At 44.1% G+C, this 278111-nt stretch overlaps 1 protein-coding gene and 1 long non-coding RNA gene across 5 annotated transcripts; both read left to right on the top strand.

The window, feature by feature from the left end:
• Positions 1-12011: 12011 nt before the first annotated feature.
• LOC121008662 lies at positions 12012-25851 on the top strand. The gene is made up of 2 exons (XR_005780617.1): positions 12012-12126; positions 25278-25851. It is a non-coding gene; the product is annotated as an uncharacterized LOC121008662 (long non-coding RNA).
• A 17935-nt stretch (positions 25852-43786) lies between these two features.
• On the top strand, positions 43787-272744 carry FMNL2 (formin like 2). 4 transcript variants are annotated; one of them, XM_040441348.1, is made up of 27 exons: positions 43787-43903; positions 161024-161107; positions 174202-174282; positions 178115-178191; positions 181143-181226; positions 183760-183912; positions 198903-199011; positions 199520-199596; positions 205133-205226; positions 213129-213203; positions 221069-221179; positions 221606-221755; positions 231035-231136; positions 231829-232186; positions 233036-233215; positions 238679-238803; positions 240651-240853; positions 243649-243883; positions 246812-246880; positions 246975-247055; positions 247465-247594; positions 250385-250548; positions 250815-250916; positions 253874-253972; positions 255109-255232; positions 265638-265684; positions 270460-272744. In XM_040441348.1, exons 1-27 carry the CDS (start codon positions 43787-43789, stop codon positions 270496-270498), a joined length of 3270 nt encoding a protein of 1089 aa, XP_040297282.1. In that variant the 3' UTR covers positions 270499-272744. The 4 variants fall into 4 exon arrangements, with proteins under 4 accessions (XP_040297282.1, XP_040297280.1, XP_040297279.1 ...); XM_040441346.1 differs by having other exon boundaries at positions 265638-265731; XM_040441345.1 differs by lacking the exon at positions 265638-265684.
• Positions 272745-278111: the final 5367 nt, after the last annotated feature.

Raw genomic sequence — 278111 nt, 5'->3', positions numbered from 1 at the left:
TACTGTCTGGCCATTGTAGAACCTCAGGAAACATGACAGGTGCTCAGAAAGTCAGAGCTGCTTCAAAAAGCGGAAATTCACATTTTTGTACCATAGTTTGTAAACGCTATAACTTTTACCCAAACCATTTTTTTTTTACCCAAACATTTTTTTTTTATCAAAGACATGTAGAACAATAAATTTAGAGCAAAATTTATATATGGATGTCGTTTTTTTTGCAAAATTTTACAAATGAAAGTGAAAAATGTCATTTTTTTGCAAAAAAAATCGTTAAATTTCGATTAATAACAAAAAAAGTAAAAATGTCAGCAGCAATGAAATACCACCAAATGAAAGCTCTATTAGTGAGAAGAAAAGGAGGTAAAATTCATTTGGGTGGTAAGTTGCATGACCGAGCAATAAACGGTGAAAGTAGTGTAGGTCAGAAGTGTAAAAAGTGGCCTGGTCTTTCAGGGTGTTTAAGCCAGGGGGGCTGAGGTGGTTAAATCAACTTCTGCCTTTGGTTCAAAAAACTGCAGTGGCATCCCCCCCCCCCCCCCAAAAAAAAAAAAAAAAAGTTAAAAAAAAACAGCCTTATGTTGCTGGATATTGAAATGTGGATGAAATATATTTATTTTTTACATCATTTCTTTGTCTTGGCAGAAAATCTTCTTCATTATTCATCGAAAGAGAAAAATCAATCACTCATCCGCTTGGTAAATTCTTGCAGCGTTTATGTTTTTTTTTTTTAGTTCTTTCCTCCAGGATATAAGTGACCATTTTTCTTCATTTTTTTTTTTTTTGGTCTGGAGCCGGAGTACAGATTCCTCCTGTTTTGGAACATTGCCTTAAACCTGATAGATTAGTGTTCTTAAAATGCTCCCACTCAGAATGGGAGCACAACATCTCTGCTGTAATTCATATCAGTCTGACAGATCAGCTGGAAGTGGAAAGTGAAGAACTTTGATTTCTCTTTTTTTTTTTTTTTTTTTCTACGGCCTTGTTGGAAGTCTGTCCTGCAGGCTTAAAGGGACTTTCCAGTTGGACCACACTCACTTCAGATATGATGTTAAGGTTAAAAAGCTGACGATGGACTTGGCAATGGATGCTGCAGTGACTTTTAGACTACTACTGCCCTCTGGTGGCTAAAAGGAGTATTCAGTAGTCTGAGATGCCAACCCCCTCACACACACACATTAGAGGAAATTTACTAATCAAAATGTACAATAATTTTGTTGCAATTTGCACCCCAATAACTGGTTCACATACTTTGCACCACATTATTATTTTAGACACATTTTATAATTCATTCGACAAGAGGACGCGTGTGGCGAAAATAACCTCGCCACTGGGTTTTGGAAGGGCCTGTTTGCCAGCCTCTTGCCTCAGGATTATGGCCCATATACTAACTTTGAAGGAGAAGGTAGACCGGCCGCACAGCCAAAATCTGTGGAACTGTTTTGGGTAGGAAAGCCATGCTTGCGGTCGGTCAAATGTGACTTCCATGGAATTCGGGAACCGCTGCTCGGATCTGGGTGATTTTTGGATATGTTGTTTGCCCAGATCAGAGCTATCCATGGATGTGTTTATGGGGATATGTGGGGTTTTGAGGTGTTTTCTGTGTTTTTCAGAAAAATGTGTGTTTTCTGTATCACAGGCAGAGCCCATTGTATTTTGTTAATTGTGTCACAGGCAATGCCCATTGTATTTGTTGATTGCGTCACAGACAATGCCCATTATGTTTTGTTGATTGCGTCACAGACAATGCCCATTGTGTTTTGTTAATTGTGTCATAGGCAATGCCCATTGTATTGATTGTATCACAGACAATGCCCATTGTATTTTGTTAATTGCATCACTGACAAGGCCCATTGTGTTTTGTTAATTGTGTCACAGACAATGCCCATTGTATTTTGTTGATTCCGTCACAGACAATGCCCATTGTATTTTGTTAATTGTATCACAGGCAGAGGGGGGTTTGTGTACATTAGCTGGGAGTGTCTAACTGTACAATACTATGTTGATTGGCTGTTGTGACTTTGTGTCCTGTGCTCGACAAGGTCCACGTGGGTGGTAACCTTTCAGGAAAACTGTATATAAGAAATGTCTTTGTGCTTATTAAACAGGCCTGCTTTACCCCTTCATGAAGTCTTGGCTCATGTTTGGGGGATGGGATAACTACACTCTTGGGGATTGCTATATCACAATACTCCCCTGAGTATAAGCTCTTGTAAGAGCTTGTTCCTGGTTCCTGCTCTCTGGATTTAGGAGAGGTTCACCCACTGGAAGCTAAAGCCCGGTCTTGGGTCCAGCGTGGGTGGAGGACAGCGAGACTCCAACCAAGCTGCGGCTGTTCGTGGGGTCTGTTGTGGTTACGGTGTCAAGTGAAGTGCTTGGAGCCCTCGGGAAGTACTAGGAGCATCCATCAACGGAGGTACCCAGTCGGGGTGCCAGGAGATCCGTTACAACGTGGCCTAACGGGCAGGAAGCACGGCTTAAATGCGCCAATGAGCCAACAAATAGGTGATATAAACTAGACTAGGCATCGAAAGATGCGCCAGATTTATCCTCCATAAATCTTGTGTAGTTTGAGACTATGTAGTCTAGTAGTGTCTTTACATTGGGGCAAATTTACTAATCCTATAGATGGCGTAAACTAGACTAGGCTCAAATAACCTCTCTAAGCCTAGAACCGCAAAATTGCCCCACCATTTGGCAAAATTTACACCAAAATCCAGGTGCACTCACATTATTGACTATAGAGAGATGAGCGCTTCCACAATGGAAACGCTCCTTTCCCACGGCCCTGCCACTGCCCCAACTTGTCTCTAGGCCACGCCGCCTGAGGCAATCGCCTCACCTGACCTCATTGGCGGTGCGTCCCTGCATGTGGCCCCGCAACTGTTCATCAGATGGTCCCTTCATAGCTCTCTGCACTGAATGTCTCCCTTGGCGCTGAACAGGAAGGGACCACCTCCTGGGCACCATGGGAATTATAACTTGATTTCTCAGTCATGCAATCTACAAGACCATATCTCTAGGTATCTCTTTACTGCTCATCCCGTCACCTACATTGTGCTGTCAGCAGTATTAAGGGCTCAATCCTAACTTGTAACTAGAGGCAGAGGAATAATCGCTCTGGCATGCTGCGTTCTGATCAGTCTCCTGGTGACAACCTTTGACTCCATTACTGACCATGCCACTGCTCTATCAGCACTTTTACCGCTAATCTGTCATTATTCTGTGGATCGGGACCCGGGAATCCTTCTGCATCAAAGTCCTCGCCCCCTGGTGTGGGATTGGGGTGAATACAAGAGGATTTAGCCTCCACACCACTGTCTAACTTGTATCCAATGGATTGCAGCTAGTGCAGTGAATCCTCACTCCAGGACACGACCGTCACAATCCGATTTTTGCATTCTGATGTTTATATTACTGCCATGACATGTCAGTTTCATAAGAAGTGTTTATGAGGTCAGAAAATAAGAGATAAGAGCTGCACATGAGCCATCAGATGACGGGATTCAAAGAAAACAGCCTGCAAACTATCTCAGAAACGTCTGAACATTTTTAATAAAGACCAATTGAAAAAAAATGATTTTTAGCTCAAAATAAGTAAAATGAAATTATAAAAAATTGTGTACATAGACTTAAAATTTTTAGCATTTTCATTCTTGTTTAAAGGGGTTGTCTCACTTCATGAAATGGCATTTATCATGTAGAGAAAATTAATGCAAGGCACTTCCTCATGTATTGTGATTCTCCATATTGCCTCCTTTGCTGGCTTGATTCATTTTTCCATCGCATTATACACTGCTCGTTTCCATAGTTACGACCACCCTGCAATCCAGCAGCGGTGGTTGTGCTTTCACACTATAGGGAAAAAGGACCATCCTTTGTGAGCTCCCACGGTCCCGGCCACGAGAGAAGGTGGCACTTTTTCCATCAGTGTGCAAGCTGATGGATTGCGGAGTGGTCGTAACCATGGAAGCGAGCAGTGTATAATGTGTTGGAAAAATGAATCCAGCCAGCAAAGGAAGCAATGTGGGCAATCACAGCACATGAGAAAGTGCCTTGTATTAGCTTTCTCTACATGATAAATGCCATTTGCTGAAGTGAGACGACCCCTTTAAGGACCAGACAGAAAACCTGCAGATACCATTCCAGCACTTGGAAAACTTGGCTTCCGGATGTCTATTGCACTTTGATGAATCGGTTGCTCTGTGACACTTTCAGTTTGGAAATTGAGCCGTTTTGAACCATGAAAAGAAAGGCAGAAAGAGACAGAGGAAAGTACATTATATTTGGAGTCAAAAAAGAGTTTCATGTCCTTGTTTATTTGAATTCTTAAACTTCCAGCAGACGACTGGTTATAATAAGATTAGGAGCGCGGCCCAGACTTCGGCAGCCGCAGAATAACACCAGCTGCTGCGCCATCCGTAATTGGATGACTTTTCCTAAAGTACAAACTAGTTCTGATTAATTCATCAAAACTTGCAGGGAAGGGGGGGGGGGGGATTTGAGAAAGGTCACAAACTAATTAACAGTCATTAACCATTGAATGACATATACAGTCTAATAATTTCAGCGACGCTTGAGCTGAAATCCACTTTATTAGGCCTCCTGCACACAAACGTGTGCGCCCCAGGGCTGCAATGCACGAACAATGACCGCGGGGCAGCCGCAGCGGATCGCGGACCACCTTCACTTTAATGGGTCCGCAATCCGCCCGTTCCGCACAAAGATAGGACATGTTCTATCTTTTTGCGGAATGGAAGTATGGGACGAAACTCCGTAGTGCTTCCGTGGGTTTCCGTTCCGTGCTTCCGTTCCGCATCTCCGGATGAAGTGAATGGGTCCACATCCGTGATGCGGAATGCCTATGGAATGGCGCCCGTGTATTGTGGATCCGCAAATGCGGTCCGGAATACGGCAACGGGCAGCTTATGTATTTTGCGGTCCACAAAATACAGATGACGCCTGCGTTCCATCCGTTTTTTGGGGGGGGGGGGGACCCATTGACTTCAATGAGTTCAAGTATAGGACATGTTTTCCTCTTTTTGCGGGATGGACATAGATCATCGGTGTGCTTTCTGCATCCATATGTCAGTATGAGCTTGCTTGAGAAAGATCCCAGAGAGAAGGATCGAAACGTTGCTGTCTGGTAAATAAAGAACTATTTTTTCATTTTACGCCTTGGAAGTGCTGCGGAATTTCTTTTTATTATATGCTTTGGAGGGGGACCGCCTTCATAGCCGCTTGCACTCCGCTGACACCTTTGTCGCAGTGCGGCTCCTGTTGCCTTTTTTCTTGGGATAACCGTGGAGAGATGGTGAATGTTCCTTACCTCGTCTATCTCAGAAGGCAGCGTGCATCCAGTGAAAACCTCATCATGCAGACAAAGGACAACAGGGCAAGGATAGCGCCCCCTTCTGCACAGCAGCTCTCCTCGTCTCCTGGCTGTGCAGAAAAATACATCCGGTCCCGTTCCTGCGCGGTGGGTGGTCGTAACGCTTCTGTGATGGGGAGGGCAACTTCAACGGAGGTCGGATCCCCACCGATCAGAAAGTGATGACACATGCTAGCAATATGACATTACCACCTATGATGGGAATAATATTAATTTGTTTCTAATTTCATGGTTACAACTACAAAAAAAGGCTTTTTTTTCGGAATTAGGAATGTAAACCTTTTCCCTAAAAACCCGTTATCCATGGCATTTCCGAATATTGCTGAGCTGTGGACAAGCCTCATAAAAGTCATGATAAAATGTAAGTGTCCGCCATTAATAAGTGTTCCTGATATCGATGGAGCTGTTAACATTTATAGAGCTCAGGAGGTTAAGTGTGATTACGTGGATGTTAGGAGTTAATTGAGCTTCAAGACCAAGCATTATAACGTGATGATCATCCTTATCCACGCGGTGTTCAATAAGTCAGTTTTAGTGGGGGTCTCCTAAGGTCATCCCCTGGTACCGTGAATGAAGCTGTTGGAGAGTTGTCTCTGCATTTCCGAGCTATATAAGGGCTCATGAACACGAATGTATTTTTCTTCCATGTCCGTTCCGTTTTCTTTTTTTGTTCCTAAAAACGGGACAACAAAAAAATGCAGAAATGACTCTGTGTGCGTTCCGTTTCCGTATGGCCGTTCTGCAAAGAAATAGAACATGTCCTATTGTTGTCCACGTTACAGACAAGAATAGGACTGTTCTATTAGTGGTCGGAAGTTCTGTTCCACAAAATGCGGAATGCACACGGCCGGTATCCGTGTTTTGCGGATCCGCAATTTGCAGACCGCAAAACATCCAACTGTCGTATTCATGAGTAAAAATGCATAAAACCTTGAGATTTTTAAAAACTACCAAAAATATATATAAAAAAATAATATAAGCAAACAAAAAAATGCACATTGGATTGATATTACAGCCCGTACAGTGCACTTATAGGTAATCAGCTGGGTTTCTACAGTCTATGAAAAAAATAATAATATTAATCAGTTGCCCACATGTCTTTATTCAACCATATTAACTATGTAAATTTATTGGGGTGTCCATTCTTATCATGTATTGGGCCCCTCTTTTCTACAGACCCCATTAAAGGGGTTGTCTCATCACAGACAATGGGGGCATATGTAGTGTACGGGAACTGTAATGCCCGTCACTACAGAAGGGTCACTTGTGTGCTGTCGTTTCCCCTTATTTATGGGGAGGTTGGTACAAGTCATCTTCATAATGTAATGCTATGTATTTCCCTGTTACTGTGAAATGTGCATGTACAGGCCTGCTAGGGGTGTCATTCCAGCTCTGAGTCACTAGAGGGAGCTAGAGAGCCCTAGGTTATATAAGGCCCAGTCAGGGAGAGGAATAGGAGACTTTAGACTGAGTTAGAGATCAGACTATGTCTGAGTCAAGTCCAGGCCTTAAGCCTGCAAACCAGGAGAGGGTATTGCAGTCCCTGTAACCGGGTTCCAGATCCAAGGAGAAGGTTCCCCTCCTGAGTTCATACATGCAGAAGCAGGAACACCACAGCTGATCAGCCTGAGGAGACTGGGGAGTTCAGAAGTTTCTAGAGTCAGTGCTGGGAGAGACAGAGGCAAGTCCAGAAAAGCAAGAGGTACTAAAGATAACAGAGGAGGTACTTGATCATTATAAAACCAAGGATATACGCCAGAGCTAGGGCATCGGGCCTTGGAGAAGAGTTTCTATGTTCCAGGATCAGTCAGGAATAGAGTGCAAGCCGCCTGTACTGCAAGTCCTGTGTTTAACACTCTGAAGTCACCTTGCTATATATATTGCCTGCATCAAATGTATTGAAACCAACTGTCTTCAAAGGAACTGCGCTTCCATCTATGTCCATGCATGATGACTACTAAAGTTTGAATTCTGTTTTAACATCACGTGGTTCCTCAGTTATTCCTGCTATTAGCAAACGGCGTGCCACCGTTTAATTGGCACTGGCGTCACGAACATTACTTATCATCACCTGCCTATGCAGAGAGTCAGCTGTCTCAGGTTAGTGTTACAATTGCACTACAATACCCAGGAACATTTCTACACCTAACTTGAGTACGCTGCACATATCGCTAAGATATGCCCCCATTGTCTTATAGGTGCGGGCCCCACTGCTGGGACCCGCACCTGTATTGAGAACAGAGCCCCGAAAGTGTTGGAGGGCGCACCGCGCATGCCTGGCTACCGCTTCCATTCACTTCTATGGGCCCCATAGAAAATAAATGGAGGTCGGCTGCGCCCTCCAACACTTTCGGGGCTCCATTTTCGATATAGGTGTTGGTGCCAGCAGTGGGATCCGCACCTACAAGACAATGGGGGCATATCCTAGCAATATGCCCCCATTGTGATGAGACAACCCCTTTAATGATCTACCGTATAGCGTCTATGATCTACTGTAGCTTGGCTTGGTTTAGGTGAGCGCCAGGGAACATTTAAGGGGCCACATTTGACTCTGATCTTTCCTTTGTTCCCCATATTCAATCACTTACACGCTCTTGTCGTCTGCACCTCGAGAATATCGCCAGAATCCGCCCTTTTCTTACGGTGGAAACGCCTTGATTCATTCTCGTCTTGACTACTGCAATGCATTACTAATCAGTCTCCCTCTCACTAAACTCTCCCCCCTTCAGTCTGTCCTAAATGCTGCAGCCAGGCTCATCTATCCATCCAACCGCTACACTGAGGCTACTGCAATAGAGCCGGACCGTGGTACGGTTACAGGGACGCCAAATTATGCAGTGGGTCAGGATATTGGTCTTATAGTCTATAGTTTGTTCGTGACGCCAACTGCAGCGTGCACAGGGTACTAACACAGGGCCCTTTAAGGTGTTGTAACTAACGTACCAGATTAGGAATGCCAGAGTGGTGTAATGTCTCTGTGTATGGTAACAGTAATGGTGTCTCCTACCTGGGTACGGCTGGACTCCTGGGTCCTGGCTCACTTGCAATAAAATGAGTGTAGTGATAGGAGGAGTAATAGAGGGGTTTGCAGCAGAAAATTGAGATCCAGACCCTTGGTAAAGTTCAAACTTGTCTTTACTGGTTGTAGCTTTCATCCAAGCAATGTACAGCATTAGTCTTTGGTCCCAGCAGGTATTGGCAATGGTTGGCAGGGATTTATCTTCTGCACTATCTTCTGCTGTGTGGGGACTGACTAGATGAGGAGGAATATGGCTTCTCCTGGGTCTCTGGTTTGTACTCACAGTTGGCTTCACAGGGTATGGTTCTTCCTGGAACTGGAGTGATCTGCAGCTTTCTACTTGGTTTCGTACAGCTGAGCTGCAAAGCTCAGACTGGAAATCTGATCAAATCTCAGGACGAGACTTGGTCCTTGCTGTCTTCCCCTAGCCGGGGTGGCTGGCACACTAACTGAACTTCCTTCCCTTCCCATGAGGCAGGACATGGGCCAGCCCACTTCTGCTAATAGAAGGGGGAGCTGAACTGGAATAAACTATTCCAGTTCAGAAACACTAAACTGTCTAAGTCCTTGCTGAATGCAGTGCTGCCACCTGCTGGTGAACATGAAAATTACAGCAATATATATTTAACAAGGCTTTGAATGCACATTTGTGAGGAAATTACATGAAATTACAGAAGATGACAATGTTAATGCCCTTAACAGGTTGTAGCGGGGTAAGAGAGTTTAGTAACACAACTCTGTGGTGTTACACTACTAGCATGTGCCAGTTACTTCACTGGTTGCCCATCCACCACAGAATACAGTTCACACTTCTCCCCCTCACCCACAAAGCTCTCCACAGTGCTGCACCTCCATACATCTCCTCCCTCATCTCCATCTACCACCCTACTCGTGCTCTCCACAGTGCTGCACCTCCATACATCTCCTCCCTCATCTCCATCTACCACCCTACTCGTGCTCTCCACAGTGCTGCACCTCCATACATCTCCTCCCTCATCTCCATCTACCACCCTGCTCGTGCTCTCCACAGTGCTGCACCTCCATACATCTCCTCCCTCATCTCCATCTACCACCCTACTCGTGCTCTCCACAGTGCTGCACCTCCATACATCTCCTCCCTCATCTCCATCTACCACCCTGCTCGTGCTCTCCACAGTGCTGCACCTCCATACATCTCCTCCCTCATCTCCATCTACCACCCTACTCGTGCTCTCCACAGTGCTGCACCTCCATACATCTCCTCCCTCATCTCCATCTACCACCCTACTCATGTTCTCCACAGTGCTGCACCTCCATACATTTCCTCCCTCTTCTCCATCTACCACCCTGCTCGTGCTCTCCACAGTGCTGCACCTCCATACATCTCCTCCCTCATCTCCATCTACCACCCTACTCGTGCTCTCCACAGTGCTGCACCTCCATACATCTCCTCCCTCATCTCCATCTACCACCCTGCTCGTGCTCTCCACAGTGCTGCACCTCCATACATCTCCTCCCTCATCTCCATCTACCACCCTACTCGTGCTCTCCACAGTGCTGCACCTCCATACATCTCCTCCCTCATCTCCATCTACCACCCTACTCATGTTCTCCACAGTGCTGCACCTCCATACATTTCCTCCCTCTTCTCCATCTACCACCCTACTCGTGCTCTCCACAGTGCTGCACCTCCATACATCTCCTCCCTCATCTCCATCTACCACCCTGCTCGTGCTCTCCACAGTGCTGCACCTCCATACATCTCCTCCCTCATCTCCATCTACCACCCTACTCGTGCTCTCCACAGTGCTGCACCTCCATACATCTCCTCCCTCATCTCCATCTACCACCCTACTCATGTTCTCCACAGTGCTGCACCTCCATACATTTCCTCCCTCTTCTCCATCTACCACCCTACTCGTGCTCTCCACAGTGCTGCACCTCCATACATCTCCTCCCTCATCTCCATCTACCACCCTGCTCGTGCTCTCCACAGTGCTGCACCTCCATACATCTCCTCCCTCATCTCCATCTACCACCCTACTCGTGCTCTCCACAGTGCTGCACCTCCATACATCTCCTCCCTCATCTCCATCTACCACCCTACTCATGTTCTCCACAGTGCTGCACCTCCATACATCTCCTCCCTCATCTCCATCTACCACCCTACTCATGCTCTCCACAGTGCTGCACCTCCATACATCTCCTCCCTCATCTCCATCTACCACCCTACTCATGCTCTCCACAGTGCTGCACCTCCATACATCTCCTCCCTCATCTCCATCTACCACCCTACTCATGTTCTCCACAGTGCTGCACCTCCATACATCTCCCCCCTCATCTCCATCTACCACCCTACTCGTGCTCTCCACAGTGCTGCACCTCCATACATCTCCTCCCTCATCTCCATCTATCACCCTACTCGTGCTCTCCGTTCTGTTAGCGACCTAAGATTAATAACCTCCATATTTCGTACCTCTCACTCCCGTCTTCAAGACTTTTCTCGAGCTGCACCTACTCTCTGGAATACTCTGCCCCGGAATTTTAGGTCGATCCACAACTTCTCCATGTTCAAACGTGCCTTAAAAACACATCTTTTCAGGCAGGCTTATCAAGCTACCTAAAATGACTATTCCCAGACTAAACCCCCCCCCCCCCCCCCCCCCACCAACTCCTCTGGCCTAAACTCGATCCTCTAGTAGTCCCAAACCCAAAGCAGATCGGCCGGCACCATTCCTGTCAGTTCAATAATGGCTCAAATCCTACTTATCACAATCAACTACCTTATGTGTCACCCCCAATTCCTCATAGATTGTAAGCTCTTGCGAGCAGAGCCCTGACTCCTAGTGTTTCAGTTGCATTTTAGCCAGTTAGTTTTGTTTTGTACATGAACCCTATGAATTTGTAAAGCGATGCGGAATATGGTGGCGCTATATAAATAATATTATATTTTTTTTTTTAATTATTATTATTTTTATTATTATTAAGGATGAGTTGATATATTTGTCCAGTATAATGTGTACCCATTTTGCGTAAACTATGTTGTACTGGCAAGAAGCATCAGCTCTGAAATGGTGCTGTCTGCAGATCGCTCTCTGGCTTTAAGACATATTGGAAAAACTTTTATTCTTAGGATAGGTCATAAGTACCTATCAGCTGTTTTCAGGAGCTTCAGAAACTGGACGTACACAGCTCCATCACTGTGCAGTGGCCATTTCTGGTTACTGCAGCGCTGCTCTAATGCAAGTGAATGGGAACAGTGCTGCAGTAACTGGTCGTGGCCACTAGACAGGAGTCCGACCGACAACTGCTGACCTGATTAATGAGCTGACACTCCATTTTATAGCCTAACTTGACTGTAGGATTCGGCTACCATCTGTAACCATGGAGTTTGCATAGCAGCTGTATACATAGAAGTTATGCACCTGATCTAAAGATGGGCCAGATCTATCACAGTCGAGGGGGGTTACTTGCAAATTGTTTAAGGCTTGTCATTTTATTCTCTGTATTCCCAGTAAGGTTATGGAAGGAATTGATGGAGTTAATCAACTCTTGCTACAGGAAGCTTGGGTGTGGATCCTAGATAGTGAGGAAGCAACTCCATGTGCTCCATTCCCTTCACAACTGTAGTAAAGCTACAGAGACTCCCCGATCTCTGGATGATCTACAGAAAGGAAGCAAGAGAGAAAGAGACAAGAAGGTTCAGAAATCTGCATGGCTGAGTATTGAAATCAGTAAGGTATTCTGCTACCTAAGTTATTTAGACTTTACTGCAGCGAGGGGAATACTGTTAAGACACCCTTCACACTTGGACATGACTTGGCCACTTGTATCTTAACACCTGTACGCCTCCGTTGCGAATTACAATCACAATTGCAAAGGTGATATTGACAGCCATATATTTTGCAGGAAGAGACTTGAGAAAGATGGAGAGGAAAGAATATGACAATTTACAGCCTTGCTTAAGTCCATACAAAACCATCTGGGGAGATTCACACTGTGGGAACTGTGTTTTTGCTGTACTACAACTCCCATTTTGCACTACATTAAAAGAGAGACGTTTATTCTGTTAAATCTGACCTGGTTACTGACTCCTGCACCATACGCTGGCTATTGCACTCCATACACCGTGCCTTGCACCCATCCAAACACCTAACATCACAGGCCATCCTGACTACCATTAGGCAGAAGCCCCAACATCAGAGTGTGCCCTGGGGAAGAAAGCGTGCACCCTCCTTTTACTGCATGATCCTAGGGAGCAACTGTGTAAGCAAAACTACTACCACGCCTATCCTACGCTCCCGCTCTTCCCGGTCTTCTGGATGATAAATTTGGTGTCTCATTTTTGCCTATTGGCTGGCTTACTTTGTGCCAAAAGTTTAATGCAAATTTTGGCGCATGTTGCTGCCAGCGCGCTGTTCACCTCCTGGATTCTGGCTGGGGGCGGGCTTCATCTTGATTGAAGTCTTCTCCCGGCCGGGCCGCGCGCTGGACTGAACGCGCACGCCGCCGCGCATGCAGCATGGTGACTTATTCCTGACCAGTATAGTACAGAGCCGGCGTGCGCGTTCGCGGCTCTGTACTATTCTGGCTAGGAAGAAGTCACCATCGCGCATGCGCGGCGGCGTGCGCGTTCAGGACAGCGAGCAGCCCAGCCGAGAGAAAAGAAGGAGTCTTCTGCGCAAGCGCGGCCACCGGGATTCCGGAGAAGAGCGGTGGCCGTAACCAGGGGAGACCGAATGACAACAACGGCGCCTATAGCTTAGTGAACCTCTTCCATTGTGACACTGCACTGGGTCCTGAAGAAGCTCCTGTCCTGTACATAGAAGGTGATTCACAGCTTCCAGCAGCAGCGTTTCCTAGGTACGGATTTGCCTCATCTGTATTCATTATATGTGCAAATTTTTTTTTTTAAGGTTTTAGCTTTAAACCAATTACTGTTTTTTCCATAGAGCTATGGTCTCAAGTTACAATATTTCCAACTTCCAGCGGTCGCGCTCGGACGGATTAGTATTGTAACTGGTGGGATCGGTGTATTTTTCTTTTTGCAGCATGGACTACATTGCTGCTGATCTGAAATCCATTGTTTGTGCCTTCGATACAAAGCCTTTGGCCGACCTCCGCAGGCGGACCCCCGTCTTCTACATTGTTTACTCCAGTCTCTCCCTGGATTATCAGCGCACATTAGTCCTAGTCGGCAAATTTGCAGACGTTTATTTGAAATAACCTGGACTTTTTCTTTTCTTCAGTACATTGACCCCGTTTTCCTGCGAGCGATGAATGGTCTGTAACGTGCCTGGCCTGTATGCGGGAAAATACCGGAGAACATTTCACAGCATGACACAAAGCAATCACGGCGGAGTGTGAAATAGGCCCGGCTCACTTGGGAAATGCATGGTGTAGAGCGGGCCATGTTTTTACTATTAAATATGACCGTTCTGAAATACAATAGATGTGAAATGTAACTCCTTTCCTCTGACCTCAAACCCTTCGCTGTGCATACTACATGGTGGGAGGCCGCAGCGGCGTCCATATTACAGCCGGTTACATATTACAACTAGATATGTATCTGTAAATACTACCATTTACACAGTAGTAATAATAGTCCTCCATCCGGCATCTGATAAACAAGAAATTCTGATAATCCACCGGACCGCGAGCCAATTATGAGACTCCTCCGAATTAAAGGAGTTGTCGTCAATGGACAACCTACTCTTCAGAGTCAGCCATTTTTCTGTGGTCAGCTGGCCACTGTAGGTCTGACCTCTGAAACTTCAAGCCGTTGGGAGAAACATACTACGATAGGGGGAAGGGTCAACCATGTAGTACGTTGTACTATGGCAAATCCTATAGATGCTGTTTTCAAGCCCTCTTAAAGGAGAGGTGATGTGTTACGAAGCAGATATGGATCTATCACTTGAATCAATTTGTCTTGGGGCTAGGGTGTTACCTAAGGGCAATCCGTCCACCCCCAGTCTTCTCCCTTTAACTATACAGGGATCTGGCCTCCACTGCAGGGGAGCCACTAGGCCACTACCTCTTGGCTTAGTCTCTGTTCAATTGACTGCTGACCCACAGGGGTCAAAGGTGAGTGGTGAGGGGTCAGACAAAACCATAGTCAAGGGCAGGTCAAGGTCAAGGCAGGCAGAGTTTTTGCGATCTGATAAACAGTCCAAGGTAGGGGCAGAGAGATCAGGGTCAGAATGGAGATCAGGCAGCGAAGGGTCAGAAAGGAGATGTGGCAGAGGTCAGGTCAGGCAGAGAAGGGTTGAATCCGTGAAGCAGGCAGAAGTCAGTACACGGCCAGAAGACCATACTCAGCACACATTTGCATTATACTAGTGAACTAGAACCTGTTGCAAAAAGTGCACATTTCTCAGAACAAATACCAGTGTGTTGCTACTGGGATCGCCAGCAACCAGCTGTAATCTGCAGGAGGATCTGGCAACAAGTGGTCATTTCCCCTTCAGCGCCACCACAGGTTAATAATGGTTAATAACATCATACAATATTTTATACTACCATATAGTGGTCATATATTTGCGCCAAATATACTGCCCACATATTACGGCTATTAAATGCTGAAATAAAACTGCCATTCAGTGCCCCTATAAAAATACCTAAATAATACTACATATAGAGACCACATAGTACTACCATATAGTGTCAAAACAAAACTTCCATATGCTGCCATTTCCCAAATAATGCCATTATACATCCCCAAAAGAAAAACTGTCTGTTAACGTTCTAATCTGGTAAAAGTGTTACAGAGGGTTTCCAGGCTCCACATATTCATGACCCATCCCACCCCAAGATAGGTGATCAATATCCACCGCCACTGAGCGCTGTTCCCTGCAACCTCCAGCACTGAGACAAGCACAGAGCCGTCTAGTGGCCGTGCCCGGTTACTGCAGCTCGGCTCCACTCACTGGAATGTAACCCGACACAGCCTTTACACAGCCTTTTGAAAGATACTTCCTGCTCGAGTCCATTTAAAGTGTTAGTTCCATCACTGGAGGCTGCGGGGGACGGCTGATCAGTGGGATACCAGGTGTCAGCCCGCCACCCACCTGAGATTGATTGTGGAGTCTGGAAAACCCATTAAAAGGTGAAAACACTGGTGGTCTAGTGCAAGGAAGGGGTCAACCGTAATTTTATATTAGGCCTTGTTCACACTTCAGTTATTTGATCAGTTATTTCCATCAGTTATTGTGAGCCAAACCCAGGTGCGGGTCAAAAACACAGAACTTTTCATTATACCTTAGGCTACTTTCACACTGGCGTTTCTGGGTCCGCCTGTGAGATCCGTTTCAGGGCTCTCACAAGCGGCCCAAAACGGATCAGTTTTGCCCCAATGCATTCTGAATGGATAAGGATCCGCTCTGAATGCATCAGTTTGCCTCCGTTCAGCCTCCATTCTGCTCTGGAGGCGGACACCATAGCGCTGCTTGCAGCGTTTTGATGTCCGTCTGACGAAACTGAGCCAAACGGATCCGTCCTAAGTAATACAATGTAAGTCAATGGGGACGGATCCGTTTTTACTGACACAATATGGTGCAATTGAAAACGGATCCGCCTCCCATTGACTTTCAATGTAAGTCAAAACGGATCCGTTTGCATCATCATGAACAAAAAAAAATATATATATATATTGGCTTGACAAAGGCTCCATTGAGAGAGCTGAAACGTTGCTGTCCACATATGGGTCAATAAACACCCTTTTTTTCACGGAAATCTGTGTGCTGCCTTGGATTCTTTCTTTTTTATACCTAATTTGGACCAGGTCCGTGGCCCTCTTCAAGGTATTGCACCTGCTGACATATTGTGTGCTGCTCATCTATTTTTTATTTCTTATATATTTTTTATATATATATTTTTTGTTCATGGTAATGCAAACGGATCCGTTCTGAACGGATACAAGCGTTTGCATTATAGGTGCGGATCCGTCTGTGCAGATACCAGACGGATCCGCACCTAAACGCAGGTGTGAAAGTAGCCTTATCTCTGTGTAGCCTCCACTCCTGGTTTTGGCTCACAAAAACGTGTGAACAAGGCCTTACTCCTGTTTCCCCCCCCCCCCCCCCCCCGTAGGAAAGTGGCAACCCTTGGCGATTTATTGGTTTGCCACCCTCAAAGGCCCCTTTCACACGGGCGAGTTTTCCCCATGGGTGCAATGCGTGAGGTGAACGCATTGCTCCCGCACTGAATCCTGACCCATTCATTTCTATGGGGCTGTGCACACGAGCGGTGATTTTCACGCATCACTTGTGCGTTGCCTGAAAATCGCAGCATGCTCCTCTTTGTGCTTTTTTTTTTTCATGTAACGCAGGCCCCATAGAAATGAATGGGGTTGCGTGAAAATCGCAAGCATCCGCAAGCAAGTGCTTATGCGGTGCGATTTTCACGCACGGTTGCTTGGAGACGATCGGGATGGAGACCCGATCATTATTATTTTACCTTATAACATGGTTATAAGGGAAAATAATAGCATTCTGAATACAGAATGCATAGTAAAATAGCGCTGGAGGGGTTAAAAAAAATAAAAAATAATTAAACTCACCTGTCTTCTTTTTTGCTGTGTGCAGGAAAAGGACCTTTGATGTCGTCACTCCGGTCATCACATGGTCCGTCACATGATCTTTTACCATGGTGATGGACCATGTGATGACCAGAGTGACGTCACCAAAGGTCCTTTTCCTGCACACAGCAAAAAAGAAGTCAGAAGAGATGCCGACTGCGCGAGCAAGTGGATTAAGGTGAGTTAAATTATTTAATTTATTTTTTTAACCCCTTCAGCGCTATTTTACTATGCATTCTGTATTCAGAATGCTATTATTTTCCCTTATTACCATGTTATAAGGGGAAATAATACAATCTACAGAACACGATCCCAAGCCCGAACTTCTGTGAAGAAGTTCGGGTTTGGGTACCAAACATGCGTGATTTTTCTCATGCGAGTGCAAAACGCATTACAATGTTTTGCACTCGCGCGGAAAAATCGCGCATGTTCCTGCAACGCACCCGTACCTTTTCCCGCAACGCCCGTGTGAAAGAGGCCTAAGGCTACTTTTACACCTGCGTTTAGGTGCGGATCCGTCTGGTATCTGCACAGACGGATCCGCACCTATAATGCAAACGCTTGTATCAGTTCAGAACGGATCAGTTTGCATTACCATGAAAAAAAATATATATATATTTTTTTTTTTTGTTCATGATAATGCAAACGGATCCGTCTTGACTTACATTGAAAGTCAATCGGAGACGGATCCTTTTTTAATTGCACCATATTGTGTCAGTAAAAACTGATCCGTCCCCATTGACTAAGGCCTCATGCACAGGACCGTATTTTGTTTCCGTGTCCGATCCGTTTTTTTTGCGGATAGGATGCGGACCCCTTCATTTCAATGGGTCCGCAAAAAACGTGGACAGCACACCGTGTGCCCCCCGCATCAGTATGTCCGTTCCGTTGCTCCGCAAAAAAAATAGTGCATGTCCTATTTTTTTCTAGTTTGTGGACAAGGAAAGGCATTATTACAATGGATTCGCAAAAAAAAAACGATCTGCAAAAAAACGGATGCCATACGGAACCTCATCCGTTTTTTTTGCGGATCCGCAATTTGCGGACCGCAAAACACATACGGTCGTGTGCATGTAGCCTTAGGGTATTTTCACACTAGCGTTTTTCATTTCCGGCATAGAGTTCCGTCACAGGGGCTCAATACCCGAAAAAAACTGATCAGGCATATCCCCATGCATTCTGAATGGAGAGTAATCCGTTCAGTTTGCATCAGGACGTCTTCCGTTCAGTCATTTTGACTGATCAGGCAAAAGAGAAAACCGTAGCATGCTACGATTTTATCTCCGGCGAAAAAAACTCAAGACATGCCTGAATGCCGGATCCGGCATTTTTCACCACAGGAATGTATTATTCAAAATACTGGAATGCCGGATCCGTCCTTCCGGCCTGCACATGCGCATGCGCAGACCGGTAAAATTTTTTAAAAAGATACAAGACGGATCCGTCTGTCCACATGACAAGCGGAGAGACGGATCCGTCCTTGCAATGCATTTGTGAGACGGATCCGCATCCGGATCCGTCTCACAAATGCTTTCAGTCAGCGGCAGATCGGCGGATCCGGCGGGCAGTTCCGATGACGGAACTGCTTGCCGGATCACACTGCCGCGAGTGTGAAAGTAGCCTTACATTGTATAACTCAGGACGGATCCGTTTGGCTCAGTTTCGTCAAGCGGACAACAAATTGCTGCAAGCAGCGCTATGGTGTCTGCCTCCAGAGCGGAATGGAGGCTGAACGGAGGCAAACTGATGCATTCTGAGCGGATCCTTATCCATTCACAATGCATTGGGGATGAACGGATCCGTTTGGGGCCGCTTGTGAGAGCCTTGAAACGGATGTCACAGGCGGACCCAGAAACCCAGACTTGCCCGGCTCCCATGAAACTGGACGCGCAGCGAGCCGACTGACTCGGATTATATACAGTAGTTACATTTCCATTGCCGCCTGTTATATAACTCAAGGCCGTCTCCTATTTTGTATAATGGACTTTAATACATTGAACCGATTTGAGTGACATCACATTTCTTCCAGTGGATCCGTGCAGTGCTGAAGATGAATAATGTACTGATGGTGAATGTGACTCCATTAGAGGGGATGATGATCCAGCACGGAAAGCATAAAGCGGGGCCGGTCCGCACTTACGTGTTTTATGTGCTTCCGCAGCCTGAAATATATCAATGTTATTTTTATCTCTTTTCTTAACAATCATTTAAACCCTATTTATTTAACGCTCCATAAAATGAATGTAGCAGAAGATTAAATCCAGCACGTTTATGGCTGAAAGTATTCTCTTAGAGGAGACGTCCCCTCCCCTGATATGTCTGTTTTAGTAACTACTTGCATTCCCCATGTGATAACAACTCTGGAGCCTCTATTCTTATGACTATATGCTATGCCGTTCCTTTATTATTCCTTCTAGAAATTATGAATTGCTAGCAGTCTGCAGTGATGATTGAGCTGGGTGTAACCAGTCTGCCAGAATCCAATCAGTGCTGCCAGTGTCAGACTGTGCAGGGACACTCCTCCAACTGGTAACACCCAGCTGGACCTTCATGGAAAACTGCTAGAAATGTATTCATAATGTCAGTGCCTGTGGTACCAATGGCTTTGCTCTGCTGACCTGTGGTGGTTTTATGGATAGGTCATCAATTCTGAGTCACAAGACTCATGACAACTTTGGCTGGTTCCACTATTAGAGCCAGTTCACACCTGAGCGTTTTACAGCGCGTTCCCACGCGCTGTAAAACGCTCAACAAGGAGAAACCAATGCTTCCCTATCGGCATGGTTCTCACCTGGGCGTTTTACAGCGCGTACGATCGCGCTGTAAAACGCCCGACGCCCCAAGAAGTTCAGGAGCTTCTTTGGGGCATAGTGTCACGCGTTCCCGTACATAGACTTCCGGGAACGCGCTACAATGGGCGTTCGCTTGTCTCCGCAGCGCGATTGTAAACGCCCCCCGTACAATCGCGCATACAGAACGTAACGTTCAGTACGCTCTGGTGTGAACCCAGCGTGAAACTGACCCTAACCAATCCTGTCCGAACATCGGAACATCAAAGTATCACGCTCCACACCCTAACGCCTTCTGCCCACGAACGCGTGCGCCCCATGGCCATGCTGCGGCTGCGGGCAGCAATGCACGAACACCGACCGTGGGGCACCCGCAGCGGATCGCAGACCCATTGACTTTAATGGGTCCGCGATCCACCTGTTCCGCAAAAAGATAGGACATCTTTTTGCGTAACGTAAGTACGGGACGAAACCCCAAGGAAGCACTCTGTAGTGCTTCCGTAGGGTTCCATTCCGTGCTTCCGTTCCAGGCCCTTTCCGCATCTCCGGATTTGCGGACCCATTGAAGTGAATGCAGAATGCACACGGAACGGTGCCCGTGTATTGCGGATCCGCAAATTCGGGCCGCAATACGGCAACGGGCAGCACACGTTCGTGTGAATGAGCCCTAATGCAGACAATGCCAGCAGAAGCCTACGTGTGAAAGCAGCCCTAGGGCTCATGCACACGGCCGTAGCCGTTTTTGCGTTCCACAAATTGCGGATCTGCAAAACGCCGGCTGTGTGCATTCTGAATTTTGCGGAATGGAACTTCCTGCCCTCTGTAGAACTTTGCTATCCTTGTGCCAAAACGGAGAAGAATTGGACATGTTATATTTTTTTTGTGGGGCTGCAGAATGGACCTATGGATGCGGACAGCACACCGTTTGCTGTTCGCATCTTTTTCAAGGGAATGGGTCCACGGATGCAGACCAAAACGACGCTTGTGTGCATGAGCCCTTACAATGTTTACATGAGGTATTCCGTGTTTTCCACATAAAGCGGGCTGTATTTTTAGGCTACTTTCACACTTGCGTTTGTAATTCCGTAACTGAGAACCAGCAGAGGATCTCGATACCGGAATTGATTTTGCACATCAGGATGCATCCATTCCGTTGGAATGTGGTTGTGTGAAATCAAAACGGATCTGTCACTAAATACATTGAAAGTCAACGGGTGACGGATCCGTTTTTTTAGGTTCCTAAAAAACCGATCCGTCACCATTGAATTACATTGTTTTCAGTGCCGGATCTGTTTTTATGACCGGACACAAAACCGCAGCTGCCGGAACGGGAGACATCCTGCTGCATCCTGAACGGATCCCTTCCCATTCAGAATGCAGGAGGACTAAACGGCTCAGCAGAGGATCTCAATACCGGAAAAACACAAGGCAAGTGGGAAAGTAACCTTAGGCTATTTTCACACTTGCGGCAGTGTGATCCGGCAAGCAGTTCCGTCGTTAGAACTGCCCGCCGGATCCGCCGATCTGGATGTGACTGAAAGCATTTGTGAGACGGATCCGGGTGCGGATCCGTCTCACAAATGCATTGCAAGAACGGATCCGTTTTAATTTTCTTTTTCTTTTCACATTTCAGTCCTGTTGAGTAACAATGCCTCATTTCACCAGCAGGGGGCCCAACTAAAGCAGCGCATAGAAGATTTGCTTGGCATATTTGACTTCATTGTAACAAAATGTAACAATAACGGGTCTTTCCCATGATTGCTTATACACAGACAGGCAGGGGGTATAGCCCCGGTACAAAGGTGGATGAAATGCATCTGGAGCGCCATAGCTTCTTCATACAGCTAATCAGCCGGGAGTTGAACCCCCAACTGATCAGATATTGATGACCTATCCTGAGGATAGGCGTTCAGTTTTTAAAATCCTAGACAACCCCTTTAAACGTAGCAATTTTGTCTAGAGACGATACTCCAATTTTTCTGTATCAGAATTCTGGCACAGAGGGAATGATATGTTCAATTCTTTACAATTTTTTAGATCTCTGCTTGCTGTCAGTGAGTGTCAGCTTATACAGCTTTATTCAATACTTCTCATAGTCAAGAGTCTGATTGAAGGAAAGCCTAGCTTTAAAGAGGACCTGTCACCGCTCCTAACAGCTTCATGATTTTCCCATGTAATAACAATTCTGGAGCATCTATTCTTATGGCTCTATGTTGTGCCATTCCTCTGTTATTTCTACTAGAAGTTATGAATGAATTGCTAGCAGTCTGCAGTAAGGGTACAGAGGGGTGGTAACCAGTTGGGTGTGTACCTGCAAAGACTCACTCTATCCAATCAGTGATGCCAGTTTCCAACAGGTTACCTCCCCTCTGTACCCTTACTGCAGACTGCTAGCAATTCATTCATAACTTCTAGTAGAAATAACAGAGGAATGGGACAACATACAGACATAAGAATAGAGGCTCCAGAAATGTTAGTACGTGGGGAATGCATGAAGCTATTAAAACAGACATGTCAGGAGGGGTGACAGGTCCTCTTTAAATATAGGCTGTGTTCATAGCGGAAGCTGTACAGTTGCTCCCAGCAGCACCCGCAAACATTGCTGTATGTGTAACACCCCAGAGTTGTGTTATGAAACTCTTTTACCCCGCTACAACCTGTTAAGTGCATTTACATTGTCATCTAATGTAATTTCACATCATATCCTCACAAATGTGCATTGTAAGCCTTGTCAAATGTACTGTATATTGTTGTCATTCTTCATGTTTACCAGCAGGTGTCAGCAATGTGTTAGCAAGGAGTTAGAGACAGATTAGTGTTTCTAGACTGGAAAAGTACATTCCAGTTTAGCTCCCCCCTCTGTGAGCAGAAGTGGGCTGTGCCTACATCCTGCCTCATGGCAAGAGAAGGAAGTTAAGTTAGTGTGCCAGCCACCCCTGCTAGGGGAAGGCTGTGCGTGTAGGAGCTCCCAGATATAGGGATCCAAAGCCAGGATCTTGTCTCGGCTGAGACATTGATCATCATCCCCAGCCTGAGCCCTTCAGCCTCAGCTGGTAGAAGCAAGCAGACAACTCCAGTTCCAGGAAGAAGCATACAATAGAAGAAGCATACAAAAAGAAGCATACCCTGAGACAATAGCTGTGAGTTAAAGTCCAGAGACCCAGGAGAAGCCATATTCCTCCTCAGCTAGTCAGTCCCCAGACAGCAGAAGATAGAAAGCGCAGAAGCCAAATTCCTGCCACATTACAGAGCTACTAAGCAGACGTCCTTTTCCTGCAAAGCTCCAGGTACATGATAGAGCAGAAGATATATTCCTGCCACACATTGCCAATACCTGCTGGGACCAAAGACTAGTGCTGTATCTTGCTTGGATGAAAGCTACAACCAGTAAAGACAAGTTTCAACTTTACCCAAGGTCTGGATCTCAATTACTGCTGCAAATTCCTCTATTACTCCTACTAGCACCACACTCAATTTATTGCAAGTGAGCCAGGATCCAGGAGTCCAACCGTACCCAGGTAGGAGACACCGTTGACACTATACCCACTACCATACAGAGACATTACACCACTCTGGCATTCCTAACCGTGAGTTACAACACCTTAAAGGGTTCTGTGTTAGTACCCTGCGCACGCTGCAATTGGCGTCACAAACAAAACTATAGACTATTATACTCATATCCTGACTCACTGCATAATTTGGCGTCCGTGTGTCACTACCATGGTCATGGTCGTGACTCCTGTACCCGCATGCAGTTGCCTGCGGTTTGGTCTGTTGTCAACCACATGGTGAGGACTGCTGGTATGTTACCTCACATGTGGTTGCCGCTGGCAACATGTTTGTATTCACAGTATAGCAGCCTGAGCTGTTGCTAGGCAGCTTGCTGTGAAGGGCATGCGGTAGCACCTGGCAACCTCTCTCTGTATGTGTTCACTTTCCCTGTTTGTTGTGCACGAGGTTGTTGTATGTCTGTACTGTGAGACTTTCCTGCACTTGCGGTTGTTCGTGGCAACGTGTGGATTTGTGTACATGTGGTGGCAGTGTCTCAGCCTTCTGGCTGTTCCCTAGGACATGGTTGCCACGCATGTCGTTGCCGGCGGTAACAGCTGCAGTGTGATACTTGTGTGTGTATTCCCCTTTAAGTGGTTTCACTTCCCTGGTTGGAGCTGGAAGGGTTAATTCCCTCTCCAGTCTGTGTCTGTGTGGGTGCGGCCACTTTGGGCTATAAAGCCTCTGTGGAGACCTGTAGCTGAGGGGTACTCCAGCCTTGTAGTAAGCTGGAGGCATCCTCCTGGTCTTTAATACCATCTGCCAGTGAGGGCCACCCTTGTGGTCATAAACCTATGTATTGATGTTATTTTATGTTTATGTGGTGTCTGTTATTATTGCAGCTATGGATCTGGGTTCCTGTGTGTTTATGTCTGTGTGCTGTGTTCTTTTATGTTTGGGTGTGGACATCAGCTTGTTAGCACGGGATCCAGTCAGTGTTTCTGTGGCAGGTAGGTGTGGAAGTGCTTTTCACTCTCCTGCCATATCCATAGGCTGTTTATGTTTCTCGTTTCAGGCAGCTTGGCCAGTTTAGACTCCTGTCCGTCCGTATCCAGGAGGAACAGGTTGTCTTATCCAGCTCCTAGCTCAGGGATCCGTCCAGGGCTAGTAGGGAAGCGAGGTTCCTGAGTATGAGCCCTCCTACCATCAAGGTCGGCTCATACAGCTAGGAGTCAGGGTCAGAATAGGGATGCGATAGGAGGTGACCTGCTCCCTAAATCTGTTGTCCTGCTCAAGCAGCTTCCACTTAAAGAGGACCTTTCACCGATTCTTACCCTATGAACTAAGTATACAGACATGTGGAGCGGCGCCCGGGGATCTCACTGCACTTACTATTCTCCCTGGGCGCCGCTCCGTTCTCCTGCTATGTCCTCCGGTATCTCCGTTCCCTAAGTTATGGTAGGCGGAGTCTGCCCTAGCGCTGGCCAATCGCATTGCAGAGCTCACAGCCTGGGAGAAAATAACCTCCCAGGCTGTGAGCTCTGCGCTGCGATTGGCCAGCGCTAGGGCAGACTCCGCCTACCATAACTTAGGGACTGGTATCTCCGCCTACTATAACTTAGTGAGCGGAGATACCGGAGGGCATAGCGGCAGAACGGAGCGGCGCCCGGGGATAATAGTAAGTGCAGTGAGATCCCCGGGCGCCGCTCCACATGTCTGTATAGTTAGTTCATAGGGTAAGAATCGGTGAAAGGTCCTCTTTAACTTACCATCACACGGATTAGAGTTACCCCCACTGTAATCCGTAACACCGTGTAACCGTACCACGGTCCGGCTCATTGCACATGCTGCGCCATTCTTGCCAATAAAATCTGACAAAACTGGCGACAGAGGCTCCAGAACATATTACCTTACTGGGTTACAGTTAATACAGTATGTCACCTTGTCCATCATTACACTGACTATTATCCGTTGCTGTCACTTATAGACGTACTTATGTAATCCTTCTCTTCTCTTTGCCTTGTTTCTCCACAGAATATATTCCTGCCCTTGACATTGCTGAATTGGGTGTCTCCGAAGACGTAAGCGATGTTTTTGGAATCCTGCAATAACAAGAAACCTCTTAAGGGCAAGTCATTGTTTCCGTGGCTGGGGCTGAAGGTGGCTCCTCTCCATGTTCTTGGAATTATGAGCAGATTCTTTGGAAAGGTCACTAAGTCAGTGGAGACACACGAGGTTCATCCATGTTTACACACTGATATATTTCTATAACCCGAGGACACAGGAAGGAGCCGGCTGTCCTGTTAGTCTTATTACTGTCTGCCTGCACGTGTCTATGTGCAGTACCCCAGACCTAGGTACTACCATTGTAAACTGTTTATTATGTATCGTTTTGTGTTTTATGCTGTTATGTAGTTTTCATGTATTTGCCTTTTACTACCAGTAAAGAATGATTGACGATGGGTGGCCAGGAGCAGGGCTAACCATCCTGTTCTTCCCTTCTTGGCAGGAGTGGACTGGTCCTGCTTCCTGCCAGGAGGGGGAGTTACTGGGTAACCTCGGAGAGGAGAGAAAACAGCCTGCAGAGCTCCTGCTCTTGTTACAGATCCTCCAGAGAGATCAAAGAAATAAAGACTCAATAGATCCTTCAGAAGACAGAGTAAACAGCTACAGTATATCCAGCATCTAAGATACTGCTGTAAGGTGAGGGACTACGGCTAAGACACCCATCACCCAGACTAGGCCAGTGCAGAACTAGTGCTAAACTGCCGCCTACCAACCTGCCTCCATTATCCTTACTGGTACCAGAAGTTTGACCTTGAAATCTGCTGCTATTGGATGTATCTGAAGTTTTTTCACTAAGAGACTTTTGCACATTTAATTCTGGCCTCGTTCTTCGACACTACATTTCTACTGCACCGATCCCCAGGGATCAACGGCCTGACTTCATCAGGTCACCCTATTTTTTGTCCAAATCTGTCAGGAGGACATCTGTATGGGGCGTGTGCCTTCCCTGTATATTCGCACACGTTTCCTCCCGCCATTGCAGATACTTCTTCCCACACCCAGGAGAGAATCAGTTGTGTCTTGACATATTAGATGGAGAAATTAAATTGTGAGCTGAACCCCACCAGGGACAGGGACTCATGAAGTCTCTAGAGTCTATATAATGTAGATAATCTGAGACTCCACCTAGTGATAACCGGTGGTACTGCAGGCAATGCAGTTTTTACATTAAAAAAATAAAAATTTGCATGGATTTTGATGGCAATTCGAGTTTTCAGCTCTGGTTACGGTCAAAGCAACAGCAGAACTTATTAGGTGGAGGAGCTGTGTCTACCTATGTGACATCTCTGCCCTACTGATCTGCAGGCAGGGACATCTCACTTTCATGGACCTCTGTTCGGCCTTCTTACAAATAGAAGAACGGGATACGGCGGCTGACACAGTGCGAACCGGTTGCTTTATGCAGCAGGGTGATTGACAGCGCACCGCTGAATCATTAACCCTTTGGTGGAAAGGCGTCGTTGATTGATGTCAGTGAAAATAAGGTGTCCCAGCTGGCAGATTAGCCCCCCCAGCGCTTGTCTTGAACAAATAAAATGGAGATTTTGCATTTTAACCCCATTGCAGCTGTGGCTAGTCTTGTCCTTTATGATGCAGCGTTTCCCCCCCCCCACCCCCAAAGCCCTTTTTTTCATAGATATAGCCGTATGTAAGCTTGTTTTTGTGTGACGAGTCATATTATTTAATAGAATCATTTTCAGGCCTCATGCACACGATCGCAAAAAAACGGATCCGCAAAAAATACGGATGATGTCTGTGTGCATTCCATATTTTGCGGAACGGAACAGCTGGCCCCTAATAGAACAGTCCTATCCTTGTCCGTAATGCGGACAATAATAGGAATAGGACATGTTCTATTTTTTTGCGGAGCGGAAATAAGGAAGTACGGAAACGGAATGCACACGGAGTAACTTCAGGGTTTTTTTGCGGACCCATTGAAATGAATGGTTCCGCATACGGTCCGCAAAAAAACGTAACGGGCACGGAAAGAAAATGCGTTTGTGTGCATGAGCCCTAAGGTATAGTACGTATAAATTCTCAAATTTTTTTTGGGAAGGGGGGAAAGGAAGGAAAAAATAGCGGTCATGCCACTGTTTTGTATACATTTGTAAATAACCCAGCTTTTTTTATGGAAATTTTTTTTTTTTTAAATGAACACTTTTAAAAAATAAAAGTCAACATTTTTTTTAGACCCGCTGACTCTAGGACAGAAAGCAGGGGCATACTGTAGCCATAAGGAGTGCAGAGGTTGCACCTTGGTCCTTTTGAGTGAGGGGGTCCAAATGCACTTCTGCCACATACGGTATGAAGCACTGAGTAAAATGAATGGCACATGACAGATCAGAGCCCTGTTACAGATTTGAGTAAGTGTAGCAACTACCCGAATCACCTAAGCTTTTTGTGCCAATTTTAAAAGGAATGTGTCATCAGAAAGTGACCTAGTGTTTAAATCACATTTCTATGTTTAACAAGTTTTTAAAGAGTTTCGATTATGTTATTTTTAATTTTACATCTCAATTTCTATATTTAAACCAAAAAATAATAATTCCTGCCATTTTCACACTGGCCACTAAGCCTAATAATAGGCTCCACTTTTTGGTCTGTACAGAGAACTTTACTGTAGTTATCTGCTTATCTGTCATTCTACTCCTGCCTGTAATGATATCACCTCTGTGTATAGATAACACAGGATCCACCATTCACAATAGGTGATTGTCAAAGCTTATCTTTTCTTCACTTGTGCAATGACCTCTGCACAGGTCACAGAGCGTGCCTATAAAACTCTCCCATCGAAGTCAATGAGGTCCCCCCCCCCCCCGACCATTGAATTTTCAAAAAATCTGCAATCAGAAAATAAAAACAGGTTAGATAAAAAAGGATATTTGCTGCTACCTGTTTTTTAGCTGCTAGATAACGTTTTTGGTGACACATTTACTTTAATGTGAAGATTGTGGTTTTATCTTTGACTCTGGATGTTACTCATGTTCATGTTTCACCAACTTACTGCCAACTTGTGGGTTCCGTAGTCCATCTGGGAGAGAGCAATCCCTTAAAGGGGTTTTCCGGAAGTAAGAGATTGATGACCTATCCTCAGGATAGGTCATCAATATCTAATTGGTGGGTGTCTGACACCCGGCACCCCTGCCGATCAGCTGTTCGAAGAGGCCACTGCACTGCAGTTAGCGCGGTAGCGTACCAAGCACCGTTCATTGTATAGTGGCTGTGCTTGGTATTGCAGCTCAGCCCCATTCCCTTTATGTGACTGATGAACATGACGTCACTGGCCTAGGAAGAGTCCGTAGCACTCACCTGAATGCCATGGACTCTTCAAACAGATGATCTACATTGGTGCTGGGAGTCATACCCCAGCTGTCATACTGTTATCCTAGTTCTACACCTACTATTATACTTGCAGATAGCATCTTCTCCTCACAGTAGGAGTGAATTGACAATGGCTTCCCTATTCATATAACAGTTTTATCTCTCTTTACAGACTGCTAGAGAAGAACAATATTTTTTGTATTTCACTTTAAGTGCTATAATGCAGTGTTTCCCAACCAGTGTGCCTCCAGCTGTTGCAAAACTACAACTCCCAGCATGCCCGCACAGCCAAAGGCTGTCCGGGCATGCTGGGAGTTGTAGTTTTGCAACAGCAGGAGGCACACTGGTTGGGAAACACTGCTATAATGCTGCCAAAATGAAAGAGAGCCAAAAATTATATATTTTTTTTTACTATGAATATTGGGTTAAAAAAAGAAACCCTCCTTACTATGAAGCAGTCAAACATATACTTTCTGCTCCACTTACAACTTTGGAGTCTCACGCACCATGATGTCACTAGTCCTATCTTTTGGCTGTAACTGTGAAAAGTATATTAAAGGGGTTGTCCGTCTTGGCGGTGATGTGTGCACTATCGGCACATGACCACATAACTAGTGATGGCCTTGCGGTTCGCTGCGAACTTTGCGCGTTCGCGATCCGCCGAACATATGGCGATGTCCGCGCGCTCCATATTCTTTTGCATTGCGCCGAACTTTGACCCATGACACATCCATCAGGTGGGACAGGACAGCCAATTGAGATGTTTCAGCACATGGACACACCTGCAACCCTATAACAGAACCCGATCTGGCAGCTATTTTACATTATGTATTTTGCAGCGTAGGGAGAAGTTGCATTTTGGAGCAGGGACAGGTTGTTAGGAACTGAGGGACATCAAACGCTAGCTAATAGGGCCACAAAAGTCCTTTTAAGGACTGGTAACGTTGTGCTATTGATAGGTGTGATATACTGAGGGGTGTGATATACTTATAATATACTTTCTAACATAGAAAGTATATTATAGTGCATTTGTATGCTTCCAGAAAATACTGATTGAGGCCTGCCATATATCAGCTTCCACAAAATAGTGATAGAGGTTTTCCATATACCTGCGTCCACAAAATTACTGCTAGAGGGTGATATACCAGCTTCAACTAACAACTGATTGAGGCCTGCCATATATCTGCTTCAAACAAATACAGCTCTTCTATAGGGACTTTGTCCCAGGGTCATTTTGAAAATGACGTGCAGAGGAAGAGGCCGCCATTTCGCAGGGGCGGTAGGGGACGGGCAGGTGCACCAGGCCGGAGCCTAAGTGGGAAGTTGGAGAAGGTGCGTGCGATTACATAAAAGGACGCACCAGAGTTGGTGGAGTGGATCACTCAGCCTTCCGCTTCTGCACCCTCCTTATCCTCTGTATCTGCACCCCCCTCACTCTCTGCTGTGTGCACCCCCAAAGACAAAACCACCACCACCACCATAGCCCCTCCACTCGAGTCAGAGGAATTAGTTTCCCATCCATTCCCAGACCTTACCGATGTGCAGCCATTCTTGGCATGGGATCAGGAAGAGGAGGTAGCAATGGCCGCCACCCAGCGGTCTGACGACAGTACCCAGATCAGCCCAAGGATGGAGGTCCCCACTGTTGCTGCCTACTCCGAGATCTCAAATGTCAGTGGTGGTGAAGGTGACGATGATGACGATGACGATGATGACGTGTCGATGGACGTCACGTGGGTGCCCACAAGAGAGGAAGAGGAGGGGAGTTCAGAGGGAGAGACGGAGCAGCAGATAGGGAGGAGAAGGAGGAGAAGCAGGCAGAACTCGTAGTGCACAGGAGGCAAAAAGCAGACTGCAAATGTATCTGGAGCGAGCCATTCACCATGCACGGTCACATCTTGCGCTCCCAGGACACCGGCACATGGCTCCGCAGTGGGGGCTTTTTTTAACGTGTCAGCTGCTGACTATAGTGTTGCCATCTGCAGCCTGTGCTGTCAACACATAAGTCGCGGTAAGCCCAACACTCACCTAAGGCACCTGGCTTCCCATCACCGAGCCCAGTGGGAGCAACAACGTCAGAACCCACAAAGCCACACTTCACGTCCTGCCTCTTCTCCTTCTCCTCTTTCCTCCCATTTGTCCTCCACTCCACCTTCCACCATGCCGTCGTCGCGTTCATCTGGCACAAGGCAGGCTTCTGTGGCCCAAAGCGTAAAAAGTTGATGACGCCTGATAACCCTCTTGCCCAACGGATGACCACTGGCTTGTCGGAACTGCTAGCCCGCCAACTACTGCCATATAAATTGTGGCCATTGGCACACCACAATGGAAGGTCCCCTGAAGGAAATATTTCTCCCAGAAGGGCATCCCTGAACTATATGGCCACGTTCAGCAGCAAGTTTATATATCTCTGGCACACAGTGTCGGTGCCAAGATACATCTGACCACAGACACGTGATCTAGCAAACATGGGCAGGGAAGGTACATAACTTTTACTGCCCACTGGGTGAACCTTCTGACGGCCATCAAGCATGTAACCCGTGGCACCCATGTGGATTTGGTATTACCGCCACGGTTTGCATGCAGGCCGGCCTCTTCTTGTCCTCCTCCTACTCCATCCTCCGTCTCCTCCTCGGCTGAATCCTCCTTTTTCACTGCTACCGCCGCTTCCACTACACCCCGAAAGCTCCCCAGAACCTATTCGACGTGCCAGGTGAGATGTTGCCATGCTGTGCTGTGGCTGTTGTGCCTGGAAGCCAAGAGCCACACCGGTCCTGCACTGCTTTCAGCTCTGCGGTCACAGGCCGATCAGTGGCTAACCCCGCTCAATTTGACAGTTGGTATAGTGGTGTACAACAACGGTGCCAATCTGCTGAGCGCGCTGAAACAGGGCAAAATGACACACGTGCCGTGCATTGCACACGTCCTGAACTTAGTCGTGCAGCAATTCGTTGACAAATACCCTGGGGTCCAGGTCGTCTTGCCTTGCTGACGTTCAGCGGTGACACCACTTGCCCATCAGATGTCTAATTTGTGACTGCCGGACACGATGGAACTCCACCTTGTATATGCTTGATAGGCTGATCCAGCAGAAAAGTGCCGTTAACGAATACCTGTACGAACTCTGTGGCAGGACAGGTTCTGGGTAGCTTGGTTTCTTTTCACCACGCCAGTGGCTGCTCATGCGCGACGCATGCAGACTTCGGCGGCCATTTGATGAGATCACAAAACTGGTCAGTCGCAGCCGGTGCACCATCAATGACATCGTACCTTACGCCTTCTTTCTGGAGCGTGCATTGTGTCGTGTCATTGATCAAGCTGTCGAGGAGCAGAAGCTGGAAGATGAGGAAGTCGCAATGCTGAATGAATTCCCAGGTGGGGCTACTCCATCTGAGACAAGTCAGCAGGAGTCTGAAGAGGAGTCAGAGGAGGATGGTGGCTGGGGGGAGGAGGAGGAGCAAGAAGAGCATGCTTTAAACTTTTCTGGGATCTCTGGTGTTGTCCGTGGCTGGGGGGAGGAGACCGAGGACGACATTCTCCTGGGCGATGAGCAGGAGCCAGGGTGCTCCACCGCTTCCAATTTAGTGCAAACGGAGGCCTTCATGCTCCAGTGTTTGAAGAGGGACCCCCGTATAAAAAGCATAAAGGACAAGGACCTGTACTGGGTGGCAACGTACTTAGACCCCTGGTACAAACACAAAATAGCGGACATGTTACCAGCATCACAGAGGGCTGTTTTTAGAATTCAGCATTTCCAGGCCTTGCTGCGAGAGATGCTGCATTCTGCTGTTGCGGGTACTGGCAGAGGAATTTCCACCCAATCCTACCGCACCTGCATAGGGTTGTTTTAAGATGTGTTGGTCTCTTCGGATATGAGATCATTCTTGCAGCCAACCCATCAACAGCCGCCCTCCGGATCTAGCCTCAGGGAACGCCTAGACCGACAGGTGTCTGACTACTTCGGGTTAACGGCCGATGTGGACGCTCTGAGAAGCGAGGAACCCCTTGACTACTGGGTGTGCAGGCTTGACCTGTGGCCAAAGCTGGCACAATTTGCCATGGAACTCTTGGCTTGCCCCTCGACAAGTGTCCTGTCCGAAAGGACGTTCAGCGCAGCAGGGGGAATCGTGACTGATAAGCACACTCGCCTAGCTCACGACAGTGTGGACTACCTCACATTTTTAAAAATGAATGAGGCATGGATCTCGAAGGAATTCAACACCTGTGATGACCACGTGTAATTGAATTTCCTCATGCCAGCCCACACATATCCGCCATTACCTAGAACAAAGAATGGTCCTTGCCTTATGTATATACAGCGGCATAAAAGGCCTTTTATGTCAGGTGAATGCCTACTTTTTGGGGCCTAGCCACATAATCACACCCCTGTCTCACTCCTCTGCCGCTCATTATGGTGGCGTATGAACCACATTCACCATAATGTAATGGGGCGCCGAAGGCGCACTCGGTCTCCCATCAGCCGCAGACCTGCTGCTTAGCTTCGGGAGCGAGGATCTGTGTTTGGTCTCGTTCCCAGGCAGCTTTGCTAGCTGGGAGGCTCATGTCTGTCGGTCATGTGACGCTGGCCATGTCACATGACCCTCACTCCCCACTATAAATACAGGCAGCCTGCTGGCTACAGGTTGCCTGTGATTTTCGTCTCTAGGGCTGTGTGTACTATTATTATTGCTTCCTACTTGACCTCTGGTATTGACCTTGTTTGTTTCCTGACCTCGCTTTGCCCACTCCCTTGGTACCTATGCTATCTCTCGGATTTGACCTCGGCTCGTTCTCGGTTTTCGTCTCCTGCCTCATCCCTTGTATTGACGTGACCTTCCGGACCGACCTCGGCTAGTTGACCCACCATTGCCTTTCTCATCACTGGGTACTGATGTCTTATCTACCTCCCTGTCTATCCGTTTGCCTTAGTCTTGTGTACTGCCTTCTGCCTTGGCTGTCCGCTTCCCTGCTGTCTCTATCTCTCTGCTTGCACTTACTCAGGTCAGGGACCGTCGCCCAGTTGCGCCCCGTCACCTAGGGCGGGTGGTGCAAGTAGGCAGGGACAGGGTTGAGGGTGGCAGTTTAGGGGGTGCACTTCCTCTTTACCTTCCTTACCCGTGACATTCTGTCACAGGGTCATGTGCCCCACACCCCGTACTGTGCCCCCTTATACCCTGCATTGTGCCCTCTTACCACACCCTGTGCAGTTCCCCTAGTCATTCCCTGTACTGTGCCCTCTTATATGCTTTTATCCGGTGACGGTATGGCAGTGTTATCCGGTCACTGACAGAGGTGTTATCCTGTCAAAGTATGGTGGTGGTATCCAATAACTGTATCCCTTTTCCTTCCCACACCATCTTTTTTTAGACCTGGCATGAGCGGTAAAAATATGCAGATTGCGGTGCTAAGGACCTTTGCGCCACAATCTGTGTCAGAAATACGCCTAACATAGACGTATTTATATAAAATAAATGATCACCTAATTGTATTATTATTCAGGGGTAGGGATAATATATTTATATTATATAGACTCTAGTGTATTATACTGTGCCCTGTATTTCCCAGTAGAAAATGATCCTTGGGAAACACAGTCCTCACCCCTGACCACCAGGACCAGGTAGCGCTCTGTCAGTACATGGCGTCCTCCCCTCTCCGCCGCGCTGCTCCGCTGTGTACTGGTGCTTATTATGACACTAGGGCTGAGTTCACATCCTTTTTTTGCCATCCATTTAATGCATACCAAAAATATATGCGTTAACAGATGCCTCAGACTGATGCCGTACAGTGGCGTCCGTTCACCATACAGTTCCATGGTAGAAAAAAAGATTACGTTAATGTATGCATTTTTTTTATGGACTCTGCAGGATACAAAAACGTGGAGAGCTGCTCATTTGTATACATTAAACCGACAGGAAATAACATTTTTCTAGGCTCCAGCAGGGCACATTTTTGAGAGTTTCCCTTTAAGACGCATAAAAATGGCCCCTGATTAAAATACATTTTTTTTGTGGGTATTTTTGCCATTGCCCCCCTCTGATATGTCACTGTCCATGTTGTGGGACTATTTGTGTACTTGTGTTTTGCTGGCTGCAAATATGACCTGAAGGTTTTTCAGGTTCGCCTGTCATTACAGTGAATGGGGCCCACTACGAACGCGTGGTTCGCGAACATTTGATTGCGAACGCCCGTGCGCGTTCGCGAATCGTCCCAGCCGATGTTCGTCCATCACTACACATAACCTTAGCAGTCATGTACCATTCATACACACATCATCACCAAAGCCACTGATGTCCTACAGATGTCCTTTTGAAATCACACCACAGGGTATAGACTATATGGTATCCCCCCCAGCATGTGAGTAATGTCTAAGGCTCTGTTCACACCATCATTGTGGCTTCCATTCCAATGCTTTGTTGGATTGGTTGATTGGTAATGGGGTCCTTCTGGTTCCACTGAGGTGTCAGACGTTTTGAGGGGGAAATAAAATGCATGCAGTACTTTTTTTCCCGTCAAAAACAACTAAATTTATGTCAAAAGCTCTGACAGAAGTAGACATTACATTCTGGGTCAAGGTTTAACGGGCTTCTGTCACCCCCCCAAAAGTCATTTTTCATTTTTGGGCTAATTAAAATCCTTATAGTGCGATTATTCAATATATAGTGCTCTTACCTTTTTCTGTTGTTTAGTTTCTTTAAAAACCGCACTTTTATAATATGTTAATTACATCGCTACCAGCAAGTAGGGCGTCTACTTGCTGGTAGCGGCTGCATCCTCCTTTCAAAAAAATGCCCCCTCCTCCTGTTGATTGACAGGGCCAGCGAGCGCTCTCCTCCTCCGGCTGGCCCTGCCTGCGCCTTACATGTCTTCATTCGGCGCAGGCGCTCTGAGAGAAGGACGCTCGCTTCCTCAGCACTCCCTCAGTGCGTCTGCACCGATGACATCACCTCTAAACCCGAAAGAGAGGACGTCATCGGCGCAGGCGCACTGAGGAAGTGCTGAGGAAGCGAGCGTCCTTCTCTCAGAGCGCCTGCGCCGAATGAAGACACGTAAGGCGCAGGCGCGGGATTTGAATTGCAGACAGGGCCAGCCAGAGGAGGAGAGCGCTCGCTGGCCCTGTCAATCAACAGGAGGAGGGGGCATTTTTTTGAAAGGAGGATGCGGCGGCTACCAGCAAGTAACCGCCCTACTTGCTGGTAGTGAGGTAATTAACATATTATAAAAGTGCGGTTTTTAAAGAAACTAAACAACAGAAAAAGGTAAGAGCACTATAACCACCACATTTTTTGACTTTTGGGGGGTGACAGAAGTCTGTTAATCTTGAGGGCTAGTCTGGAGACTGCAGCTGCCAAGCTGTATGACCAATAGATACTGTAACCACCAAGTTGTGTGTCCATTACAGACTGTAAGCACCAAGCTGTGTTTGTTCCCATTAGAAACTGTAAATGCCAAGCTGTGTGCCCATTAGAGACTGTAACCACCAAGCTGAGTGCCCAATAGCGACTGTAACTACCAAGCTGAGTGCCCAATAGAGACTGTAACTACCAAGCTGAGTGCCCAATAGAGACTGTAACTACCAAGCTGAGTGCCCAATAGAGACTGTAACTACCAAGCTGAGTGCCCATTAGAGACTGTAACCACCAAGCTGTGTGCCCATTAGAAATGGTAAACGCCATGCTGTTTGCCCAATAGAGACTGGAGCCACCAAGCTGTGTGCCTTTTAGAGACTATAACCACCACATTTTATTTCCTTATAGAGACTGGAGCCGCCAAGCTGTTTGCCTGATTGGGACTTTAACCACCAGGCTCAGTGTCATTGTTTGTATTACACTTGGTGCCCATTCTGTTCCCTTTGAGTTGTGCTGTGTCTGTCTCTATTACTGCGCCATCCTTGAGTGCTTACCGACTCAGGGCCAAGGGCCACACTCTAAAAACTGACCCTCTTACAAACCTGCAGACAGGTTCTCTTTCAGAAAATTTCTCCAAAGACCGAAAAGAGTTTTTTTCCCGTAGCATCGCTCATCTCCAAATTCACACCAGAAGGTGATATTTGCTGAAATCATCTGTCCCCGCCTGTTACATCAGCCTCCCACATTAACACTGGTGTTTATTTATGGCTGCTGCGAAAATCTTCCAATTCTTTCACAATTTACTTACCGGTAGGACCGGCGCGGAGCATGTTCCCCTCTTCTCTTTGAGCAGGATACGGTTTTGGAGGCAGCAGGTTCACAGCAATGATATACAGTTCATGTGAAGTCATTATCACCTCTCGCTGCAGATCTTCCTCAGCCTTAATTACAATGACTATGTACGGTTATGTGAAGACTGGCATTAACCACCTGGCTGTGATCCATTCACTCACATGGATCTAACCGCTAGAGATGAGCGAAATATTGGAAAATTCAATTCGGCTGCTTCTCCGAATTTTACAAAAAAAATCCGCTTTGTGACCAATTACTTCATCACGAAGCGCATTTCTTTGTAAGTAGCTGGTGCAATGACAGGGAGCGGCGATTGCTTCGCTCACCTTCATTGTGCCCCTCAGATGCCGCGTTCATACATGATCGCGGCATCTGACATTAATATTACAGTGTAAAAAAAAATTTACATTACAAAAATCATACTTGCCTCATCCACTTCGATAGTGAAGAGCCGTCCGCCGCCATCTTGATTGAAGATCCGTCGTGAAATCTAGCGGGGTCCGTGATGACGTCACCGCGTTGGCTGGCGTGGTGACGTCATACGTCACCGCGCACAGGATTTTGCGCGGGATATTCGATTTAGATGGCGGCTGTGTTTTTTAACGCTATTTCAGGGAAAATCGATTCGCTACCATGAAGCACAAGGAAATTCGGCTCTGCGGCGAATCTAATTCTCCATAAGAATTCGGATCAATGTCCACTTCGTTCAACGCCATACATACAGAAATCCTAGCTCTGTAGACGCTTGCCTTTACGTGTCAGATACTGACATTGAGCTATATGTTTATTTCATCTTTATTCTCACCCAAAGAAAACAGTTAAGATTCTGCCGGTTTCTTAACATCTGTTGGTGGTTTAGGCCCTCGTGCATTCATTTGCATGTGATTTATCTGCAATACCTATGGGTACAACCTATGGGTAGGATAGGCAATGTTTTTGGGAAACAAGCAGACCCTTTTGCCTGATCTCAAGCAAACCTATAAAGTTACTACATTATGGTGAAATCATGCAGATTTGGCATCACACTTCTGCACCGTACGTACCTGGACCTGGTGCCTGATTGGGCCTTTCTGCCATATAGGAAATTTAAGGGCATCTGTCAGCAGGATCGACCCTATTAAAGCAGCCATAAGGCCTGGTAGGTGTAACCCTGCTGATTAAGAATATACCTTTACTCCCATGATCCGTTGCTGCTTTTAGGAAAAATAACTGTTGTTTTTAAAATATTAGGGGTTAAGTGCACTGAGGGCGGGCCCTAGCCTGCTGATGCACCTTAGCTCCTCCGATCTGCTTTCTTGGACCTTCCCCCTTCCATCTGGTTGCCTGACCCTATCGACCAAGTAAAGTGGGAGAGTTCAGGTAAGCAGAGCGGAGGAGCTAAGGTGCATCAGCTGGCTAGGGCCCACCTTCAGGGCACTTAAGGCTTAATTTGTAAATTTAAAACACTTTTATCCCCGAAATGCAGCAGCAGATTGGGGGGAAGGAAAGTTTGTTTCTAATTATCGGGATCACCTTTATCAACCATTATGGCTGGTTTAATAGGGTTGATCCTGCTGAAAGATGTCCTTTAAAGGGGTTGTCCAGTTTTGTGATATTGATGACCTGTCCTCAGGATGGTTAATCAATATCAGGTTGGCAGGGGTCCGACTCCCGGCAGCCCCACCGATCAGCTGTTTGAAGAGGCCTTGGCACTCCGGTGAGTGCTACAGCATCTTTCTTGGTCAGTGACGTCATGTTCATCAGTCACATGGTCTAGGCGCAGCTAGGTTTAAAGGGGTTCTGCAGTTTGTTTAAACTGATGATCTATCCTCTGGATAGATCATCATCTGATCGGCGGGGGTCCGACACCCGGGACTCCCGCCGATCAGCTGTTTGAGAAGGCAGCGGCGCTCCAGCAGCGATGCGGCCTTCTCACTGTTTACCGCCGGCCCAGTGACATCACGACTAGTATCAACTTGCCTGGGCGGGGCTAAGCTCTGTTCACTTAAATGGAACTTAGCCCCGCCCAGGCAAGTTGATACTAGTCGTGATGTCACTGTGCCGGCGGTAAACAGCGCCGCTGTCTTCTCAAACAGCTGATCGGCAGGAGTCCCGGGTGTAGGACCCCTGCCGATCAGATGATGATCTATCCAGAGGATAGATCATCAGTTTAAACAAAGTGCAGAACCCCTTTAAGTGAATAGGCTTGAGCTGCAATACCAAGCACAGCCGATATCCTATGTGCGCCGTGCTTGGTCTACTTATTTTAGTATAAGCCACTGAATTTTTCAATAAAATGTATCTGTATAGTGCCACCTGTTGTTTGTTCTTTTCCTTATTTCTTGTGGTCGCACATGCTCAGTTTAAATCTTCAACTGCTACCAGCCATATCTTCTGTTAGAAGCTGTGACAGTTACAGGGAAAGAGCTGCAGCAGAAAGGACACACCCCTGAGAAGAGACACGCCTCCCTCAGCTGCAGCAGAAAGGACACACCCCTGAGAAGAGACACGCCTCCCTCAGCTGCAGCAGAAAGGACACACCCCTGAGAAGAGACACGCCTCCCTCAGCTGCAGCAGAAAGGACACACCCCTGAGAAGAGACACGCCCCCCTCAGCTGCAGAAAGGACACTCCCCTAAGCTGCCAGTCTGAAATAAATCTAGCAAAACAAGCAGAGCAATGAATGGGGAGATCTCTGGATCCATGTGAGGTACAGGGCTGGTTCCAGCTTTGTTAGAAAGAGATTGGCATGTCACTGTCTGACTTTGGTTTCTTGTTTTCCGCCACATTTTTCAGATGGCCCATGGGTTTAATAATTTCTGCCTTTTTAAGTGACCGCACACCAGGGGGTTAACCCGACGTATTTTGCAACCAGCTGAGACATTTATCATGGTCACACATCAAAAATGCACCCAAAAAGTGATCTTCTCATTTAACTTCTGAAAGTGTCATGGGAAGAAAAATGCCAGATTTTGGGTAAATTGTGGCATGCGCCAAAACATGAGACGATTTAAAGCCGCAAAACTTCTGTAACAGCCTTCAGGAACGTCCTCCTTATGGCACAGAAAGCCCTATTTGATTATTTTCTCCTATATTTACAGGTCTGCATCACCGTAAAATTCGGATCGGGTGATGACACGATGTCATTGGCGTATCCGCAGCTACACTAAAAGCTGTAATGTATTTGTATAATAGAGGAGGAGATTTACAAAGGTGACTAGACTGTGAAAACATGAGCATCCGGGTAGAAGACGCAGACATTCACTAAGCAAACAGGGGGAATGCCGGCGGCTACAGCCATGGAGGACGCTCACTCCAGCTGAAAGCCCATATTTATTCAGTGGTCAGACTTCACCAGCACAGTCTTCTACTCCAGATTAGACATTAACCACAGACTTATATAGAGAAGATGGGGGACCAAAGATTACAATAGGAACAACACCTCACACCCCTAGACACTTGGGGCAGATAGACATGAGAAGAAGATCCCAACGTAGGAACTTCTCATTCCCACCACCCTTTATAGTCTACTTGGTCGGGGCTTCCCTTAACAGCAACATGGTTTGCTTCTCTGATATGTATGCCCCGTTGATGGATCCCATTCTTTTCTATGGCGCCTTCGCAAGGCCGGACTGGCCCACCAGAGTACCAGAGGATCTGCGACAATAATGGAGCCCTGATAAAACAGGGTCTTTAAGGTCCTATATACCCAGAGAGTGGGCCCTCAGAATTATTTCCTCTGGTTGGCTCAAGGGACTTCAGTCCGACGCTGCACCTCGGACACAGCCGCCACACTGACTGAACTGATACAAGCTGATGTCATTTTGCATTACTTTTTAATTTCCCCTCCCCCACCCAGTGGGACCTGAGAGGGGAGCTATACTTACCTGCTCCCTGACACTCGTTTCTGGCTCCCTGGGTCCCGGGTTGTCTTCATTGCACTGCATGCAAAATTCTTGCACAGATGGATACACGTGCACCGCTGCAGCCAACAACTGGCCTCAGTAGTAATGTGTCCCTGAGCACCGCTGAGGCCAGTCATGGCATGGCTTTGGCTACGTTCGTACTGGAAGTTTATATACAGGGACTGGAAGTGCAATAAAGACAGCCCGGACCCACAGAGCCAGAAACAAGCATCGGGGGACAGGTAAGTATAGCTCCCTTATTAGGTACCACTGAGTAGGGGGAATTTAAAAAAATGTAAACAATCCCTTTAAGGTCCTTTTCTTGGCATAATTTTTTGTTTAATAGGCTACGGTCTGCATTACGCAGTTTCTATCGGGGGTTCTGGTCGTTGAGACAGCTGGTATAACGTATTCTGCATTATTTTTATGGCGGTAAAAAATGAGACTTTGATGGAAACCTGATGAACACTATTTTCATTCTAGATGTTCTGGCTCCATTATTAAGGGGGATGTCCCAAGTTGCCGTTTCCACAGTGAGACGGGACTGAGTGCCGGCCCTAGGTGGCAAGGTTCACCGAAACACCCAAGTGGGCAGGTGCTCGGCTGTTTCTGTAAGGATACTTTCACACTAGCGTTATTCTTTTCCGGCATAGAGTTCCGTCCTAGGGGCTCAATACCCGAAAAGAACTGATCAGTTTTATCCCCATGCATTCTGAATGGAGAGCAATCCGTTCAGGATGCATCAGGATGTCTTCAGTTCAGTCTTTTTGACTGATCAGGACGGAGATAATACCACAGCATGCTACAGTTTTATCTCCGGCCCAAAAAAAACTGAACACTTTCCTGAATGCCGGATTCAGCATTTTTTTTCCATAGGAATGTATTAGTGCCGGATCCGGCATTTAAAATACCGGAATTCTGTATCCATCCTTCTGGTCTGCACATGCGCAGACCGAAAAAAATATGCCGGATCCGTTTTTCCAGATGACACCTGAAAGACGGATCCAGTATTCCAATGCATTTTTTGACTGATAAGGATCCATTCCTGATCAGTCTTACAAATACCATCAGTTGGCATACGTTTTGCCGGATCCGGCAGGCAGTTCCGGCGACGGATCCGATGGATACCGGATGACAAGTGTAAAAGTAGCCTAAGTCCCATTGTAGTGAATGGGAGCTATGTACGGATTTTCTACTTGAAATCCATGGTGGATCCACAGGTATAATAATGAAAGGGTCAAACCCGGGTATAAGGCCTCTTCTTCACACTGTGCGCAAAATGCGGGCCGCAATACACAAGCAAAGTCTGTGGGGCAGCCGCATCGGATCGCGGACCCGTTCACTTGAATGGGTCCGCGATCCGGCCGTTCCACAAAAAGATAGGGCATGTTCTATCTTTTTGCGGAACGGAAGTACGGGACGAAACCCCCACGGAAGCACTCTGTAGTGCTTCCGTAGGGTTCCGTTCCGCACCATTCCGCATCTCCGGATTTGCGGACTCATTTAAGTGAATGGGTCCGCATCCGTGATGCGGAATGCCTACGGAACGGCCCCCGTGTATTGCGGATCCGCATTCGCGGATCCGCAATACGGCAACGGGGCGCACACGCCAGTGTGAAAGAGGCCTAAATCTACAATAGAAATCGAGTCATAACCCAGTTCTACCCCATGTGCACTGACCCTTAATGTTATTGTTATTTTATCAGTTCTATCTATTGCTCACATAGATTAGATCCATTTTCATTACAAACCTAATGTTATTATTGTTACTCTTTTATATAATAATTTATGACACATTATTATTATTACTGTTATTATTACTAGTATTATTTACTATTACTAATCAAGTATCGTTTTCTATTCAGAACAAACAACTATAAAGCCTTTATGTACACGACTGTATTTTCATTTCATTTCTATGGGGTTGAAAAGATGTGGACGGCGCACCATGTCCTGTCCGCACCCGTATGTCAGTTCTGTGGCCCCGCAAAAAAAGATAAGAACATGTCCTATTCTTGTCCGTTTTGTAGACAACGATAGGACATTTCTAAAGGAGTTTAAAAAAAAATGGCGGCATGCACTCAGCTGGTAGTTGTGTTTTGTTGATCTTCGATATGCGGACCGCAAAACACATACGGACTTGTGCATGGGGCGTAAACATTTTTGGAGCAATTCATTCCTGGAGGAGAACTACAATATTATTTACGAATTCTTGCAAAGCCCCATATCCTAGTTAGGAATGATTGTTGCTATTATTATTATTATTATTATTATTAATAATTTAGCTCTAATTATTATTATTATTTGTAGTAGATAAAACATATTTACCACCTGGGGTGGATTCATGGTATTATTTATTTTATTAGCAATGATTGCTACTATAGTTATATTGCTATTATTAATAATAGTAGTATGATAACATAATGACAATAATAATAGTAACATTGTAACAACAATAATTGTGCTGATCCAGCTAATACTAGGGGCCCCAATTCAAGCACTGCTCCATGTCTGTGGGTGCCAATGAATAATAATAACCTAATGTGGGGAGATTTGCAGGAGGTGTCAGCCTGTCCTTGCATCCTCTGCTGCTGCTGCTGCCTTCACCTCTCCATAGTCAGAGCTTGCAGGATCACTAGAGGGAGCCTCTGCCTCTTCCCTTGGACAATAAAGGGAGTTTCCATGTTGCATTCAGGCTGCTGCTGCTGCTGCCCTGAGCCTCTTGTGCTCCTCACACTAGCAGCAAGCAGCACCAGGCGGGGAGTGGTGTGCAAATTGTGCAACATGCAGATGCCATCCGTGCCTCCAAACCCTAGTCTAGGTATCAAGCTGGACTTTTTCTGGAGGTCACCCAGGACCAGGAAGGTGCAGGTGCCACCTATGTGCTAGAAGGAGCCTTGGATCTATTATTGCATTGGATCTGTTCCCATCTGTGCTGCTGCTGCTGCTGGTCTTGGGATTGCTGGACACTTTGGGGAGGTGGAAAGAAGGACAAGCAGCTGTGTGTTGGTGACTTGTTAATTCCTGTGGCCAGGAGTGAGGTGTGGAGGTGGCCTTCACCCAGGCTGCTCATCATGGGGAATGCAGGCAGCATGGATTCTAACCAGACTGATTTCAAGGCACATAATATGCCCCTTAAGCTGCCAATGCCTGAACCAGGAGAACTGGAGGAGAGGTTTGCCATCGTATTGGTGAGTGCATTGTACCCGGCTTGGTCCTTCCATGTCTTCCCTGTGTTGAGGCTCGCTATGGTGTCCTCTGCAGAAAGTCTACACATTGCACCTTTTTCTTAGGTTGAAATATGATTGCTGCTTTCTCTACGCCTTGGAGAAAAGACCCATTGTCTTGATTGTTTGCAAGGGGATGGTTCAGCTAAGCACGTTTCTCCTAGATCCTTCCAAGCCTATTACAATTGAAGGGGGGGACTCCTTCTTTGTAGTAAAAGACATGGGATGATGTCCCATGTGGAGATATTACACTGTAAAGACGCTGCTCAATGGTGGAGAAGAGGGAGGCAGGGAGGGCGAGACTAATCTGCATTTCATTATTGTCTTACAGGGTGTCAGGTCTTGAAATGGAAAGTCAGTGACTTCCAAGTACCATGTCCTACAGAAAGCCTAGGGAGATATGGAGTACAAATGTTTTGGACGTAATAGGATGAACGAAGGTTGGAGTTAGGACACCTATAGTCGCACGACTAAGTCGGGTTACGTGGGATTGAATTGAGTCGCACAATGTGCACGTCAATGGTCAAAAGTTGCAATTGACCACAACCATAGTGTGATCTGAGATCTCCAGCTCAACCATCACACATTGACTTTTTGGGCAAATTTGTCCTCCAGCCTTATAGTGGTGTGGATACATTGGGTTGTGGAGCCCTTTCATGTGCTAGGAGGAATTTTTTTCTTCTTTTTTTTCAAAGAAAATATAAACTTTCATCTTGTTTCGCGGCTACAAGTGCACTTAATATTTACTCAGTTCCAGTAGACGATAGTGAAGTGATTGTAATTCTAGACACGAGAGCTAACATTTCATTGCGTGATTGACAGGAGGGACATTTCAGACTATAGGGGAATAATAGGGCCTTAGAGCAGGTTGATGCAAAATGGTGTCAAACTACAACTCCTGCCTAGAGTAAACTGGGGTTACATTCAGCACTTCCCGCTTTGCTGTGTGTAACGTTATTATGTTTAGATTACACTCAGTGTGTTAACATTATGAAGTGGCGCTTCACTAGGGTTACACCACAAGCCACATCATAGGTGCCAGTCGTCTGGAATTATGCTAAAATCAATTTATGTTCATATACAGTGCCATATACTACTTGTTTGGGTAATACTACTAATACCGTGCAATGATACTAGTAATACTAGTAGTATACTACAGCAAAATTCCTTTAATCTGACAGTCAGATATACAGATAGTCTGACACCTAGCAAGACTTGACGCAGAGACGACCCCTTAGGAGAACCCTAAATACTAAGCGTGTCCCTCATAGGCAAGGGTGCACCTAGCCTTTCTGCTGCCTGAGGCGAAAACTGAAACAGCACCCCCCTCTACCCAATGCCAATTTCTTAACCTAACCCCTTCCCTTCAGCCCATGGCCCTTTAGCTGCCCTCCCGGTTCTGCCTGAGGCGATCGCCTCACCTGGCCTCATTGGTGGTGCACCCCTGCTCATAGGGTCTCAGCTTTCATACACTGTGCAGCTACCTGTTTTGTCCCTTTAAATATCAAACTATTTTTTCATACTATAATAACATTACGTATTTTGATCATCAGATATATAATTTGAGATAATAGATGATCCATAGGCAGCTACTATAAAGTCAATCATAGAGTGTCCAGCAGTCCATGTGCATTTATATAATGTCTGGTTAGTTTGAATAAATAATGTAACTGACAACCATTATTTGAAATCACTGTGACATTGTCAATAAAGTTTATTAAATAAAAAAAAGTAATATCTCTTTATCTAAGGAGGTGATGGAAATTAAGGCGTTCTCTCCAACAGTGTCAATAAAGTTAATTGAAGAAAGGAGTATTTTTTTTATTAAGGAGGTGTTGGATTGTAAAAGCCTTCTTATGGACATTGTCAATAAAGTTCATAGCAGAAAGGCAGAAATGCCTTTTATTTAAGGAGGTGATAGCCATTAGGAGTCTGTGACGAGAGGTGTCTCCAACCATGACAATAAAGTTAATTGAAGAAAGGTACCTCTTTTATATAAACGACGGTGACAATATTCTGACATCGCTGAGATTGCCATGCACTATATGTTATCTGTGGCATTGTCAATAAAGTTTATTGAAAAAAGATGGATCTTTTATTTAAGGAGGGGGTAGATTTTAAGGGGTTCTTTCCGAGAGTATCAATAAGATTTATTGTAGAAAGGAGTATCTTTTATTAAGGTGGTGGATTGTAAAAGGCTTCTTACGGACATTGTCAATAAAGTTTTTAGCAGAAATGAATGCCTTTTATTTAAGGAGGTGATAGACTTTAAGGGGTTTGTGACAAGAGGTGCCTCCAACAATGTCAATAAAGTTAGTTGAAGAAAGGTATCACTTTTATATAAACAACGGTGACAATTTTCTGACATCGCTGAGATTGTCATTGGCTACATGTTCTCTGTGACATTATCAATAAAGTTTATTAGAGAAAGGAGTACCTTTTATTTAAGAAGGTGATAGACTTTAAGGGATTCTTACTGACGTTTTCAATAAAGTTCCTTGCTGAAAGAAATCTTTTATTTAAGGAGTCTTTTTTCTGACAGTGTCAATAAAGTTTATCAAACACATATTCAAATTTTCGATGTGTTTTCGCCCCCGAGCTCTGTTTTTGCCACAGACGTATTTGTAGACATGGTCCCAGAGATTGAGGCTCAGGGACTGAATTGGGACACATAATAATAATGACAAACCTTCAATAAACTTTATTGATATTGTCACAAAGGAGAACCCCTTTTATTTGATAGTTTTAGGTGGGTATATCCTGAATATGGTTGCCACTACAGCTTCAAGATTACCCATCTTTTCCAGACTCCTGGAGGACAAACCTCAGACATATTGATATCACTGTATATGTTTGCCTTTGAAGTCTGCAGGAAAGCTGGATGACAAGTCTTGTAGGTGATGTAATGGCGGCCATATTGGTTGTCACCCAACTTTCCACAAAGACGATAGTAACCGAACACGTGACGTAAGAGGACATCCCAGAACTTATATTTATGGGTCTTTTTTATTTATTTATTTTTTAGAAGGAAATTTTTTATGTTTTCTTTGTCAGCTTTGTAATATAAGACTTTCTTGATGCTGAAAGGGAAAGTTCTGATCAGGGTAAGCGACTGGATTTTCTCTAGCGTCCTCACTACGCGCCCTCCTACATGATGTGATTCTTCCCGTAGCTACGATTTTGTGTGCATTTCACATGTAAATCAGTCCTGAGTTATTCAGCAACGTTAACACATTGGAAATGGATGACTGACGAATTTTTCAATGTCAAGTAAACTCTCACACGGCTGGTGACTTATTAACCCGCCATAAATGAACACGTCGCAGCTCAGTACATTCTGACAACCATTAGTATTGGGTGGGTGGGTTGTAATTTTCCACTTTCAGAGAAGAGGCTTGGACTTGTAGTCCTACAAGCTGCAGCGCATTGTCAGAGGTCACTTATGTGGTAATTTATCAAACTGGTGTAAAGTAGAACTGTCTTAGTCGCCCATAGCAGCCAATCAGATTCCACCTTTCATTTTCCAAAGGAGCTGTCCAAAATGAAAGGTGGAATCTGATTGGTTGCCATGGGCGACTAAGCCAGTTCTACTTTACACCAGTTTGATAAATGACCCCATTAGTCTTTGTTTTACCGGTCTGGAACTTTTTAAATGTAGTGGTGATTGTTACCTATTCTTGTATGTATTGCAAATCTGTTGTGCTGGATTATGGAAATGTACATAGACCATGAAGACTGAAATATGGATCCGTATTCAGCCTGCTGTCTTATAGGTGGCTTCAGTGAAACACGAGTAAGACAGAGTTTCCCTGATTCCCTAATCTCTAGTGGCAACAGTTATGATGGTTTTGCTGCCCTCTTAAGGTGACCATTTCTTAAAGGGTGTGTCCACCAAGACAAAAAAAATGAAAATTGCTTCAGGATTTCAAATAAAAATAACTATAAAAATGAAGCAGAATCGCAAGTAGATTCTTCATAGATCTATATGTTTCCATGGTAACAGACTACAAACACATTTTGTGTAGTCTGATCCTGCAGTCATTCTCTTTTCAATCTGTCTCCTACAAAATGCCCCAGTAATAAAAAATAAAAATAACAATAAAAGATGAAGCAGAATCGGAAGTAGATTCTACATAGATCTATACGTCTCCATGGTGACAGACTACAAACACATTTTGTGTAGTCTAATCCTGCAGTCATTCTCTTTTCCATCTGTCTCCTACTTTTTCCTACTCTACCAAACGTACATTAGCAAAAAGTACTGAATAGAGGAGTCAAGCTAACGGTAAAGACGCAATCTAACATTTATGCTATAATGAACAAGAAACATTTAAGGCAGGGTTTCTCAACTCCGGTCCTCGGGACCCACCTACCGGTCAGGATTTGAGAATATCCCACAGAATGAATACCTGGGGTAAGTCCTGATGCATGGACACTGATTATATCACCTGCTCAATACTGAGGTAATCCTGAAAACATGACTGGTAGGTGGGTCCCGAGGACCGGAGTTGAGGAACCCTGATTTAAAGGTTAAGTACACCTTTGGGGGCATTTTTTTAAATTATTGCATTATACTTATTTTGAGCTAAAAATCATTTTTTTTCAGTTGGTCTTTATTAACAATATGGAATCCTTTTTTTCTGTACATAGCTGACATGTTCTACTAGCTGCCTGTGGATTTTCTCTCTTTTCCATCAGTTGTGGAGCTGACGGGCTCCTTATCTCTGCTCTCTGACATTATAAACACTCATTATAGGTCAGTTCTTATCTTATGTGTCTGAAATAAGTGTTTATGACCTCTTAGAAGTCTAGAGATAAGGGTTATTAGATGACCGGCACAAAGTGAAAGTTTGTGACAGAAGGGCTCAATATATTTAATAAAGGCCAATTGAAAATATGATTTTTAGCCCAAAATGGGTAAAATGCAATCATAAACAAAAATTGCCTCCAAAGGTCTACATATCCTTTAAAATGAACAGCCTACGGTGGTTTTCCGATGGACAGTTGTCCTGATCAGAGCAGCGATGATGATGGAAGGTTTGTTGTGAATGCTTTGTTCCTTTCACTTTTTGTTCAGACTCCATTTACACTCGTGATAGTAATGGAGGCCATGACAGCTGTGGTTCCGTTCCATTTTACTAATACATTTTACCAAATGAAAGCTTAGCTCTGATTGGTTGCACTTTATCGCTTGCAGGAATGTTTATAAATAATTAATGGTATTAATTAAGGACCCCCATTATACTCAGCCTCTAATATTTGGAACAGGTACGTTGATGCCTAGCCCTTATATGTATACCTTCCTACATATCAGCCACAGTATTGCCCCCTCTAAAAAAAAAAGTCTTGGTCTTTGGCTGGCTGGGGCGGCTTTCTTGCAAATCACAGCTGGTTGAGCAACTGGTGTCACTTGGGGACAGTAAGACTGAGCCTGTATGTGACATTTAAGGTTAAAGGGGTTATCCCATGATTAATGTAAAAAATAAAAATCAGACATCATATAGTACATGACAATCTCTTTCTTTTTAAATCAGATAATTTTTATTTGACATTTTTTGAAAATCACAAAAATACAAAGAAAGAAAATAGCCTGCACATTATACATGCATCAGTTGATAACAATAGTATCATAGTATTACATGATCGGCCAAAGAATTACTTCCATGAGTATGCAATATGTCAACAGGCATATCATAAGATGCATCTAAGATCAAGTAATCTAGTTACACAGTATACCATGTACAAACCACCTATCCATCCATTGTAATTAATGAACATAGGACCAACCCTCCCTGCCCAACTATAACCCAATCCCCCCCCCCTTACCCGAGCGATGGAACGGATCCGAACGCCAACATTAGTTATTTTATTAATGTATCTTAAGCTCAGCCATTGGTGTACTTCTCCTGTCTGTTTAACATTCTTCTTCACACCCATCCTGTGTAGTACTAAACACTTTCATACATCGTACGTGTATAACTAATTAAAGAGGACCTTTCATCAGAATCAAGTATGTAAACTGAATATACAGACGTGTAGAGCGGCGCCCAGGGATCCCCCTGCACTTACTATTATCCCCGGGTGCCGCTCCGTTCTCCGGTTATAGCCTCCGGTATCGTCATAGTTAGGCTCCACCCAGTGGAACCTGCCGGCGTCTCTTTCTCCTATGCTGTAGCGCTGGCCAATCGCAGCGCTCAGCTCATAGCCTGGCTAAGAGCTGAGCGCTGCGATTGGCCAGCGCTACAGCATAGGAGAAAGAGACGCCGGCAGGTTCCACTGGGTGGAGCCTAACTACTTACATACCGGAGGCTATAACCGGAGAACGGAGCGGCACCCGGGGATAATAGTAAGTGCAGGGGGATCCCTGGGCGCCGCTCTACACGTCTGTATAATCAGTTTACATACTTGATTCTGATGAAAGGTCCTCTTTAAGCTGAAGAACAAAATAACTGTGCCTCTACCTTCCCATAGTTCAACTAAGAAGAGAGGCTAATCCGGACACTGTATCCTAAATTTCTCCCAATTATCCCATATTTTGTTAAACTTTGTTACACATTGTCTTTTAACATATACACCTTTTTCTAAGCGTATTATATCTGACATCCTACTAAGGAATTCTCCCCTAGACGGTGGTTGAGGTCTAAGCCAGAATCTGGCTATCAGTTTCCTAGCCTGAAATAACAGACGCTGCACTCCCAAACGGTGATGGCGATTTTTGATGTCTAATATTCCTACTACACATGTTCTCGGACCAGGCGGAACCGTGATATTAAATGCGTCTTTTTATTAATGCCAGAACCGAGGACCAGAAATTCCGGAGCTCTGCACAATCCCAGAACATGTGTAACAAGGAAGCAGGGCTCATGCCACATCTAGGACAATCCGCATCCTCCCGAACACCTATCCGACATAAAAACTCTGGCGTCCTATACACCCGCTGCAATAAAAACAACTGGGACATACGCTGCCCCTCACACACTGACAGTTGCGGGGTGAGTGCTAGGATCGTCTTCCACTGCTCTTCTGAAATCGGCCCAACCTCGCTTTCCCATTTAGATTTAACTGCTAAAACCTCTTGTTTTATTGACTTCACATATAAGTTCCTGTAGGTAGATGATATCAGCCCGCTCGAGGAACTGTTAGTAAGAAGTTGCTGAAACAATGGGACCATAGTACATTTCAATGATATAGAGCTAGCCTGTTTCTGAAAAGCATGCCGTAATTGCAGAAATTGATAGAAGGCCGTATGTGGGAGACCAAATTCAGTTCTCAACTGCTCAAAGGACTTAAAAACATCAGCACTCTGTAGTTGACGTAGATACCTCACTCCTTTGCGCTCCCAGGGTGAAAAGCCATCTAATTGGAATAGTTCAGGAAGATGCGGATTCCTCCAGATAGGGGAAAACTGTGTAAATCCTTTTACTGATAACAGCGCCCGACATTTCTGCCAAACTTTGTGTATCATGGAAAGTGTGGGATGCCCTGACAGCTTACCAACAAGTCCGCTATTTTCCAACAAGACCATTGGAGAATCGTGACCGATAATGTCCGCCACCAATCTGGCTGAGGCAACGTCTCCAGGAGTCCTCCCCCATCCCCTCAACTGTAGTAAAGCCATGCATTCGGTGCTGCTAGCCCTCCCTCCTCTTCTCCTCTCTGCAGAGTGTCTAGTTTAATCCGTGCTTTTTTATGGCGCCAAATCAGATCCCTAAATAACCTATCAATTTTTATGAATATCCTGCGAGGAATCCATACCGGGGAGTTATGCAATAGATTCATGAGCTTGGGCATGAGAATCGTTTTAAGAAGATTGCGACAACCTCTTTCTAACAAAGCTAGAACCAGCCCTGTACCTCAGATGGGTCCAGAGATCTCCACATTCATTGCTCTAGTTACTCTGCTAGATTCTTGTCAGGCTGGTAGCTCAGGAGGGGGTATCCTTTCTCTATGGGGGGGTGTCATTTCTCAGGGGGGACGTCATTTCTCAGGGGGTGTGTGCTTTACACTGCAGCTATCTCCCTATCACAGCTCATGATGTCCTTTCATCCGCATCTCTTTCCCTGTAACACACAGTAGATAGGGCTGGTGGCAGTTAAAGGCTAAAACTGAGCATGTGCGACCACCTCAGTAGGTGGACGTGTACATTACTGATTAAACACCAGGGAAGTAAAGAGAATCTCACAACTGGAGCGGTTCTGTAATAGAACGTAAATTACAAAAGTAACTCGTTTTTCATGCTGAATTATATTAAAAGAACATTTAGTAGTGGAAAAAAGAAATGACGGGATCTTTATTGGTTCGGATTTCGTGCTGAATCCACAAAGTTCCAATAAAAAACATGGAAAAAAAGCGGATTCCGCGTCATTTATTTTTTTTAGTCCAGAAAAAATTCAGTGTGACTCGCCATATAACATATGCCAGGCAGGACATGTGGATTTTTTCCGATTTCTTGGCATTTTTTTAGATCAGCTCTAAGATTTGATTGAAATTTAACTAATTGGAAAAAAATCAGTACCTATGTTGTTGGCTGCACCAGCAAAATCGGGACACTTTAAGGCCTCATGTTTTGGTCCGCATCCGAGCCGCATTTTTCACTGCTTGGATGCGGACCCATTCACTTCAGTGGGGCTGCAAAAGATGCAGATAGCACTCCGTGTGCTGCCCGCATCCGTTCCTCCATTCTGTGGCCCTGCATAAAAAAAAAAAAAAACATGTCCTATTCTTGTTCGTTTTGCGGCCGCCCATTTTGTTCCGGAAATTGCAGAACGCACACGGGCGACATCCATCAAAACACGGCACTGTCGTGTGCATGTAGCCTAACTGATTGGGGCCATGGTTGGCAGCTCCCCTGTTTGTCTGCACCAGTTTTTTGTTTGTGTCAGGTAGTCCCTGTGCCCTAAGCTCCGCGCTCTGCTGACAAGTCACTTGTAATCTAATTTGGGGGATTGTTTTTAGACCTGCTCGCAGCTATTCTTCCATGTGCTAATCCCCTCTTTTCACAGTGGAATGTGAGACGGGGGAGATTTCATGTCAGCTGCATACAGTATCTCGCTGCATTTTTGTGTGTCCTCCTGGTTATAGTGTCCTGGCTTATACAGTATGTGAACAGGACGGGTGTGTTAGGATGTGTTCATACATCGCAGTAGAAGACGAATTACTACTGTACAGGGGAAAAAAAAGGAATGTTTTTGTAGAATGATGCCAGGATGCATTTTTCCCATTGAAGTGCTATAAAATGGAATAAAAAAAAACTAGGTGTGAAAAGATTTGACTTGGTCGGATCTCATAATGTGACCTGTACCACTATTTACAGCAGCATGTATTCTGTACAGGGACAGAGCAGAGAGGTTGTTGCAATGGGCATCTGTCTGCTCCTTCTATTCGCAAAATACAGGACATTTATCCTGCTGATGGTATTGGAAAAGAAGAGCTGCAAAGAGTGTCCTTGCCCTAGTGCGGTGTTCCCCAACTCCAGTCCCTTAGGGATCCACCTACCGTGCAGGTTTTCAGGATTTCCTTAATATTGAGCAGGTGATATAATTAGTGTCCATGCATCGGGACTTACCCCAGGTATTCATTCTGTGGGATATTCCCAAATCATAACCGACAGGTGGGCCCTGAGAACTGGAGTTGGGGAACACTGCCCTAGAGGACTTGGTAGGTCCATGCGTTACACGGACAGTCTATTGATTTCAATCCAGAACCGTGTAATACTTTATTTCACCAGTGGTGGTGCTGCAGCAGAATTGAACAACTGCTGCTGGGTCACTGACAGCCGATCACTGGAGATCCCAGCGTCCTGTGATCGGCTCAACCTTGGAGGATCTTTCCAACAAAAAGGGGGTTGCCCCTCCGACTGTAGTATGCAGACAGCAGTATAAGGCCAGGTTCACATCAGCATTCTTATTTCCATTGCTCTAATGATCTGTCACGTGATGGACACGAATGGTGCCCTGTGGATCCTGTTGATTATAATGGTCAAACTGGACAAAAGAGCGCTGCATGCTGTGCTATTTTGTCCCTTATGTATGTCCACTATCAGAGATGATGATGCAGATGTGAATGTGGCCTTAATAATATTATTCAAGCAGCGGTGTAGTAGTGTCATATAGCTGGTCTTCTTAGGGTTCACATATAAACAGCAAAAACCACATAAATAAGGGACTATGAACCCCAAATCCTCTCATCAGGTACACCCATGAGCATATTCCTCTAAACTGATTGGCTGAGAGGGATCATGTGTTTGGCACCAATCATCTGATCACTCTTTACATGCATTTTTGGGGGCTGTCGAGGGGAGGGGGGCACAGCAGAACCCCAAGTTTACTACTATTAGGCCTTCTGGTAAATTCATTGTATTGGGAGCAGGTTCCCTTCAAGCCCGCGTTGCCTTCTACATTTATGTGAACCAGCTGTGTCAGACTGAGCGTGGAGCTTGCTCTTGGCCTCTGTGTACTGGGAAAAAGCCTAATAGAAAAGTCACAAGCTTCATCTTAAACGCTCAAATGAAAGGGATTATTGTGCGTCTTTTTGCGGAGCACCCACTTTTCTGGAAATAGTGAGTGTGCTGTGCATTCCTTTCATCAGTGGTCACTGTAGGGTCGTAGCCGGGCAGACATGGCACATTTTACCTGTGCTGTGCACCATCATGAATAGTATGAGGCGGTGGCTGATAAATGCATTACCAGGATAAGAGCACGAACGGACGCACAACGTTCCGCATTGCAATTGTCCATAGAATCTCTTAGCTGACGTTGTCTATGATGTCGGCAGTATTCGGCTTTCCTACAACCAGTGCTGCAAGGATGCGCTGCCGTTTTCCATGACAGAGGTCTACAGACACATAGGATGGGCTGCATATATCTCTAGCTCACCCCCATTAAAGGGCACCTCCAGTCAAAATTCATATTAAGGTCACTGGTGCAATAAATAATCCCATGATGCCTCAGGATGGAGCAGAGAGCTGGTTCCCCATGTCTCGTAGACCCCAATGAGTGCCTTAATAGTATCCATGTGTTTACCTATTGTCATTTTGGAGACTATATATAAGAATTGGGGGAGATTTCACACTTGCGTTGCTAATTCCGGTATTGAGATCCGGAATTAAACGGATCCGTTTTGATTTTGCACATCAGGATGCATCCGTTCCGTTAGGATGCGGTTGTGTGAAATCAAAACGGGAAAAAAATGGATCCGTCACTAAATACATTGAAAGTCAATGGGTAATGGATCCGTTTTTTAGGCTCCTAAAAAAAAAACGGATCTGTCACCATTCACTTACATTGTTTTCAGTGACGGATCTGTTGTGTCCGGTCACAAAACGGAATGCTGCAGGAACGGAAGACGTCCTGATGCATCCTGAACGGATCTCTTTCCACTCAGAATGCATGAGGACTCAACGGAAATGTTTTTTTCAGGTATTGAGATCCTCTGCGGGGTCTCGGTACTGGAAAAAAACAACACAAATGTGAAAGTAGCCAAAGCTAAATGCACCAGACTAAAAAGCCTGACATGCAGTAATTTTAGTCCGGCGGCCTTTCTCCGTTCACCGCCGTGCTGCGCCGGAGCTCCGCCCCCGTCCCCATTATAGTCAATGGGGACGGAGCGGCGGTCCGGCGGCACGGCGAAAAAGCCGCAGGACGGATCCGACATGGTGAACAGCATGTCGGATCCGTCCTGCCGCAAGTGTGAAAGTACCCTTGGATGGCAAAGAGTTGTTGTTTCAAGGAAAAGAGCCCTGCTTAAGGCGCACTGATGTGTGCCAGGGGCGTAGCTATAGGTGAAGCCGGGGAAGAGGCCGCTTTGGGCCCCAAACTCAGAAGGGGCCCACCCAGGATGAGGACTTAAAGATTTTATTGTCAGGGCCCACTCAACAGTGATATACAGTGACAATATATATAGTGAAACCGTAGGAAATGGACAAAGCAGCTACTGGGCCCGGTTTGAGAGTGCGATTTTGACTAGCCACAAGAGTGGGGGTTGCGAAGAAGTTTCTGGTGAAGGGAGGACTTTCAAAAATGTGCTGTGGGGCCCAGTAATTTCTAGTTACGCCACTGATGTGTGCCAAATTTGGGGCAAACTTTTGGTAGGTGGTGTAAAGTTAGACAAAGTTTAGACCCTTTATTTTAAAGAGGTCCGGTCAGCTCTCCTGAAATGTCTACTTTAGTAATACAGAGAAAGGGACAGTTCTAGGGTATAGATTTCTGTGCCATTCCTCTAGTATTCCTTCTGGAAATGTATGAAAAAATTGACAACTAGTTGTTACCATTTGCCTTTTCGAAGAGGTGTGGATGACACCGTCCAATCAGTGCTGACAGTGTATGGACACACCCTATAAACAAGGAGAATCGTAACATCCATCTGTCAATGTATTCTACATTTCCAGGAAGAATGACAGAGGAATGGGGTCCACCGATCACAAAAATCGCAAAATGAATGAAGAGGTGGTCATGCACCAGTCAACAGTACAGACGTTTCATGGGACTGATGGAGAAAGCCAAGTGAAATACTCGGCTTCTCTTTAGCAGCCCCTAGAGATGGATGGAGCGGCAACTTTATTCATACAGGGGAACACCGGACCCCATTCTACCGATCGGTAGGGATGCCAGTGGTTGGTCACCCACTATTAGACCCTTATCTCCTTTTCCTGTTTAGGTCTTGGGGCAACTCCTATTTCCGGTGCCAGAGCTGCTCCCGATTAGCTGATCGTCAGGGGTGTCAGAGCCCCACCAATCTGATACTGATGGCCAGAACCCCTTTATTCAGAATCCTATTATTATTGTTATACTGGGGCCTCTGTCCTAGTTTACTTTGTATTTGTGGTTATGGTTACTTTGTTTACGTGTCTTCAATGTTACATTGTATACACATGTTCTAAAGAATCTGTAAAAAACTATTAAAAATGAATAATTTGGCAGCCATGCAGCTTACTTTCTGCCAAATACATTTGGGCTGCACATACACTTGGCAGGGATGAGTGGCCCTGTACTTCCTTTGTCTCAGAGCATGATGTGAGTTAGGACCATGGCTGCACACAACAGACTCTACACAGCACCCATGGGACAGCTGCTGCCCCACCATGACTGTCCAAACACCTCGCTCTGCTCACATCCCAGGCTCACACCTCTGCTCTCATTACAGCTTTTCAGATCTGGGGTTACGTGTACTATGTAGAGAAAGAGACAGAGAGAGTGAAAGAAACAGAGGGACATAGGAAGAAGAGTCATGGAGAGATTGAGGTTCAGACAGAGAATGAGAGAGACAGATAGAGAAAAAGATAGGCACAGGAAGGAGAGTCATGGAGAGAATGAGAGGGGCAGAGAGAGAGAGAGAAAGTCACAGAGAGAAATATAGAGAGGCACAGGAAGGAGAGTCACGGAGAGAATGAGAGGGGCAGAGAGAGAGAGAGAGAGAGAGAGAGAGAAAGTCACAGAGAGAAATATAGAGAGGCACAGGAAGGAGAGTCATGGAGAGAATGAGAGGGATAGAGAGAGAAAGATAGAGAGGCACAGGAAGGAGAGTCATGGAGAGAATGAGAGGGGCAGAGAGAGAGAGAGAAAGTCACAGAGAGAAATATAGAGAGGCACAGGAAGGAGAGTCACGGTGAGAATGAGAGGGGCAGAGAGAGAGAGAGAGAGAAAGTCACAGAGAGAAATATAGAGAGGCACAGGAAGGAGAGTCATGGAGAGAATGAGAGGGATAGAGAGAGAAAGATAGAGAGGCACAGGAAGGATAGTCATGGAGAGAATGAGAGGGGCAGAGAGAGAGAGAGAGAAAGTCACAGAGAGAAATATAGAGAGGCACAGGAAGGAGAGTCATGGAGAGAATGAGAGGGGCAGAGAGAGAGAGAGAGAAAGTCACAGAGAGAAATATAGAGAGGCACAGGAAGGAGAGTCATGGAGAGAATGAGAGGGATAGAGAGAGAAAGATAGAGAGGCACAGGAAGGATAGTCATGGAGAGAATGAGAGGGGCAGAGAGAGAGAAAGTCACAGAGAGAAATATAGAGAGGTACAGGAAGGAGCGTCAAGGAGAGAATGAGAGGGGCAGAGAGAGAGAGAGAGAGTCACAGAGAGAAAGATAGAGAGGTACAGGAAGGAGAGTCATGGAGATAATGAGAGGGGCAGAGAGAGAGAGAGAGAAAGTCACAGAGAGAAATATAGAGAGGCACAGGAAGGAGAGTCATGGAGAGAATGAGAGGGCCAGAGAGAGAGAGAAAGAGAGTCACAGAGAGAAATATAGAGAGGTACAGGAAGGAGCATCAAGGAGAGAATGGGAGGGGCAGAGAGAGTTACAGAGAAAGATAGAGAGGCATAGAGGGAGAGTCGTGGAGAGAATGAGAGGGACAGAGAGAGAAAGATAGAGAGGCACAGGAAGGAGAGTCATGGGGAGAATGAGAGGGGCAGAGAGAGAGAGAGTCACAGAGAGAAAGATAGAGAGGTACAGGAAGGAGAGTCATGGAGAGAATGAGAGGGGCAGAGAGAGTTACAGAGAAAGATAACGAGGCACAGATAGAGGGAGAGTCATGGAGAGAATGAGAGGGACAGAGAGAGAAAGATAGAGAGGCACAGGAAGGAGAGTCATGGAGAGAATGAGAGGGACAGAGAGAGAAAGATAGAGAGGCACAGGAAGGAGAGTCATGGAGAGAATGAGAGGGGCAGAGAGAGAAAGATAGAGAGGCACAGGAAGGAGAGTCATGGAGAGAATGAGAGGGACAGAGAGAGAAAGATAGAGAGGCACAGGAAGGAGAGTCATGGAGAGAATGAGAGGGGCAGAGAGAGAGAGTCACAGAGAGAAAGATAGAGAGGTACAGGAAGGAGCGTCAAGGAGAGAATGAGAGGGGCAGAGAGAGTTACAGAGAAAGATAGAGAGGCATAGAGGGAGAGTCGTGGAGAGAATGAGAGGGAGAGAGAAAGATAGAGAGGCACAGGAAGGAGAGTCATGGAGAGAATGAGAGGGGCAGAGAGAGTTACAGAGAAAGATAACGAGGCATAGATAGAGGGAGAGTCGTGGAGAGAATGAGAGGGACAGAGAGAGAAAGATAGAGAGGCACAGGAAGGAGAGTCATGGAGAGAATGAGAGGGGCAGAGAGAGTTACAGAGAAAGATAACGAGGCATAGATAGAGGGAGAGTCATGGAGAGAATGAGAGGGACAGAGAGAGAGAAAGATAGAGAGGCACAGGAAGGAGAGTCATGGAGAGAATGAGAGGGCAGAGAGAGAGAGAGTCACAGAGAGAAAGATAGAGAGGCACAGGAAGGAGAGTCATGGAGAGAATGAGAGGGACAGAGAGAGAAAGATAGAGAGGCACAGGAAGGAGAGTCATGGAGAGAATGAGAGGGGCAGAGAGAGAGTCACAGAGAGAAAGATAGAGAGGTACAGGAAGGAGCGTCAAGGAGAGAATGAGAGGGGCAGAGAGAGTTACAGAGAAAGATAGAGAGGCATAGAGGGAGAGTCGTGGAGAGAATGAGAGGGACAGAGAGAGAAAGATAGAGAGGCACAGGAAGGAGAGTCATGGAGAGAATGAGAGGGGCAGAGAGAGTTACAGAGAAAGATAACGAGGCATAGATAGAGGGAGAGTCGTGGAGAGAATGAGAGGGACAGAGAGAGAAAGATAGAGAGGCACAGGAAAGAGACTCATGGAGAGAATGAGAGGGCAGAGAGAGAGAGAGTCACAGAGAGAAAGATAGAGAGGGACAGGAAGGAGAGTCATGGAGAGAATGAGAGGGGCAGAGAGAGAGTCATAGAGAGAAAGAGAGACACAGGAAAGAGAGTCATGGAGAGATTGAGAGGGGCAGAGAGAGAAAGATAGAGAGGAAAATGAAGAAGAGTTGTGGAGAGAATGAGAGGGGCAGAGAGAGAGAGAGTCACAGAGAGATAGAGAGAGAGGCACAGGAAGGAGAGTTGTGGAGAGAATGAGAGGGGCAGAGAGAGAGAGAGTCACAGAGAGATAGAGAGAGAGGCACAGGAAGGAGCATCAAGGAGAGAATGAGAAAGGCAGAGAGAGTTACAGAGAAAGATAGAGGCATAGAGGGAGAGTCGTGGAGAATTAGAAAGAGACAGAGGCACCGGGATTGAGGTTAACAGAGAGAGAAAGTAAAAGGGACAGCAAGGAAGAGAATTGGAGAGAGTGAGATAGAGAGGTTTAGGTAGGGAGAGCCAGAGAAAGAGAAGGCATTGAGGGAGAGTCAGATGGTAAGTGAAGGGTAGGGAGGTAGTGTGTGATGAGGATATAGACACTGAGACAGATAAGGGGCAGAATGACAGAGGGGAAGATAGAGGGACATGGGGTAGAAAGAGAAATTTAGAGAGAGTGAGAGAAATAGAGAGGCACAGAATTCACATTTACACATGAATGCCCTCATTTATTAATACCAACCAACCAGAGCTCAGCTTCCATTTCTCATTCTGGTCTGGAGAAATTAAAGCTGCATTGTTATTGGTTGCTATGGTAATAAACACATTTTCCTCTCAGCTACCACATGAGTGAAAGAAAACATTTTTCTAATTGGGCTTTATCAAAAATGTCTTCTGTTTCACATAGCAGCCTGCATGTTTTCTCGTGCTTTGCAGACTGCTCTGTCACGTTCAGAGATGAATCCATCAGCCGAGCGGTCTGACCGTCCAGTCTGTAGCCCCTCTAGCCGCTCTCCTGAACACTCTTATACGCTCATAGGGTTGTCGGGTATAGTAATCCCTTACTGTTATTGTCTTCATACAAGAGTGGTCCTTTTTTGGGACCTCCATCAATTAGATGAAGAAGAGAGAATCTGCAAAGAGCATCTCTCTTCTGGGAGGACGATGTGCACTGCTTTATTTCGCCCGTGGTGGCGCTGCCAGGTCCATCCATAGTAAGAAGCTGGTCGTTGGGGGTCATCCTGAGATCATTTTTGGAGACCCTTCTAACAAAGAGGTATTTGTACGAAGTAGATAACCCTTTTACGTAGACACTGTGGTTCATGAAATGTATAGGATCGCCACGGCTGAATGTATTAAAAATAACCATTCATTTGCCATATCCTGTTTCCTCTCAAGTATTTTTGTAGTAAGGATTATAGGCTTTGGGCGCATTTTCATCTAGAACAACACCCGTCTCTGACCTCTTGTTTTTCATATGCTATATGGCAGTAATTATTAGAAGTAAAACCATATGCGCCCCCTTGATGTCTTCTGTTTGTGCAGTGGATTCTTTGTAAGGTGATTAGGTGATGAATTACCCAAATCTTAGGAAATATACAGGGAACGTCAGCGTAAGACACACACATCCATTCAGAGCTCTTAGGGTGGCAGCCAATTCCCTGCAGAAATGGCCTCCTACATAGAGGTAGCAGCTGCCAAACTGGAGAAGAAATCTGTAGATGAACCTTGCTGCTTGTGGTCACGCTGAGTCTTATGTGAGATGAGAAATGTGCTGAGACATAGAGGAAACCATTCTAAATAAGGATGGCGAACTGCAGCTCTCGAGCTTTGGAGAAACCTGGACCAAACTTTTTGAGACAACCTAACCCCTTCCCAAGGCTATAGGTAAAAGATAAAGGGGGGCGTTTATTATGATGCGTCGCACGACTTCTTGTCCCTGAAAAGTCACTCAACATTTTTTGGTAATGATAGTCAACGGTGTCGCAACATGCAACATTCTGCGGCTGTGCAACATAGATTAAGATGATTTTCCACACCAAAAACTGGAGTGGAAAACGATGAATGAGACGGGCCTGCCCTCCTCCATGCCACGCTCACTTTTTTTCACCACTTTGCAAAAGTGGTGGGACCGGGTAAAAGTCCCAAATTTTGCTGCAAAACACCTTTGTGACAAAATCTGCAACATAAACACGTCAAAAAGTGTCATAAAAAAGATAATAAATGAACCCCCAAAATGTATACAACTTTAAAGGGGGTTTCCGGGAGTTTAATATTGATGGCCTATCCTCTGGAGAGGTCATCAATATCTGATCAGTGGTGGTCCGACTCCCGGTACTGCCACCGATCAGCTGTTTGAAGAGTTGTGGCCTCCTCACAACATACCAAGCACAGCACTGTACATTGTATAGTGGCGGTGCTTGGTATTGCAGTGCAAGCCCATTCACTTGAATGGGACTGAGCTGCACCTAGACCATGTCGCTGAGCTCTAGGAAGAGGCCTCATTGCACATCGGAGCACCACAGCCTCTTCAAACAACTGATCAGCAAGGGTGCCGGTTGTTGCCCCCCGATTGAGGAAAGGCCATCATTATTCTACTGCCAGAAATCCACTTTAAACAAATTCCATACAGTAAAATTCAAAAGACAATTTTCGGTCCGCGTCCGATCCGCATTTTTCTTGTGGACCCATTCATTTGTAATGAGCCACAAAAATGCAGACAGGACACAGATGTCACCCGCATATTACAGAAGTGTCTTATTCTTGTCTGTTTTGCGGACAAGACTAGGCATTTTTTCTGTGGGAATTTGTGGACCGCAAAAAGGCTACGGTCACATGTATGCCCCCTAATATTACAATCAGTAGCCAAAACCAGCATAAGGTTCCCAAATAATGGATGCTGCCATGCAGCGCCCAAATGATACCACCGCTGTCAGTGCAAATGTACTAGAGCAAGCATGTCAAACTCAAAGGCTAACATGGGCCAAAAAAACAAAATTTAAGTTTATGTGGGCCGCATCAAAAAAAAAAAAAAGAAATCGTACATTTTCATAGAACAACATTGTTGTTTCATGACTGCTGACCCCCAACATCCCGTTGCCCAATAACACAAGTGAGACCTATATATATATATACAAATATTAAACTTCACTATAAGACGCACCTAGGTTTTTGAGGAGGAAAATAAGAAAAAAATATTTTTAACCAAAAGTTGTGCTTTTGGTGGGCTTTGAATTAATGGTGGTCTGTGCATGACACTATTATGGGGGATCTGTGGATGACGCACTGTCATGTGGGGGATCTGTGGATGGCACTGTTATGGGGGACCTGTGGATGGCACTGTTATGGGGGATCTGTGGATGGCACTGTTATGGGGGATCTGTGGATGACGCACTGTCATGTGGGGGATCTGTGGATGGCACTGTTATGGGGGACCTGTGGATGGCACTGTTATGGGGGGATCTGTGGATGGCACTGTTATGGGGGATCTGTGGATGGCACTGTTATGGGGGATCTGTGGATGGCGCTGTTATGGGGGATCTGTGGATGGCGCTGTTATGGGGGATCTGTGGATGGCACTGTTATGGGGATCTGTGGATGGCACTGTTATGGGGGATCTGTGGATGGCACTGTTATGGGGGATCTGTGGATGGCACCAGTAACGTCACTCACTGACGTCGCGCGTCTTCTCCGCCTGCTTCATTCATAAAGTGGGCGGAGCAGGCGCTCGACGTCAGTGAGTGACGTTACTGGTGCCGTCCGCTCTGCCTGCTATGGAAGCTTAAGTAAGTGCTGTGGGGATACAGGGGAACATGGGAACATGGGAGAGCGCAGCGTTAGTTCAACTTAATAACAGGATATGGATTCACGTTTATAAATACTTTGGTGAGCGGCGGGGCCCGGTGTAAGAGTACAGTGACTGCACCGGGCCCCGCCCCTAGTTACGGACTCCAGCCCCTCCTCTCTCCCGGCTCATACATAGCAGTCTGCGATGCTGCAGCGTCGCAAACTGCGCTGTAAAATGGAAGCATTCGCCCCATAAGACGCAGGGGCATTTCCCCCCCACTTTTGGGGGGGAAAAAGTGCGTCTTATGGGGTGAAAAATACGGTACTTTTCTTACCTTGTGAATCTGGTACCCTGCGTCTATAGCCGCAATGGCGCCGTCCGCAGCATGTCAGAACTCCAGGCGGAGCCTGATGACGTCACATCAGGACGTGACGTTTACCTCTGCGCACCTCCATCCTCTCCTGGACCGCCTCCGCCAGCCTCCATCCTCTCCTGGACCGCCTCCAACTGCTCCGCCATCCTTCAACCGCTCCTGGACCGCCTCTGACTTTTTTATTTTATCTCCGCCCGCCTCCAGGTAACCAGAGCAATGAATATCTTTGCCGGGCCGCAAAGATATTCATTGCGGGCCGCATGTTTGACACCCATGTACTAGAGGCTTTCTATGAATCACAGGGGGTGATGGAGGTCCATATACATTGGAATACTTATAAGGTGGAGGTTCTGGGGGACTTCCCCTCTCTTGTTCCTCCTATAATCTGACCTTGGTGGTGAAAACATATACGGTAATCTAAGATTGCGGCAAAGTGACCATATTATCATGAAAGACTGACCCATCATCAGCAGAAACATTAAATACGACAGAGAAATACACCTCCGTATAGACAGGAGGACTCTCGGATGATGACGCTCTTATCAGTGCTGACATTTCAACAGACATCATCGTGTCCTTGATTTACTCGACGTCACACAAGGCCATGTTGTGCGTCCTCAGTACGGGTAAGAGACCTTTCAGCCCGCCACAAGCATGATGTGAACCAGACAGACCGCTTATCCATGAAATACAGCTGCTGAGGAAGAGCGACATGTCAATGAGATGTGATGCAGTCATTGGCGACTAACAACAGGTTAACGTGTAGTTTTTATGTTGTGGCTTAAATGGGTGTGCCCCTCTTTTACTATTGATGGCCTTTAACAGTGACATCCACAGTGTCCTATTATTTAACATTGACCACCCCTTTAACAATGACCTTGCCCGTTTAACAGTGACCTCCACAGTACCCGCCCCTTTAACAGTGACCTCTGCACTGCCTTCTCCTTTAACAGTGACCTCAACAGTGCCCGCCAACAATACCTGAATGACCTCAACAGTACCTGAATAATGAGGGTCTGACACTCCGCACCCCCGCTGATCAGCTGTTTCAGAGTAGCTCCAGCGCTGGGACTACACAGCCCGTCCATTATGCAGTGGACAGAGAATGTAACTGCAGCACTGCTCCCGTTCATTTCAGTGGGCAGCACGGTGCCCAGCAGAGAATGGAGAGTGCACCGAGCAAGTGTAGCCACCTCTCCATTCACTGCTACAAGGGTGCAGAACTCCCATAGCAGTGAACGGAGGGCGGCCGCTCATGCTCTGCTGTCCTCTGTTCATTTCAGAGGTCCCTTCCAGCAGATAAATATTGCCAGACATGACAGATGACTGCAGATGTCAGGAGTGTGCTGCTGGATGTCAACATGTCCAATCCTTTTGTTCTTAGGGAGAGGTATCTGGCAGCCGCTTACTACCCTCTCACCAACTCAGGAGTCAGGAAACATGTACTGTATGCTAAGAAGACAGTTTGGCTAAAAACTGTAGTCTGACAGCTATCTCATGTGTATGGTCCCACACGTTACGGGAGTAATTTGTAAAATGCTCTGTTAATAGATCTTTGGCATTGGTGCTGTGACACAGTGAGAGGTTTGGTCTGGGAAAACCGGTATTTTCCTTCCAGCATGTGCTGCTGGGCTGATTTACAGCCAGGTGAGGTCAAATACCGGACCGGATTTTAAATGCCGGTCCGGGTTTTGGCAGTACATGGCTGTCCTTAAATAGTCACCTGGGCTCAGAAGCCATGTCTCTGTGTTGGGATCTGGGAGCCTTGTGTCTGGATGAAGGTTTGCTATCTGTTTGGCGTGAAAACAGCTTGGTGCTGCTATCAGCAAGGACTCTTTGAGGCAGAATTGCCACATGGTGTGAATTACCACCAACACCGCAAGGTGACTTTTTGTTTGATTATGACTGCTTGTTTTGTCACTTGCCTAAAGTGTGAATAAAACACTGAACTGTTTGATCCAAAGAACTTGTTGTTGCCTCTGTACTGCGTCCGCTAATCCTGTCTACCAGAGCGAGTCCCCACAATTGGTGGAGAATGCGGGCAAGAGAAGTGAGGCTGGCGTGAACACTGATATTTTTGGTTTCTGCATTTATCAGGCACATTTGTATGTCGTACATTAAACCAGCTGTATTACAACAGGTACCCCAGTCTCTAGATCACTTGTGCCAGGTGGAAGTGGGAGACACTCCGGCAGGGGCTCTGCTGGACTCAGGGAGTCTGGTGACTCTAGTAAGGGTTACCCTGGTGCGGTCCACTGAGTATATTGGTCGGAAAGTCGGGGTGATGTGCATCCACGGAGACTTAAAACCGCGCTGGTGTCTCTAACCACGGCGGCTGGTAGATGGACCCAAGAGGTGGCTGTCGCCACGAATCTACATTATGAGCTCATAATAGGGAGAGACTTCCCGGCACTGTGGCCTGCTATGAGAGTGACTGATACCCATGAGACAGGGGTAACCCTAGCAGAGTGGCCCAGCTCAGGGGGAAAACCAGAACCCTGGAAACCTGAGACCAAATGGCCAGCGGTAGGGGTGACCGCCACTTCAGTGGAAGAGGGGGAGACAACCCCGCTAAGTGTGATGTGGGAGACGTGGAGGACTTGCCACCGGGTCCTGAATTGGCAGACCTCAATGTCTCCGGGGATAATTTTGGTACCGCCCAACGTCGGGACCCAAACCTATCCCGCGCCTGGCAAAATGTGTTAATAGTAGATGGTGAACCAAAACAACCTGGGGCAGAGTCAGTGTTTCCCCGTTTTGTGGTTCATCAGGATATGTTGTATCTACAGGGTGAGCCTATTGAACAGTTGGTGGTCCCCAAGGCTTATCGTAAGCTTATGTTAGATCTAGCCCGCAACACATTCTCGGGGGTCACCTGGGGCTGCAGAAAACTCAGGATCATATTCTACAGCGGTTTTACTGGCCCAGCATATTCAAGTGGAAGAGTTTTGTAAGTCTTGCCCGACCTGCCAGATAACTAGCCCCCAGACACATTTCCGTAGTCTCCTAGTACCTCTCCCGATTATCGAAGTACCATTTGACCGAATAGCTATGGACCTCATAGGCCCAGTCCGCCAGAGGGCATCAACACATCTTAGTCATTCTAGACCACTCGGTACCTGGAGGCGGTGCCACTGCGACATACCTCAGCCAAACTCATAGCTAAGGAATTAATGGAGATGTTTTCCCTAGTAGGACTACCTAAAGAGGTTCTGGCTGACCAAGGGACCCCTTTTATGTCCAAGGTGATGAGGGAACTCTGTAAGTTGCTGCACATAAAACAACTAAGGACGTCCGTTAACCATCCGCAAACGGACTGTCTGGTAGAACGGTTTAACCAAACATTAAAAAATATGTTAAAAAAAGTAGTGTCTAAAGATGGGAAGGACTGGGACATCCTTCTGCCCTATCTCATGTTCGCAGTGCGAGAGGTACCCCAGGCCTCTACTGGGTTCTCGCCCTTCGAACTGCTATATGGCAGACACCCTCGCGGTCTCTTGGACGTGGCCAAAGAGGCGTGGGAACAACAACCCACTCCACATAAAAGTGTCATTGAGTACGTTACCCAGATGCAAGATCGGAAAGAGACCGTGTTGCCTCTTGTTAGGGAGCATATGGAGGCAGCTCAGCGAGCCCAGAGTCGGGTCTATAATCGGCAGGCTTGGGTCCGGATCTTTAACCCGGGTGATCGGGTTTTGGTTCTGGTGCCGACCGTGGACAGTAAGTTCCTGGCTAGGTAAACTACAAGGTACACCAGCCAGGGCGGCGGAAGCTGGAGCAGGTTTACCATGTGAATTTACTCAAACCGTGGAAAGATAGGGAAACCTGTACAGAAAAGGTTTTTCTAGGAGAAGAGGTACCGGCCCCTCTGTCTGATGCAAGAGAGGCGGCTGCCACAGCAAAAATTGCTGACAGCCTCTCCTCTAAACAGACTCAGGAGGCCAGGGAGTTCGTTAGTCAGAACACGGATGTGTTCTCAGACCTCCCTGGACGCACTTTCATAATCTAGCATGACATTGTCACTGAGCCTCAGATAAAAGTCAGATTAAAACCATACTGGGTACCCAAGGCTCGACGACAAGCCATATCGGAGGAGGTGCAGCTAATGTTGCAGCTAGACATCATTGAGGAGTCAAAAAGTGAGTGGGCCAGTCCTATAGTATTGATACCCAAGCCGGATAGAACATTGCGGTTTTGTAACGACTTTCGAAAACTTAACGAGGTTTCCAAATTCGATGCATATCCCATGGGTGGATGAGCTCATCGAAAGGTTAGGACAAGCCCGGTATTTTTCTGTTTTGGACCTCACGAAAGGGTACTGGCAGGTGCCCTTAACTGAGGCTGTCAAAGAGAAAACTGCCTTCATCATGCCTGAGGGGCTGTATCAATATAAGGTCTTACTCTTTGGTCTGCATGGCGCCCCCGCCACATTTCAGCGACTAATGGACATTGTGCTTCGTCCACATCGTCGGTACGCTTCGGCTTACCTGGACGATATTGTCATCCACGGTACCAACTGGGAAAGTCACCTACCCAAAGTGCAGGCTGTAGTGGACTCCCTTCGGAAAGCTGGCCTAACCGCTAATCCAAAAAAATGTGCGATAGGGTTAGAAGAGACTAAGTACCTGGAGTATGTCATTGGGCGCGGAGTCATCAAAGCCCAAGTAAACAAAATAGAGGCGATACGGAATTGGCCCCGACCTGTGACCACTAGGCAAATAAAGTCGTTCCTGGGGATGGTGCGCTATTACATGAGGTTTGTTCCCCACTTTGCTACTCTAGCCGCGCCCTTGAAGGGACACAAGTCAATGATGGTTCGCTGGGTGATCGGGTGGAAGAGGCTTTATCCGCTTTGAAGTCGGCCCTGTGCGGGTCCCCGGTTTGTTGACGCCCGACTTCAAAAGGGAGTTTACAGTACAGACCGATGCCTCCGAAGTAGGCCTCAGTGCTGTACTGTCTCAGGAACGGTGAAGAGCATCCCCTTGTCTTCCTCAGCCGTAAGCTAACCCCAACCGAGATCCGGTATAGTATAGTGGAGAGAGAGTGCCTGGCTATCAAGTGGGCACTCGAGTCTCTCCGCTATTATTTATTGTGGAGAAAATTCCTCCTGGTGACTGACCACTTCCCTCTCAAGTGGATGAGCCAGGCCGCGGACAGAAATGCCCGGGTCACCCGATAGTTTCTCCCCCTACAAAACTTTACATTTTCGGTGGAACACAGGTCAGGCCAGTTACATGGAAACGCGGATGCCCTGTCCCGGGTACACTGTCTGGTGTGTGTTCACCACCTCAGGGTTGAACAAAGGGGGGATATGTGACACAGTGAGAGGTTTGGTCTGGGAAAACAGGTATTTTCCTCCCAGCATGTGCTGCTGGGATGATTTACAGCCAGGTGAAGTCAAATACCGGACCAGATTTTAAATGCTGGTCCAGGTTTTGGCAGCACCTGGCTGTCCTTAAATAGGCAGCTGGGCTCAGAAGCGATGTCTCTGTGTTAGGATCTGGGAGCCTTGTGTCTGGATGAAGGCTTGCTACCTGTTTGGCGTGAAAACAGGTTGGCGCTGCTATTAGCAAGGAGTCTTTGAGGCAGAATTGCCACATGGTGTGAATTACCACCAACACTGCAAGGTGACTTTTTGTTTAAATATGACTGCTTGTTTTGTCGCTTGCCTAAAGTGTGAGTAAAACACTGAACTGTTTGATCCAAAGAACTTGTTGTTGCCTCTATACTGCGTCCGCTAATCCTGTCTACCAGAGCGAAACCCCACAGTGATTATTGTGGCACCGCATCCGGCACTTATTGGGTCGCTGAAGCTGTAGCATATGGGGTTAAAGGTACGTCTACACTGCGACAAGCATTGCGTGACTTCTTGTCACTGAAAAGTCACTCAACATTTTTTTGTAATGGTAGTCAGCAGTGTCGCAATGTGACATGCGACTTTCTGCGAATCCATTCAAGTTGGATTTTTTTGCAACTGTCATGTTGCAGTCGCAGCATGTTGCATTCACATTGCAACACCATTTAAGGGTTATTCCCATCTTGGACATATCGGGGCATATGCCCCTAATGTCTGATATACTTAGAACGGAGCCCGCAAAGTGCCCAAGGGCGCACCGCACATTGGCAGCAACCCTCCATTCATTCCTAAACAAACGCCAAAAAGAACCTTATGTAGCTGATAATTATTTGGTTTCTACATCTGCTTCTTGTAGGACACTGTGCTGGCATTGGTGCAGGTACAATTGTATCTACTCTCCAGCTGAGACAAGTAGGAAAAGGTACATAGTGGCTTGCGGGCTCTGAATTTAAAGGGCTTCTGTCATCAGGAACATTGGTATTAAACTGGCTGACTTTAGACATGTGCTTATGTCAGCTGAAACTGAACAGTCTTTGTCCCTTCTTTCTATGTGCCTCCGTTTTTGTTAAAAATTAACTTTTATTTTACGCAAATGAGCCTCAAGGCCCAATGGGAGTGTTGCCCCTACTCCTAGAGGCTCTGTTCTCCCTCCTCTGGCCGCGCCTGGCCCTGTCAATCAGCATGATGAGGGCGTGGCCAGAGGAGGGAGAACAGAGCCTCTAGGAGTAGGGGCAACACTCCCATTGGGCCTTGAGGCTCATTTGCGTAAAATAAAAGTTAATTTTTAACAAAAACGGAGGCACATAGAAAGAAGGGACAAAGACTGTTCAGTTTCAGCTGACATTATTACATGTCTAAAGTCAGCCAGTTTAATAACCTTGTTCCTGATGACAGAAGTGTTCCGGAATTTTGGACGGAGATAAAACCGCAGCATGCTGCGGTATTATCTCCGTCCTGAAAAGTCAAAAAGACTGAACTGAAGACATCCTGATGCATCCTGAACGAATTGCTCTCCATTCAGAATGCATGGGGATAACACTGATCAGCTCTTTTCCGGTATAGAGCCCCCCGGAACTCAGTGCCGGAAAAGAAAAACTCTAGTGTGAAAGTACCCTTACAGAGAATTGTCTTGATCAGATGCAATTGTAGCGAACTCCCAGCTCTGGGAAGTGTTAAGTTTGTATATCCCCACTGGATGCAACAACAGAAGAAAACACTTTACATTCACCAACAGCAAGCAGAGATCTTCAAAAGTGAGGAGAAGTGAAATCAGAAAGTATGTTCCAAAGTTTGCAGAACTTTTCATTACATGGTGATGAAGACTAAGTATACCCTTTACTATGTAAAAGTCCATTTTAATATTTATTCCGGAACGTGCACTGGACACAAGGGACGCAAGAGCCGTGATATAATTGCCTCCTGTATGGAATCTCATATTTTTTAATACCCAATATCTGAGAACTGCACCCTTGATGTGCTTAATCGCAGCATCTCCCATCTGTTCGTTGCATTAAAGTAAAAGCTATATTTTCATATGGCAGCCGGGATTAGTTTTACATTCCTTAGTCTGTCAGTGCAGTCATGATTTTATGCTTTTTGTAGCATCTACCAAGTCCACTAATTACATTTCATAGGATTTATAGAGTCCTTGGACTTGCAGATTCTCCGTTTTCAGTCCAATGTCTGTGGGAAGCACTGCCTATGTGAGAATATTTACCGCTTTCATCCACGGCTAAGCTTTCCCAGCTCATCTGCCTCAGGCGCAAAGTAAACACCATAGATTTTTCAACGCTGGCCACTGTACCCAAATACAATAATTGTTAATTCTTAGTATATGCCTTAAAGGGAAGGATCCATTTCACTGGTAATTTTAGTCCCAGATACCATTACTATATATTTATATATAACCCCTGTATCCTCCTTCGGACCTTACTCTGCCCATTTACCACTACCTCTGTATACAGACTATGGGGGTCATTTACGAACAGATATACGCCACTTTTTGGTTATATATGTCGCAATCTGCGATTTTTGTCCCCACTTTTCCGCCGCTCGTGTCGGGTCTAAAAATGGGGGTTGGTGTGGGGAAAAGGGCATGCCAGCAGGTCTGTTTCATTTATCATTTTCTACACCTGTTTTAGGCCTCATGCACACAACCGTATGTATTTTGTGGTCCGCAAAAAACGTATCCACAAAAAAATACGAATTACGTTTATCTGCATTACATATTTAGCAGAACGGAACGGAACAGCAGGCCCCTAGTAGAACAGTCCTATCCTTGTCCGTAATGCATTCTATTTTTTTGCGGAATGCAAATACGGAAACGGAATGCACACGGAGTAAGTTCCGGTTTTTTTTTTGCGGACCCATTGAAATGACTGGTTCGTATACAGTCCGCAAAAAAAACAGAACAGACACGGAAAGAAAATACGTTCGTGTGCATGAGCCCTTAGGCCTCTTGCACACGAACGTATTTTATTTCCGTTTCGGTTCCATTTTTACGGTTTCCGTTTGCGGTCCGTATGCGGAACCATTCATTTCAATGGTTCCGCAAAAAAAAAAACGGAATGTACTCCATGTGCATTCCTTTTCCGTATTTCCGTATATCCGTTCCACTAACGGACAAGGATAGGACTGTTCTATTAGGGGCCAGCTGTTCCATTCGGCAAAATACGCAATGCACACAGACGTCATCTGTATTTTTTGCAGATCCGTTTTTTGCAGACCGCAAAATACATACGGTCGTATGCATGAGGCCTTAGGCATAGAAAAATAGTCTAAATCCATGCCACCAAGAGAGCTGACGTAGATTTAGACGAGTAAAGTCCGTCTAAGTTATGGCACCTCGACATAACTTAAGCGGATGAACCGCCAGAGAAGGAGTGACAAAAATGTCCCCCTATAAGTTTCTGGTAGTCATGCCAGTCTTTACAGTGCTCACATACAGAGCACAGTGAAGAGATATTCATCCGCTACCTGTTAATGCAGCCTACAGATAATATAGTTTGTTGCTGAATTATCGATAATTTACCTGAATTGTTGGACTCCATTGTCATCTCTGGTGCTGGTGCTCTGAAGCAGGTCAGCACCTTGGTGTCAGAACCAGCACATCAGCATTAGCATATGGCCTCATGCACACGACCGTTGTTCGGGTCCGCATCCGAGCCGCAGTTTTTGCGGCTCGAGTGCAGACCCATTCACTTCAATGGGGCCGCAAAAGATGGGGACAGCTGTCCGTATCTGTTGCTCCGTTCCGTGGCCCCGCAAAAACATTATTACATGTCCTATTCTTGTCCGCGCTTTGCGGACAAGAATAGGCGTTTATATTAAAGGCTGTCCGCGCCGTTCCGCAAATTGCGGAACGCGCACGGACACCATCCGTGTTTTGCGGACCGCAAAACACACCACGGTTGTGTGCATGAGACCTTTCAATGTGAGAGCTGATGAGCCTGCATGTCAGCACCAGTGCTGATTATATGTGACCCATACTGGGGAGCAGGTGTGTAGATAGATAGATAGATAGATATGAGATAGATATAAGATAGATAGATAGATAGATAGATAGATAGATAGATAGATAGATATGGGATAGATAGATAGATAGATAGATAGATAGATATTAGATAGATAGATAGATAGATAGATAGATAGATAGATATACAGCAAAAATGAAGGCAGCACTCCAGGTTGTGAGAAAAAGTGGAAGGTTTATTCACCCAACCAGCAGCAACGTTTCAGCTCTCTCTATGGAGCCTTTGTCCAGCTGAGTAACATGTGCATAATGGCATACATAAATAGTGACAGTGATTAGCATGATTACAAATCAATTCCAATAGTCATAAACATAGATAAGATAAATATAGAAAATAACAATCATATAAATAGTATAATTCATCCATACAACTAGTGTACATATAGTGGCAAGTAAGTGCATACATAAAAATCCATAGTGTAATTCATATTGGGTACGATATGCCCCGATCTTGCATAATTGGTGATTATTGCAAATGTGAACAATTGTGTGAGTATATTGAAAAATTACTTAAAAACCTTTGAATGGGTAAGAGGCTGAAGCGGCATGGTGGAGACTGCTGGCGTCCGGAAACAGCAGCGGCGCATGCGCCGCGCCGTGTATTATCGCGAGACTTGTACCAAAACTGAGTGACGTTGCTGACCATAACAAAGATGGCCACAATGGAAACATGAAGTAAGGGCGCATGCGCCACAAGGCGTTAACGCCCATCCAGCTTGACAGAACACTAGTTGATAGAATGTATACCGCATGTTCAGCAGAAAAAGCCGATCAGTTTTGGTACAAGTCTCGCGATAATACACGGCGCGGCGCATGCGCCGCTGCTGTTTCCGGACGCCAGCAGTCTCCACCATGCCGCTTCAGCCTCTTACCCATTCAAAGGTTTTTAAGTAATTTTTCAATATACTCACACAATTGTTCACATTTGCAATAATCACCAATTATGCAAGATCGGGGCATATCGTACCCAATATGAATTACACTATGGATTTTTATGTATGCACTTACTTGCCACTATATGTACACTAGTTGTATGGATGAATTATACTATTTATATGATTGTTATTTTCTATATTTATCTTATCTATGTTTATGACTATTGGAATTGATTTGTAATCATGCTAATCACTGTCACTATTTATGTATGCCATTATGCACATGTTACTCAGCTGGACAAAGGCTCCATAGAGAGAGCTGAAACGTTGCTGCTGGTTGGGTGAATAAACCTTCCACTTTTTCTCACAACCTGGAGTGCTGCCTTCATTTTTGCTGTATATTTACATTGGACCTTGGTCACAGGTCTCATAAGGAGGACTTTTTTTGCACCCGCATACATTCTTGAGTGCTGCTTCTTTTCTTTTCTTTTTTTAGATAGATAGATAGATAATAGATAGATAGATAGATATTAGATAGATAGATAGATAGATAGATCAGAAAACTAGCACAGTCTCTAAAAAGATCAGGGTGCTGTAGTTCTAGGACCACAAGGACCAGTAAAAAAATGAGGCAGCACTCCAACATGAGGTGAATTTAGGGTGTTGGACACAGTTTATTCCCCAAAACGGGTCCAACACCTTATTCACCTCATGTTGGAGTGCTGCCTCATTTTTCTGTGATAGATATGATATGATAAATATGAGACAGATAGATAATAGATAGATAGATAAGATTGATGGATATTATGCTTTCTGTTACCTACGTTATTCCTTGAAGTCATAATAAATCTCCCCACGTCCTCTCATGGCATCTACATGGATGTAATCAGATGAGAGATTCCAGATTCCAATTTTCATGCAAAAAGTAGAAAAAAGAAAGCAGCGATCCAACTGGTTGCTACGGGCAACACCTTCCCTTTTTTGCCGGTTTCCTTATGAATTGAACTTGCAAGAAGTTCAGACAGTTCCGACCTAGTGACATCCTCCTGGACAGGACCCCCCGGCTTCCATGCCCATCCCCCCCCCATCTTATTTTTTGTAATAAATCATTGGCAGTAAATAAGCGCCCCTTCTGGCCGCATTAAATCTTCCCTCTCTTTACTCACGTGGGGTTCGCAATTGTTCTAAATTGTCAGTTTAGGAACTTGATGTAAAATTCCCGTTCCGGGGCAGTGGGTGGACGCAGGCAGCCTTTGAAAGCTAAGCATGTCTGCGTGTGCAGGCCTGGTTGCCATGGCGCTGCACTAGGCCTTTGAAGGAAATCACAGTGAGGAATTGTAGGCCTCATGAATGGAGGAGGCCGGGATGTTCACATCACACAACCTGCGCACATCCCGGCCTTGCAGTGCTTCACGATGGAGGCAGTTTCTTGTTTTATGACTGTAATAAGTCGCAAAGAAAATGTATTTCTACGTGTCGCTGATTGTCATAAAAATGAACATTTTTGCTGTGTGTGAATTTTTTTTATTTTAGTCAGATTCTCTGTCCTTTTAGACAAGCTGTAAATGTATTTTAGATGTTGGGGGATGTCACATTTTTCCATTAAATTTGTGATACATGACACTCCCACCCCTCAGGGTACTTTCACACGAACCCGCACTGATGACGCCGGGATTTCAGAAGAGAAGATTCGCTCAGGACAATATGGTGCAGTTTTTTTTGTGGCAATGATGGTAGCGGATTGAAAAATATAAGGGTACAACCACACAGAGCGGCCGCACTGCGCTTGGGATGCTCAGTACCCCTGTAAGGGGCTGTCCACATCTCCTTTTCGCTGTACGTCAAGCAGATACGTTTAGGCATACAGTAGAAAAACGTATACAAACATATGCAATTTTGTGGTTATCTATCCTTTTTTTAATGCATGCGTTTGACAGAGGTGCATATGTTTCCATACCTTTGTGTCTGTTTTTTTTTTTAAACAAAAAACGTATACGTTTTTCTGCAATCTTTCTTTTTTTTTAAAATAAAGATTTAAAGGAAGTAGGAAGTATCTTGATAAAAACGGATACGTTTAACAGATGGAACGTGTTGTCTTACGTTTCCATCTGTCTCCCATTTACTGCATTGTGGAAAAAAAAACGTATACGTTACTATATGTTTTATTTACAGGACAGAAATGCGTGGTATGCTACGTTATTCTGTCCTGCAAAAAAAAAATAAAAAATTTGAGAAATTTAAATAGCGACAAACGGAATCAAAGGTATACACTTCTGAAATATGTTTGCCCAATTATAGTCTATGGGTACGTCAAGCCATACGTTCCTATACGTTTTTTTCTGTTAACAAGCGTATCCACTTGACATACAGCAAAAATGAGATGTGAACAGCCCCCAAGATGCATCTGCTTCCTAGTAACTAATTACAACCGCATCATTTCTACTGATTTCATTGGTAATGGCCATGAGGTAACTCACAAAACCACGCGGACCATTACCGATGAAGACAGAAGAAACAATGCCATTGCAAATTAGTTAACAGGATGCAGCTGCGGCCCTTACAGTCGTATGGTACTTAGCTGCAGGCGGTCGCATCCCATTCACACAGATTTCAGTGCGAAATCCGTGTGCATTCCGCATCCCATACACGTGAATGGGGTTTTATGCCTAACCATTGATGTGCGGATTTACAGCATTTTTTTCCGCCATAGAAATGTGGCCGATCATTTATTTTGTGTGGAATACGGAAAGGGTTACTCCCAGTGAATGACCATAGGACTAATCCTCGTGTGGATCGGTAGCATTGAAGACCTCAGTCTGCGGCTTGTCCATGGCAAAATCGTATTTCCGACACTAACATATCTGTTGGATTGGAATCTGTCATGTGAGGCTGCTTTCACGCGAGGGTATTTGCAATCCGTATATGGCCCAGATTTTATGTTCCGGAATCCACTGTATTTTTTGGATATCTGCAGCATGTCCGAGTTTTGTGCGTATTTGCTTCCGGATGAAATGCTGAAGCAATACTGATGACAATACTGATGGTATATCATCTAGAATCCGAGCGTATTCCTGAGCAGGAATAGGGATGGATTTCAGTACACTTTTGTGAAAGCGGCCTCAGGTTCAATCAGGTTGCATTCACATGAACATTTGACAACCATGCCCATTTTGCGGACCGCAAACTGCAGATCTGCAAAATACGGACACCAGCCATGTGCACCCTGCATCGCAGTGTGCACCTACTTACCCCTTCCAACACTTTCTCCAGAATTGGCAGTCATTTTGTTGCACAGGTGAAGTCCTGACACACAATTGTGCACTTTTTTTATGGACACAATTTTCCAATTGGCGCAAAGTAATACCGTCTATGGTATTACTTTCTTTAGCGTTATATTGTTGTATATGAGGCGGTGTACAGCAGGCAGATCTCCAGTGTTTGTCTTGTATGACCCGGTTACAGGCAGCTTCCTGATGGAACAGGAAAAACACTGTCCTTTCCGTTTAAGAGACACTATTTCCCTCGTGAACTTGTTCACACCGGCGATACCTAAGGTAAAGCCAAACCGAGAAAGCTCTCTGGTCCATATTCCAAGTTGTAGCTGTGACAGGTGCCGGAAACTGTGACAAAAAGCATCTTTCATTTGGCCAAAATATGTCCTGTTCTCCTTTATTTTGCAACGCTGTGGCGGCCATTTTAAATGACTTATGTATATTTTCACAGGAATTCGGGACTCCTCCGCTTCTCTCATCTGCGTTATTGCATTGTTGACAGATATTTCTCCTGTTGAAGGACGCTGGGAGTTTAGAGAAATCTGTTCTTAGATATGTTTTTCTGGGAAAAGTGCAGGTCCTCTGTGTCGCTTTCACATTCACATTTCGCAAAAAAATATTAAAGGAATATTTAAAGGGAACCTATCACTGTTCTGTACTTAAAAAATGTTTAGTTCTATTATACAAAATGTCTGTTTTTTAAAAGGCATCTGTCAGCAGTTTTGTACATGTGACCTGTTACATGTGCACTTGGCAGCTGAAGGCATCTGTGTTGGTCCCCTGGTCATGCATGCGCACTGCTGCTCCATTCATTCGCTATGGGAGCTCTTGGCTATCTCCAGCGCTCCCATAGACAATGGATGGAGCGGCAGCTAGTTATCCCCTATGCTGTAGAGATAGGGGATAACTTAAAAAATTGGCACATCCTCTTTCTTATTTCCTGTGATGTCAAGGAACAGGGAGTGTCTATGTACCTTGCTGGTGGGAGGAGCTATACACTAGGTGGGTGTTGTTAGGGGCGGGGCTGGAGCTGTGGCAGAGGAAGGAGAAGTGCATCTTGGGTTTGGTTGGATACAGCAACAGGAAGTGCTACGTACAGGATGGAAGCAACCCAGAGGGATTGTTTTACATGGGGGAAAGGGGTCAGGAGAGTCCAAATTGAAAATAGATGTGCGTGAGGTAAGCAATTACATGAGCATATCTGTTAAAAACCATAGTAACCCTGGAAAACCCCTTTAAAGCTTTATCCTTTTGAACAAAGATGGAGGTAGGACTTTTCAAATGCTGAAAGATCGTTACTGTGATTGGTCTTTTAATAAACATGTATGCCCGTGTACAGGGAGGCGATTTGGCAAAGTTATGTAAGCCGGGAGTAGGGGGGGGGGGGCATTGCCTCACTAAGCTCCACCCAATCTACCATTAAGCTCTGCCTCTGTTGCACAGCTAAGCCCCATCCTAGGCACTTCTGCTACTGCTCTACATCTGAAAAGAGGCCCCTTTGCAGCTGAACTGGCTGCACAATGGGTATGCCCACCCTTTAGTCATTTTGTTCCCCCCAGCCAACTGATTGTGGCCAGAGGGGGCCCCCTAATCTCAGGGGCATGAAGAATTTGCTTGGCGTATTTGCAGACCTCCCAAGTGTCCCTCTTTTGGAGGGACAGTCCTTCTTTTTGACCCAAGTCAAATCATTGAGGAGGTTCCAACATGACTTATCTATCACATCATCACCATGATTTTTCCTGGCAACTTTTGGGTGATTTTGCAGCCTTACATTAGACTGCTGGTTGACTTCTATATGTTACGGGCTATTTTCCTTCCCAGAACAGAGTGCACGCAGCATAGGATAGAATGTGAGGATTTTGCACCAGCCCTTTGGCGTAGGTCTAAATCTAAAACCTGTCTCTTGTGTAATGAAGCTAAACACAAAAGAGGCCTCCCCTCTGAAGATACTTCCATGTGGCTTTGGGTGGTCTTTGGGAGACGCTTCGAAGTTCCCACTTACGTAATTATATCCAAATGTGATTTCCACACAATATAGTTCAGTGGATTAAGTGAACATCTGTCTGTTGTTTTTATCCAACACATTTCACCTGTGAATCTTAGTACAGAGAATATTAACCAGTTAGAGTTATGGTACAACCATAGCGAAAGCTTGCGTAGCCCAGTTATATCTGTGTGGATGTCTAGACACTTATTGGGGAACACTGCATTAGAGGCTCAGTCTATTGCTTGGTCCCTCTCCTATGTGTTACACTGCGGCTCGGCTTGTTCATACAGGCTGCAGCATATGACCACAAGCCCAGCGGGACGTCATTGCGTAGAAAGCTGATCTTCAATACAGCAAGGACAGGATTATTGTAAACTGCAACTAAAGGTAGATTTAGCCATGAAGATAAACGTTCCTGCAAACTCTTGTTCCTGACAATCTGCCCGTCTAAATAGGCAGCCGATCACCCGATGAGCGAGCGAAACGCTCATTCATCGGGTGGAATGATCGTTAGTGCAGGCTCTTAAATTATCGTTTATAGGTAGCAGATCACTGTCTAAACAGTGATCTGCTGCCCAGAAACAATGCAGATGTATGAAGACGAGCGATCTCAATAGCAGCGCTTCACCTCCACTTAACGAGCAGCCGACTGTTGGGAAGGAACGCTTCCTTCCCGACAATCTGCTGCTCATCTGCCCGTGTAAATTCACCCCAAGGCTAGTTGCACGGTAGCGTTAAATCTTCCACCATGCAATTCTGGCAGAGTTTGTCATATCGGGGGAGGGGAGGGGGTCCAGACTGTTTCCCGGTGCTTGCAGCTGTTTTTGTCCGGCCGAATCCCAGCACTAATGCTGGATCCCCGCTGGGTCCCATTATAGTCAATGGGTCCTGACAGTGCCCCGGCTTTTTCCAGCGATGCCAGATACCATGGAGTCCGGCAGGCTATAGGCTGCCAGTATATTGTAACGCTAGCGTGAAACTCGCCTAAGTAACCACAAGTGAGAAACTGAAGATTGTTGGGTGAATGTCAGACATATGAAGAGTCTAATGAAAGCTCCACAGATCTGCCCTACTCATACAGGAAACAAGAGGACAACTGTATATCAGTTTTCCTTAATAGTTTAGGGCTAATATGGGTTCGGCTGGCAAAAACTGATGCGTTAATGCTAAAGTAGCAAACTTGCAGTGAGCTGCAATACCAGACGCAACCACTGCACACAAGAGGCACTGTTCTGGCAAAGAAGCATCATCTCTTACAACCCCTAACCAAATGTGGCAGACTAAAATGATAACTGAATAGGCCGCTTCTACAAAATTAACCAGGGAACCATGCTGAATGGACATGTCCAGGACTGATGATTGAGAACTGGCAGAAATCCAGGCACAGTAGCTCGATATATTAGCCTGGCTTTTTTTTTCCTGAACTCTACACTAATCTCATCCTCCCCCTGGTGTTTTCAGTCCGTCGCCAGGCATTTCCCAGTGGTTGATTTGCAAATGAACGTGTTCATCTCAACACTTGCTCTGAAAAGCATTTTGTCCATTCATTCACACATGTCACCGATCCCATCACAGCGGGAATGTTACTGTCGGGGCCGTGACTGTCCCAAATTTTGTCTTCTTCCAGGTTTTACAGTAGTTTTCTTGCAGGGACACTGGTCTGAAGTCAGTGTATCTTCTGAGGAACTGCTGGTTGATAAGCAGAGACAGGTCATACTGGTGGGACTGCAAGGATGGACAAAGCTTAGGACAATCCAGTGGACAGTATGACTTATCTAGAGGTCTAGAAATATGATTTTTTTTCTAGTCATTCATATGAAACATCTCTTGTGAGCCCTGGGAAGACAGGATCACAGTAGACCCCTTTCCTGTCCCACCACAAACTAGACAGATTAACATGGTCCTTAGCCCAATAGTCCCTGGCGTCTACCAGCCCAGGCACCAGCTGACACCAGCCCAGGCATTGGTTACCCGGTGATTTATCCCTATTAAAATGCAAATTACACACAACCCAAAATGAAAGTCCACTTTTGGAGCTAATTTCATTTCAAATTGCATCTAAAATCAAGCAACTAACATTTTTTTAATGAAAAATATTATCTCTGCAGACTTATCTCCATGGTAACAGACTACAAAAAAAACCTTATGTAGTCTGATCATGCATTCCCTTCCATCTTCCCCCTACTGGTTATTAATACACAGAAGTAGGACACTGATGGTGATTGCATGATTGCAGGATCACAATGCACGGGGTCTGTTTGTAGTCTGTTACCATAGAGACAGAAAACAGTAGGAGATTTTAATAAAATTATTAGCAAAGCAAATATGTGCTATTTAAGATGCATTGAATCAATATAAAAAATGGTTGCGGGGGTGGACATTGTCTTTAAAGAATCTCTACATAAATCTAGCCCACGAGAGATGTTATATTATATTATTTATTGTACTTGTGTCCGTTTTAGGAAATCTTGGTGTCTACCAATACAGCACCCATAGGAGTTGTCACCCAACTTTCTCAAATCCTGAACATCAAGTTTTTCTATCCATATAGCAATATAGAAGAATGATATATATTGAGGCTAATTTACTAGGGGGAGAAGTGCCAGTGGGTCCTGAATGGTAGCCATATTGACTGAGGCACGGCTTTCTTCGAGAAATTTCTAAATAGAATTTTTGGCGACTCGAAGACCTATTCACGGGCAATTTATTCTAAAATTTTATTAAGTGGACTTCCTTCCCGTATACCTGCACTGAAGCCAGACTTGCCACCTACTGTCGGATTTAATCATGCAGAGTGGTCTTCACAGGGTGGAGGTGGAGGAGGGGTCTGACGAGGCTGGAGACTCAGGTAGAAAAGCAAAACTATATTCACATTAAGTGGGGCAGAAAATAATTGCAAAAAAAAAAAAAAGTGCCAGGATGTTGTCTGGTGGGCGTTATTTCTGCTCCACTAAATGTGCGTTTAGTTTAAAAGGTTTAATTTAACCCATTGTTGCATCTGTGTTTTTGCTGGATCCGGCAGGGTACAGCAAAAACGCTTCCGTCTAGATAATACAACCGTCTGCATCCGTTATGAACGGTTGTATTATTTCTCAAATCGCCATGAGGGATCTGTCACTAAAACCATTGTAAGTCAATGGGGGAAGGATCAGTTTTCTTTTGTGTCCGAGAAAACGAATCTGGCACGGATGTTACATTGTGTGCCATGCCGGATCCGCTTTGCTCCGCATCCCATGGCAGACAGAAAAACACTGCTTGGAGCAGTTTTCTGTCCGGTATGGGAACGCAATCAAACAGAATGGCCTGCATTCTGGTGCATTCCGTCCAGTTTAGTTCAGTTTTGTCCCTATTGACAATGAATGGGGACAAAATTGAAGTGTTTTCCTCCGGTATTGAGATGCTATAAAGCAGCGGTCCCCAACCGCCGGGCCGTGGCCCAGGACCGGGCCCTGGAAGATGGTTTGCCGGGCCGCGGCGATCAGGGCAGTCTTCAACTCTGTACTAATGAAGCGCTTCCATTATGGAAGCGCTTCATTAGTACAGAAGGACCAGGAAGCGGTGAAGGATCTGTACTCACCACTTCCTGGTCCACGGCTCGGCTATCGGCTGTGCAGGGCTGCGCACAGCGTGAGGTCGCTCTGTGACCTCACACTGTGCGCCGCTATACACAGCCAGCCGACAGCAGAATGAAGAATGAAGAGGATCGCGGGAGAGGTAAGTTTTTATTTTATTTTATTTGCACTAGGGGCTGATGGCTGACCTGGGGGACATATGGCTGACATGAGGGGCTGACATGAGGGGCTGACATGAGGGGCTGACATGAGGGGCAGACATGAGGGGCAAACATGAGGGGCTGACATGAGGGGCAGACATGAGGGGCAGACATGAGGGGCAGACATGAGGGGCAGGCATGAGGGGCAGACATGAGGGGCAGACATGAGGGGCAAACATATGGCTGACATGAGGAGCAGGCATGAGGGGCAGACATATGGCTGACATGAGGGGCAGGCATGAGGGGCAGACATATGGCTGACATGAGGGGCAGACATGAGGGTCAGACATGAGGGTCAGACATGAGGGTCAGACATGAGGGGCAGGCATGAGGGTCAGACATGAGGGGCAGACATGAGGGTCAGACATGAGGGGCAGACATGAGGGGCAGGCATGAGGGGCAGACATATGGCTGACATGAGGGGCAGACATGAGGGGCAGGCATGAGGGGCAGACATGAGGGGCAGACATATGGCTGACATAGGGTGGCTTATGGCTGACATTAGGGGGGCTTATGGCTGACATTGGGGGGGCTTATGGCTGACATTGGGGGGGCTTATGGCTGACATTGGGGGGGCTTATGGCTGATATTGGGGGCTGATACATGGCTAAAGGTTTGGGGGTTGATCTGAGCCATTGGGGGTCTAATCTGAGATCTGATTAACATTGGGGGTCTGATTGCTGGTCTGACCTGAGGTGTAATGAAAAGTATTTTTTTTTTTTATTGTTCTCCTCTAAAACCTAGGTGCGTCTTATAGGGCGAAAAATACGGTACAGTGCAGCAGAGACCAGTGCAGCAGAGACCAGTGCAGCAGAGACCAGTGCAGCAGAGACCATAGTCAGTTTATATAGTCGTTATATAGTGTTATATATTTTAATATGCACCTTGTGTTTTGTTATGCGCGTGAATCAGTCAGCCCCGCCCACCCCCTTCTAATTAAAACTACTCCAGAACTCTTATTTCATCGGAAATGCAGGTATTTACTAAAAATAGTGAGGAGAGGTAAGAAGTTCCAGAAAATAGGAAACCTTTATGGTATTAGGTAGAACACTGACTTTCGGCAGGATGTGCCATGATGTGTTTGTAGCCATTATTCCCCACCAGTAGTTCCTAGACTTTTCCTCCAGCAGTCGTGGCCAGTAATAGCTTTTCCAGACAAGCTCGCAGACATTAAGGTCTGTGCTCGTCTCTGAGGAATTCATCCTGCAGGTGAGCTTGCACTTGCAGTTCAGTGCACATTGTTAAAAACGCTGGTCGACAATTGAGTGCTCACGCACAAAAATATTTAGGGCTCACAGCGTGTCGTATATTGCTGGGAGGGAAACAGGAATAAGTGAGCGCTGCAGTACTACAGCACAATGTCATCAGACCAATGTAAAGTGGACTGTAATATACGTAATAACTCATTTTATGTTGGAAGTTCCCGGATGATACAACTAATCATTAGGCCCCTTTCACACGAGCGAGTTTTCCGCGCAGGTGCAATGCGTGACGTGAGCGCATAGCACCCGCACTGAATCCTGATCCATTCATTTCAATGGGTCTGTGTACATGAGCGCTTTTTTGAAAAACGCAGCATGTTCTATATTCTGCGTTTTTCACGCAGCCGTGGCCCCAAAGAAGTGAATGGGACTTCAGTGAAAAATGTGATCAGTTTATGTCACTTGATGCACTGGAGGCCATTGATGAGCCATGGCTTTACTGGAGTGATCTATATGCAAAGAGGAATCTCCCAAGGAAGAGAACCATCTCACTAGTGACACTTCTTGGAAGTGGCTCCTATGAGTCAAAATCTGACTTTCCAACAAGCCTTGGGCCATGAAAAAGGAATATAGTCAAGCCAGATATCCATCCGTAGACAGCTGTTTTGGGGTTCTTGCCCCTCATCAGTATGGACTAGGATTATGGATGGCTGAGTGCAAAGCATATTTCTTTCCCAAGGAGCATTGTCAATAAGTCTCCATACCATGGAGTACTTCCGGGAAGTCTCCATATAGGACTGGTCTCTTTAAGGAGATTCAGAAGCATTTAAGGCAACGCAATGAGCCATCCTACTCCCTACTGATGAGGGACAGATGTCTACAAATTGATATCTGGCTTGGCTATATTTCCTTGTCGAATTCTAAAGCTTGTTGAAAAGTCGGATTTTGACTCATGGGGGGGTCACTTCCAATAGGTGTCGCTGGCAAGATGGTTCTCTTCCTTGGGAGATACCTCTTTGCATATTTGTTTCCCATGGAGCATTGCCAATAACTCTCCACACCATGGAGTGCTACCAGTAAGTCTCCATACAGGACTGTTCACTTTAAGGAGATTCAGCACCCTGCCTTACCATGACCTAAACAGCCATTGGTGACAATAGTGTCATCTGCACCAAGAGTTATTTCACGTTGCCACAGAATTTATTTTCTTGAGCTCCTAAACCTTTCTCAGCTACTCAGTAAACCCAAGGGGACACTTGTTTTTTCTAGTTTCTTGATGCATGGCATGGATAATTTTGATGCATGTGTTCTCTTGATGGTTTTGAGGGCCCAAGAGAAAACACTATCTACCATATGTGTTCATCAGAGTATATGATGATTTTTTTCCAGACCAATGGTCAGTACTTGAGAAAGTGCCTAGGTAGAGCAGTATCATCCAATGCATCAATGGTGATAGAACACCATCTAAAGCAGAGGTGCATAATCTTTTTTGGTTAGAGAGCCACGTTGTCAGAATGTACCACTCCCAAGAGTTGCAATAAAAACATGAGGTTTTCTCATCCTATATAATATGTGCCATAAATATCTCATAGGTGGTAGTTTTGGGACACCCAACTATGTTCTGTATCCTCTCTTAGCTGTCCAGAACTTTAAAGAGTAGGAGACAAGCTGGCCATGCATTCAAGCCTCATGATGTTCCAGTGATTGAAGGGCACACTAAACAGCACTCTGGGACACAGGGTATGTACCCCGGATCTAAAGGGACCTGCCTAGATTGTCTACCAAAGGTTGCTACTGCTGTAGATGACTAGAAGACCTTCTGACCATAGTCAGGCCCACTAAAACTTGTGTTAGAGGAATCCAATGAGTAGAACACATTGTTCTGGTAGCTACCTCCCGGACCAAAAGATCACTTCTTTAGAAAACATGTAATGACAGCATAAGACCCGATAATATCTTCTCCTAACCACTTTGCAATTGTCCGCCTTAGATTTTATCACTTGCATAAACTGAAGTTTCAGTCTGCGGTATCACATTCAGACTACTGGCATTCCTCGCCAGTAGAGAGTGGATTGAAGAGTATCACACTTTTTCGGATACTTTGCACATATTTTTAGTTCTACACTTTTTCATGTGTGGTCAACATTTTTTTTTAGAAATTATTTTCGTTTAGGAGGTCACAGTTCACGAACAGGATGGAGAGGGCTTTCTGCTGAGCCAGCGTATGTGCTAGTTTAATCTTTCCGTGTTTTCTTTTACTCGTATGTCGAGGATATCTATTTTTCTTGTGGAGCAGAAGCCAAGGTAATCCAAACGCGTCTGCAAATTTAGCATTGAGAAGTCCAGATAAGAGAATGAAAACGGCTTTCACTTACTATTATTTTTGTAAGATCTGATCAGTTGGTTCAGCAGCTGCAATCTAAATTTGGTGAACATTTAATATCCTACATGGCATAAAGACGCAGTCTGTTCTTTATTGGGAAGTGTTCCGAATTCTTCCACAGACGTAGACGTGAGACAATTTACTTTAGGTTTTTGTTTTAGAATTTTTGGAAGAATTCTGAATGAAAGCATGTTTTGTTTTGTTTTTTTGTTTCCAAAAGGATTCCTTAAAGGGGTTGTCCAATAGCTCAACCATGAATGGTACATAAAAGGGTGTGTAAAAAATAAAAATAAAAATCACTCATCTTTTGAAACAACCTCCATTCCATCATTAGGCTCCTTGTAGTACTCGATGGACCAGATGTGATGAGTTTCTGTTCTTGACAACCAGACTGTTGCAGCCAATCATTGGCCTCAGGGATGGACTTAAAGTAGTCCTGAAAAAAAACTAAAAGTCGCCCTTTATTGTAGGTGAATCCAAATTGAAAGAAGGCAGGGCAACACAAGTAGACAGGAACAACAGAAGCAGGCGGGACCAGCAATTCCTTAGTGCAGCACAAAATACTACCCCAGCAGAGGCAAATCTCACAGTGCAGCACAAAATACCACCCCAGCAGAGCCAAATCTCACAGTGCAGCAGACAATACTACCCCCCAGCAGAGCCAAATCTCACAGTGCAGCAGAAAATACCACCCCAGCAGAACAAAATATCACAGTGCAGCACAAAATGCCACCCCAGCAGAACAGAATAACACAGTGCAGTACAAAATACGACCCCAGCAGAACCAAATATCACAGTGCAGCACAGAATACTACCTCAGCAGAACCAAATATCACAGTGCAGCAAAAAATACTGCCCCAGCAAAACTAAATACCACAGTGCAGCACAAAATATTGCCATCCCCTGAGAATGACAATACAGTTGAATTCAGGAGAGCACATGTGGTTGCCGGCCAAGTTCATAAGTATATGAATTAATGCTGAGAGCATCAGACCATTATGTACCAGTCATTAGCCCACTGGGAAATTTCTCTGTGGGGTCTATGGCTAGCCTGCCCTGATTGGTCTCATTGATCACATCACTGCTGAGCAGGGGCCACCAGGGCCCTCGGCACTGGAACTGAGGAACTGAGTCATGTTTTGTTTTGTTTACATATTTGACTTATGTCGGACATCTTTAAGACTTGTCATACATGGCTTGATACTATAGTCTTTTTTGATACTGGCCGAGAGTACTTTCTAATAGTTTCCTCTTAAGGTGGCTATACACATTAGATAACTGCTGGTTAAATCCACCAATTACTATAACTCGAGACACAATTGCCCATTAGTGCCACCATGGAGGTCATAGCATTACTTGGCACTAGCCACTAGGACCAACCACTAAATCTGGTCATACACAGTTAATCAAGGGAAAATAAGTTTTAGACATGTATTTTTACATGCTCAATCCTTGTTTTTTTTTTACCTGTGGGACATAAGAGAAGTCTGGAATCAGCTTGTTGCTATCTTTCCATTAAAAACACATGCACGTTCAGCCAAGAGTGCATGCATATGGAGGAGTTGGCCAACAGCTTGAAGCACTTATTACCTGTCCACTGAATGGGGATAAATGCTAGATGTCCAGAGGAGAGGACCCCAGTCTCCTGCCACCTATCCCCTCCATTCAAGGGCTATGGCACTGATGGTAATAGCTGGACACAGACCCTCTTCCACCCCAAGCAGATGTTGGGGCACAAAGGTGGACCTTCCAGTATGGCTTTTAGGTGTGGTTGCTGCACTCACATGGTGTTGTCACTTGTCCCAAATCACAGCCAAATTTATATAGAACTCTCAGATTTTTTTTTTCCTGTTTTTGTTATTTTCCTACTTCCTATCGCGCTCATAATAGCTCCTGCTGTCACGAGTTTTGTTGGACCGATTTCCAGAAGCAATATGGTTTCCTTGCAAGAGAATAAGAGCTATTAATGTAGATATATATTAACATAACGCATTGAAAGAAATGTTGAAGCTAACGCTTTGTGGACTGAAGTGCCCCTTGTGAAAGCGGCTTCAGTTTGCTTTGCTGATGACTGGTGATCTGGAAGCCAGGCGGCTCTATAGAATAGTTCCTCTACATGAAATACTCCATTGATGGCCGAGTGATTTGCAGCCATCTAAACAGTGGCTGTTTTATTTCTCTGCTGATGCGGCCTGGCACTTAGGTCAGATTGATCCATTTCCAAAAACAGTCCCGGAGGTAAACTCTGGTGCTTAGCTCTCTCCCGTTCCAGCCGTAGTTTTTCAGGAGGTCAAATAGCCTTTTATACAAACATTATATTTAAAGGATCAATAATACAAACATCTAAAACTTGTTATGACTGTAAAAAGTTGTGGAGTATGTAGCAGATTTTTCTTTTTAGTTTTTTTGGCAAACCTCCCCATTCTGCCGGACCTGCAATTGGAAGATGACTTGCCTGCTTTCCAGCGCTAGCTCTCTGCTCCTTCTCCTGCAGGCCTTTGATTCTCCACTGGGCTCCATCGATGTCAACATCCAGTTTGATATTGCCGCAGCCAATCATAGGCCACGGTGGTGTTTGGCTTCCCTTATGTCATGACGCAAGGGAAGCCAGACACTGCTGCAGCTAGTGATTGGCTGTGGTGATGTCAAACCGGATGTTTTCATCGATGAAGCACAAGGAGCTTCGCAGGCCTGCAGGAGAACGAGCAGGGAGCCAGCGTTGGGAAGCAGGTAAGTCATATTCCCTTTGCAGATCTGGCAGAATTTGGGGGGAAGGAGGAGGGTATCAACCCCCCGTTCATTCTTGTACAACCCCTTTAAGCTATAACCCAGGATTTTGAGTTGCATTGTTGGAATACATTATATATGTCTGTAATTCAATATAGCTACTACTACCACTGAAACTTTTCAGGCATTGTCCTCAGGATAGGCCATCGCTATCTGATCGGCAGGTTTCTAACACACCGCTCCCTCACCGATCAGCTGCTGTTCAGTAGTCCCTGAACTACACAGCTCTGTCCGTGTTGCAGTGGACAGAGCTGGTTACTGCAGCACTGTCCCCATTGAAGTGAATGGGAACAGTGCTGCAGTAACTATCTCCGTCCACTATACAATGGACACAGTTATGTTGTGCCAGCACTGGGCCTACCCCGAAACAGCTGATCGGCAAGAAGGAGGTCCCCACCTATCAGATAGTAATAGCCTATCCTACAGGAATCTACATCTAGTACAAGTAGTGCAACTGGAATCATCAAAACGTCACACCTTTAGGCTTAAATCACGAGATTGTGTTCTGTTGACTTCTGTCATAAGCAGGGTGTACCTAGCCTTTCTGCTGCCTGAGGCGAAAACCTAAACAGCGCCCCCCATGACAATTTCTTAAAGAGGACCTTTCACCGATTATGACAATGTGAACTAAGTATACATACATGGAGATCGGCGCCCGGGGATCTCACTGCACTTACTATTATCCCTGGGCGCCGCTCCGTTATGCCCTCCGGTTACTTCGCTCAGTAAGTTATAGTAGGCGGAGATTTCAGTCACTAAGTTATGGTAGGCGGAGTCTGCCCTTGTTCTGCTGTAGCGCTGGCCAATCACAGCGCAGAGCTCACAGCCTGGGAGGTTATTTTTTTCCCAGGCTGTGAGCTCTGCAATGCGATTGGCCAGCGCTACAGCAGAACAAGGGCAGACTCCGCCTACCATAACTTAGTGACTGAAGATACCGGAGGGCATAGCGGGAGAACGGAGCGGCGCCCAGGTAAGTGCAGGGAGATCCTTGGGCGCCGCTCTCCACGTCTGTATACTTAGTTCACATTGTCATAATCGGTGAAAGGTCCTCTTTAACATAACCCCTTTGCCACAATGAAAGCACTCATTGCCCATTGCCCTTCCGCTGCCCCTCTCTTGCCCCTACCTGGTGCGATTGCCTCACCTGGTCTCATTGGTGGTGCACCCCTGGTCATGAGCTAAAATTCACTGGCACTGGTAGCTCAGCACGAAATTATCCGATATTGGATTAAAAGAATGGCCCTTATGTGTTTATAATTTAGCAATTTGCACCAGTGAAATTAAGGAGGGTAGGTGGCAAAAACCTCACCTAATTTTATTAAAAGGTACACTGCTGTTAATAAATCTGGTGCATTTGAAATCCTCTGGACTATTTGAGGGGTTTTTTTGTACCTGTAATGAAGTTTATTCTTTATATTGATGACAATGAAAGTTATATCTTACAGTAGATCCCAATAGTGTCTGACATACCCAGTGACCTGTAGTAGGTCCATTGTGATTCCGTCTGCCCGTCAAATTTGATAGAACTTCCAATGGCAGTGTGAACATAGCCAGTGAAATAGTAAAATTTGCTTCTTGAGTGGTCTAACTTGTCCCTAAAACCTCACAGATTTTTGCTGATTTTAGCTTTACATTTTTTCAAGTTTTTGAAAATGGATCCAGACAAACTTCTTTATAAGACCAAAGGTCACGTTAAGGGCCGGAAGGGGGAAACTGAAGCCAAACACTTCTGTCCTGATTGATAAAACCTGTATGTTCGCCACTCCATTCATATTGGCGACACAGGACCCCCATTCTCATAATTGGTGGGAGTCCCGGTGGTCTGACCCTCTCACCGATCTGACACTTATCACCTATCCTGTGGGACAACCCTTTTAAATATTTATTTGAAAGATTATTTAAAGGGTCAGCGTACATTTGGGCGCAGTTTTTCATCATTGCATTCTAATCATTTTTAGCAAAAAATAATAATTTTTTTCCATTGGTCTTTATTAAAAACATTCAACAGTTTTTTCTCTACAGCTTTTGGTTTCAGAACATCTGCAGACTGTTGCTTCCCTCTTCTCAATGACTCTGTATTATGGGGAGCTGCTCTGAAAGCTCGATGTATAGCCCTTATCTCTGAACTCCCGACAGCTCATGTAAGGCATACTCACTCATGTAAGGCTACTTTCATACTAGCGTTTTGGCTTTCCGTTTGCGAGATCCGTTCAGGACTCTCAAAAGCGGTCCAAAATGTATCAGTTTTGCCCTAATGCATTCTGAATGGAAAAGGATCTGCTCAGAATGCATCAGTTTGACTTTCAATAGGGTTCAAGACGGATTCGTCATGGCTATAGAAGACATAATACAACCGGATCCGTTCATGACGGATGCATGCGGTTGTATTGTAATGGAAGCATTTTTGCAGATCCATGACGGATCCGCAAAAAACACCAGTGTGAAAGTAGCCTAAGCTAAATTCTTATCAGACTGATAAGAGTGTTTATGAGCTGTTAGTATTGTACAGATAAGGGCTACAAATCAAGCCATTGAAAATACTTAATAAAGGCCAATTGAAGAATTGATTTTTAGCCCAAAATGAGTAGAATGCAATGATAAAAAATTGGTAATAATGGTAGAGGATGCTGTCCCACTAGTTTGCCTCCCAGGACATGGAGAGTCGTCTGAAGTGTTCGGCATCCTTTCTGCATTCACATTTACAGCATCCAGCTCCTCAGCTAGTTAAATCCTGCTGAAGAAACGTATATTGAAGCCAACAGGGGGATATGTGATCCCAATATAAAAGAGGTTACGAGGCTGTTCTCTCCCTGCCAAGTGTGTATGGCCGTCTGTGCCAACAAGTTATCAGCATTTTTTCCTTCCAGATTGAAACTTTGAAATTAGGATTTTTTAATGGACTTTGTCCAGACTTGTTGACTTTCCTCTTATACTTGATGCTGCATTACGTTTGTGCAGACACGCTAAATTTTTGGAAGTTTTTATAATTAAGATATAAAATGAAAGCATAATTGCAGAGATTTGAAGAAAAATTGTACAAGGAATATTAAAGGAGTTGTCTTACTTTAGCAAATGGCATTTATCATGTAGAGAAAGTGAATACCAAGGCACTTACTAATTTGTATTGTGATTGTCCATATTGCTTCCTCTACTGGCTTGATTCATTTTTTCAGCACATTATACATTGCTCGTTTCCATGGTTATGACCACCCTGCAATCCATCAGTGGTGGTCGTGCTTGTACAATGTAGGAAAAAGCACCATTCTATGTGCGCTCCCATGGTCCTGACCATCAGAAAGGCCAGCGCTTTTTCCTATTGTGTGCAAGGACGACCACTAGTGTTGGTTGAGCATCAAAGTGCTTGTGTGCTCTGGTGCTCGAGTAGAACACTTCCCGATGCTCGGGTGCGCTACAGAGCACCTGGGCACAATGGAAGTCAATGGGAGAACCCAAGCATTAAACCAGGCACCCCCTGCTCTGAAGAGGGGAGGGTGTCGGGACTCTAGTTAGGCTTAGGAGTCCCTGCTCTGACTCCATATATAGCTATGTCCATATATGGAGTCAGTGCTTGGGGACACCCAGTGTATTTAAATCTAATTTAGTTTCTATTTCTGAAAAGTTTCTGGTGGGATTCGAACTCGCAACCTTCTACATTACAGCCAAGAATCTTAACCACGACACTTTAGAGCTGCAAAAAAAAATATATATATATGAGACTTCTGCTGTATAGGAATAGTGATGGATACCACCCCTCGTGCTCGCTTGACGTCAACTACGTTGAGCTCACGAGACACGGTATGGTCTCGTGACGTTATGCCCTCCTGGAGGAGCATGTAAGGTCCGCTTGGTACAGTTTACACAGACACCTCCTATCCACACGGACACAGAGAGGCAACAAGCTGAGAGAGCCCTTTCACTGCCGCAGTGAAACAGCGCTTTCTTAATCTGCCACCAGCTTCTCGTTTGATATAAGCCCGGTCCGCTAACGGGATTATATAGAGTGAGAAACCAACCCGCGGTAGCTTATAACTAGGCCGAAACACGGACGTGGGGATTCGTGATCGAGATACAAGACAGCACAAGATTAAATTATATATTTAATCGCCTTAACGGCACACTAGATAACACAATATACACTAAGAATATATACAGAGGTCTGAGGTTACAAATACAGGTAATATGGTCCAAACAGGATTACACAGAGTACAAGTCAGTTACTGGGTAGATGAATGTTCCTTTGGGTTATGATTAGTCCTTTGCTGTATTCACATGGAGGGCAGTGATGTCAGCTGGTTGCAGGTCCCTCTAAACACATGGCACGATGTGACCCTCCTTCAGAGAAAAGACACACCTTCTTGTTGGCACAAGACTTTTAAACTGTAGCCGGCCCCTCCTCTGGGAAGGGTCCACTCCCCCTCTTCTGGGCTGGCATTAAATGACCCACAAAACCCTTTATATCTCCAGACCAGAACGTCGGGGGAGGATGGTTATGGGACCAACAGATCCACCTGGGTTCCGGCTACAAGTAGAGTCCAAACATGGTACCGTTATTTAGTTTCTGTGGGGAGATATGTGTATCTCCCTTCCCTGGCATCCCACCACCAAACTAAGACCATGGGCATGTTCATTGTGGCCACCGGGACACAAATATGTATCGATTTGCACCTGTGATGGCCAGGTGATTCATAATTCCTTATAAATCGCCGATTCCATGCTGTCTGCTAGATTTGATTGAACTGGGGAATGGCTTAGACCCCCTGCAGGGAGGTTTTCCTGCAGGATCCATGCTGTCTGAATGGGGTGTGAAATTGTAAACAAATGTAGCCTGCAAGAAGTTCCCTGCCATATGGCTGGGGCTTTGAAGCAGGGCCCTCCTGTGGAGTTCACTACCTCTGCTATCTTTCAGCAAATGGTGGGTGTGGGGACATGGCTGACAGTAAATATTAATCCATATTCCTCACAGGAATACTTACTAGTAGTAAGTATTCCTATACAGCAGAAGTCTCGTATTTATTTTTATTTTTTTAAGTAACTGGCCATGTAGCTCTATAGTGTGGTGGTTAAAATTCTTAGCTGTAATGTAGAAGGTTGTGAGTTTGAATCCCACCAGAAACTTTTCAGAAATAGAGGCTAAATTAGACTTAAATACACTGACTCGAACACTGTGATGTGCCGAGCATAGCGGTGAACGGGGTGGGGGTGCTCTCTATTCACTTTAGGGCCCCGTCTAGAGATAGAAGCAGGTCCAAAACGTGGGACCTGCACCTATCTAACACATAGCATGTCCTAGTGATATGCCGTCAATGTCCCAGATGGGCTGACCCCTTTAAGTGTACAGGGTAGAAGACAGAGGTTTTACAAGGAAGAACATCTTGTTGACAGATGGGAATGCGAAACATGAAAAAGTTATGCTATCTTGTGTGCGCTCCCATGAGCCTCTGCTCAGAGATCATTTTGGAGTATTGTATAACCACGGAAAATGTGCTTTAGCCGAGCTGCCGATAAATGTGGTTCACATGTGTCTATATGAATTACTCATCTCTGGTAAATATACATTTCTACAAGGAATTTGTCTGTTTCTTACCTAAAACACGTGAACAGGTTAAATATTTACATGAGAGAAGCCATTGAAATCCCCAGGTGGGGAGCAGCGCACGTGAGGTATCACTAATGTGAACATATCTAGTGTCTTAAAGGGAAAGAGCAGCTTAAAAATAAATGGCCTTAAAAGGAAAGAGCACCTTAAAAATTAAGGGCCAGCGTTTCACATAAGCTGCCAATATCCCTCACGTATATGCATGTAAAAATCACTGGAGGTTCTCAGAACTGGAGACTTGTGAGATATAGTGGTGTATATGGGGGCAGAGATTTCACTTGACGTCATGTCAGGAATCCCGTTGACGGACCCTTCAGTCTGCCTCACCCCAGCCTGAAATGCCTGACAACGGCACAATAGATTGCATTCAGCTGCGCAGTGAATTGCCTTCAGCTAATGGAGATGAGGCTTTAGATTTACTGTCCCTTTAAAAAGGGGGCGTGCCCAGGCCGCCGGTAAATGGTGACATATTTATGAACTAATTGCTTGAATAGACGCTATGTGTTGAGAGTTGTTAATAGGTTGTTTTATATACAGTACTTACATTACCTGGTTATCCCAGCCTGGCAATCAGCTGATTGCTGGGTCAGTTTTCCATTTAAGGAGCAGTTTCCAATTTGGATAACCCCATTGAAGAAGCTGTCCTAGTTAAAATAGAAACTGCTTAGTGGCAGGGAAGGGGTTAAATTAATAAAACGAGTTATACTTACCGGGTCAAACCCCCTCTTCCCAGCCGGCCATTGTTTACATGGCTGCAGTGGTGATGTGCCCTCATACCTCACATGACCCCCGTAGCCAATTACTGACCTTGGTGGTCTTGTGCATTATACTCTTAGGCCAGTGATTGGTGGTAGCGTTCACATGGGGTATACAGCCACGTTATCTCTGCGGCAGGGCGGATCAGAGTGGCGGCAGTGGACTGGAAGGGTTTTGAACCAGTGTTTAAAAACTGATGAAGGGCGAGAGATGATGTAGCCTGAAACGCGTCACAGTATATGTTGTCTGCCATTGATGTCTGATTTTATGGAAGCTAAATAAAAGAAATTGCATGTGGAGCTGAAACCTTTTTTGTTTTTTTGGAGTGTTTAAAAATAGTTTTATTATTTTAACTCCTTCTCTACAATTTAGAAATTTTTAAAGGGGTTTTCCCGCTTGCATCAGCATCCTTTAACATAATCCTTTATGAAGGTCGCTGTAATTTTGTAATGTATTTCTTTTACCTTTATTGCCCCTATCTCCCGTTCTGAGCTGTGGTCACGTGACCATGTCCATGCAGGGCTTTCTTATTTCCTGTGATGTTATGTCCATGGGCGGGGCAGTGATAGGGGTGTGTCTATGTAACAAGCTGGGTGGGAGGAGCCATAAACTAACTGGGTGTTAGGAGCAGTGATAGGGGAGTGTCTATGCAACTAGCTGGGTGGGAGGAGACATAAACTAGCTGGGTGTTCTTGGGGGCGGAGCTGGAGCTGTGGCAGAGGAAGGAGAAGTGCATCATGGGTTTGGTTGGATACAGGAACAGGAAGTGCTACCTACAGGATGGAAAAAAACAAAGTGATTGGTTTACATGGTGTAAACGGGTCAGGAAAGTCAAAATTTAAGAAAGAAAAAAAAGCATGAGGAAGATGTACATGAGGTAAGCAACTACACGAGCATATATGTTAAATATCATAGGAATCCTGGAAAACCCCTTTAAGGTACCAGCTGACACTTCTGATCTATGTGAACGACATTAGGGGTGTACTTACCATAGAGGCAGCCACTGTTTCGGGACCCTTGCAGAGAGGGGGGCCCAGCTGTGGATGGTCCAATCCTTTGGTGTGAACGTGTGTAGGACTTCCTGTGCAGGAGATGAATTGTTAGCATATTAGGGGGTGGAGAATTAGCCCAAGGGTGATGCAAAGAAGAAATTGACACCTGGCTCTTTTGTTTTAAGTGACAAAACCCAGCACCAAAATGTTACTGTACGAAAGTGTTGAGAGTTGTAGTAGACTCAACCAATTGTTTTGCAGAATACAGGTTTGAAACTTGCAGAAGTGAATGACTGGGAGTGTTCGTGGCGTATCACTGACCTTTGTAGAGATATAAGTTGTAATCGCAAATCTGGCTCCTTCTTAGGCAATATGTTAATCATTCTCTCATTGCCAAGTCCTTTCGAAAACGCACATTCAGAACATGTGTCGCTGAAATTACGCTGTTTATCTCAGTTACAAATGTGTTCGCCTGCTCGGCGAGGCCTCCCTGTCTGTGCCGCACTTGACACGTTGCTAACTTCCTAGTAAATCAGACGGCTGTTATGTCTATTAGAACCTTTACACAATCCAGTCTGCTGCAAATACTCTCCCCCCAACGGTTAAAAATTGTGAGGGCCATCGATGGGGGCAAATAAAAAGAAGAGTCTTGGGTTAACGGGGTTGTCTCACTACAATGGCTCCTCGGGATCTTCATCTATCAGCCACAACGTGGAGCAGATTTGATCTCACTTTGGTGGACCCAACCCATCCACACATTACATGGTTGACAATTAATTTAATACCGCATTTTCTCTACAGTGACCAGTGCAGAGGAACTGCGGTATTACATGCTGGTCACTCCAATGACCGGAAAATCCTGCTATAATTCCAGAAGTTGAAATCCATGGCAAAACAGTGGTCCCATGGCTGGGAATTCGGAGTTAATAGATGGGATACCCTGCCCAGGATTAGCTAGGCCAAAATGGAAAACCCCTTTAATGTGTGCATATGATTGCATATGTCTAACTGTGTTATCATGGTAAAGAAATTGTTAAAGGGGTTGTCCAGCCTAGGAGCCAACAACCCCTACAGTCCTAACCCGTGTCTCATAAACTCGCTGACCGCAGTGACGTAACCACAGTCACAGGAACAATCCACTTCCTGGTCCTGCAGGGATTGGAAACAACCGTGAATGAGGTAGTGGTGCGGACCTGGTAGGGCTACGGATAGGTTAGTGAATTTTTTGTTTTTGTTTTATGGGGTTGTCAGCTCCAAAGCTGGACAACCCCTTTTAAGGGTTTGTCAGTTTCCCTGAAGAATTTCCTATTTGCTTCACTAAAACTGCTGCATGTTCCAGGTGGCCCCAAAGATTATGCCACATATTTTCCAAACATGTGATATACACTTTTTTTTATTTGGGAGGGTCCTATAGCAGTTCATCCCGAGCCTCCTAGTTCATGTACTGGAGGCTAGAGCAGTAGGAATATAATTCAGTCTAATGTACAGTACTGTTCATAATCTGTGAAGCATAGGGTGACAACCACAGTGGAAATTGTAATGGCAGCTACTATGGGTTGTTATGTTTTCAGATTTTTTAATTTTATTTTGGGGTGGGGGGGGGACAAATGTTCTAGATGCTGTGAAAATGTCATCTGCTTACTAAGTTACAGTATATCATTGATTTTGGGACCAGCATTTATTTTCAGGTCTGGACAAACCTCTTGAGCTAAGTACTTAATGCATCTAGAAATTTGCTCCAGGCACCTAGATTTTTGGAATATTTTTACTAATGTCCTTGAAAGTTCTTATTGGCCACTAAAAGTCAATCTGGCTCCTGAAACAGTCTCTCTGGGTCCTGAAGGCTACAAGTATTTAATCACCCGTGTTTATTTCACTGCCTTTATGAATTTTTATGTGCTTCATTTTTTTTATAATAGACAGCTGCAGGAAGGGCCAATGGCACCTGCAGACCCGGGACCATTGTGGCTCCTCTTATAAAAATATGATAGCTCTCATGATAGCTTAGCCGGAAAACTTCCTTGTTAGCCTGCTTAATGGATCCACCATATCATCACTTGGGACTGCTCATTTCCCGGTGTTGGCTGGTCAGGGAACGTGTATGTGTATTATTGAAGCTCTAGAAATGAAACGCAAGCAGATCTGATTGGGAAAGCTGCCTTGAAACATTTAGAAAGTCGTATGACTGAGGAATTTTCTCTATCATTATATCGTCATTATATTTATTAGGACGGGTATGAAAATAGTTTTTGGTTTCCATCTTAACTGAAGCATGGCTGGACAAATCCCAGGAACCAGGAAACCAATGCGCCAGGACATTTGATGCCAGTGCCTAACTTTTTGGATGTTTTCTTTTTTAAATAAATGTTTAGGCAGTGGTCTGACTTGTCCACACAACTTGTTTTATATGAAAACTGCCTTGGGAACCAGCTGTTTACAGCGGGTCTTCTCCCAATACCGCCAGAAAACCCGTAATTTTTTCAAGGAGGATCCATCAGACACCAAATGTCCATCAGATGTCCATTCATTACCTTCTATCCACTCATAAATACCGGCATCTCAAACTGGTGCATAGAAGGAACTCCCAAGCAGTGAACCCCCTCTATGACGTCATATGCCCTAATATGGTACACGGACAGTGGTTGTCTTTATCTGATTGAAGTGTCTTAGATACTTTTATGTTTTGTTTTTTTAAGACAATGTGAATAGTTCCTAAAGGCTTATTGTAGAAAATTGAGGCATGTCCACAAGATGTTTGTTTCAGCTAGACTTGAATGATGAGTGCCACACATACATATTGCAACATCTCCATTCTCCACCCCCCCAAAACAGGGGACATGAGGCCCCACTCTACCTATAGGTGGCACATTTCCAGAGGTAGAACTCCTATCCAACATTTATAGCATATCTTGTATCTAATAGACGGTGTTGTGATGATATGTTGAGTTTAATACGTTCCTGCCAGGATCTGCTGGATTCCTTATGTCTGAAACTCAGGGGTCAGTAGAACAGGTTGCCTTACGAAGTGGTCTGGTCAACCCCAGTACTCAGTACTCATCAAAACTTATACATATGAATAGGTGGCCTTTAAATTATTTTTTGGGTTAAAGGAAGCAGTGATTATGACTACTTCCCCCTCATTATTGTTTCTACTTCCTAGTGAATTATTGGTGTGCATTACAAGTTGTCTCACTTTCTAAACTTTCTCTCTTCTATGTGTATTATACGCCTTAGGGGGCATTCACAGGATCGTATCCATTTGGCAGTCCACTGTGTGCTATCCACATATTATGTGGTACCATTGAAATGAATCGGTCCACATTCGATCCGCAAACAATGCGGATCGGATGCGGACCGAAAATATGGTGGTGTGAACTTTTTTTCTAAACTCTGAGACATTACTATTGTTATGAATGGTTAAGTCCTACATGGTAAAATGAGTAAAAGTGGTCGTAGTTTGGGGTTGTGGCTTTACAAGGAGCATTATTTGCTACTTGGGTCACAGATTTTTGCTTTTGACTCTTAAAGGCGACACATTCGGTGTTCGCATGTCCGCCTAACATGAATGTCTCTGTCTCCCTGCTGCTTTGTCTTTTGTAGTCTCCCATCAGCACTAATCCCACACTTGACCTGGTCCTGATGCTTCTGATGTTCTTAGGACTGGCCTGGCAAAAGAAGAGTATCTGTCATGGTCCCTCCTGTGACAGATGTCAGGAGATCAAAGAGACTGGCTACACGTGAAGGAATCTAACATCCTCTTTGGTTACTTGCTTCAGTTGTTATTGCTCATGACCACACCCCTTGTTTCAGGTGTAGCTTAGTGGTCATCACACCTCCCCTATATAGTCTGACCTCACCCTTCTGGCTATGCGGTTGATAGCTTCATTTGGATTTTGGATAAGCTGGTGTGTTGTCCTCCCAGGAGTCCGTGCTCGTCCATCTCTTCAGAATTTAGGTGTCTTGTTCCTTTGTGTCTTGTTGTCCCTGTTGCTACTAGGCCTCAGGGAGATGCTGGTTCCTTCAATTGGGAAGGAGCGGGTCGCCTCAGCCTTTATCTAGAGGGATCCTTAGGGTCTCCAGGGTCTCAGGTTATGGTGTATGCGCATTCCTACCTTCGGGGTGTGCCCATACGGATAGGAGACAGGGCAAGGAGTAGGGTTATTTAGGAGTTGACCCTTCCCCCTTTTCCCTAGCATTGAGTCCTAGTGGCTTTTCCCTTCCTTCCTGTTGTCGGTGTGGTGTTCCCTCCCATACCTCACCCGTGACAGTATCCTAACCAAACAGGAATTAATGCAAAATAGTTATGCAAAATTACCTCCTCTATTGGTTGGTTTAATGGCCTAGTGTCAATCCTACTCCTACCCCGCCTAAGAGAACTAGTAGTACTAATAATAAAATATTACAGTTTGCATGGTCTGAGCCCATCGACTGGCCGAATACCAGAAAGCTGGACTCCACATGTATGGGACCAAATAAACGTACTTCAATATACAGATGCTGAAGTAGCGAATAGGTTTGTAGCCGTTCAGTAGAACAGCTGGGAACTGTAATGATGGCCTCCATACTGTGTAATAGAAATGGGAATGTTCCCCATAGTAAGGAGGAGCATATACAATGACCATGTGTTTCCAATCAGTCCTTTTTGGCTGCTTCAGAGTCTTATATCAAAATCACTGCAGTATGAGGGTGGCTGGAGACCAAGTGCATTAACTCCAACTAGGTCTTTCTGAGTCTATCCAGGGGTTTTGTAACCTAGAATGAGATGGCACGGTAGCCGATGCAGAATCTTTAATTTACTATGGCAGGTCATGGGTAGGGGAGCTCCATGCCTGCTGCTCGCAAACAATTTTCATCTGCTTAATTGAATTCATGTTGAAATATTTAGTTGTAGACTCTCACTGTAGCCAGGATAGAAGTTCATGCCTGGTTCAGTTTTGAAAGATGTTCTCTGATCTTCAAGTCCCGATGAAGAGTCAGAGAAGGATCTATGCTTGTGTTTAGCTCGGAGCAACATCTGCTGGCTGGAGCGAGACGCTTAGGCTTAACGTGATATCTTTACACTTAAGCTTCACAAGACCTCAGTTATTCCACCAAGAAGAATACTCTTATTATTGTACTGTAGGTGTATGTCTGAGCAGATGTGGAGTGCATGTGTTTTTTATTTGGCAGGAAAATCCTCCGGCAAGCGGTTTTTTTTTTGGACCACTTTTTACTACTCTGGTTCTTCTTTGCTTTGATTCTTGTCCAGGTTATATTTGACTTGTTGCTTGCAGTACTATTATGTTATAACTTTTTAAGTAATGTAGTAAGATTGAGGTTTGAGGGTCTTTTTCAGTAGGATGGTTTTAATTTAGGAGCACCTTGGTTTGAAAGATTATTACACCGGTAAAGTTGAAAAGCCAGTATTACTGTATAACCCTCTAGGGTCCCCAGAAAGCTGCTAATGTTAGGTGTATGTATAGGTTTGGCCTATACGGGCCTGTATGCCAGTGCTGGAATACCACTGAGCTGTACACCAGTAAGGATTTTAGTATAGTGGGCACCATATTACTTAATATGGCGCGCACTCATTGAGGAATATCATGCAGCTACTGGGCTGTGCCAGGTTGTACCTGGCATGGCTTTTCTTCACTTTACCTTGCAGAAAGTGGTGGAAATATATTTAGTAGATATGTTGAGTATCATGCAACTTGCAAACCACAGCTCCGTAGAAGTAACACTTCAAGGAGCCACTGCAGGGGAGATCTGGTATCTTCATGGTGACGGTTCAGATCGATGGCCGCCTATGGATGGATGGTTGAAGTCCACCAGAATAGGAGCAGTTCTTTGCTCTGACTCATATAGAAGGACCCCCATTATGTTGTCCATAGGGCATATGAACAAGAGTTGTCTTCATTAGACAACAAAAATGATGGAAATTTGTATGAGAAAAAGTGACGGAGTGAGTTGGTAGATATGACATTCATCCTTATTTTCAGTGCAGTTACATAGGACATCTACTGTCTCAAATTGGCTTAAATACTGTGTACCAATGCATCTAAGGGTACTTTCACACTTGCGGCAGAGGATTCCGGCATCCGGAAATCCAGACTCAGACGGATCCGGATGTGGATCCGTCTTACAAATGCATTGAAATACCGGATCCGTCTCTCCGGTGTCATCTGGAAAAACGGATCCGGTATATTTTTTTCCCACAGATTTAAAGGTCTGCGCATGCGCGGACCGGAAGAATGGATCCGTCAATGCGGCAATTTTAATGCCAGATCCGGTACTAATACATTTCAATGGAAATGAATGCCGGCATTCCGGCAAGTGTTCAGGATTTTTGGCCGGAGAGAAAAATACTGCATGCTGTGGGATGTAAACGTAAGAGGGACTGAACTGATGCAGCCTGAACGGAATGCTCTCCATTCAGGATGCATTAGGATAAAACTGATCATTTTTTTCCCGGTATTGAGCCCCTAGGACGGAATTCAATTGTGATGTTGCAACAGGTGTTGATTGAAATTTTCTTATTGATTTTTGTCGAAGGTTCCTGTTCATCTCCATGGTAACAGACTACAATCCAACCTTGTGTAGTCTGATTCTGAAGTCATACTGCTATCAAATTGCAAATCTAATTCTTTAGACTAACATACAGTCCTTAGGTTAGTATTGTTTGCAAGAAGAAGGGGACTGATGGAACAGGGTATGGCAAGTTCAGACTACACAGAGCATGTATCTTATTACCATGGGGACACATTTATTTGCTTAGAAACAATCAGAAATTTTTAATAAAAAATTGTTACAAAGAACAAATGAACATGACTTCAGTGGCACTGAGGTTACATTTCAGTAAGAGTGCTTGGTAGCTGGCTGCAGATAGGAGATCTTATAGTGCACTGATATAATAATGTAAAACATTTTTATTTCAGTGCATTTTGTAAGACAAGAGATGAAAGGTAGGTCATTGATGGGTTGTTCAGTAAAGGGCTTTTAGAGGATAGAAAAATATGGCTGCTTTCTTCCAGAAACACTGCACTCCTGTCTATGGGTTATGTCTGGTATTGCAGCTAACCTCTATTGCACTGGATGGGGCTGATCTGCAATACCAGACACAACCTGTGGACAGGCGTGGCACTGTTTTTAGAAGGAAGCAGCCACATTTTTCTAATGTTGTACAACCCCTTTTAAAACATAAAGTATAAATACTGCTTAGTTATTACTTTTTCCTACTGAATTGACAGGCTTTTGCATTGGTTGATCCTATCAGATGCATGCTTCTGCTATGTGTGATACATTGTTTTTCTCCCACTTCCACATCGTGAATATTTTATTTAGACCACAAGATGAGGCTGCACTTTTTTGTTCAGCTGGCAGCAAAAAGCATTAAAGAATAGATACACTATATAACCTTGACAGGTAATTATTCCAAATCATGTATAACTTATAATGTGTGCTTTTCATACCTTGCCCATCCTTGAAAACCACTTTTCTATATCTAAATAGATCTTTAAAAATCTCTCATGTTTGGAGCACCATCGTGCCAATGCAGAGGTCCAAATTTGGTGTCTAGTCATAAAAGCTAAATTTCTGCAGCCACCACTAGATGGAGCTTTGGCGCTTTACAACATTCTTTTTTTTTTTACTATTGAGTTCAATGTACTAAAAGGGTTGGCCCATAGGCATCCTTTATCACTTATTTACAGGAATATAAATGTATGATCCCTGGGAGTCCGACCATTGGGACCTCCACCAACCGTAAAAATAGGGGTCGTGAAATTCCCTGTGTGAATGGAGCAGTGGTGTTCTTGAGTGACTGACCACTGCTCCATTCAATGTCTATGGGACTATCTATGGCAGTCCAGAAGTTGGCTATCTCCAATAGTCTCAAAAAAGTGAATAAAATGGTGGTCACCCATGCATACCACAGCTGCACCCACAGAGAGTACTTTTGGACCCAGTTTTTGCGAGCATGAGGCTTTCAGTGGTCAGACCCCCAGCAATCCTACATTTATCCTAGATGATAAATGTTCTTTGTGGACCAATCCTTTAAACATATGGGTTAAGCTCTTTTTTTCACTCCAGCCTGGTCCAGGCTTGTCTTTGACCATGTAACTACAATTCTCTCAGTTACATTTTATTTTATTTTATTCTTCCAATGTACCCAGAGAACTAATTACTAGAACCTCTGCACACTTAAAGTTGTTTTCTTAGAGCATCTATTTGTGCAAATCTATGTTAAAGTGGCTGTCTTATCTTAGACACTGGTGGCATATCTCTAGGACCGCACCTACCTCCAGAACTACGAAGTGAGTAGAGAGCAGCTGTCCCATAGAAGTGAATGGAGCATCGGCAGCGCTTACGCGGTGCGCTCTCTATTCATTTCTATTAGCCTCCTGAAAATAGCTGAGAGCCCTTGCTTGGCTATTTTCAGAACTCCCATAAAAATGAATTGAGAGCACACAGCACATGCGCGGTGGACTCTCCTTTTACTTTTGGGTCAAATTCTGGAGGTAGGTGCGGGTCACAGCGGTGGTCCTATTGATATGCCATCAAAGTCTGAGATGACACAACCCATTTAGGGCCACCATACACATTCAACTATTGTTGGATGAACTTCCATTTTCGGTGGGACTGGCGAAAAATCCAATGTCTATGGAGCCTCCTGACTCACCCCCCACTGATGATGTCAAGGGAGAGAGGGATCGGGTTTGATCCTTTTGCTATCTGCCCAGAAGAGGTGTCTGTTGGCTTTCTCTTCTCATTGAAAACATACTAACCATGAATGTGTGTGGGTAAGTCAGTTGAGATAGCTGTCGGTTGAACAAGCGTTTGAAGGTGCATGAGCAGCTTTAGGTCAAGAGTGACTGGTGGTCTTCATGTGACTCTGATAGGGTTCCTATAGGCCAGCCATGTCTTGAACACCCTAGTCATATAGTAATTTCTCACAGATTCACTGGGAACTCTAGTTTCTTATATATTTCAATGGTTTGGCCATTATATTTGTCTGTGGATTACATCTGTGTTTACTGCTTCAGAAAGTATTACAATCAGCTATATGTTAAAGGGTGCATTCAGTGGAAGGTCTTGTCTGCCCGGGGCTCTGGCCATCTTTTTTTTACCCTGAGTCCTTAAAAGCATCTCCACTTAAAAGAAGTTTGTCCATTGTAGTACAGGGAAATAAAGGCCTCAGAGGCCCGTCCTGTGAACTTCTGACCTTCAGATGGAAAGGTCTTGTGACAAGGAGGCCATTAATTAAGACCTTGCCCCCATTATAGCTCGTGAAAGACGTCTTCCCCAAACCAAAATTGCTAATTTGAACCCTTTGTAAAATTGAAAGGACTGAGTGAAGTTTTTTTTTTTATCGACAGGATGGTTCAGTATTTTCACACCACACATGACAGAGGCCAATAAAGCGTGCCTACAGGATCAACTGAAAAGAGAAGGCATAATTGTGGTGTTTAACTGGTATCTAGTAATATGCTATATAATTCAAGTTGTCTGTAAAATATAATCCTATGCAGATCTCATTTGGAATTGCTACTAATGGAATTAAAGGATTTGTCCATTACTTTTAATGTCCCAGTTCATCTAGAAAATGAAACAACTTTGCAAATACAGCTTCTATGCAGACCTATGCGTGTCCATGGTAACAGACTACAAACAAACCATGTGTAGTCTGACCCTGTAGTCATAGCCAGCCATATTCCTATTAACCTACTGAACAAAAGAAGTAGGGCACAGATGGAAAGGAGAGTCTCTCAATAAAGGCTCATAGTAAGAACAAAATGGATGGGAAATGTTTTAAACAGGACCATTTGCAAAGTTTCTTCATTTTTTTAAAGTTTCAGATGCATTACAATAAAAAGAGGAATGCAGGACAAAACTTTCCACCTTCTAAATTGTGGATATTTATGGTATTCTCTCGTGATTCTGACCCCCTGAATTTAAGGGAACGTTGAGTCTAATTCTGATCATATCATCTGGAATATCACAATAAATATGTGTGGTCTATGAAGAAGCCCAATTATAATGACGTTCAATGGAAGATGACCATTAGAGGCCTATGTGTTGTGGTAATTGGTGGAACCAATTAGAAAGACACTACCAACCCCATGACCTACCTGATTAACTTCTGAATGAAGTTGGGCATGCCCTGGTTATTGGTGGGCAAATACTCTACGTGAGTAACAATCAGAGTGATTCTCCATTGACTAATCTCCCAGAAGGGCACTTCCTTTCTCCAAAAGTAAGAGAGAACATTGAGACTAGTTTATCAATAATGTCAAAGTTTGGTGCTATGTAAAGATTGTAGATTTAAGAGATGTTTGGGAGATATATTTTTTTTAAAGAAGCTCTCCCAATGTTATTCTCTGACCTGTTAGAAAGGTACATGTAGTGGTAGATTGTAGTGAAGGTAATTTTCTTACCAGTGACTGTGTTTGTCAGTTATAACCTCCCTTCTGATCCTCAGCTGTGTCATGTGACTGACACTCTACCTCTCCAACTGACAAAGAACAGGAAGACAGTTACTTCTCTATTCATTGATATGAGACTGACATTGAGGCTTCCATACAAATACACAGAGAAACTAACTTCCTGTCCACACATAAGATGTGTTATTAGGAAAGATAGAGGTGGTGTAGAAAGGAATAAAAGAGAGGGAAGAACCCTTCACACCCGTTAAAAAGAAAAGGAAACACGTAATAGGCGCCAAATTCCCTCAGTCACTAGACGTGATGATACTTGGAATCTGTTGTTAGTTATATAAATAAGGTAGGTATGAATAAAAAGACCTTCACCTAGGTCTGATAAAAGAGCCAAAGATTTAAGAATATCAACACATCCATGTAATGGTGATGTTGACAGATGATAATTTGATAATTATGAAATAAGAAAAATAAAATCAAATGCACTCACTTCACGGGGGGGGGGGGGCAGTCACCTGGATCAATTCAGAGACCCCTGGGACTACTTTTCCCCCCAGCCAGGATCACATGCAGAAATGTAAATAATTGAACAATGCCTACACAAGTGGCTTCTGGTCAATCATTTTAATGGTACGTGGCTCAACGCGTTTCGAGGGTCTAAAGCCCTCTTCTTCAGGAGAAAATAAAATTAAGGAATTTAATTATAGCAAATAAATAAATATAATAAAATAAATATAAAATATTGATTAAAAAAACCAAACATAAACATATGTCTACATAGACACATACACTCATATGTGCATGAGCATGTATACATACAGACATCCAAACATCCATATGTCTAGATCAATGTGAGAAATTTCTTTCTCTTTCCTTTTTCATTCGGCGTACATAGTGCATTATGGAGATAAACATATAGAACAAAATTTACAATGCATGGGCTTCATGATACTGATTATGCAAGAGTGAATAAAGTAAATATAATAGAATGAATGGATATGAAGAAAATCCAATGGACCATTAGTAAAAAAATGGATATGCACGTATACAGGTACAAAAAACAAACAACAACATGCACCAAAAAACATAAACACATATAAAGGAGAGACATATATATACATATATATACACATACATATATACACATACATGTACATATACATACATGCACACATACACACACATGCACATAATAAACTCTAAACAAGTATTCGATTTGTATATCCCAAAATAATTGAATTCATCAGTACCTTCAGGAGTGCTTGGAACAAGCTTCTAAGACCAGTCTGAAATGTTTGGAGTGGATTGTTTTCATGGGGTATTTCTAGGTAGCCTGCTGGTTTGCACGTGTGTCTTGGTGTGTGTCTAAGGCTCCTCCCACTTCCTGTTTGTATGCTTAGAAATGGGTTATTTTCCTGGGGTATTTGAATTTTTATTTATATTTCATCTGTATTTCTTTTACTGTTGTCTGGGTGATACTGGGGAAAGGTCCTATTACTTTGAAATTAAAATTTGAACCACAAACATCTTTGGTGGGATAATAGGTATTCGCAATTGCGATGCGTTCCACTGTGGAACGCACCGCCATTTACTTCCTGTTGTCCGTATTTTTTAAAAAGAGAAAGAAAAAAAAGGGAGGAGAAAGACGTGTGTGGGCACTTATCTCCAGGGGCAAGGGTGGAGGGGGACAGGGGCTCAGTTTACCTCACATGGCTCGGGTTGTCTCACCTGGTTGTCGGACTGGAACCGTCAGGTGGTACGATGCGTTCCATTGTGGAACGCACCGCCATCTACTTCCGGTGACAGGAGGATGTAGCTTCCGGGAATGACAGGCCGGATGTGGTATGAACACTGATGTGATGCGTTCCAGCCTGGAACGCAACCTCCCTAATGATTGGCTGTGTCTGGTGGATATGTGTATCTACAATGGTTGGCTATGTGTGGTGGGTATATACATTCCGCCTATATTCATTCCACCAACTGTTTTATCATTAACCTGATTAACTGGGGGGACCTTAAGATATATTTTGGTTAATATCTAGGGATGGTTGGCCTCTCTAGAACAATAAATAAAGGAGTGGGTGATTTCTAAGTGTGATAATAAGTCCTAATTGAATAAATGAATACAAAAATATTAGCTGATCATGTTAGTTGATAATTAATTGATAAAGGGCATGGTGATGATCAAGGCATAATCATTATGAATTTAAATATAAATGAATACATAAATATACAAAAATATATATAAAAATATATAATTATATATAAAAATAAAAAAATAAAATTAAAATTAAAAATTGAAAATAAAAAATAAAATATAATATATAAAATAAAATAAAAAAATAAATAAAATAAAATGTAAAAATAAAAAATGAAAAAATGGAAAACATTGATAAAAAGTATCTAAGCAGTTTTATACAGAAAAATAGATGGATAGATGTTAAGTTCAGTAATTGGTATATTCAAGTGATTCGTTCAGACCGAATGGTGTTAGGGTATTGAGGCGAAAGATCCAGTACATCTCCTTGCGGCATAGAGATTGATAGGATTTCGTATCTTTCTCTAGTAATGTGACTGTTAGACCTGATGGATCTCCCTCATGAAACAACGCGAAGTGCCTGGATACACTATGGGTTGTTACCTTCCTCATAATGTTCGTTTATTAGGAAAGTCAGATTGCTGGTCACATGACACAGCTGAGGACCAAAAGGGAGGTTATAACTCACTAATACAGTCACTGATAAGAAGATTACTTTCAATATAAATCAATATAGTTTACATCATGTACCGTTCTAACAGGTCAGAGAATAACATTTTTTGTGGTAGCGCTTCTTTAAATCTCATGACTCATGAATAAATGAATTGATTATCGGTTTCCCCAGAAATTAAAGAAGACCTTTCACCTGAAAATGAAAGTTAAACTAAAGATATAGCCTTGCTTACATGCCCCCGGGATTGCTTATTCAGACATTCATTTTTCAATCAGTGCCCCCGTTTGTCCGCGCTGCCCCCCGGAATATTTGCTGCCTTGTATGCTAATGAGCCATTCGGCTCAACTGGGCGGGCCTTCAAAAGTTCTCCTGGGCGTGTCATTCTTCTCCCTGGCACGAAGCGCATCCAATCCGCGCTCTCCGCTCTTAGCCAGGGAGAAGACGCTCCAGTTCTCGCGAGATGGCTCCGGATGGATGAAATCGCTCCAGTTCTCGCAAGAACTGGAGCTTCTTCTCCCTGGCTAAGAGTGGAGCGCGCTGATTGGATGCGCTCAATGCCAGGGAGAAGAATGACACGCCAGGGAGAACTTTTGAAGGCCCGCCCAGTTGAGCTGAATGGCTCATTAGCATACAAGGCGGCAAATATTCCGGGGGGCAGTGCGGACAAACGGGAGCACTGATTGAAAAATAAATGACTGAATAAGCAATACTGGGGGCTTGTAAGTAAGGCTATATCTTTAGTTTAACTTTCATTTTCAGGTGAAAGGTCCTCTTTAAATCTCCTTTTTACAGCTGTAACATCTTGACCCCTCCCCTCGTTTAATGTTCTAATGAACTAAATAAGCCCTCTGTTATATTTTATGGGGGTCTTCTAAGTTTTGTTCAGTAGAACTGCAGGGTTCAGTGTTGTAGCCATTATATGGTGGCTGAAATCAGAACCATATTACAGCTCTGACTAATACTGCAGACTTATAGGCCAGGTACGAGCTCTGAACCAACTTGGTCCTGTTATACATGTGCGCCATTGGTTTTAAAAATATAAAATATAATAAGCCACCCCCCGTCAGAACTTAAGGACAAAGGTATTACTGGGGAGTCCATTAATAGTGGACACTTAAAGAGCTTGTCCCATGACTCTCTTAAAAAATGAAAATCGGACATCATATAGTACATGACAATCTCTTTCTAACAAAGCTAGAACCAGCCCTGTACCTCACATGGATCCAGAGATCTCCCCCCCATTCATTGCTCTGCTAGATTTATATCAATCGGCCAGCTCAGAGGGCGTGTCTTTCTGCTGCAGCTCAGAGGGCGTGTCTTTCTGCTGCAGCTCAGAGGGCGTGTCTTTCTGCTGCAGCTCAGAGGGAGCGTCTTTCTGCTGCAGCTCAGAGGGAGTATCTTTCTGCTGCAGCTCAGAGAGAGTGTCTTTCTGCTGCAGCTCAGAGAGAGTGTCTTTCTGCTGCAGCTCAGAGGGCGTGTCTTTCTGCTGGCAGCTCAGGGGGAGTGTCTTTCTGCTGCAGCTCAGAGGGAGTATCTTTCTGCTGCAGCTCAGAGGGCGTGTCTTTCTGCTGCAGCTCAGAGAGAGTGTCTTTCTGCTGCAGCTCAGAGGGCGTGTCTTTCTGCTGGCAGCTCAGGGGGAGTGTCTTTCTGCTGCAGCTCAGAGAGAGTGTCTTTCTGCTGCAGCTCAGAGGGCGTGTCTTTCTGCTGGCAGCTCAGGGGGAGTGTCTTTCTGCTGCAGCTCAGAGGGCGTGTCTTTCTGCTGCAGCTCAGAGGGAGTGTCTTTCTGCTGCAGCTTAGGGGGATTGTCTTGCTGCAGCTCAGGGGGAGTGTCTTTCTGCTGCAGCTCAGAGGGCGTGTCTTTCTGCTGCAGCTCAGAGGGCGTGTCTTTCTGCTGCAGCTCAGAGGGCGTGTCTTTCTGCTGCAGCTCAGAGAGAGTGTCTTTCTGCTGCAGCTCAGAGAGAGTGTCTTTCTGCTGCAACTCAGGGGGAGTGTCTTTCTGCTGCAGCTCAGAGGGCGTGTCTTTCTGCTGCAGCTCAGAGGGCGTGTCTTTCTGCTGCAGCTCAGAGAGAGTGTCTTTCTGCTGCAGCTCAGGGGGAGTGTCTTTCTGCTGCAGCTCAGAGGGCGTGTCTTTCTGCTGCAGCTCAGAGAGAGTGTCTTTCTGCTGCAGCTCAGGGGGAGTGTCTTTCTGCTGCAGCTCAGAGGGCGTGTCTTTCTGCTGCAGCTCAGAGAGAGTGTCTTTCTGCTGCAGCTCAGGGGGAGTGTCTTTCTGCTGCAGCTCAGAGGGCGTGTCTTTCTGCTGCAGCTCAGAGAGAGTGTCTTTCTGCTGCAGCTCAGAGAGAGTGTCTTTCTGCTGCAACTCAGGGGGAGTGTCTTTCTGCTGCAGCTCAGAGGGCGTGTCTTTCTGCTGCAGCTCAGAGAGAGTGTCTTTCTGCTGCAGCTCAGGGGGAGTGTCTTTCTGCTGCAACTCAGGGGGCGTGTCTTTCTGCTGCAGCTCAGGGGGCGTGTCCATACTCTAACTATCACAACTCAGGTTGAAGGATGAAACTGAGCATGTGCGGCCATCTCAGTGAGCAGGTCAAAGAAATAAGAAAAAAACAACAGCAGGTGGCGCTATACAGATAAATTTTATTTAATAACTCAGTGACTATGCTACATTTTTGATTACAAAAGAATTCAGATCCAGGTGCTGGTTTGAAACCTGTATAATATTTTTCGTGGGACAATCCCTTTAATAAACAACTCAGTTTCATGACATAATATGATACCACCATAGCTGGCAAGGCTGCCCGGTTCTTGGCCACACGACGGCTGTGTCTCAATCGCTGCACAGCCCCTTCTCGTGGACGTACCCCTTTTTTGTCATTAGCCACTTCAAAAAATGTCTCAGCATCAGCAGATTAATGAATATGGTGCAATTCCTTTGCAATTCATTCTAGGACTATCTTGGCTATGGTACAACGATCTAGCCCTTTGTTGCGTTCTCCGAAGCAGAGGACACGTCCACACTAATAGAAGTTTCAATATGGCTCCCTGCAGCAAAAAAATCATGGTCCTCAAATTTTGCCCTGTAAAAAGTCATTGAGATGAGATTTTCCACAATTTTTTTTCATTCATGTTTGTCATAATTCTCTCGAGCTTCACTTACCAGTTTTTCAGCTGAGTTTTGGTTCCCCTTAAAGGGGGTGTGACTGTTAGTTGTTCTAATTTGAAAAATTCCTATCATTTTGCCTTTAGGAATAACATCAGCTAATTGTCAGCACTTCCATACTCTGCCCGAGCCTCCGTTCTGTGTATTGTAATGTGGAATAAGGCATGGGTTTTAAAGCCTTTGAACATTTGTGTTTTCCGTAATAAGGTTTTTCTCACTTGGTCACAAGAGGATTCTAATTCTTTTTAGACCCTGGGTTGTGAAGCAACATCATGAAATATTACACTGAAAAATTCCCAAAGGCCTGTCTCAAATCCCTGTGTTTTCCTTTAAGAGGCTCTTACCAACACGCTCATTTCCTTCCCTTCACCTCATTTCCCCAATATGAGACACCTCTGTGCCATTAGTTGCCGTTGCCGTGTCCGTCTATGAACACGCAATGTAACTCTCCATCTGAAGAGAGAAATGCATTGCGAATATAGACAGAGAGAAAGGGGAATGAGATGTTAAAGGAATTCTCCCATGAAAACTATTCTACATTTTTCAAACCGGCATCTTTTGATTTGGATAACCATTGCGTCATACTTTAAGGGATTGTCCATTTTTGTTATATTAATGACCAATCCTCAGGATAGGTCATTAATATCTGATCGGTCAGGGTCCGACATCCTGCTCCCCCACTGATAAGCCTCCAGCCCTGGAACTAGAACTTGAATGAAGAAGAAAGAACAGCTCCGTTCAAAGTGTAGAGGCCGTACTGGGTTACTACAGCTCAACTACCATTGAAGTGAATGGAAACTGAAGGGCAGTAACCCAACAACACGACCACTACACTTTGAAGCTGTGCTTCCTTCTTCAGTCAATTCTAGCTCCAGGGCTGGAGGCTGCAGGGAGCAGCTGAGCGGTGGGGGTGTGGATGTTGGATGCTCACCAATCAGATATAAATGAACTATCATGAGGATAGGTCATCAATGTCAGGAGCCTGGAAAACCCCTTTAATTTCCCCAGTGGGGATGCTGCTAGAAAATTAGATTGCCACTGAAGGATCAGGGCCCCAACAGGAGAACACTTTGGGACCTTATTAAAGGAGTTGTCCACTCCTTTACAAGTAATGGCCTATCCTCAAGCTAGGCCGTCACTATCTGATTGGTGGGGGTCCGACACACCCCACCCCTGCAGAGCAGCTGTTTTTCAGCAGTAGCCCCGGTGCTGTGCAGTGTGCATTCACTTCAATAGGAGCTGTAGTTCAGCATCTGATCGGTGGGGTGGTCCATCACCCGCCGACGATCAGTTGTTTATGAAGGCTGCGGCCTTATTTAAACTTTTTCTAGGTCAGTGACGACACGTTCTTCATTCACGTGGCCTAGGAGCATCTCAGCCCCATTCAGGTGAACAGGGCTGAATGTAATACCAAGCACAGCCACTATACAATGTACGGCACTGTCTGATTGATGGAGGTCCTACAAACCCCACCCCTGAAGAGCAGTTGTCTTTCAGCAGTAGCTCCGGTGCCGTGCAGTATGCATTCACTTCAATAGGAGCTGCCGTAGTTCTGGCGCCAGAGCTTCTGCAGAACAGCTGATCGACAGGGGTGCGGGGTGTCGAACCTTCATTGATTATATATTGATCAATGATCCTGCTGATAGGCCATCATCTGTCAAGGAGTGGACAACCCCTTTAATGCCAAGGGACCCTTTCTAATAAGTAAGGATTTTCAAACTTGAGAGCCCCTGTAATACCGCGCCGTACGGAGGTGTCATGTATCAGCTTACAGATTGCATATGGCTTCATAGTGTGAACATGCGCATGAGACCTTATCCTGATTCTCTTTCATTGAACCGTTGGATAATTGAGGGGGGATTCATGCATAAAAAAAGGCAACAGTGGACCAATATCTGGATGTCATAGAGGCGGCGACTATAAATAAGGGCTTGGCAAATCTTTCTTGTTGTGCTGGAGTCTGGAAAGGTTGGGGGGGGGGGGCCGCAGTAGCAGCCATATTGATTGTCCTGTAGCTTTAACTAATAAACAGCTGGAAAGGACGACACGTGTTTGATGGATTACAGTACGACAGTATAGACCGCATGATTACCCAGCCTGTGATTGCAGTAAATGCACGCATTGCATAAGTATCTGAATTTGTCTGCGCTCCGGGACGACCCCCTCCACCCTAATTTATTGCTGAAGCCTCCCTGACTCATCCTCATGGTGTCCCACTTGGTAAGCATGTCTCAAGCAGAACATGTTAAAGCCTGAGATCATGAGCCACTCAGCTCTCTGGATTTTGCAATACTGCAGAGTAGAGAAGTGTCAGCGCGGCGTGCCGCCAGCAAGGAGCGAATACTTTCACGCCTCGAACAGCTTCCATCATTGTTTTTAGGGATTTCACAATAAAGTTTCTCAGCGCGTTTGGTTTGTGTCTTCAGAGCTTCCTGCCTTGTGGAAATATGAGCAGATGGGAGAGCAAAAGTGAAATTCTTACCCTGGAAATGTCCTATAGGGACAATAAATCACAGTGTGTAGGGTGTTGTTCTGTGCATCTGCGTGTGAGCTCCATACATAGGGAGGTGTGGACGCTATAGGGCTCGTAGCATTATTTTACCTGTGGAAGACATAGATCTTAAACGGGTTTTATAGTGATAACCGATCCTCTGGTCGGTGGGGGTCCGATGGTGTGGGATCAGCTATTTGAGAAGGCCACGGAGCTCCTTTGAGCGTCGCAGATTTCTTTCAGCTTTTCCTAGGCCAGTGATGACACGTTCTTCAGCCACTTGGCCTAGGGGCAGCTCAGCCACATTGAAGTGAATAAGACTGAGTGCAATACCAAGCGCTGCCACTATGCAATGTACGGAGCTGTGCTGCGAGAAGGCAGCTGTGCTCACAGGAGGGCCGGTGCCTTGTCAAACCGCTGATTGGTGGGGGGTCCCGGGTGTCAGACCCCCACATACCAGAGTATAGGTCATAAGTAAAAAAAATAAATCCTGGAAAACCCTATTTAATATTACAAGAACATATCCCATATTCACAGGATCGGAGACGTGTCTTATTGGTGGCTGTCTGATCGCTAGGGCCTCCACCGATCACAACAATGAGGGCTGTGACTGGTACGGCAGACACATCTGCGTGTCTGCTGTTCCATTTCAACTCTATGGGATTGCTAGGCACTTGTAGGTCTCCCATGATCGCCAGTTCTATCAAACGGGAAAACACCGCCGCCCGTTCTCGTGATCAGTGGGATCCTCAGCGGGCGGACCCCTGCCGATCAGACACCTAAACCCCCATCCTGTGTGAATTAGGGATAGGTGTGTCAATCTGAAAAGTTTAAGCAACTTTATAATATTATCTGTGTCACATCCTCACCGTGCCTGCTTGCTGTCAATGAATAGGAACACTTACATTTTGGCTGAAAATCCATTCAAACTTAAAGCGTCACTGGACTTTGAAAAAACCTTTAATACGTCATAGCGAAATAGCAAAAGTTTTGATCAGTGGGGTCTGAGCGCTGAGATCCACCCCGATCACTAGGAGGCGAGAGAAGTGCTCGCATATCGCTCTCTCTTCGCTGCGGAAGATAGAATGGAGACTGCGCCCATCTCCTGCAGTGGGGGTCTCCGCACTCAGACTCCCCACCGATCAAAACATTTAATAATGCCACATCTCTCAAGTGCCACTCTTAAGTGCACTGACTGAATTATACCAGAATTGGACCAGAAGGGGATCACAGGTAATTACAGACATAGTTAATGCAAACAATGTTTCAATTTTTCCTCTTACTCTTCCCACTTTTCCAACACCTCCTGAAATACCCCCACATCCATTCACCCAGCAAGGAACTATTCATCTCTTCTTACATTTTACCTTCTCATCTGATCGCATGCACAAACCTGTTTGCCAACATAAAACACTTCCTTCCCAAACACACACACACTCCTCATGCCCTCTCTTATTCTCATCTATTAACACTTTCTCTGCTTCTCCTTACTGCTGGTGATATCTCTCCAAATCCAGGACCCCCTCAGCAAATCCCCACTATCACCTCCATGTCCCACCACAAATCTCCTTCTACAAATTTCTCCAACCCCTTAAACCTAATAACCATTCCTCTGACCCCTGCTCCTTTGGTTCCTCTTGCAGGAGCATTATGGAACGCGCGCTCTGTCTGTAACAAACTGTCATACATTCATGAACTGTTCATCTCTCAAAACCTTTCCTTTCTGGGTCTCACTGAAACATGGCTGACACCCTCAGACACCTCCTCCCCTGCTGCACTCTCTTATAGTGGATTTCAATTCACTCACACCCCCCGCCCCGGCTGCAAACATGGTGGAGGAGTTGGTCTCCTCCTATCAGACACCTGCTCCTACAGCCCAATTCCACTGCCACCCTCCATTACGCTCACCTCATTTGAAGTACACTCTGTTCGCATCTACTCTCCCTCCAACCTTCAAGTAGCCGTCATTTACCGCCCTCCAGGCCCAGCCACCATCTTTCTTGACCACTTTAACACCTGGCTACTACACTTTCTTTCTGCCGACATCCCCACTATCATCATGGGTGACTTCAACATCCCTATTGACACATGCCACTTGGCCGCCTCTAAACTCCTGTCACTCTCTTCCTCCTTCGGCCTATCACAGTGGTCTTCAGTTCCCACCCACAGAGATGGTCACACACTGGATCTGATCTTTACCCGCCTCTGCTCCCTATCTAACCTTTCTAATTCGACTCTCCCCCTATCCGACCACAACCTACTCACCTTCTCTTCACTGGTCTCTTCTGCTGCTCCCCCGGTCCACACACTAACACACCCCCGCAGGAACCTTAAACATCTCGACTTTCACTTGCTTTCCGACTCTCTTCTCCCACTCTCTACCATCTGTTCCCTTCTAGACCCAGAAGCTGCTACCACCCTATATAACACCACAATAAGTACAGCTCTGGACACTGTTGCCCCCTCACACACAACAAAACCCGAAAAATCAACAGACAACCCTGGCACACCAACCTGACCAAAAAACTCAGACAAGCTTCCAGGGCTGCTGAGCGGCAATGGAAGAAATCCCATTCAAATGATCATTTCACCGCATACAAGCAATCCCTCCTCATATTTAAATCCTCACTCGCTGATGCAAAACAGGCCTACTTCTCATCTCTCATATCTTCCCTGTCACACAGCCCTAAACAACTTTTTAGCACTTTTAACTCCCTTCTCCGCCCCCCAGGGCCCCCACCCTCTCCTCTCTTCTCAGCTGAGGACTTTGCCAAATATTTCAAACAAAAAATAGTCAACATCAGAGAAAGCTTCACCACACAGTCCCCACAGACCCTCTACACAACGGCTCGGTCCCCTTCTCCCAAAACCCGCTTCTCCACCATTACAGAAGAAAACCTCTCCACTCTACTCTCCAAATCTCATCTGACCACCTGTGCACTTGACCCAATCCCATCCCACCTCATCCCTAACCTCACCACAGTGTTTATCCCAGCCCTAACTCATCTCTTCAACCTATCACTAAACTCTGGTGTCTTCCCCTCTGCTTTTAAACATGCTACGATTTCACCCATCCTCAAAAAGCCTTCACTTGACCCATCTTCCTTGTCCAGTTATCGCCCCATATCACTTCTTCCGTATGCCTCAAAGCTACTTGAACAACATGTCCATTCAGAACTGTCCTCCCACCTCTCCTCCTGCTCCCTCTTTGACCGCCTACAATCTGGCTTCCGACCCCACCACTCAACCGAGACTGCCCTTACCAAAGTCACCAATGACCTACTGACAGCCAAAACCAAGAAACAATACTCTGTCCTCCTTCTCCTTGACCTGTCCTCTGCCTTCGACACTGTTGACCACTCCCTTCTGTTGCAAACTCTCTCATCTCTCGGCATCACCGACCTGGCCCTCTTCTGGATCACATCATACCTCACAGACCGGACGTTTAGCGTCTCCCACTCTCGCACCACCTCCTCGTCTCATTCCCTCTCTGTTGGTGTCCCGCAAGGCTCTGTCCTAGGACACCTGCTCTTCTCTATCTACACCTTTGGCCTGGGACAGCTCATAGAGTCCCATGGCTTTCAGTATCACTCCTACGCTGACGACACACAAATCTACCTCTCTGGTCCAGAAATCACCACCTTACTATCAAGAATCCCACAATGTCTATCTTCTATATCATCCTTCTTCGCCTCTCGCTTTCTAAAACTTAACATGGATAAGACAGAATTCATAATCTTTCCCCCATCTTGTTCAACCCCCTCAACAGACCTATCTATCATGATCAATGGCTACACACTCTCCCCGGTCAACAAAGTCCGCTGCCTTGGAGTGACCTTGGATTCTGCACTTTCCTTCCGACCGCAAATCCAAGCTCTTTCCACCACCTGTCGCCTCCAACTCAAAAACATCTCCCGCATCCGTGCTTTCCTTAACTTTGAATCTGAAAATTCTTGTACATGCCCTCATTATCTCTCGCCTAGACTACTGCAACATTCTCCTCTGTGGCCTTCCATCTAGCACTCTCGCACCCCTCCAATCTATCCTCAACTCTGCTGCCAATCCACCTCTCCCCCTATTACTCCTCTGCCTCTCCCCTCTGCCAATCCCTTCACTGGCTCCCCATTGCCCAGCGAATTCACTTCAAAGTACTAACAAATACACACAAGGCCATCCATAACCTGTCCCCTCCCTACATCTCTGACCTACTTTCCAGATACATCCCCACACGCACTCTTCGATCCTCACAAGACCTCCTTCTCGCCTCTCCTCTTATTGCCTCTTCCCACAATCGACTCCAAGATTTCTCCCGTGCATCCCCCATACTCTGGAACTCGCTACCCCAACATATTAGACTCTCACCTACATTGGAATCCTTCAAAAGAAACCTGAAAACCCACCTCTTCAGACAAGCCTACAACCAGTGACCCCGCTGCCTCTATACCGCCATGACCAACTTAACTCGCACCTACTGTGTCCTTCACCCATACCATGTAGATTGTAAGCCCTCACGGGCAGGGCCCTCTCTCCTTCTGTACCAGTTTGTAACTTGTCTTGTTTATGATTAGTGCAATTGTCTGTATTATGTATGTGCACCGCTCATCATATGTACAGCGCTATGGAATGAATGGCGCTTTAATAATAATAAATAATAATAATAATAATAATATGCCGCTATGACATATCAAAAGTGTTTTGAAAGTTTTCAGTGACCATTTAATCCTTCTCACATCTGACAAATTGCTGCACTTGTATCCGGTCTAGACAATCATCTGTGACCTAAATAGCTTGGATTACACACAGTTTTTCCTGCATTAAGGCATGGCGCCAAATTATCAGGACGGAAGGGCTTTGTGCCGCTCCCTCAGGTTTGTATAAGGCCTCATGGACACGACCATTGTGTGTTTTGTGGATCCGCAAAACACAGATGGCGTCCGTGTGCGTTCCGTAATTTGCGTAAACGGCACGGACAGCCATTGATATAACTGCCTATTCTAGTCCACAAAACGGCGGCACGGCGATATGGCGGCAGGACGGATCCGACAGGGTGAACAGCCTGTCGGATCCGTCCTGCCGCTAGTGTGAAAGTACCCTTAGGCCTCATGCACACGACCGTTGTTGTGTTCCGTTACCGTTGTTCCGTTTTTTGTGATTTTCCACACACCCATTGACTTTCAATGGGTCCGTTGAAAACTCGGCTAATGCACCGTTTGTCATCCGCGTCCGTGATCCGTGGTTCCAGTCCGTCAAAAAAATATAACCTGTCCTATTTTTTTCACGGAAAACGGTTCGCAGACCCATTCAAGTCAATGGGACCATGAAAAAACGCGGAGGCACACAAGATTGTCATCCGCGTCCGCGCGTCCGCTTCCGTTTTTTTCCTATCATTTGCATAGCAAACTTGACTTTTTTTTTACTTTCCTTCATGTCTGGTGATCCTCCAAAAATAAAGGAAGACACACGGAAACGGAAACGGATCACGGAACAACGGAACCCCATTTTGCGGAACGGATCCCAACAACGGTCGTGTGCATGAGGCCTTACACTGGCAAATGTAAGGTTATGCACATGGGAAGGAATAATGCAAGTCACCCGTACATACTAAATGGCCAATAAGATAATGGGTTGCGTCATCAGAGCTGGGGAGGGTTCAGAGTACGCCAACTAAAGTAATAAGGTCTGCTTCACACGAGCGAGTCCATTGCGGGAATCACGCTCCGTGTGTGAGTGCGATCCTCCGCTCTGGACTTGCAGGAGCGCACGGCATTGTCATCATTTATAACGCTGTATGTCTCTGCTTGACCTTATTTCCACAGCAATCAATCAGATCACTGCTTTTATTTTCTCAGCTGCTGTGGTAAAATAAAAGCTTGGATTGGTTGTTGTGGGTATCGGCGGCCATTTTGTCTGCCCTGTTTGTTTGTTTTTATCCTTGAGGCTTAGAACGCTGTCATCTGTAATCTCCATTCAGACTAAAGCCTCATGCAGACGTCCGTGAGATTCTGGACTGGCATGGCAGGAGCGCACGGCGTCATTGGTTGCTATGACGCCGTGCGCGCCTGCAATGCCAGTCCGGTATCAAACGGACGTCTGCATGAGGCTTAATATAGGAAAATCTGATGAAACGCAGCTGAACACAATCCACCCTCAGTCTTTAGTCGATGGCCGGTGCCAGGTTGGATTCCTTGCCCACATCTGAAGGCTGCTGTTAATGCCGTCTTTCCACCATATTGGAATCATTAGTGAAATGACTAGAAGTCTAAATGGGTCTAACTATAGAAATCCGGGCAGACGGACGGCTGAAGGCTTGATTGCTTCTAGGTAAATGGATGTAAAATCAGTTATCTAAGGATGACGACGTTTTGGGGTTAGACGCTTGCTGAATAGTGATATACAGTACAGACCAAAAGTTTGGACACACCTTCTCATTCAAAGAGTTTTCTTTATTTTCATGACTATGAAAATTGTAGATTCACACTGAAGGCATCAAAACTATGAATTAACACATGTGGAATTATATACATAACAAACAAGTGTGAAACAACTGAAAATATGTCATATTCTAGGTTCTTCAAAGTAGCCACCTTTTGCTTTGATTACTGCTTTGCACACTTTTGGCATTCTCTTGATGAGCTTCAAGAGGTAGTCACCTGAAATGGTTTTCACTTCACAGGTGTGCCCTGTCAGGTTTAATAAGTGGGATTTCTTGCCTTATAAATGGGGTTGGGACCATCAGTGGCGTTGAGGAGAAGTCAGGTGGATACACAGCTGATAGTCCTACTGAATAGACTGTTAGAATTTGTATTATGGCAAGAAAAAAAGCAGCTAAGTAAAGAAAAACGAGTGGCCATCATTACTTTAAGAAATGAAGGTCAGTCAGCCGAAAAATTGGGAAAACTTTGAAAGTAAGGGCTATTTGACCATGAAGGAGAGTGATGGGGTGCTGCGCCAGATGACCTGGCCTCCACAGTCACCGGAACCTGAACCCAACCGAGATGGTTTGGGGTGAGCTGGACCGCAGAGTGAAGGCAAAAGGGCCAACAAGTGCTAAGCATCTCTGGGAACTCCTTCAAGACTGTTGGAAGACCATTTCAGGGGACTACCTCTTGAAGCTCATCAAGAGAATGCCAAGAGTGTGCAAAGCAGTAATCAAAGCAAAAGGTGGCTACTTTGAAGAACCTAGAATATGACATATTTTCAGTTGTTTCACACTTGTATGTTATGTATATAATTCCACATGTGTTAATTCATAGTTTTGATGCCTTCATAGTCATGAAAATAAAGAAAACTCTTTGAATGAGAAGGTGTGTCCAAACTTTTGGTCTGTACTGTATGTCTGTCCAGTTATTGAATCCAATAATCCAGAAAGTTTCGGACCGTCACGTTAAGGGTATGTTCACAGTCAGCTTCCGGTTTTGCATTAGGCTATGGTTAGATGGCCAATTTTTTTGCAGTGGAAAATCCGCAGCAGATTTAAAGGGGTTGTCCCAATCTAAGACAACGTATCCTCTATTCACAGATTCTATGACCACTGGGGCCCCTGCCAGTCACGAGAACAGGGGGCCATATTCCCCTACTTGAAGGGACTCCGCTATCTGCTATCTCCGGCAGCTCCACACAGTTGGATGGAGCATGTATGTCTGCCTCTGCGTTCATGCGGGGAGAGTGGGCCCCCATTATCGTTATCGGGGGGGCGGGACCCCCAGTAGACGGATCCCGATGATCAGACACTGATAGCGGATTTCACTGCGGATGCTTTCCGTAGTGTATGGGCGAGACTTGTAAAATCTCATCCACTTTGCTGCTACTGTAAATGCTGCAGATTCTCTGCGCACAATTCCGCTGTGGAGAATCGGCAGCATTTGCGCTACGCGCGGCGTAGGCCTCCTTTACAGCATAAGGGTTCATGCACACAAACATATTTTCTTTCCGTGTCTGCTCCATATTTTTTATTTTTTTTTGTGGACTATATGCGGAACCATTCATTTCAATGGGTCCGCAAAAAAAACGGAAGTTACTTTTTCATATGTCCGTTCCACAAAAGGATAGAACATGTCCTATTATTGTCCGCATTAGGATAGGACTGTTCTATTAGGAGCCAGCTGTTCTGTTCCGCAAAATACGGAATGCACGCGGACGTCATCTGTATCTTTTGCGGATCCGTTTTTTGCGGACCACAAGATACATACGGTCGTGTGCAAGAGACCTTAAGATGTAACAACATACCCTTTGTTTAGAAGAAAGTTGTCCGACAATCTCATCCCCCAATTACATATGTCAGGGAAAAGAGGAATCGGCCATATTAGATTTCCGTATGCCGATATTTTGTTCCAGCAGGAGATGAGCGGCCACCAGAGGGGGGTCCGGCAGCGACATATTCCCCTCTCCCCATTTATCTAATCTGTATGCCATCTGTAGGATATCCTGGGGGGGGAGGGGGGGAACGTTATTTCATCACACGGAATCTACACTGATTGTTATAAGTCTGTGCTGACATCTGCAATTGTAATAATGGTGGAGGCCGCCGCTGTGGCGTACGGCGGGGCCTCATATATCCTGTGCGCTGTCTACGGCTGGATCGGATTTGTAAGAATATAGATGTGCCGGCTCTCAGATCTCTTATTGTAAGAGGAACAAATGGACTTTACATCTGGATCCTGCAGGTCACAGGTAATTATCGGGGACTGGGAGACGAGCTTTAGCCCGCTTTATAGGACTGCTTTCGAGCACTGGATAGATACAACTGAAGAGCGAATTCTTCCATTCATAAAGTAGAAACAAAGCCACAATGACATAAACCCATAGAGCTGTACATTCAAGCATAGCACACTTGCCAACAGTCCTGTTTTTTGTGGGATTCTACCACAAACCAGATTATAACTGGGGTCGGAGTTTACAAAACTTGCACTTAAAGGGGTTTTCCGAGAGAACAATATTAATGAGTTGGCCAAGAACCCAACCCGAGGATAACACTCGGCACCTCTACCGATCAGCTGTTTGAAAGAGCTGCAGCTCTTAGACTAGCTCTGCGTCCTTATTACCGTGTACCAAGAACAGCGCCATACATTGCATACTGGCTGAGCTCGGTACTGCAGCTCAAGCCTATTCACTTGAATGGGACTGAACTGCACACATGTTATGAATGTGACGTCACTGGCCTAGAAAGAGGCTTCAGCGCTAACCTCTTCAAACAGCTGATCAGCAGGGGTGCTGAGAGTCGGACCTCAACCCATATAATATACTTTTCTCCCACAAAATCCCATTATAGGGGCGACTGAGAACACCTGCCGGAATTTAGCGGACCTGGCACTGCCCGATGTGGACGGAATGTCCGCCGGTCCCATTAAGTATAATGGGGTCTAAAGAAGATCCATATACATTTCGTCAGACAAGCGTCTAGGGTTTGTTTCCGGCCAATTTTCCGCTTGTCTGCTGGAACAGCCTGCCGGGGTTTCACCACTAGTGTATGATTGGTGGGCGTCCAATCCCCCACTGCAGGCTTCTTATAGAGACTGTCTCAACTTGATTTATATGTTAATATATGTTTCACAGCAGCCACGTGGCCCACGGGGACCTATAATTGGGAGATGCTAATTGACTTCTATAGTAGTGTTGTGGGCATGCCCTGTGCAGAGTTTACTGTGCAGGGATGGGGAGGAGGTAAGCTGTGACCTTCAGCTGTAGGAAATAATGAATCCTGTCGGGTATCTTTACATAGATGTTACCTGTCATTGGCATCCTGCCTGTGCTGACAATGAGATGACTACTGCAAAGTGTGCACTACGGAACAGAAAGTGTTTTTTTTTCTCAGTGGAAAATTCACAGCAGCTGCCGATCTGGCCGAAGTCTGCAGCAGCAAATTCCACACCAAATCGTGCAGATAAAGGTGAGATCCGCAAGCCTAAAGATTAAAAGGGGTTGTCAACTAATCCTCTGCCCACAGAATAGGCGATAAGTGTCAGATCATTGGAACTCAACCACTGGGGCCCCTGCTGATCATGAGAACGAGGGCCCATGTTCCCCTGTTTGAAGGGAATGGTGGTTATGCATGCACACTGCTGCTCTATGTGGTGCTTATACTCCGCTATCTATGTGCAATGAGGGGCAGGAGGTAAGCTGTGACCATCACATCACCTATCGTGAATCCTATGGGGTATCTTTGTATAGGTGTTACCTGTCATTGTAATCTTGCCTGTGATGACAATGAGATGACTGATACAAAGTGAGTGCACTGAAACAGAACGTGTCAGGTTCAGTGATCACAGTGAAAGATTTCAGGATTATTTTTTTCTAACTATAGAGGTGTGGAAACTTTGGGGAAAAAAACAGCTGATCGGTGGGGTTGCAGTGAGTCGGACCCTCTGTCGATCCCGAGGATAGGTCATCAGTATCATAACACTGCACAACCCCTTTAAAGTTAATCCATAGTTTCGAGCCAAATGCCTGGACTAGATGTAGGTGACAGATGACTTTAGTGAATTGACCCGTACATGATCTCTACTCCTTTTACTGAATTCCTTGGTTTCCTGGATGAACATCATCTTGTCTCTTTGTTTGTTTTTGTAGCCCCGGGATACAGCACGCGTCTCCTGCGCTGGATACGGTTGTGTCTGGGGGCAATCATTGTGTTATAACCCAGGAGAATACAAACTAACGCCTTAAAAAAATAATACATAATATTTATGAAAAACGCTGTCTCGGTAAACTAAAGTCACCACAAAGTGGAAAACCCCTTTAAGTATATTTATTACGGCCCAGTGAGTCTCGGTTACAGCTGATGCAACGTAGAAGTGAAAGTATCAGATTTTAAAGCGTTGTCATGTTTCCTGCCTTCTCATAGTGAAAACCATTGTTCACAGCTCAGCTGGTTTTATTTTACAAGGCCGGCAGCATCTGCGCTAGACCTAGGGATGGAGAGAAAAAACGTAAGCAGAAGGAAACACCTAAGAGTCTGCAAAGTCCTGAAACGCACCATGTAAGAGAAATGTGGCAAATCCCCGGGTCCAGATTACCTCTATTTTCAGTGAAGCTGGCGATCAGGTGATTGTCTCCGATACAGCTTCTGAAACCTTGATATCATCTAGTCATCCATGTAGTTAATTAAGGGGTTCCTTGTGACACAGCAATTCTGGAGCAAAAACTCTGTTTTGTGCTGTTCCTCTATTATTCCTCCTGGATATGCATGAATAAATTTAAAGGGGTTTTCCAGTCTTGGAACCGACAACCCCTTTGGGTCCTAACGTGCCCCTAAACAAAACAAACCCCAGTCACCTATCCACGGTCCTACTGTTGTACCATTCCCGGTTGCTTGCCCGCAGGACCAGGAAGCGGCTTGATCACGTGACTGTCGTGGCCAATCACAGCGGCATGCACATTATGTCACAACAGTCTTTTGTTTACTGTGACCACTGAGGCCGGTGATTGGCTGCAGCAGTTGCCAGACCAAGCCTCTTCCTAGTCCTGTGGGGACCACAAGAGGCTGGGAACGGATCAGCGACAGGACTGTGGACAGGTAACTGGGGTTTATTATGTTCAGGGGCACAGGTTGGCACCCCAGAGGTTGTTGGCTCCAATGCCGGACAATCCCTTTAACAACTTGCTTTCACCATTCCCCTCATTAGCAGAAAGGAATGGTTTAGGGACACTTTCGCTACACTGTCAGCCTGATTGGACAATGTTAGAGTGTGTAGGAACACACCCCATTGATAATTTATATATACATTTCCAGGAGGAATAACAAAAGGAACAAGAGGACCCTAGAGGACTACCGCAAGGGTTACTTATCATTAAAAGGGTTAATGTAATTTATTTCATGTATACATGTATCCCACATGGCTGAATATAGGCAAGCAAATGGTTAACCTGCCAGCCTCTCGGTGTTGCCAGGATGATGTGCTGGTCACGCCCCTGTCTAATTTTTGGCTATTTCAGAGTCAGTCTGGCTCTGCCTGTTGTTGATGGCAGATGCTTTTGAATCTGGCTGAAGCCTGTGTGGAGAGGAAAGAGATTTTTTTTTCCCAGAGAAAACCATTCTTGTTGAGTAAAAAGCTGCCAGACCAAAAGCAAATTGTGCTAGGAGACTATCCCTGAGAGAAAGCAGGAAAGATATCCGCAGACTGTTTAGGACCGGGGGAGTGCACGGACAGTAGAGATAACTTGGACTTTGCTGCATGTGGAATGGCTTGTAGCCTCTGGCGCCTGCCACATTTTTGAGAGACTTGCACGCCCGTGGTCCGTTTTAGAAGATTGTAAAGTGCGTTTAGAGTGACTACTACTTCCATCATTGCCACAGCTATTGGGAAAATCAAGGTCAGAATTGAGCCTGATGTATGCTTGTACTGCATCACCCATCATCCGCAGTAAAAAGACTGTTATTTGTCATCACTAAACTGGGCCTGGTCAATGCCTCCTCCATCTGCCGGGCCCTGCTCCTAACCTCCTACTTTGCATCTGACTCTGCCAAACATCCACGTCAAAGGCATCCCACCTAACACTAGGCAGTAGCCCCCAATGGGAGACCCCGAGGGAAGAAAGGGTGTGCCATCCCTCCACTGCACCACCCATATCCACTCCTCACCTGCATCTACTAAAATGCACAATATTTGCACGCTGTTACAATACCAGGAGGGAAGGGATGCAAATGAGCTCTTAACAAGCTCCGCCTCTAATGCCACCAGATGTAAGGCAGCTATCCTATAAGTCAATGTACAACTCTTAAAATAAGCCTTGAGACATGACTTTGATATTAAATAAGCCAGCACCTCATCTGCAGACAGCTGTTTCAGGGTGATTGCTCCTCACCAGTGCAGAGCAGAGACTACTGGCTTAACTGGGTGAGAGTCCTGTGTCCGGGTCAGGGGGGGACTAACTCTCCTTAGGGAGAGAGCACCCAGTTAAGCCAGTACTCTCTGCTCTGCACTGATGAGGGGTAATCACCCTGAAACAGCTGTCTGCAATGAGGTGCTGGCTTATTTAATATCAAAGTCATGTTTCAAGGCTTATTTTAAGAGTTGTACATTGACTTCTAGGATAGCTGCCTTACATCTGGTGGCATTAGAGGCGGAGCTTGTTAAGAGCTCATTTGCATCCCTTCCCTCCCAGAATTCCAGAGGAGCAGGTATGTCCGGTAAGTCTCCTTACACTGATTAAGGTGCTCTCTCCCTAAGGAGAGTTAGTCCCCCCCTGATTACGATACCATTCGCCAATCAACGTCTTCGTCTCTGAAAAAAGTGGAGAAGAATCGTCGCATCAATATGCATCAATAATGAATGATTTGCGTTCACCAAACGACAATTTCCATTACATATGTCCGGTAATAATCCCATTGGGCAGGGAATAATTGTGCGGAAGGCAGATTGTCTAAATATCAAATCAGATCAAAATTTGATCCGTCCTGCCGGGGACCTGCCACGACTGGAGGGACCATCTGGGATGAAAATATTTTGGTTTGTTCTCCGTCCATGCGTGAGGCACAGCTGACATGCCAGCCAGATAAATTGCACACCAAGGAGCAGATCCGTGGAAGTTCAGGACGTGTTAAATGTCTGCTGTCCCATCATGCATGGAGAAGGCCCCATCTTGCAGGACGCTAATGACATTGCTTCCACTGTGGCCTCCCTGTCCCCCCCTTCCTCCTGCACGTGACAGATGCCAGCAGTGTGTAGTGAGGGCTGGAAATAGATGAGAGAGCCATTAAATAATTTACAGTAATGCTGATGAAGGAGCTGCCAAACGCTTTATAAAACCCTTACAATCTCTCAATCACGTATTTGATTGCAAACATTCGTTAAAGTTATCCGCTTGTAGAGCGCACTGATGCCTCCAGATCCATCTCCCCCCCCCCATCGTTCTGGCAAATATTACAACGCTTCGTAATCCAGGCTGACTCCCTGCCCATACGTTATTTCACTTGTCAGCATATCGCCTGTATGTTTTATACTGTAGAATTAAAAAATAATGATGTAAACCATATAAAAGGAACATACCTAAACCCCTATTGTCCTCAGATACTTGGAAATGCCCCCATAATTCATAGATAGTGTCCCCATAATAGAGCCACAGTAATTTCATATCAATAGCCACAGCTTCATTATAATGGCAAGTTGCTTCCATTATGGCAACTACAGTGTCCTTATAAGTGACATCTAGGGCCCCGTGATAGCAGTGTCAGTAAAGTCACCCGCATCAATGACAGCCGTAGTGCCCCTCTAACCTGGGCTGTGGAGTCAGAGTCGGTGTCCATTTTGGTGGAGTCGGAGTCATTATAAAATAGACCGACTCCGATTCCAAAAATATATAATAAATTGATACAGTTAGTTCAATGCAGTATGTGCTGAATATATTTTCATAAGAATTTGGGACAATGATGAAATGTCCTACAGAGAGACTGTTCTCCAGCCTTAAAATAATTCGATCAGATTTGAGGTCATCTATGAAGGAGGATCTGATGGAGGCAATACTATTTCTCAGAAAAAATTCCTAGACTCACCCCACAAATGTTATTCGGGACGTTTTTGTTGAAAACTGTTTTTTTTTCCCCACTTACTACAGTGTTTTGCATATTTACAATTTATTAAGGTTTTTTGTGTTCTAAAATTGTATCCAATAAATATATATTTATGTTCTACCTAAATAGCTTGATTATTGTATCATAAGGGTGATAAAAAGCTTATCGCTTAAACATGCGTCATGTATGAGGGAGTCAGGAGTCGGAGTCGGGGCTTTGGCTTACCGACTCCACAGCCCTGCCTCTAACCCGATTGCACCATTGATGGCAACTACAGTGCCCCCATAACAGTGACACCCAGGCTTCTCCCTGACCAGTCTCAGCCACATTGTCCCCATAACTGACATCCAGGGCCCCATCATAGCAGTGTCAGTAAAGTGAACCACATCAGCCATAGTGCCCCTATAACAGTGACACCCAAGGTTCTTCCTGACCAGTTTCAGTCGCATTGCCCCCATAATTGTTGTATCCACCTCAGTGAACCCATAATAATGCTATTCACACTGCCCCCATAACCACATTACTGCTATAATAACAATATTAGTGCCCCTACAGTTTACCAGGGTAACAGTTCCTTCCTCCAGTTTTTAGCCATGACATCAGCGGTTTCCCCATGGCAATGTCGGCAACAGTTCACCCATAAGGCTACACTTTAGTCTCGGCCACGGCACCTGCCACGCAACTTTAGATTTCACTTGAACATCACGGCATAGAGAATGGAGTATCGTTGTGACTTGCAGATTGCTGTGACAATACAGTCATACAAAATCCAGCATGTAGCCCCTGTTTATAAGTGACACCGGGCACAGCTTTGTCAAGACAGGGTCAGCCACAGTGCCCCCATTAATGTGACACAAGTCACAGTGGAAATATAACCGCGCCACTGACAGCCATGGTGTCCCCATTACGGTGCCTTAGTGCCCCTCAATGCCAGCCACAATGCAACTATAAGGGAAGACCACCCGCAGTTCCCCCATATTAATGACAATTGCCCCATAAGGCCTCTTTCACACGGGCGAGATTTCCGCGCGGGTGCAATGAGTGAGGTGAACGCATTGCACCCGCACTGAATCTGGACCCATTCATTTCTATGGGGCTGTGCAGAGGAGCGGTGATTTTCACGCATCACTTCTCACGCATACTTTCTTCTTCTTTGATGACCTGGGAGGAAAAGGACCTTTGGTGACGTCACTGTCCTCATCACATGATCCATCACCATGGTGATGGACCATGTGACGGACCATGTGATGAGCGCAGTGCCGTCACCAAAGGTCTTTTTCCTCCCAGGTCCTCAAAGAAGAAGAAGGAAGGCGAGTCGGGCTGCGCGAACAAGTGGTTGAGGTGGGTTTAATATATATATATATTTTTAACCCCTCCATCCCTAATTTACTTAGAACCATGTTATAAGGGAAAATAATAAAATCTACACAACACCTAATCCAAACCCGAACTTCTGTGAAGAAGTCCGGGTTCGGGTCTGGGTACCAAACATGCAGATTTTTTTCACGCGTGTTCAAAACACATTAAGGCTACTTTCACACTAGCGTTCGGGTGTCCGCTCGTGCGCTCCGTTTGAAGGGGCTCACGAGCGGCCCCGAACGCATCCGTCTGGCCCTAATGCATTCTCAGTGGAGGCGGATCCACTGAGAATGCATCCGCCTGCCAGCGCTCAGCCTCCGCTCCGCTCAGTGAGCGGACACCTGAACGCTGCTTGCAGCGTTCGGGTGTCCGCCTGGCCGTGCGGAGGCGAGCGGATCCGTCCATACTTATAATGGAAGTCAATGGGGACGGATCCGCTTGAAGTTGACACTATATGGCTCAGAACGGATGCAAACGTCTGCATTATCGGAGCGGATCCGTCTGATGAAAATCAGACGGATCCGCTCCGAACGCTCGTGTGAAAGTAGCCTAAAACATTTTGCACTCGCTGGGAAAAATCGTGCATTTTCCCGCAACGCACCCGCATCTTTTCCTGCACATCACCTGCAACGCCTGTGTGAAAGAGGCCTAACAGTCAACCACAGTTCTCCGGATTAGGGGCACCACTTCTAAAGTGGGGAAAATTGGCTTCTACCTCACAGTTTCTTTTTTGCCTTGCAGGATAACAGGCCGAACTGGATGGACAAATGTCTTTTTTCGGCCTTATGTACTATGTTACTATAACAGTGCCTCACATCTCAGCTTCCAAATTGGGAGCGTGAAATTTAAAATTTAGAGTTGCTGAAACTATTCATATCCTGGACTATGGCTCCTTTCCTCCAGTGATCTTTCCATTAAAGGGGTTATCCCAGGATTGATGTAAAAAAAAATGAAAATCAGACATCATATAGTACATGACAACAGAGCTAGAACCAGCCTTGTACCTCACATGGATCCAGAGATCTTAACATTCATTGCTCCAGTTGCTCTGCTAGATTTTTTTCAGACTGGCAGATCGGGCTATGTGTCCTTTCTCAGGGGGTATGTCCTTTCTGGTGCAGCTCTTCCCTAAAACTGAAACTGCCTGTAACAGTAGCTATAGCTGGTGATAAACTGAGTGAGGTGGACAAGAAATAAGGAAAAGAACAAACAGCAGGTGGCGCCATACAGATGCATTCTATTAAATAACTCAGTGGCCATACTGCATTTTTAATTCCATGCAATTACAAAAGTATTCAGATCCAGGTGCTGGTTTGAAAAATGTAGAATATTTTACATGGCACAACCCCTTTAGCACATTTAGTTTTGTGGAGTTGAGCGTCGCGCTGAGTGAAGACAATGCACAATTGTGTCCTTCATACAAATCCTCGGTTTCATTCCTCATTATGTTGCTCGGAATAATGATATCCTCTGTAGTGCGCTAACGTGTCAACAGCCCCTGTTTTATGCAGTAGGAAAATCAGCAGAGATCTCTATGAGATGTGTGCCCTCCTACTGGGCTGGGTGATAAATTAGGGTGAAGACCTTGGTCTGGAGGGTAAATCGCAGTCTATCATCACACAAAACGCGGGGTTGTCGGTGGATCCCTACTCTATCTGACTTAGTGTCGGACTGGGGTTCCTTGGTCCCACTAGAGGAAATTACTGTATTTTTGCGGCCCAATCCCCATCTCATCAATAAAGTCTAATAGATTTTGAATCAAAGAAATAGACCCTAGAGGCAAGTGATTAGCTCCAAATTGAATTTTTGCCCGGGAACTTCGGGGACCACTAAGGCTTCATAGACTGAGCCCACTGGTCCAACCCTGATCTGATTTATGCTCTGCATGCAAAGCAAAAATATGGGGTTCCTATGGAACTCCATCCTCTGTATGCAGAGCACAATACATGGCCCAGTTGAGTCCGCCAGAATGGGTACCGCTCTGGCTAAGAGAGGCTCCCAAGTGATTTGTATCCCCTAATGCGGTATATGGATATATTTACAATCCGTTTATTTCAGTTCCCCTGAAAATAAGCCTATCACATCACCTTCTGCTACTGAGACCTCCAGTGATCACCTGCAATCTGTGATGGAACTCAGCAGCAACTGTTCAGTTTCCCTGCAGCGCCACCACAGGGCAAATGATGCATTACACAGTTATGACTGAAATCAGTGGGCTGCATAGACATGCTGGATACTGAACAATGTGGGGTCCTCTTTGCAGACATTTTTCTGCTTTGGTTTACAGATAAGGGTCCTAAATGAATGTGCCCCTTTAGAAAAATGGGGGTTCTAAACAAGAAACAACCCTTCTAAGGTATATTTTCAGACTGCAAAATCAGTTTGAGGCTATAAAAACATTTTTTTTCCACGCTCCGCGAGTCCGCGTGCTAGCCTGCTGCCCGAGTAATTCTTCATCCGCTCATGTAGATTATGCCCTGTGTAGAGGGAAATTAGTAGTGTTTCAAATCCAGCTGCTCTCCCACTGGTTCTTTAATATCCATTCTCCAAGACATTTTAATGCAGCCATTCGTAATCCTATTTGGTATTTTTATGCTTTTGGTTTTGTGTGTTTTTTCTATGAATGAATGAGAGGATCAGTTGAAACCATTTTTCTCGCTGACTTAATCTCTTTGTCTGCATTGCTTCTGAGAGATATTACATAACACAGAAAGGCAGAGAGACGGCTCATCTTCACAAGAGAGAGAGTCTAAATGTTGGATAAAGACCAAGGGCAGTGGTGTAACTACCATAGTGGCGGACCATGCGACTGCTATGGGGCCCAGGGCAAGTGGGGGCCCAGTTGGAATCTACTGGGGGGGTGAAAACTTGGCCAGGACTCTACCCTCTAAGGCCTCTTTCACACGAACGTGTGCGCGCCGTGGCCGTATTGCGGACCGCATTTGAGGATCCGCAATACACAGGGACCGTTCCGTGTGCATTCCGCATCATGGATGCGGACCCATTCACTTTAATGATTATCGCTTTATCGCTTTCTGTAAATGCAACTATCTGCTTTACAAATGATAAAACACGCGATCGAAATTAAGTTTTTTTTTATAATGGACGCGTCTAAAGGGTCATGTTTAAAACGTTCACTACGCCAAGAAACGTGACGTTCGTGGCTCAGTCGTGCCAATCATCTACTCGTGTAAAGGTGCCTTTACCTCTGTGTGAGCTGATAAGCAGATGTCTTTTGTGACGTCATCAGTTCCTAACGACCTACAACGTAGCTTTATTGTGTGGAGTCATCATTTGCTAGTGACCCAAGAGACAATTGTCTTGTGTGTTGGCACTAGTTTCTAGTGAACAAATAAGTGGTAGTCTTTGGTGATGTCATTGGCTCCTAACAGCCTGGTAGATCCTTGGATGGCCTGATGTCATGATTTGCTAGTGGCCTAAGAGTTAGCAATGTTGTGTTTTAGCATTAGTTCATAGTAATCCAATAAGCAGTAGTCTTTGGTGAGGTCATCAGTTCCTAACAACCTGGTAGATCCTTGGATTGTGTAGTCACGAGTTGCTAGTGACCTCAGAGACAAAAGTCTTGTGTGATGCCAGTCTTTATAAGCCATCGTCTTTTGTGATGTCATCAGTTCCTAACAACATGGTAGATACATGTCATCTGTAGGCATCTCAATACAAGTATCTACCAGGTTGTAACCTAATTCGTTCTTAATGACCGGACAGACAAGAGTCTTGTGTGATATCATTAGGTCCTTGTGACTGGTTCCACAGTAGGCTTGTTATGTTGTGTGATGTCACCAGATTCTTTTGGACTTGTTTGACATCATCAGGTTTAGTGACCCGTATAATGTCATTGGCTCCTCGTGAACGAATAGGCAAGTGCCTTGTGTGATGTCGTTATTTCCCGATTGCCTGGAATCTTATACGATGTCACAGAATCCCATTAAACGGCTGTAACGGTCACGTACACACACACACAGGGGGGAGGATAGTGACCACTGCGCTCCACCCTCACCCCTGGCCCTGCCTACTTGCCTCACGAGTCCTGATGACAGGGGACAACTGGACGGCAGTCCCTAACTTAGTATACGTGCGGGAAGGACAGACAAGACAAATAACGGATAGTGAACGGACCGGGTCAGAACCAAGAGGACAACGCAGTACAGAGGGATAAGCAAAGAAAGGTCAGGAGAAGCCGGGGTCATAAATACCAGGAGAGTCGAGAAGTACCAAAGGAGTCCGCAAAGAATAGTCAGGTGGAAGCCGAGGTCAATGTACCAGGAAGGATGCGCAGTACAGGAGGAGCAGGCAAAGGATCGTCAGGGAACAGGATCAGGTAAGTATACAGGTATCCAACAACTGCCAGGAACCTAAATTAACAGGCAACCTGTAGCCAGCAGGCTGCCTGTATTTATAGTGGGGAGTGAGGGTCATGTGACGTGGCCAGCGTCACATGACCGACAGACCGACCAGTCGAGCACCGAGTGATCAGCTCGGCGCTCAAGGCAGACCTAGGAGCAGGGAGCCTCCCAGCTAGCAAAGCCGCCCTGGGAACGAGGTCAAACACAGATCCTCGCTCCCGAAGCTAAGCAGCAGGTCTGCGGCTGATGGGAGACCGAGTGTGCCTTCGGCGCCCCGTTACAACGGCTGAATTATCTTGAGTCTTGGCTTTGCATTCAGCATTAGTGCCTTTACCATGGATACGTGTCAGACACAGTTCTCCTTCAAGATCCTGTCTTTTCCTCTTCTTAAATGTATAATTTGAAGCACACTTGTAAAATCAGTTAAATGTGAGCCAAGCTTCATCTAGCAAATAGCTTGTGAGAGGGTCCCCAACAGCTGCGCTAAAGGCCATTTCAATATCCCATCATATTGCATTAACAAAAGCGCTTCTGTGCTCTGTGGCTGTAGTTTTGGGCTGAGTGACTCAAAGCAATAAAAATGAACGAGGAGAAATATGAAATTATCTCGGCTTGTACGGGCCTGGTCACAGTGGGAGTCAAAAATGCATAAACAAGTGTAGAAAATAAACGTAGGACGGAGGAATCTTCAACCAAGTGAAAAGCGTTAATGTCAGGCTGGGCATCACAATAAAGGAGTAAAAACAATTGGCAACAATGTATAAAAAAAAATGAAAACAAAAGCTAAATATTACAGAAAAAAGGAGCAATGCTGAGAACCAGAAGTGTTTTCTTCCAAATACAGTTAAAAGGGTTTTCTGAGACTTAACAACTGATGACCTATCCAGAGGACCCCCGGGACTCCCGCTGATCAGCTGTTTGAGAAGGCACTGGTGTTTCAGTAGCGCCGCGGCCTTCTCAGAGCTCACCAAGCACAGCGCCGTACATTGCATAGTGGCTGTGCTTGGTATCGCAGCTCAGCCCCATTCACTTCAATAGGGTTGAGCTGCGCCTAGGCCACGTGAACAATGAACGTGACGTAACACGGCCTAGGAATGCGGGGAGACTCTGCCCCTCCCGTTAACAGTATGTAAGAGAGGCACTCTCCACACACTGGGCATTATGCCTTCGTTATGTCTGTGCCCTCACCAGTTGGCAGCTGGTAAAAAAACATGTTAAATTCATGCCATGAACCATACAAAAACCTAATCTCTGGAGGAACAATTAAACATTTGACAATACACCTGTAATGTGGTGGACTGACCCCCGCCGGACGTACTTGGGATTAAAGAATGGGAGGAGACGAGGAGACATGTCTGTGTTTATGGTCCTTGGATGGAAGACATGGCACATTTGCTCCAGGTTGCATCCTCACACGTCCTTTGTCTGGTTCCTCGCAGCGTCCCCTTCTCCTCCCACCCCGTGTGATGTAGTCACGTAGTAGAGAGGTGCCAAAAAGGCTTAATGAGCTAAAGACGGATTTCTCACTAATTGTTTCCTTGAGAAATTCAGAAAACATGGCCGCGTTTATCTGCTTTGTTCTTCAATAAGTGTGAAAGTTTCAGACGATTACGATATTAGTCACGCGACAACGCTATTATTTTCTTTTCATTTGTCGCTGTCTCTAATTGCTTCGCTCGCTACCGGACCCCCCCCATTTCTATTTATAGGGAAACCAATGGATGATGTAGAAGACAATTATACAGATTCATTAGAGCGTTATACTACAATGGATTGTTATTCAGATGAAGTTGCTGAAGACGAGGTTCATATTTCATAGTGCAAAATGTCGATTCATATGAGGAAATAGATGAACACAGTGGCGGAGAGTTATTAATGCTGGTGCCCCGTATGAGCAGTGCACCCCTTTAGGGCAACTTGTCCATGCTTATTGTACTTGTTTTTTAATATGTATGTATACCCCTTATCCTATGTACAGCACCATGGAATGAATGGTGCTTTAATAATAATAATAATAATAATAATAATAATAATAATAATATATATCCTTATTATAGTCCTTATAAACGGTACATGCTGCAAAATCCACCCATGTTACTTGTGAGTTTTGTCATGGTTTTAGATGCAGATTTGTCCCAAATCTCTCTGTTTGCATTGCAAAGGGGTGAAATCGGCACTGAAAATCCGCACAAGCAATTGACAGACTGCCTATTTCAGAATTCTGCCATATGAAGATGGGCTGCTACTGTGTTACGATGTGGATTTTCTGCACAAATATCCGCATGGAAAATTCACCTGTAATATCCACCATGGGCATGTGCTGCATGGTCATTTTAAAAACATGCATGGATGAAAAAGCCTAAGGAGTTTGAATGAATCGGTAGTGAGTATGCACATGGACTCTCCAGAAACAACCGAACAGTAAGTGCTACTTAAAGAGGACCTTTCACCAATCCTGACATTGTGAACTAAGTATCATGACATATACAGCGGCGCCCGGGGATCTCACTGCACTTACTATTATCCCTGGGCGCCGCTCCGTTCTCCAGTTATGTCCTCCAGTATGTTCGGGGACTTGGTTATAGTAGGCGGAGACTTAGGGGACTTGGTTATAGTAGGCGGAGTCTGCCCTTGTTCTGCTGGGCGTCTCCTTCTCATAGGCTGTAGCGCTGGCCAATCGCAGCGCAGAGCTCACAGCCTGGGAGGTTTTTTCTCCCAGGCTGTGAGCTCTGCGATGCGATTGGCCAGCGCTACAGCCTAGGTCAGGAGAAGGAGACGCCCAACAGAACAAGGGCAGACTCCGCCTACTATAACCAAGTGACCGAAGATACCGGAGGGCATAACGGGAGAACGGAGCGGCGCCCAGGGATAATAGTAAGTGCAGTGAGATCCCCGGGCGCCGCTGTATATGTCATGATACTTAGTTCACAATGTCAGGATCGGTGAAAGGTCCTCTTTAATGGTTTTTGTGAGCCCTCTAAATTTAATGGAGTTGCAACATGCATGCTCAGCCACTGATCCATCCTAACAGTGGGTCATGCGGGTTAGGCTACTTTCACACTCGCGTTTGGTGCGGATCCGTCATGGATCTGCACAAATGCATCTGTTCAGATAATATAACCGTCTGCATCTGTTTGTATTATCTTTAACATAGCCAAGACGGATCTGTCTTGAACACCATTGAAAGTCAATTGGGGACGGATCCGTTTTCTATTGTGCCATATTGTGTCAGTGAAAACGGATTCGTCCCCGTTGACTTACATTGTGTGTCAGGACGGATCCGTTTGGCTCAGTTTCGTCAGACGGACACAAAAGCGGAATGGAGACGGAACGGAGGCAAACTGATGCATTCTGAGCGGATCCTTATACATTCAGAATGCATTGGGGCTGAACTGATCTGTTTTGGTTGCTTGTGAGAGCCCTGAACGGCTCTCACAAACGGAAACCAAAACGCCAGTGTGAAAGTAGCCTTAGGAAGGACAGAGAACTCAGGATTCCCCTTCGAGTAATAGGTTGGAGTAGAGTCAGACTGGCCCACAAGAGTATCAGAGGATCCACTGGAGGAACCGGGTTCTGATTTAATAGTGGTCCCCAAAGGTCCAAGAGAAAACATTGTGGAGATAATCACTTGCCATTAGGGTCTTTTTGTTTAATTCAAAAATTATTAGACGTTATTGATAATACATTGGATGGGCCTCAAGAATAATTTCCTCTGGTGGGCTTAAGGAACCAGAGTCCAACACTGGATTGGAGAACCAGAGACCATACATTTATCACCTCTCCTGTGGATGAATTTTGTGGGAAAACCCATAAGAGATCCCTTGGGCACGGGCCTAATGCCCAATGGTCAGTCCAAAACTGTAAAGACTGTGCTCCATCCTTGTCATATGCAGCACAGGGACAGGTAGAGCAGCCCTGTAGTTTGAGGAGCCCACCAAACAGCTCCTCTTATCTCAGCTTCCTATTTATCATACAAGGAGTGAGATATCCAGGTCAACATCAGTCACATGAGTTTTTAGTTTTTGCATTGAGTTTAAGGCTGGGTTTTCCAACCTTTCATTTTTTTAATGCCATTTTTGAAGCCAAAGCCTAGAAGGGATTATAAGTGGAGGAGATGTATAAAGTAAAGACTCGGCCTTTCCCTCTCTTTGAATCCACTTCTGGCTTTAAGTTCAAAAAAGGCACCAAAAACCTGCACGTGGAATCCCGGCCCAGAGCTGATTCTTTCTGGAACGGTGAAATACTGAAGGGCGGACGCCGTACACCTGTTTGGCTCCTACGACTATTATTAGAATCACCACCAGACTTTGCCAAACACTGGACATCTGGTACATTCGTTGGGATGAAAGCAGCTCTGGAACAATGCTAGACCTTTGGCATGAAGGAGACCGTACGGGGACTGGAAATGCCTCAGAAAAGTTCCTATTATTTTTTAGAGTGAAATGCAATGTGTGAATTTACATCATGGAGATGAAAGGACTATTTACAGCGTGTATATTAGAGGAACTGTTCCTCGTGAACGCTACGGCTCATTACGTTGCAGAAGCTCCATAGATTTTCACCACTTTGAGGTTGCAGTCCGCAGCAAAATCCTCATGCGAGACATGCGGCGTGAAAAATCCCATGAAGTGTGGACTCGGGTTTAGGGAATCGGGACCCCGGCCATATCGGCACAATGAAGGTGTCAAATCTCGTTTACACAGGAACAGTGCCATTCACATTAATTGGATATGGGCACAGATGCCCGTATGGACCATCTGCTTTGTACCAATGGAAGGGATGTTGCGCCTTCGTTATGCCGATCAGCCACGGCCCTGGACCACCGCTGATTGTATAGTAATGGTCATTATTATGTCAGACGCCTGAGCCCACCGGCGGGTCATCTGCTGCTCTGGTATTCCCCTCTGATCTTATTCTGGACGTAAGCTTCTCTGTCATCATTTTGAAGGACACATCTTAGTAAACCCTTGAGTGACAGGGGAACGGAGCAGAATTTAGAAGGATCTAGCTGTTGAATTTTGAAATGACCGATCCTTTTGTTCTCAGGGGAGATCGGCTGCGACCAGTGGTATCTGACAGCGGCTCATTGCCTTCCCCTCTTTGAAGATACATGCATACTCGGCCGAGCAGGCATATGTATGGGGGGTTAGGAGACATAGCTGTTGGCCGACAGCTATCTAAAGTGTATGGCTATGGTGGACTGGGTAGTGCCTTCTGTTGATGCCCCTCCTACAGTGTACAAATAACCATGCAGTGCCTAATTGTGGTACAGTATGTGCCAAAAAATCCAGTGCCATAAGTTGGCCAAATGTCCATAGTGTTGCCTAAATAATAATGCTATACACTGCAAAAATAAGACCCTTTTCAGTGCCTAAGCCATAGTACCACACAATGTCTATGTAAATCCAGTGAAACCCCTTTTAAAGACCAACTTCCTTATCCAGACCAGATTTCCTATGACAGATTTTCAGTTCCACGGTCCACCACATATTATGTATACTGGTCATCTTTCTTAACGGGGTTATCCGAGGCTGGAAATGGCCCCCCATACGCCCGGGCCCCTCACACTGAATATACTTACCTGACTCCCCCTCTCTGCGCTGCTCCTGGTCCCCGCTCTGCAGCTTCTCCCTGTGGGGGGGTGTCAGCCAATGAGAGGGAGGCTCTAGGGAGGCTCGTCCCCGTCACCGAACAGGGGCCCGGGCGTATGGGGGGCCATTTCCAGCCTCGGATAACCCCTTTAAGAATATCACCTCCCTAGAAGACCACTTTTCAATGCAATTTTGAGTGGTTATCTCCAAGAGGTGTAACTATAGCACCATACAGTGCTCATGTAATACCACCATAGTGTGCTCATATAATACCACTGTACAGTGCTCATATTATACCACCATAATGCTCATATTATACCACCATACAGTGCTCATTTAATACCACCATATAGTGCTCATATTGTACCACCAAACAATGCTCATATTATACCACCATACAGTACTCATGTAATACCACCAGACAGCGCTCATATAATACCACCATACAGTGCTCATGTTATACCACCATACAGTGCTCATATTATACCAGCATACAGTGCTCATATTATACCACCATACAGTACTTATGTAATACCACCATACAGCACTCATATAATACCACCATACAATGCTCATATACCACCATACAGTGCTCATATAATACCACCATACAGTGCTCATATAATACCACCATACAGTGCTCATATTATACCACCATACAGTGCTCATATTATACCACCATACAGCACTCATATAATACCACAATACAGTGCTCACACTATATGATATCTAAAACATACCGCAGTACCATTAATATTAAGATTTATGGTGGTTCCAAGTTTTGGGTGTCAGACCATCTTGGGCGCCCCCTTCAGCCCTAAGTCCACCCATCTACAGTCGGCTATATTTGGAGGAATCTCACACTTAGTTCTCCACACTTCCCAGAAATCTCTTTACAGCGAAGCAAGATTTATTTAAGCAGATTTTGTAATAAACATCAGAAATGTGACATGACATGTCCCTTCTTTTCCTAATTAAGGACAATTTATTTTACAGTGTAGGACTCCCCTTTAAGAGCCTGCGATTTCATAGCCGCCTATTACGTAAGTTATATTTTTTTCGCACAGTTTGAGGCTGGAGGCAGATAGACATTGTTGGTACTGAGGTAGAATTAATTCCCAGTGTTTCCTTTGTAATAGGCTGGCCGAGGTCTGGAAATAGTAGGCACGCTCATTTTTATTCCACACCACGCTCCGCTCTCAAGCAGACCTGCTGAACTGTTTAACCTAATTACCATCAGAAGGATTTATTCAGCTCGCAACTGTGGAAGCCATTGCTTTATTTAACAGATCTTCATTTCAGCAAATCTCAGGAATTCTGACATCATTATTTAGCCCCGTTCTTTCCACAGAATGACTTAAAACACAGGTTTTTTCATCGTGTCATGCTCGCATTATATTCCTTACGTAGTTGGAACACACCCAGGATCTTGCAGGGTATAAGATTGGGTTAACGCTTGGTTTTTGTTTTTTATCATTTATACCGTTTCATAGAATGTGAACTAATGTGAGATAAAATTTACAATCACATGGCGGATGTTGTGCCCCATTGGTTTCTTTTGTGAATAGAGTGTATGGGCTGCCAGGAGAATCCAGCCCCACGTACAAAACGATCCTCAGAACCCCTCAGCAACCCTCAACCTAACCAGGACCCTGAAGCTGCCCATTCACATGGGCAGAAATGAACAATTTTGTCCATTTGGGCCACCATTGTGTAAAAAAAATGTACACAATGGCCGATAGCAGACTTCTACCGCATGATCAGCTAAGCTCGTGGGGATCCTCTGGTCGGTTTAGTCTCTCCTGCAGTATGGCGCCATGAATGCCAGGATCCTCCATGTGTGACCCTAGAATAACAACCTACCTAGAGTAGAAGGCTTCACCGTAGCTTGGGTTTTCATTTGTTTAGTATATAGACATATAGAGACCATCTGTAGATGGTATGTAAATGATCATGGGATAATTATCAGATATAGCTTGATCAAAAATCATTTGTGCTCATCCACCTTGGTAAGTTGACCTATTTTAGATGGGACCTTATTCTATAATGACTCCTCTCCTTGTGTTAATAGGCCTCAAATGAAATCAGGGAAAGCAGGAGCTGGCTATTTGAAAACAGCCTTGGACAGGCGGGTGGCTAGGGCGCAAGACCAAAATGGAGGCAGACGCGCCTCCTGAGATGTTAAATTCGCTTTTTTTTATTTATTTATGACTTCTATCTGCTAAAAACATGATTGGCCAAATTGGAAAATTTCAGACGTGGTTGGCCAAAACCACATGTGTACCGCATGTTCCGCTAAGCTCGTGTGGATCCTTTGGCTGGTTTAGTCTCTCCTGCAGTATGGCGCCATGATTGCCAGGATCCTCCATGTGTGACCCTAGAATAACTACCTACCTAGAGTAGATGGCTTCACCGTAGCCTGTTGTTTAATTTTTTTAGTATATGGACATATAGAGACCAGTAAAAACAGGCTGTAGACAGTACCCATATAATGAAAGAAGACCCTGTCCTTAGAGGGTTGTCAAGTTTAGAAAACCTGTTTTTATATATCATCATAGGGAGTTCTGAATGTATAGATGGAGGTCCCCTTTTTGGATCCTCATCTCTTGGCCAAAGTAGAGAGCAGTTACGAGAGTGTCTCTTGCTCTGTTGGATCTGCCCTGTCCTGTATTATATAGACAACCCATTGATTTGATAGTGCTGTGTAATTCTTCGAGGGGTATTCCCACCTTAGACATTTATGGTACATCCATTGGATGTATCATAAATTTTCTGATAGACGAGGGCCCCACTTCTGGAACCTTCACCTATCTCCATCCCATTAGTGACTTGGCGGTTGATTTACACACCCAGAAGGAGAATGAAGAAAGGAGGTGGCCACTCTTGTCCATGGCTTGCTCCATTCACATCTATGGGATTTACAGAAACAGCAAAGCAGCCGTGAATATGAACAGTTACTTCTCAATAATTGATGTGGTGACCTCCTCGCAGGTTGGTCAGGGGATCACCATTCTCCAGATGTGGGACCTGCATATTTTGGGTATTTAAAGGGAACCTGTCATCAACTTTATGCTGACCTCATTGAGGGCATCATAAATTAGTGACAGAAATGTTGATCTCAGCGGTGTGTCACTCATGAGCTAAAAGTAAGTGGTTGCCGAGAACCAGCATCATAATCATTGCAGCACAGGCCTTGAAAAGAGTCAAATCTACCTGAGAAGAGTCCTGGTTATTCATAATCTCCTGCTCTCCTCGCCCATCTGCTGATGCCAATGCAGTTCTCTCCTAGAGAGAAAGGGAGAAAACTAGGTAGAAGACGGTCAGTCATCAGCAGGTGGGCGGGAGAGCAGGAATTCATCAATAACCAGGACTCTTCTCAGGTGGCTGTGACTCTTTCCCAGGCCCAGTCTTCAATGATTGTGATGTTGGTTCTCGGCAACCACTTACTTTTAACTTATAAATGACAGACCGATGAAATCAACTCACCTGTCTCTACTTTATTCTGCTGTTAGTATGGACAGCATAAAGTTGATGACAGGTTCTCTTTAAGATATATTTTTTGGATATGCCATAAATGTCTGTAATGGGAAATATCCCTTTAAAGGAATTGTCCTACTAATTGCATGTAATTAAAATGCTTTTGTAATTGCATTTTGTAATTGCATTTGTAATTGCATGTAATTAAAAATTTTGTATAGTCACTGAGTTTTTTTTAATGTAATGTATCAGTATAGCGCCACCTGCTGTTGATTTATTTCCTTATTGCTCTGTCCACCTTGTTGAGGTGGTCGCCCATGCTCTGTTCCATCCTTCAACCACCCCCAGCTTTGTATCCTGTTAGAAGCTGTGACAGTCGCAGCGAGAGAGCTCCTGCAGAAAAGACATGCCCCAGAGAAAGGACGTACCTCCCTGATCTGCAGCAGAAAGGATGCCATCCCCTGAGCTGCCAGCATGAAATAAATCTAACAGAGCAATTGGACCAATGAATGGGGAGCTTTATGAATCCATGTGAGGTACGGGGCTGCTTCTAGCTTTGTTAGGACATGGTGTTTTTGGTCTGATGAAGGGGTCGATTTGGACCCAAAATGCGTCACCTGAACCAAATTAGACAATACGAATGTATCTGGACTCACCTTGAAGCGCAGCTGCTGTATCCCGCACTCTTCTCTTCTTTGGTAGGAAGAGATTATTGATGATGCCTGAATTTATTCATGGGATATAGCCCCTTTAAGTACCTTTTCTGTGTGGGATCTGACGCGGGCGCTGGTTGGAAGGAGATGTTTTTGGCATGATAGCTCCCCATGTGAAGAAGCCCTGAATGTATTTTTCAGCTCATTACAGTCCAACTGGCAGCCGGAATTGCTTTTGGACAGAACCGGCCCTTCCTGAACACCCTCCTCTGCACTGTGCAATTGTGTTTAGCGTTCGGATCAAAAACGCCGGGCCAAAAATACTTAAAAATATGAATATTGTATCTAGAAATCAGTGACAACACCCTTGTTGAATATTCTTTGTGTGGGAAGGAACTAAGAACAAATCTGTTATGTAATTGTGAAGTTTTCAGTTTTCTTGGGAAAATGATAGATAATAGAAGCCAAGTAACATTTGGCCGAAACCAGATCAGTAAGTAGGAGCGCTTGATAATGTCATACATATGATTTTCTTATCTGAGGGTGGACGGATCAGTGAGCTGGTGAATAGGACTTCTACTCCCTTTCTGCCATGATTTATTTGTTATTTGAGCTGCTAAGTGGATTTGGTTACAGCATAGACAGAACATCTGCAAAATGGGTGTTGGACAGAACGGTAATGCAAGGGCTCGGATAACCAGTTGTGGGGAAACTACAATTTCCAGCACGCACCCTGTTAGGTCTCTTTCCCACAGTCCGTGTTTGGTCAGTGATTTCCATCAGTGATGGTGAGCCAAAACCAGGTGCAGGTCAGAAACACAGAACAGATTTAAATATTTCCCTTATACCTTATCTCTGTGTAGGCTCCACTCCTGATTTTGGCTCATGATCACTGATGGAAACCACTGAACAAACACTGACCAAAACACCTTAAAAAGGTTTTCCGAGATTTTTTTATATTGACCTCTCCTCCGGGACCTGCACCTCGTAACACCTTCACAACATGTACGGCGGAAGTCATGACTTTAACTATGGTGCCCACTCGGGTGCCAGGTGTTTTACACAGCTGACATCCAGAGGAAGAATGGGTGATTGGCGATAACACCGATCATAGACATTCAACTCTTCAGATTGCGTGGTCATTTGCCACCACAGTATGTTAGGCGTCTATTACTGGAAGTGCTGCGTTCTCGGGAATTGAACAGCTCCCCCGCTCTGAGATCGAGAGATCCGTTCGGTCGCTATGGCAGCCTCAGGCCTTCTGAGGGCTCCAAGGACTGCAGTAGCAAAGCCCCTATTAAGCCCGGCCTTCGGCAGGGGTTGATTGGTATGGACTGAATCTCCCATAGGTTTCAGTGGTAAATCATTGCAGTGTATGGGAGAAGTGATCACATGTTAAAGTTCCAAAAAATCTAATAAAAAGGGATTTAAAAAAATCATACACGCCCCAAAATCGTATCAATAGAAACAGATTGTCCTGCAAAAAAGGAGCCCTTATACAGCTTTATGTAGACATAAAGCTCTTATTTTTCTTAAAGGGAATGTGTCACAAAATGTTTTTCTGCGAGTTACAAATAGATAGTGACACATAATCTTTTGTTATTTTTTTGATTGCAGATTTATTTATTCTGTTTCCTGGACATGATTATGGGGGCGGCCATCTTTCCTGAGCTGTTCTTAACAGCATTTAGAAAGCATTAAGAAAATTGCTTAACTGCAACCACATGTGCCATAGACACAACGGACAGGAGAGAACCTAATTGACTTCTACAGGAAAGTTTTCTAGGCATGCTCTGTGACCTGGGCAGAGGTCAGGATTGGACTGATAAGCTGTGATATCACCTATTGTGAATGGCGGATCTTGTGTTATCTATATATAGAGGTGATATCTTTACTGCAGTTATCTGCATATCATTAGAAGCAGCATTAGAATGACAGACATCTATACAGACCAAGATATGGCACCTGTTATTAGGCTTAGTGGCCAGTGGGAAAACTGCAGGATTTAGTTTTTTTTTTTTAAATAGATAGTGACATGGAAAATTTAAAATAACATCACCAAAATTTTTTTAAAAAAATGTTTCACATAAATAGGTCATTTTCTAATGACACATTCCTTTTAAAGTTTTCAAACCCAAGAAAAACTATGAAAAAAGGGGGATTGCTGTAATCGTATTGACCAAAAAAATTAAGTTAACATGTTGCATTTTTTTTCCAATTTGACCCCATATGAAGGTTCCCCCCCCCCCCCAGCTTCCCACTACATCTTATGCAATAATAAATAGTGCCATTAGAAAGTACAACTTGTCCTGCAAAAAGAAGCCCCAATACCTCTACGAGAATAGAAAAATAAAAAGGATATGGCTCAGGGAAGGCAGGGAGTAAAATCTAAAAAACTTGTGGGTTGCGGGTTAATACTTTTGGTGCATGGAGTGTGAAAAGCCGATGTGCCCAAAAGTTGTTGACGCCTTTAAATGGATATTTCAGCTTCAGCATATAAAAATGATATATTGTAGAATGAAACATTCTGCATTTTGGGTTAAAAACAAAAAACAAAACAACTTTTAGTAGCAGCTTGCTCACAAATCTCTGTTTGCAGTTCATAGGAAACCTCATCATTTGCATTAAGGTGGAAATCTGTCCTCATCATGAGATGCAAAAGCAAACACACGAGGCAACAGCGCTCTGCAAACATTGAATATATAGAGTTAGAGATGGCCTTGCGGTTTGCCCGGCGGTCGTTTCGCGGCAACTTTTGCGTGTTCGCGATTCGCCAAACATGCGAACATATGGAGAAATTTGCGCCCGCCATATTCTTTTACATTATGAAGAACTTTGACCCATGACGCATCCATCAGGTGGTACAGGACAGCCAATTGAGACATTTCCGCACATGGAAATACCCCCTACCTTATAAATAAACCTGATCTGGCCGCCATTTTACATTCAGTGTTTTGCCAGTGTAGGGAGAGGTTGCTGTGTGGAGCAGGGACAGGCTGTTAGGGACACTAAACGCTAGCTAATAGGGCCACAAAAGTCCTTTTAAGCACTGGTATAGGTGTACTATCGATAGGTGCGATACACAGAGGGGTGCGATATACTTATAATATACTTTTATAATGAGTCAAAAACACATAGATCTATATAGTGATCACCTGGAAGTCAGGGGCTAGGGGCTAGGGGCTTACTAGGGCCATTTTTATATAGGGTAAGGTTCCGGACGGGGTCGCTCTTATCAGGGCGGGTGGTCTGTGGTTAGGCTATCAGGGCCAGAATAGCACCCCCTGTAGGGCAATATCAGGGACAGTTCTTTGCCCACCCTGTCCTTCAATACCACATCATCATCTAGACCAGGGATAGATGTTTTTTTGCTTTCCCTCCGGGATTCATGGATGTGCACTGGAACCCCCCGGATTGTGGTAGGACATATGGTTTCTGATTTGGTGCCGCCGAGCACTTGTTATTGCCGACCACATCTATGCTTTTTGCTTAAAGGGGTTCTGCACTTTGTTTTAACTGATGATCTACCCTCTAGATAGATCATCAGCATCTGATCGGCGGGGGTCCGACACCCAGGACCCCCGCCGATCAGCTGTTTGAGAAGGCAGCGGCGTTTCAGCAACGCCGCGGCCTTCTCGCTGTTTACCGCTGGCCCAGTGATGTCACGACTAGTATCAACTGGCATGGGCGGGGCTAAGCTCTGTTCACTTGAATGGAGCTTAGCCCCGCCCACACTAGTTGATACTAGTCGTGATGTCACTGGGCCAGCGGTAAACAGTGAGAAGGCCGCGCCGCTGCTGGAGCGCCGCTGCCTTTTCAAACAGCTGATCGGCGGGGGTCCTGGGTGTCGGACCCCCGCCGATCAGATGCTGATGATCTATCGGATAGATCATCAGTTAAAACAAAGTGCAGAACCCCTTTAATAATTAAATTTATTTTCATTTTGAAGGATATCTTTTCCATTCACACGTCCGCAAAATGGGTCCAAATTGCGGAACGGGTGCAGACCCATTCATGTTCAATGGGGCCGGAATGTGCTGTCCGCATCCGCATTTGCGGATCCGCACTTCCGCATCTGTGCTTTCGTTTTCGCCAAAAAATAGAACATGTCCTATTCTTGTCCGCAATTGCAGACAAGATTAGGCATTTTCTATTATAGTGCCGGCGATGTGCGGAACACAAATTGCGGAATGCACATTGCCAGTGTCCATGTTATGCGGATCCGCAAAACACTTATGGACATGTGAATGGACCCTCATAGTAACATTATTAAAGGTTACATTTTATCTTCATGTACATTCTAATGGATTGCCTTCCTTGTACAATGTTATAATATACTTTCTATGTTAGACAGTATATTATAGTGCATTTGTATTGTGCGGCAGTTGTGTGCGGTTCTGCTGCGATACTGCAGGTATATAGAGGGACAAGCGTTATTGGAACAAATAATTTCTACTGGTTTGATATACCAGTCGTCCCCCCAAAAAACTGATTAAAGCGGGGTGTTATATATCAATATACTTTATAGTGCATTTGGGTACTGTATAGTGCATTTGCGCATGCGCGTACGCGAAAATTATATCGCCAATATTTCGCATTGAAAAAAATAATAAATGGATATCGCAAATTCGAATAATACATCTGGTATGTCACTGTCCATGTTGTGGGACTATTTGTGCACTTCTAGTAATTATTACTTGGCTGCAAATATGAGCTGAAGGTTTTTCAGGTTCGCCTGCCATTAAAATGAATGGGACCCGCCGCGAACTTGCGGTTCGCGAACATTTGATCGCGTTCGCGAACCATCCCGGCAGATGTTTGTCCATCACTATATAGAGTATACACTTTATTAATGCTGTATTCACTATGTAAATGAAAAAGAGATACTTATCAGATATAGCTTGATCAAAAACCATTTGCGCCCATCCACCGTGGTAAGTTAACCTGTTTTAGATGGGACCTTACTCCACAATAACTCCTCTCCTTGTTCTAATAGTCCTCAAATTAAATCAGGGAAAGCAGGATCTGTCTATTTTAAAACAGCCTTGGAGAGGTGGGTGGCTAAGACACAAGACCAACATGGAGGCAGAGGCGCCTCCTGAGATGTTCAGTTTCCTTTGTTTTAATCTATCACCTGTTGACCAGAAGAAAAAGTCCCACAGAAATTTAAGGGGTTTTCTGAGACTTTAATACTGATGACCTTTCCTCTGGATAGGAGCGCCGATGCCTCCCACTGATCAGATACTGATGACCTATCCTGAAGATAGTTCATCAGTATTGGGGTCCATTCACACGTCCATAAGTGTTTTGCGGTGCGCAAAAAATGGATTCCGGCCGCGAGCGTTCCGCATTTTGTGGTATGATAGAAATACCTACTTTTGAGGACAAGAATAGGACATGCTCTATCTTTTTTGCGGGGCTGCGAAACGGAACTACGGTGTGCTGTCCGCATCCTTTGCGGCCCCATTGAAATGAATGGGTTCGCACCCGTTCCGCAAAATTGCAGAGCGGATGCGGACCCAGAAAAATGGACGTGTGAATGGACCCTTAAAGTTTTAGAAAACCCCTTTAAAGAGGATGTATAACATAAAATGTATTTTTTTTTTTATTAAAACCCGATACTGTTTAAAAAATAATTATTTATATTTTAATTTTCTGATTTTACATTTTTATTCTATTTTCAGTACATGATTATGGGGGTGGCCATCTTCCTTGAGCTTCTGCTGTTCACAGATATGCTTAACAGAGGTCACATAGACCATAGGAACCTGTAGTCTCGAGATGACTCGTTGACTTCTATAGGAGAGTGTTGTGGGCATGCTTTGTGAGCTGTGCAGAAGTCATTGTTCAGGGAAGGGGAGGAAGTGAGCTGTGACCTTTACCTATTGTGAATGGAGGATCCTGTGTTACCTGTCATTGAAATCCTCTATGTGGGAATAATGAGATAATTATTATTATTATTTATTATTAAAGCGCCATTCATTCCATAGCGCTGTACATATGATGAGCGGTGCACATACATAATACAGACAATTGCACTAAGCATAAACAAGACAAGTTACAAACTGGTACAGAAGGAGAGAGGGCCCTGCCCGTGAGGGCTTACAATCTACATGGTATGGGAGAAGGACACAGTAGGAGAGGGTGAAGCTGGTCATGGCGGTATGGAGGCAGCAGGGTCACTGGTTGTAGGCTTGTCTGAAGAGGTGGGTTTTCAGGTTTCTTTTGAAGGATTCCAATGTAGGTGAGAGTCTGATATGTTGGGGTAGCGAGTTCCAGAGTATGGGGGATGCACGGGAGAAATCTTGGAGTCGATTGTGGGAAGAGGCGATAAGAGGAGAGAAGGAGGTCTTGTGAGGATCGAAGAGTGCGTGTGGGGATGTATCTGGAAAGTAGCTCAGAGATGTAGGGAGGGGACAGGTTATGGACGGCCTTGTGTGTATTTGTTAGTACTTTGAAGTGAATTCGCTGGGCAATGGGGAGCCAGTGAAGGGATTGGCAGAGGAGTAACAGGGTGAGATGTAGATTAGTCGGGCAGCAGAGTTGAGGATAGATTGGAGGGGTGCGGGTGTAAGGGTCGCGTACACACACACACAGGGGGGAGGGAAGTGACCACTGCGCTCCACCCTTACCCCTGGCCCTGCCTACTTGCCTCGCGAGTCCTAATGACAGGGGACAACTGGACGGCAATCCCTAACTTGGAATAAGTGCAGGGATGACAGACAGACAAACAACAGGACGTGAACGGACCGGGTCAATACCAGGAAAGCTACAAAGTACAAAGGATTAAGCAAAGAATGGTCAGGAGAAGCCGGGGTCAAATACCAGGAGAGCAGAGAAGTACAAGAGGAGTCCTAAGAGAGTAGTCAGGTGGGAGCCGAGGTCACAATACCAGGACGGATGCGCAGTACAGGAGGATCAGGCAAAAGGATGGTCAAGGAACAGGATCAGGTAAGTATTCAGCAGTCCAACAGATTAACCTAGAAAATTAACAGGCAACCTGTAGCCAGCAGGCTGCCTGTATTTATAGTGGGGAGTGAGGGTCATGTGACGTGGCCAGCGTCACATGACCGACAGACCAACCAGTCGAGCACCGAGTGATCAGCTCGGCGCTCAAGGCAGACTTAGGAGCAGGGAGCCACCCAGCTAGTAAAGCCGCCCTTGGAATGAGGTCAAACACAGATCCTCATTCCCAAAGCTAAGCAACAGGTCTGCGGGCGATGGGGGACCGAGTGCACCTTCGGAACCCCGTGACAGCGGGAGTGCTAGATGGAAGGCCACAGAGGAGAATGTTGCAGTAGTCTAGGCGAGAGATAATGAGGGCATGTACAAGCATTTTCACAGATTCAAAGTTAAGGAACGCACGGATGCGGGAGATGTTTTTGAGTTGGAGGCGGCAGGTGGTGGAAAGAGCTTGGATTTGCGGTCGGAAGGAAAGTGCAGAATAATTGCTGAATACTGATTTTTACAGAACTGTAAGTGTGAGCTTATTATGAGGCTCGAGGGCCAGTGGAAAAACTGTAAAATTTCTGATATTTTTTTTGACATTTAAAAAAAAATCACCAAATATTCTTAAAATATACATTTAGTGTAAAAAAAAAAACCTTGATTGAAACAATAGATAATTTTCTGACAATACGTTCCCTTTAATAGGATCTGTCACATGATATCATATGTGTGACCCCGTCCTAACTGGCGGGATATTGTGCTCTTAGTAATATTATGACCTTACGCTATTGTCCTATTGTCGTGTGGCGTCTTGCAGAAGTCACACGTCAAGTCAGATCTTCGCTGCTGATTGAAGCGTCCCTCTGGCATATTGTGTGCTGTGGGTTTGTAGCGTGTCGTATGGCCATGGCGAGCAGCTTGCTTTTGTAGCCTGATTAAAAGATAGGATTAGTTCCATGAATAGAGCATTAATACCAGTCTGGAACTGACCTTCTTTGTGGCAGATGTAAGCGCGTAAGGAGCATGCCCAGAGTCAGCTTCACGCTGCTCGATCAATTTCAAACTGTAAATCACCGGGGATGAGTGACCGGGAGGGGCTGGGCTACACACTCTCTAGTGGCCGCAGATTTACAGGGCTACATAGAAAGTTTCACCCTATGGAACCCCATAGTGATCTAAATTCTGCAGACATATTATGGACTGCGGCCATAATACAGCTATATGAAAACAACTTCTGGGATGCCCTTGTATACTGACACCTACAATCCAATCAGGTATATGTCCGCTCCATAGAAACATCCAATGTATACATCAGAAAACGTAGCTTCACAGTAGTTACGGTGGTAATGCCAGACATTACAGTCAGCCAGCTTTCTTAAGAAACCAAATGATAGCCGCCACTTCTTTGATTCTGGGAAAGCTGGGTGACAACCCATATGACCGGCATTACAGCTCCCACTGGGGTTGTCACCCTATTTTCCATATATCTCCTGGGGTTATACTGTGATACCGAAGCAGGATAAATCAATCAATAAATAAACACATAAATAAATATATAAATAAACACATACAGAAAAAATACACAGATAATTAAATAAATAAATAAATACCCAATACATAATTAAATTGATCAATAACCATGCGTCCTATCTAGACAGATTTGCCATTTAGGATGGTGGGTAAACTAGGTGACAACCAATATGGCCACCTTTCCAGTTCCCACAATGGTTGTCACCATGTTTAGGGTGGGTTTGCATTACCGTTATGCCATTTCGGCTATATAGGTTCCGTTCATAACGGAATATAACGGAATGGCCAGACGGAATGCAAAACGGAAGCCTTTAAGAGGCATTCCGTTTTGCTCCGTCCTAATAGAAGTCTATGGGCAAGCATAACGGATCCGTCTGGTTTCCCTTTATGCAGGAGGGAAACAAAGTCCAGTCCTGTCCCCTTGGTTCAACTTGATGGACTTATGTCTTTTTTCAACCGTATTAACTATGTAACAGAATGCCATAATGCTAGTGCGAACCCGCCCTTACCTGTAAGGTCATATAGTGACATGGAAGCAGGAAATAATGAGTTACTGAATATACAGATTTGCCATTCAAGGTACTGGAAAGCTGGGTGACAGCCCACATGACCAGCATTACAGCTCCCACAGCGGTTGTCACCATGCTCACCTGTAAGCAGGGGCGTAGCTATAGGGGAAGCAGGGGGAGCGGCTGCTTTGGGGCCCTGACCCAGAAGGGGCCCATCCAGGAGAAGGAGGACTAAAAGATTTTGTCAGGGCTTCCTCAACAGTATTACACAATGAAATGATATACAGTGACAGTATAGACATTGTAGGAAACGGATGGAGCAGCTGCCGGGCCTGGTCTGAGAGAGCGATCTTTACTAGCCACAGAAATGGGGGCGGCATGGAAGGAAGGGATGGAGCCCCATTCAAAAATTTGCTGTGAGGCCCAGTCATTTCTAGCTATGCCACGGCCTGTAAGGTTATACAGTGATATGGGAGCAGGAAATAATCAATTCCTGAATACCTGGATAGATTTGCTATTCAAGGTTCTGGGAAAGCTAGGTCACAATCTATATGACCACCTTCACAGTTTTCACAGGGGTCATGGACCAAGCTTTCCCACAATCCTGAATGGCAGGCGTGTCTAGATACATATGAAATGATGCAGTATTTTCCTTCTTCTGTGTTGCTGTATATCCCCACAGGACTCAAGGTAAGTACGGTGACCTCCCTTGTGGGAGCTGTGATAGTGTAAGTATTGGTTGTCACCTAGCGGCGTTCCCAGGATCTGGAATCCATGGAAGTGGTTTATTATTCCCTGCTTCCATGTCACTCTATAACCCCAGAGGACTCAAGGTAGGCATCCAGGCTCGGACTGGCCCTCTGGGGTACAGATGAATCCTCCGGTGGACAACCCTCGTGGGAACAGTGATAGTGTCCCTATTGGTTGTCACTCAGCTCTCCCAAAATCCGGGATGTAAATCTGTCTGGATAGGAAGTGATTCATGATTCCTTGCGTTCATGTCACTGTATAAGGTGAGTGACAACCCTCGTGGCAGGTGTGATGGTGACCACGCTGGTTGTCCGCCATCTTTTCCAAAATCTGGATTAAAAGACAGACATATGTCTACAAACTGTACGCAGCGCACTATACATGCTGCCCTCAAAATCTCTAATAAAAGTAGATGCTAAATGCAAAGGATTTCCTACGATTCCTTCCCACAGGTCACCAGTCATGGACAGGTGCGTGCAGCAGCACATCTACTTACAAATCTGTGATCGCACTAAATGAAGCAAAGCATTGTTGAGTTCAGTTAAAAATAGCGCCAAATTATCATTACAGCCAATCCCCTGATAGCAGCGGCGGCGACAAGAGATGAAATGTTACTCAGCTGGTCGGATAGTGTTTTCAGCTGGCAGCGTCCCTGGGCAATGGTTGGGTTTACTCATGCATGTGCAGGGCCAGATGTTTCCACTGAGAAACCCTGAGATCAGCCGAGGTTGTCGCTTGCCGCTACATGCAGGCCCTGTTACTTGTAACCTTGTCTTGTTCCTAAGGATGTGGGTCATATCTCATGAAATGGGGCATGGCTATTTGGGGTGCAGAGGTAGCAGTCGCTCCTGGGCTCTGGTGTCTGAGATGATGGACTTCTGTAGGCCTCCCATGAGAAGCATGCTCTCTGCTTCTGTCCTCATGACGATACTTCCTTCCCTGTTTTCTGGCATTTCAGTGCTATCATAGGGACACACGACCTCACAGAACGAAACATGAAAGTTGCGTTTTGTGAGAAGTCGACGCTCCTATGATAGTAGTAAGAAGGAGCCACCATGGACCCCCTTAGCAGTTACATGAGCTGCATCTATGATTCACATTACAATATATGGGAAATGACTATTATAACTGTGGATTTGGAAATTGCTATGCAGAGAAAAGTCTAACAAATTCACATTAATCCCTACATCCTAAAGGGGTTATCCCATGACTAATGTAAAAAATGAAGATCAGACACCATATAGTACATGACAATCTCTTTCTAACAAAGCTAGAACCAGCCCTGTACCTCACATGGATCCAGAGATCTTTACATTCATTGCTCTGCTAGATTTATATCAAGCTGACAGCTCAGGGGAGTGTCTTTTCTGCTGCAGCTCAGGGGGAGTGTCTTTTCTGCTGCAGCTCAGGGGAGTGTCTTTTCTGCTGCAGCTCAGGGGAGTGTCTTTTCTGCTGCAGCTCAGGGGTGTGTCTTTTCTGCTGCAGCTCAGGGGAGTGTCTTTTCTGCTGCAGCTCAGGGGAGTGTCTTTTCTGCTGCAGCTCAGGGGGCGTGTCTTTTCTGCTGCAGCTCTCTCCCTATCACAGCTCAGGAGGCAGTTGAAGGATGAAACTGAGCATGTGCGGCCTTCTCAGTCAGCCGGACAAAGAAATAAGAAAACACAAACAGCAGGTGGCGCTGTACAGATACATTTTATTGAATAACTCAGTGGCTGTGCTAAATATTTAATTACATACAGTTACTTTAAAGGGGTTCTCTCACCTCGAATATTGGTGGCACAGATAGGTGCAGGTTCCAGATTATTTTAGGAAGTCCCATAAAAATGAATGGAGAGAGCACTGCACATGCGCGGCCACCGCTTCATTTACTTCTATGAAACTGACAAAAATAGCTGAGCCAGCGCTCATCTATTGTCAGCACTTCCGTACAAATGAATTGAGGGCGGCCGCGCATGTGTGGGGCATTCTTGTTCTCTTGGTGAGCTTTGTTCCAGAATATGCTACCAATGTCAGATAGGTGCGGATCCCAGAGGTGGGATCCTGGTGATATGCCACCAATGTTCAAGGTGAGACAACCCCTTTTAATATGTTGAGTGAGTGCTATAATTTTAAAAGGGTTTTCCGGGGCCCAGCAACCCACCTTAATTATTCATATCTCACCTGCAGAAGAAGGTTTCCCGTATACCTCCAGCTCCTCTTCAGAAGATCCTACATCCACTAACGTCATGTCCTTCACCAGGTTTCCAGTCTGGTCTATGGACATGGACATAATTTCTGCAGCCCAGGATGGAGGAGGTGCTTTTGGATGGGGCTTGCCCAAACTCTTGCCTCCGTCTCATCTGCGCAGTCTACAGAACCACCCCCGTCCTGGGCTGCAAAGGTGACGTCCATAGACACGACCAGAAACCTGCACAGGACGTGATGTCGGCGGATGAAGGATTTTCCAAAGAGGAGTATCAAGTGACCATGTTCCAGACTGGCAGATCCATGCAATTTTGAGACTGTAAGTATCTTCTGCAGACAAGATATGAGCAATAAATTGGGTTTCTGGAAACCCCTTTAAAATGATTACCGGTAGGTGATATCTGTGGTTTCTCATATGACTGCAGTTACATCGACTCCATTATATTAACAATGAGCTAAATGACAAATTGAGCTCTGCTACATCTGTGTATACAGGATATTATAAATGGTCTCAGTCCATGCTATTTGCGCTTCCCTAGGGTTAGGGATATTTATTCCATTTTACATATTGCCAGCAAAACAGTATAGTACAGAAGGTAACATTAGAAATATAGAATGAATAATGACCCAAAACCTCATTTCCTTTTTGGTCTCTGTTTAATGTAAGCCTAGGTTTTCCAGAATGTGTCACTGACCCTATCTGGGCCATTTTATTTGGGCTCGGAGTTCTGTCCTGGTCTGTGCAGTGAGATTAATATGGCGAGTATAGAATTTGGCAGATTACGAGAAGTGAACTTTTGCAAAACTTTCCCTTTTTTTTAACCAGTGAACACAAAACTGACTAAATATTTCACGGGAACAAATGTAACTTTTACATGGGAGGAAACGGCGAGTCGGGGCAGGTCTCAGAACGCACGAAAGAAAGCGCACTTCAGTGACACACGTCCAAGTTATTTCACTCTGTTGTAATGGAACTGTATCCTGTATGTAAACTGTGTGGCTCCAAACACTACCTCACCCTGGACCCAACGGATCTGTCCAAGGTTTTTGTGAATAAACATTCTGCAACTTTGTAATATGCGTTGCTTTTTTAGTTTCTTATCTTTTAAAGGTCTTGGCTTGCTTCCAGTGAATAGAAAACCTTCTTTTTCAGAAAATCTGTCCTGCAGCTATGTGAATAGAACATGTGTTTATCTCCATTTTGATAATACACGGCTCCAAATCCCTTAAAGCGAACCTTTCACCTGCATTTCACTTAATAAACTATCACAAGTACCTTATAGATCATCCTCATTGTGTTAGCACACGATCTTGTCCCGCTTTTCTGGCATGTATATGCATGAAAAAAATCGCCTTATAAAGTACTCTTCTCCAGCTCCACAAGTCATGTTAGAAGTCAAGGGGGTAGCCCTTCCCTCACTCCAGGCTGTAACTCCCCTGCCCTAACCCCGCCTCTATGCAGTCTAATTGACACCCGGCTCAGTCGCCGGGACCGCGCTTGTACAGGCGGCGCATGCGCCGTCGGACTCAAGCGCGATCCTGTAACTAAATCGCGCATGCGCCGTCCCCGATGCCTGCCTGTCCTCTTCCTCACGCGCGCGCGGGGACGGCATCGGGGACGGCGCATGCGCGATTCAGTTACAGGATCGCGCTTGAGTCCGACGGCGCATGCGCCGCCTGTACAAGCGCGGTCCCGGCGACTGAGCCGGGTGTCAGTTAGACTGCATAGAGGCGGGGTTAGGGCAGGGGAGTTACAGCCTGGAGTGAGGGAAGGGCTACCCCCTTGACTTCTAACATGACTTGTGGAGCTGGAGAAGAGTACTTTATAAGGCGATTTTTTTCATGCATATACATGCCAGAAAAGCGGGACAAGATCGTGTGCTAACACAATGAGGATGATCTATAAGGTACTTTTGATAGTTTATTAAGTGAAATGCAGGTGAAAGGTTCGCTTTAAAGGGCATCTGTCAGCAGTTTTGTACCTATGACACTGGCTGACCTGTTACATGTGCACTTGGCAGCTGAAGGCATCTGTGTTGGTCCCATGTTCATATGTGCCCGGTCTGCTGAGAAAAATTCTGTTTTTATATATGCAAATGAGCCTCTAGGAGCAACAGGGGCGTTGCCATTACACCTAGAGGGTCAAGTCTCTCTCCAACTGCCGCGCCCCCTCTCCACTGATTGACAGGGTCAGGCAGTGTAAATGTCATCACACCTGGCCCTGTCAATCAAAGTGGAGAGGGCTTGGTAGTTTCAGAGAGAGCAGAGCCTCTAGGAGTAATGGCAACGCCCCCGTTGCTCCTAGAGGCTCATTTGCATATATTAAAACTTCCTTTTTCTCAGTAATGTGGACACATATGAACATGGGACCAACACAGATGCCTTCAGCTGCCAAGTGCACATGGAACAGGACAGCCAGTGTCATAGGTACAAAACTGCTGACAGATGCCCTTTAATAACAGCATTTCAGCTGTCTGCAGTCATCACTAGGGGGAACTTACTGCATACTGTTTTATTATTGAGTACAGTATATAAATGGTATGCAAGAAGCTCCTAAGTTCCCTCTATTGGTGGCTATTGGCAGCTGTAGTTTCATTATTTAAAGGGTCGTACAGCCCAAAAAATTTAAGACCGCTTAGTAAAACCCCACTTCTGACGCTAACCAGGTTCTCCAGTGAAAGTACTTTCTGGTCCAGCAACGACAAGTTAACGTGGACATTTGACTGTGGCAACCAATTGCTGGTCCAAGTGTGACCTCAATGATTGTCTGCAGTGGTCACATGTCAATACTGACGGAGATCTGGGAAGTGTTGGAATAGGAGCTGAAAGGGATCAGTAAGGTATTACCTGTTTTTTATTATTTTATAGCATTCTGGGCGGGTTTTCAAAATAAATTTTGACTGGATAACCCCTTTAAATAATAAAATGATGGCCGCCAGGAGCCAATACTAGGAGGAGCTTACTGCAGACTGTTTATACATTGAGCTCAATCGTAAATCAGTATGCAGTAAGCTCCCCCTAGTGGAAACTTCAGGCAGCTATAATAGTATTTTTTTATTTTATTTGAAAGACTTTGTTTTCTGTACATTTGCACCCAGAAAGTGAAAATGTCTTTAAATGGAAAGTTGCTTCAAAGCTGCAAAGCCTAGACTTGTTCATAAAGTACACAAAGAAGCTGAAGAATTCATTCTGTCTGTCACATTTTCTTAAACAAAATATGTAAGGGGGGGTCTTTATTTTTGTCTCTGCCAGTAAGGCTAAGGATACTTCCACCACTAGGGAGTCTGACCCTTATAATTATGATGGGTGAATATACAATCAGAGCATGAATCCTATACATATAACACAGAGTTCCTAATGTATGCAAACAGATGAGGGATGGAAATTGGTAATCTATAGTCCTATATGAGAGCTGTCATGTATGTCCATAAACTCAGAGACCATTGGTTTTTGCAGTGGACTTCTATAACAGATTTCCCTGCAGTATAAAAGGCAATGTATGAAACCAGTTCATGTTATGGCTCTTCCAGTTTCCCTCTGGTTGCAGTGAACTGGTCTGACAATCCTGTTTGTTGATACTGGCAGACATAACACGGCAGCTTCCAGAGTTCAGCTTCGCTTCTTAACGACTCTTGTTTTTTTTTCTTACAGAATGCTATGAACCTTCCGCCTGATAAAGCCAGATTACTGCGTCAGTACGACAACGAGAAAAAGTGGGAACTCATCTGCGATCAGGTAAAGGCTGAGATGACGAAACCATCTTACGGCTCTAATTCTTTCATCTTTTTTTTTTTGTTGTTGTATGGACTCCAAAGCAGGGCATGGGGCAAATTACCTTTGGGCCATCCTTGTGTTTTTAAGTATCTTGAGGATGTCATGGAGGGCATCTCTTGCACCCATTGAACAGCCCCCTATGACAGGCTTAATGTCTTGGGACATATTATGGTCAGCACTGGACTGGTAGCTACAGTACCTGCTGTCAGATATATATGTAATGACATTAAGGGTTGTCTCTTTTTACAGTCCTTTTTGGTCCCATGGAAGATCCGCTATTGGGTGCTCCAGCGATCTGCCGTAATTTGCAATCGAGCAACAAGTGTGTAAATTCCCTGCAGCGCAACCACAGGGGAGATGAAGCATTGCATGGTGCCTAAATGGGCTATCTGTGTACTTTCTAATGAAATTTCGGAAATAGCATAGATTGTGTAATGGCATATGAGAGTCTACAACAAGTCATACCTCAAGGTAGCATAGCATACACGGTGAACCCCCTCCCCTGCCACTGTCCATGGACCATCTGTGTAAACAATGGACATGGCAGCCGTCATGTATGTAGTTCTTAAGACAGCAGTCGTCACATGATCTGCCCATGACTGGCTGGTTCCCCGGTTGCGGTGTCAGTGCCGGTACAGAAAGCACATCATACATGAGGACACAGCCAGGGAGGTAGTCATGTTAATCACATGACGGCCACTATCTTGGGAGCTATGGACTCGGAAGCCAGTTTCCCAGTGTTTACAAATGGAACCCATGGGCAGCTGGGGAGGTTTCAGGGTGTCTTATAGAGTGGTTTATGTTGGCAACACACATTGGACGGTAGGTTGACCGAACACACCAATTTTGGTGGGGCCAGTTAATCATCTAACATGTATTGGGGCCGCCCCACAGCAGATATCAAAGAGATAGATAGGGAGTTTGGATTTTAACATGCCCGATACTTTTATTCTCTGTAGAAGTTGCATCTAATGTGTATGGCTAGTCTACAAGGTCTTTTACATCTTGGCTGATCTCATCTTTTATGCGATCGAAAACATTTGCCTATGGCACCTCTCCCCGAGCAAACAGGGGATGTACTGCTGACAAAATAGAGAGGGTACAAGCTATCACATTCACTCGATCATGCCCCTCCAAACATTGTAAAGTGAAAATGAAAGTAATAAAGATCCCCAATCCCTAGACCAGTAAACATCCAAGTAAAAACTAACTAAAGATGTACGGTATATGAATATTACATACAGTGTACGAGAAGAGGGAGGGTATGGGCGATCACATTCACTCGATCATGCCCCTCCAAACATTGTGCAGTGAAAATGAAAGTATTAAAGATCCATAATCCCTAAACCAGTAACCCTCTAAGTAAAGACATAACTAAAAATGTATATAAACATTTTGGGGGAGATTCAAGAAACTATCTAAAAGAAAAATTGTCTTTGTTGCAACCAATCAGCACAGCTCTCTTTTTGTTTTCTGCACTAGAAAAATGAAAGCTGCGCTGTAATTGGTTGCTATGGACAACAAAGACAATTTTTCTTAAATCTGCCCCTATGTACTTTTATCATATCTTTGAGGAAAATCTTGTATAATGCAGCATACAACTATGAACCAGAGAACGACGTCAGGGACAATTGGAGGGATGCACGGATGAATTTTCTTTGTAGAGCAGAATGGTCTGTGCCATAAATGTAATGCAATGAAGCATTGCCCAATTATACTGTATATACACTCAATAAAAAAAATAATACACCCAGATAGAAATTTCAGATTGCTGCAAAAGACAGAAGATATGTAAATAATAACAGGTGTGGTCTGATCAGACACTGTGTCTTGCTACAAGAGGATGGAAAAGTGCTCTCAGAGTTTACTTTTGGGTTGTGTACCTCCTGGTAAGAGGTCGTTGACTGCTAGACATACCTCTACGGTGCGCTCAAAGGTATTTCGCTCAGTTGACAGGCTTTGAGTGGGGATACATGATTGAACTGATAGAAGCAGGATGGTCGTTTAGATTAATTGTCTGCCATCTAGGACGCTCTGACGTAGCTGTTAGGGGGTGTCGGGAGCAATGGCAGAGCCAATTCCAGACAGAACCGCTTATCTCCTGATAACAAAAAGATCAGGCACTTGAAACCCAGCTCTTCTTTTCCCCAGAGGGCCCCACACGTTAAATGGTTGACCAAAACCTCAGAAATTTGCTTAAAGGGGTATTCCCATCTTAGACAATGAGGGCATATTGCTAGGATATGCCCCCATTGTCTGATAGGTGCGGGTCCCACCGGTGGGACCCACACCTATATCGAGAACGGAGCAGGGAGCGCTGTGGCTGGAGCACCGCATGCGCGGCCCATGCTCACATTCATTTCTATAGGGCAGACGGCAATGGCCGAGCCAGCGCTTGGCTATTTTCGGCGGCTGCGCATGCGCAGTGCACTCTCCTTCACTTTTGGTGTTCCGTTGTCGATATAGGTGCGGGTCCCAGTGGTGGGACCCGCACCTGTAAGACAATGGTGGCATATCCTAGCGATATGGCCCCATTGTCTCAGATGAGAAAACCCCTTTAAGCTGCTGCCAGATACCTCTGTAGACAACTCCTATGAAAATAAAAAGATCGGGCTTGTTGAAATTCAACAGCCGGAGTTTTATTTCTCACAATATCTGCCGTCAGAGAATGCGGGGACATCCCAATCCAGGCGTTTAGCCGGTCCAGCTGAAATCAGCAGGTTTGGTAAACATTAAAGAAGTTTTCCGGGTGTTTACTATTGATGACCTATCCTCAGGATAGGTCATCAATACCTGATTTGTGGAGGTCCAACACCCGACACCTTTGACGATCTGTTGTTTGAAGAGACCGCGGTGATTTGTGAGCAATGTGGCCTCTTCCTAGGCCAGTGATGTCACGTTCATCGATCACACAGCCTAGTGAATGGGGCTGAACTGCAATACCCAGCGCAGCCGCTATCAGATGGACGGCACTGTGCTTGGTAAGCTGCAAGGGGAACGATAGGCATGCTTCAAACTGACTTCTGAGTGGGTGATCAGTTTGGGTTTGGAGGTGGCAGAACAGTTGCCAGTGAGCTCCATGGTGCCAGGACACTCACGGGTGGGATTCAAATTTGTAACAACAGGTTGCCTACTTAACGGCGGACAAGCGGCGTCACAACGCGTTTACATATACATACACCATATATATGCAACACACGTAAATACCCCATATACATGGTACACATACATAAAATACACCATATATACACTACATACATACCACCCAACTTTTAAAAAGCCTAAGGAGCTAAACTATGGAATGGAAGCGCTCATCTCCAGCTGCTGCTGTAATTTTAACAACCGGATCTGGAGAACCTGAGGGAACTGGCTGAATCTCATGCCTGCGTACGCTCTTCACCTGTTTCCACGTAGTCTGCATATACACCTCTTATCTCAGGTGATCGACAGATGTTTCAAAAAGCTAATCTCCTCCTGCAATTACTCAAGTCACATTACAGCTTGTCTAGATTGAGTTTCTGGTGTAGGATTATGTAATGTACCAGTTTTTCCCATAACAGTTTTTGCCCAGCGTAGAATGATGCCCCCCCTCCCCTTACCTCTAGAGTCCATTAGTAGCGGAATACAACTTTAGAAGAGCAGCGGTTGCTGTAATCATCATTCTTCCATCACTGAGGCTGGGGAATTTTAGGCCGCCACTTCAAAGGATTTGGATAGCACAGATTGCGTCATGCTGCATTTCAATCACAGGCCGGCGTGACTGAAGAGCTACTTTTTTTCTTCCTTAGCTTTTCTTTTTCCTTTTTACTCATTTCTTGCCCTCTCGGAATAAAATGCATATTTTTTGCCATAAATTAGACAATTAATGTAGCAAGGGATTTACAAATCCTAAATTGCAAAGTCATCACTTGCTGTTAGTTGACATTTCTGGAGCAGATCCGCCTGCTGGAGTTTTTTCCCACAGAGCGGCACAAAATGCAAATGACTTGTGGATTAGCAGAAGCACAAGGGTTTGACGGCACTTTTATAGCCGAGTAGTATATGCCGAGATGAAATGCAAGAAGAGCTTTATGGTTAGGGTAGATGCAGTACTCCAGAGCAGGAGGTATCTGCAAATTTTTGGTTATCTACTGTACTGTATTGTTATGTATTAGTAAGAACACATGCGGGCTGCCATCTTTTCTCACAAGTCCGGCGAGGCACAGGTAAGCCCTTACCTGTGCCTGTGCCCCGAGCCGGTCTGAAACAAATGCGGTCAGCGGGAGCAGGCAGTTCCAAGAACAGCTCGATGAAGGCCCCTGGCGGCTGTTCTCGGAACTGCCTGCTCCCAGTGACCGCATTTAATTTCAGACCGGCTCTCGCACAGGCACAGGTCAGGGCTTACCTGTGCCTCGCCGGACTTGTGAGAAAAGATGGCAGCCCGCATGTGTTCGCGGGCGAACAATGCGAACTGGCCATCACTGATGGCTGGCTCCATTCCTAGTTGATAGTTGTTCTAGGGAGAGTTGGGAAAGAGAAGAGGCAAAGTCCATGTGCTCCCTCTTCTCAGGCCCAGACAGCTTCTGAAACTAACAGATCTCTGCAAGATCTACATAAAGAGAAGGACAGAAAGAGAGGAAGATAGAGAAGAACTTGGAATCTGCTTGGCCAAGCATAGGAGTCAACAAGGTAACCTGCTACTATAGCCATTCAGACTTTGCTGCTGTGAGAGACACCATTAAGACATCCCTCACACTTGGATACGTCCTGGCCAGAGGTGCTTTCAAAACCCTTTATCCCGCAGTGGAGACTACAGGCATTATTGCAAGAGTACTATTGCCCTCCATAGATTCTATTGACCCAGACCTCAGCAAGATAGTGTACACAGAGTGCCATAACGACCATCCATTGTCTTAATCCATACATCACTATCTGGGAGAGAATTGCACTGTGCTCAGTTGGAACTGTGTCTGCTATAATTGGATGTACTGCAACTCCCATTTTACACTCGAGTAAAGAAAAACATTTATTCTTCTATCTCTGGCCTGGTTTTCTGACTCCTACACCCAGATGCTGGCCATTGCACTCTGCACGCCCCCTGCCTTGCCCCCATCCAAACACTTAACATCATGGACACACCAACTACCATTGGGCAGAAGCCTGAGAACCAGGCTTCCATGAACAGCAGTGTGTAGTTCTCCAACTGAACAAGCCCTACTAGTCTGAACAGACTTTTCCTTCAAGAGTTATAAAAAGCATATTTTCATCCAACTTTTACGGAGACAGATATGACGGTTAGATAGAATAGTCACCTGTCATCTGCTTAACTCTTGACCGAGAAATGGCATAAAAATGAGAAGTCATTATGGATGGCAATGACATATTTATGTAAAACATGACTAAATCCGTTAACCTCTCGCTGCTGGACGCCATCATTTTCCGTAATTCGTTTTATACATCTTTAATTTCCACGTCGTGTCATTGGAAAGCTGATTCATGGAGCTGAAGGGCGATACCATAGTAATTAATAGTGCATAGACCTATATTTGCCACGACGTTGAGATGGGAAATGAGTTGGCAGCGGATTATGCCGCACTGGGGGTGCAGTGTGTGGGTCTTTCGTTGCACCCGTCCCTTCCCTACGTGACCTCTGCCTCATTAGCGATCTCAGCCATGGGATACAGTCAGTGTGACCGAATGAAATGAACCGCTCTTTTCCTTTCCGTGACATTAATCTCTAACAATCTCTTTTCTTCTCCGTGTCCCTGAATGACCTAACACCCAAATCTTTTCCAGTCTTGGAAATGAACCTAAGAAATGCCTGGAGGAATATTTGTGAACATGAACGTTGTGGCCCCAAGGAGCCAATCAGATTCTAGTTGCCTTCATTTTAGCACCGTTTAGAACAGGAATGAATGTAAACATCTGGTTGGTTGCTATGGCAACAATCTGTTTGTTATCTATTAGTTTGGTCTGGCAGCATGTATAGAACTGTTGGGTTTTATTTGGACAGTTTATCAGTTATTGTTTATTGTTATATTTAATATTACCTCAGGACATTACTCCACCCTCTTCATTTTATGAGAAAAGTCACTGATGCGTCACCATAATCATGCCCTCTAATTGGACACGTTTTCGATTAGTAAAATTTTGCATGTGGCACGGAGGCCAAAACATGCTTAACCTTACAGTTGGTAAATTCGGGACAAATAGGCCCCTTCCATGGGAACACCCCAAACACTTGTTATTTATTAGTGGGGCTTACATAAGCCCAAACTGTTTTTTGCATGGGACAGCCTGAATTTGCAGGAACTGTCTCTAAAAGAGGTGGTCCTTGCAAATTGAGCAGGACTGTTGGCAACGATGCCAAAAGAGAGTGTCAAACCCACTAAGTTACTACATCCTTCCCAACTCTCCTAAAATGTCTGGGAGGCCCCCAGAAACGGGGTGGGCCTCCAGTACTCCCGGAAGAGCTGGCTAATCTCTTGTGCGGCCCTCTGGAAAGCCGCCCTCCGTGAGCTCTAACTGTATGTGGCACTGGGATGCTCATGGCACCGATACGTGCTCGGGGGAAGGGGGGTCAGGAAATGGCAGATGATGTGTCACAAGATAGGCATGACCCACATGTAAAGGGGTGTGTGTCTGTACCCTAAGGGCATCAGATTCTACTTCCTCCCAGATGCCAGTGTTCAAAAGTTTGGCATGAACTAGACCAGGGAGCAGCGTCTAAAGCATTATTCATTCTTCAGCCTTGAAGGGGCTTATCCAGGATTAGAAGAACATGGCTTCTGTCTTCGAGAAACACACCTATGGGTTTTATCTGATATTGCAGCATGGCTCCATTGAAGGAAATTGGACTGAGCTGCGATACCACATACACGTATGGCAAATGCTGGAAATATGACTAAATGGGAATACCATCTTTAAAGAGGTTATCCCATGAAGACCCTCAACACCCACCCCTATGAGCTGCTGACAGACCTCAGCAATCCATGGATGCAACCAAGTCATTTGAAAGGCCATCATGTTAGTACTTTATCACCCAACTGATTTAACCCTAAGTGTACCATCAGAAAGCAAATATCCCCTTTCGTAATCCAGTTTGTTTTTTGGGCCCACAGCTCTGGTGTGTTGAAGCAGGTAGACTCTATTATGTATCCCTAATCTCTGGTTGTTGAGATATAATATTACCTTGACTATAATATCCTGTTATTTTACAAATGTGACCTGGCGAGCCTTGCTGGCAAATTGACAAATCCAATTTGGCAGCGGTAAATTGATTATATTTTGGTTCTGGTCTTGCGTAACTCATTTATCAGATTTACAGACAGGCGCATAAATCTAAAGCGAAGATTATAGGCATCTGGCTAAGGCCAAGTTCTAGGCAGTTGGACAGAATAGTGTTTTCCTTGTCCTCATCTCAGAGGTGGTCTTAGCTGGACTGAGCGAGAGCGAGTGATTTATTAGCGGACGGGTGATCCGATAAACAGAAGGTCTGAGTATTTGTCTCCGAGTTATTGTATTTATGAAGGAATTGGACGATTTTCTTTATCATGATGTAAAGTGGATCTTTGGTGTTAGCTTACGAATAGTTGTGCGGATTAGTAAGAGAACACCTAGTCTCCACCCGATCCTATGTAGACTCCTGCATGTACTACTGCAATAATCTGGTAGGAAATGATAATGGCTACACTGTACTTACCAGGGTTTCTGAACGTTATGTGCAGACGTGGTGCCGACCCCACAAAATGAAATGACGTCATACAATATACACCTCTCAACATAACCTGATCATAATGATTCTAAGAGTACTCTATACACACATTGTATACTACAACTCCCAGCATGACCTTACCACTGGAGGTGATCATAATGCTTCAATAAGTACTTTATACATACACTGTATATAGTACAACTCCCAACATGACCTCACCACTGGCTGTGACCTTAGTGCCCTAGAGCAAGGGTACTTTGGACTATAGATGTTTGTCGACATTTGCCCATATTGCTACTATGCAAAGCCATCGACTCAGTACTTTAGTGCACTTTGAAGGGTTAACTTGTACTGTAAGTTATGCTGTTGTGTGCACTTATACTGTTTGATATTGTTGAACTGCATTTTATATGTCTATTGTAATATATACTGTTTTTTCGCACTGTAATTGCACTATATTTGCACTGCACTATGGAAAGGGTTAATCCACTGCCAGCTAATACTGAGAGACTTTGGAACTTTCTACTTATGTAAAGTTTTTGGAGGGAAAAAACAGACACAATGACCTTCTGACTGTCGGGTTTAGCTCTATTGTTTATGTCTGAAGACATTTTTTATGTCTGTAAAAAAGACATCATTCCCATAGACTTGCACTGAAACTCTATACAAGTCTATGACAGACATAAGTTGTAACAATGTTTGCATTTAGGCTGTGCTTCTCCATTCCACCCCTTCCACTAGTAGGTTCCAGTTAAGCTAGCAACTGTATAAAAAGAGAGTAGTCAGAGCCCCTAGTTGTGTGCAGATAGAGATCCGTGTTTAGTAGGACAGACTCTGCCAGATTGCATGAATTACCAGAAGAAGACACTGAGATGAGGGTGCTCAGACAAAGACCCTGGGCCACCAGCCTGTGGCCAAGCTACCAGCCTTCTGAGAGAGGGAGACAGCTAGTTCAGGCCTTTCTGCAACAAGCAACCTTCTTCTGCCTGGGAAGAGACTGGAGAAGTCAGCTCAGTGCACTGCCTGTATTGTGTTGCACTCCAGTAAAGAAGCACACTGGTTAACTGCAAATCTTGACTCTCTGGACTTATTTCCCATTGGGATGCACTATGTCTTACCACGGATAATTTTTGACTGACCTTTGCATACTACAAAGCCATATGCACTCCATGTGCTGCTGGACCGTGCCTCTTTTAGGTGCTGTATTCACCTCCAGAAAATTCCTTCTTAATATGGGACATGATGAAACAGGATAATTTTTTTCGATTAAATCGTGAAAAAATGTTAAGCCTCTGTTTGAACAGGCGTACAGTGTAGGCCCCATACATTTCTCTGGGCACAGTATCCAGATCCATACATCACCACGGTCACTTCTATGAGCACACCCTTGCATGGCTGCAACAACTCAACAGATCTCAGAGCAACTGGACCAGACCTCAGACCTCAGATTCCCCCGGCAGGCAGTGGTGAAGCCATTCCATCATGTGATATGACATGGCAAGATGTACGAGTAGACATTTTTCCGAGATTATCCAGCTTTCCTTTCTTAATTGTGATGTAGACGTCTGTGGAAATCTCCTACCTCTAAAGTGACAAGTTGGCCTTTAGCGTAGACGCATCATTTAGATGCTCACATAGATTGCCAAAGGAAAGAAAATCAGACGGAGGTTGTGTAATAAGACGTCTGATGCAACCCAGTACCTGTAAATTAAGCAGACCAGTCAGCGCTCTCCAGCTGCTGTGAAACTACAACTGCCAACAGGCTGGGAGTTTTAGTTTTGCAACAGCCGGAAAGCTTATTTAAAATAACCTCCTTTCGTCCAAAAACAGCACCACTCGTCCTTAGGATGTGCCTGCCAATTCAGCTCCATGCAAATAAATGGGGCCGATCTGCAATACCAGACGCAACCTGTGGACGGGAGTGGCGCTGTTTTTTGAAAAAAGCTGATTTATTGTTCTAATTGTCCTTTTAAATAGCTATAACTAAGAACTCCATCTGAAATGCGTAAGCCAAAATGAACAAGAAGAATGACGTTTCTTCCATGGATCTTTTCAACTTGGGAATTTCACGGAGTAGGAGATAAGTGTCTGATTGGTGTGGATCTGACCATTCGGACCCTGCCTATCACGAGACCAGGGGCCCATGATCTGTGCATGCGTGTCTGATGCTCCATTCCAGAGATAGCTGAGTACAAGTGCTTGGCTATTTTCGGCAGCCCCATACAGATGAATGGATTGGCAGTGCACATGAGAGATCACCGCATAATTCACACAGGGGAGCATGGGCCCCTTAATCACGATTGACAGGGGTCACAGTGGTGGGGCCCCTGCCAATCAGACACTTATCCCCCTATCCTGTGGAAAGGAGATACACTGACTTAATGGGACGACCTCTTTAACAATGGTCCCCCATTTAGGACCATCGTTCAGAGTGGAGATTGGCTTCAAAAAGTGGCTCTCACACTGGAGGACTCAAAAAGTTCATGCCTTACATGAACGGTTCATTGATACCTAAGCGAACAGTGGGGGCTCTACATCGACACTTGTTGCAGCGTCCCCTCCCCACAGTACATTTTCACCTCCCATCAGTAGGGTGCCCTTCTAAGAAAAAGAGAAAGGGGACAACCCCATTTCCTATTGTATTTTCAGTGTAGAAGTTCTGCTTTCTCTCCATACTTTTATTATACCCTCTTTGGCGTTTGGGCAGGAGGCTAACAATAACAGCTTTACGATATCTTGAGTTCATTGAGGAAATCCGTCTCTGACAATCACACGGCTCATTCACAGAGGATACAGGACGTGGAAAGTTATTTTTCTAAGCCCAGGCTTGCTGCCTATTGCAACAGGTTTTGGCAAGGGGCATTGTTGGCCGTCGCTTTGGAATTATCTTTGGTGTTCAAAGATGAGTAATGCCCAAAGAATAGTAATTAGGAATTGTGAATCATGAATCAGGCTTCCAGCAATGTAGGCTTATCAGATAGGTAGCTCCTGGAGGTGACCTAGCACAGTCATGGCTACTGAAATTTAAAGGGGTTGTCCACTTTCCTGTAAATATATTGCATTCAACATATATTGTAGTGATGTAAATTCCCGTATGTTTTCCAGCTTTCAATTCTTGTACACTTTGGTGTTCTCTACTTGAACACAGTCAGATATCCCCTGGACAAGTGCTGCTGTGTTGTCACACCGTAGTGGGCGGGTGTCTTCTGACCAACTTTCCCATGGCTGTATGCCTGATCCTATCCCTCTGTCTCTATTGTGCATGCTCTGGTCCCAAAGACTAGGGCATATGTAGTAGAAACTTACCCCCTGTCTCCCATCCATGATACTATATTGGCGCATGCGCAGTAGACTCCATATAGCAAATATAATACTGCTCATGCGCCTATGTATTGTCCTGGATGCACAGTGGATGGGGAGACAGTGAGACCGTGAAATTTCTACATGCCTGGTCCTTGGATTCAGGAGCATGCGCAATAGAGACCGAGAGATAGCAACACGCATATAGTCATGGACGGGTTGACCACCAAAGTGAGACATCACTTTTCCAGGATAAATTTTAGGGTAAAAGTCCAAGATACAAATGTAATATGGCTCTGTGTCGAACACATTGAGAAAGATGAGCTGCAGAAGGTTCAGAGGTGGCAACTAGGTTAATCAATGGCAATCAGTAGCTGCAAAAGCCCATTTTTTTAATGTAATTTTACTCAGTTTTGGGCATCTTTCACAAGTCCGTGCCCTTGTTGACAGACATCTGTAACAAGATGGTCAGTGGTTCATTCGTGAAGATGTCCATGATGAATCTGTGTTTGGTCAGTGTGTCTGTTCTTTGCCCTCCATGTGTAAACTGTATTCCACGTACACTGCTCGGCTGAAAATTGGTTTCCAGAGCATCTTCCAGCAATGATCTGGGAAAGCCACTGACTAAAAATGGATGATGTCCGTGATAGGTCCATGGTTTTCATGGACCCATAGATGGTAATATGTGAGAGGGATCCATACCCATAGATGCATACTTCCAGGATGTCACCACAGATCCATGGTCAGTGGAAGACCACTGATGTGTGAATACACACATTAAGGGTCCATTCACACGTCCGTATGTGTTTTGAGGACCGCACATCTCCGACACTCTCATAGAAAATGCCTTTTCTTGTCCACAATTGCGGACAAGACTAGGACATGTTTTATTTTTTGGCGGAATGGAAGTGCGGATGCGGAAGTGCGGAAGCGGACAGCACATTCCGGCCCCATTGAAAATGAATGGGTCCGCACCTGTCCCGCAAAATTGCAGAACGGATGCGGACCCATTTTGCGGGCATGTGAATGGACCCTAAAGTGAATAGATACGTGAGCGGTGCTTGAATACCACGGACTGCACACATACGCAATTCACTGACATGTGAAAGGGGCCTAAAGCTACTTTCACACTAGCGTTTCTATTTTCCGGTATTGAGATCCGTCATAGGGTCTCAATACCAGAAAAACACGCTTCTGTTTTGTCCCCATTCATTGTCAATGGGGACAAAACGAAACTGAACAGAACGGAATGCTCCAAAATGCATTTCGTTCCGTTTGGTTGCGTTCCCGTACCGGAGAGCAAACCGCAGCATGCTGCAGTTTGATTTCCGTCCTGGGATGCGGAGCAAAACAGATCCGGCATAACCCACAATGCAAGTCAATGGGGACGGATCCGTTTAACTGTGACACCATCTGACACAATAGAAAACGGATCCGTCCCCCATTGACTTTCAACGGAGTTCATGACGGATCCGTCTTGGCTATGTTAAAGATAATACAACCGGATCCGTTCATAATGGATGCGGATGGTTGTATTATCAGTAACGGAAGTGAAAGTAGCCTTATGAATCCAGCTTCACGTTTCAGCACAGTTTTGTGCAGCACAATGTAGAAAGATGTTAATCAATGCCAATTAGCTGCTGCAAAAGCAACATACAAATTTAAGTTAAAGCCAGAGATTCAAATGGAATATCACTTGTAGGAAACCTTGTGACAACTGGAGATCGTATTGTGCAGCACATTAACAAAACATTTCAGAGGTTAATTTAAGGAATGGAAGGTCCGGGTTTTTACAGGGGAGGAAATTTGTATTTGCACACAGTCCTCTGGCACTCAATGTCAACTGATCTCTTCAGGAGCTCCTACTACTTTTGATTTAGATGTATTGCAGGTGATCAAGCCTGGTTAATGTGGCTTTCGAAGAGGAACATTCGGAGGCCATATTCTATTCCTGTTGTCTCTACAGACCAGCGTTTTATCTGGTCCTGCAGAGTCCATGGTGATCTTTACGTTTCTTTGATCAGAAAAATTACAATATTTTGAACTTTTTGTTTTCTTCTAGGAAAGATTTCAAGTGAAGAACCCTCCTCACACCTACATTCAGAAGCTGAAAGGGTATCTAGATCCAGCAGTAACAAGAAAGGTAAGAGACATGAAATCCTTCAGATGCTCTATGACGGCTCATACATCATACTCGAGAGACACGGAGAGGGGGGATGTATAACGGAAAGTTCTTGCAAGAAAGCAAAAAAATGCAGAACATTAAGAAATATTACAGAGCCAACAAGAGGCCCCTTATGTGTATGGAAAAGAAAAAAGTGGTGGAAAAAAAAATATAGATATATATTTTATAGCAACTATACTGAGTAGTAAATGTAACCATTACTATCCAGACAAGCCAGATGTGCTCATATCCTGGGCTGATGTCTGAAAGCGGAGAGCACGGTGGATCAGATTGCCATCATTTTGATCTGAACAATCCAGTCTACTGTTTATTACTGTATTATTTTAATATTTTCTCTTTCTATTGTTTGTTAGGGTAATCTTGTGGGTACTGCCCAATGTGCCCATGGGTGCTGTAATACGCGGTCCTACTCCCGTGGCTACTGCCGGGATTGGAGATAACGCTGTTCCTGACAGTTTAACCTCCTGTCAACCTGTCAGTGCCCCCACAACATCAAAATAGAATCGGTCCTGGGGATAACCTTGGTAGGAGCAAACTGTCCACTGGGGTCCTGGACAGTAAAGGGCTTTGGCTCCTTACTGACCCCCCAGCGTAATAATTCACTTTGAGCAGGGTTAACATGCGTTTGGGTAGAGTTTATCATTAATGCATTTGACTCAAAGGGTGAAGCCCCATTTGTTGAGAGTCCTCAGGTACCCACCATATACCCGAGTGGCAGGTCCTTCCATAAATATTGACAACATGTTGTTGTAGCCAGTACAATATGTAATGCAAGTAACAAATTGCATGCAAGTAAAAAAAAAAATGGCACCATCCTAAAGGTATAGCCCATGGGGAATGGGTTGATGTGGCCACAGAAAGATGGGCAAAAGTAGCTGCACAGAGTCCGCATGTGGCCATAGCTTTGAGCCAACAGTCAATCAATACCCCCTCTGATGTGGTGCAAAGATTCAGAATCCAAAAAGGGTACTAATTCATAACTTTTTTGACCTATAGGTACTCATAACCCCTTGAAATATTGTTTTTATCCCAAGTTTTATTTTACATCTTTTCCAAAGTTAGGATTTTACTGCATTTGGCAACTATAAGCAGGGAGTGGCATTTAAAGTCTGGGAAACCTAATGCCTAGATTTAATATGATGTGTATAACAATTATAGGCACTCTGCCCTCAGGCCAAATTGAGCACACCATTTTCTAAGAACCATTTCATGTTTGTATACCTTACCTTTAAAGGGCATCTGTCAGCATGATCAATGCTATCAAACCATCCATAATGTCTGGTAGGGCCAATCCTGCCGATTAAAATCATAGCTTTTCGGAGAAATAAGTGTTTCTAAAAATATGCAAATCAGGACTTTTATACTGATGACCTATCCTCTAGATAGGTCATCAGTATCTGACTGTGGGGGTCCGACACCTGGGACCCCCATCGATCAGCTGTTTGAGAAGGCAGTTGCGCTCGCAGTAGCGCTGCTGCCTTCTCCAGCTTTTCCAAGGCTGTGTGACGACATGTTGATCGGTCAGATGGCCTATGCTGAGCTCAGCCCCATAGAAGTGAATGCGATACCAAGCATAGCCGCTATGCAGTGTACAGCGCTGTGCTCACAAGAGCGCCGGTGCCTTCTCGAACAGCTGATCAGGTACCGATGACCTATCCAGAGGACAGATCATCAGTATAAAAGTCCTGGAAAGTCTTTTTAAGTGCACTAGTGTCAGGGGTCTAGCCATTCAGTGCACCTTAGCTCTTCCACTGTGTCTCCCTCAACATCCCTCCTTCCATCTGGACACCTGGCCCTGTCAATCAAATGGAAGGGGGATTGTCCAGGGAAGCAGAGTGGAGGAGTTACGGTGCACTGAGTAGCTTTGGCCCACCCTCTGTGCACTTAACCCCTAATTTGCATGTTCAGGGGATGAAAGGTATGGTTTTAAACAGCAAGGTCAGCATTGTCAGGCATTCTACCTGGTTTAATAGGGTTGAACCTGCTGACAGATGCCCTTTAAAATAATACATTGCTTTTCATTGATTGATGGATTGTGCTATTTTTTTCTATACTTCCCTAAATGTTTAATAGTCTATGAAATTACCAAGGTGGTCTTTTAACATCACTATAGACATATTTTGGGGGTTACGGCATGTCTGTGTAAACTATTGAGCTTGTCGGTTTACGTGCGGTGGATACATTGACGATGTGTATAAAACCACGGTGACCCGGAAAAGCCGGTGTCTCCACTGCACTCCTCTACAATTCCATCTGTAAAGTGTGAGGAGATCTGGGTCAGCATTACATCACAACTATGTCAGGTTTGGTTGGAAACTAAGATTTTTCATTTGTCTTGTCATAAAAGGGAAAATTGGCCAAGCGACAAAAACCCTTTTAAATTGATGCTGGTTCATATTGAATGTACTAAGGTGTGATCGTAATTTTCCATTGCCACTGACTGCCAGGGAGTTTTCAGTAATTAGTTTCATCATTAATATTGCTTATGAAAACACTAGTGTAACACGTGTGAAGTTTATATGTGGGCAGAAATGGGGTCGGAGGTTTTATTACTTACCAGGTAATACAGGAGATAATTGTCACACATGGCACCCTGTGTAATGTTTTGTTTTATGATGTCCGTACTAGTCCACTTTCTGGCTAGACAGTCCTACCATGGCAGACAGAAAACAAGGATCCAGCAGACCGTCCTATCCTTTGATTTCTCCAGAGTTAAAGGCTATGTACACCTTTGGAGGCAATTATATATTTTTTTTATTGCATTTTACTCATTTTTTTATTTGGTCTTTATTAGAAATATTAAGCTGTCCTGTGACAAAGGGTTAACTGTTTGTCTAGCTGTGTGAACCATACTTTTGCTTTCACTTTGTGCCGGTCATCTAATAAACCTTATCTGTAATTTACTAAAGGGCCCATTGCACAGATTATTGCTAACGTGTAAATGTACCGCCGATTACCCAATGAATGAGCGAAACGCTCATTCATTGGGTAATCCAATCGGTAATCCAATCGCTGGTGGTCAACCTTCCTTCCCGACTATCTGCTGTAATATAGTCCCGTGTAAAGGGATCTTTAGTGGTCATAAACACTTATTTGAGCTTTAATGAGTGTTTATAATGAGAGCAGAGATAAGGAGCCGTCAGATTAGCTGGCTGACGGAGCAGAGAGAAAATTCAGATCCCACTATTAGAGCATCTCATCTCTGTACAGAAAAAAGGGCTCCATATTTGTAATAAAGACCAATTTAAAAAATGATTTTTAGCTCAAAATGAGTACAATGCAATAATACAAAAAAATTAGACCAAAGGTGTATATTACCTTTAAGGGAAACCGATATAAAACTTCCATATAACGCTAAACAATACATCTCCACAGTGCTCACACAATAGGGTTATTAAGCGCCTACATAATACTGGGATACAATGCTAAATAATCCTGTAGTTTAACAACAGCTGGAGGGCCGCAGGTTGAGCATCCCTGCTTTAAAGGATAATCCTTTTGAGCCATTTTCCACTCCAAAAAACAAAAACGTTATGGAAAATGATAAATGAGCCGGGCTTGACGCAGCCATGCCCCCTCCCCTTTTGGGCGTGAGCGGGGAAGAGTTGCAAGCTGTGTAACAAGACTTGTGACACCTTTACTCCACTTTGATAAATGTCCCCCTAAATGTATTACCGAAACCAAGTATAATTCCAGCCAACTGTTATTTTTGCCATTTGGTGGAGACCTATAGGTTCCACTCCACCCAGTTGACGGCATGTGTCATTCTTCTCATCTTCTGTTCCTTTAGAAGTTTCGAAGGCGAGTGCAAGAATCCACTCAGGTTCTGCGGGAACTGGAAATCTCCTTAAGAACAAATCACATAGGGTAAGAACACGGACGGAATTTCTTTATTTCTTTCTTTCGACTGGCAGGTTGACGTTTCCTGCCATTAATTGTAGTTGGTACAGGTTTGTACTCCTTTTACTGCCGGTGCTGTCTGGAGGCTCTGGATATACATCTGCCGTATACCTAATAATTACGTCTATTAGGTTTTATAGGGCTGGTTTGATGTTGCCAGATTGGTGAGCTAAGCAGTTTTCTGTGCCAAAGAGAGAAAGAGATTGGATTTGGACGCCCGCTGAAGCTTGGTTATGTTACCCATTTGTGAGCGGCTCCCCATAAGCAAGAACATTATGGATTTAGTGAAATGGAAAAAACACATCTTCAAATAGGGTTATTTTTAGCTAAAACCACAAAGTTTAGTCTGCTCTTTCCATACGAATGACCAGGCTGAGGCATGTACGAGACATTCATCATTCCCGTTCATAGGTTACTGGTCTTAGTAAAATGCCATTATTATACAGGAGAAGTCTAATATCTCTATTATTAGACCTGTGACCTCCTCATTCCAGATCTGGTTCCTCCTTGGTGCTTAGCTTCACACCTCCAGCAGCAGAACCACTGCAGCCCATGAAGACTCAAACTTCACCATCATATGTTATGTTTCAGATTCCTTCATTACAGGAATTGTCCGGGATCTAGAAAAAATGTACTACTGTGTCCATTGGCTAGTGCCTGATATTGCAGGCCATCTCAGTTAAAGGGGTTGTCCCACAAAAAATATTCAAAAGTTTTAAAACCAGCACCTGGTTCCGAATACTTTTGTAATTGCATGTAATAAAAAAATTTGTATAGCCACCGAGTTATTCAATAAAATGTATCTGTATAGCGCCACCTGCTGTTTGTTCTTCTTCTTATTTCTTTGTCCTGCTCACTGAGATGGCCGCACATGCTCAGTTTTATCTTTCAACTGCCTCCTGAGCTGTGATAGGGAGAGCATGGACACACCTCCTGAGCTGTGATAGGGAGAGCATGGACACGCCCCCTGAGCTGTGATAGGGAGATCTGAGACACGCCCCCTGATCTTCAGCAGAAAAGACACTCCCCCTGAGCTTCCAGTTTGATATAAATCTAACAGAGCAATGAATGTGGAGATCTCCGGATCCATGTGAGGTACAGGGCTGGTTCTAGCTTTGTTAGATATAGATTGTCATGTACTATATGGTGTCTGATTTTCATGTTTTACATTAGTCATCAGATAACCCCTTTAAGTAAAGAGGACCAAGCTGCAATACCAAATACATCCCATGGACAGGAGAGGCGCTTTTTCTGAAAAAAAAACGACCATTTTTTTTAATTCTGGACAATCCTTTTAACATTATGTGCAGTTCCAGTATTTCAAGTAAATTCACTCTAAGCCAAGTCTTACTACATACAGTTCGGCCTAATTGGATGGTCAGGGCACTTGACCCAATGATTAGACCTTCACTAATGCAAGTTGGATCCTATTGAACTTAAAAGGTTTTTCCTGTGTACCTCACATGGATCAAGATTTCCACACATTCATTGGTCTTATTTTGAGCTGGCACCTCTAGGGTCGTGTTTTTTTTCAGAAGGCGTGTCCTTTCTGCTGGAGCTCTTACCCTATCACAGCTCAGAGTGTGTATTCGTTATGCTTCAGATCTCTCCCTAACAGAGATCAAGAGAAGTGTCCTTTCTGCTGCAAAACTCTCCCTATCACAACTCAGGGGGCATGTCCTTTCTGCTGGGTCTCTCCACCCTGTAACTGTCACGGCTTCTAACAGTAGATCCAGCTGGTTGCAGTTGAAGAATGGAACTGAGCATGTGTGTCCACCTCAGGTGGACAGAGAAATAAATAAAAAATAACAAACAGCAGGTGGCGCTATACAGATACACTTTATTGAATAGCTCAATGGCTGTGCTAAATTATAATTACATGCAATTACAAAAGTATTCAGATCCAGGTGCTGGTTTGAAAAATCTTGAATATTTCTCATGGACCAACCCCTTTAATGTACAATTGGCCATACATATGTAACCCCCTCCATTCACTTCTTTGATGGAAAAGCCAAGCTCCTTGGTCAACCCCCATATAAGTGAACGGAAAGAGCCACTGAACATGCACATTACCTGGTGGACAGTAGCCGGAACCCCACCAAGCATCAAAGTGATAGCCCATCTTAGCTTTACAAGATGGGACTAGTGAGCAACTGCTAGTGCACACATGGCACGTTCCACGGAGAATAACCCTGTGCACGCTATAATGGCACGTATAGGCTACATTGGACATGTTACATTAATGTTTAGTGCTCTGTGTCTGCACAGCATGGAATGTTTTTGAATCTACTTCACTATGTTTTTGGGCACTTAAAAATGAAAGAAAATAAGTAGAAACTGGGTATTATTAATTATTCATGAAAGTAAATTATTTAGCTTTCCCACCTCCTGGGTAATTGCAAATCACCGTTATATTTGGCTTCAGTGGACCAGAGACAGAATAAAGTGCCAGTGCAAAGATAATATATGAAAATAAAACACACAACAATAAAAAAAAAAGGCAGAAATCATATTCTGGCCATAATGGATTTCGCTGCATAAATTGAAGCTGGACATCATATGTCATATCTTTCAGCTAAAGGGTTAAAGAACTTCATGGGCTGATGCTGGTATTAATAGCAGGACGCTTGCCAGGCAGCAAAGCAAAAATTCTGGGCACAATGCGAACTCTGAACTTCATAAAGGACATTTTTGTCCATACATCAGAACTGAACATTTCCTTGGCCTTCTAGTAATAGATACGTCTTTCAAATGCTAAGCAAAAATTTCCATGGTCCCCGAGCTTTGGTGTCACTGCAGCTGTTTGACCCATGGTGTCCAGATTTACTTCTCTATGGTTATACTGAATAAATTGTTCAGTATTTCCTATTTTCGGTATTGCATTTTGATTTTGCAGTGATTTCTATGTTATTTGACAGATGGGTGAGAGAATTTTTGAATGAAGAAAACAAGGGGCTGGACGTCCTTGTGGAATACCTCTCTTTTGCACAATACGCAGTCACGTAAGTAAAATCCCTGCACACAAAGCCACCTATACCCTACTTATAGAAGGTGACCACACAACTACTGTGGTGCCCATCAAAAGAGTACTCCCAGTTCAGGTTTGCAAATCATCATAGTCTTGCCACAGTCAGAACAACATTAACAAAAAGGTGAGGGGTGGAGGGTAAGGGGGTCTAACCACCTTTCTTGAAGGTTTTAGCTGCTATCCTGCATGCATTATGAGCCTTGCTACGGTAACTCCCCTGTGGACCTTCATCCATTGTTATTTATATGCTGTTTAATACACGTGTGTCTTATCATATCTAACTAATAGTCTGTTTCTGGACTTGGGCCAATCATATGGTAACTAGCCCTCATTGAGATATCTGGTTTTATCCATTTTATTTTTTTATTTTTACGCTTTTGGTTACCATTCATCCCCTGAGGAACCTAAAAGAGGGATTATAATGGGATGTCTTTAGGGTATATCAGGGTATGATAGGAGTAGGGACGGGGACAGAGTGCATCTACCTTCTGGGTGCTTCGAGAATCAGATTCAGCCTTTACAGATATACAGCTATAAAGGGCTGAGCTCGATAGCAAATTTTTCAATGCTCCCACTTAACCCCCGAGCATTTAGCAGCAGTGTGTGAAAGGGCACACTTGCTGGCCAAGTTGCAGTAAACAAATTTGAAAACACCCAGCACGATCTGCTAAATGATCAGACCACGCTGGTTCAAAAGTACCACACAATCAGCCACGTAGGCAGGATGGGGCTTGGGAGACAACAAAAGACCGAACCAGACCCTAAAATAGATTCCGACCTCTAAATTACTTCAGACTCCAGACCTTTAAATTAATTCAGACCCCAGAGCACACCCATAAATTAATTCAGACCCTTAAATCATTCAGACCCCAGACCAGATCCAAAAATGAATTCAGAACCCAGACCAGACCCATAAACTAATTAGATCCCAGATCAGACCTGTTTGTAAACCGCAGATATTTACTTACCTCTCCTTGCTCCCAGTTTCTCTTTGTCTTCAAGGCCATTCATACAGGTCCTGACGCCAGACATTGTCACGATGCTGTGTGCATGGCCAGTAAGAGCCTGATGTGGGCTCCTTGGTCTATGAGGTCAAGTTGCAGCTGTAATCACTGCACCCCTTATAGTGGCATTTGATTTTCATTAAATTTTTTAACATTTTTTTAAATGAAAATAAGCATTTACCGTATATGGCCAAATCCCTTCTTTTCCTCTACACCCACTGATCAGGAGGGCTTCCTGTTTTAGGACCCCTACCCTCTACACTGATCTTTATTTTGGGGACATTTTATTTGAATAGTAATTGTCCTCACAGGAAAGCCACTTTAACAAAATGTTTTTAGATTAGTTTTTTATTTTATAAAGCCGTTCCAGGGCGTTCTCGGGTTCTGTTTTTGTGAATTGTAGCTCATGAAGTGGTGGACTAAAGACATTTTACGGATAATTGCTATTGAGTTCTACACTCTCTCTTTATGATTGTTTAAACTGAATGTCCCTAAATGAAATATATTTCTTATTCTCCCTTTTAGGATACAACTTTGGCAACAGTTCTCGCATTATTCACTTTCCCGAAAGCTGCCATGATGGAAAAAATTTCCATTTTTTAATAGAATTACTAACATTTAGAAATGGCACACAGCACAAAGGGCCTCTTGTCTGCTGATAGTTGTGCATGAGTAAACATGACCCGACATGTACCATTTCTTGGTCACTAGGACTGAGAGAAAAATTAATTAGCAAAAAAATTTTAGAATTATGTTTTAGACCTAATTTGATGACAAAATTAAATAAAATAAAAAAATAAAAATAAAATTAATTGTCCACTTATAATTGTCAATTATCAAAAAGGGGAAATAAACATTTTTCCTGTAAGATTTTGTATACGTAAAAACAGATCTACAAATACCCAAAGCAAATATTAAAGGGGTTGACCACCAATTAGATTTTGATGACCTATCCTCTGGATATGCCTATGCCAGTGGAAGGAGCCTTCTACTTCTGGTTCCATACACATAAACAGTTGATCAGGTGTTGAACTCCTACAAATTTGATATTGACAACATATCCATTGAATAGGTCACCAGTATCAAAGGTGGCCAACCCCTTGTCCAGGATTAGAAAATCATGGCTGCCTTCTTCTAAAAACAGCTCCACAACTATTCACATTCTGTATGTGGTATTACATCTCATCCCCACTCACTTCAGGTGACCCTATGCACGAGGGATCAAAAAATTGAGCTGTGATGAAAGTAAAACCGGTTAGCCGATGTCCAACTCACAGGGGTCAAGGAAGCTGAGATATGAGGAGTTGTAGGGATTACTAAACCAGGTATGTGTGAGGACCTCAAAAAACAACCTATCATATCATAGCTTCCTGGAGACTTGTGTGTATGTTGTGAGCTGCTGAGATACATAGCAGCCACAACAGATTTTTTTGTAGTGGATTACCAAAAGTTGTTTATTGGAAAACAGTTCTGATTCTATATTTTTTTTTTCTTTCCACTCAGATTTGACTTTGAAAGTCTGGAAAATAATGTAGAAAACAATGTTGATAAGTCAAAACATTGGAGTCGTTCAATTGAAGACCTACATAGAGGAAGCAACTTACCGTCACCTGTTGGAAATAGTATTACCCGCTCGGGCAGACATTCTACCTTACGGTACGTTGTGTTAATACTGGGGTTGTTTGCTTTCAAGGGAGTCTATGACTCATCGGGTCTTGTGGAAATTAAGTTCACAACTTTATCACTTCACCCACATCTGCCTTTAGACAAGTTCACTGAGAAATTTGAGTAACCTATAGATGTCTTTAAAGCGGTTGTCCACTCTGGATATTGGGTCTACAGATATGATGGAGGGGTTTTCTCCGTTCAGGACCCCTCCCTATCAGCAACAATGGAGTCTCAGGAGAATCCTGCATGGCCATGGATTACTTGTTTTGGCTTTTATCTGGTAGCTCCTTTTACTGTTCATGGTAATTCACCTCAGTTCATCCTAATTTTGTTTCTCAGATCTCAAACTTTTTACAGCGAACAATCTTTTTTTGGCAGCCATCTTGTCTAGTTTACCAAGAACAAGTGTTTCAGTATCTGGTGTAGTACTTTATTCCCTAGTTCCTTTTGAGGTGTTCAAGTCCTGGTGTCTGAAGATAAAGTACTACAAGCCCTGGTGCCTGATGGTAAAGTATTGCAAGCCCTAGTATCTGATAGTATAGTACTACAAGCCCTGGTGCCTGATGGTAAAGTATTACAAGCCCTAGTATCTGGTAGTATAGTACTACAGGCCCTAGTGTCTGATGGTAAAGTATTACAAGCCCTGGTGTCTGATAGTAAAGTATTACAAGACCTAATGTCTGACAGTATAGTACTAAAAGCCCTGGTGTCTGAAGGTAAAGTACTACAAGCCCTGGTGCCTTATGGTAAAGTATTACAAGCCCTCGTATCTGGTAGTATAGTACTACAAGCCCTGGTGTCTGAAGGTAAAGTACTACAAGCCCTGGTGTCTGGTAGTTTAGTACTACAATCACTGGTGTCTGATAGTAAAGTGCTACAAGCCCTGGTGTCTGGTAGTATAGTACTACAATCACTGGTGTCTGAAGGTAAAGTACTACAAGCCTTGGTGTCTGAAGGTAAAGTACTACAAGCCCTGGTGTCTGAAGGTAAAGTACTACAAGCCCTGGTGTCTGAAGCTAAAGTACTACAAGCCCTGGTGTCTGGTAGTTTAGTACTACAATCACTGGTGTCTGATGGTAAAGTACTACAGGCCCTGATATCTGTTGGTATAGTTCTACAACTCTTAGTGTCTGGTAGTTTAGTTTAGTATTACAAGCCCTAGTGTCTGGTAGTTAAGTACTACAAGCCCACAAGTCTGGTGGTTTAGTATTGCAGACCCTGGTGTATGATCATTTAGAACTACAAGCCATTGTGTCTGGTGTTTTAGTGCTACAAGCCACTGGGTTTGATGGTTTAGTACTCTAAGGCCTGGTCATACACTTGGATGGATATTTCTCCCCAACCCTCCATATATATGCTCACTCAGCTGTTAAAATCCTACAGCGTGCTCTTTCTTCACTGGACAACTTCAATTTGAGAATGACGGGAGGCACCCACACATTACATGGTTAACCGGTCTCGTCAAAACCGGTGGGTTCGACTGTCATTAGTCTAATGTATATGGGCACCTTAAATCCTGTTGGTTTAGTATTCCAAGCCCTGGTGCTTTCAATACTCCAAGTTCTGGTGCCTGTGGTTTAGTACTAAAGTCTCTTATTCTAGTGGTGTCTAGTGGATTAGCAAACACATCCCAGTGGGCTCAGTGGGCTTTCCTGTCGAGGCAGGGGAGACATCTTTCTCTAGATCACTTATAATGGATCCACTTGGAGACCAGTGTTTGGTTTGCTTTTACTTCAATGTATTGAATATATTATTATATTTATTTCAATATATTTTATTATCTGGTGATAAATTCCAGGGTAAAGTACGTGTTTTTTTCCAGTCTGTAATAAAAGCTCCTGATGACTTGAACTCTAAGCAGTAAACTACTTGAAGAGACAACATGTGCAAATAAGTCTGCATTACTGTGGTGTATTGCCACCTAAGTGTAAAATCAATAGTTCTGTCCGAGTGTTTGGTGATATATGGAAACAGTGTATTGAGAGGAGATTGCCTCGGTTCTATAAAGAGCGGAGCTGTATAGATCACCAGATGATTAACAGCCATGGTTTAAGCTTCAGTCACTACCTGTGTCGGACGCCAACATTACTTTATGGATTGTATGTGGCTTTTAAAAGGAAAGTGTCAGGAAAAGCCAATTGTTTATTAATGTCTTGGAGCAGGGAATGATAAGCTGTCTTATGCAAACCTTGCTTTTAGTTGTTGTTTTTTTACCATTTGCTGTTCTGGGGACATAATACCATGATTACGTACTGAAGGTCATTGGAGAATGTGTGCACAAATTACGATCTGTGCTCTTGGGAAGTGATCTTAGAAAATCAGGCTTTTTCTGTTGCAAGTAGACATGAGGATAAGGGTTGGGCTCTGTTCACATCAAGTTAGGAAAGTATGTCTATATAAAAAGAAAGGATACAAATATATACTGTCACACTCTCGTAGGTTTCTATGAAGCAAGTACAACCTCAGTTCCAAAAAAGTTGGGATAAAATGTGAATAAATATAAATAAAAACAGATTGAGACGATTTGTAAACCTCATAGACCCATATTTTATTCACAGTAGATCATAGAACAGATATCAGATGTTGAAATTGAGACATTTCATGAAAAAAATATGACCGGGGTTTTCCGAGACTTTTATACCGATGGCCTATACTCTGGATAAGCCATCTCTATCTGATCGGTGGGGATTCGACACCCAGGACCCCCACTCATCACCTGTTTGAGAAGGCACCGCTGCTTGCAGTAGTGCCGTGGCCTTCTTTCGACTCGCCAAGCAGAGCGCCGTACATTCTATGGGCCATGTGACCGATGACCGTGACGTCACTGGCCTAGGGAAAGTATTGCATCTGCCTGTATGGAAAAGGTTTATATTTGAAAGACTCATACTGGCTTATTCTGGTATATTCTAAATTTCTTAAGGCCTCATACACACGGCCGTTGATCGGCCGTTCCATGCATTGTATGCACGGGCAACATCCATGTGGATTCTGCAGACGGATCCAGACCCATTCAACTTGAATGGTTCCATGATCCGACTTTTTTGCATGGACAGAAACCCCACGGAAGCACTCTGTGGTGCTTCCGTGGGGTTCCATGCGAACTTTCTGCACCGGACCTTTTGGACTGCGGACCCATTCAAGTTAATGGGTCCGCATCCGTTATGCGGGGTGCACGCGGCTGGTGCCCGTATATTGCAGGCCCGCTCTTTGCGGGCCCGCAATACGGGCACAGCCGGTCAACAGCCGTGTGCATGAGCCCTAAAATGAATATATCCCCAAGAGAACATAGATTTGTGTTTGGAGAACTTGACATTCCTGCATACCGAATATACTAATAGAGACTAATAACAGATACAACAACTATAAAAGTATTGAACCTCATGGATATGAACTAATTGAATGGTAACTAACTACCTAATGAAAACGAATGAAATACTAATGGAAACTAACCACCCCTGTTCAGTCACTTTGTGCACGTTTGCTAGATGTTACATGCTGAAGTCGGTTTTGGTCGATATATCGGTGGTGGGCACGTGGACGTCATTTTTCCTCTTTACTCACTGCAAAACTTTCTGGGTTTGTCAAGATGGCTGACGAGCTGTGAAGAGTGAAAAGCAATTTTCAAGTCCAACCACAAATGGTTAATAGGATTTGGAACTAAACCTCAAAATATCCACCCAAGACAGTCTTGAGCTTTAAAGTTCTAGGGTCATTGCAGTTCTCTTTGCAGACGGCAGAAGGTTTTCCTCCAGCATTTCTATTCCAATAAGATCAAAGAAGAAACTGAAAGAAAGAAGCTCAGAGAAACTGCAGCAGGTCCTCCTCTGGTAACAGCCAAAGGAAAGGACCAAAAACGGAAATCTTGTTCTCGAGAAATGGATTCCACCATGCCTTGATAGAAGAGTTACCCAGGGTACAGTGTGGAGCTCATCAAGTATCAGGATCACAAAAATGCATTAAAGTTTTTTTTTTTTTTTTAGGATTTAGATATTGATAACCTCTTTTCAGTATAGGTCATCAGTATCCGATTGGTGGGGATACAACACTGCACTTGAATGGGAGGTGGGCTGTAGTACCCCGCAACATCCACCACGTGCTGTACGGAGTCTTCTGCTTCCAGCTCCATACACTGTATAGTTTCCAGTACCGATGGCCGCCCGAAACTGCTGATCTTGGAAGTGGCAGGTGCCAGACCCACACCGATCTGATGTTGGTGACCAATCCTGAGGAACCCCTTTAAATTGGGTTCCAACTATAGACATTTATAGGATATCAATTGGATGCATCAAAATATTTGATCATGGGGTCTGACCACTGGGACCTCATAGATGCTGAGAATGTTGACCACCCACAAGTCATGTGACGATTTGTGGGATCCCAACTGTAGAACCCCCAAAAATCCCATAATTATAGTAGTCATTTTTTAAATGTGGCTCTAGTGCTATACTGTACTGTATTATAATATACTATATCTGTCTCCTCTTCAACTTTTCTTTATGTGATTAGAAGATACAATATGCTGAAGTGCAAGTATTTACTGTGTTTCTAAATATATGGCACAACTTTCAAAGGAAGTTAATTTTTTCCGGCTGTGATTTATGGTGAAGGATGGATGGGGATCCCACCTTTTATACACCAGACTTATTAAAATGTTTAATTCAACAGTCAATTTCAGCTCCGATCTGTTTCAGAAACAGAAAGTCATTTATCAGACACATCAATGGTTTCCCATGTTTAATAAAGTGGGCTAAATTGTGCTTGCTGGTAGATACGTGTGAGAATCTACAACAATATAGGATTACTGCATCACTGCTTTGTGATAGAAGCATGATTACTTGGGATGTTCCTTTTCTTGTGTTTTTTAACACTACCCTTGAATGCTAATTTGGTTTTGCAATCAAAAATAGGTCCAAAAAGTTACTGCTGATGAATTTCTTTATATATCCTTATTGTGATTGGAGCTCTATTTTTCTGATATAATAGTGTTCCAAATCCTCTCCATAGAGTTGATGTTACCTGATAGAATTCTGGCTACTTGAGGTCACCACTAGGGGGAGCATATTGTATACTGTTCGGTGCAATGAATCAACAGTATTCAGTAAGCTCCAGAGCTCGCCCCCTAATGGCAGTAGACAGTTATACAGTAAAGCAACAGAGTTCTGGCTGTAGGGAAAATATTGCATCTGCCTGTAGGGAAGAGTTTATATTTGAAAGACTCATACCGGTGGTATATTCTAAATTTCTTAAGGCCTCATGCACATGGCCGTTGATCGGCCGTTCCGTGCATTGTATGCACGGGCAACATCCGTGCGGATTCCACAGACAGATCCAAATCTGCCCCTGCTAGTGAGAACCAGCAGATTTCTGAATGCAGCTCTGGATGTGAATGGAGTATAATACGAATGACTACAAAAAGGTTGCTCTGCGTTAAGTATGTCAACTGTAAGGGGATTGTCAGAAAAGCTATTCTTTAACATGTCTCCTTGGAGCTTGTTCATTGACCTTCATAGACGTGATACACGGCTTTTATCTAGAATGCGCCTTGTGGAACCATGGAACATGTTGTAGAATGACCAGCCTCGGGCCACACTGTCTGCAGCCTTCATGTGCACGAAGCAGTGACTCAGGGAGGTTGTGATTCCAACTCACTATGAATAGTAGTCAGGAAATGTGTGTCATGCAGAGTCATTACTGAGTGATCAGATTGGCATGATACACTGGAGATGATTGCCCTGGAATGTCATTAAAACGCTCTTTGTCTAAATGACAGATAAGCTCGCCTTTGATTACAGTATATATTGATACAGCAGCCATTCACAGAAGGGAATGAGATTAAAATCTCTTTGTTCTTCTGACCTTTATTTGCAAAAGCCTTTTCCTACTAGTAATCTGCATGTGGACTCCTGGGCATTGATGGCGGCCAGTGCAGCCCCTTACCTTGACCCCTTGTTTCTGAGCCGCTATGGTATTACATTTAGTAGGCACTTTTCATTTTGATGTTTTTTTTCTAATTAGTGTTGTTTGGGAAGTGAACTGAAGTATCATTCGGCAGTGTTATGTTGGTCCTTTTAGAAGGAACGTGTCATCCTGTCGTTTATATCATTTTTTTCCATTTTATTTTTAATTTTCAGCACATTATCTATTTTAAAAAGACTCCTAAAATGTTGTCGTTTTCACACTGACACTTCCCGTTCTGTAAAGATCACTTCTCAGCAGTCATCTGATTATCATCACAGACAGGATTACAAAGACAGATACCACCTCTGCATACATATCACACAGGACCTACCATTCACAAATAGGTGACCAGCGATGGCCAGTTCGCAGTGTTCGACACATGCGGGCTGCCATCTTAACTCACAAATGCGGTCGCCGGGAGCAGGCAGTTCCGAGAACAGCCCGATGAAGGCCCCCGGCGGCTGTTCTCGGATCTGCCTGCTCCCGGTGACCGCATTTGATTTCAGACCGGCTCCCGGCACAGACACAGGTAAGGGCTTACCTGTGCATCGCCGGACTTGTGAGAAAAGATGGCAGCCCGCATGTGTTCATTGGCGAACACTGCGAACTGGCCATCACTGTAGGTGACATCAGAGCTTGTCTAACCCCGGTTCCTGTGACTTCTGGTCAGGTCACAGAGCATGTATAGAAAACTCTCCCATAGGAGTCAGTGAACATCTTATTTCCCTTGTGCCTGTGTCCATGTGGCTGCAGTCAAGCATATCTATAGCGGTATAAAGTCTGCTGTTTATGGCAGTATTATTACCCTGACACTATATGGTGGTGTACTTTGGAATTAAATAAAAAAACAACTGTCTAAAACATTTTTTTTAAATAAATCTAACCCGACACTCTCACTATCTGGATGCTGTGAACAAGCTGCTATTGTATGGTCTTATGATGTGTTGCTGTTTATTGCTTTGGGTTGACGATGGTGTCTTATGAACTGATATTGGCATTTATTGACTATTTAAGGCAGTCTGTCACCAGGAAATTCACTGTTAAACCAGTCAGAATGCCTTGTAGCGCTAGCTCAGCTGAACGTAATCGTACCTTTCACTTAGTGATCCATTGCCTTTATTCTAGAGATAAAGTACTTTTAATCCATATGCAAATGAGCATTTAAAGGGAATGTGTCTTCAGAAAATGACCTATTGTTTAAATCACATTTTTGAATTTTTGGTGATTTTTTATTTTTATTTTCCTTATTACTATCTATATTTTAAAAAAAAGTATATAATCCTGCAATTTTACAACTGGCCACTACAACTGGACAAATAATAGGTCATGATTTCCTGTTCTGAACAGGTAAATTTTCACTTGTTATCACCACAGGCAGGAATACAATAAGTAACACCTCTATATATAGATAAGACAGGATCCACCATTCACAGTAGGTGATATTGCAGCTTATCTAACTCCTATCCTGACCTCTGCACAGGTCACAGAGCATGCCTAGAAAACTCTCCCATTGAAGTCAGTGGGATCATCTCCTGACCATTGTGTCTATGGCCCATGTAGCTTCTCTCAAAAGACAGGAAGTCTCAAGATATTTTATCCCTAGTGGCCTGCACGATTTTAATAAAATATAGAGAGCGACAGGGAGAATTTTTTAAAATTCACCACAAATAAAATAATATATATATGCTTAATATAAAAACGTGATTAAAAGGGAATTAGGAAAATGAAAATACTTAAATATTACTTCATTATAAATATATTCCCAAATACCTTACATTAGTTATAATGGCTCGTTTTGTCTGGGGAGCAATCATTAGGAAAAACAAAATGGCCGCTGTCCTATTAGTACACACAAAACCTGTCCTAATCACACAGGAGGACAAGTTACTTCACAACACTGAGGTAAAGAGCTGCCTCATCCTCCTCTCTGCTCTACTTGTCAGGGATTATGATCCTGAATACAGTTTAATATGGTCATCAGCTGAATCTCTGTAGGAATGGAGTTCATGAGAAGACATGAAGTACAGAGAGGAGGTGATGATGTGGCTAATGAGCAGCAACACTTGTACGCAGTCTCCATTACCACAGTCTGTCCTGTCCATCCTCATGAACTCCATTCATACAGAGATTCAGCTGAAAATCTTCTCATCTGTATTCAGGATCATAATCCCTGACAAGTAGGAGAGGAGGATGAGGCAGCTCTTTTCCTCAGTGTTGTGAAGTACCTTGTCCTCCTGTGTGATTAGGACAGGCTTTGTGTGCACTAATAGGACAGTGGCCATTTTGTTTCTCCTAATCATTGCTCCCTAGACAAAAAGAGCCTTTATAACTAATGAAAGGTATTTTGGAATATATTTAGAATAAAGTAATATTTACGTATTTAAATTTTCTTAATTCCCAGGGAACCCCTTTAAACAGTAGGTCACTTTCTGATGACGCATTCCCTTTAAGTGCACAGAGGGAGGGTCTAAGCCTCTCTGTGCACCCTTGCTCCTCCTGCTTCCTCTGTCAGCCTTTCTCTCTCCTTCTGGATTTCTAGTGATGGAAAAAGAACAGGTCAACATTCTTCAGAAGATCTCTTTGTGTAGCCAACGAGAGACATGATGTATTTCATTGCATGCATGAAAGATCGTTTTTCCCTCTCCAAAAATTCTAGAGCCAATACGAAGTGGTGCCCTTGAATACGCCCCACTGGCCCTTCTCCATCTTGGGCAACTTGGATACCTAGCAATGGAAGGGTGTTCAGTGATGATAAGCAGTAGTCCAAACATTTTTGGGCTCATCTTATGCGAACAGCACGCACAGAAAAAGACCCTCTACTACTGCAGGGAAGGGTCTATTACAATGGGGAAGTCCTGAAGTTTCCACCAAGAAACAAAAACAGGAATGCAAATAGCAAAAAAAAAGCAGAAGTCATTTTTGCTGTATTGTGGAAACTTCTCTAACCACATATCCATGTGAAGATACAGCAGCCACCCGTCTGCAGTCTTGTTCCGATTTACCAAAAGAAACAAGAACTAATTAGTCTCAGTTCCACCAAGTTCAGTATTGTGCAGGAAATGTTGAGGTCATCTGAGCCACCACTACCAAAAAAGTGGCTTTTTATCTATTTATTATGGAGTCCCAGTAGATGCTATGACTTTCAGGTTACATCCCTGGATCTGTTCACAACCAAGCCCTGTGTTTTCTTTAATGAGCAGTCACAGGAGGAGAGAAGAATACATTGCCGGTAAGGTTAGGATGAAGTCATGTGGCCAGGGGCAATTTTTGCTGCAAGAGACAGGATATTCTGTACAGCAGTCGATGGACCGTAAAATCCCAATTTAACCCAAGAAAATGCTTTATTTACCTGAGCAGCTATTACTGTGCTTGAGCGTCTTAGGCTTATTACCTGCACAGAAAAAACCTTTAAAATATTTATTTATATGCCTTGTATTTCATAAGGTAGTATAAAGGAATGTATTAAATGCATGTAAACAGTAGATAAATATGATGCATGTTATCATATTATAGAAGCACATCAGAAATTTCCCTTAAAGGGTTTTAGTGGAGTTTAATATGGATGGCCTATTCTCAGACTGATGGGGTTCTGACTCCCGGCACCGCCGCTCATCAGCTGTTTGAGCACAGCGGCCTATTGATGTCAAATTTTCGGTCACATGGCGTTTCTGCTGCTCAGTCCCTTTCAAGTGAATTGGCCCGAGCTGCAATACCAAGCACAGCCACTATACACTGTATGACTCTGTGCTTTGTATACTGTGAAGAGGCCGTGGCGCACACAGGGGCGCTGCGACCTCTTCACACAGTTGAACATTGGAGGTGATAGGTGTTGGAACCCCACAATCAAATATCGATGACCTATCCTGAGAAGAGGTCATCAATATTTTCCTCCTAGAAAAACCCACCATAAGGCATGGCTCAGTTTCTTAGTGATATGTTTGCTGGGGCCTGTTTCCAGGATGGGAGTGGTAGTGGCTCTGGTTGTAACAGTCAACCACAGTGGCAATCCTCACACCGATGCTCCCTAGGCCTGGGCAGTGAAAGGAGGGCTCCTTTCTTTCCTCAGAATACACCCTGATGTTGGGGCTCCTGCCTGATGGTAGTTGGGGTGCCCTTGATGTCATAGGTTTGGTTGCAATGGCCGGCGTATGGTGCAGGAGTCAGTAACCAAGCCAGATGTAGAAAACAAATGTCTCTCTGCGGAATGGGACTTGTAGTACAGACAACGGTATCAAAACACAATTCCAACAGTTCAAAGCACAAATCTCCCCGGATAGCAACGTATGGATGGAGCACTCGTTCCTCTCTTCTTCCCCAAAGTCTCTTTCTGCAGATTCTATGGCTGCCACTATTAGTCTTGCAATGATGGCTGTAATTTACAACTGACAGAGATAGAGGGTTGAAGATACGTCTGGCCAGGGCATGTCCAAGTGTGAAGGGTGCAGGGACGGATTGGCCAATTTCCCTATGGGCCGATGCCCAGTGGGCAACTGAAGCCTTCTTGATGGCCGCAAGCCAGGTACATAATGATCTGATGCTCCACGGCTGCAGGTGCCCTCCTGAACTCAACTGACTGTCCTCATGATGGTGATACAATTGAATACTATGATGAGGGCGGCAGTATTTCGTGCTGCCCTGTGGTATTTGGTTCTGCTGGAGTGGTAGTCTCCGGTGCACTACAGTATTGCAGGCCCTGTCTACTTCGGTTGTCTCTGCCTACTTGTGTTCTCCCGTCTTCTGTCAGTTTGAACCCACCTACAACATAGGGAAACTTTTAGGTTTTATTCCAGGGCCACTTTAAGTTCCCAATCCGCCCCTGGAAGGGTGTCTGAACAATATCTGCTTTGACTAGCAAATACTTCAGGGCCCATTTACACTGGCCGAGAGTCTGCCAGATAATCGCTAATGAGCGATCATAGGAACAATTGTTAGCCATTAGCTGGCGGTGTAAAGGTGCCGCCGATTACCTGATGAACGAACGTTTGTTCATAGATTAATATGCTCGTTTGTGCAGGCACCTAAATCGTCCTTTGCCGGCAGCAGATCGTGCTGTCTAAACATCCTCTGCTGCCGGCAAACAATGATTCTGTATGAGGATGAGCGATGGAATTAGTGATAGCTCCTCCCCATACGGTGGAGGAGATCGCTGCATATAAATGTGGCAGTCTCCTTCAAAATGCTTCCTTCCCGACAATCGGCTGCTGAATTGTCTGCTGTAAAGGGATCCTAACTGACTCCATTGCTTGGCCTTGCAGATCCTGGACCCTCTTGGCTCTTGGCCTCATTATGGTGAGGTCTTTCTCTCAGTAGATAATCTTCAGAGAAGGTGATCCTCTTGAACTCTAGTTCAGTCCTCTGCTAAAACACTACACTTAGCAAGGTGCGGATGCAGGATCCACACCTTAACTTCCTGCAGGGGATGTGTCAGAGTTGGTTAACTCCATCACTTCTATACATAACCATTTTGGCAATATACTGATATAACAATAAACAATTTTGCAAGTACCCTGTTCTGGGCTACTACATATATTAGGCATAACAGTATGAATGCCTAAAGATTTTATGACTGGCATCGTATATGACATTTAATAGCAATCAAGTGGCCTTGTAATTAGCAAAAATGTCTTTCTTTAATCACATCTTCTGAGCAAAGATGTATACAATTTAGTGCAAATTAGAGCAATGAGCTTACTAGTTTCACATATCAAATAATTGGAGTTGTCTACCTGTTACTCACCTTTCCTGGCTTCAGCAATGAGCCCTGGTGAGCTGCTGTGGTCCCAACCTACTAAACCAGACACCTGCTTCTTCCCATAGTCTGTGCTCAGTTCTGGCCCTGCTGGATCAGGCCACAGTGATAGAGCTGAAAATCGGTCACAGGACATCTGGGCTATATAACAAGGGTTTTTTACTGAGCGGTTTTGATGTAAAATATTTTTGCTGTTATTACTATGTACATTCCTATTTACATGATTTCCTTCACGCTGCTTGTGAACCCGCTTTAAAGGCAACTGAACCTCCAGCCTGAAAGTGCTCACAGATAAGTGTCAAAGTGAATCAGGAATCAAATGCTTCTAGTAATTACATGGCTTATGTAGCATTGTGACACTTAAGTTATTTCCGGTGCCCTGACAGACAGTAACCGCAGGCTGACTGCTTATACTTATCTGTACAACCATGACAGCAGTAGAACATAACCAGCCGTCCTTTATATTCTGCTCTGAGTCTTATATACAGGTGAAACTCGAAAAATTTGAATATCGTGCAAAGTTCATTTATTTCAGTAATGCAACTTAAAAGGTGAAACTAACATATGAGACTCATTACATGCAAAGCGAGATATTTCAAGCCTTTATTTGTAATAATTTGGATGATTATGGCTTACAGCTTATGAAACCCCAAAGTCACAATCTCATGTTCCCTTTGCTCAGGGGGTATGGGTTAATTTGCTGACTAGAGTGTGACACTTTGAGCCTAGAATATTGAACCTTTTCCCAATATTCTAATTTTAAGTTGCATTACTGAAATAAATGAACTTTTGCACGATATTCAAATTTTTCGAGTTTCACCTGTATGTGTTTGTGAGGTAGGTTCATCCTTATTTCCAACCCAAAAATCTATACTTTCTGAAAAATCCTGTGTTTCGTGGCTATGGTACAAAATGGTCTATGTTACAAAAATGTATGTAGCCAAGCTGTGATAACTTGCTTTAAATTCCAATCACAGAGTACAGAGGTAACCACGCATGTAGTAGCACTCTTAAAATGAATTTCCATATTTTTACATATTAAGAAAAGCATCGTTTTTGTGATTCCAAACTCCAAGTCCTCTGTGTAGACAGAATTAAATGATTAAAATTCTGGCTGCCTGCAGCCACCACTAGGGGGAGCTTACGGCATACTGCTTTATTATTGAGTTCAATTAATAACTTTATGCAGTAAGCTCTTGAACTCCTCATACTGGAGGGTCTAGCCTACAAAATGGCTTGCTTAGTGCACATGTGAACATAACATCAGCATGTGTATGTGATGAAAATTGGGTATTCATCAGTAAAGTGAAGACAGACTGCGAAGTGGTGCTTTCTTTGCTTTATATCTGATATGGTTATGACATGGTGAGGAAAGGATGGCCGTTAATGGGTATCAACGGGAATAGTCACCCCAGTAGACTCTGGTCCTAGGAGTTGGAAAGTTTTGGATCTGTCATACTTCACACTTGTATGTATGTAATTGTGTATGGTTTACATAGATATATCCCTTGTGTAATATGACCACTTCAGGCAAAACTGGACCTTGGGGGAGCATAACACAAGCTTTCTCTCTTTCCTCTTCTTTTAGTCATGCTCCGCCCCCTAAAGCCCTGCACTAAGCATAATACTATATGAGCCTTGCCCGGAGTGTTCCTTTAACATTATTTACTGAAATACAGTACTCACAAAAAGTTAGGGATATTTGGCTTATGGGTGAAATTTCCAGATGAACCTAAAATGCACTCTAACCTTTACAGGTGAACTTAATGTGACCTCCTTTAAACTTTTGATTGCACATGTCTAACTGTTCAATGTTTCAGTATTTTTTGCACAACTTGCTGTTCTCTAACAAGGAGCTTAACAGCAAAATTCACAACAGGTTTCTGATCCATGAATCGCCCAATACATTTCCTGGTTCAATTAGAATTGGTATTTAAACAGTCCTCCTCATCATGCTGTTCACATTTTGACATCATGAGACCAAGACGACACCTAACAATTGATCAACAGTACCTCGCCATTGCGAAACTTCAAGCAGGATATTCTCAGATAGAAGTGGCCACTGAGCTTAGAGTGTCACAGAATGTCATCAGAAGGTTGGAACAGAGAGACTGGAAGAGTCACAGAAAGGCATAGAAGTGGACATCCTTTGGCCACATCCAACACTGATGACCGCTTTATTGTAAACCTATGTCCCGTGGAACCGGATGATGAATGCCACACAACTCCAGGCACATTTAAGGGAGGTGAGAGGCACCCAAGGGTCATGTCAGACCATTCAAAACCACTTACATCTGTGTGGTCTGTGTGTTAGATGACCTGCAAGGGTACCTGACCACTGGCGTCATCGTCTTGCATGGGCCAGGGAGCATCTACGCTGGACAAGGGACCAGTGGGCCTCAGTGCTGTTCACTGATGAAAGTCGATTCACGCTGAGCAGAAATGATGGCCGCCAATGATGTTGCGCTATGCATCAGCCACCGTTGTCACCAGACGAGCCTTTGGTGGTGGTGGTGTTACAGTGTGGGCAGGTGTGTCTAGTCAATACAGACCCGCCCTACCCTTTGTGAATGCTACAGTGGCAAGCCCATACTACTTCAATAACATCATTCATCCAGTCATTGTGCCTCTGCATTAACAACACAGACCTAATTTAATCTTCATGGACGACAATGCGCCAGCTCATCGAGGTCACATCATTAGTGAACTGCTGCTGGAGACTGGGGTACCTCAAATGGAGTGACCTGCACTTTCTCCAGAATTGAATCTCATTGAAAACCTATGGGATCAGCTGATTCGCCGTGTATAGGCTCGTAACTCTGTACCCCAGAACCTCAATGACCTGAGGGCCACCCTTCAAGAAGAGTGGGATGCCATGCCTCAGCAGACAATAAGTCAACTTGTGAACGGCATAAGATGTCATTGTCAAGCTGTAATTGATCCTCAAGGCCACATGACAAGTTATTGAGACACTGACATTTGGTGTTGGCTTTTGTTTTAATAAATTGTTTGAGATGGGGAAATTACCATTGCTGCTTCTACTTAAATACCCTACCTTCATGATATAATATCACTGTAGCAGGAACTTTTTAAGTTTTCCATAAATTTCACCCGAAAGCCAAATATCCCTAACTTTTTGTGAGTAGTGTATAATAAAATGCATCATAAATGTAACCCACAGTATACTGTTGAGTGTATATCAGCAATAAATGAGACCTACACATAGTATATAACATCTATACAGTGACTATATCATACCTTTGTGTTGCAGGTATAATACTTTGCCGAGTAGACGGACACTTAAAAATTCAAGATTAGTCTGTAAAAAGGACGACGTCCACGTCTGTGTCATGTGTTTACGGGCGATCATGAATTACCAGGTATCTCATTTTCTCTTCCTATGTAATAATGCTTGCATTGAGGCAAGAATACAGTGCAAGCCTGTGATAAAGACATATGGCTCCATTCACATTGCTGTTATTTGTCTGTGCAGCACCTTTTCATTTTCTTGCCAAAACCATAACCAGTTTCTATTAGAGCAAAATAGGTCCAAAATGTTTGCTGATTACCTTCTTAATATATGTTTTTGGGTCAGAGAGAGATTTTCTTATGATAAAAAGATCCAAATTTCCTGTCTAGGGATAAAATTCTGTTAGGTTTCAGCCACCACTAGGGGGAGCTTTGGAGATTACTACATACATGCTCCTACATGTCCCCCTAATGGTGGATGCTGGCAGTCAGCTTTATACCCATGGCCAGAGATTTGGAACACAAAATGGAAGTTCAACCTCGATAAAAATAGTCTTTTTTACTAGTACTTTTGTCCTATATTCTCAGGAGCTGATAATATCCCAATGTTTGATAACTATTTTCTTTCACTTTCTGCAGTATGGTTTCAACATGGTCATGTCCCACCTGCACGCCGTCAATGAAATTGCACTAAGTTTGAACAATAAGAACCCAAGGTGAGCATTTGAAGTGCATTGTATGACAGGGACAAAGGACACTCATGAAACTATCAAGAGAGAGATTTGCAACATGCTGCCCCTCAGGCCCAATTGTGTCCCAGGTTTATCGGAATGCCGAGTGGTGTGGTGGGGCCCTTAATAGTCTCTTTGTGTGTCACGGTGCTCCTGCCTGGATACTGTCGGTCCCCAGGGTTAGGCTCCGAAGCAATAAAGGGGAGAGTAATGGTGGAGGTGGAGAAATAGTTAAGTCCAGACTTTTATAAAGTTCAACAGCTTTACTTGCATCAACTTGCATCCAGACAATATTTGGTCTTTCTCTTGGTTCCAGCAGGTTTAGGGTAAACTGGCAAGCAAACTTGAATATTCTGTCTTCTCTCCCTGCTGTGCTAAACTCGGCTTTAGGCCTCTTTCACACGAGCGAGTTTTCCGCACGGGTGCAATGCGTTTTGATGCGTTTTTCACGCGCGTGATAAAAAACTGAAGGTTTACAAACAACATCTCTTAGCAACCATCAGTGAAAAACGCATTGCACCCGCACTTGCTTGCGGATGCAATGCGTTTTTTACGCAGCCCCATTCACTTCTATGGGGCCAGAGCTGCGTGAAAAACGCAGAATATAGAACATGTTGCGATTTTCACGCAACGCAGAACTGATGTGTGAAAAACAACGCTCATGTACACAGACCCATTGAAATGAATGGATCAGGATTCAGTGCGGGTGCTATGCGTTAACGTCACGCATTGCACCCGTGCGGAAAACTCGCTCGTGTGAAAGGGGCCTTTATCCGTCAGTAAGCAGATTTTCAAAAGTCGCACGTCTTTACGAAAAAGTCGCATGTTCTATTAAAAAGTCGCATAAGATAAGCATGGTCCTCATTGGAGTGAAATTGTGCATTTTTTTTAGCAACTTTTTTGCGACTTTTTAAATAGTCGCAAAAGTAAATCTGTCTAGAGATTCATTTATATAAGAAAACACGCCCACTTTCAGAAAACTTTTTCACTCCATTATTCTGACTTGAGCTAATGATAAATCTGGCCGAACATTTTCTATATTCTGCGTTTTTCACACAGCCCTGGCCCCATAGAAGTGAATGGAATTGCATCCGGAAGCAAGTGTGGATGCAATGCATTTTTCACTGATAGTTGCTAAGAGATGTTGTTTGTAAACCTTCAGTTTTTTATCACGCGCGTCAAAAACGCATCAAAACGCATTGCACTCGTGCGGAAAAAAAATGAACAACTGAACGCAATTGAGGACAAAACTGACTTAACTTTCTTGCAAAATGGTGCGAGTTTCACTGAACGCACCCTGAACGCATCCGGACCTAATCCGTCACGCTCATGTGAAAGAGGCCTTAATCTGTAAGGAGTCAGGGTGATTCTCCTCTCCTTCCAACTCTAGACTAGACTGCACTCAGACTGAAAACTTCCTGCAGCTACTACCTTGGTAGGAAGCAGGACTGGCCCACCTCTGCCCAAAAGAGGGAGAATGGAATGGTAAGTTCCATTCTATCTAAAGATCTGTCCGCCATATCCGCTGCCACCTTCTGGTGAACCAGGCACATTACATGAACAAAACTGTTTCATAGCAACATTATGAATGCACAGTGTAAAAGTGCAGTGGAGCGGCAACGGGCTTGGGTCCCTTTAAGAAATGTTCGTGACGCCAGTTGCAATGAAGCACCCACGGCTAGGGCCTTATAAGATGTTTGCTACCCAGGTGTTGGAATGGCCGCGCGGTATAGGGTGGCCTAAAATGTCCCTTTATATAATGGTTGTATGTGTCATGGTGTTCCTACCTGGATATGCTGGACCCCAGGCGTTGGCTCCAATGCAGCAAAAGGGGGGTAGTTGAATAAGGGGGTGAAGAATAAACTGAGTCCAGACCTTGTGATGAAGTTGAAACGCAGATTTACTTTGCATAAACGTTTCTCCAAACGGTTCACAGACTTTATCTTGGTCCCAGCAGGCTTTAGCGTAAACAAAAACTGCGGCAGGCAAACTCCTCTCTGCTACATCTGTTGCTCTCTGGCTCTGCTGTGCTGACAGGGTAGCTGTACAACTTGACTTCCTCTGGATGCTGCAACTTCTCTCTGAATTGTGCCAGGAAACTCTTCCTCCTGGCTTTTGAGGTTTTAAGCTTTGGCCTCCATGTCCAGCAGAACTGAAGGTGCTCTAGCTGGCTTAGGCAGGGCACCTGCTTCGTCCCCCTAGCTGGGGGTAAGCTAGACCTTCCCCTTGAAGGGGGTAAGCTAAACTGACTCTAAATTGAACTTCTCCCTCCCTGCAGCAAGTGGGACACGTTCACCACACCACAGGGGGGTGGGATTAGAATGGAAAAGAGGGTTGTAAATGTAGCTCTGCCATGCTTGCTGCCACCTGCTGGTAAACCAGGCACATTACATTTTAAACATAAAAGTGTCAAACATAGGAATGCACATTGTGAAGGACCTGCAATAAATACACAGATGACATGATTTTAGCCCATAGGAGATAGTAGCTAGGTGCAGAAGTGATAATGCCACTCTGGGGCGTTACAAAAGGACCTGGAATAAATATACAGATGACATTAGTAGTTAGCCCATTAGAGACAGTAGCAGGGTGTAGGAATGGTAGTGCCACTCTGGGGTACTATGGATGTAGCAGAGATATATTTGTCAGATGTGGCTGAGCTGGGCTTGCCAAGTGAAAGAACCCATTGACTCATGGCCTGTCCAGAGGATGGGCCATTAATACTAGATTAAAGCTTTAATAATATTTGTCACGTTGATTACTAATTTACTCATATACAGTATTTCTAGGAGGCATATAAGAGGAACGGGAGAAACTCATAAGTCAAAGATAAGATGTTCCAAATTAGTTGTTTCAGTGAAATACAAGTATTAGGTAAACTAGACATGTGAGGAGAGCGGACAAATCCTCTTTAAGACTTTGCACCGGCAATAACTTCATGTTAATAGCCCAGCGGAGAGCGGTCAGCTATAAAGTGCGCTTCATGAAAGGCGATATAAATAACTGTATTTGATAGCTTAGTTAATTAAATTTACCTTTAGTCTATTTCCTCTGTGTTTGCGAATGGAGTTTATTACAGCGAGAACACAACCAATTCTCCTGGAGAGATCCATTAAATTTGTGTTTATGTAGTAGGTGACGGCACCATTAAGGGATCACTGCTCCTGGGGCCACTATACGAAGAGTTAAATCCGGGGTTGTATTCACTCTGCCATGTGGAGCCGTCTTCAGGATCAGCAGTTTCCTTGAAGCCTTCCGTATGTCCACGTCTGATAGAGGCTAGCAGGCGGCCGTGATGTTCCTTCATTCAGTCTCCATATGGCAAAATTAGGTCAAATATGTTGTGTCTGTAAATGATAAATGAGTGCATTTAAGTTTTATTATTGTCATTTAAAAGTGACCTGTCCATTCTGATACCCCCCCATTAAATAATTCTGGAGCACCTTATGTTAGAACCCCATATTGTGTTGTTCCTTTGTTAGTCCTCCTGGAAATGTAGGAATACATTGATATCTGATTGTTACCGTATTACCGTACGCACTGTGATAACGTTAACACACAGTGTATAGGGAAATGCTCCCTGAATGGTCAGTGTATTCAAATGTTTCCAGGAGGAATAACAGAGGGACATCACAGTGCAGAGTCCTAATAAGAGATGCTATTTCATGGGGAATTCGAGTGTTTACTAAAACATAGATGTCAGGATGAGCTGAGAGATCCTCTTTAAAGGATAGGAAAAGGTTATGCAGCTTAAAGGAGTTTTCCGAGATTTTGATACTGATGATCTATCCTCAGGATAGGTCATCAGTAGGGATGAGCGAATTTCATGTTTTGAAGTTCAGGTTCTGGTATAATCTGAATTGCGTTATGGATTCCGTTATCACGGACTATAACGCAATTCCATAATAGAATGCATAACGGAATTCCTTTAGAGGCATTCCGTTATTCATTCCGTCATAATTGAAGTCTTTGGCCTGCATAACGGATCCGTCCGGTTTCTGTTATGCAGGCCATAGACTTCTATTATGACAGAATGCCTCTAAAGACATTCCGTTATGCATTCCGTCATGGAATTGCGTTATGGTCCGTGGTAACGGAATCATTAACGCAATTCAGATTATACCACAACCCGAACTCAGATTTCAATATATGAAATTCGTTCATCCCTAGTTATCAGTATCTGATCAGTGGGGGTCCGACAGCCGGGACCACCACCGATCAGCTGTTTGATAAGCCATCGGTGCTCCTTTGAGCGCCGAGGCCTTCTTGCAGCTTACCATGCTTCAATGGGGCTGAGTGCAATACCAAGCACAGCCACTATAGAATGTATGGCGCTATGCTTGGTAAGCTGCGAGAAGGCCGCAGTACTCACAGCACTCACAGAAGGCCACAGCACTCACCCACTGATTAGATACTGATGATTTTCTGAGGATCGGTCATCAGTATAAAAGTCTCGGAAAACCCCTTTAAAGGCTATGAACACCTTTGGCGGAAATTCTTTTTTATCATTGCATTTTACTTATTTTGGGCTAGGATAATTTTTTTCAATTGGTCTTTATTAAAGGTTAACTGTCAAATTTTCATAAAAAAATATTTTTTTTAGCATATGTTACTGCTGCTGCAGCTTTATGCATAAAGCAATCTTTAGTTTCTTCACTTACCACTGTTTTCCTTGAGTTTTCCCCTTAGTTACGGCTGTTTTGACTCTTACATTATGAGGATCTTCTCTGCCAGTTCTCTGAGGCCAAAACTGCATTCCCTCAGGTCACATGCAAACTTGCTGTAGCCAGCAGCTTCCTGCCAGCCAATCAGATTGGATTACTGAGAGACACGCCTCCTCACTGTGGACTCTTTCTACTTTACACCGAATTCATCAGGTTACTGCTGTGATGGCTCAATGTGTAGTCCTTATCTCTGAACTCCTGACAGCCCATAAACACTTATTTAATCCAAATTATTAGTTTCATAAGTATTTAGCTATGATAATTTATGAGCTGTCATGAATTCAGAGATAAGGGCTGCACATCGAGCCATCAGAGCAGCTCCCTGACAGAAAGCAATGGCCTGCAGATACTCTAAAAGTGAAGGATGTAGATCAAACATGAGTAAAATGCAATGATAAAAAAAAAAATTGCCCCTGAATTTTTCCACAGCCTTTAAAGGCAGCAGTCACACTTTGGCCATGATGCCCGTGGGGGCAAAAATGTGCCTCTGCTACCTAAAAAGACACCATGGTGGGTGCTGCAGATTTTGAATTGCAGTAGGTGGCAGACGCTGGTGCATGACCCGGAGAATCAAAGAAAGGAAGCCTGTGTCAATCACCACCCCCTCAGACCCTGCACTAGGCAGAGCACATCAATAATTCCCAATTAAGTAATTATTTTTCAGGTCTGGAGCCTGGACGCCGATGCACATAGTGATTTTATAAGATAAACCTGCAAGACTCGCCTCCCATCTCCCAGGAATGGGCTGATTTATTGCATTATTTATATAGGTTTGCTTTCTTTCTTGTTTCTTATAGAACAAAAGCACTTGTACTGGAGCTGCTCGCAGCCGTCTGCCTTGTCCGTGGAGGACATGAAATTATTTTATCAGCTTTTGATAACTTCAAGGAGGTAAAAATCTAATCCTGCATTTCCCATAGTCCCCGGAGAAGGCTCAACATGTTCTTAAGGGTTCATTTTGGTTTCCTTTTGAAATTAAATTTTGTTGATAGACCTGACTGATAAGGATTTATAAAACTGAAAGTATGGAAAACATTTGTTTGCAGACTTAAAGGGGTATTCCCGTTACACTAAGTTATCCCCGGCCACTATGTTCATTTCAGGGGGCTGCAGGGGGTATGGGGACCCCGTTCTTGTGATCAGTTGGGGTCCCAGCGGTAGGACCCCAACCTATCTAATAGTTATCCCCCACCCTGTGGATAGGGGGTAACAATGTAACTGGAATACCACTTTAAAGGGGTTGTCCACTGAACAGCCGCTGTTTGTTAGAAGGGCCGATAAAAAGCTGCTGGGATCCATAGCAATCATTGAGATGAACCTGGCAGTAAGGGTTCACTTATCCTGCAGCGCCATCACAGGGGAATGGAAGTATTACACAGATTCCATTAAAATCAATGGGCTCATCAATATCAGATTAGTGGGGGTCTGACCCGCTGCAGAACCGCAGTTCTATTCATGGTCTCCACCCATTGTACGGAGCTGTGGTGTTCCTAGTGGGTGGTCCAGAATGCAGCAGCCTACTTAAACAAATGATCGGCCCCCCACTGATCTACTATATATATATAACATTAATAACAGTCCTGGAAAACCCCATACAGGATTTCATACAGTCCTGATCAAAAGTTTAAGACCACTTGAAAAATGGCAAAAAATCATATTTAGCATGGCTGGATCTTAACAAGGTTCCAAGTAGAGCTTCAACATGCAACAAGAAGAAATGGGAGGGAGACAAAACATTTTTTGTAGCATTCAATTTAATGAAAACAACGAATAAACTGAAACAGGCTGTTTTTCAGCTGATCAAAAGTTTAAGACCTAGTCTCCAAAAAAAACAAAAAACTCCCCAAAACAGAAATCCAACTTCCAAACATGAACTCAGTAATGAGTAGCTCCGCCGTTATTGTTTATCACTTCAAAAATTTGTTTTGGCATGCTTGATGCAAGCGTTTCCATGAGGTGAGTGGGAACATTTCTCCAAGTGTTGAAGACGGCCGCACGAAGGCCATCTACTGTCTGGAACTGTTGTCCATTTTTGTAAACTTCCCTTGCCATCCATCCCCAAAGGTTCTCAATTGGATTTAGATCAGGGGAACACGCTGGATGTGCCAAAAGATTGATGTTATTCTCCTAGAAGAAGTCCCTTGTCCTGCGGGCATTGTGTACTGTAGCGTTGTCTTGTTGAAAAACCCAGTCGTTACCACACAGACGAGGGCCCTCAGTCATGAGGAATGCTCTCTGCAACATCTGGACATAGCCAGCGGCCGTTTGACGCCCCTGCACTTCCTGAAGCTCCATTGTTCCACTGAAGGAAAAAGCTCCCCCAGACCATTATGGCGCACCCTCCACTGTGGCGCGTAGAAAACATCTCAGGTGGGATCTGCTTGTCATGCCAGTAACATTGGAAACCATCAGGACCATCAAGGTAAATCTTTTCTCATCAGAGAATAAAACTTTCTTCCACCTTTGAATGTCCCATGTTTGGTGCTCTCTTGCAAAGTCCAAACGAGCAGTTCTGTGGCGTTCAAGGAGACGAGGTCTTTGAAGAAGTTTTTTGTTTTTGAAGCCCTTCAGTCTCAGATGCCGTATGATGGTTATGGGGCTGCTGTCAGCACCAGTAAGGGCCTTAATTTGGCTCGAGGATCGTCCAGTGTCTTGACGGACAGCCAATTGGTCTTCCACTTGACTTTTTTGTTCCATAACCCTCAGGATCATTTAAGAAATTCCAAATGACTGTCTTACTGCGTCCCACCTCAGCAGCGATGGCGCGCTGTGAGAGACCCTGCTTATGCAGTTCAACAACCCAACCACGTTCAAAAAGGGAGAGTTTTTTTGCCTTTGCCATCACAACGTGTGACTACCTGAGAGAAAATGACAATGAATCCACATCTTTGCATAGATTTGGCCTTTTAAAGGCATGTGGTCCTAAAATTTGGATCAGCTGAAAAACAGCCTGATTTAGTTTAATCGTTATTTTCAATTAATTGAATGCTCAAAAAATGTTTTGTTTCACTCTCACTTCTTCTTGTTGCATGTTGAAGCTCTACGTGGAACCTTGTTAAGATCCAACAATGTAAAATATGATTTTTTGCTATTTTTCAAGTGGTCTTAAACTTTTGATCAGGACTGTATATTGTTAATGTTAGCCAAGTAGGCATACTTATGAACTGGGTTATGTCTTAGCCATAGTGGATTTGCATGGGGCCAGTGGGTAGAAACTAAAGGGGGGTCCATACTTTTGGACTTTTTAACTGTCACTGCCAGCATGTTGCAACAAAAAAAAAATCATGCTCGCCTGCTCCTTGGCTCACTTTGGTTTAGGAATATGTCACCTCAAAGGCCAGTTATAGGCTACAGCGGTGCAGATGGCTCTGCCCGAAAGTTTACAGGTTGGCGACCAGAAAATCTCTGAATGGAGCCAGGTCTCTGGTGAGTAAGATTTATTTACTAGGTACAACACGCTGCTGGGGGCAGTTAAAAAAGTCCAAAAGGATGGACAGCACCACATATCCTTCATGATAAAGTGCAACAGTATAAAGAAACGCCATATGACATTTCATAAATTAAAACCAAAAAATTCCTGTAAGACTTGACACAGCCAATATTAATACATGTGAGTGACAGGCAAATCGCTTGCTAGCTAGCAGAGGAGACCGTTGCTATTACATGCAGCGATCTTTTCAGCAGCAACAGGAGGAATGATCGTCATGCCATTGATCGTCCTCATGCTGTCTAGTGGTTTGCCGGCAGCAGATCGTTATTACACAGCACCATGCTTAAGAATCAGAATTGCCCAATGAATGAGCGTTTGCTCGTTCATCGGGTGATGGGCGGCAGTATTAGGGCTCATTCACATGGCCGTAGGTGGGCCGTTCCATGCATTGGGGACGGGCAACCTCCGTACGGCCGCCGGGATGAATCCAGACTTATTCAACTTGAATGGGTCTGCATTCGTCCATTCCGCAAAAAGATAGAGCAAGTTCTATTTTTTTGCGGAACGGAAGTATCGCGAATATATTACATTGCCGATTTTCGCAGTCAAGTAAACAATGACTAGAGATCACGAAATCTTGAATTTGCGAATTTATGACGAATATTCAGCCCAAAATTCATGAAATATCGTGAATTCGAATATTGCCTATGTCGCTCATCACTAGTGTGCATGAGCCCTTACACTGCAAGATGATCGATAAAGAGCGTTCATGCGAACACTCGTTAGCGATTATCGGCCGAAATATTGGCCAGTGTAATACAGCCTTAGCATATTTCAACCATTCCATTCTAGGAAATATCAGACAATGATGGCTCAGCTGCTATGAAACATGTCAGTATTTTTTCATATACAAAAAAGATGTCAAAAATGTTGTATACTATATTTCAAATATTATTTGAAAGAATATATAATAAAAATAATATATGAATATAGAAAGTATAAAAAGAGATTGAATAATATATAATAAAAATATAATACATGTAATAATCATGCTATATATTTAAACAAATGAAACAATATACAGTTAAAGTAAAAAAATATATAATCAAAATACAAATCTAATAAATGCAAGCAAGATATAATAAAAAATTTTTTTATAAAATAAATAATAATAAAATAATAAAATAAATGATAAAATATAAAAATAAAATTAATTACATTTTTATCATTAAAAATGAGGCATAAATGCAGTGAATAGTGCTCAATAAACGTAATGAGAATGTGACTTTTTAGGATTGGAAGGGTAGGAATAAAGGGTCTCTAATGGGTCGATCTATATTTTAATTATAGTAGAGTTATTTGCATGAGATAAGTGGCATCTCCATGGTAACCACACAAAAATACTCTGGGGAATTTTTTGTTTTATGGTCAAGTGTTGTCATATTGTCATGTGCTTTAAATATAGCTCTCCTCTGATTTTTCCTTTGTTAGAAAATAGGGAACATGTTTGTGTCTTTTTATTATTATTATAATTTTTTTTTTTTTTTAATAATTGGCCTTGGAGATTTGTGACCGATTTTCCTATGTTCTAATTTTTTTTCTATAAATGTAACAGAATGTAATATGACTTTAACATCTCAATATGGCTCTGATTATTATTAATGATAAAAAGAAAAATGTATTTAAATTATTATTATAATTATTAGTAATATTAGTTGATTGTTTTATGTATTATTATGAGTAATAATAATAATAAAAATAATAACAACACATTATTAATAATAGGTTATTATTTTGTGCTGCTATTATTATTACTACTACTACTATTATTACCATCATTAATAATATATAATAAAAATATTATAAATTTTAATAAAGGGGGTTATCTGGGACTCTAAATTTGATGACCTATCCTTAAAGTGTAACTGTAATTTTTTATTTATTTGCTAGTTTATTAGCTAGCCATGTATATCCGAGTCCCCTGTCCCTTTCCACTGGTCCCTTAAGAGACTGTTGCTATGGCTTGTCTGTCTTCTCTTTAGTATAAACAGAATACAGAGGGGCATTGCATGCCTGCATTAGGTTTCAGAGTGAGGAGGCGTGTCTCTCAGTAATCCAATCTGATTGGCTGGCAGGAAGCTAGTGTGTATGTGAAGTGAGGGAACGAAGTTTTGGCCTCAGAACTGGCAGAGGAGCCATCTTGAGAACATCCTCATATTGTAGAGATTGTTAAAACAAAAATCAAGGAAAACAGTGGTATGTGAAGAAACTTCAGATTGCTTTCTGTATAATGCTGCAGCAGTAACATACGTTAAAATAGATTTTTTAATTTTTTTATGAAAAAATGACAGTTACACTTTAATGTAGGCCATCAAAATTAGATCAGTGGTGATCTGACTCTCAGCACCCCAGCCAATCAGCCGATTGAAGGGCTTTTGTACTCCGACAGTTGCCAAACCCCGTTGATTGTTTACCAGGCACAGCTCCACACCTTCATTAGTGGCCTTGCCTGGTATCACAGTTTACTACAACTTTATTCCTTTTTAAGCCATTATTATAAGTATAGAGCTGTGCCTGGAAAACTAAGGGCATGCGACTTTTCTGGAGCTTAATGGCTGCCTCAAACAGCTGATTGGCGTGGTTGCTAAAAGTCAGACCACCATTCATCTAATATTGATGGCCTTATCTTTAGGATATACCATCAGTTTTAAGGTCCCCAATGATCCCTTTAATGATAATAATAATAGATAACACTAACTGTATTCAGATTGAGGCACCGACTTAAAGGGATTGTCTAAATTATGAAAAAAGGTTTCCCCCTACACAGGAATTTTAATAAAATAAGATAATACCATATACTCACCTACTTCACTCCTTCCCCTCCCTGCTGCAGCTCCAATCCTCCCCACTGGCCTTTGGCTGTAGTAGTATTGTGCCCATATACTCCAAATGACTGCTGCAGCCAATCACTGGCCTCAGAGGTCATGTGCTGGATACCGCTGAAGCCAGCAGCATCACTACAGCCAAGACGGTGATGTCATGGCTGCACCAACAAGGGGGATTGGAGCCGCGGTGCTGGAATAGGTGAATGTGTGTTACTATATTAATGTATGACCATTCCTGCCTGATGGGACTTTTCAACTCCCTTAATTTTACGTATTGTGATTATCGCACTTTGTGATTACGGTAGACTATGTGGCAGTGCATAAAATTGTATGCACTTGCTGTTCCATCACAAAACTAAATCCAGCAATGTTTGATTCTTTGCATTTGCAAAATCCTGGCTTCTTGAAACAACATTCAAGGTGCGGCCCCATAGGGCGGATACGTTACAGATTTTCTGCAACAGAACTGCATGCGGAAAATCCGCAGCTTATTACCTCAGCAGTGATGTGAATGAGATTTCAAAAAATCTCATCCAGATGCTGAAGAAAATGTCCGCAATGGAAACCTGCAGTATGGATTGAATCTCTTTGCAATGCACTGGGTGGAATTAGCTGAAAATTTTATGTGACTAATGCAGATTTTGCAGCAAATTTCCAGCGTAAAAATACAACCCAGATGGACGTACCCTTACAGATGCGTTTTCATGTACCCCCTCCATAGGTCAGCGTCAGTGGTGATAATAGGCAATGATCTGGGTGTGTTATGTCATCGACCTTTTTAATCTTCCTGAGTATATATATACACTGCTCAAAAAAATAAAGGGAACACTTAAACAACACAATGTAACTCCAAGTCAATCACACTTCTGTGAAATCAAACTGTCCACTTAGGAAGCAACACTGAGGGACAATCAATTTCACATGCTGTTGTGCAAATGGGATAGACAACAGGTGGAAATTATAGGCAATTAGCAAGACACCCCCAATAAAGGAGTGGTTCTGCAGGTGGTGACAACAGACCACTTCTCAGTTTCTATGCTTCCTGGCTGATGTTTTGGTCACTTTTGAATGCTGGCGGTGCTTTCACTCTAGTGGTAGCATGAGACGGAGTCTACAACCCACACAAGTGGCTCAGGTAGTGCAGCTTATCCAGGATGGCACATCAATGCGAGCTGTGGCAAGAAGGTTTGCTGTGTCTGTCAGCGTAGTGTCCAGAGCATGGAGGCGCTACCAGGAGACAGGCCAGTACATCAGGAGATGTGGAGGAGGCCGTAGGAGGGCAACAACCCAGCAGCAGGACCGCTACCTCCGCCTTTGTGCAAGGAGGAACAGGAGGAGCACTGCCAGAGCCCTGCAAAATGATCTCCAGCAGGCCACAAATGTGCATGTGTCTGCTCAAACGGTCAGAAACAGACTCCATGAGGGTGATATGAGGGCCCGACGTCCACAGGTGGGGGTTGTGCTTACAGCCCAACACCGTGCAGGACGTTTGGCATTTGCCAGAGAACACCAAGATTGGCAAATTCGCCACTGGCGCCCTGTGCTTTTCACAGATGAAAGCAGGTTCACACTGAGCACATGTGACAGACGTGACAGAGTCTTGAGACGCCGTGGAGAACGTTCTGCTGCCTGCAACATCCTCCAGCATGACCGGTTTGGCATTGGGTCAGTAATGGTGTGGGGTGGCATTTCTTTGGAGGGCCGCACAGCCCTCCATGTGCTCGCCAGAGGTAGCCAGACTGCCATTAGGTACCGAGATGAGATCCTCAGACCCCTTGTGAGACCATATTCTGGTGCGGTTGGCCCTGGGTTCCTCCTAATGCAAGACAATGCTAGACCTCATGTGGCTGGAGTGTGTCAGCAGTTCCTGCAAGACGAAGGCATTGATGCTATGGACTGGCCCGCCCGTTCCCCAGACCTGAATCCAATTGAGCACATCTGGGACATCATGTCTCGCTCTATCCACCAACGTCACGTTGCACCACAGACTGTCCAGGAGTTGGCAGATGCTTTAGTCCAGGTCTGGGAGGAGATCCCTCAGGAGACCGTCCACCACCTCATCAGGAGCATGCACAGGCGTTGTAGGAAGGTCATACAGGCACATGGAGGCCACACACACTACTGAGCCTCATTTTGACTTGTTTTAAGGACATTACATCAAAGTTGGATCAGCCTGTAGTGTGTTTTTCCACTTTAATTTTGTGTGACTCCAAATCCAGACATCCATGGGTTGAAAAATTAGATTTCCATTTTTTTATTTTTGTGTGATTTTGTTGTCAGCACATTCAACTATGTAAAGAACAAAGTATTTCAGAAGAATATTTAATTAATTCAGATCTAGGATGTTATTTTTGTGTTCCCTTTATTTTTTTGAGCAGTGTATTTTTAAATGGAGCTATCCTTGTGGCGTTATTTGCTCCTCCAGTCGTATATTGACATTTCTTTGTGCTGTTATTGCTTTTCTTTTCGTCCTTCAAGGTTTGTGGTGAAAAACAACGCTTCGAGAAGCTCATGGAACATTTCAGGAACGAAGACAACAATATAGATTTCATGGTAATGTTCTCAATATTCACCTTAATGTATATATAAAAAAAGACCCTAAGGCCCCGGGCAGACGAGCGTAAGCGGATTGGGTCCAGATGCGTTGCGGATGTGTTCAGTGAAAAATGCGCGATTTCGCAAGCAAGTTCATTCAGTTTTGCCTTCGATCGCGTTCAGTTGTTCAGTTTTTATCGCGCCTGCAATGCGATTTAATGCGTTTTGCACGCGCGTGATAAAAAAACTGAAGGTATACAAACAACATCTCTTAGCAACCATCCATGAAAAACGCACTTGCTTGCGGATGCGATATGATTTTTACGCATCCCCCGTTCACTTCTATGGGGCCAGCATTGCTTGAAAAACGCAGAATATTGAACATGCTGCGATTTTCACGCAACGCACAAGTGATGCTTGAAAAACAACGCTTGTGTGCACAGCCCCATTGAAATGAATGGGTCCAGATTCAGTGCGGGCGCAATGCGTTCGCATCACGCATTGCACGCACGCGGAATATTCGCTCGTGTGAAAGGGGCCTAAATTACCTAGAAATATAAATCCCGCAGACGTCTTGAAGTTTATTAATATTTTTTTAATGGTTTCACTGACTCTTTAACGGGTTTCCTAGCGTTTTTCTTTACTGCAGACCAATTCTCTGGATAGGCCAACAGTATCTGACTGGTGGTGGTCCGACACTTGGGACCCGATCAGCTATTTGAGAAGGCAGTAGCGCTGCGGCCTTCTCCAGCTTTTCCTAGGTCATATGAAGTCCTGTTCATCGGTCATGTGGTCTAGGCACAGCACAGCCCCATTGAATTAAATGGGGCTGAGCTGGGATACCAATCACAGTCACCATACAATGTACGGAGCTGTACTTGGTGAGCAGGTGCTACTGCCTTCTCAAACAACTGATCGGCAGGGGTCCCAGGTGTCGGACCCCCTCCAATCAGATACTGATGACCTAACCAGAGGGTAGGTCATCATTAAAAAAAAACTCTCAGAAAACCCCTTTAATTGATGACTGTTTCTTAGAATAGGCCATCGGTGTAGGATTGTTACGAATCTGACCCCTACCGAACGAAGGGAGCGCAGCTGGACCGCCATTGTGTATCCTGTCACTACGACTTACTCCCTTCACTCTGTTCCCTGCTCACCAAATGTAGGCTAGCATAAACCTGAGAACGGACGGAAGGGCAGGAGCAGATTATACAGGATGAGTTTGTTGCCATGGAGATGCATTGGTCTGCATAAGAGCTGTAGACTCAAAAAATAGGGACATTTTTCATTAAAATTTACTGCATGCTTCATTTTAGAAATAAAAAAAATTTTGGTTGCAAAGGTAGCTATAAAGTGATATAAAGAGGTGGATTTTTAGAGACTGGGAATACTGGGCGATGACTGGTGTTGGAGCCGCAGTGGCTGCCGTATTGTTTGTCACTTATTTTTTGCAAAAAGAGATTTTGACAATTGTTACAAATATGTTTCACATTTTTTCCGGGGGTGTCCTTTGCCCTTTAACAGATACCAGTGGGCCAATAATTTCCATGATCTTTAGGGTCCAAAGTAAACACCCTTGTCAAATCAACCATACATCAAAAATTGTGACTACCTAAAAGAAATAAACCCCCTCCGCGGTGTATACGGCGCCAGCGTGACTTGCTATAATACATGTATATGATGTAATAGGCTTCCCAGGATGAATTATGTATCAGTATTAATAGAAATGAATAATTCAGATCATAGGAAGGCGTTTGCTTCCTGTCTATTAAGTATAAGAAACATAACTGGGATTAAGTTCTAACTTACGGTAATCCATCAAAAACTAGGCAAAGGTGACGGCAGCCATTACAGCTCCGATAGGGGACGTCACCCCACTTTTCACAGACCCTTAGGCCTCTTTCACACGGGCGTCACGTTTTGGCTTAGGATGCGTCCCGGGTGCATTGCGGCAAACCCGCGCGAGTAGGTACGCAATTTCAGTCAGTTTTGACTGCGATTGCGTTCCGTTGTTCAGTTTTTATCGCGCGGGTGCAATGCTTTTTGCACGTGCGTGATAAAAAACTGAATGTGGTACCCAGACCCGAACTTCTTCACAGAAGTTCGAGTTTGGGTTCAAGGTTGTGTAGATTGTATTATTTCCCCCTATAACATGGTTATAAGGGAAAATAATAGCATTCTGAATACAGAATGCATAGTACAATAGCGCTGGAGGGGTTAAAAATATATATATATATTTAACTCTCCTTAATACACTTGTTCGCGCAGCCCGGCTTCTCTTCTTTCTTCAGGACCTGGGTAAAGGACCTTTGATGACATCACTGCGCTCATCACATCGTCCATCACATGATCCATCACCATGGTGATGGATCATGTGACGGACCATGTGATGAGCGCAGTTACGTCACCACAGGTCCTTTTCCTCAAAGAAGAAGAAAGAAGAGAAGCCGGGCTGCGCGAATTTTACCCCTCCAGCCCAATTTTACTAAGCATTCTGTATTAAGAATGCTATTATTTTCCCTTATAACCATGTTATAAGGGAAAATAATAAAGATCGGGTCCCCATCCGGATCGTCTCCTACCAACCGGGTGTGAAAATCGAACCGCATCCGCACTTGCTTGCAGATGCTTGCAATTTTCACGCAGCCCCATTCACTTCTATGGGGCCTGCGTTGCGTGAAAAACGCACAAAATAGAACATGCTGCGATTTTCACGCAACGCACAAGTGATGCGTGAAAATCACCGCTCATGTGCACAGCCCCATAGAAATGAATGGGTCCGGATTCAGTGCGGGTGCAATGCGTTCACCTCACGCATTGCACCCGCGCGGAAAACTTGCCCGTGTAAAAGAGGCCTTAATGGCATATAAATCCACACTGCGTTGTAGATATTTCCTCTCTTCTACTATCCTGCTCGTCGTGTCAGTCTTCACTGTAGAACCTGGAAGCTCAGGATGAGCAGGGTTCTGGGTTCACTTCTAGATAAAAGCGTGCTGCACTGCGGGAAGGTATCAGTTGTCTTTTAGGTTTTGCTTTGGCATTTCTTTTTTCTTCAAAAAATGCCATAGAGACCTCTAGCATTTTTTCCATACTACATGCGGGTTTTATTCCATTTTGTAGTAACTATGTGAACAATGTTTTTTTTTTTTTACTGCCATTTTTATCCCTATAGAGAAGGAGATGTCAAAATGCCAGAAAAAAAAATGCCAAAAGTTTCAACATACTGCATTAAAAAAATGCCAGACACCCCAAAAAAGCCATCTATGTAACAAAAATGTCATCAGCAAAAAAAAAAAATACTTGTGTGTCGTATTTCCCATAGACCTTCAGCTAAAATTTGGAGTTGCTGTTTTTACTGCAAAAACACACCAAAAGCAAAAGTACAAAAAACACCAATAAAAAAATGCATAAAGTACTATTTAAAACCTACTGTGTGTGTGAACCCACGCGTAAAAGGATTTTCCAGTTTGCATCAACATCTTTTGAAATAATCCTTTATGAAGGTCATTGTAATTTTGTAATGTATTTCTTTTACTTTTTCTTTATTGCCCTTACCTTCTGTTCTGGGCTGTGGTCACATGACCATGTCCATGCAGCTCCTTCCTGTTTCCTGTGATGTTATGCCCATGGGCGGGGCAGTTACAGGGGAGTGCCTATGTAACTAGCTGGGTGGGAGGAGCTAGCTGGGTGTTGTTAGGGGCGGTGCTAGAGCTGTGGTAGAGGAAGGAGAAGTGCATCATGGGTTTGGTTGGATACAGGAACAGGAAGTGCTACATACAGGATGGAAACAAACCAGAGGGATTAGTTTACATTGGGGAACCTGGTCAGGAGAGGCCAAACTGAAAAAAGGATGGGGAAGATGTACAAGAGGTGAGCCGCTACATGAGCTTATCTATTATAAACCATAGAAATCCCGGAAAACCCCTTTAGGGTTTTCCGGGATGTCTTTTTAAGTGTTTTGCGGCCTGTTTTTCCCGGATCAGTTTTTCCGTTTTTTTCTATTCAGTAGTGTTTCCGGTTCCGTTCCGTTTTTCCGTATGGCATATACAGTATACAGTAATTAAATAGAAAAAATTGGGCTGGGCATAAAATTTTCAATAGATAGTTCCGCAAAAACGGATACGGAAGACATACGGAGTACATTCCGTATGTGTTTCGTTTTTTTTGTGGACCCATTGGCTTGAATGGAGCCACGGAACGTGATTTGCGGGCAATAATAGGACATGCTATCTTTCAACGGAATGGAAAAACGGAAATACGGAAATGGAATGCATACGGAATACATTCAGTTTTTTTTGCGGAACCATTGAAATGAATGGTTCCGTATACGGACCGTATATGGAACGCAAAAAACGGCCCGTATACGGAATTCAAAAAAACGTTCGTTTGAACGAGTCCTTAAGGAGTTGTTCAAGATAAAAAAATTCAGTTTTTCTTCCCAGGAACAGGGTCATTCCTGTCCACGAGATCTGCAATGGCATCCACCAGCCATGGGTAGGAGTGGTGCTGTTTTTGTAAAAACAAAAAAACTTTTTTCTGATCTCTGAAAATCCCTTTAAAAATCCAAGCTAGCTCTTGTGATAGCTTTAGAATTGTGCTTCGGGCCTGAACCACCTGGCTGCCGAATAACAATAGCTTAAGAATTAATGATTTGTCTGTGAGGAATAGTCGTTAACGTCAGAAGAATCCGTTACCTCGAGATGAACTTCACTTCTTCCGGAATTTTATGAAAAAAAAGGTAATTACATCAAATCATCAGAAGCATCAAGAATGCTGCGCCACGTCTTATAAACTGGGGTCAATATCGTCCTTACATAACCCGCGCTGAAGCCTGTCCGTTTAACCCTTCATGGACCATAACTATGAAGTACACCTTAACTAGACATTTCCAAGTGTTCCTTTATCCTCAAAATTCCTTCTGAGTAGATTAATTGATTCTCAGGAGAAGCTTGGCTGATGAAAATTCAGATACGACCTTGTCTTTATTCACTGCCCGACACGATTTAAAGGGATTATCCCACAATTAACATGTATCTCAGTCATGTCACTCATGTTACTGGTTTCGTATTTACTCGAAGGATGCTCCATTTTTTCACATTTCATAATATGTGATATACTGTATATCAGAGTTTTTTTTTAAAGAAGAGCCGAAAATCTTCCTTTCACTCGACCACATCATTAAATGACTGCCTACAGCTGCCACTAGAGGGAGTGTTGTAGCTTACCGCATACAGATTTATTATTGAGTTCAATGTATGGATCTGTATACATTAAGCTTCCCCTAGTTGAAGTTGAAAGCAGCCAAAATGTATGCCTATGCAGGGAATGTGGAGTTCTGCATCCGAAAGTTTTAGCTCTGACCCTTGTAAAGATATGAAAATCAGTACAAGAGCTTTAAAGCAAAGTATCCATATAGTTACTCAGCATGTTTTATGGAGTATTTTTTCAAGACAGGGGTTTTTCTTTAAGGGGTAAAATTCAGACTTGATTCAGATCGTACCCCATGTCCCTACTCCAACGATACACTAAATTTTCTCCTGTTGAATTTGACAAGTTCCAGTGTCTAAGGGTCCATACACACTACAGACATTGCGTCGTCTGCAGGGTATGGTTGGCTTTCCTGCTGTATACATCATTCAGAGCTCAAATTTGGGTCTTTTTGGCCTCTGTCGGCCAGGAATATGAATAGAATATTGTAGTCAACTACTCTATTCTGCACAGAGGCAGCCACTAAAAATAATTTCCCATGTATTATACTTTTTATTCAACATCGGAGCCTATGGGTGACATACCGTATGCCACTGTATGCAACCTACGGTGATATATGAAGCAACGTCCTACCAGCATACACCTCTAATGTAGTGTGAATGCACCCCAAGGCTACTTTCATACTAGCGTTTTCAATTCCGTCATAGGATCTCAATAGCGGAGGAAAATGGGGACAAAACTGAACTGAATGAAACAGAATGCGCCAAAATGCATTCCGTTCTGTTTGGTTGCGTCCCAAACAAGCAGCATTTTTCTGTCGGCGATGTGGTGCAGAGCAAGACGGATCCGTCCTGGCACACAATGTAAGGGCTCATGCACACGAACGTATTTTCTTTCCGTGTCCGTTCCGTTTTGGTTTTTTTTGCGGACCGTATGCAGAACCATTCCCTTCAAGGAGTCCAAAAAAAAAAAAACGGAAGTTACTCCGTGTGCATTCCGTTTCCGTATGTCTGTGTTTCCGTTCCGCAAAAAAATAGAACATGTCCTATTATTTTTCGCATTACGGACAAGGATAGTACTGTTCTATTAGGGTCCAGCTATTTCGTTCAGAAAAATACGGAATATACACGGATGTAATCCGTATTTTTTGCGGATCCGTTTTTTTGCAGACCGCAAAATACATACGGTCGTGTGCATGATCCCTAAGACAATGGTGACGGATCCGTATTCTCTGACACAATAGAAAACGGATCTGTCCCCCATTGACTTTCAATGGTGTTCATGACGGGTCTATAGAAGACATAATACAACCATATCTGTTCATGACGGATGCATGCGGTTGTATTATGGTAACGGAAGCGGTTTTTTTTTGCAGATCCATGACGGATGCATGCGGTTGTATTATTGTAACTATAGCGTTTTTGCAGATCCATGACGGATCCACAAAAAACACTAGTGTGAAAGTAGCCTAATCTGTATTACTACAATGGCATACATCAAAGGCAACATTCGGACACATACCTGTAATGTAGTGTGAATGCCCCCAAATCTGAAAAAATTTATGTAATTTAAAGAGGAGCCAGCACCGCCCCTGACATGTCTGTTTTAGTAACTCCATGCATCCCCCATGCAATAGCAATTCTCATTTGTTCTTATGACTCTATGTTGTGCCATTCCGTTATTATTTCTTTATTATTTATGAATAAATTGCTAGCAGTTTGCAATGAAGGTCCAGCTGTGTGTTACCAGCAGGGGGGGAGGTCCCTGCACAGTCTGACACTATCCAATCAGTGCAGGGACACGCCCCTAATTGGTAACATCCATTTAGACTTTTATTGAAAATCGCTGTCAATCTACCGTATACCTAACCTCTAGTAGGAATAATAAAGGAATGGCACAACATAGAGTCCTAAGAATAGAATTATTAGTGCCTGGGAAATGTAAGTAGTAGAATGTCAGGAGAGGTGACCGGTCCTTTTCAAAGGGGTTGTCTAGGGTTATAAAAAGATGGCTGACTTCTTATAGAAACGGCGCTGGACCTGTGCATAGTCGTCTCTGGTATTTCAGCCGAGCTCCATTGCAGTGAGTGGGGCTGAGCTGCAGTAACACAGATAACCTGGGGGCTGTTTTTTTTAAAGAAAGCAGCCATGTTTTTATACCCGAGATAATAACCCGTTTTATGTCTGATTATCTCCCCCAGATGATGGCAGAGGTGTCCAGCACTAAGAAGGTGACAACCGGTGATAGCACCAATATTTTCAGTAGTAAATGGCACTTCTGTTCCCCCACCGATACAGAAACGAGTGAAGGAACCTCATGCAAAACATCACGGTTCAAATGTTTTTAATAGCCCCCTATGTGGTATGCATGCATGGATGGATGTGGATTGCGGTCATATGCAGATACCTACCTGGTGGTATTACTAGAACCGTCTTAAAGCGACAGTACAGAATTACTTTATGTATGGCAACATTCACAGCCTGTGACCAAAGTTAAAATTAGTTCCAGTGTGGCATGTAGTAGTGTACAAAGAAAAGCAACGGTATGAGGTCCTAGGGCAGTAACGATGGGTGGAGGGTCCGCGGGAGTATTGTATCCACTAATAGAGCTTTCTGCACAGTTTGCAGAATGTCTAATTAATTAACCCTTTTAATACTGTCTGTGCCTTATTGCAGGTTGCATGCATGCAGTTCATTAACATCGTTGTGCATTCAGTAGAAGACATGAATTTTAGAGTCCATCTTCAGTTCGAGTTTACCAAATTAGCATTGGATGAATACCTGGATGTAAGTATATTTTATGATATCTGGATTTCTTGAAGGCATCTACTTTGTTGGCCACATATTGTATTGAACGGTCTCGTATTGGTTGCATCATTTGGAGTCCTATCGAGTAGAATAAGATCTAATTGAAAATCTTATGTGTGTGTCGGTGCGATTGGACTGTCCCACAATGTCTCCTGCTGGAGGAACCAATGCAGGGTCAGGTTGGATTTTAGCCTGTTTGTTTCCTCTTTAGATAAGTGGCATCAAATGTGTCTGGAGGCCACTTGTCCTACTTCCCCTATTGAAATATACATACTTTTCCGTGTTATCCAATCATGCATTCTTATAGGGGGGTGGCGTGGAGAGGTGTTGCCTGGCATGTCCACCTATCTATAATTTTTTTGCTCTGACTTGTGAAATCTGTTCTGTGGTCTTTCTGCTTTACAGAAACTGAAACACACGGAAAGCGACAAACTTCAGGTCCAGATTCAGGCTTATCTGGATAATGTGTTTGACGTGGGGGCTCTTCTGGAAGATGCGGAGACCAAGAATGCCGCACTGGAAAGAGTTGAGGAACTGGAAGAAAACATTTCTCATGTAAGTAAAAGCTTGAGATACCTCAGGGTAGAACTCCAGGGTGACATTATTCGCTGATCAGACTCAACGTTATCGTAACTCAAACCTCAGATCTTTCCAGGAGGAAAAAAGTCACAAGAGACTGGCGGTGATCACAGTTTTTATGCGTTTTTTGCTTCAACAAGTTTTTTTCACCTATGTTTATTGTCCCTCCTCCTGAGTCATCAAAAATATTACTGCCCCCTATGTACAAGAATATAACTACTATAATACTGCTCCTATGTACAAGAATATAACTACTATAATACTGCCTCCTATGTCCAAGAATATAACTACTATAATACTGCCTCCTATGTACAAAAATATAACTAGTATAATACTGCTCCAATGTACAAGAATATAACTAGTATAATACTGCTCCTATGTACAAGAATATAACTACTATAATACTGCCTCCTATGTACAAAAATATAACTAGTATAATACTGCTCCAATGTACAAGAATATAACTAGTATAATGCTTCTTCCTATGTACAAGAATATAACTACTATAATACTGCTCCTATGTACAAGAATATACCTACTATAATACTGCCTCTTATGTACAAGACTATAATTACTATAATACTGCTCCTATGTACAAGAATATAACTACTATGGGGGCGGAGCCTGACAGCCGACCAGGAGAGACGCATGTGAGAGAGCTCCTCTCCATGTGAGTCAGCTAACTAGTAAATTTCGCTAACTAGCCTTACAATAATGGGCAAAGTGGGTAGATTTATCCCCAGTGATAACCCAGAACCCATCAGACCGATCAGAAATCCACAAGAAATGGATAAATTTCTAAACAAGAGACCTCCGGCCGCAAGTGCCGCCAAGATGGCGCCGCCAGAGCAAGAAGAACGGCTGCTGGATACGGAAGGAGCGGATGGCGTTTCATCAGATACAAACACCCGGTCCAAGATTAATTCGTCGGCACCCATCTCACGCCAGTTTATACAGCAGGCATTGACCTCAGCACTGGCCCCAGTAATACAAGATCTCACGGAGATCAAGAGCGATGTTAAACACATTGGGCACCGGGTGGAAAAGTTAGAACAAGATCAGGCGGCCATACTAACTTTTGCCCATACTATGGGAGAAAACAGTGCAGCACTGGCCTCTTCGCTGGATAATGCCTATGCACTTATAGAGGACCAGGAAAACCGTAGCCGCCGGAAAAACATCAGGCTACGAGGTCTCCCTGAGCTGGTACCTCATGAAGCACTACCTGAGGCGGCTGCCGCCATTTTCTCTGGCCTACTAGGAGCAGAGCGGGCTGAGGAGATCTGTGTGGAGCGAATCCACAGGGCACTGAGGCCAAGACCAAAAGATACTGACCCACCGAGGGACGTGGTGTGCGGGCTGCTGCGATATGTTGACACAGCGGCTGTCCTTAAAGCGGCCAGAGATCAGAAAGAACCGATCTATGAAGGAGCCAAGATCATGTTATTTCAAGACCTGGCACCCTCGACGCTGAGCAAGCGGAGAATCCTGAGACCGCTCACAGATCATCTAAGGGCAATCAAACTGCCCTACAAGTGGCTCTTTCCATTCGGATTAACCTTTTCCTCTGAGGGCAAGAGGTGTACAATCCGTACTCCAGCGGACTTACCAGCGGCATGGTCCCTTCTCCAGACAACCCCCCTGGACATACCATCATGGCTTCCGTCAGCCGACACAGGGGTTCCACTGCCAGAATTGCCTGTTGAGCAGAGGTGGAGCAGAGCAGCAACTAAAAGAAAATCCAACATCAGGCCCTGAAGAGGCGAGCATTGTTCATAGGCACCCTCTATGTGCTTAGATGGTGGCCGATAGAAGCGGGAAAACCGGACTAGGCCGCATTATGGACGCCCTAGTGTACCGTTCTGCAAGTATTATTTGGAACTGTAAATGATCGCTTTGTTCACAGCTTATTACGAGCCGCTCAGCCGCCGCCTTGCGATCGGGGACCCCCAGGGGCCCTGATCGTGATGCTGCGGATGGGCCGCTCCATGGTGAGTTGATCAGCTCAGATGATTCATGAACGCAGCGGTAGATTACCTCTCTCATGTTTAGAGTCAGAGTACACAACTTCTCTTATACATACTCACTGCATATAACTGAGTTTGGTGTTCAAAGATATGTTAATCCGTTTTATAACAAATGCATTGCGGTATAACATAGATAGGATAGGGCATGGTTTAAGGGCCGGTTAGGCTAGGTTGTTATGCCGATTATGTTCTTTGAAAACGCTAGTTGTGACTCATGGGATTGGCTGGCTTACTCCCCCCATCTTGCCATGTACCTTCAATCTCACATGGCACACACCAGGGATTTAGTGGCGCAATCCTGGTGTAAGCGCCTTAGAACAGGCTGGCTTGGGCCATTCGCGCTTTGCCTTTTTCTGATGGGCTGCGCGTTAGGCACAAGTCACCCGACAAACGTGTTGGAGATTTACTCCACTTATCAAATGTTCTCAATGTTTTGTATGTTATTCCGTTTCCCTGGACACACATATGGATATGATCCTTTGCTCGCTCTAATGCAACCACTCAGAATATACCATGGCATTGATTAAGTGTACATCATTCAATGTGAGAGGGTTTAACACCCCGCAGAAGAGGTCACAAGTCATAAGGATGATGAAAAAATTGCACACTGACATCTGTTTTCTGCAAGAATTGCACTTAAAGTCAGGGCGTGTGCCCACGCTCCCCAGAACACATTTCCAGCATTGGTTCACTAGTGAATGGAGCAGGGCGGCTAGGGGAGTAGGCATCGCCATATCAAAAAAAGTCCCTTTCCAATTGATTTGTAAACAAGAAGACCCAGAAGGGCGCTATGTATTCGTGAAGGGATCAATTGGTACCCAGGTAGTGACACTTGCCAGTTTATATTCCCCTAACAGGGGACAAGCAAAATGGCTTATCAATACTCTAAAAAAATTTGCCTCCTTTGCAGAAGGAATAAGAATATTAGGTGGGGATCTCAATATGACACTAAACCCCTTAGTAGATGCATCTGATGGCACCTCACAATTAACTCAGGCGGTCTTAGGCAGGGTAAATAACTACCTCGCAGACGCCAACCTGGTGGATGCATGGAGACTGCTCCACCCTGTCGAGAAGGATTTTTCTTTCTTCTCAGCCCCGCATAACACTTACAAGAGGCTGGACTATGTCCTGATCTCTGGCAGCTGTGTGGACGGGCTGGAGCGGTCCACCATTGAATCCATCACGGTTTCTGACCATGCCCCAGTGACTATTTCACTCCAGTTCCCAACATTGCCAATACATTCTAGACAATGGCGTTTAAACGAGACACTGCTAGACAAACAGTCTGATCGAGACAATCTTAGTCAGAAACTGATTTGGTTTTTCAGGGAGAATTGCACAGAAGGAATGCCGCTCACAACTGTATGGGAGACGCACAAACAGGTAATAAGGGGGGAGCTCATTGCGCTAGGCAGCAGAGTCAAAAAGAGCAGACAGGAGCACTTAAATAATCTACTTAAACAAATTGCGGATATTGAATCGCTTCATAAGCGGTCTAGAGCTATAGATGCCAGAGATAAACTAAGTACCCTACGTAAACAGCTGACAGATCACCTAAACATAAGCTATGCGAAGACATACCAGTACTCGCAGTTCCGCTTTTACTCCCATGGAGACAAGGGCACTAAACTCATGTCCTCTTTGCTTAAACAAAAGAAGGATTCCATGTTTATAGCAGGTATTGATACCAGAGATGGCACTACCCTACACAAAACGTCAGATATAGCCACTGAGTTCCAAAAATTTTATAAGGATCTATATGGTCTTCCAGAAGAAATAGCAGGATCCACCGCAGGAAGAGACACTCTGATAGATAACTTTTTAAGCCATTTGCAGCTACCCACCTTAACCGAGGTGGAAGGCCAGGCTTTATTGTCGCCTGTTACAGAGGAAGAGGTCACCAAAATATTAGGCTCCATGCCATTGGGGAAAAGCCCGGGCCCAGACGGCTTCCCAGTGGGCTATTATAAAAAATTCTCGAAAGAGCTAGCTCCCCACTTGGCTGCCTGGTGCAATGAGCTTCTGAAAGGTTCCCAGTTACATAAGCAGTCCCTTGAGGCCACAGTTACTATCCTCCCCAAACCTGGGAAAGATCCTAAGTTATGTGGCAGCTATAGGCCAATTTCGTTGTTAAACGTCGACGTGAAGGTCTGGGCGAAACTTTTAGCAACCAGAATTAGTGCTCTTCTCCCTAAACTCATAAACCCTGAACAGACAGGTTTTGTACCTGGCAGGGAAGGCAGTCACAACTCGTGTAGAATCCTATCCATCATGCAGTTAGCTATTAAAAATAAAATTCCCCTGGTCCTGCTGGGTATAGACGCGGAGAAGGCCTTTGACCGGGTGAATTGGACATATATGATGAGGACTTTACAAAAGTTTGGCTTTCCTCAGCAGTTTAGAAATGCTATCATGTCACTGTATGGCGACCCTAGCGCCCGGATCAGAGTTAATGGCACCCTGTCGCCTCCCTTCCCCATAAGGAACGGGACGAGGCAGGGTTGCCCCTTATCACCTGCTTTGTACATTCTAGTAATGGAAACATTGCTACAAGCTATTAGGGAGCACCCAGATATCAAGGGTATTAAACTGGAGAATAGCCCCACTGAGCATCTTAATGCAGCATATGCAGATGACCTCTTGGTCATGGTGTCCAACCCGGTCGAGGCCTTCCCGCGTCTGTTATCCCTGTTCGAGCAGTATGGACAGGTGTCCAACTTCAAAGTGAACCACACAAAGTCAGAGGCAATGAATGTGTCCGCACCAGCCAATCAGATCAGTCTACTTAAATCTAACACTCCCTTTATATGGCAAACGTCTCATCTGTCCTACCTGGGTATCAAAATTCCCCATAAATTGGATAGAATATTCCAACTAAATTATGCTGCATTACTGAAAGATATCCAACAGCAGTTACACCCCCTACGGATCCCGTACGTATCGTGGATGGGTCGGAAGAACATGTTGAAAGCATTTATCATGCCTAGACTATTATATGCCATGCAGATGCTGCCTGTCTTTCTCCCCTCTTCCTTCTTTACGCAAATCAGACGACTCTTTAGCACGTTCCTTTGGGGGGGGAGGGGAGCGAGACTGGCACATCGCACGCTGATCTTAAGGAAGGTTCAAGGAGGTATGACTTTACCTGATGCACAATTATACTATAAAGCCATACACCTGAAGAGGTGGTTACATATTCACGCCCCTTGGTCCAATATCTTAAGCAAAGAAATAGAGATCGCACAACTTGATAGGAAACAGAGAGCCGGTTTATGGGGCCTGAACTCCTCTTCACTACACTCACATGTGTTGCTTAAAGGCACAGTAGGTGTTGTTAGACAACTAAATAAGGATAAAAGCCTGCTCCCTGCTCCGTCATCATTGATGCCAGCCGACCTTGCTCCATTCCTAGTTAGACCCAAGGCAGATAAGGTACCACCAATATGGAACAAAATGCACTCTTACACTATAGATGAATTTCTAGATGGGGCATCAAGTGCTCTTCATGACCAACACCCTATAAACAACGTTCTATCATCTTGTAACTTTCTAGATACCATTGAACTTAATTCTGTGAGTAAACCATTACTAAAAGACAGACAGAGCAAAACGGAAACCACTTGGTTTGAGAAGCTGATGCTTTTAGAGTCGCCCCCTAACAAACTAATATCCAAACTATACTTGGCACTTAATGTCCAGAGCCCGATTGGGATACCACATTATTTAAAAACTTGGGCCACAGAACTAGATACAGACTTTTCAGAAACCGATATTTTGCGTATCCACGCACACTCCCACGGATTCTCCAGATGCGTGAGAGTGCAAGAGCACTTATATAAACTATTAACTCAATGGTATCACACCCCAAAACAATTATTCACTAAGGGGCTAAGTAGTTCTGACCTTTGCTGGAGATGTGGGGTGGAGAGTGGATCACAAACACATATATTTTGGTCATGTTCAAAAATACGAGAGTATTGGGAAGGAGTATCTGAAGTAATAGACAAAGTTATGAATAGACATGTCCAGCTATCGCCAGAATTGGTGCTTCTCTGGCTTCCCACTTCAGGTCTGTCTCCATCTAAATCAAGCTTACCTACCCATCTAATACAAGCCGCGAGGCTTCTAATTCCACAGAAATGGCTCAGTAAAGATCCACCCACACTCCCACACTGGGAAATAAAAGTAGACCAGATATGTAGAATGGAGGAGCTGGCTGGTTGGGAAGGCAGACGGCATGAGAAATATCTTAAAACCTGGTCTCCGTGGTTGAAATATAGAAACCAGGGAACAGATCCTCAAGTGCGCTAAGATGTTATGGAAGTAGTCTATACGGTTGCCTCATTATACTCTCAATCCATGATCACCAATTCAACTAGGGCTGTTAGAGCGTGTTTAGATAAAACATATATGAAAAGCATTTGAAACATGTGTGTCCAGGAGGGTCTCCTCTGGGGGCCTCATTACCCCAGTTCTCTCCCAGTCCAGGTTAAGGGACTGTTGTTCCTTTTTCCTTCCCCCTGTGTCCCCCTTTTCTGATTGGAACTTTTCCTCCTCCTACGGATGCTGGCGGTAGGAGTAAATAATAGTTCATCTCAGAAAACATGGTTGTCTAGTGTCTGCTGCCATATATACTTCTTAATAAAGCTTGCCTACGTAAGATACAATTAGGCTATGGGGCAAGATACTTCACAGGATCTGGGTAGCCGTAATATCTGTCGTACGACACTTATAATGTTAAATCTTATGACGATATAATCCAATGCACATTATAATGGAATGCATGCTTTACTCAGAGTTAAGTACGCTATAAATGTGATGCCTTTGTCTTGTATGACAAAATGTGAAAATTGGAATGTTCTGATATTGTTTCTACTCTGCTACTTTTTCAATAAAAAGAAATTTGACAAAGAATATAACTACTATAATACTGCCTCCTATGTACAAGAATATAACTACTATAATACTGCCTCCTATGTACAAGAATATAACTACTATAATACTGCTCCTATGTATGAGAATATAACTACTATAATACTGCTCCTATGTACAAGAATATAACTACTATAATACTCCTATGTACAAGGATATAACTACTATAATACTGCTCCTATGTACAAGAATATAACTACTATAATACTGCTTCTATGTACAAGAATATAACTACTATAATACTGCTCCAATGTACAAGAATATAACTACTATAATACTGCTCCTATGTACAAGAATATAACTACTATAATACTGCTCCTATGTACAAGAATATAACTACTATAATACTGCCTCCTATGTACGAGAATATAACTACTATAATACTTCCTCCTATGTACAAGAATATAACTACTATAATACTGTCTTCTATGTACAAGGATATAACTACTATAATACTGCTCCTATGTACAAGAGTATAACTACTATAATACTGCTCCTATGTACAAGAATATAACTACTATAATACTGCCTCCTATATACAAGAATATAACTACTATAATACTGCTCCCATGTACAAGAATATAACTACTATAATACTGCTCCTATGTACAAGAATATAACTACTATAATACTGCTCCTATGTACAAGAATATAACTACTATAATACTGCCTATGTACAAGAATATAACTACTATAATACTGCCTATGTACAAGAATATAACTACTATAATACTGCTCCTATGTACAAGAATATAACTACTATAATACTGCTCCTATGTACAAGAATATAACTACTATAATACTGCCTCCTATGTACAAGAATATAACTACTATAATACTGCCTCCTATGTACAAGAATATATCTACTATAATACTGCTCCTATGTACAAGAATATAACTACTATAATACTCCTATGTACAAGGATATAACTACTATAATACTGCCTCCTATATACAAGAATATAACTACTATAATACTGCTCCCATGTACAAGAATATAACTACTATAATACTGCTCCTATGTACAAGAATATAACTACTATAATACTCCTATGTACAAGGATATAAGTACTATAATACTGCCTCCTATATACAAGAATATAACTACTATAATACTGCTCCTATGTACAAGAATATAACTACTATAATACTCCTATGTACAAGGATATAACTACTATAATACTGCCTCCTATATACAAGAATATAACTACTATAATACTGCTCCCATGTACAAGAATATAACTACTATAATACTGCTCCTATGTACAAGAATATAACTACTATAATACTGCCTCCTATGTACAAGAATATAACTACTATAATACTGCCTATGTACAAGAATATAACTACTATAATACTGCCTATGTACAAGAATATAACTACTATAATACTGCTCCTATGTACAAGAATATAACTACTATAATACTGCTCCTATGTACAAGAATATAACTACTATAATACTGCCTCCTATGTACAAGAATATAACTACTATAATACTGCCTCCTATGTACAAGAATATATCTACTATAATACTGCCTCCTATGTACAAGGATATAACTACTATAATACTGCCTCCTATATACAAGAATATAACTACTATAATACTGCTCCCATGTACAAGAATATAACTACTATAATACTGCTCCTATGTACAAGAATATAACTACTATAATACTCCTATGTACAAGGATATAAGTACTATAATACTGCCTCCTATATACAAGAATATAACTACTATAATACTGCTCCTATGTACAAGAATATAACTACTATAATACTCCTATGTACAAGGATATAACTACTATAATACTGCCTCCTATATACAAGAATATAACTACTATAATACTGCTCCCATGTACAAGAATATAACTACTATAATACTGCTCCTATGTACAAGAATATAACTACTATAATACTGCCTCCTATGTACAAGAATATAACTACTATAATACTGCCTCCTATGTACAAGAATATAACTACTATAATACTGCTCCAATGTACAAGAATATAACTACTATAATACTTACTCCTATGTACAAGAATATAACTACTATAATACTGCCTCCTATGTACAAGAATATAACTACTATAATACTGCCCCTACTGACTAAAATATAATTATTATAAAATGTAATATAAATTATTATATACAGATCATAATTATATATATAAAAAATAAATCAATAGTTTCTCCTAGTGTGCTTGAGGTTGTTTGTATTTACTTCAGCTATTATAGTGTAAAAGTAAAATAATCTTATAGTTTGATGCTTATATTTTTTTTCTATATTCACAGCTTTCTGAAAAGCTACAAGACACCGAAAACGAAGCAATGTCTAAAATTGTAGAACTGGAAAAACAGCTTATGCAAAGACATAAAGAACTGGAAGTTGTGCGGGTACGGTTCTGATTGTCGCCGTATTGCCTATATTACAATAACTGCAGCCATACAATCTGTACTCTCACAGAAACCTAACCTGTCCATATTGTTCTGCTCACACCTGTGACACGGCTATTGTCCAGTGATGTCCAAGTACAATGCTGGTGCTGTTCAGGTCCTACAGTAAGTAGTAGAACCGCTCTATGGTGTTCGACAGTGAACAATTCCTCCGCCATCATGACCTGATCAATTCTCCTCCTCAGTCTGTTGATGCAGTAATTTATAAATGAAATAATCCATCAATAGTCATAAAGACGGCCATACTCATAACGATAACAAGGAGTTCTGCTTTTCTTCAACCTCTTTCCATATGGACTTGGACAAGTATGGCCTCGTGGTCTAGAGAACCTGGCACATCAATGGGCTCCTGCAGTGTGGCTGCACAGGGAATTGACTGTTTCCTGAGCGGTCTCTGGGGGACCTGTTGACGACATTGGACAACCCTTTGACAATATTCTATATGTGTTACTCAAACAGGACCTCCTGCTATCCTGTAGTTATACTGACAAGTGGGCAAATCATGTTTTTTCCAAACTATTAGTGGCTTAGTTCACATTAGTCGGGATACTTTGAACCCCAAGTTGACCATACTGAGAGTTGTAGTTTTAACACTCTCGAACAATTATTGACCGTTTTTAATTTCTACACAGGAAGTCTGTAAAGATGCAAACACCCAGGTGCACACGTTACGGAGGATGGTCAAGGAGAAGGAGGAAGCGATTCAGAGGCAATCCACTCTAGAAAGGAAAATCCACGAGTTGGAGAAACAGGGGACTCTCAAAATTCAAAATAAAGGCGATGGGGACATATCTATTACACCGCTGGTGGCATCAGGGGCTGTTGTGCCGTCAGGTACAGAAGTAGTGGGAGAACCATCATCTGCTACTGGTATCTCACAGTCAGGACCTTCACTTCCCAGTGGAGGTTCATCAAGTGTATCAGGAATTTGCACACGTTCAGCACCAACGCCGCCACCCGCACCACCTTTGCTTTCAGAGCCTGGAGCAGGTAAGTGTAGTCATAATCCTTGATTAGCAAAAGTAAAATTGACAAAAATAGAATTTGCTGATTTGAGATCAACATATTGGGGTTCAGCCTTTCATGGAAGTGTCCATTGTTCAAACGGCTTAAAGAGGTTGTGGCAATTTCTGATTTTATCCTCTATCCATTGGTCAGACTCCACTGATCATGAGGGTCCGGTGCCCCTGAATGGATGGAGCAGCAGGTGGTGTATGCATGCTGCTCTATTCCTTCTCTATGGGTCTGCCCTAAATAGCCGAGCACTGTACTCAGTTATGTCTAGAAGTCCCTCTAGAGAAGGAATGGAGCGGCAATAACCAAGCACTATCTGCTGCTCCATTCATACAGGGGTACCAGATCCCCATTCTCATGATTGGTAGGCGTCCAGTGGTTGGACCCATACCGATCAGATACTTATGCCCTATGCTATGGCAAAACCATTTTAATTGATCTTTGATCAGGCTCTTCGCCCGCCTTAACTTTTTTATTTTTTTCATTGACATGGCAGTATGAGGTCTTGCTTTCTGGGGAGAAATTGAAGGTTTTTTTAGGAGCACATATGAAATCCTATGTCCTGTAATTTATAATGTTTTTGTGGCCTGGATATAGAAAAAAAACGAGATAAAAGGGATGTATCTAGCAACTCATCATCTCATTTCATCATCTCATAGAAGCTCCAGATATATACCGTATTTGGTCAGAAGTGAAATCGTCCTTAGTGATTTTATCTTTAGAATCTTTTGACAATGATTGAGTATCTCCTCCCAGAGTTAGTCATGAATGTTGTCATTTTCACACTGTATCTTCAATATTCTGACAATTTGCTACTGATTTCAGTGGAAAATGGACCTACACCATCTACAATGCCACCGGCTCCACCTCCACCACCTCCACCACCTCCTCCTCCACCACCAGCGCCACCTCTTCCAGGTCCAGCTGTGGAACCACCTGTACCTCCGCCACCTCCTCTACCTGGAACTGCCTCACCAATGGTTATATTTAACTCAGGACTTGCAGGTAACAGACCATCCGACCATAAACTCCCTGTTATATATATGAGGTAGGCAGGGGCGGACTGGGAACTTAAAGTGGCCCTGGAAAAAAATTAAACATGGCCCCATGTTGTAGGCGAATCCAAACTGACAGAAGTCAGGGTAACACAAGTAGGCAGGGCCAGCAATACCTACTGCAGCACAAAATACCACCCCAGCAGAACCAAATATCACAGTGGAGCACAAAATACTGCAACCTCCGTTGATGTATTCAACTATATTCCCTTCCTGAGGACAACAATACAGTTGATTTCGGGAGGGCACCTGCAGCCGCCAGCCAGGTGTATATGTGCATCAGATTGTTATGTACCCAGCTGGTGGCCATGAGTAGGGCTCAGACGGCCCCATGGGCATTGGCCCACTGGGAAATGTCCCTGTAAAGTCTATGGCCACCCCTGGAGGTAGGCTATGTTGGGTGTCTTGATAGTTTTTTTTGCTTGTAGCCATCAGTCTATGGCTTCAGTGGCCAATGATGTACAGTCATTACTACTTTAATACGGTTCTAGTTAAATTCTAAGGTGAGTCTCAATACTAAAAAGCCCCCTAGGGTTTTGATGAAGCAAAGCAAGTCTACTCAAGTATCCTGGGGTCACTTTTTTAAGGACATCTTGGCAGACGTGATCTACCTTAGATTGCTGTACCCAGTAGGACATTCTCCTATGCAGATGTGGCTGGTAATGGGGCACTATGGCTGGCACCGACAATACCCCGCATGTCATTTTTTGGGCTCAAAGTGGGGCATATCTCCTGTGTACGACCCCATTTTAGTTTTTTTTTTTTTTATTGAAGTTAAATATCTGCGGATATTATGTATTATTTAAGCTGCTGCTCAAATGCACAATGTAGATGGAAATGTAGACGAAACAGTAAATTATTACCCCCACAGTACCCTGGACCCTGCGGAACCGAATTTACATCACCATGAATCTGGAACAGTGTGGCCTAATAGTGGGCGATTCAATAGCATCAGTTGGTATTCACTTTTGCATAACACCTATCAGACACAATAAAGAGCAAAATAATAAGGATGGGAATATACTAAATAGAAATAAATGTATATACTACATCTGTCCTCCTGATTTACAGATTTTCTTACAATAATATCATGGTATTAAGAAATTCCAGATAATAGGATCCATATTCTGCTGGTATCTGCAGTTGGACACATCAGAGGTTTCTGGTCTGTTTACCCAGGAAGGTGCCGCTGACTAATAAACGTATCGGCTGCTTTATTCCCACATACTGTAGTTTGGTTTGTTTGCTGAGTGATTAGTTGTGCCGAGTGCAGGAGATAGCGCTGATATCACTTCCTCACTCACAGGATAGGCTTGTACTACCACCAGCTGCTCATAAGGGGCAGATTTATCATCAGGGGAATTTTTGAAGTCTGTGTTGGCCTAATATATACTTCAAATTTATCAGACACACATTTTGATGATTAGAGATGAGCAAAGTTTTCAAAAATTTAATTTGGACGCTTCGACGATTTTTTTCCAAGAAATTTGCTTAGTTCTGAATTAATTTGCCACGAAGCGTGTTACATCAGCTATATCCCGGCCTGTAGGGACAGTGCATCTCAGTGTACATCACTGTGCATTGCAGCAACATGCATAGCTAGTCCTTTCTGGTAGTGAAACAGTTACAGTGACACCCGATAACAGTAGTATTAGGCTACTTTCACACTAGCATTTTAGTTTTCCGGTATTGAGATCCGTCCTAGGGGCTAAACACCGGGATTTTTTTATTTTTATTTTGTCCCCATTCATCGTCAATGGGGAAAAAACTGAACTGTACAGAATGGAATGCTCCAAAATGCATTCCGTTCCGTTTAGTTGCGTTCCCAGACCGGAGAGCAAACCGCAGCATGCTGCGGTTTGCTTTCCGTCCTGGAATGCGGAGCAAGACGGATCTGGCATGACCCCCAATGCAAGTCAATGGGGTCGGATCCGTTTTCTCGGACACAAACTGCCACAATAGAAAACGGATCCGTCCTCCATTGACTTTCAGTGAAGTTCATGACGGATCCGTCTTGGGTATGTTAAAGATAATACAACCGGATTCAATCATAACGGATGCAGATGGTTGTATTATCAGTAATGGAAGCGTTTTTGCTGAGCCCTGCTGGATCCAGTAAAAACGCTAGTGTGAAAGTAGCTTTAGACAGCTTATTAACCCCAATTTCAGAATCAAGGCCTAATAGAATTGCTATTAAGCAAGGAGGACACTGTTTAGGACACAGGGATTGATGCGAACTGTGCTGTCTCCCTGGACCATCTCTGCACTGTCCCTGCAGTCTCCCTATGCTCTCCTTACCGTGTGTAAAAACTCTCCCTACAATCTGCCTACACTGTCCCTGCACTCTCCCTTTCCCTATTCCACAATTAAAAGCTTTTAGCAACACTGTCCCTAGCGCTTTTCATGTCTTTCCCTATTCTCAGCTTACACTGAAATGGCGGAGACCGTGCGGGATGAGACTTTTAAAGGGCTGTGACATCACAGGGGCTGGCTAGCCGCTGATTGGCTGTCTGCACAGCATTATGGGTGATCTTGTATTCCCTGGCTTCTTACTTTCACTTTGTAGCATGTGTAGCCACCATTTTAGGAAAAGAACCGTTTGTTACCACGAAGCGCAAGGAAATTCAGATTTGTTGCGAATATAATTTTTCCTGAACTTTCGATCGAATTCCACTTTGGATGCTTTGATTCGCTCAACACTATTAATCATTTTAGCACATCTTCAAACTTAACACTTTTTTTCTAGAACTGTTAGACCTCTTTTTCACATGAGCGAGTTTGAGTTCAGGGGCCCTGACCATTTGCATTGTTTCTGATGGAGGCCCTGGGGTCGTTTCACAATCTCATATCTGGGGATTGGTAGGTCTTTCTCTAGATTTGCTGTTCTGGGCAACATGGAGTGAACAGATGTGTGTCGGGTGGCAATTAACATGGTTTATCGAAGCCAGACAGTGATGAGAGCCAGACATTTTTAGTAATGCATGACTAAGGGCATTTTAAAGATGGTTTCCTGACAATAGGCTTATCACAGGTTGTGGGACCTCCAGCGATCAGCTGGAGAAGACCTGCAGAAATTGTTCAATGTCCCTGCAGTGCCACCACAGGAGAGATGAAGCATTACACCATTTCCAGTGAAATCAAAGGGCTGTGCTTGCAATGCGCAGAAGTCTCGGGTCCTCCAGAGCGAGAGACACTCCATGTAGTGTCTCAAGGGCCAGACTGAATTGAGGACCACCAGTATCGGTTAAAAAGGGTTTCATAAACTGGGACAACCCCTTTAACAGCCCATTATGTATTAGTTACATTAGATTAAGAGATTAGTTTATGTTGATTGCTTTTAAATCTTAATCTTGGCTTTAGACCCAGAGACGGATTACTGTAATTTAGAGGCTGTATATAGCCCCGAATACAGAGGAGTCCTAAGAGCAAAACCGAATCGTGTCTAATTGGCTTACCTGATGTTTTACTCCATGTATGTCTGCAGAGACGTGTCCAGTGATGTATGAAGCATGGCACGGTATCTTATAATTAACCCCTTGTGTGGTGATGAGCTCTGATTAATAATATGCAACCCATGACACTAACCTCTCTCCTTGTTTTTACGCTTCCGCCAAAGATGGGCCGATCAAGCTGTTCTGTAGGTTTCTTTTGCTTTAATTTCTATATCTGCTCCTTCTCCTGCACTGATGTCCCTGCATGAAAATAATACCTTATTGTACATATTATTACGCCTCTCATTACCTATGTGAATAAGGCTTAAAGGGCATCTGTCAGCAGATTTGTACCTATGACACTGGCTGGCCTGTTGTATGGGCGCTTGGTAGCTGAAGGCCTCTGTGTTGGTCCCATGTTCATATGTGTCCACATTGCTGAGAAAAATTATGTTTTAAGATATGCAAATGAGCCTCTAGGAGCAACAGGGGCGTTACCATTACACCTAGAGGCTCTGCTCTCTCTGCAACTTCCGCGCCCTCTGCACTTTGATTGACAGGGACAGGTGTGATGATGTTTTCAATGCCTGAACCTGTCAATCAAAGAGCTGAGCCTCTAGGTGTAATGATAACGCCCCTGTTGCTCCTAGAAGCTCATTTGCATATAATAAAGCATCCTTTTTCTCAGCAATGCGCACATGTAACAGGTCAGACAGTGTTACAAAACTGCTGACAGATGCCCTTTAATCATTGTCTGATAAAACTCTCATCTGTTTCAAGATCTTCTCTTGCTGTCACTGAATTGAAACGGTCTTGTTAGCATCTGTTAAACCCCTCATGTACGAAATAAGGTTGCAGCAGAGGTATTGTTAGATTGATTTTTACTTCTGTTGGGTTTTTCAAAAAATAGCCGAGTAAGCGCGCTGGACTATTTTCAGAATACCCATAGAAGTAGAAGGAGGGAGCCCTGCATGCACGGCCATCTCTCTATTCACAGCAGCATGAATTGGAGCCCCGTTCTCGAGATTGGAGTGGGCCCCCAGAGGTGGGACCCACACCTATTGGACACTGATGACCTGTGGATATGCTACAAATGTCCAGATGGGAACATGTCTTGAGTCATCCTGCCTGACATGTCTGTTATGGTAAAAACCCTAGTATTGACTTACCGTAGATAAAACAATTCTGAAGCATCTGTTCTTAGAGCTTTGCATTGCGCTGTACCTCTGCTATTCCTCCTGGAATTGCATGAATGAATTGACAACTGGATGGGACCATCCCCCTTTATCAATGTGGCACTTATCTGTAGGGACACATCTGCTGACATTGGGAATGTGAACCCCCAGTTGTCAATTTAGTCATACAGAGGAACAATACAATGTATGGTACTAAGAAGTTATTTTATTGGGAATGCAAATATTTACTAAGATAGACATGTCAGGAGAGCTGACAGCTCCTCTTTAATTGTATATATGTTATATTTTTCATCTTATAAACTACCTTGTGGTGAAATCAGTTGTGCCATGTTATATAGTATTATACAGGTGAAACTCGAAAAATTAGAATATCGTGCAAAAGTCCATTTATTTCAGTAATGCAACTTAAAAGGAATTGCATTATGCAGCTTAAAATTAGAACATTGTGAAAAGGTTCAATATTCTAGGCTCAAAGTGTCACACTCTAGTCAGCTAATTAATCCATACCCCCCTGAGCAAAGGGGACCTGAGATTGTGACTTTGGGGTTTCATAAGCTGTAAGCCATAATCATCCAAATTATAACAAATAAAGGCTTGAAATATCTCGCTTTGCATGTAATGAGTCTATCTCATATGTTAGTTTCACCTTTTAAGTTGGATTACTGAAATAAATGAACTTTGCACGATATTCAAATTTTTGGAGTTTCACCTGTACATTATATCACTGTATATATACTATATTTTCATATCAGGTGATAACCTCTACATTTTAATTTTGATTTGCAGCTGTGAAAATTAAGAAGCCAATCAAGACAAAATTCAGGATGCCGGTATTCAACTGGGTAGCTCTAAAACCCAACCAGATCAATGGCACAGTTTTCAATGAAATTGATGATGAACGGATATTGGAGGTAATGAAAAGTTTTTCAAAATGTTCACATAAAAGGCAATAAAGAAAGTTGAAGGATATGAACACCGTCCCAGTCATTTTTTATGATTTAATTTAACTCATTTTGGGCTAAAACATATTTTTTCAATTAGTCTTTTTTTTAAAATTTCGTTTTTGTTCTACAGGGTTAAGATTTAGCCTATCTGCATTTCGGTTTCATACTGAGTCGTCATGCTGCTGCTGACGGTTTGATGTGTAGCCCTTACCTGCTGACAACTCATAAACACTCATGTAAGGAATAGTTTAGCTATAATGAGCGTTTATGGGCTGTAATTAGTTCAGAGATGAGGGCTACACATGGAGCCATCAGAGCAGGAACCTGATGTTTCAGTGTGAAACTGAAAGTAAGATAGGCTAAAACTTAACCCTGTAGGACAGAAACTGTTAAAAAAAATTTATAAAGAATTGAGAAAATAATTTTTAGCCCAAAATGAGCTATAACGAAAGTTTGTAAGCTGTCAGGAGTTCAGAGATATGGGCTACACATCGAGCCATCAGCAGCAACTTCACGAGTGTGAAACTGAAAGTAGATACCCTGCAGATAGGCTAAAACTTAACCCCGTGGGACAAACATTTTTGACAATTTTTAATAAAGAATTGAGAAAATAGTTTTTAGCCCAAAATGAGCTATAACGAGTGTTTGTGAGCTGTCAGGAGTTCAGAGATATGGGCTATCTATCCAGCCATCAGCAGCAACTTGACGAGTGTGAAACTGAAAGTAGATACCCTGCAGATAGGCTGAAACTTGACCCTGTAGGACAAAAAATGTTGACAATTTTTAGTAAAGCCTGTCAATGAGGTCACACAAAACAGTATAAATGTATTCATGTCACAATAGCAAAAAAGAATGCAGTGTACATGGATTCAAAAACTAAACATATTGGGGGTCATTTACAAACAGATATAGGCCACTTTTGTGGCCTATATCTGGCAAAGATTCTGTTGCACGCCATGTGGCGGCAGAATCTGCGACTTCTTTCCCACGCCAGGACTAAAAAGGGGGGGCATGGGCGGGGAAGGGGCCAGGCCAGCAGGACCGTCTCATTCATTATTTTCTACGCCTGGTTTAGGTAAGTGTAAGACAGCAAGGAAGCTGGCTTATATTTAGAATCAGCGGTGGATACGTCGAAGTAATGTAGAGGCCGGCGCAATCCACCGCCAGGGCAGGGGCTTATTAAGACCTGTGTATAAAACGTCGGTCTTGATAAATGTGCCCCACTGTTCATGTCGCCACTCCATAACAATTCCTCATCTTTCAGATACACTGGAGGGAGGTGGAGAAAACTTAAAGCAAAGGGCAAATAAATCTAAGAACCATGCTCCTGACTAGAAGGAACCCTATGTAGGTCCTACAGAGGAAGCAGAGCTTCCAAAGAGCTTTGACGAGCCCACTGTTAGAGAGTCTCATTCATGGCTATAATAATCACCAGCCCTCCTGTGCAAAAGAAACAACGTAATATATCACAACCATCAAGATAAGATCAACTAAAGAAACACTACAAAACAAAACCAGTCCTGCCAGTTTTGGATTCCCACACTTAGGCCCACCACTCAAGCAAACACAAAGTAGACTGATCAACAGGTACCACCCAGGATCCAGTGAACTACAGATCCCTGTCTCTGGATGATTAATCATCCTGCATAAGGTTCAATTTTTATGGAACTAGCCCTTTAAATTTGCATCTTGCAGCAGTATCTTTCTGCACGTAATATTTAAAAAAGGACCTTTCTGCTCTCCCGGCTTGTGTGGTTTGCAGAACCAATGTTTCTTTATCACTTTGCAAGTTAACAAATGGTTTCTGCTTTTAGGACTTAAATGTAGATGAATTTGAAGAAATCTTCAAGACAAAAGCCCAAGGCACGGCCATTGATGTTAGTTCCAGCAAGCAAAAAGCGGCACCTAAGGGCTCGAACAAGGTGGCCTTACTGGAAGCAAACAGGGCTAAAAACCTCGCCATCACCCTGAGGAAAGCAGGGAAGACTGCGGAGGAGATCTGCCGAGCCATCCAGCAGTGAGTAGAGGACCCTGGGAGGAGAACACCAAAGCTGCCGCTTATAAGATTACAGCAGATCCCGTTATACAATTTACTGAGCTCACTGCTTACATCTATTTTCCATGGTTGATTTGCGGAAAGTTTGGCCGGTGACCCATATTAAATAATTACTAGACGCTATAATTAGAAGAAATGGGTTTCATAAGAAGGTGCATCCGTTTTATAGAATAACGCCATTACAACTCCGCTGTCTTTTGACCTGCAGCATTCTTCTAATTATGGCACTTACTTTGTGACCAACCTCATGAACATAGTCCCACGAGTGGCCTCCGATAAGGTCAACACTCTCCTGTCCAGCTGTTGTCATCACTCCCCATCTATTCAGTGACACTACCATTTATTACATGTAGCTATGCTTAATTTACATAAGTAACATGAGTGGACAGGTCATTGTGTCTCACAAAATCAACACACTCCTCTTCTGCTGCTGTCACAATTTCCATCATCTACGCTCGTCCACGCAATGACACTCCGCAATTATTCTCATTAATATGGGGCAGGTCACTGCCTCTTACAAGATCAGCACACTATTCTCCTGATGGTGTAGTATCTGATTGCTTTACACAGAGGCTGTAGACATATCCTTGGAAAAATAGGTCTTCTCAGTGTTTTTCTTAAAGGGGTTGTCCAGGATTAGAAAAACATGGCCGATTTCTTCTAGAAATAGCCCCACACCTGTCCATAGGTTGTGTCTGGTATTGTATCTCATCTCCATTGAAGTGGATCAAGCTGAGCTGCAATACCAGACACAACCTAAAGACAGGTGTGGGGCTGTTTCTGGAAGAAAGCAGCCATGTTTTTCTAATCCTGGACAACCCCTTTAATGAACAGGGCCCGTCGATTTTGCCTTCAGTAAAGCTGTCAGTGTTTGATCAGTGATTTTCATCAGTGGTTCTGAGCCAAAAACTTTCAGATGGTTTATACTCCACAATCCTTTTCCTTGCAGAGATGTTGTACTGTGCAGTGCAAGCGCCTGAAGGTATTTTTGTTAAAGGGATTTTCCGAGACTTTACTACTCTAGATAGGTCATCAGTTTCTGATCGGTGGGGGTCCGACACCTGGGACCTCTGCTAATCAGATGCTTGAGAAGACACCGGCGCTCGCAGTAGCCCCGTGGCCTTCTTGCAGCTTACTCTAGGCCAGTGAGGGCATGTCCATCGGTCATATGGCCTAGGAGCAGCTCAACCCTATTGAACTGAATGGGACTGAGCTGTGATACCAAGCACAGCCACAATATAATGTATGGCGCTGTGCCTTCTCAAACATCTGATTGGCGGGGGGTCCCGGGTTTCAGACCCCCATTGATCAGATACTAAATAACGGAGGAGGATAGGTCATCAGTAGTAAAGTCTCAGAAAACCCTGGTAAGGGCAACTGCTGGTCAAAGAAAGCTCAATATTTCTGGACCAGGATGATTTCAGCAGGACCTGCCAAAAATGTAAGTTTAATGGTTGTGTCCCATCTCTCCTCTGACGACAGGTGTCGGAGAAAAGATTGGGTATGTTGGATTTCAATGTGCCTGACCGTTTTGTTCTCAAGGGACATAAGTCACTAGCAGCGGCTTACTTCCCTCTCCCTATTGAGAACACATGCATGCTCAGCAGAAATAGGTGTGTGTGTGGCCAAAGGGGCAAATATAGGGAATGAATCAACTCATTGTGCAATAACTAATACAAATAAATTGTCCTCTTGCAAAGCATGCTGGGAAATATTATCTGAGAAAACTTTCCTATCTGGGGTCTAGACAGCTAAGTGATGCTCATTTCCCTCCTCCCTGTGTCCAGATAACATGAATCCTTTGCTCTTCAGAGATCAATTACTGTCTCTGTCTACTCTCCAATTAATATTAGCAAGAGGTTACGTATCTCTGTGCTGTACGCTCCGCCCTGCTCCTGCCAGACTCGCCGTCTCTTCTAGGAAAGATCGGGAAATCTGCATTCTGTTTGACGTCTGTTTTTTTTTTTTGTTTCAGCAAAACAATGGCAGCTGATAGATATAACAGTCAACCCCCCCCCCCCATAAAATACAAAGCTGGACGTACACATTATATAAATCGGTCCAGCAGGACCGGCCGACCAACCAAGGTGAAAATGGAGATGTCCCAACGTTCTCCTAGGGAAGAAGTATCAGTCAGTTGGAGTCCAACATGCCCAATCCTTTTGTTCTCAGGGTAGCTAAGGCCTGTGTTAGACCTGCAGATAGTCGGGGAGATCATCGCTAACAAGCGTTCGGTTAGCAATGATCTGCCTATGTAATACTGACCCCCCCAATAACCCGATGTACGAGCAAACGAAATCAGAATCTTTCAGCATGCTTAAAGATCATCATTTGCCGGCGGCAGATCGTGCTGTCTTATCGCGCTTTGCCGCTGGAAAATGATGATTCAGTATGGGGACGAGCGATGGTATTAACTATCACTGCTTCCCATACTGTGGAGGAGATCACTGCACATAATAGCAGTGGTCTCCTCCACTGACGAGCAGGCGATTGTTGGGAGGGAACGCTTCCTTCCCGACAATCTTCTGCCACATCTGCTGGTGTTATACCAGCCTAAGCCACCACCAGAGGAGTCTGACATTGGCTTATTCCCCTATCTTTCACCTTTATTCATACATTTCCAATAGGAATAACAGAGGGGAGTTCACAGGGCCACTAACCTAATGGCTTCCTCAATAATGAAAATGTTTTTGATATAATTTCTTAGTAACCGTGGTCTAATTATTGTCTAAATTTTTGCTTTCATTCCGTGTTAGGTTTGACCTGAAGACGTTACCTGTGGACTTTGTGGAGTGTCTGATGAGATTCATCCCGACGGAGGCAGAAGTGAAAGTCTTTCGGCAGTACGATCGGGAGAAAAAGCCTCTGGAGAACTTATCAGATGAAGATCGCTTCATGATGCAGTTCAGCAAGATAGAGAGGCTGATGCAGAAGATGACCATCATGGCCTTCATCGGCAACTTCAATGAGAGCATCCAGATGTTGACGCCGGTGAGCACAGGGTTAGGCGGTGGATTGTGTGCGGTGAGGGTTGTCACCTCATCCCTGTCCTGGTTTCTGGGACTAAGAGGAAACAACAGTAGCATGAAGAAGACCATATATCTCCTGTCTGTTCCAAATTGTGGAGACATGCTGCACTTCTATAGGTGATAGAGTTATCAGGGTTACTACATGCAGTACGTATTAATGGATATACATATGTACATGTATACATGTGTATATAAATGTAATGTGTGTGTGTATATATATATATATGTATAAAACTATGTATGAATGCTTGTATGAGATGGTGTGTGCATAGTACATATCGGATTGTGTATGATTGTGTATGAAAAAGACTGTGTACATGTATGAATGTGATTGTGTGTAAATATATATATTGCATATGAGTGATACTATTTATATGTATGAATATGAATGTGTGTGTGTATATATATATATATATATATATATATATCTGAATGTAACTGTCTGTATGAATATGATTGTCCATATACACTGTATGTTCACATGTGACTGTAGGTAGATGTGTAGAATTGTCATTATATGTGTGTATATGTGCAGCGAGTCCCTGCAGAGCTGATGCAGAGGATGGGAGTGGTAGTGGCCTTGATGAAGAGTTGGGTCACAATGTAGCCAGTCAGGCCATTGCTCCCTGGAGATCGGTGCAGTGGAAAAGTGGTTTGAAGAATCAGGGCAGAAATAACCGTATAAAAGTTTCTCTTTACATAGTGCAAAATAGAACTTGGTTCTATTTTGGTTGGATAGCAATTAATCGGCACTTGCAGGCACTTAGATATAGGATTGATGTTAGTCTGGCCTGGTGATGATTCTAGATGATGGGTGTCTGAGCTGTTGTCCCTCACCTGCAGCAGTTTCTGTAAAGCTGTAATTTTGCTGATCACTCTGCTGACTTGTCACACTGATGCTTTCTGGAAGCAGTGTTCTGGATACTGATGATCTTTCTGGAGTGTTGGTCTCATAGGAGAATTGGATCTGGCTCCTAGGAGTAGGAGCAATATGTTCTTCCTCTCCCTTTGCTGTCTACTGAGGAACAGGAAGCAGGACCGGCCCACTCCTACCAAGAGGAGAGGAACAGGCTGGTTAGCCCTGTTCCTGCCAACCATACCTGTTCTAGCTGAAATGAATGGCCAATACATAACATGAACATAGCAATACAATATATACAAAAGACTTACAGATGACCTCAGGTCTGGGGTACCGCATATGTATGTATGAATGTGATTATATATGTATGTACGAAGGTTATTGTCTGTATGTATGTGTTGATGAGATTGTGTGTGTGTGTATAAATGTGACTGTATATACACATGTATGTGTTAATGTGATTGTATGTGTGTATGAATGTAACTATATACATATGTATAAATGCGATTGTATGTGTGTATATTGTGGGAATTAGGGTCCATTCACACGTCCGCAAAATGGGTCCGCATCCGTTCCGCAATTTTGCGGAACAGGTGCGGACCAATTCATTTAGAATGGGGCCGGAACGTCCTGTCCGCATCCGTATTTGTGGATCCGCACTTCTGTTCCGCAAAAAAATAGAACATGTCCTATTCTTGTCTGCAATTGCGGACAAGAAAAGGCATTTTCTATGAGAGTGCCGGTGATGTACGGTCTGCAAAATGGGGAACGCACATTGGCGGTGTCCTTGTTTTGCGGATCCGCAAAACACATACGTACGTGTGAATGGACCATTAGCTCTGGTAGAGGCAGGATTGACCGGCTTGCGAACAGTCAGAGACAGTGACACACAGGAGGAAGTCCAAACAAAGTTCCACTTTATTGTGGTTTCAACAGCAAAACACAAGGGCAAAACACAAAATCAAATCCTGCTCGTCGGGGCACTACCTAAACAGTGTTTCACTAACTGTCCTACACACGGTACTGTCAGCCCTGACGTTCCTCTCACAGCAAGTTACTCACAAGCAGTGATGGTCAGTTCGCAGTGTTCGCCAGCAAACACATGCGGGCTGCCATCTTTAGTAAGGTAGACTCACCCGTCTGGCGATGCACAGGTAAGCCCTTACCTGTGCCGGTCTGAAATTAAATGCGGTCACCGGGAGCAGGCAGTTCCGAGAGCAGCCGCCGGGGGCCTTCATCGGGCTGTTCTCAGAACTGCCTGCTCCCGGTGACTGCATTTGATTTCAGACCGGCTCCCGGCACAGGCACAGGCAAGGGCTTACCTGTGCATCGCCGGACGGGTGACTCTACCTTACTAAAGATGGCAGCCCGCATGTGTTCGCTGGCGAACTGACCATCACTGCTCACAAGCACCAGCTCTTTTCCAGCTCTCAGCCCAGTCTCTTTTATGAAAGTACTGCAGGTGCAGCTGATCAGAGACAGCAGGCTAGAACTCTGCCCAGAAGTGGACTGCGGATTGGGGAACCCGCCCAACTATTCCCCAATCCAAAAGTCCAGGACCTATACCGGCTTTTTACAAAGCCACCTCAGGAAAGCTTGGGCTTTTCCACGACATACTGGGCATTCCCTGCATATGGCAGGATTCTGGGGGGAAAATACCTGCCGTCAATCACCACCTGTCACTGTCTCACAATGTGCATGTATGAAGGTGATTATATGTGTATGTATTTATGAAATTGATTGCATGTGCTCGTATGTATGAATGTGATTATATGTGTATGTATGAATGTTATTGTCTTTGTGTTATTATTATGTGTGTATGAATGTGACTGTGTATATATATATATATATATATATATATATGTATAAATGATTGTATATGTGTATATGCATGTATGAATGTGATCATATGTGCATTTATGAAATGGATTACATGTGCTTGTGTGTATGTATGGAGGTTATTGCATGTACGTGTTATGTAACTGTACGTGATTGTTACTATTATGACATATTGCTATTGTCTCTTTATAGCAACTTCACGCCATCATAGCTGCTTCTGTTTCAATTAAATCATCTCAGAAACTAAAGAAAATACTTGAGGTATGTGCGGAGTCTGCTGACAGCGAGTGCACGGCAATTCCGATTTATTTCAGAAGATATCAGTGACCTTGTCTTTTCCTGTATTCTCGTGCAGATTATTTTGGCTCTTGGAAATTACATGAACAGCAGTAAACGTGGAGCGGTCTACGGCTTCAAACTTCAGAGCTTGGACTTGGTAAGTTCACATGGTTGGAAACAGGTAACCCCATATTGTCAACACATACAGAGCTCCAGAATCCCTGCTGTTCTTCACCTACCTATAGGTAAAAGATAAAGTACAGTACTCGCTGCCTGCAGACACCACCAGGGGGAGCTCACTACAGAAAAGGGTTATCATAGTTCAATAGAACCTGTATACGTCCATATTTGCTGAGCTCCTCCTAGTGGTGACTGCAGGCAGCCAGAATATTGGCATTTCTAATATTTTTATATGTTTACGGAAAAACTAGTGCTCTCCGTTACGATGTTGCTATGAACTCTACTGTGCATTATTTTACTATTATTGACCTTTATCCCAATACTTCTTATTATTCAGATGCCATATTAATGTTTTGCCATCTTTTCTCTTAAATTATCATTCATAGCTTCTGGATACCAAGTCAACAGACAGGAAACAGACCTTATTGCACTATATCTCCAATGTTGTACGAGAAAAGTACTTGCAGGTTGCTCTTTTTTTCAATGAACTCCATTATGTGGAAAAAGCTGCCGCAGGTAAGTTAACTGTGACTGGAGATGTCCTTTTTAAAGGGGTTCTCTGATTTAGACAATCCTTACTTGCTAAAAGGGACAGTAAGGGTCCATTCAAATGAATGGGTTGTGTATGTAATGTAAAACAGGACAAGTACTGAAGAAAGAGGCATGTTGTCACGGACGTTCCCGTGGCAGGTACCAGGAGATCGGAGAGACTGGCAACTAGTGGGGGTTAAATTGACAAGTTCACTGTGGATCCTATTGTGTCTGTGTTTTGGTGAATGCCACACCCATTGCTTTAGGTGTTGCTTGTTGGTAATTTACCTTTCCCATAAGTAGCCGCTTCTCACTCTTGGAGGTGCGGTTTATAGATTTTCTTCCTGCCTACTAACTAGCTGGTCGGTTGTACTCTGTGGTGCTTCTGGAGTTGCCAGTTTTCTACTTTCAGATAAGTCTTGTCTTTTCTTATTGTTTTGTGTTTGTTATATTCCCTGTTGTTTGTATCTTGGGCTTGAGGCAGAGATTTCCATTCATCCATCTGGGGAGGAATGGGTTGTCTGTGGTCCTAACCTCATTCCAGGGCCCTATAGGGATATAAGGGCCTAGGTATACAGCATATGAATATTCCTACCTTCAAGGTCTATTCATATTGATAGGTATTTAGGGCCCGGATTAGGGATGTTTAGGAGGTGACCTGTTCCTTCCCTAGTTTCCAGGCCCAGTTACTGTTCCCCTTCCCTCCTGTGTTCAGTGTGGAGTTTTTACCCCTGTGCCATGTATCGCTCTACTCTCTGGCCTCTAAACAAAGGATCCCCCCCACCTCTATTAAAGGGGTTATCAGGAAATTATATTGATGACCTATCCTCTGGATAGGTCATCAGTATCAGATCGGCAGGGGTCCGTCACCCGGGACCCCCACTGATCAGCTGTTAGAAGAGGCCGGTGCTCAATGAGTGCTGCAGCCTCTTCCTAGGCCATGTGACGTCACCATACATTGGTCATGTGGCCTAGTTGCAGCTCAGCCCCATTCAAGTCAATGGGGATGAGCTGCAATACCAAGCACTGCCACTGTACGATGTACGGCGCTGTTCTTGGAAAGCTGCCGGCAGCCTGCATCGTTCACCAGAGCTTATCGTCAGGAATGCCAGGACTTGGGACTCCCGCTGATGTGATAATGATGACCTATCCTGAGGAGAGATCATCATTATCAATTCCTGGATAACCCCTTTAACTAAGGATTCCCTAGTAGGGTACGTAAACACTTGTTATCTAAACTGGACAACCCCTTTAAGAAGAACAAAACATATCTATCATGTAATGACATTTCAAGTAATTGTCTTCTGACGTCTCACCATATTCATGTATTGCTTGCTGTCATTCAATGGAGGCTGCAAACCAGAACTAATAATGTCCAACCAACACATACACAAAAAACAGAGCTCTGATACATTGTAACAAATGCTTGTATCTGTATCACTTGGACATGGTTCTAGAAAGGTTTTTAGCCTCTAGGTGCAAGCAAGAAGGTTTCCATTCACTGACTGCAAGCAGAAGTTTTGAAAATGACAAGGAATTGATACACATAGTATCAGAATGATGCATAGCGTTCAGCATACATCGGTTATGGTATGTTTATGTAGAACCAGAATTCAAGAGTCCGACAGTAAACAAATGGTTACGCGGATTCGGTGTCCTGCGGAGAGTGACGCAAGGATTCTCACTTTGTATTCCTGTGTCATTCACTGATGACCGAGGCTCTGCGGTTGATCTAAATCTCTCATACGCTGTGGACGTAAAAAAGTTTTTCAGAGGATCAGATTGTGACACCCAGACCAGTTATTACTCCTCTTAGAACGAAGATCAACCTACCCGAGGACTGTAGGTAGGAGGTGGCGGAGCTCGGTGTCTTACCGAATCATATCATTGACCAGGACTCAAAATTCAATTTGGTTGCTCCACCCAATTTTACAAAAAAATCCGTTATGGGGCGCATTTTTTTGTAGGTAGTGGGTGCAATGACAGGAGGCGGCGATTGTACCGCTTCCCGTCATTATACTCGTCAGATGCCGCGTTCATCTGATATTAATAACAGTGTAAAATTACAAAAAAAACAACAACAAAAAAAATACTTACCTGATCCATTTGCCCGCAATGGGGCTGGCCGCCACCATCTTGCTTGAAGATCTGGTGCAAAATCTCGTGCGGCCTGACATGACATCATTATGGTGACATCATAAGATCCTCAAACAAGATGGCGGCGGCCGGCCCATCGCAAGCAAATGGATCAGGTATTGTTTTTTTTTACACTATTTCAGGTTAAATCGATTCGCTACTGCGCAGCACGAGGAAACTCGGCTTCGCTGCGGATCGAATTTATCCTGAAATTCGATTCGCTCCTCGCTAACCAGGAACATGAATGTATTACTTAGCATGCAGGTATCATCCATGTATATGGAGGTCTTCATCTAATATTTACAATATTGCCCTTTTAGGATCCAAATGTTCCATTCTATAAAAATAAAAAAATATATAAAAAATCAATGTCTGCCTTTCATGATCGCAGTATTTCCTACACTTGACCCCTCAGCAGATAAATAGCGGCTGGGAGGACTCTGCCTCATTATACACATTCCTACACTCCATTATGTTCTTTTATAGCCCAATAAACCAATAAAATAATGTTAGTTTTGCGATGTAACATGAGCGCCCTCACCTGGCCACAGTCGGTAAGTGCAGATCTCAGATTCCACAGCGTTGGCTCAGGCAGCCCCCTTGTCATCCATTAATCTCTGTTATCTTCTCCCCCTCCAGTCTCTCTTGAAAATGTACTCCTGGACGTAAAGGAACTTCAAAGAGGGATGGATCTGGCGAAAAGAGAATACACAATGCACGACCACAACGTGATGCTGAAAGAATTCATACAGAATAATGAAGTCAGGCTGAAGAAGTTACAAGACGACGCAAAAATCTCACAGGTAACAAGGGGGTTATAATGTGAGGCCCACTTCATATCTGTTCCATTGGGGCATCATTATGCTTCATGTGGAGAGATTGAAGGGCCTTGTGTAGAGGTCCTCACACATAGACGTGGGGTGTGGGGTACCTAGAACCCTAATGGCGGAGCTGTCCAGCTGTAGAGAAGTTTGAGGCAGATACCGGATGACCACAAAGAGACCAACGGTGGACACTCTGATAGGATACGACCCTCAGCATCTGACAGACTTTCCCTCTTATCTTCTAGGATGCCTTTGATGATGTAGTCAAATATTTTGGTGAAAATCCTAAAACCACTCCTCCGTCTGTATTCTTCCCAGTCTTCGTCAGATTTGTGAAAGCGTACAAGGTGGGATACTGTCCTGTGTGTTATATGTTCTGTGTAATGCTAATATACAGTAGTAAGGTGGTCCGCAGCAGATTCTGGGGGACCTCGGGGGACCACAGTAGAAAAGCTATTTCCTTTTCTACTATCTATCTATCTCTATTAGAGATGAGCGAATTTCATGTTATGAAATTCATTCACGCTTCGTTTGGTGGTAAAAGCAGAATTGTCCATTACCACGGACCATAACGCAATTCTATGACAGAATGCATAACGGAACGGGATCCGTTTTGCAGCCCATAGACTTCTATTATGACGGAATGAATAACGGAATACCTCTAAAGGCACTCCGTTATGCACTCCATCATAGAATTGCGCTATGGTCCGTGGTAATGGAATCCATAACGCAATTCTGCTTTTACCACCAAACGAAGCGTGAACGAATTTCAAAACATGAAATTCGCTCATCTCTAATATCTATCCATCATCTACTGTATCTAATTTATCTATCTTCATCATTGCCATACATGTAGATCTTTCCCACAGTGAACCCATAAGGATGAGCTCAGGTGTTGCAGATTAAGACTACATGCACATGAACGTTGTTTTTTTCTGTGTCCGTTCCGTTTTTTTTGCGTATAGGATGCAGACCCATTCATTTCAATGGGTCCGCAAAAAAATGCGGACAGCACACCGTGTGCTGTCCGCATCAGTATGTCCGTTCTGTAGCCCTGCAAAAAAAATAGAACATGTCCTATTCTTGTCCGTTTTAGGCATTGTTACAATGGATCCGCCCAAAAAAACAAAAAACGGATGGCATACAGATGTCATCCATTTTTTGTTTTTTTTGCGGATCTGCAATTTGCGGACCACAAAACACATACGGTCGTGTGCATGTAGCCTAAAGATGCATTTACACAAGCCAATAATCGTCCAGATTATCGGGAACGACCGTTCCTGGGAATGGTCGTTCCCGACAATCTGCCCATGTAAATGTGATCCTGACGTTCATGCAGGCACCACCGATCATAGTTTCTGGACAGCAGATCGTGTGGTCTAGACAGCGATCTGCTGCTTAGAAACCATGAACCTGTATGAAAACAAGAGAACGTTACAGCCATCCCCCAACCTCATACAGTGAAGGAGATCGCTGCATGTAAATTCAGCAGTCGCCTTCACTGAACGAGCAGCCGACCGTCGGGAAGGAACGCTTCCTTCCCGACAATCGGCTGCAGAATGGTCCTGCCTAAATTCACCTTTAAGCTTGCCATACACATTAGATATAAATTAGTTGATGGTTGAACAAACAATCATCCGGTGAAGGTTCGCACACACGGCCATACATCTTTTGGTCCATATCGACCATTACAGTTGTTCAAACTGGCCTTACATGTTCAATGAAATCGAGCGGTGGATGAAGGATCTTCCTTGGAAATGTTCTTTCAAATGAATTCTCAAATGATCTTTTCTTGAACGAAAGATCTTTCACCTGACCATCGGACAAAAATATCACACAGCCGACTTCATTTCAGACGATAATGTTCTCTCATCGGTCGGCTAAAACGTCGTTCATTGTTAAATTTTGACTGCCGAACATTCGTTTTGGTTGAAATCGTCTGCTTTGATCATCTTTAGACTAAGGTTCCATTCACACGTCCGTATGTGTTTTACGGATCCGCAAAACACGTACACCGTCAATGTGCGTTCCGCATTTTGCCGGCACTCGTAGAAAATGCCTTTTCGAATAGGACATGTTCTATTTTTTTGCGGAACGGAAGTGCGGATCATTGAAAATGAATGGGTCTGCACCAGTTCCGCAAGATTGCGGAACGGATGCGGACCCATTTTGCGGACGTGTGAATGGACCCTAATGTATATAGCCACCTAAGTGTCCATCTTTATTCCAAATACTTGAAGGTATGTGTATATAGAGCCAAAAATTGTCACAAAAGTATCAGTCCCCTTAAAGGGGTTGTCCGAGTTATGGAAAAAAAAAAGATATAGCACTGTAAATCTGATGGTCAGCGATATATAACTAAGCTAAGCAAGTTTTAGGCAAAAAAATATCTATTTCCTCATTTCCCTGGTTCTCTTCTGGCCCTTTGTTTACTTGCAATAAAAACAATCTCTGCCCCTCCCCCTGCTCTGCTAAGGGAGTGAACATGTCTGCCTGCTGGGAGACTCAGCAGCATGTTGTATGTGTAGAACTACAAGTCCCAGGTGTATAATAACACTGTTAAGGGAGTGAATACAAGTGCTGCCCTGAGCGACATGTATGCCTGCTGGGAGAATCAGCAGCATGTTGTATGTGTAGAACTACAAGTCCTAGCTGTATAATGACACTGCTAATACACACAGGATCTTCCCCCTACCTGCAATGCTCTGCAGAACTTTCCTTTCAGCTCCTGTGCCCAGCATTTGTCTCCTCACTTCCTGCAGCTACACAGTAAACACTTCAGCCCTGAGTCTGTGCAGCTGAAGGGGTTAAGAATCCTGGGAGAGAGCAATAAGCAGCAGCTGGCAGTGCAGGGGGGCGTGGCCAGCACAGTGATGTCTGGTCTTGTGTACAGATCTCTCAGTCTTGTGCACAAACATCAGAGCAGGGAGAGAAGCTGACATCACAGGTCATGTGACCCTCAGTGAAATCTGAGAAACCAGCCACTGGAGATACAGTGAGTTAATTGGAAAGCTGTTACATTTGCTTAGTTAGAAACATAGAAAGAATAAAAAAATTACTCGGACAATCCCTTTAAGTGCTATGAATCACGGCATCACACTGCAGTAAGGATGTAGTCATATCCGTGAATATTCTGGGAGCATTACAAGCCCAAGCCCCTCTACTTGTACAGAGGAGAAATCCTCCAGAAAACTTCTCGCATCCACCCTATAGTGGTGTTGATTTTATATTTAGTACTAGTTTGCACACTTTATTATTGACTGTCTTTTGATACTTTGTCCCTAATACATTTCTTGTCTCGCAGTTGGCTGATGAGGAGAATGAGCACAGGAAAAAACAGGAGCAGGCCCTCATGGAGAAGCTTCTCGAGCAGGAGGCCATGATGGACCAGCAAGGCCAAAAGGTTCTCTGCGTAACACTAACAGGGGGTTCTGTGCAAATGACAAGACTGTGTTCCTCAATTATCAAAACTGGCTCACAGAAACACTGATGTTGTTGTGCCTGGCAACCAATCACAGCACAGCTTTGATTTTAGAGACGAAAGTTGAGATCTGATTGGTTGCTGTCTGCACTTGATTCCCGGAAACAAACTGCTGTTGACGGATTTGATCATATATTTTTCAGACGGTTTCATATGTACAGTGCTGTGGAATAAATGGCGCTTTAATAATAAATAATAATAATAGCTGATGAGGTTAAAAAAAAAGACACAGCTCCATAATCCTACAGTGTTGATCCAGAGGAAGGCAAAACCCCCTAGAATTTATATGCCAGTTCCCCATATTAGGGGAAAACCATCAACAGGCTGATGTTGATAATAAGTTTAGCATTTGCATGTCTAAGGGCCCATTCACACAAGCGCCGGCCGTGTGGACCCTGCATCGCGGTGCGACCCTATTGACTTCAATGGGTCCGTGATCCGCAAGATGCGGACATGTCCTATATTTTGCGGCGCAGAGGCTTGGACCCGGAAGCACGCGGAAGACATGTTCTATCTTTGGCAGCATCCTGCTTACTGCAGTCCCATTGAAGTCAGCGGGTCCGCACCGCGATGCAGGGTCCCCACGGCCAGTGCCTGTGTTTTGCAGGTCCTTGGTTTGCGGTCCGCGAAATGGGCACGGCCGTCACGCGTTAAGGTGAATGCGCCCTAAATCGGATGCTTTGGATGTTCATGACCTGAGATTTGGGGTGTATTAACCCCTCTATAGATATAGATCTAGTGCAGTCTTACATTCCCACAACTTTTCACTGTGATGGATGGTCTCACGGTTCCTGGGTATACTTTAGCATGCCGGCCTGCTTGTTGACAGTTTCCACGGTTTCCAACAGGGTAAAACAGCAAAATATAAAAAAAAATAATAATGAGGATTTTGCTATGGCTTGGTTTTGCTGGTTGTATAGCCATCATTAACCACAGCTGGGGTAAGGGTCTTGCCCCCCCCCCCCCCCCACTCCTCTCCAGTGTATTAATCACACCTGTATATGATCTTGTGTATACCTGTAGATGCCCATAATAACACACGTCTTTCTTCCCTGCAGTCTCCTTCACATAAATCTAAGCGGCAGCAGCAGGAGCTGATAGCGGAGCTGAGGAGGCGGCAAGTGAAAGACAACAGACACGTGTACGAGGGGAAGGACGGAGCCATTGAAGATATCATCACAGGTAAGAGGACTGGTCCCAGCGGAGGAGAGAACATGGAAATACTGGGAATTATGATAGAAACCGACCGCAATGGACAGGAAGTGTCCGGGATCCGCTTGCAGCGATCAATCATGTATCTCCTATTAAATGATGTCCGCAGATGTGATAGAAACAAATCAGATGACAGACAACAGAAAGGGCCGCGATAAAAACCCCAGGAACGGGTGGAAAATGGGGAAAAACCTTTCTAATATAGTTACTATGCACCATCCACCGCCATCTGACTACACTGACCAGGCGTCATGACATTTCCTCCATAGCGAGGAAGCGGCCATCAGGAGACACTGGATGGCGCCGTTATGTCACTACGGACCGGTCGTAATCATAACCGATGTTACAGGGTTACATTAAAACACCTCAAATCTACAGACACAATTATACAAGGTTCTGACAGCGAAGACACATTTTCCAGAGCCATCCAATAAAGCTTCTGACGCATATTGGCTGTATATCTATGGCTGCATTAAAGGGGTTGTCTGGGATAACTTGTCCTCAGCATAGGTCAGCAATATCTGATGGCTGGGGGTCCTACTCCCGACACCATCACCGGTCAGTTCCGACGAGCACAGCGCCGTACATTGTATAGTGGCTGTGCTTGGTATTGCAGCTCAGTCCTATTCACTTGAATGGGACTTAGCTGCACAGAGGCCACTTGACAAAGCTGGCCGAGGAAGAGGACGCCTCTTCAAAGAGGAAGCCAGGAGTCGGACACCCGCCGATATTGATGACCGATCCTGAAGATAGGCCATCAATATTCTACTCACAGAAAGCCCCTTTAAGGGTCTTTTTCGGTTTTACATATTTACCTGCTCCCGCCGCTGAGTTCCATCTCCTTCGGTTTCCCGCTGACGCCGCCTCATTTCAATCTCCATGTGATAAAATCCTGTTTGATGCGGGTGATGTGGCCACTGCAGCGGTGACGTGTTACCCCATGGTTCATCTCACTGGGTCATGTGATGCATGTGGGCACATCACCGCTGCCGCCAGTCATTGGCTACAGTGGCCATGTTACCTGCGTCAAACAGGTTGTTGGCACGTGGAGACTGGAGCGAGGCAGCGACAGCGGGGGACTGAAGGAGATGGAACCCAGCAGCGAAGAGCAGGTAAGTGATGGCTCTCAGCCCTTGTTTCTAGGGTTAGGCTCCATTCACACGTCCGCAATTTCGTTCCGCATTTTGCGGAACGGAATTGCGGACCCATTCATTTCTATGGGGCAGCACATCGTACTGGCCGGAGACGGAATTGCGGACCCGCACTTCTGTTCCGCAAAAAAATAGAACATGTCCTATTCTTGACTGCAATTGCGGACAAGAACAGGCATATTTTATTAGTGCCGGCAATGTGCGGTCATTTCTATGGGGTCATGCATGCATTCGTATTTTTGGCAGACCGGTGGGGCCATTCTGCAAATTATAGAGCCAGTCCCATTCTTGTCCATATTAAGAATAGCCCTTTCTATTGATGGGAGTGGGAATAACGCGGAATGCACGCAGAAGGTATCCGTATATTGTGAATCCATTTTTTGCAGACTGAAATACGGACACGGCCGTGTGCATGAGGCCTAAGGTCTAAGTGAATTTTCTGTAGGACCCCATGATCTATATTACCAGTGCTGTTTGTGCTACATGTTCTGCTCTCTATGCTCCGTGATATGAATGTAACAGCTATAAATCTGATGCAGTTTGTATCTCTAACACTTTGCAGCACTTTTTTTTTATTTATTTTTTATTTCAAGCCACTGAAGCATCGATAATCTGTATAAAGGGCAGAGTATTTTTGATGTATTTATGTATGTGTGTATATATAATGGATACTATTTTAAGAGTTGTCCAGTCTTATGTAAATAAAACTAAACATTATTTTATAATTAAAAAGATAAGATATGCCCCTTCGGTAAAAACCTAAACATAAAAAAAGCAAAAAATAACAACAGAAATGTGTTTCCCCATTCTTCTCTCAAAAACTAAATAAATGGTAATCAATAAGTTTACATGTACCCAGAGATGGTACCAATGAAAACTGCATCTTATCCTGCTAAGAAACAGGCCACATACAGCTACATCAGCTGAAAAATGAAAAAGTTTTGGCTCTTGGAATGTGGCAACAACATTAAAAAAAAACTTTTATTTTTGCATGAGATGTGGGGTTATTGGGCAAAAGTAGTAAAAAAGAAATACAACTATACATATTTGGTATCGCAGTAGTGATGCTGACCCATAGAATAAAAGTAACATGCTAGTTAGGGCTCATGCACACGAACATGTGCCATCCGTGCCGTGCATTTCGGACCGCAAATTGCAGTCCCCAATGCACAGGCACCGTCTTTGTGTCCTGCGCTGGTGGATGTAGACCTATTCAACTTGAATGTGATGGCACGCATCGAAATGCCACAGAAGCGCTCCGTAGTGCTTCTGTGGCCTTCCGTTTCATGCCTCCGCTCTGTATATTCTGGATTGCGGACCCATTCAAGTGAATGAGTCCACATGTGAGATACGGTGCGCACACGGTCGGTGCCCGTATATTGCGGACCCGCTGCATGAGCCCTTATGCTGCACAGTGAATGTTGTAAAATTAAAGTGCAAAAAATAATGTGCTTTTATTGCTTTTTTTTTCCCATTAAGAAAATGTAATTAATGAGTTATTTGTACCCCAGAATGGTTTCATACAAAAAACACAAGCCGATATATATATATATACAGTCAGGTCCATAAATTCTGTGACATCGACACAATTCTAACATTTTTGGCTCTATACACCACCACAATGGATTTGAAATGAAACGAACAAGATGTGCTTTACCTGCAGACTGTCAGCTTTAATTTGAGGGGATTTACATCCAAATCAGGTGTACTTTTGGTCCCTTAACAAGTGGGAGGCACATATGCAAACTGTTGTAATTCCTGCACCGTTCACCTGATTTGGATGTAAATACCCTCAAATTAAAGCTGACAGTCTGCAGATAAAGCACATCTTGTTCATTTCATTTCAAATCCATTGTGGTGGTGCATAGAGCCAAAAATGTTAGAATTGTGTCGACGTCCCAATATTTATGGACCTGACTATCATTGGAAAAATAAAAAAGTTATGGCTCTTTGAATGTGACAATTAAAGGGTTTCTACCACCACATTTTGACCTATTTAGCTGTCAGACACTAGCGATCTGCTAGTGTCTGCTGTACCTAACCATGCTATTGTAATACTTTTCTCTGCAGCTATAGGGGCGTCTTTTCAGCACCTAGAGGCTCCGTCTACTCACCATGTCTGCCGCCCAGCTTGTCCCTCCAGCCCGCCCATCTCCTCTAGATTGACAGCCTCCATCGCGGCCGAATTCTCGCGCCTGCGCTGTGTGCGTCTGTATTCGGCGCAGTGACTGTCAGACCGCTCCCTGCGCCGGCATCTCCACTGCACCTGCGCATCTCCACTGCTTGAGGCCGGGCGTCGTCTGTTCCTGGGAGCACTCTGACGTCATCGGCGCAGGCGCAGTGGAGATGCTGGCGCAGGGAGCGGTCCGACAGTCACAGCGTCTGCGCCGAATACAGACGCACACGGCGCAGGCGCGAGAATTCGGCTGCAATGGATGCGATGGAGGCTGTCAATCTAGAGGAGATGGGCGGGCTGGGCGGCAGACATGGTGAGTGGACGGAGCCTCTAGGTGCTGAAAAGACGCCCCCATAGCACCTAGAGGCTCATTTGCATAGCAATAAAAGTTTGTTTTTTAGGGTAACCGCTGCAGAGAAAGGTATTACAATAGCATGGTTAGGTACAGCAGACACTGGCAGATCGCTAGTGTCAGACAGCTAATTAGGTCAAAATGTGGTGGTAGAAACCCTTTAAATAAAACATTCCTCTTGCCTTCATGCCAAAATAGTACTTTAAGGGTTAAACTGACCCTTATACACAGAATAGGTAATAATTGGTCAATGGGGGTCTGACCATTAGAGCTCCACCAATCGAGAATCAGGGATCCTCTACCTCATGCCCTGATGGAGGGGCAGGTTAAGCATGTTCACTGCCACTCCATTAGTTCTTTATGGGATTGCTGGAGGGCAGGAAAAATCTGTAAAAAATAAGAAAATGTAGATTAAAATCAAGAATCGCTCTTGAGTTGGAAAAAAACAAAAACAGATTTTAATTTTAGTCCATATTGCCCAGTCCTAACAAAGATTAAAGTGAATGTCCACTTTTAACACTAAGTCATTTTCAGGTCCAAATTCTAATTATATTTTTATGGCTGTTGAAGCTAGTTTTTTTTAAAAACAATACAGAGCTCCAACTCTTCAACATAGAAATAGCATTACATGATCCAAAAGTGACTTGAGACACCACTAGAGGGAGCTTAGGAGCTTACTGCATACTGTTTATACATCCTATGGGCTGTAGTAAACTGCTAAGCTCCCCCTAGTGGTGTAATCCGGCTTGACATTCTTATTTAAGTTTTATTCACATGAGACTGGACATAACTGTACAAGGACCAGCTGGTCTGACACTAACCTTGACTCTGTTTTAAAGTATTATAAAAGTCATCATCTGTTTGTTTTTTTTAATTCTTGCAATAAAATTTTACTTGCCGCTTGCTGTGATTAATCTCTCCAGCCCGACCTATGAGAAAAGGCATTATGTATTTTGCATTGACACTGTCGGAGATAACCTCAGCAGAGCACTAACCTTGTACTAATGCAGTAGACCTTGGCTTCTTACCGTCTTCTGTTTGTCTTCTCTGGCTATTATTTCCATGCAGTGCTGAAGACTGTGCCCTTTACTGCCCGAACAGCCAAGCGTGGCTCACGGTTTTTCTGCGACCCCGTTCTCACTGAGGAATTCCATTACTAAAAATATTCTCTTTCACACCTGATGCTCTTAAAAAAAAAAGGTTGCTGTAGATTTTCCAATATTTCTCCATGTCCAGGGGTATCAGAGCGGATGTCTCTCCTGCTGTCCTCACGAGCTCTGATACCCGCCATCATCTCATTGCATGCCGGTGAACTGACAACACTCTCCGCACAATGGGGCTGTAAAGTGAAAGACCACCCTTGAAATAGGTTAAAAATTCTGCACTTTATATACAGTTGCAAGAAAAAGTATGTGAACCCTTTGGAATGATATGGATTTCTGCACAAATTGGTCATAAAATGTGATCTGATCTTCATCTAAGTCACAACAATAGACAATCACAGTCTGCTTAACCTAATAACACACAAAGAATTAAATGTTACCATGTTTTTATTGAACACACCATGTAAACATTCACATTGCAGGTGGAAAAAGTATGTGAACCCCTAGACTAATGACATCTCCAAGAGCTAATTGGAGTGAGGTGTCAACCAACTGGAGTCCAATCATTGAGATGAGATTGGAGGTGTTGGTTACAGCTGCCCTATAAAAAACACACACCAGTTCTGGGTTTGCTTCTCACAAGAAGCATTGCCTGATGTGAATGATGCCTCGCACAAAAGAGCTCTCAGAAGACCTACGATTAAGAATTGTTGATTTGCATAAAGCTGGAAAGGGTTATAAAAGTATCTCCAAAAGCCTTGCTGCAAAAGTATCTCCAAAAAAAACATTGCTGCATGTTTACAGTTTGCACAAGAGCACCTGGATGTTCCACAGCAGTACTGGCAAAATATTCTGTGGACAGATGAAACCAAAGTTGAGCTGTTTGGAAGAAACACACAACACTATGTGTGGAGAAAAAGAGGCACAGCATACAAACATCAAAACCTCATCCCAACTGTGAAGTATGGTGGTGGGGGCATCATGGTTTGGGGCTGCTTTGCTGCATCAGGGCCTGGACGGATTGCTATCATCGAAGGAAAAATGAATTCCCAAGTTTATCAAGACATTTTGCAGGAGAACTTAAGGCCACCTGTCCACCAGCTGAAGCTCAACAGAAAATGGGTGTTGCAACAGGACAACGACCCAAAGCATAGAAGTAAATCAACAACAGAATGGCTTAAACAGAAGAAAATACGCCTTCTGGAGTGGCCCAGTCAGAGTCCTGACCTCAACCCGATTGAGATGCTGTGGCATGACCTCAAGAAAGCGATTCACACCAGACATCCCAAGAATATTGCTGAACTGAAACAGTTCTGTAAAGAGGAATGGTCAAGAATTACTCCTGACCGTTGTGCACGTCTGATCTGCAACTACAGGAAACGTTTGGTTGAAGTTATTGCTGCAAAAGGAGGTTCAACCAGTTATTAAATCCAAGGGTTCACATACTTTTTCCACCCGCACTGTGAATGTTTACATGGTGTGTTCCATAAAAACATGGTAACATTAAATTCTTTGTGTGTTATTAGTTTAAGCAGACTGTGATTGTCTATTGTTGTGACTTAGATGAAGATCAGATCACACATTATGACCAATTTGTACAGAAATCCATATCATTCCAAAGGGTTCACATACTTTTTCTTGCAACTGTATCTTTATAGTGGCAGAACTCCAAATCCCCTACACAGACTTAGTGTTAAAAGAGAACATGCTGACTGCCACTAGAGGGAGCTTAATGCATACATTTATTACATTAAACAGAAGTATAACACAGTATGCAGTAAGCTCCCTCTAGTGGTGACTTCAGACAGCTATAATGTCATTTTTAACATATGACTATGCAGGGGATCTGGAACTCTGTCTTAGAAACACAAATTTCTGACCAATATATAGATATAATAAGAAATGAATCACTGCAGAATTTTGGACCTTAAAATGATAAGAGGTAGTCATTCACTTTGAAGGGGTCCTCCAGGATTTACATATTCATGACCTATCCTCGGACTCCTGCCGATCCGATATTGATGTCCTATCCTGAGGATAGGCCATCGATATGTATATCCTGGAAAATCCCTTTAAGAAAAAAAATATGCAGATTAAATCTATTAATGTTGCCGTTAGTATGGTAACACAACCGGTTCTCTGCACTAATAAGCCCCATTGTGTGTCCATCTACTCTGCATGTGAATGTGATTGTTTTCTGCATCCTCCTTGCCTGGGCAGCAGATGTCTTGGGAGGTGCTACATTAGGGGGGGGGGGGGGGGGGGCATTTACTTTTATTACTTCTGGCATTGTTGTAAAACTTGGTATCACGTTCTATGTATTATTCTATATTCAATATATGTAGGAAGAAATGACAGCGAAGGCGGGTTTGGCAAAATGACTCTGAAGCAGTGTTTGGTGCGGGGAGCAAATAGGCAGTTTTCTTTTTAGAGTCATAAATCACCCCCCCCCCCCCTTCCGGTTACCTTTCTAAAGAGCCTTTACGTGTGTGACCCCCATGACAACACTTGCTGCCCATGGGAGGTTGCAATTCAGTGTTATCATAGGGACACTAGTATCCCATTTTATAAACCTAATCCTTGAGCCACGGCTTGAGACTGATGTGATATGGACCAAAGGTTGGGTGCCCATCGAGGCTACAGGCAGAGAGATGTCACAATATATCAGACCTGGAGTGTTGTGCTTTCCCAGGCCATTAGGGCCAGTGGCGCCCCCTTCTTTAATGATGAGTGATGTGCAACCACAATGGCCAGCCCTGAATGCAGCATCTTATAGTGGATCTCGTTAGTCACGATTAGAAGAGGGCGCTCCCGGCAGACTAAACACTGTGGAAGGGTGATGGCAGCCGCCCCGGTTTTGGTGTGATTCTCTGCGGTTTGGATTGTTTCTTCCTTTTTCTGATATTTCTTTGCCGCTGTTTCATTTGTCGTTGACTTTCTGTATCTAATCTAACCAATGACTGCATGGTTCTATTTGCATGAAAGAAAACTGCCCTCCGAGCATGACGTCTTGTCCTCTGCACTCTGATATCTCTTGTTATTTTCAGTTCCAAAACAATATTATCTATTGATCAGCGTATTACATACGTGTGCACACGCTAAGGGAGAATAACCAGGGAATGGTTATACATGAGACACATGGGCGGACTGGGTCATGATTTCCTGTGATGATCTCCTGCTGTTAGAAATTAGAAGGAAGGGTGGATAGATATGATATACTGTAGAGCAGAGATGCACAACCTGCAGCCCTCCAGCTGTTGTAAAACTACAACTCCCACAATGCCCTTCTGTAGACTGATAGCTGTAGGCTGTCCAGGCATGCTGGGAGTTGTAGTTTTACAACATCTGGAGGGCCACAGGTTGGGCATCTCTGCTGTAGAGAGACAGTCCATACTTGACAACTTTCATATATAATAGTCATCCACGAGGGAAGGGATTGCAGCAGGTCATGCCTCCTATGGCCATAGCCCTCGCCCCTTTACTATCACTGACCCACCCCCGCAGGGAGATTTTGGTGCCAGGAATGCTTCTGATGACACAAATCCTGGAGGCACACACAATTAGGGCAGCTCTCTGAGAGGTGCTGGGAGACTTTCTCTGACTTTCTACTGTGGAGATTTGCTATCACTTCTAGAAGTCGGGGAGATCCCCCCCCCCCCCTTTTTCCAGGAGAGTTGACCGGTATAAGATAGATTAATAAGTTATTGATAGAAAGAGCATTTGGAAGGTCTTGACACTTTCCCTTTTTTTTACCATTTTGTTATGTTGCGGCCTTGTGCTAAAAAAAAATAAAAAAATTCAAGTCTTCCCCATCAGTCTTCACGCAATGCCCAAAAATGAGAAAGAATTTTAGAATTTTTTGCAAATTTATTTTAAAAAATTAAATTATCATGGACATTAAGCTCTGGTGACCTCCTATTTCTCTTGATCGTCTTTTTCTGCACCTTGATTGGAGTCCACCTGTAGTAAATTCAGTTGATTGGACACAATTTAGAAAGACACACTCCTTTCTATGTAAGATCTCACAGATGACAATGCATGTCAGAGCAGAAACTAAGCAATGATGAAGAAAGAACTGCCTGTAGAGCTTAGAGACAGGGTTATGTGGAGGCACAGATCTGGAGAAGGGTACACAAAGTAATTGAAAGTTACCAAGAGCACAACAGCCTCCATAATTCTTTAATGGAGGAAGTTTGGAACAACCAGGACTCTTCCTGGACTTGGCTGCCCCACCAAACTAAGCAATAGGGGGAGAAGGGACTTGGAGAGGTGACCAAGAACTCAATGGTAACTAGCTAAGCTCCAAAGATCCTGTGTGCAGACTGGAGAAACTTCCTGAAGGTCAACCATCACTGCAGCACTCAACCAATCTGGGCTTTATGGCAGAGTGTCCAGAAAGAAGCCTCTCCTCAGTAAAATACATATGAAAGATAAAAAATCACCTAAAGAACTCTGAGAAACAAGATTCTCTGATGAGATGAAACTGAGATTTAAACTTTTTGGTCTCAATTCTAAGTGTCCTGTCTGGAGGAAATGAGGCACTGCTCATCACCTGCCCAATTCCATCCCAAACCTTGTGGCATCATACCCAAGAAGACTGAAGGTTGCAATCACTGCCAAAGGTGCTTCAACTAAGTCCTGAGTAAAGGGTCTGGATGCCTATGTCAATGCAAGATTAAAATTTTTCCTTTTTAAGAACTTTTAAAAATTTCCAAAATCCTGTTTTCCCTTTCTCATGATGTCTGTATTGAGTGCAGCTTGAAGGGGAAAACTTGTATTTTTTATTTATTTTAGCACAAGGCTGCAAAATAACAAAATGTGAAAAGAGTGAAAGGGCCTTAAGACTTTCCGAATGCATTGTAGATAGATAGAGCAATAGTCTATAAATATATAAAATGTAGAATTGTATTGGAACTGGAAAGGATTAAAAGAGATTGTACAGAATTAGATAAAAATAGCAGTTTTTCTTCAAAAACACCACCACAGCTGTCCAGCTCGCTTGGTATTGCAGCTCATCTTCATCAAGATCCATGGGGCCGAGCTACAATGCCAGACACATCCCATGTACAGGTGTGGCGCTGTTTGTGGGAGAAAGCAGCCACGTTTTTCTAATCCTGTACAAAACCTTGATTTAAAAAAAAATAATAATAATAATCTTGTGTGCATTCTTCTGATCACCGGTGACGGTCACATTGGCTGTCCATCAGATATAAGAGCTCACTGCAGGATGTGGATGAGCTTCTATCATGTATTTCTCGGGGTCCTGGGATGACGTTTTCCTTTTGTATTCATTATTTCTCTGGAGCCAATCTTCAAAGCAGCTTGCCTTTTATACCTAATCCTGAAAAATAATAATAATAATAAATAGAATCAAAGCTTCTAGTGAGCTAACTTGGCGGCCATCTTCTTTTCCACTAATAGGGCAGCCATCTTGTCCACTGCCTTGCTCTGCTTAACCCCGCCCCTTTTCAGTTTGTCTTTCCTGCTTCAGCAGCTGACACGACTGAGGTACTGAATGAAACGCTCACATTCAACGCTCTGCTCCCCAGCCATATTTTTATTTAACCACCATTTTGTGTTTTCTCCTGTTTAGCCTTAAAGAAGAATAATATCACTAAATTTCCAAATGTTCATTCGAGGGTAAGGAATTCTTCTAGCACACCGGTGGTGGAGGATACACAGAGCTGGCAAGCATCATTTTTTACTTGGTTTCCTCCTCTCTCTGTATGCCAGATCAGTAACTCATGTTCAATAATGGTAGAACCCAGTCTTGTCATCTATGCACAGTGGAGGTGGCCATTTTGTGGACTGTACCAATATTCATGCGGATAATGGGGTGATAATAAGTCTTAATTAATTTATACCCCTACTATTATTAAAGGGATTTTTAGCCTTGTCTGGCTCTTAGTAGAGAACAATCCTTATTTTTTATGTCCTTAAAGGGGATGTCTCACTTCAACAAATGGCATTAATCATGTATAGAAAGTTAATACAAGGCACTTACTAATGTATTGTGATTGTCCATATTGCCTCCTTTGCTGGCTTTGACTCATTTATGCTAGATTTAGCTTAAATTAGTGTTCATGAGCTATCAGGAAAGGGTGTCAAATGGAGTTGTCAGAAGCAGAAAGAGCAGTCAGTGAAAACCAGAGAGCCCGCAATGCTGAGAAAAATGATGTTTTAATATATGCAAATGAGCCTCTAGGAGCAATAGGGGAGTTTCCATTACTCTTAGGCTGAGTTCACACGGGGGCGAGATTTTCGCGCGGGTGCAATGCGTGAGGTGAACGCATTGCACCCGCACTGAATTCGGACCCATTCATTTCTATGGGGCTGTGCACATGAGCGGTGATTTTCACGCATCACTTATGCGCTGCGTGAAAATCGCAGCATGCTCTATATTGCGCGTTTATCACGCAACGCAGGCCCCATAGAAGTGAATGGAGCTGCGTGAAAATCGCAAGCATCCGCAAGCAAGTGCGGATGCGGTGCGATTTTCACGCACGGTTGCTAGGAGACGATCGGGATGGAGACCCGATCATTATTATTTTCCCTTATAACATGGTTATAAGGGAAAATAATAGCATTCTTAATACAGAGTGCATAGTACAATAGCGCTGGAGGGGTTAAAAAAAAAAATATATAATTTAACTCACCTTAATCCACTTGCTCGCGCAACCGGCATCTCTTCTGTCTTCTTCTTTGCTGTGTACAGGAAAAGGACCTGTGACGACGTGACTCCGGTCATCACATGGTCCATCACATGATCTTTTACCATGGTGATGGATCATGTGATGGACCATGTGATGACCGGAGTGACGTCACCACAGGTCATTTTCCTGTACACAGCAAAGAAGAAGACAGAAGAGATGCCAGGCTGCGCGAACAAGTGGATTAAGGTGAGTTAAATTATTTATTTTTTTTTTTTAACCCCTCCAGCGCTATTTTACTATGCATTCTGTATTAAGAATGCTATTATTTTCCCTTATAACCATGTTATAAGGGAAAATAATACAATCTACACAACCCCGATCCCAAACCCGAACTTCTGTGAAGTTCGGGTTTGGGTACCAAACACGCCGATTTTTCTCACGCGCGTGCAAAACGCATTACAATGTTTTGCACTCGCGCGGAAAAATCGCGCATGTTCCCGCAACGCACCTTTTCCCGCAACGCCCGTGTGAACCCAGCCTTTAGAGGCTCTGCTCTCTCTGCAGCTGCTGCACTTTGACAGGACCAGGCAGTGTAAAAATCATCACGCCTGGCCCTTCTCCTAAAGCCAATCAAAGTGCAGAGGGCGTGGCAGTTGCAGGGAGAGCAGAGCCTTTAGGTGTAGTGGTAACGCCCCCGTTGCTCCTAGAGGCTCATTTGCATATAATAAAACATCATATTTCTCAGCAATGTGGACACATAGGAACATGGGACCAACACAGATGCCTTCAGCTGCCAAGTGCACATGTAACAGGTCAGCCAGTGTCATAGGTACAAAACTGCTGACAGATGCCCTTTAAAGGCCTTTCCAAAGAATCAATACCCTGGGGAAGTTTGGGGCAAATGAATAAGATAAAGCTCCTGAGCCTCAATGCAAAATATATACTAGGACCCCCAAACAGGACATGTTATTTATACCAATGGTCTCCTCATACAGGGTAGCGGGAACATTTGGGTTCCTTTAGGCTCCCAAATCCTGGTCAATCCTCTAATCGGTAAATGATGCAGCCCACTGTGTGTAGATGACAAGTCGCTTAAGTGAAGCTCCACCTTTGAGTACATTTCTATTTCGCTTCATCGTATACAACATCTTTGTTGTATATCGGTATTGCCTTCTTTGCCGTTTCCAAGGGTTATAAAGACCTCTCCACGTCCTCAGGGATCCAAAATGATCTCTAAAACCCTTTATTTCTGTTTGTTTTTACCATGTGCATCGCAAAAAGACATAACGGACATAGCTACCAAGAAGCCTAGCTGCCGATGACGGATCTTACGCTCACTTTACTTATATTCAGTTTATTTTTGGTGCACCTTAATAAACCCTAAGGCACAACTTCTTAACAATCGGGCTTCCTAATAGTCTTAATATGCACAAATACTTACAGTGGGGATAAGAGATCCGTCAACAGCAGTCTGTTTATGGTTTCTATGTAGCTAATAAACTGAAAAATGAAAGCAGCAAGAACGGTAATGAAGATAAATTACAAAGACTGTACATTTACAGACTACACCGTATAATCAAAGGTTCAGCTTTACTTTGTATAGCAAAAAAAATTCTAAGCAAAACTATTCTGAGCAAATAATTTAAGTCTTTCTCTGGAACCTGAATAGAAGCATGAAGGAGGGCGCACCGCCCTTAGCAGCCAGTGTTGCTATAGAACGGTATGATACAACGTAGCGCCATTATTAAAGGGACACCATTAAAATCCAATGTAAACTGGATGATTCCTTTTACTATTATTTGCATCAACCTAAACACCAAGACTTGCCCTGACTAATATTTTAAGGTAACCTATTAGGGCAGATTTACTACTGAAAATTAGTGTTGAGCGATTCAAAGTTAACAAAGTGGAGTTCGATCCGAATTTCAGGAAAAATTTGATTTGCGGTAAAAAAAATAAAAAATAAAAAATCATACTTACCTAATCCATTTGAGCCCGAAGAGGCCGCCGTGGCCATCTTGCTTGAAGATCCCGCGTGAAATCTCGTGCACGGTGACGTATGACATCATCACGGGCCACGTGAGATTTCTCACTGGATATTCAAGCAAGATGGCCGCGGCGGCCTCTCCGTGCTCAAATGGATTAGGTAAGTATGATTTAATATATATAGATTCTTTTTAGCAACCACTAAAATACTACAATATTGATCTCAGATGCTGCGATCAGCGATGAACGCGGCATCTGAGGGGTACAATGACTGTCAGTGTGCTTTGTGATGAAGTCGTTTGTCAGGAAGTGAATTTTTTGGTGAAATTTGGCGAAGCAGCCAAATCCAACTTCGCTCATCTCTACTGAAAATACACCAGATTTCTGGTGCAATTTGAAAAAAAATAAATAAAAAAAAAGTGCACCACAATTACGATTTTAGACACTTTTTAGACCTCGTCCAACTAGATGGAGTGGTTCAAAAATGTACATGCACATTTTTGGCACACAGTTTAGGAGTTTAAGCCGCTGCCTGTTCTTTTTGCAAGCCACGACCCTTTGTCAGACAAGATGTAAAAAGTGTCTAAAGCATTTGTGAAACCAAGGACTTATATAGGGCTGCACAGGAGCTGTAGACATAGGTTGCTTCATATTTTATATTAGAAGTATTGGAGCAACGAAAATTTGTTGCAAAAGTGTAACCTATATTGTCACTTTCGGTTTGCTGAATGTGCTTATTTCAATAGAGCGTGGGATAAGCGGCTTCCTAAAAGCTCTTGTAACACTTATCTCCAGGGGACATAGAGTATTGCACAGGAAGCCTCCAACATATTAAGCTGCCCCTAGCCAGCTAAAAGATAAAAGTCACCTCACTGCGTGGCATGTGCCACCGGCTTCACCTGCGCAACGTGCATAGGCCCAAAGCTGTGAGACTCCTTTTGGGTCATCATGCCTGGCCCTGTCAATCAAAGTGGAGAGGGCGCGGCAGTTGCAGAGAGAGCAGAGCCTCTAGGTGTAATGGTAACGCCCCCGTTGCTCCTAGAGGCTCATTTGCATATAATAAAACATCATTTTTCTCAGCAGTGCGGGCACATATGAACATGGGACCAACACAGACGTCTTCAGCTGCCAAGTGCACATGTAACAGGTCAGCCAGCGTCATAGGGACAAAACTGCTGACAGATGCCCTATAATAAATGGTGTCCTTTTAATCTAAAATGATGTATCATAAATGATCACAAAGTAAAACACCCATCGTCTCCTTCTGTACAGCTTACAATACACCCAAAAAATAAAAATAAAAAAAAATAGATGTACAGCTTAAGGGCTCTTTCACACGCGCGTGTCCCTTGCGGGAATCACCCTCCGCGTGAGAGAGATCGTGCGGTCTGGACTACGGAAGCGCACGCCATTATCATGATTGATAACGCTGTGACTTTCCTGTAACGGACTCATACTGACAGCTTTATGTCAGTATGATTCCGTTACAGAAAGATCACACGGAGGCACACAGCGTTATCAATCATGATAGTCCGGACCGCACGACGATCCCTCTGTCATTACGAAGAGTGATTACCGCAAGGGACACGCTCGTGTGAAAGAGCGCTAAGATAACAACACCTTTTTTTCTTACTCCTGCTCATCCACTGGGACTCCCTAAATTATTTTCACCCCTTTTCCTCTCTGTACAAGCTGCTTTGATTGGCTTCCGGACGTCTTGTCTGTCTATACCCCGAGAACCATAAAACCGATCCTAACGCTTCCCTCTCCTTGCAGATCTTAGAAGCCAGCCGTATAGGAGAGCCGATGCGGTGAGGAGAAGCGTACGGAAACGCTTCGATGACCAGAATATGCGCTCTGTGAATGGTGCTGAAATCCCAGTATGAGTTGGAGCCCCCTATCTCGTAACCTGACGGGTGCGTGTGTTTTGTATGTGATGGGAGAAGGACCAGTATCACTCGCCGGTGACGCACAATGCCACCATTTTGGCTGCACCTTTATTGAACTGCAAAGGGCTCAAACTGATCAAAACAAAGAGAGAGACTGCATCCAGGATGAGAATGATGTGAGCTGGGACCTCCACTCAGTGCAGAAATATATAAATATATATATAGATATATATTGTCCAATTGTAGCTAACAAGTGCCTAAATCCAACATACCTGTTTAAATGAGTCCGAGCAATACAACTTGGTCTGATCAGGTATCTTTACACCAATACGTTACTCAGTATTTTGAACCAAAATGTAAAATACATCATTCTTTTTTTTTCTTTTGTTACACATGATTCGAACGAGCGACCGGTAATCGCCGCCGTAGGATTCACCTTGGTTTGTAGAAAAAAAAAAAAAAAAAAAAGGAATACCGATGTATGGACTGGGAGTGGAACGTAGGGGGCATCATGGCCGTTTCATGTGGTTTGGTGCTTTATGTTGCACTTGAAGGTCAATACAATTCAAGGGCTTATGTTGTGAGTGAAGGACTTTAAACTGCACCTTTAAGAAAAGTAGATTATAGTGTTGTAATATGATTATTATTATTTTTTATGAGAGTACGTCCTGGATACTTTTGTGCGCAACATACGGAGCCTGCAGCATTTGAAATGACAGTTTTTGTAATTATTTACTAGCACCAATTTATTAGACAGTATTAGGGCCGAGAAAGTCATTTCCATAACTGGTCGAATGTTGGCGAGTTTTTATCATATCCCTGAGTCCAAAGATTAGCTCTTGGGAAACAATAACTCCCATCTTCTAGCCAGGGCATCTGGGTACGGACGATGGTAATGCATGTATTTTTGGAACTATAACTCCCAGCCTGCTAAAGAATTTTACGCAGCCTGTAGTTCGCTTCCCATTTGAAATGTATTTCATTATATTTCGGTTTAAATCTACAGAATAAAAACCTTCAGTAACTTGTGTTACACATCCTAAGGGCTCGAGCCCGCAGATGCTGGACGGTGGCGCTTTGTAGTCCCTCTGGTTTAGTAATACAGACCCATATGCAGTAGGCAGGCGCCATGGTAGCTATGGAGCAAGTCACAAATTTTTATACGCATCTTTGAGGGATCCATACCAGGGTCATGTACATGAATCCTAATGAGCAGTAAAAATTTCCCGGGAATGACAGAAAAATGAATATCAGACATTTCAAGGTTAGGCACCCAGTCAATCCTATATACTTGCTTGTGAGCTGACCGTCACTTGTCGACCATAGTGACATCGCTACAGCGGGTTGTGGCTCGGCGGCACGCTCAAATGTGTTGCTCCACAGATTGTTAAACAAAAATGTGGCAAGAGTGCCAATTTAGAAAAAAAAACATTTCCTTTATACAGTACTTCTCGTTCCTTTTGGATTCAATCCTGGCTTGGGCACAAAAACAAAAACAGCGCGTGTGACACAACCCTTAGGGAAGGGCTACATGTGTCGCGCGACATTTCATGTAATGATTGTCAATGGTGTCGCACTGCGACAGTTGCCAAAAATCATGATGTGCTGGATTTTGTGTCACAGGTCGCATGTTGTGCGCAACATCTCATTCATTCACATTATGGGAAGTGGCGCGTGACACAGCCGAAACACAGCTCTATAATATCGCTCATCAGCACGTTGCCGACAAGTCGCACATATTTTTGTGTCGCGCTACTTTTCTGACCAGAAAGACCATCTGCACTGTGACAATGCACTGCTAAGGAACAGAATGGAGGAGGGGGAAAAAAAATAACATGTGATGCAAAATAAGCACAGAATGACTTAAAATAAAAGTACTGGAAAAATATTTTTGTAGATTTAAACTTTGAAATGCTGTCCAAAAAGTTGAGCTTTCCTACATTGAGACTTTTTGTGGCGCTATGGATAGATTATAACGTAAGACAGCTGTGGTCCACAAGACTGCATAAAACTTAAGAGCAGACGGGGCTTATGTTGTACTTGGCCAAAACCCTGTCTGCAGGGGACACGTGATTTTGAAGGTAATACCTTGGTTTTAAGTATATAGAGGGGGGCAGTATAGCATATAAAACTTAACTTTTAATAAAGTGAAAAAAATAGTAAATGCCCCCTACAAAAACAAACCTCAACCAAGAAAGTAATGAATATGCAAGGAGAAAACAGTCGGGGAACCCAATCAGGGGTGCCGCAGTGGTTCGATGTATGCTTACATCAACCCTAAACGTGTGTGTCAAAAGTACGGCTGGTAAAGAATGGTTGGATCTTACCAATCCCGTCGAATTGCGTCCTACGAATGTAGCTAAGACATATATCCATTCAATGAAGTCTTGGATAATTCTGCCCTTTAGGCCTCTTTCACACGGGCGTCATGTTTTTGGCCCGTATAAGATGCGGGTGCGATTTTTCCGCGCAAGTGCAAAACATTGTAATGCGTTTTGCACGCACGTGAGAAAAATCGGCATGTTTGGTATCCAAACCCGAACTTCTTCACAGAAGTTCGGGTTTGGGTTGGGTGTTGTGTAGATTGTATTATTTTCCCTTATAACATGGTTATAAGGGAAAATAATAGCATTCTTAATACAGAATGCATAGTACAGTAGGGCTGGAGGGGTTAAAAAAAAAATATATTTATATATATTTATATAAAAATATATATTTTTAACTTACCTTAATCCACTTGTTCGCGCAGCCCGGCTTCTCTACTGTCTTCTTCTTTGAGGAATAGGACCTTTGATGACGTCACTGCACTCATCACATGATCTTTACCATGGTGATGGATCATGTGACGGACCATGTGATGAGAGCAGTGACGTCCCCACAGGTCCTTTTCCTGTGCACAGCAAAGATGAAGACAGAAGAGAAGCCGGGCTGCACGAACAAGTGGATTAAGGTGAGTTTAATTATTTACTATGCATTCTGTATTAGGAATGCTATTATTTTTAACCATGTTATAACGGAAAATAATAATGATTGGGTCTCCATCCCGATAGTCTCCTAACAACCGTGCGTGAAAATCGCACCGCATCCGCACTTGTTTGGGTTGGGTGTTGTGTAGATTGTATTATTTTCCCTTATAACATGGTTATAAGGGAAAATAATAGCATTCTTAATACAGAATGCATAGTACAGTAGGGCTGGAGGGGTTAAAAAAAATATATATTTATATATATTTATATAAAAATATATATTTTTAACTTACCTTAATCCACTTGTTCGCGCAGCCCGGCTTCTCTACTGTCTTCTTCTTTGAGGAATAGGACCTTTGATGACGTCACTGCACTCATCACATGGTCCATCACATGATCTTTACCATGGTGATGGATCATGTGACGGACCATGTGATGAGAGCAGTGACGTCCCCACAGGTCCTTTTCCTGTGCACAGCAAAGATGAAGACAGAAGAGAAGCCGGGCTGCACGAACAAGTGGATTAAGGTGAGTTTAATTATTTACTATGCATTCTGTATTAGGAATGCTATTATTTTTAACCATGTTATAACGGAAAATAATAATGATTGGGTCTCCATCCCGATAGTCTCCTAACAACCGTGCGTGAAAATCGCACCGCATCCGCACTTGCTTGCGGATGCTTGCGATTTTCACGCAGCCCCATTCACTTCTATGGGGCCTGCGTTGCATGAAGAACGCACAAAATTGAGCATGCTGCGATTTTCACGCAACGCACAAGTGATGCGTGAAAATCACCGCTCATGTGCACAGCCCCATAGAAATGAATGGGTCCGGATTCAGTGCGGGTGCAATGCATTTATCTCACGCATTGCGCCCGCGCGGAAAACTCGCCCGTGTGAAAGGGGCCTTAGGGTATTTGCTGTCACATCCACTGTTGCGCTCATACGTGCCTATGCAGAGACGGGGCTAGGGGTACTAAACTATCTCTAGTATGCCCTAATATGGCTAGTACACCATAATGTCCTCCTAATACGGAGTCATCACCCTAAAAAAAAAGAGCGGCCCCGTCCGGAACCTTGCCCTATTATCAAGACAACCCTAACTCTACTTACGTACGAAGTGAGTAAAGACTGGAAAATCCTGTGTGTTCCTGTGGCGAGTGATGTCCTGTCTCGCGGGGGATCACCAGGTGAAGAAGCTGTGTCCCAACACGTTTCATCAAATATTTACATAGCTCCAAGAATCATCAGGGGACACAGGCTGGGAAGTCACAAGGTATGGAGGCGTGCGTATGGCAGAGCTGCAAGATGTAATTGACCATATGGAGGTGTGCGTATGGCAGTTCTCCTACGGGTGCAGGGACACCTAGTGGTTCCAGTGCCCCCTGCTTACATTGGCAGTTTTATATGCTATACTGCCCCCCTCTATATACTTGTTTTCTAATCCTGCAGTATACTGGGGGAGGTTTCCACTTGTACCTCTCCTAGACAGGCGACTTTCTTATTTTTTGCAATACCTTGGTTTTACCCTCAAAATTGTGGGTCTGTTAGCTACTGCATGTGGGCGGGGCTTCAGTGCTAAGTAGCGGTACAAAATGACTCAGTTTAGCCGTAGCCTTAAAAGAATTGTATGAGATAAGAGAAAAAGTTTTTATTTTTTTATTTTTTTTATTGGCTTTGTTGGGTCTTCCAACATTTAGGTGAATGTGCTTGAGTTGCAGCTATGGTAAGGTACTGGTTCTGCTTGTGTAGACAACGATTTTTGTCCGGCTGAAACCCGGCATTCATGCCAGAAAGCGGAAAGATCCCATTATAGTCTATGGGGTCCGGCGGTGAACGGCAATATCTGGGAATGCCAGATTCGGTGAACTCCAGCAGGCTGTTCTCTGCTGGAACAGGTTACCGGAGATGTGAACGTAACCTTAGAGGCAATGCTCCCAGGGAAAAGTATGCAAATCAGCTCTCCTCCAGAGAAAGAACGCTGCCTCTCTAGTGCCACCTGTAGGTAGGTAGCCTTGCACCTGAACGAGACAAGAATGGCACAGTTTCTAGAAGAGAGGGTGACGGCGTCAAACCCTTTTATCACATACAACCCCTTTTAAGGCCAGTTTGAAATGAGTGTATTCAGCCCGAAAACACTGCTCCTCAACTTGCAGCATCATAACTTATGATTTTTTTCTGAATACGATCCACTGAAACTGCCCTAAGTATTTAACTATAAAATAAAACCAGGCTGTGGAAGACACAGGCTTTGTGCTCCTTCCGCTGAAGGAATCGGACCTGCACAAGATTTTTATTACATAACTGTCTATGTCCAGATGAATAAGCAATGCTGTCCATCAATAACTATGGTTTATGTCCCTTAATTCCATAAAGAAGGACACAAAATTTAATTTCCACTCATCAGAGACTTCTTTTCGGCTGACTTTGATAGCGAACTAACTGGTTTACTGTAAAGCAAAAAAAAAAAAAAGAAAAAAAAAAGAATAATAAATTGTATAGTATTTAACCACTACAGAGGAGACTTACAATACAGGGAGTGCAGAATTATTAGGCAAGTTGTATTTTTGAGGATTTATTTTATTATTGAACAACAACCATGTTCTCAATGAACCCAAAAAACTCATTAATATCAAAGCTGAATATTTTTGGAAGTAGTTTTTAGTTTGTTTTTAGTTTTAGCTATTTTAGGGGGATATCTGTGTGTGCAGGTGACTATTACTGTGCATAATTATTAGGCAACTTAACAAAAAACAAATATATACCCATTTCAATTATTTATTTTTACCAGTGAAACTAATATAACATCTCAACATTCACAAATATACATTTCTGACATTCAAAAACAAAACAAAAACAAATCAGTGACCAATAAAGCCACCTTTCTTTGCAAGGACACTCAAAAGCCTGCCATCCATGGATTCTGTTAGTGTTTTGATCTGTTCACCATCAACATTGCGTGCAGCAGCAACCACAGCCTCCCAGACACTGTTCAGAGAGGTGTACTGTTTTCCCTCCTTGTAAATCTCACATTTGATGATGGACCACAGGTTCTCAATGGGGTTCAGATCAGGTGAACAAGGAGGCCATGTCATTAGATTTTCTTCTTTTATACCCTTTCTTGCCAGCCACGCTGTGGAGTACTTGGACGCGTGTGATGGAGCATTGTCCTGCATGAAAATCATGTTTTTCTTGAAGGATGCAGACTTCTTCCTGTACCACTGCTTGAAGAAGGTGTCTTCCAGAAACTGGCAGTAGGACTGGGAGTTGAGCTTGACTCCATCCTCAACCCGAAAAGGCCCCACAAGCTCATCTTTGATGATACCAGCCCAAACCAGTACTCCACCTCCACCTTGCTGGCGTCTGAGTCGGACTGGAGCTCTCTGCCCTTTACCAATCCAGCCACGGGCCCATCCATCTGGCCCATCAAGACTCACTCTCATTTCATCAGTCCATAAAACCTTAGAAAAATCAGTCGAGATATTTCTTGGCCCAGTCTTGACGTTTCAGCTTGTGTGTCTTGTTCAGTGGTGGTCGTCTTTCAGCCTTTCTTACCTTGGCCATGTCTCTGAGTATTGCACACCTTGTGCTTTTGGGCACTCCAGTGATGTTGCAGCTCTGAAATATGGCCAAACTGGTGGCAAGTGGCATCTTGGCAGCTGCACGCTTGACTTTTCTCAGTTCATGGGCAGTTATTTTGCGCCTTGGTTTTTCCACACGCTTCTTGCGACCCTGTTGACTATTTTGAATGAAACGCTTGATTGTTCGATGATCACGCTTCAGAAGCTTTGCAATTTTAAGAGTGCTGCATCCCTCTGCAAGATATCTCACTATTTTTGACTTTTCTGAGCCTGTCAAGTCCTTCTTTTGACCCATTTTGCCAAAGGAAAGGAAGTTGCCTAATAATTATGCACACCTGATATAGGGTGTTGATGTCATTAGACCACACCCCTTCTCATTACAGAGATGAACATCACCTAATATGCTTAATTGGTAGTAGGCTTTCGAGCCTATACAGCTTGGAGTAAGACAACATGAATAAAGAGGATGATGTGGTCAAAATACTCATTTGCCTAATAATTCTGCACGCAGTGTATTCCTTTTCTTTTGCATTGGATACAACATTCCATAAAAAACAAAACAAAAAAATTGTACATTCTGATAAACAATTTTGAATCCCTTTATTTTTTTCTGATAAATTTTTAAGTGGACCATTCAGACTATCTCCCAATGAATTCTCCTTGGATATTCTGTAATTTTATGATGATCTGTTTTTAAATGTACAGATATTTTGCTACAAAGTTGGTGCAGTTTTTTATGTTTTTTGGTTTGTTTTATACTTAATTCCCAGTTTAGCCGCTGAGTGATAATGTAAATATTGTTAAAAAAAAATAATAAATGGCATCGGCCTGTGCTATACAATCTGAATGTTATTTTAACTTATAGTTTTCTCATTTTATTTTATTTTATATTTAACTAAATGAACTGCGATCACAGTTGCAACATTGGATTGACCTTAGCGGATTATTTTTCCTGTGTACAACTGCCTATACATGTTACATTTGCACACT

This window comes from Bufo bufo, chromosome 7 (assembly GCF_905171765.1).
Source record: "Bufo bufo chromosome 7, aBufBuf1.1, whole genome shotgun sequence".
Classification (NCBI taxonomy): Eukaryota; Metazoa; Chordata; class Amphibia; order Anura; family Bufonidae; genus Bufo; species Bufo bufo.
Note: the sequence above shows the minus strand (reverse complement) of the source record. Positions and strands in the feature narration are given on the sequence as shown.

What these genes read in the sequence shown, in the direction of transcription:
- FMNL2 (XM_040441345.1), top strand. Translation starts at nt 43,787, where the DNA reads ATGGGGAATGCAGGCAGCATGGATTCTAACCAGACTGATTTCAAGGCA. An exon ending in AAGAACTGGAAGTTGTGCGG is followed by an intron (nt 231,137 to 231,828) that starts GTACGGTTCTGA and finishes ATTTCTACACAG; the next exon opens with GAAGTCTGTAAAGATGCAAA. An exon ending in TGGACCAGCAAGGCCAAAAG is followed by an intron (nt 253,973 to 255,108) that starts GTTCTCTGCGTA and finishes TCTTCCCTGCAG; the next exon opens with TCTCCTTCACATAAATCTAA.